General features: G+C 34.6%; 19 protein-coding genes, 1 non-coding gene and 9 pseudogenes across 29 annotated transcripts; 7 read left to right on the forward strand and 22 right to left on the reverse strand.

Annotated features, from left to right (window-relative positions):
• Nucleotides 1–9,353: 9,353 nt before the first annotated feature.
• On the reverse strand, nt 9,354–11,097 carry LOC120192564 (trimethyltridecatetraene synthase-like). Its single transcript, XM_039195320.1, has 2 exons — nt 10,165–11,097; nt 9,354–10,079 (listed from the first exon to the last, which is right to left on the reverse strand). The coding sequence occupies exons 1-2, from the start codon at nt 11,077–11,079 to the stop codon at nt 9,450–9,452; spliced, it is 1,545 nt and encodes a 514-aa protein (XP_039051251.1). The 5' UTR covers nt 11,080–11,097; the 3' UTR covers nt 9,354–9,449.
• Nucleotides 11,098–42,410: 31,313 nt separating this feature from the next.
• LOC120192577 lies at nt 42,411–47,091 on the reverse strand (annotated as a pseudogene).
• A 4,227-nt stretch (nt 47,092–51,318) lies between these two features.
• LOC120192578 lies at nt 51,319–57,943 on the reverse strand (annotated as a pseudogene).
• Nucleotides 57,944–86,179: 28,236 nt separating this feature from the next.
• Nucleotides 86,180–87,047, reverse strand: LOC120192508 (dimethylnonatriene synthase-like). The gene is made up of 2 exons (XM_039195281.1): nt 86,862–87,047; nt 86,180–86,779 (listed from the first exon to the last, which is right to left on the reverse strand). Exons 1-2 carry the CDS (start codon nt 87,045–87,047, stop codon nt 86,180–86,182), a joined length of 786 nt encoding a protein of 261 aa, XP_039051212.1.
• A 2,181-nt stretch (nt 87,048–89,228) lies between these two features.
• On the reverse strand, nt 89,229–90,921 carry LOC120192576 (annotated as a pseudogene).
• Nucleotides 90,922–96,053: 5,132 nt separating this feature from the next.
• LOC120192510 (guanine nucleotide-binding protein subunit gamma 3-like) lies at nt 96,054–98,489 on the reverse strand. The gene is made up of 7 exons (XM_039195283.1): nt 98,034–98,489; nt 97,392–97,574; nt 96,772–96,824; nt 96,611–96,655; nt 96,479–96,550; nt 96,207–96,274; nt 96,054–96,175 (listed from the first exon to the last, which is right to left on the reverse strand). The coding sequence occupies exons 2-7, from the start codon at nt 97,536–97,538 to the stop codon at nt 96,054–96,056; spliced, it is 507 nt and encodes a 168-aa protein (XP_039051214.1). The 5' UTR covers nt 97,539–97,574; nt 98,034–98,489.
• A 2,393-nt stretch (nt 98,490–100,882) lies between these two features.
• Nucleotides 100,883–102,070, forward strand: LOC120192468 (protein LURP-one-related 6-like). Its single transcript, XM_039195243.1, has 3 exons — nt 100,883–101,208; nt 101,462–101,701; nt 101,778–102,070. Exons 1-3 carry the CDS (start codon nt 100,975–100,977, stop codon nt 101,919–101,921), a joined length of 618 nt encoding a protein of 205 aa, XP_039051174.1. The 5' UTR covers nt 100,883–100,974; the 3' UTR covers nt 101,922–102,070.
• A 305-nt stretch (nt 102,071–102,375) lies between these two features.
• LOC120192469 (copper transporter 5-like) lies at nt 102,376–103,156 on the reverse strand. The gene is made up of 2 exons (XM_039195244.1): nt 102,528–103,156; nt 102,376–102,482 (listed from the first exon to the last, which is right to left on the reverse strand). Exon 1 carries the CDS (start codon nt 102,954–102,956, stop codon nt 102,531–102,533), a length of 426 nt encoding a protein of 141 aa, XP_039051175.1. The 5' UTR covers nt 102,957–103,156; the 3' UTR covers nt 102,376–102,482; nt 102,528–102,530.
• A 3,183-nt stretch (nt 103,157–106,339) lies between these two features.
• Nucleotides 106,340–107,057, reverse strand: LOC120192429. 2 transcript variants are annotated; one of them, XM_039195216.1, is made up of 2 exons: nt 106,645–107,057; nt 106,340–106,610 (listed from the first exon to the last, which is right to left on the reverse strand). In XM_039195216.1, the coding sequence occupies exons 1-2, from the start codon at nt 106,988–106,990 to the stop codon at nt 106,465–106,467; spliced, it is 492 nt and encodes a 163-aa protein (XP_039051147.1). In that variant the 5' UTR covers nt 106,991–107,057; the 3' UTR covers nt 106,340–106,464. The 2 variants fall into 2 exon arrangements, with proteins under 2 accessions (XP_039051147.1, XP_039051148.1); XM_039195217.1 differs by having other exon boundaries at nt 106,518–107,057.
• A 2,259-nt stretch (nt 107,058–109,316) lies between these two features.
• LOC120192470 lies at nt 109,317–112,718 on the reverse strand (annotated as a pseudogene).
• A 1,012-nt stretch (nt 112,719–113,730) lies between these two features.
• Nucleotides 113,731–117,400, forward strand: LOC120192395 (annotated as a pseudogene).
• A 4,032-nt stretch (nt 117,401–121,432) lies between these two features.
• LOC120192511 (protein DEEPER ROOTING 1-like) lies at nt 121,433–122,911 on the forward strand. The gene is made up of 5 exons (XM_039195284.1): nt 121,433–121,486; nt 121,940–122,006; nt 122,099–122,556; nt 122,651–122,792; nt 122,892–122,911. Exons 1-5 carry the CDS (start codon nt 121,433–121,435, stop codon nt 122,909–122,911), a joined length of 741 nt encoding a protein of 246 aa, XP_039051215.1.
• Nucleotides 122,912–124,751: 1,840 nt separating this feature from the next.
• LOC120192397 lies at nt 124,752–125,502 on the reverse strand. 2 transcript variants are annotated; one of them, XM_039195184.1, is made up of 3 exons: nt 125,364–125,502; nt 125,136–125,257; nt 124,752–125,067 (listed from the first exon to the last, which is right to left on the reverse strand). In XM_039195184.1, the coding sequence occupies exons 1-3, from the start codon at nt 125,467–125,469 to the stop codon at nt 125,038–125,040; spliced, it is 258 nt and encodes an 85-aa protein (XP_039051115.1). In that variant the 5' UTR covers nt 125,470–125,502; the 3' UTR covers nt 124,752–125,037. The 2 variants fall into 2 exon arrangements, with proteins under 2 accessions (XP_039051115.1, XP_039051114.1); XM_039195183.1 differs by having other exon boundaries at nt 124,752–125,257.
• Nucleotides 125,503–126,652: 1,150 nt separating this feature from the next.
• Nucleotides 126,653–129,141, forward strand: LOC120192396 (annotated as a pseudogene).
• A 7,277-nt stretch (nt 129,142–136,418) lies between these two features.
• LOC120192418 (ethylene-responsive transcription factor ERF017-like) lies at nt 136,419–162,811 on the reverse strand. Its single transcript, XM_039195209.1, has 2 exons — nt 162,101–162,811; nt 136,419–136,433 (listed from the first exon to the last, which is right to left on the reverse strand). The coding sequence occupies exon 1, from the start codon at nt 162,788–162,790 to the stop codon at nt 162,194–162,196; it is 597 nt and encodes a 198-aa protein (XP_039051140.1). The 5' UTR covers nt 162,791–162,811; the 3' UTR covers nt 136,419–136,433; nt 162,101–162,193.
• Nucleotides 151,637–152,923, forward strand: LOC120192416 (protein TIFY 10A-like). The gene is made up of 3 exons (XM_039195202.1): nt 151,637–151,859; nt 152,026–152,484; nt 152,572–152,923. Exons 1-3 carry the CDS (start codon nt 151,736–151,738, stop codon nt 152,733–152,735), a joined length of 747 nt encoding a protein of 248 aa, XP_039051133.1. The 5' UTR covers nt 151,637–151,735; the 3' UTR covers nt 152,736–152,923.
• Nucleotides 155,358–156,491, reverse strand: LOC120192417 (FCS-Like Zinc finger 13-like). Of its 6 annotated transcripts, XM_039195208.1 has the most exons (4): nt 156,158–156,487; nt 156,093–156,127; nt 155,828–156,062; nt 155,358–155,718 (listed from the first exon to the last, which is right to left on the reverse strand). In XM_039195208.1, exons 1-4 carry the CDS (start codon nt 156,352–156,354, stop codon nt 155,559–155,561), a joined length of 627 nt encoding a protein of 208 aa, XP_039051139.1. In that variant the 5' UTR covers nt 156,355–156,487; the 3' UTR covers nt 155,358–155,558. The 6 variants fall into 6 exon arrangements, with proteins under 6 accessions (XP_039051139.1, XP_039051138.1, XP_039051137.1 ...); XM_039195207.1 differs by having other exon boundaries at nt 155,828–156,127; nt 156,158–156,491; XM_039195206.1 differs by having other exon boundaries at nt 156,093–156,489.
• Nucleotides 158,343–160,548, reverse strand: LOC120192512 (20 kDa chaperonin, chloroplastic-like). The gene is made up of 6 exons (XM_039195285.1): nt 160,453–160,548; nt 159,725–159,886; nt 159,262–159,441; nt 159,014–159,169; nt 158,691–158,768; nt 158,343–158,597 (listed from the first exon to the last, which is right to left on the reverse strand). The coding sequence occupies exons 1-6, from the start codon at nt 160,546–160,548 to the stop codon at nt 158,424–158,426; spliced, it is 846 nt and encodes a 281-aa protein (XP_039051216.1). The 3' UTR covers nt 158,343–158,423.
• A 7,088-nt stretch (nt 162,812–169,899) lies between the features above and the next one.
• Nucleotides 169,900–176,378, reverse strand: LOC120192415 (auxin response factor 7-like). Of its 2 annotated transcripts, XM_039195199.1 has the most exons (13): nt 175,963–176,378; nt 175,233–175,342; nt 175,038–175,133; nt 174,594–174,650; nt 174,313–174,468; nt 174,122–174,206; nt 173,687–173,777; nt 173,392–173,556; nt 173,090–173,285; nt 172,703–172,841; nt 170,789–172,605; nt 170,431–170,621; nt 169,900–170,354 (listed from the first exon to the last, which is right to left on the reverse strand). In XM_039195199.1, exons 1-13 carry the CDS (start codon nt 176,003–176,005, stop codon nt 170,231–170,233), a joined length of 3,270 nt encoding a protein of 1,089 aa, XP_039051130.1. In that variant the 5' UTR covers nt 176,006–176,378; the 3' UTR covers nt 169,900–170,230. The 2 variants fall into 2 exon arrangements, with proteins under 2 accessions (XP_039051130.1, XP_039051131.1); XM_039195200.1 differs by lacking the exons at nt 175,038–175,133; nt 175,233–175,342; nt 175,963–176,378 and adding an exon at nt 174,836–175,026.
• Nucleotides 176,379–184,360: 7,982 nt separating this feature from the next.
• On the reverse strand, nt 184,361–184,867 carry LOC120192513. Its single transcript, XM_039195286.1, has one exon. It carries the CDS (start codon nt 184,865–184,867, stop codon nt 184,361–184,363), a length of 507 nt encoding a protein of 168 aa, XP_039051217.1.
• A 10,150-nt stretch (nt 184,868–195,017) lies between these two features.
• On the reverse strand, nt 195,018–199,316 carry LOC120192552 (3-oxoacyl-[acyl-carrier-protein] synthase II, chloroplastic-like). Of its 2 annotated transcripts, none has more exons than XR_005522783.1 (14): nt 198,854–199,316; nt 198,241–198,446; nt 197,958–198,161; nt 197,491–197,601; nt 197,306–197,401; nt 197,169–197,214; nt 196,996–197,075; nt 196,639–196,707; nt 196,421–196,505; nt 196,119–196,273; nt 195,945–196,025; nt 195,663–195,722; nt 195,378–195,547; nt 195,018–195,261 (listed from the first exon to the last, which is right to left on the reverse strand). XR_005522783.1 is itself a non-coding variant. In XM_039195309.1 (14 exons), the coding sequence occupies exons 1-13, from the start codon at nt 199,269–199,271 to the stop codon at nt 195,431–195,433; spliced, it is 1,728 nt and encodes a 575-aa protein (XP_039051240.1). In that variant the 5' UTR covers nt 199,272–199,316; the 3' UTR covers nt 195,207–195,267; nt 195,383–195,430. The 2 variants fall into 2 exon arrangements, 1 of the variants encoding a protein (XP_039051240.1); XM_039195309.1 differs by having other exon boundaries at nt 195,207–195,267; nt 195,383–195,547.
• A 6,247-nt stretch (nt 199,317–205,563) lies between these two features.
• On the reverse strand, nt 205,564–208,991 carry LOC120192553 (2Fe-2S ferredoxin-like). Its single transcript, XM_039195311.1, has 8 exons — nt 208,796–208,991; nt 208,455–208,535; nt 208,208–208,278; nt 207,115–207,230; nt 206,339–206,445; nt 206,140–206,189; nt 205,952–206,034; nt 205,564–205,859 (listed from the first exon to the last, which is right to left on the reverse strand). Exons 2-8 carry the CDS (start codon nt 208,510–208,512, stop codon nt 205,745–205,747), a joined length of 600 nt encoding a protein of 199 aa, XP_039051242.1. The 5' UTR covers nt 208,513–208,535; nt 208,796–208,991; the 3' UTR covers nt 205,564–205,744.
• Nucleotides 208,992–209,054: 63 nt separating this feature from the next.
• On the reverse strand, nt 209,055–209,127 carry TRNAA-UGC. Its single transcript has one exon. It is a non-coding gene; the product is annotated as a tRNA-Ala (tRNA).
• Nucleotides 209,128–212,826: 3,699 nt separating this feature from the next.
• LOC120192514 lies at nt 212,827–213,647 on the forward strand. The gene is made up of 2 exons (XM_039195287.1): nt 212,827–212,894; nt 213,056–213,647. Exons 1-2 carry the CDS (start codon nt 212,860–212,862, stop codon nt 213,645–213,647), a joined length of 627 nt encoding a protein of 208 aa, XP_039051218.1. The 5' UTR covers nt 212,827–212,859.
• Nucleotides 213,648–215,941: 2,294 nt separating this feature from the next.
• On the forward strand, nt 215,942–219,263 carry LOC120192515 (annotated as a pseudogene).
• Nucleotides 219,264–219,512: 249 nt separating this feature from the next.
• On the reverse strand, nt 219,513–220,928 carry LOC120192516 (putative pectinesterase 63). Its single transcript, XM_039195288.1, has 4 exons — nt 220,341–220,928; nt 220,046–220,252; nt 219,740–219,981; nt 219,513–219,672 (listed from the first exon to the last, which is right to left on the reverse strand). Exons 1-4 carry the CDS (start codon nt 220,926–220,928, stop codon nt 219,513–219,515), a joined length of 1,197 nt encoding a protein of 398 aa, XP_039051219.1.
• A 5,339-nt stretch (nt 220,929–226,267) lies between these two features.
• LOC120192409 (auxin-responsive protein SAUR76-like) lies at nt 226,268–226,886 on the reverse strand. The gene has a single exon (XM_039195194.1). It carries the CDS (start codon nt 226,836–226,838, stop codon nt 226,467–226,469), a length of 372 nt encoding a protein of 123 aa, XP_039051125.1. The 5' UTR covers nt 226,839–226,886; the 3' UTR covers nt 226,268–226,466.
• A 9,568-nt stretch (nt 226,887–236,454) lies between these two features.
• LOC120192427 lies at nt 236,455–240,334 on the reverse strand (annotated as a pseudogene).
• A 19,700-nt stretch (nt 240,335–260,034) lies between these two features.
• On the reverse strand, nt 260,035–284,689 carry LOC120192562 (annotated as a pseudogene).
• Nucleotides 284,690–288,358: the final 3,669 nt, after the last annotated feature.

The following is a 288,358-nucleotide window of genomic DNA, read 5'->3' on the forward strand; positions in this document are numbered from 1 at the left end:
AGAGAACTCAACCTGGTCCCTGATTTGGTCATCCCACATGAATTTAAGGTGCCTAATTTTGAGAAATATGATGACACCAATTGTCTCCTAGTTCATATGAAAATATTTTGTAAAAAGATAGAAGGCTATTTAAATGATGATAATCTGTTGATTCATTACTTCCATGATAGTCTTACTGGGCCAGATGTAGTATGGTACAATCGGTTGAACGAAGAGCAGATCAAGACGTTTGTCAATCTAGCTGATTCCTTTATAGGGCATTATCGATATGTTAAAGGCTTATCCCCAAAACGACAAGTTATTCAGAGAATAAGGATGAAAGCTACTGAAAGCTTTAAGGAATATGTCCTGAGATGGAGAGGGTGGCAACACAAGTTCAGCCTCCCATCTTAAAGAAAAGATATCATACATGTTTCATAATTCTTTTCCAACTCTTTTTTCTAGTTAATGCTAGCAAACTCAACCAAGGCATTCGAGGATATTATGACATATTAAAAATGTAATCAACAAAGGAGACTTGAAAGTCACTTCCAAAAGCCCAACTGATCAAAAAGCAAAAGCTGACGGGGTGAATGAATGTCATGTCCAGAGCCCTCATAACCACAAAAAAAGAAACAACTATTCGTTCGAACCGACCAAAAAAAGTATCACGATAAATAAGTACTTTGAAGGTGTTCTAAACTTCTATCTCAGATCTATACCCCAATTCGATTAAAGGTTAATACCTCACACTGAGGCCAACGAAAATGCCACCAACCCCTACTGCTTACAACTATGATCAAGATAGTGCTTGTGATTTCTACTTGGGGGTATCTGGGCATTCTACGGGGAATTGTAGGCTGTTGTTAAAGGAGATAGAAATGCTTGTAGAAAATGGAACGCTAACACAATAATTGGTAGAGCAGTGGATGACGAACTCTAGTGGGGCATCAAAGCATGATATGTAGCATCCGATCGAGTCAAGTGCCACAAGATTAGATGAATAATATGGGGCATCCTAATTATGAAAAGATCATTTTATCCATCATAAAGCTTCATTTCACTTGCATTGTCTTGTTTGAGTTTGTTTTTGTTCTTTCTTTCTTTATTTACCTAAATATCTTGTAAAACAATTTGGTGATGGAACTTATGCTACTTTTTAGGGTTATAAGCAATGAAATAAGTTTTAATCTTGAAGTTCTTTGAGTATCACATGAATTAAAGATTATTTTGATTTTTCAAGAATTATAAATCTTTGACAAGTGGCGAAATTAGACCTTTCATACTATGTCCTAAGCCAAAAGCTTAATTACTCGATTCTTTACCATAAATAATTATGATCACTACCAAAACCAAATTTTAACACTACATCTATCTGAGTCACCAAAGTCATACCTTTATCTCTTTTGAGGTAATATAGTCACATGATTATCTTCTCAGATACAAAACCCTTATTTTTTATGCCAATAAAACATAAAGGCCTTAAGTGCAAGACTTTTATTTGTCCGTAAGTCTTCCTGTAAGAAGATATGAGATGGGACATCATAGATAAACTTTTTAAAGATATGCTCAAATAATTGAAGCATACCATGCTCGAAGCAAGAAGAAGAATAAATAAATGGAATGATTTAAATAATTCTATCATGCATTAATTACATTATTTTCATGTAAATAAAAGTTAATCTTGAATATTCATCCCCCTGGGATACCTCTTTTTGCAAGGACTTCTGGGAATGAAATGATTAACGGCTCTCTTTCAATATCCATTCACAAAAAGATAAAAAGATATATCCCTTATTGTCCCCATTTGAGCCTGAGTTATTTTTTTTATTCAACCCTAACCAATGATCACCCCCACACTGGGGGCAAAGGTGAAGGAAATATGCTCGCAGGAGTGAAGACCATCAATTTATATCAAATGAGAAATAAAAAAGAACCACACTACATCTATCTAAGTCACCAAAGTCATACCTTTACCAATCTTTGAGGTAATATAGTCACATCATTATCTTCTCAGATACAAAACCCTTATTTTTTATGCCAATAAAACATGAAGGCCTTAAGTGCAAAACTTTTATTTGTCCGTAAGTCTTCCTGTAAGAAGATATGAGATGGGACATCATAGATAAACTTTTTAAAGATAAGCTCAAATAATTGAAGCATACCATGCTAGAAGCAAGAAGAAGAAAAATAAATAAAATGATTTAAATAATTCTATCATGCATTAATTACATTATTTTCATGTAAATAAAAGTTAATCTTGAATATTCATCCCCCTGGGATACCTCTTTTTGCAAGGACTTCTGGGAATGAAATGATTAACGACTCTATTTCAATATCCATTCACAAAAAGATAAAAAGATATATCCCTTATTGTCCCCATTTGAGCCTGAGTTATTTTTTTTGATTCAACCCTAACCAATGATCACCCCCCACACTGGGGGCAAAGGTGAAGGAAATATGCTCGCAGGAGTGAATACCAGCAATTCATATCAAATGAGAAATAAAAAGGAACCACACTATATCTATCTGAGTCACCAAAGTTATACCTTTACCTCTCTTTGAGGTAATATAGTCACATCATTATCTTCTCAGATACAAAACCCTTATTTTTTATGCCAATAAAACATGAAGGCCTTAATGCAAAACTTTTATTTGTCCGTAAGTCTTCCTGTAAGAAGATATGAGATGGGACATAATAGATAAACTTTTTAAAGATAAGCTCAAATAATTGAAGCATACCATGCTCGAAGCAAGAAGAAGAAGAAATAAATGGAATGATTTAAATAATTCTATCATGCATTAATTACATTATTTTCATGTAAATAAAAGTTAATCTTGAATATTCATCCCCCTGGGATACCTCTTTTTTCAAGGACTTATGGGAATGAAATGATTAATGACTCTCTTTCAATATCCATTCACAAAAAGATAAAAAGATATATCCCTTATTGTCCCCATTTGAGCCTGAGTTATTTTTTTTGATTCAACCCTAACCAATGATCACCCCCACACTGGGGGCAAAGGTGAAGGAAATATGCTCGCAGGAGTGAAGACCATCAATTCATATCAAATGAGAAATAAAAAGGAACCACACTACATCTATCTGAGTCACCAAAGTCATACCTTTACCTCTCTTTGAGGTAATATAGTCACATCATTATCTTCTCAGATACAAACCCTTATTTTTTATGCCAATAAAACATGAAGGCCGTAAGTGCAAAACTTTTATTTGTCCGTAAGTCTTACTGTAAGAAGATGTGAGACGGACATCATAGATAAACTTTTTAAAGATAAGCTCAAATAATTGAAGCATACCATACTCGAAGTAAGAAGAAGAAGAAATAAATGGAATGATTTAAATAATTCTATCATGCATTAATTACATTATTTTCATGTAAATAAAAGTTAATCTTGAATATTCATCCCCCTGGGATACCTATTTTTGCAAGGACTTCTAGGAATGAAATGATTAACGGCTCTCTTTCAATATACATTCACAAAAAGATAAAAAGATATATCCCTTATTGTCCCCATTTGAGCCTGAATTATTTTTTTCTGATTCAACCCTAACCAATGATCACCCCCACACTGGGGGGCAAAGGTGAAGGAAATATGCTCGCATGAGTGAATACCATCAATTCATATCAAATGAGAAATAAAAAGGAACAACAAGGTATATCAAATGCAGAGTGAAAATATCAAATCAGGTCAAGAACAACAAAAGATATCTGAATACAAGAAATAATTTGTACTCAAATAAAAGTGTAAAATTCTTCAAATAAAAAAGACAAGAAGATGTTCAAAGTAATTTAATTCTTAAACTTATCCAATAAATTCATATTCGAGAAAAAAAGAGAAAAAAAGAAGAGAAAGAGAAGAAAAAGAGAGAGAAAACAACAAAAAGAAAATAAAAAGGGAAAATAAATAGAAAAGAAAATAAAAAGAGAAAGAGAAAAAATGAAAAGAAGAAAGAAAACAAATCAAGTACTTCAAGATGGGTGACTCATTGAGCCACAAGGTTGATCAAGTACAAATGGTTCAAAGACCCAGATTCAATAAAAAGAGCGAGAAATGCCAAAGATATAGGAAAATGAAGATGAAATCTAGGGGAAAACCCAAAAATGGGCAGTCTAGAAGGATCCGGAGAAAAAAATGTAAATAAAGGGCAATTGGCAAGCAAATTCAAATCTGATAAGGCAATATTAAAGGCATCAGAATGAATTGATCTTTGGTTCGATAACCTTTACAACACTTGTTTCGGCTTATTATCATTTTCTTTCGTAACTAAGAATCGTAGCCTACATTACGTGCCTAAAAAGTCCCTTCTAATCATACACAAAGTTCTAAGTAGAAGAGATTTTCTTCATATTTCATTCCGCCTCTCAGGATTAATTTTTATTTGCAAAAGGTTTTCTAAAATCTTTAATGTATGATAGGAAAAATGATAAATGAGGGTTCAAGACGTAAAATTTTGAAAGACGACTTGAAGCCAAAAGAAGATTCGAGTTGAAAACCTGAAAGGGCAACTCGAATATTAAATTGAGCAACTACGACATAAGATGAGGTCTTACAAATCCCTTGATAAAGCACCCCACATCCCAAATATGCTCATGAGAATTTGGAACTGGTAAGTATCTCTAGAAGATGAACATAACAACCACTTCGTCAAGTCAGTGGTCACCAAAGATCTATATATGCTATAATAAAAAGGCCAACCTGAGATACCTTACTTTTCTATAAACAACTTATACCTCAAAATTTTTCATTAATATTGACATTTGTCAAAAGGGCTATAATGCTTGAAGAATCAAAAGAGTAATTGATTTGTTTGATATTTAATGAACTCTTGTTTTATAATTTGTTTCAATTGCGAGTCGTTGCATGGGGCATCAGTTTTAAAAAATTCTCCATTCAAACGTTTTCATATTTTGAAAAATTGAAAGAGGAAGAAAAACATTCTCAAACAAGAAAATCTCTCGAGAATGAAGGAGGTCATTGAAAAAGATGAGATTTGTTCTACCTTAAGTGAAGAAGTGAGAGGAAAGAATAAGAGCCAAGGGAAGAAGAATAAACATTATAGGAGAAATGAAGGCGTTCTTCATTTTCTTTCGAAGCAATGAAGTTTGAAAGATCAAGAGACTCAAGGAAAAAACTTCTCATACTTTGTTGTGACATCATTTATATCAGTAATAGATCGTAAAGCAGGCAACCAACTTAATAAGGTGTGCTTATGATTTTTGATAAATGATGCAAGATTGAGACAAATTAAGAATAAAATTTTGACACCCAGTTAGGGATGAGTCATGAAAATACCCACATTAGGGGATAACCTAAAACCTAGATCATGTTGAGATAACAAGGTTCAGACCGAAAAGACATTGAGAATAAGCCTCGCAACTTTGAGTGTCAGGGGCAAATCACAAATTTGAGAAGATCTTACCTTGTGGAACACCAGTCGAGTATCAATTAACTGTAGAGTCCTGAAAAAACAACTGTGATAGCACAATTGAGTCAAGGACATAAAGGGGGATCAAGGTCATATTTCCGACCGCAACAAGAGTTCAAGAAATGAAACACTTCTTCTGAGACTTTAATGCATATAAGAGGAAAAAAAGACGCAAAGACATAAGATGATTAGATGGCTCTTCAAAAATGCAAGCTTGAAGTTATAAGTTGCTACACTGATATCTGAGTAAACACTAGAGAAGAGCGATCAAGTGGAAGAAGACTGAGCTCTCCACTTTGTAGCCAAAGGAAAATTGAATTAACATTTATGCATTCATGATAACATCATTTGCATAGAAGAAAATGTGTTACATTGATACATTTAAGCGCATTCGCATTAAACAAACGATTTTTACAGAACTTCCAATAAAAAGAGAAGATTCATGGGTAGAACCTAAAGAACAGAGGGGCCCAATCAACAGAAGAAGCATTACTCTGAAGTGGGGCATGTTACCTGACCATTAAGTTGATTTTCGAAAAATGAGAAAGCAATCTTCAAAGCTTTTTATTTAATGTTTTCAAAAAATGAAATTTTTGAAAAGTAAGAAAGCAATTTCCAAAGTTTCTTACCTAGTTAACTATTTCCCAAATTGGTAAGTCCTTCGGGCCATCAGTAAGTTTTTCGAGCATGATTATTAAATCCTTTGGGTCACCTGTCAGCCTTTCGAGCAAGATGATAAGTCTTTTGAGCCATCTATAAGACCTTTGGGCAAGATGCTTTCATATGATGTTTGTGAAAAATGAGAAAAACAATCTTCAAAGTTTCTCATTTAATGTTTTCAGAAAATGAAATTTTTAAAAAGTAAGAAATCAATTTCCAAAGTTTCTTACCTAGTAAACAATTTCCAAAATTGGTAAGTCCTTCGGGCTAGCAGTAAGTCTTTCGAGCCATCAGTAAGTTTTTCGAGCATGATGATTAAATCCTTCAAGTTATCTTTCAGTCTTTCGAGCAAGATGATAAGTCCTCCGAACCATCTATAAAGCATTCAGACATGATTTTTCACATGATTTTAAAAAAAATGAGAAAGCGATTTTTAAAGTTTCTTACCCAATAGACTATTGCCAAATTGGTAAGTCTTTCGGGCCATCAGTAATTCTTTCTAACATGTTGATTAAAACCTTCGGGTCATCTATCAGTCTTTCGAGCAAGATGATAAGTCCTTCGGGCCATCTATAAGACCTTTGAGCCATCTATAAGACCTTTGGGCAAGATGCTTTCATATGATGTTTGTGAAAAATGAGAAAAGTAATTTTCAATGTTTCTCATTTAATGTTTTCAGAAAATGAAATATTTGAAAAGTAATAAAGCGATTTCTAAAGTTTCTTATCTTGTAAACTATTTCCAAAATCGGTAAGTCCTTCGAGCCATCAACAAGTCTTTCGAGCATGATGATTAAATCCTTCGGGTTATCTGTCAGTCTCACTTGAGTCATCATCGAGATGAAACTGGATATAAACTTGTAGTCTTTTTATCTTTGTCCTATTCTTGTTAACACAAGCACGGGCAAAGAGGGGAATTTACAAATTACCCATTATGAGTGACAGTGGTAGGATTTAAACTTAGTCTTACAAGCTCAAATTTTTGAATCTTATTAGACGATGTGCAAATATTTATGAACTTATTAGACAATGTGAAAGGATTTACGAATAATCTTTAGAATTGTTCGAAGTATAAGTAAATGTGTGTATTAATACAAAAATTTATCATTTTTCCTAATTATATTTAAATATAAAATTTGAAAGTCTCGATGAATCCAATAAGAATACTTTGTATAAGTGTTGATGATATAACTATTTTTTTTGTGCGTAAAAGTTTAGGTCAGGGATGGTTCTCCCAATCCAGGGCTAAGTATACCTAAAACCCAATTGAAATTAACATAGGAATTTACATATTGCCCATTAAGAGTGACAGTGGTAGGATTTGAACTTGGTCCTACAAGTTCAAATTCCTTAATCTCAACCATTTGTACCAACACTCTTTTGTGATGATATGACTATATGTTACATGTATATATTATGTATAATATATTTTTAAAAATATATTTTTAATAATTTATAAGTTATCATTTAATAATTTAATGTCAAATGATTAAGAGTTATCTTTGAAGAGATAATACTTTGTACTTACCCTAGATTACTTAAAAAATCTTTTAAATTTTAATAATATTTTTATTATTTTTAAATTATATAATTAAATTTTTCGTATTTATATTTAATTTATTGAATATTTTTATATTTTAAATTTTAAATTTTTGAACCTTTTTAATTAAAAAATTAAATAAGCCCATAAACTTCTAAAAAATAATTTGGCCCTCGAACAAGATAAAAAAAAATCAATTTAACCAATTTCCATATCATCAGTCATAATGGACCTCCACATCAACATCATGAACTGCCACATCAACATCGTATCGGTCCAAAACGAAAAACGTTGGTCAAAGGGTCACATTAGGCTATTGGGTATGTTTTTTAAGTTGGAGGGCCATAGTGGGGTGAAAAATGATTCAATGGCCTCTTATGCCTTTTTGTCTTTTCTTTAATAGTCTGAAGTGATTACATTATATTATATGTTCAAATTTTTTTAACCTATTAACAATACACATTCTACAAATGTAGTAGCTCGAACCCAAAACCTCTAGAGAAAATAACATTTTCCTGTACCACTAAAATTATTTGATAAGTTCTACAAAAGTTATTGTTAATAAAATACTTGAACTGCTCATAATCCGACCAAATCACCAACCCTTTGTTTTGAAGGTTATAGATTCCCCCTTCAGGTTTTTTTGGTAAAAAAAATTTAGGTTAGGGTGGCTCCCCCAGTCCAAGGTTAAGGCATATTTAATACCCAATTTAGATTTACATAGGAATTTACAGATTGCCTACCAAGAGTGACAATGGTAAGATTCAATTTGGCCTTACAAACTCAAATTCTTGAATCTCAACCACTTGTAGCAACATTCGTTGGCTTCCCTTGAGGTTTAATCATTTTAAAGAACCTGAAAAAAGTAGGAAAACAAAATAAAAAAGTAGGAAAACAAAATAAAAAATAGAGCTTAGATTCATTAATATTACATTAACAACGCGATAAATGGAGTTAAAAAGGTTTGATTAGAGAGCTGGTCCGTTTGGCTGTTTAGTCAAGCTACTAATTTTCGTTTTATCATATTCCCTTGGATCATAGATTCTAGATCCACTAGGAGCACTCTCTTTCTTTCCTCTCCCCTATAGGTAGAATTAGGATTAGATTTGAAATTTGTCAAAAGCTTCTATTAGATTTTTTATTATATTATTAAGAGAAAATAGTTAGGGAGAATAATTAGTATAATATTATTAATTAATCATTCAAATTATTTTAAAGGAAGAATAGTTAGTATAATATTTGTATGGAGTATCTACATTTAGTTTATATTAGGCTGATGATTACGTATTTTGTTGTACTAAAAATATTATAATATGTCAATAATTTTTAGAGCATATGATTAAAAGTTTTCAGTTGACATATCTATTTTTTCTTAAGTCATGTGTTTAATACTTATCACGAGCAAAATTTTTCTTCCCACTCTTTTAAGTAGGATTTATTCACAAAAGAATTATAATAAATTTCTCTCTAAGCAAGATTTCCTAGAAATAGGACCATTGTTTGATATGATTTGCATGAATAAATTCTCATGTATTTTTATTTACGTTTTAATCTTTAATTATTTATTGATTATCAATTGACTTAAGCATTGACCGGCACAACTACACCAACAGAAAGTTTTACAATTTACAGTTCACTATCAAGCACATAAGGTAAGAAGACTTCATTCTTAGTATTATTAAATGTTGCCCTCGGCAAAAATTAACAAATAATCAACAAGCTGAGATGAGTGAATTTAAGCATAGACCTAAAGAGACCCATTTTATTAGAATTAACACTGCTATTATGTAGGTAATACCAAGGAGATGGATTTATGTAGAATTCAAATTTTATAAAGATGAATCGGGAGACGAGGCTCCATGACTGCAACAAGTGGAAACTTTCTGGGTGTTGAAATTCCACTACCTTCTTCCATGCTCAAATCTTCTACTTTAGTATCGTCAGGCAATTTCCAGTTGAACGCTTGTAACAAGTTCGCTATGCTCAACTGCACCATCTTTAGTCCAAGGTTGTAGGCAGGGCACATTCTCCTCCCTGCACCAAATGGCAGCAACTCAAAGCTTCGCCCCTTCACATCAATATTCCTCCCTAAGAACCTCTCGGGCCGAAACTCCTCGGGTTGTTCCCACAGGAACGGGTCTCTCCCTATGCTCCAAGTGTTTACGAAGACTCTAGTTCCTTTGCGAATATCGTATCCGGCCACTTTGCAATCTTCCATGGCCAAATGTGGTGCTAGCAATGGAGCAATCGGGTGTTTCCTCATTGTTTCTTTCATGATTGCATCCAAGTAAGGAAGCTGTGGGATGTCTTTCTCTTCTACCCATCTCTCTCTGCCGATCACTCTGTCTAACTCTTTGGTCGCTTTTCCGATGAGTTGTGGTTGTTTGATCAGTTCTGAGATCGCCCATTCTACGGTTAATGCCGAGGTATCTGTGCCTCCGGTTATCAGGTCCTGTAATCAGACTGTTATTTCTATATATAAAAAAAATAGGCATCATTTTAGAAATAGAAAGAATGAGAAAAATATAGATTCATACGAGTATGAGTCCCCTGATATGATCATAAGTGAGCTTAACGTTAAGATCAGGATCATCAGCTAGCTGAAACAGTAAATCCACCATGTCTCGTGCCACAAAATCCTTGGATAATTCTTTCTTTTTCCGCTTATGTTCATCGAACACATGATCAAGGAATCGGTCAAGTTTTTTCTTCAAAGCCTTCATTCGCTTTATGTATCCCTGCAAGTCCAAAAAGTCTAGCCAAGGTATCCAATCCCCTATATTGACCACTCCAGCCAACAAGAAAAACTCGTCTACAAGCTCTTGGAACTCCGGCAGACTCATTACCGAATTCGATCCAAGCCGATCATCGCCGGACACACTGAAAGGCTTCTCCCCAAACCCCATCCTGCTTATGACACTCAGAGTAAGACATAAGAGGTGCTTTTTAAGCACAACTGGCTTCCCTGATAATCCATGCAAGCGGGAGACAAAAGCCCGTATTTCCTCAACTCGGATAAATAGAAAGGATTCCAGTCTTTTCGAGCTGAACAGCTCGTTCAGGAAAATTTTGCGGCTCTGCCGCCAGTGAGGTCCATTCGGAGACCACAGTATATCGCTGTAGTTATAACTAAGGTATTTGCCGGCTGCAAGCTGGGGTCTAGAAGCAAAGATTTGGTCATGGGTCTTCAAAAACTCCTTGGCCATATCAGAAGATGATGCAACCAGTACAGGGTAAGAACCAAATTTGAGGTGCATCAATGGCCCATATCGTCGGGATAGTTTGTGAAGAGATTGATGAGAGAGTGAACCGATGAGATTAAGGTTGCCGATGATAGGCCAGGGTTTGGGGCCGGGTGGGAACTTTAGTTGTTTGCACCGCCGGCCGATGAAAATTATGGAGAGGAAGGCTAGAAAAGCTATGGTTAGAGCAAGCCAAGACGGGGCCTCCATTGATGAAAGATGGTTTCAGTGCTGGGAATGGGGAGAAAATTGCTCCTCGTAGCGGTATTTATAGTGGAGTTAGTAATATAATTACAAATTAGGGTAACTTACACAATGAAGTCATCAAGCTATTATCTCTTTTCTATTTTAGTTATCAAATTTATCTTTTTGACAAAACGTCATTAACGTTATCTTCTTTCCCCATTTTGATAATTGGCTGTTAAGATTTATACTGCTTGAATATCTTGATAACTTATATGATATGGAAAAAAGAATTATATTTAAGTCTATTAATTGTAGCGTATCTATTTGATTCGAATTTAATAGGTTATAGATTCAATATGACTTTATAAGATTGAGTTTAGTGTGAAAATTATTTATCCCAAGAATAATAATATATAGTTAATATTTATATTTAGGGATAATTGATATAATATATATATATATATCAAATAGATCCCTATTTTACGTAATAAAAATGATAATTTTTTTATGTATATTTGTATTGGACCGGATGTAGATGCGATTTTTGCTGAAAAATTAAATCATTTTTAATTCGAATAGAGTTTTTCTAAACCCAAATTAAGTCAAAAATGAATTAAAAGATATTATACTTGGGTCGAATTCAGATGAACAAAAACGTTGATTCAATCGAACTCAAGATCATCCTAACAATATATTAATAAACAGGTATAATATAGAATCTTCTTATGCTTCAATAGACTCGTCAATTCATAAAAAAAAGGACCAATTTGATTAATCCACCAAATCAGAACATATTGCATTCACTACAAGCTTTTAAGCCACGTTTACCACACACAAAAATGCTTTTAGATCATTCATTATTACCAAAATAGTATAATACCAAACTTCGCCACGTGCTTTGAACTGTTCCGATGGCTGCTGCTTCGTGCAAATCGTGTATGAAGTGTTGTGATTGAAGCTGCTCTGTTCCATGTCGTGATGATTAGCTGGTTTATTAATTTTAAATATTTATTTCTATTATTTTTGTTTTTATATTAATAAATAAATAAATTCATAAATTTTTAAATAAATAAATTAAACTTTATAATAATTAGTATATTAAAAATTAAGATAAATTACATCAAGTTTCACTAAACTTTAAATTTATTATAGATTTTATTACTTTATTAAAAATTGATTTGATTGTAGTAATAAAATTTCATTTTGGCTCAATGTAAGTACAAATTATTAAATAAACATTCTTATTATTTTTATAAGTTAATGATGAAATTGATACTAAGCTTAGGCTTTAATGATATTAAATTTATTTTATCTTAAAAATTAATAGATAAAAGAATAGCAAATATAAACTAAATCAGTTAAGTATAAAATTAATATACATGGATGTGATACTGTCCAACATATCACATGATTTATGATTAGACTAGTCAACGACTAAAGATTTATATGCCGGGATTTGATTGATACCTACGCCCAACCAAAATTTAATCCAACATTAAACTTATTCTAATTCTTTTTTTTAATGATTTAGGAGGTGTTTGTTTTTAAAAAAAAATCTTCAAAGCTCTTATGTCTGCTCCGCGCAGACCACGCGCAGACATTGGGCTTCGCAGACCGTTTGTTTTTTAGAAGACAGTAGCTCTGAAAACGTCTTCGCATCCTTTCTTCGCGCAGACGTGACATTGTGTCTTCAAAACTCTTCCAACATCTTCAAAGAACATTAAAAACAAAAACCCTCGCCTAAAACAACCCCGATTACTGTTCCCCATCAACGAGTTCTCCTCCTCTGCGACCTAAAAAAACCCTCATGGTTCTCTGCGCCGCTTCTACTTTCGCCGGCCACCGACCATCACCGTCACCGGTCATCGACCTCGTTGTTCCCCACTCGATCGCTGTTCCCCCTCGCTGCAAACCTCGATCGTTGTTCCCCCTTGTTACAGAGCTTGTGTTCTTGAGTCGATCGTTCCCCCTCGTAATCGGCCATCTACCACAGGTATGGTTTGCTGTGTATGCTGATTTGTGTATGTTACTGTTTGTTTTTGCTGCTTTAAGACCCTCCTATTAACAAATAAGTGCTTCTTTGTTGTTTGTTTTTGCTGATTTATATATAAGATTCATATATATATGCTGATTTTTATATATATGTATGTATATATTGTATTTGCTGTTTGTATATGTATGTGTCTATTTGCTATTTATAAGATTCATATATATATATGCTAATTTATATATAAGATTCATATATATATGCTGATTTATATATATATATATATATATATATATATATATATATGTTTGTATATGTATGTATGTTATGTATTTGCTGTGTATGCTGATTTATGTGTGTATAGACATGGGAGAGAAGCAACAATGGTCCAATGAGCATTTAAAATGCTTATTGAAACTTGTATCGAAGAAATAAACAGTGTTGGAAGGAAATGATTGAGTTTGCATAAGGAGTCATGGATTAAATTAGGAAGAGTTCTTAAGGAAAGGTTTGGTATGGAATTGAGTAAAAAACAAATGAAAAATGCCTACGACAATCTAAAAGCAAAATACATAGGATGGGTGTATCTGAAAAACAAAACCGGCAACCTATACAACCCTCAAACAAACACTTTCACCTTAACGAACGAAGAATGGGAAGAATTTAGGAAGGTATGTTTTATATATATTTTTAAACATTTAGGTATGAAGTTCTTAAGTATTCTTATACTAGTTTTTATTACTTTGGGTTTAGGGACATCCAAAGGTTACTTTGTTGAAGACAGTCCCTTTACCTTTTCCAGAACTTTGTACACACTATTTGATGGCAATAATGCCACTGGTAATTGCAAGTGGACCTCAACCCAAACAACATCAGGGGTTGGATCATCTTTTTTTCATCGTGTTCAACCACTGTTGATTACAAACAACTCTTTTATTGACTCTGAAGATGATGATGGCACTTCCCATGAGCCTCCTTCTGAGCCAGCTCCCAATACCTCATTGATCCACCTCCTAGTGCATTAGTTGATCCACCTCCTGAGTCGTCCCCTACTTTTGAAAGGCCTAGCAAAAGGGCTAAAACCTCAAAATCCTCGAGTGATAAGACATTATCACTTTTGATGATATAGCAGTGGATATGCAAAAAGCTCTACAACATATTGTTAAAAACAAGGATGGGCCAACACAAGTGCTAAATACTATGAGAAGTTGAAGCTTTGTAACTTGGACGCAATGGATCCTCTATTCTTAGCCGCTTTTCACATTTTTGGATTGTCTATGCCTATGAGAGATGCATGGATAACGTTGACGGCTGTTCCTGAGGTATTAAAGAGGTGGATCAAGATTACTGCAAGGTAATCCTAGACAATACGTTGAAGTACTACGCATGTCTCGTGAATCATTTGTCCGACTATGCACACTTTTTAGAGTAAATTACTCGTTAAAAGATAGTAAACACGTATCGGTTGAGAAAAAATGGCTATGTTTTTTATGATGATCGGTCAGTAATCCTAGACAATGCGTTGAAGTACTACGCATGTCTCGTGAATCATTTGTCCGACTATGCACATTTTTTAGAGTAAATTACTCGTTAAAAGATAGTAAACACGTATCGGTTGAGGAAAAAATGGCTATGTTTTTTATGATGATCGGTCATAATCAACGATACGTTGTTATCAAGCGTAGATTTCAACACTCAAAGCAAACAATTCATAATATTTTATAAGTATTGGATAAAATGATGTTTTTTGCAAAAGAAATGATAGTACCAACCTCTTTTAATCTGAATCCAAACATTCCAGGACATAATAAGAGACTATGACGGGTTTTTAAAGGAGCGGTTGGTGCACTTGATGGAACTCTGATACATGCTGTTGTCCTGCTAATAAACAAGATTTATATAGAGGAAGGGGAAAAGGGATTGTTATCAAAACGTATTGGCAATTTATGACTTCAACATGATTTTTTCGTTTATTGTGGCCGGTTGGGAAGGGGTAGCACATGATGCTAGAATATTATCAGAAGCATTAGCAGATCCAGATTCACCATTCCCGTTTCCACCACTGGTACGTTTATAGTTTTTAAAATATTTTTTTATTTTAAATAATAACTAATTATTTATATATTTACAGACAAATATTATCTTTGTGATGTCGCGTATGCACACATTCGGGGATTTATGGCTCCATATCTTAATGTGAGGTATTGGCTTGGAGATTTTCGTCACAGCGTGCATTGACTAATAATTTTAATCATGTACATGCAAAGCTTCGAAACGTCATTGAGCGTGCTTTCAGTGTCTTGAAAGCATGATTCCGATATTAAAGAGGATGACACCATTTTCGTTGGTTACTCAAAGAAACATTACCATTTCATGTTTCGCAATTCATAATTTTATAAGAAAAGAGGGTTTGAGCGATGAGTTCTTTAATGAATATGATCAACCCAATGTGACGTTTCAAAATACCAATGTGCGTGTTGCTGATGATGAAGACGAGCCTGAAGGACATGGTTCTGCAGCGGATCGAGAATATATGACTCAACTACGAGATGAAATTGCTGAGCAATTAATGCAAAATATGGATTGATTTATTTAAAAAAAATTATTATTGTAGTTGTATGGATTATTTAAATTTCAGTATTGTAAAACTAAAATTATTTAAATTTCAGTATTGCAAAACTCTTTTAATTTTAAAAAATCAGTTTATTTATATTTCAGTTTATTTTAGCAGTCTGCAGACGTTAAAAAAAAACAGTTTTCTTCTTGTAGACTGCAGACTTTTGGTCAACCTCTTCTGCTGTAGATGCCTGCAGATGTGGTTCGCAAACTGAAGACCTTTTACCTCTGAAAAAACAAACAACATCTTCAAAGAGTAAAGTTAATGTTACTATATGTGGGTAACTTACATATTTCCGCACCTAACTTTTAGCGTATCTCTTGTTTGGTCACTTAACTTTCAAAATTTTGATTTTATCGTTATGTTTTTTATTTTCACTCTTTTAGGTCACTTAACAATAATGTCATTGGTGTTTATATTTTAGGTAAACTTATACAAAACATAACTTTTCTTCCAATCTTAAATTTTTAGAGTCCCTTTGATTCACCAGTTTTAGAGTATTTTCTTCTAAATTCAAATGGTACGAGGTTGTGTATGATGAGAAAAATATATATTTTAATTCTACATAGATCAAACCAAATTAATGTCAAAGTTTTATTTGAGTTTAGTTAATTTCAAAGAAACTAAATTGAGAAAAACAAGAAAGACAAAATAAAAATGTCAAAGTTTTATTTGAGTTTAGTTAATAAACGTCATTTTGGTGTTGATGTTAAACACTTAACAATCGAGTGATCAAAACAAATAAAATTCAATTGAAACTTGAATGACCACAATTGAAACATATTGAAAGTTGGGTGACTAATAGTTTACCATCATCTGCAGATCTTTGTGAAATTTCTTCTTGTTTCAATGCTCTCTTAAGAAGATCACACAAAAAGAAAAAGTTCAGCACAAAGCAGGAGAAAAAATAATACATCGCCTGAGATATTCGAACTCTCACAGGGAAAACCCATGTACCTAGCAGGCACCCTACTGAGCAGACATGTACACTTACTACTGAGGCAGCCTACTTGCTATAAATGCAGGAAACAAATACCATTCCCATTTTCGTTCATAATGAACAACTTACATGTGAAAGGGTACATCTGATGAAATTGAATTGTTTGAGTTCATTCTGTCATATACTCATTAATCATGTAAGAAATAGTTCAATTTTCTAAATTAATCTTAGGATAGTTAAATATTACTCATCGCGATTATTTTAAGTTTTGAACTTCATTCGATAATGATCAAGTTGAATTTAATTTTTTTTATCTGAACTTGAATTTTTTAAAAGCAAAAAACATTTGCATTGCTTCTCAACAATTACATGTGATTCTCTTTTGGCAAAAATTGAATGACATATTTTAGAACAATTTAGCACCGTGGGTTACAACAGGTTTTTGTACAACTGCAGCAATTGCATACCTTTGGACATTTTAGACGAGCATTTCCATCTGCAAGAACAGCAGTTTGTGCACGGAGGAAGCCCCAAACTACAGCAATGAGGTTTAGGACAAGGGCAGCACCGCCATTTTGGAGCCCGGAATCTGCACTTACACGAACCGCATCTACACGACTCTTCATCCAAAGAGCTGCAGCAGTTGCAGGACATGCAATTACATGATCTGCAGTTATCGCAAAAGTTACATAGATTACCATAGCAGCTACTGCAGCCGGAATTACAGCAACAGCAGAGGCATGGTAAGTTACAGCAGGGGAATCCACTGCAAAAGAATAAAATCCATGTCATAAGACAAGATGTGTAGAGAAGTGAAATGTTTTCGCTACAAAAAAAATTCCAATTCGCACTTGAGATGCTAGATCGATCGACGCCCCGACATTTACGTTTGCAGGAGGTAATGAATATAAACATGCAATTACATTACCATATAATAACTATAATTATATACGTGAAGGACAAGACAGTGGTACCAAAGCCATTTCCAAAAGCCACATGATTTTCGATTCTTCCTGCTCCTAGGGACAAGAAGAATAGGTAAAGCTTACATCCTCTTTCTAAACCTTAACTAATTAAAATCGACAACAGTTTTAGTACTTACGGAGGCATATAAGGATCTGAATTTGCCACCACAAAATCAGTAACCCTAAGAAGAAGGAAAAAAACAATGAGTACAAACATTATCTGCTAATACATAGAATTTATCAATAAATAAGCAAATGATCAACAAGATGGTATTCAAGGTCATTAGAGGCTGCATACTCTTTGCAGGATCTCGAAGCGGGTTGGAAACCTTCTACAGATTTTAACTCGTGTTCAAAAGTAAAATCCTACTTAGCATAAGATGAATTCGTTTGCATACGAGTTTATGTTAACTATCATGTGCAGACATTAAACATAGTGAGATTCGAATCTATTCGACAAAGTGTCGTGTAGGATGATGCATAGGGAATTCAGGGTTCTGATGTGTAGACATTAATTTTTTTCATCATAGTATTATTATTATTATTATATTATTATTAATATATATATATATATTACAAGCCCAATTTACAAATAACCCAACCCAATTACAATCGGGGCCCAAAATAAAAGTTTGAAGCCCAAACATGGAGGCCCAGATTCTATGGCCCAACAGTAACCCTAAACCCATCTAGGGTTTATATAATCACCAACAGCCGCCAACTCCTCATCACCGTTGGATCTGACTTTGATCCAACGGTCCCCAGAAGGTCCAGCTTGAAACCCTAGGGTTTTATAACCCTAGGTTATCATCTCGCGTCGTCGCCTCAGCCAGAAGCTGCTGCCACGCCTCCACTGCCAAGTGACCCAACCAGCAGCTGCCAACGCCACTGCTGGCGCTCCACCAGTACCACGCCCTCGCCAGAAGCCTCAAGAAGCTTTGCTGCCATGATAACAGCCGCACATGTCGCCTCTATGGTAAATCACCAGCATAGCTTTGGTGACTCACCGAGCCTTACACCTTTGTGACCAGTCCAATGAGAGCCTCGGTGATGGCTATAAAAGCCACCACCGAACCTGCAAACAAGAGGAGGAAAGAAAAAAGAAAAAAAAAACGGAGAGCAAAAAACCCACACCAACGATCCCAGAAAAATACAAACCGAAAGAAAAGAAGCCGGAATACTTACCAACATCGGAGGTCTTCGAAACGTCGCCGGAAACGTAGTTCCAACCGAGGTAAAAGCTACGTTTTTCTTAGATCTAGGGTGATCTAAGAGTTTTTAGACCAAAAGAAGGCCATATTTGGTACTAGGGTGGAAAAAAAAATTTTGGGGTAAATATTTAAAGTCCGGCCACCGTTGGTGGTGGCTGACGGCAGGGGCCGACGCCGGAACAAGGCGACCGGTCGATGATATTTTCCCTCCGGTGAGGGAACTGAAGAGAGAGTAGACAGAAAGTTTAAACTTCTATCTCCTAGAGAGAGAAGTGATATGTTAAAAATGAGAGATGATGGCCCTTAGGGCCTGCCGTTTGGGTTTAAATATCCTCCCCAAATGATGTCGTTTTGGGGAGGGACTATTGTGTATTTCACACATAGTAAAACCCTTGCCGCAATCCTTCAGGTTTTGTAGCATTCCATTTTAATCACTGAAATCAATTCTTGAAAGCTTTAATTCGGTCTTTTATTTTTATTTCTTTATAATTTAGTCACTACCATACTTTTATATATTTAGGATAAATACACATTTTAGTCCTTTATAATTTTAGTAAATTAATTTTAATCTCGTAGTATTATTATTGTAAAATTATGCTGTTCATTATTATATTTCATAAATTTACAAATTATATCCTTTAATTTCAATATGTTATAAATTAATCATTAAGATTAATACTTTCATTTATTGCTAGATACAAATTTTATTATTATATTTTTACTATAGTTTGAATTTTAATTGTTTAAATATATTTTATTTTTATATGTTTAATATTTTAAATTAAATTATTATTATTTGATTAATTTTATAAATTAATAATAATTGTTTATTTTTATTTATATATATATATATATATATATATTATTTTAAACATGTTTTAATATTTATTTCCCAATATTAAGAAATGGTAGTCTTAAGATAACTGGATGTCTATTTTCTGATATTTTAAATAAATATCATACTTTTATAAAATATATATATTAATCTATTTTTAATTATTTTTAAATGTTTTATTAATATTTATTTATTTTTGAATATTAAGAAAAGAGCTGTCTTAAAGCACCTAGAAGTCATTTTCTGATATTTTTAAATAAATAAATATCTTATTAATATATATAAATTAATATATTTTCTTAAAATTATAAATTTGAAATAAACAGGATTATAAATTAAATATATCTTTGAATTTTTAAATTTCTAATAATAGAGACAATTTATAATTAATAAGTACCAACTTTGGGGCGTTGTGGGGGTGCTAATCCTCCCCCAAACGTAATCGACCACGAATCCTTTTTATTATTAAAAAGAACGAATCCTTGGTTAAAAAGCAGATCAGTTTATCTTTTAACTGATGTTTTCTTAAAAACTCTTTTAAAAGATAATTTTTAGGTATTCGACCTACCTGACCTAAAAGGCCGATGGCGACTCCCAAAACATTTTAAAAACCATTTATTCACATCACTTTTCCCGCCGAGTAAAAATTTCGTGCCCGATAGAAAACCGGTTACGACAGCTTGGCGACTCCGCTGGGGACCTTGTCAAGCTTTGAAATTAATTATAAATTGTCTATATTAATTAGAAATTAAAAATTCATATATTTAATTTATAATTCTTTCTCTTCAAAATTTTTATATATACTTATTATAATATTTATATATTTATATTATTTTTCATTAATGTTTTTATTTCATTATTTATTTGTTTGTCAAAGGTTTGAACATTTCTCCTCACACACAACACGTGCATTGCATAACATAAGCTTTATAATCAAGCTTGTCCCTTTTAAGTGAGAGTGAAAGCGACGTCTTCGTGAGAATTTATTCTCCGTGTCAGACCTAGCAAGTAACTTTCGGGGTTCATATGCTCTATGTCTTCGTGAGAATTTATTCTCCGTGTCAGGCATAGATAAGTGTATCCCCTCGAATTAAACTCGATCCACTTTAGTTGTGATGGACTAGGATTGAGGGTTAGCAGCCCAAGGGGCACTAACAAAGACAATTCGGGTACCTTTACTCTTAGAACTGAAACTCTGCATATAGTAAACCTTTGAAACTCTTCCGATCTGAAGCCATGTCGAAATTTTGTCCAAAATAGGTGTACACAAAGAAGAAATGAACTCTAGCTTTTAATTAGTTCATTATTTCCTGAATAAATGCCCGTGAACTAGAAATCATGCAGTTAGGTTAATTTTTCCAAACAAAGCATGGAACTAGAAAGCATGAGGTTAGGATTTATACCTTGATAGATAGAATTTTTTTTCTCTTTCCATTAATGGTACTAACCAATTTATTTTATTGCTTCCTTGTTTTTATTTTTCATACATTTTGCTCTAAGTTGTTTATATTGATTTCTTTTGTTTGCATTGCATAATCATAGCATAACCAAAAGGTGTTAACTTGAAAGACTGTTCATCAAATTGGAAAGAAATCGTAAATGGACAAAAAGTTTTATGATCAAACAAAATATGATGCGGCCAAGGAAAGACATCCTGAGGAAACTCCGAGGATGGAAGCGAGCAATACACACAGAGTTCCTGTTATATTAATACCAAAAGTACTCCACAAAGATCTTGCCAGATTGATACCAAAAGTAGTATATGGTAAGAGTATCAGTCAGGGCATTCAGAGTAGAGGAGGTTTTTATGAAGCTCAAGCATGTTATTTGAAGGACTTGAATGACCAAAACAAGAAATTGAGCACATAAGTGGAAACCATGCATGAAGATTTCCAAAAGATCAGTCAAGCTTTTCAAAATGTTGGCATAGGAGATACCCCAGAAGAGTGGATAACAGGGGTTACCAAACTGAAAAAGAACTGCAACATATATGAAGATCTAATCCAAGAACTTCTTGGACAAAAAAGTTCTCTTACAAGGGAAAATGAGCAACTCCGAGAAGTGACACAGAAGATGAAAAACACCAGAATGTCATGGAAGAAGCTGCAGTCCAGACAAGCAATATGACCCATAAACTGATAAACCAAGCTGACTTTACAAAGAATTAAAGCATACTGATAACTCAACTTTTGAGCATGAATAGAAACTAACTTGGCTTTAGAAAAGTTAGGAGGGAAAGTTATCCCCTATATGTAAAGTTTTAGATAGGACTAAAAGTTGTCCCCTACATGTAAAAGTTTTGTTTGATGCACAGAAACTTTTGTGTTCAATGAAATCTATTCTAAGATGGTCACTCTTGAGTAACATCTTTTCATACATGCATTTGCATTTTGCATCTTTGCATTTTCATTTATACTTTTATGTTTACTTTTATAGTACACAATTTGTATTTTTATTGTTAAATTCACATATTTACATTTGCATTTTGCATTTTATACTTTTTCATTTTTAAGTTTATATTTATATTTTCATTTTTGCATTTGCATATTTGCATAATTAGATTTTATTTCAAACTATTCTATATGCATTTAATCATGACAACTGGAATAATTCGTGGAGAATTCCATGACAGAATTTTGAAATCAAAGTGGAGTTAACTTGGTCTTCCTAAAGAAGGATAATAGCCATGAATGAGATTTTAGCAAGGGTTGGTAGAATTGAGAAACTGCAAGAGCAATTTATCGAGACACAACAAAAGATGACTGATCAAGTGAAAAAATTCCAGAATGATTCAAAGAAACAACTGACCAAATTGATGGACCTGTTGAATATTGTAATCCATGGAGAGAAACCATTAGAGGATCCTGTTGTGAAAGATTTGAATGGGATTATGAATGATGTAGCTGATACAATGGAAATAAATAACCAAGACTTTGTCGGGGAATGTGGAAATTCGATAAATCTCCAAAAATCGGGTATGACCCCAGAAAATACAACAAAGATCAAGTTGAAGAGAAGCATGGAAGAAATTTATGTACCATTGAAGAAAGCTAAGCAAAGCAAACAATCACAAGATCTTCAAGAAAGCAGAATAAACAATTGTAATGTGACAGTGATGTCAGGGGAAATTCTACCCAAGTTTCCTTCAGTTTCATGCAGCAAGTTATATCTTGAGTTACTCAAAGCCCATATTATTACTCCATGTCGAGCTAAGCCTTTGTTTCTTCCATACCCGAGTTGGTATAATGAGAAACTCTCTTGTGATTATCACGCTGGAGCCCAATGACACTCCATTGAAAATTGTGGTCGCTTCAAACAATGAGTTCAAGACCTTTTGGTTCAGGGAATCATAGAAGTGGATGATCAGTCTGTTTTGGTCAAACAATCGAGAATTAAACATCAAAATGGAGTTGGTAGTATCAAAACAAGTAAAGTACATACCGCAGAAAATGAAGAAAACAAAGTACTTGAGCCAAAGATAAAACGTTCAATTCTCAATACTTCTCTGATTATAAATGATAAAAAAAATAAAAGGAGAGGTAATTCGAGAGTGGACCATATGTTTAAGAATGAATGGGAAAGATGAAACTCTAAAGAAACCTCAAATACATGTATCAGATTTTCTAAAGACCGGTGAAAAGAGTATGAATACAAAGAGTCTGGTGAATATTACTCCAATTACAGCCACAATATGTGTTCAGAATCAGGACAAGGCTATCATCCTTAGTAAAAGTTGTTCTGAATCCAAAAATGAGCTCAATTACCAGCCAGAGAAGAAAAAGATGATGATGGAGACTGCTCAGAATAAAGCAAAGAGTTATGTATCTGAAGGCTTACCCAAAGAAGTTGACACAAAAGATGATCAAGAAATGGGGGGCAAATGAGGAAAATCTTGGGCCAATTACACACCCAACATTATTGGAATGATGGGGTAGGCTAAATAAACAAGTGGAAGTTGTTATCTACCACTGTAGTACTTTTCTATTTTCAGCATCCTGTTTAAACTTGTTTTTTGTTCCTTTCTCCGCCTTTTGTGCAATAAATAAATTTGTGTTCCTTATTAAGGTTATGAGAATTGAGTCAATTTTGCAATCTTGCAGTTCTTTGAATATCAACTGGATTAAAAAGCTCTTCATGATTAGAGTTATAATCTTTAACAAAATATCAAGATTGAAAACTAGAAAAACAAGGACCCTTGACCTTACTTCAGAAGAAATACACCCAAACACTATCCTATTACGAATATGAGATAGCCTTCTCCTATTGAAAGGAATTACAAAAAGGCTTGGTATTTATATATAGGAGCGTACAACATGGGACATCGTTGGTGTATTACATTACAAAACCGATTAGAATATTTTTCTATTGACGACGTTCGATGATGAACATAATTTTTACAAATAGGTAAATCTAGTTTAAGTCAGTTGCTTGGGAATTAAACTCTAACGAAGAGATTTTCTAAATTCCACCAAAATACATAGACTATAACAGGTTATTCTTAACAAGCTTAAAAAATTGGATTTGGATACCCATGTTATATTATTATATACAATAAAGCTTGAGTTGTCCCACTAGAGCAAATGGTTAATCGCCCCGGCTTTATGGATAATATTCAGCTAATCTATTTATACTATTATATGCAATAAAACTGTCCCTCTAGAGCAATTGGTTAATCACCCCGGCTTTATGGATAAGTTTCAATTAACCTGATAAAGGTGATTATATTATTATATATAATAAAGCTGAATTCAGCTAGCCAAAATGGAAAATGTGTTAACAAATGGACTAAGGGAGTTATGAAACACCTGTTATAGTCAACTTCACACAAGCACTCAGAAATTTCATTTTTAGACTGATATTTTCGCACTACTTTGATTAGATGAGTCTAAATGAAAGATTCCAGAGAATTGAAATGGAAGAACTCTATAAGTTCTAGTAATTGGCAATCCTAGTTGCGTCATTTTATACGTATCCGGTTAAAATACCAAGTCCTCAAAGTGAGACATGTGACAAAGTTCACAAAGAGCGATAGATGAATGACATCTTAAATAGATGTAACCATAGAAAATAGGAAAGTCATCCTGAAACCAAACCAAATCTTGATACTTGTCAAAGAACTATAATTCTCAAACATTAAAGAATTGTTGATTCTTTTGATATTCTTTGAATTCATGCTTATGAGTTGATTTTATTGTGAACCTGTGATAGGCAACATTTTACAAAATTCTTCAATAAAGAAAGGAGAAAAACATTTTCAAACATGACAGTCTCAAATGAGGAAGGTCTTTGAAGCAAGTTGTTGTTTATTTTACCTCTATTGTAGAAAAAAACGAGACCAGAATGATGAAGCATCGCACTTTCTTGAAATCAAGTGGCCTGAGAAGCCAAAAAGTTTGGAGAATTAAACTTGTGACGCTCTCCTGTGACATCATTAGTAATCCATCAAGAAATATTATCACTTATCTCATGCTCAAGGCGATAAGCATCACCAGACCAAATTATTTTCCCCAGCCATCAATCCATGTCTCTAGCAGATTCTCCAATCATAGAGTCATAAGTCCCATTAAATGTATTATGGAAATGAACAAGTCACCACTTGCACTCTGGTTATACCGTGATATTGGCTCAAGTCTTGGTACATCATTGCTACTTCTTCCATGTCGATCATTTTCCTTGCAGGATTATATCCATTTTGTCATTCAGAAGATTGTTGAACTTAAATAAGACATTGGAACAGATTCTACACTTGTATGCCTTTCATATTGGGTAACATTAGTTACAGGATTCCAAAAGTAAAGATAACTGATTTTACTATCAACTAAACCTTTCCATGGTTCGAGAAGAGTGGGATATAGCAGTGAGTATCTTGAAACATCAGAAAAGACAGTCACTGTAGCAGTCATTACAAGAAAATACACCAACAAAATCTTCTAGTTCACCCCGATGATGTTTATTTCTTCCAGTAAGGTTGTTACAATGGATGCCACCGACAACCAGGTCGAATCCACCAAATCTACTCATCAATTGCTCTAACCGATCACCATTCAGTTCTTGCGCATCTGTTTTCAAAGGTATGCCAAGACAGGTAGAAGGCAACCTCTGCACCACTGATCCCAGAGAAAAGAGACAGACATTGATACCACCAGGGAGCATATCTCTATACAGATCCTCGTGTATGGTTTTTAGGGAAATCTAGAAGCATTTCCTCCTCATCAGGTTCAAGTGGATCAACTTTATTCCTTCCAACCCATACCAGATTCCATTTTCGACACTCATCAAGAACATATTTATGGACACTCGAAAGTGGCTCATCTTCATAAGCTTCAAGAGCCTTACGGATCCTTTCTATCAATCTGGCACTTCCTGCACATGTTTGTAAACAGTTCAACTTTGTTCTTGGATCCTAGGAAGGTCACCAGTTTGTTGTCAATGGAAAAGCATCATGTATGGTGCATGGAGGAAGCAGAATAAGAGGAAATTTGTTCTCAATTGGCAGATTATGAATGTAGCCCTTTTTTGTGTAGCAGTATAAAAATACTTTGAATCTACAAAGTCTGGCTCTACATCGTATAAGTACCGTGACATTTTGGTCCAAACACCAACTGGAACAAGCGGCACGTTCTCATAGTAGAAATAAGGAGGCCCAATAGCATCTTCAGGAAGTGTTCTTTGAGTTATCTAATTTGGTTCAGTAGGAACCCCAAAACCAATAATTGGATTTGAAAGATGAACTGCATAACCGTCTTCATTAATAAGCTTCTTTTCAAGCTTCCTCTGCTTCTTCATTTTCCAAAAATCATAGCCCAGGTTTTGCCTTTTCTTGTAATTGGGGTCATTACATAATGGCTTCTTATCTTCTCCCGAAAGAAGTGCATCAACAACCTTAGCCATTTGTGCATCACATATAAAATCTGTCAATTCTATAATTGATGAATCTGGACCACATCTCTCTATGGTTATTGAAGCCTCAGCCTTTGAGTACCCCATTTTCGTCAAGTATAACAGTTTATTCTCCTCATTAGAATCAGAATTCAAGATTTCCTCGGTATCAGAAGAACTATCAATATCTTTGAAATCATCCTGAAAGATCACTTCATAATCAGATGAGTAGTTATCAGAATCAACATGTTGCATGGGTGCAGATTTTTCAAAAGCCTTTACCACTGTATATGTAGTATTGCTATTGCATCAGATTACTGTTCACATAAATTGGTTTCTCTCCCACAGAAAAGTACATTCCAGAAATAACCTTCACTGAAAACATGGTTCACTATGTCAGCCTGGAATAAATTACCAAGCAATTTATACTACTTTGTCTGACTAGATCCCTCCAGATCCAAAAAAATGGGCATCTCATTCAGAAGAGGCACATATCTTAGACATTTCAGTCAGAATGATTAAGCACTTCTTAAGTGTGTGACAACATGAAAAGAATTCCTCCAGCTACTTGACAACACTGCTGTTTTGTAACACCAGAATGAGAGTATTCAATATAAACAGATTCGGGGCACGAATAAAGCCACAAATACCTACAATAGTGCATTATCAAATTTGGACCTCGTTCGGATCATGATATTCCAGTCAAACCGACATTGAGAGTGAATCAGAAGTAAAATATTGGGGCATCTTGAAAGCCCATTTCAGACAGAAATGTTTCATGTGGGGCATCCTGAGGGCCCATGTTGGTATGAACATTTGGGCATTTTTGAAGGCTCAGATCAACAAGAAGCAAATTTTGGGGCATGCTGAAAGCCCATTTCAATCAGAATCAAGAATGTTGATATATTTTGATACGTTCATATCAGCAAATACTGGGGCATGCTGAAGGCCCATATCATCATGTGTTAAATATCATTGATTGCAAATACTTCCAATGAGGCAGAAAGGTATGAAGAATGAAAATGGTGAAACAGTGACAGTCGAGCTGACTATACATAATTGTTTCATTCGTCAGGTAGTTGCATTATGGTCCTGTTGTTGAACAAATATCTACTCAGCAAGTGTGGTTTCAAATACCCAATCTTCTTAACTAAGTGTCACATGACAACGTGTTCTTTAAGCTACATCACAGTTGCATAGATAAAGATGGTCCCCAGGCAGACTATTCGATCCAGGGTCCAGTTTCTCAAGATATCGGCTTTGAATTTGGTCTTTTGTGTGTCAGTGATGATTGGAAATATTTCTTTGAGATTCCTGGTAATTAATTTCAACCATACTGTTGAGGTTATGAAGCTGTTTTTCACATTAGTTTTGTTTACTTGATTACATTGAAGAGAGAGGTTTGGCTTATGTATATTACCCTTATTCTCATTGTTACTGTGGTTATCATTGCCAGCCAGGGTGAATTAAGTTTTCATCTATTTTGGTTTTATCATGTGTTTCATCCCCAGCGGTAATAATTCCATGAACATCATTATGTATATAGTTCCTATAGTTGATGTGTTTCTACTTCCTACAACACTCGTTATGGAAGAAAATGTGACTAGTATCACACTGGTACTTACCTGAGATGATATCAAGATCAATTGGAATCTCTTATTCAATTCATCACTAGCATATTTTGTGAATTTGACCAACTTTTTGGTCATGAAACACACCAACCTCTCACTTGTATTCCCCCTGAGTTTTGTTCTCAAGAGGTCTTGTGACATCATATAAAAGCTTTGAACACTGAGCAAAGAGCTTCCTTAACCAGAAATTTATGCAGAAGCCACAGGAAGAGATGAATGCATTATCAAATGTTTTATGAACATCTGGGCAGAAACCACATGAGAGGATAAATGTGTTGTTAAATATTTTCCAAACCAGTGATTATGGTGTTGAACCAATGTTGCAACCATATGGTATTTCCATTTATGGACTCAAGATGAAGTCTTCTCCAACCCCAAGGTTAGAAGTGAGATATGATGAAGATTTCTTTCCACAGAAAGAAAGCTGGAATTTTAGCAATAAAAAACTAGTGGAGCCAATTATGGTTGAACGACAGGTTGTTGTTAAGCATCTCGATATGATATGGTCCAAGTTTCCTTATTTGAGATTTGATTAGATTTGGAGACATGAAAGGAATTAGGATAAATCCTCTTGTGATGTGTTTCAAGAGTCAAATCAGAACAGACATTGCTCTCCTAATTAATCTCTGATGAATTGGGCATATCTACATATACACTCTTCAAAGATGCTAGATTCTCTCTTCAAAGATGATAGATTCTCTTTTCGAAGATGAAAGCTTTATCGGATTTTTACACAAGTCCAAGCAAAGAAAGTTGGTTTTATCCAAGACAAAATGGGGCATCAAAGTCATAGTGCTGACTACGGCAAGAGTTCCATAAATGAAACATTTCTTCTAAGACTTTCCTGAAGCAAAGAAAACACGAGGATATAAGTTGATCAAATGGTTCTTCAGAAATACAAGCTTGATAGCATAGGTTGCTACACTGATATCCAAAGGTAACCCTGGCAATAAATGATGAAGTGAAGGAAGACCAAGGTCACCACTTTGAAGTCAAATGAAGATTGCACAAACATTCATGCATTCATAAGAACATCATTTGCATAACAGAAAATGCATTACATTGCTACATTGCTACATTTAATTGCATTCAAACATAAGGTTTTGCAGATTTTCATATGAAAAAAAAAAGATTCATGGTGAAAAATACCTTACAAGAAGAAGGTATTCAAAACCTTAAATGCAGGAATCACGCAAACATCTGAAGAATATATGGACGCAATCTACAAGAATGAACATTATCTTTATTTTGGGGAATGTTACCCAATCAACAAATTATTTCAATGAGAAAACACTTTCCAAAGTTTCTCATTTAATCTTTTCTAAAATGAAATTGTTGAAAAGTAAAAAAATGATTTCCATAGTTTTTTACTTAGTAAATTATTTCCAACATCCGTAAGCCCTACAGTGCAGGATGTTTTCAAAAAGCCTTCGGGAGCTTTTTGATGTTTTCAAAACCCTCAGGGTCATGTGTAAGAACTACAATGCATGATGTTCTCAAAAAGCCTTCGAGAGCTTTTTGATCTTAAAGCCTCAGGGTCATTTGTAAGACCTACAGTGCATGATGTTTTCAAAAAGCCTTCGGGAGCTTTTTGATCTTAAAGCCTCAGGGTCATCTGTAAGCCCTACAGTGCAAGATGATAAGACCTCAGGGCCATTCATAATACCTCTGGGCAGAATATTTTCAATATTTCCAGAAGAGTTCATAATGAGAAGAACTTGTTCAACCTTTTGCTTAAATTCATCACCCGATGGATCAGTGTTGCCAGAGAAAGTTCATAATGAGAAGAATTTATCTGAAGAGGAAGAAGAAGTTCATAATGAGAAGAGCTTGTTCAACCTTTTGCATGACTCTATCACAGAAGGAGATAGATCAATACCAACTTTTCCAGAGAAAGTTCATAATGAGAAGAACTTATCTGAAGAGGAAGAGGAAGTTCATAATAAGAAGAACTTGTTCAACCTTTTACTTGACTCCATTTCCAAAAAGAGATAGAGCATCAGAGCTATTTCCAGGTGAATTTCATAATGAGAAGAACTCATCTGAAGAGGAAGAAAAAGTTCATAATAAGAATAACTTGTTCAACCTTGCATTGATTCATCTCCTATGGAATTGAATGAAAGAAGAACCTCATTTGAGGATCAATATTTTCAGAGGAAAATCATAATGAGAAGAACTCATCTGAAGAGGAAGAAAAAGTTCATAATGAGAAGAATTTGTTCAACTTTTTGCTAGATTACATCATAGAAGAAGATAAATTGTCATCCCCAGTAAAAGAATGGAAGAGTTCATAATGAGAAGAACTAATCCAAACAAAGAAGAACTTGTTCAACATTTCCATCCTACTCAAAAGAAGCCAAATAAAAAAAATTAAAGTCTTTTTCGTCTTTTCTCTATTCTTGTTAACACAAGAATGAGCAAAGAGGGGCAGCTATAGACATTAATTTTTTTCATCATAGTATTATTATTATTATTATTATTAAAATATATATTACAAGCCCAATTTATAAATAACCCAACCCAATTACAATCGGGGCCCAAAATAAAAAATTGAAGCCCAAACATGGAGGCCTAGCTTCGATGGCCCAATATTAACCCTAAACACATCTAGGGTTTATATCATCACTAGCAGCCGCCAACTCCTCATCACTGTTGGATCTGACTTTGATCCAACGGTCCCCAGAAGGTCCAGCTTGAAACCCTAGGGTTTCATAACCCTAGGTTATCATCTCGCGCCGCCGCCTCAGCCAGAAGCTGCTGCCACGCCTTCACTGCCAAGTGACCCAACCAGCAGCTGCCAACACCACTACTGACGCTCCACCAGTACTACGCCCTCGCCAGAAGCTTTGCTGCCATGATAACAGCCGCACACGTCGCCTCTATGGTGAGTCACCAGCATAGCTTTGGTGACTCACCTAGCTTTGGTGACTCACCGAGCCTTACACCCTTGTGACCAGTCCAATGAGAGCCTCGGTGATGGTTATAAAAGCCACCACCGAACCTGCAAACAAGAGGAGAAAAGAAAAAAGAAAAAAAAATGGAGAGCAAAGAACTACACCAACGATCCCAGAAAAATACAAACCGAAAGAAAAGAAGCTGGAATACTTACCAACATCGGAGGTCTTCGAAACGTCGCCAGAAACGTAGTTCCAATCGAGGTAAAAGCTCCGGTTTTTCTTAGATCTAGGGTGATCTAAGAGTTTTTAGACCAAAAGAAGGTCATATTTGGTACTAGGGTGGAAAAAGAAAAATTTTGGGATAAATATTTAAAGTCCGGCCACCGTTAGTGGTGGCCGACGACAGGGGCCGGTGCCGGAACAAGGCGGTCGGTCGGTAATCTTTTCCCTTAGGTGAGGGAACTGAAGAGAGAGTAGTGAGAAAATTTAAACTTCTCTCTCCTAGAGAGAGAAGTGAAATGTTAAAAATGAGAGATGATGGCCCTTAGGGCCGGGCGTTTGGGTTTAAATATCCTCCCCCAAATGATATCGTTTTGGGGGAGGGACTATTGTGTAATTTCACACATAGTAAAACCCTTGCCACAATCCTTCAGGTTTTGTAGCATTCCATTTTAATCACTGAAATCAATTCATGAAAGCTTTAATTGGGTCTTTTTTTATTTCTTTATAATTTAGTCACTACCATACTTTTATAATATTTAGGATAAATACACATTTTAGTCCTTTATAATTTTAGTAAATTATATTTTAATCTCGTAGTATTATTATTGTAAAATTATGTTGTTCATTATTATATTTCATAAATTTACAAATTATATCCTTTAATTTCAATATGTTATAAATTAATCATTAAGATTAATACTTTCATTTATTGCTAGATACAAGTTTTATTATTATATTTTTACTATAGTTTGAATTTTAATTGTTTAAATATATTTTATTTTTATATGTTTAATATTTTAAATTAAATTATTATTATTTGATTAATTTTATAAATTAATAATAATTGTTTATTTTTATTAATATTATATATATATATATATATATATTATTTTAAACGTGTTTTAATATTTATTTCCCAATATTAAGAAATGGCAATCTTAAGATAACTGGATGTCTATTTTCTGATATTTTTAAATAAATATCCTACTTTTATAAAATATATATATTAATCTATTTTTAATTATTTTTTAATGTTTTTTTAATATTTATTTATTTTTGAATATTAAGAAAAGAGCTGTCTTAAAGCACCTAGAAGTCCTTTTCTGATATTTTTAAATAAATAAATATCTTATTAATATATATAAATTAATATATTTTCTTAAAATTAATAAATTTGAAATAAACATGATTATAAATTAAATATATCTTTGAATTTTTAAATTTCCAATAATAGAGACAATTTATAATTAATAAGTACCAACTTTGGGGCGTTATGGGGTGTTAATCCTTCCCCAAACGTAATCGACAACGAATCCTTTTTATTATTAAAAAGAACGAATCTTTGGTTAAAACGCAGACCAGTTTATCTTTTAACTGATGTTTTCTTAAAAACTCTTTTAAAAGATAATTTTTAGGTATTCGACCTACCTGACCCAAAAGGTCGATGGCGAGTCCCAAAACATTTTAAAAACCATTTATTCACATCACTTTTCCCGCCGAGTAAAAATTTGTGCCCGGGCGAAAACCGGTTACGACATGGTGCAACCCTCTATGTTCTATCAAAAGGAACTAACAATCTAAATTGCTAGTTTTAGCTGATTCAAAAGGTTTACACGATTCAAGATTAACATAACTTACATGAACAACAATTGGTAGAATATGGCCATCAGAGCGACCCACCGTAAAAGTCTCATAAAATTTAAAAAAAAATTAAACGTGTAAAATCATAAAACAATTTATAAACACAAAAGTAAAATTAAAAAAAAATTAGAAATAAAACAGATTCCAGACTCGGATATAAAAACAAAATACAAGTTACATGCCCCCTAATCATAAGCACCGTACTAGCAAGCAACGTCGGTGGAACTCCCAGAAGATGATGAGGAACAGAGTGAGCTTTGGAAAGCTCAGTAATATTGAACTACCAGAAGATGCTGTGGAACACGCAGATCACAGATAAGCATAATTTTCTTATTGGTTCAGACATCTACAAATTTTTATGCTGAGCGGAGATCCTATTGATATCTCAGGTAGTAACAAACCGTAAGCTTTCAGTTTAGAGGGAAATATTTCGGATGTCTGGATTTAGGAGATCATAATAGGTTGTCTAGTATGTTCCCACAAACCAGTGAAAATGTACAAATCATTTTTAAAACAGTAGCAGTTTAAAATGTATTTTTAAAACCATAGTAAAACCCTCCAATCGAACGCCACATGTAGTACCCCAGAACTGCATAACCTAAGGGAGCACCTTGGGGCATGAGAGCCTACCCAAGAAATTTCTCGGGGCCAAGGGGCCTACCTAAGAAAAATCTCGGGATCGCAAAGCCTATCCAAGGGTCACCTTAGGTCCATAAGGATTACCAGTCGGTGTTGAACCTATAAAATGAATTACCAGCAACGACTGAACCTGCCAGAGATAGGAATTACTAGTTGGTGTAGAACTTATAGAAGAATTACCAGCAACGACTGAATCTGTCAGAGTCTTCATACCAGATCTCAGAGTACCCCAAATAAAACATTTTCAGTCAGTAAACAGAGATATTAGAAATCAGAGCAGAGATCAGAACAGAAATCAGAGAAAATATCCATGTGATCAGGGAACACACTAGAGGTTCCAGATATTATTTGGAGATTCTGGATAATCTTATCGGGCAAGAAACACGGATCTTCAGTATACCGATAGAATACCGGAAATTAAAATCACTATTGGAAGAGTTCATTAGCTGGCGGGATCATCAGTTATTCATAATGTGATTTATCAAACTCATATAGTATTCAGACATTTTTCGGAGGCACTATATAATCAGAAAGGTATCAGAATCCTTTGCATATGAGTTACTTGTGTTTTCATATATGACAGAGTGATTCCATTATTCAGGAAAATCAGAAGCATTTTGGGTATTATATTCTTGGAGGATTCAAGTGATTTGAGTTGATAAGGGAGAAATGAAGATTCAGGGCACTTACGATTTGTGTCGATCTATCAGAATATCGAGTTAACTCAAGCTGAATAACTCCCAAAACTAATGCATGACGACCGATCCATTCGTTGCCCTTCCAGGGTATTCACTCTTTAATACCAACAATTCTTGTTCATTTGATCACTTTCAGAATCATAGTTGAATATCTCTTAAGGAGACGAACATATATTTCAATGGTCTTTATTTCATTTCCATGTTTCAATAATATCAGGAAATGTCGATGTACTTGTTTTGTAATTCATAACCATAGGAATTGTAACATCCCAAACATCGGGTTAGTGACTAAATTAATTAGAATTCAGTGAATAAATTAGATAAATGAAAAAGTTTAGAGACTTAATTGAAAATATTTTGTGTAGGATGAATATCAAATGAAGGAAAACTGGAAGGGCAAAAAGGTCTTTTAGTAAATAAATGAATTAAAAATTTAGCCATGGGATTTCATAACACGTGGAAAGAGAGTTTATGGGATTTCATCTCCAGAAATTTCTCTATTCTTCATCTTTCTCTCCTTTTTCTTCTTCGTGAACTGCTAAGTAAGGTAAGAACTCCTTTAGTTGAATGATTCTTGTATATTAGATATTTTTTAGATTCTGGGAAGGTTAGGAAAACTTAAGGAAGGTTTAAAATAGTTTAAAATCTAAGGGATCATAAGTTATGAAGGATTGAATGTAAAAGGTGTATAAGTAAAATTGTAAATAAGATGAAATAAATGAATTTGGAAGTTAGAATTGACTTTCATAAGTATGAATAAGAAGTATCAAGTGTTAGAACTAAGTTTGAATTATATGGAAAACTTAGTAAAATTCTTAGTTTCAAGAATTGGAATAAGATGTTGAGTTTATAAAGTGTTAGGATGATAAAAGATAGTTAAAGTGATCGTAGTTGAGTTTGGTGGTATGAAAGGAACTTTAAGGTTAGAAATTAAGTAAAGGGTGGATGATTTTTGGGTGAAAGAAGTCTGTTCTGGGTAGGTGGTATCAGTACCAGATGAGTTTGTACCGATACTACACATCTATTTTAGGTTATATTTTTGTGTAGGTATCGATACTGCATGAATAATATCGATACCATAATACCAATTTAGATATATCTTCATGGGGTATCGATACTGAAAGGGGTAGTATCGATACCATGGGTATCGATACCATTTTTGAAGTAAGGATTCCAGAAATTGAAATTGGGTATCGATACTCAGATACAATATCGATACCATTATAAGGGAAGTATCGATACTGTTACTTGGGTACCGATACTATTTCATAAGGAAACTGTGAATTATGTTCATCAAATAGCTTAAGTTATTAAGATAGAGTTATAATGTTTAGGATTCTGATGATTGTTTTGGAAATCATATTTACGTAGATACCGAGCATAAACAAGTTTCGGAACAATTGACGAGTAAGAACGATCGAGGAAAAGACAAAGAGATAAAGGTGAGTGCATATGTATAGGATGGTTATAGTATTATATTTAAATTAGACTTGTGATAAGTCTAGTTTCCCCATATTTAATACATGATTGCATTACATGATATGATATATGACATGAACTCATATGTTATGCATTATATGACATGCATGAAAAATTTACATAAGCGATGTGATAAAAGTTAAGAAGTTATATGTTTACGAGATATAAACTATGTGAATTATGAAAAACCCATGTTATTTAAATGAGAGCTATAGGTATAATTGCATTCCAAGAGTCGAGGGTCTACGTGGTCCTTCGGGACGTATATGTAATCATTTAGAACATATATATTGTCCTTTGAGACACATATTTGGTCTTAGAAATATGTATATGGTTCTTAAGGATATTTTTATGTGGTCTTTATAGACATTTTATATGGTACTTTGGTGAATTTCTACGCGGCACTTCGGTGCATTTCTACGTGGCACTTCGATGCATTTCTACGTGGCACTTCGGTGAATTTATATGAGCTGTGGTGACAACATTTGTGCACAACCTCAATGCACTCACATACCTTAAGTTCTTAGTAATGTATCATGGGCTAATGAAATTATTAATATGAATTTATAATTGTTACTTTGATAAGCTTATGTGTGGAATGCATGGTTATGTAAGTTGCATTTAATGAATATATGAATGTATTGTACTTCATTTCATTATAGTATTATTACATATTATGCCTCACTAAGTCGATGACTTGGCGTGTGAGTGTTTCACACGTAGGATCCAAGAAGTTAGACGAGCAAGGATAAGAAGCTGAGATAGCATCACTTCTGTGGATATCAGATCAGAAATAACTTAAACAATAGTTTATTTTGTTATGAAAAGTAATGTTGGCATGTAATCAAAAGTTTAAGTTGTATATGCTCTGATTATTTTTGTAAGGTTTTGTATTAAACTAATGTAAATTACGGTATTTCATAATACAAGTTTAAATTCTCTACTATTTTGTATAAGTATATTATTTTAAAAAGGTATTGTGACATCTCGGACTCGAATCCGGGTCGGATACGGGTTGGGGGTGTTATAGGGATGGTACATCATGTAAGTTTATCAGAGTTTCTAGTCTTATCCAAATCACTTACTTAATTCTCAGTTAATGACTTTACTTAGTTCATTTATTAGTCAAGTCTATCCCGGTCACTTCGGAGTTTTCCAGAGTAATTCAGATGTTTCTTAAATTTGGATACATATGGTACTTTCATTGAATTCAATTTGGTATAAGAATAAATTCATATTGGTATTCGAGGTTAATTTGTTCATTTCAGAGCTGAGGGTATTAATTATTCTAGGGTTTAGAGGTATTTTAGGTCATTTTACACTTTAGGGGTGTTTTGGTCATTTTACACTTCAGGGGTAATTCTATAATTCCAATATAGATCCATAATTTAATTCGATGATTCCAAGGTTCCAGTGAATCAAGGTGAGTTCTCAGGTCGTCTATATTATCATATTCCTTCATATTTCGTTTTACTATTTAAGGGTATTATCATAATTTTATTCAATTCCGTCAATGGCATTACTTTGAGTAAATTAGGCTTGAAAGTATTCCATTTCATTAAAGTTCGGAGTACTTTGCTCATTTGCCCACTGGAGGTTAATTTCACCACTAGGGGAAGTTTTTGTCCTTTTTCAGTACAAGAGCTTTTTCATAATTTTACCACATAGTGCTATTATTGGTAATTTCTTATCCAAATATTTCCATCATTTAATCTTTAACGAGATTAATAAGAATTTATGCGTTCTGAGATTGATTGATTTACTGATTTATTCATTTAACTGAGATTTATTTCTAATCAGTCTACCAATTTCTTTTTCAAGCCGTTAGAGTCTTATACAATGTTCCATCTTTAATCCAATTTCCGTCTGAGTCCAAAGATAGTTAACTACCCTAACGGACCAATTATTTCCATTAATGCATTAACCATTTATCAGTGAGTCCCGAAAAGCATACAAAATATAGTAAAGTATTACCTCAATTTTCGTGCCATATCGATCTACCCTTTATACTCTATTCGATCACTCTCGAATTTGAATTCAACATCCAATAATTCCTCGGATACAAAGCAACCGAATTTACGTCAGAAACTTAACTTAATTTAGAAACCATATTGAATCCAAAGATAAAACCTTGAAAAACGGTTTATCGGGTGCGAAATCAGACTCAGGACGTCGAAAAACATAAAATATGACTTTTTGAAATTTTTGACATTTCGGTTAAAGTCAACAACCATACCATTCAAAGTCAACGGTCTGACCGGTCAACTCTGGCCAAAGTCAATGGGTCGGGTCAAAGTCAACGGTTCGGTTCAAATCGAGTTGATCGGTTCGGGCAGGTCTAGATCGGCTGGATTGGTTCTAGAGACTTCCTTGGAGCGTGGACAAGCCCCATGCGCACCCGGCGGCGCGTTAGGGCGCGTGAGCCATCGAGAAGATAGTTGGTCGGCTGTCGATTTCTCCCTAGCTCAACAAACATCGATTGCAACAATCAATTTCACTTAAAAATGAAATCAACCCAACCAAATAACCGAAAATAGAATCGAACTTACCGAACGACGATCGGCGGAAGAAATAACAACCCACTAGCTGGGTTTGGATCGCACGACGACGGTGAACACAATAGTGCATGCGGTGAAGCGATATAACGCCGGTGGCGGCCGAAAACTTCGAAAATGAACAGCGGTTAGGAGTTTTTCGATGGACTTTCCCAGCGTGATTTATAGCGAACAGAGCCGAATCAGAACGGGATAGGGGTTGGGTTTTGATCATCGTTCGACGGTGAGTCTATAGGTGGCGTCAGAGCGACAAGCGGTGGCTGGACGACGACAAAATATGGTGGCAAAGGAGGATCAGTGAGGAGATGGATTTGGGGTTAATTTTGAAGGAAAATGTAACACCCCAACCCGTACCCGACTCGAATACGAGTCCGAGGTGTCACTTTGACTTTTCAAACTTTGACTCTTAAAGAAACCCGGGAATTTAAAACTTTGTTTAAAACAAAATAGGTTAATTTACATAAAAGAGACCACAAAATATAAACTCGATCAGAGTGCTCATAATTAACGACTTATTACATGCCAACACTCTATACACAACAAAATACCTACTTTGTCGATTACTTCTGATCTGATCTTCTAGTAATAATACTGTCCTTGTTACTTCTATTCTTGCTCTTCTCGTTTCTTGATACCTACGTGTAAATCACTTACACGCTAAGTCATAGACTTAGTGAGGCAATAAATAAACATGTAACAGTAGATTCATGAATATGCATTCTTACCATTTGATCATGATATTTCAATATTCATGTATATATTTCATATGAATATATAACCAAGTCATGCACACATGAAACTTGCCTTTTTGCATCACTTTCACTTTAATTTATATTTCAATTGCCCATGTATATTATTGTTGAGAACAAAGGTATGTGAGTACATTGAGGTTGTGCACTAATGCTGTCACCATAGCTCGTATAAATTCCCTCATGGGCACCGAACATTTGTTCAGTATTCATCCCGAATGACTGCTATATAAGTCCCTAGGACCACTATGTCCCGAAGGACTGGTATATATGTCCCATAGGACCACTATGTCCCGAAAGACTACAATACCCTCGACTCTTGGCATGCCAACTATACCTATAACTCTCGTATCATATACTATGGGCATTTACGATGAATATATTTCTCATCACTTGTTCTTTCTTTTCTGTCACATACCACATGTATGTGTAACCATGTATTTCATGTCATATCACATAGCTTATCTCATTTCACATTGGTCATGTCTCATAGCGTATATCACATATGCATATAATCATGTATATCATATCATATATCTTATGTTTTATGCTCTTATGTCTATGCATATCATATAACATATATAATAACCTATACCCATTTCATGTATTCATGCACATATAAGAATCAAAAATCAAATAACATTTTAGGAGTCACTTCTTACCATAGTAACTCCATCACTAGCTCATCGCAAGCCAATGTTGTTCAATAATATAAGTACAATTAAAATTGCACTCACCTTAGCCTTATTTGCTTTGATTCGATCCTAATCCTTTGATTATTCCGAAACTTGTTTAGACTCAATATCTACATAAATATAACATTTCAAAACAACTATCAGAAGCCTAAACCTTAAACTTGATGTTAACAACTTAAACCAAATTAAAGAACCAAATTCCATTTTTCATTTAGGGGGAATCGATACCCCCCAGGGGAAATCGATACCCCCTGAACATACTGGAATTTTTTGTTCAAGAGGGGGGAATCGATACCCATTCATAGGGTATCGGTTCCCTATACCCAAAAATTGTATTTAATCCCGAAAATCATCAATTCTTCATTCAATTCTTCTATTTTAAACCCCTACCATGTCATTAAACCTAACCACCATTACTTAAACCAATTTATATCCATGAAAACCATCCATAACCTCAAAATCCCATCCCTCATATGTAAATCAAGAATCATACTCAAATTTCAATATATTCTAAATACAATTCTAACACTTCATATTCCTTAATTAGCATGATGACAAGTCAAATTTAACTTCAAATTCAACTTATCAACTCTTTTCCACAACTTCATATAAAAACCCGTTTTCTTTAATTTCTTGTAACTTCTTCATCTTTTGATTAAAAGACAACTTAAGCTTTCCTTAAGCTTAGTTATCTTCTAATGATCAAAACCTAACTTTTAATTTAACAAATAACAAAAAAATCAGAAAACTCACCTCATGCTTCAAGCCTCACGTATGAAGAACAAAGAGGAGAAGATAACTCTGGAGAATTATCTCCTCTTCCACGTGTATCTCTCTAAATAGAGAGATGACAATATCTTTTAAGCTAAATTACCATACAATCTTTTTAATTCTTTCATATTCACCACTTAATCCAACTGAAATATTCCTATTTAAATCAACAAATTCTAAAACTTTACAATAAAGTCACTAACCCGTAGTTTGGGATGTTACAGAAAAACCAAACTGGTCGGGGAAGGGGTTTAATATTTTCACTTAAAAATGGGAAAATTATGGGTTTGGTCCTCGAATTCTTATACTTTCTAAAAATGACTACCAGTTTCAGAAACTTATAATTTAACCCCTAAATTGGGGTGTTACACTAACAATCTAAAATTGCTAGTTTTAGCTGATTCAAAAGGTTTACACGATTCGAGATTAACATAATATACATGAACAACAATTGGTAGATTAGGGTGCTTTCCTATGTTGGTCGTCTTCAACTAATTCAATCAGTTGTTTATAGTATCCATTATTACTACTGTCGTGCCTGATGCCGTGATCAAGAGAATTAATCAGCTTTGCTCCCGTTTTTTTTTGTAAAGGTAAGGATAAGCCAGTGAAAGGGGCTAGGGTGAGCTGGTCCACCATCTGCAACCCGAAGTCTAAGTGAGGGTTAGGCCTTAAAGATTTGAAAGTGTGGAATCATGCATGCCTTGTTGGTTTAGTTAGGAAGCTTTGTTAAAAGATGGTTCCATTTGGGTGACCTGGGTGCATGAGTATATAATTAAGCAACACTCTTTTTGGCAGATTACTTGGTCTTAGGATAGTAGTTGGACTTGGAGAAGCCTTCTCCATGTTCGTTGTAGAGGTGGAATGATCCAAGGGCTGTTAACCAGTCCATTCTCTTTTGTTCGCCTTATTTGGGAGGCGCTACGAGTTCACAGGGGCACTCTAGGCATGTCCCCAAGTTCTCGGTTTTGGCTTGGATGGCAGTGCTGGATAGGTTGCCCACGAAAGCTCGGTTAATTTCTTTTGGCTTGCCTATTAATGGGTCTTGTGTGTTTTGTCTGAGCAATCTTGAGACAAAAGACCATCTGTTTTTACTTGCAGTTTTACCAATACTGTGTGGGAGGCAATTCTGCGTCTCTGTCTTAAAGCTAGGCCTGTTCTTGGCTGGGATGATGAGGGCATGCCAGCATTTGAAGGGGCAGTTTTAGGTTGTGCTCTGCTCCGGCTGGCTTGGAATTACTACATTGCGCTTGTTTGGAAAAAGCGTAATAGGAGGCATTTTACTAGTGTGGCCTCCTCTATGGATGGTTTAGTTTTTGGATTTAGCGGGTTGAAGTGGAATCCTCGTGGTGCTAATTGCAATGTTCTCTGCATTAAATGGGGTTTAGATTGTTAGATTCTGGTTTTTGTGTTTGTTTGTATAGGTGGGCCTTTTGCTTTTGTTTGATTGTAATATTGTTCCTGGTTTGGTTCGATCACTGTAGAGCATAAGTCTCTGGCTTTTATCGGGGGGTTTAATAGTTGAGTTTTGTCTGGCTGTTTGAGTTGGTTGTACAGGCGAGTTCCTGTTTTGGTGTAAAGTTGTTTTCTTGGTTGAGTTTGGAATGAAACAAATTCACCTAAAATAATCCTCTAGAGTTATATATCATTTTAAAGATAAGAACTCTACAAACAACAGTCTCCACTGAAGATTACAATGTTACAGAAAAAACACTACAATTACAGCAGGTTTTGACCGGTGCCACAATTTTAACAAAATGTTCAACAATTTACAGTTCAGTATCAAGCATAACAGAAAAGAAGACTTCACTCTTAGTATTATTCAAATGTTACCGTTGGCAAAAATTAACAAATAATCAACAAAACTGAGATGAGTACCTAAACATTTTATAAGAATTGATGAGCAAGAAAACACATTTGATTAGAATTCTGTTATTTTGTAGGTAATACCAAGGAGATGGATTTATGTAGAATTCAAATTTTATAAAGATGAAGCGGGAGACGAGGCTCCATGACTGCAACAAGTGGAAATTTTCTGGGTGTTGTCAATCCACTAGCTTCTTCCATGCTCAAATCTTCTACTTTAGTATTGTCAGGCAATTTCCAGTTGAACGCTTGTAACAAGTTCGCTATGCTCAACTGATCCATCTTTAGTCCAAGGTTGTAGCCAGGGCACATTCTCCTCCCAGCACCAAATGGCAACAACTCAAAGCTTCTTCCCTTCACATCGATGTTCCTCCCTAAGAACCTCTCAGGCCGGAACTCCTCGGGTTGTTCCCACAGGGAGGGGTCTCTCCCTATGCTCCAGAGATTTACAAACACGCGAGTTCCTTTTTGAATATCGTATTCGGCGACTTCGCAATTTTCCATGGCCAAGTGTGGTGGTAGTAATGAAGTAACCGGATGTTTTCTCATTGTTTCTTTCATGATTGCATCCAAGTAAGGAAGATGTGGGATGTCCTTCTCTTCTACCTATCTTTCTCTGCCAATCACTCTGACTAACTCTTTGGTCGCTTTCCCAATGAGTCGCGGTTGTTTGATCAGTTCCGAGATTGCCCATTCAACAGTTACTGCTGCGGTGTCTGTGCCTCCCGCTATCAGGTCCTGTTATTAAACCGTGACTTCCATCAATTAGAAATAGGCATAATTTTAGAAATAGAAAGAATGAGCAAAATATAGATACCAGTGTGAGGCCCCGGAGATGATCATATGTGAGCTTAAAGTCAAGATCAGGATCATCAGCTAGTTGCAAAAGTAAATCCACCATGTCTTGTGGCACGAAATTCTTTGCTAATTCTTTCTTTTTCCGCTTATGTTGGTCGAACACGTGATCATGAAATCGGTCAAGTTTTTTCTTCAAAGCCTTCATTCGTTTTACGTAGCCCTGCAAGTCTAAAAAGTCTGGCCAGGGTATCCAATCCCCAATATTCAACACTCTGTTCAACAGTAACACCTCGTCTACAATCTCTTGGAACTCCGGCAGACTCATTATCGAATTCGATCCAAGCTGATCATCGCCAGACACACTGAAATGCTTCTTCCCAAACACCATCCTGCTTATAATACTGAGACTAAGACAAACGAGGTGGTTTTTAAGCACAACCGGCTTCCCTGATAATCCATGCAAGCGGGAGACAAAAGCCCGCATTTCCTCAACTCGGATGAACTGAAAGGATTCGAGCTGAATAGCTCGCTCAGGTAAATTTTGCGGCTCTGCCGCCAGTGAGGTCCATACGGAGCCCAAAGCATATCGTTGTAGTTGTAATTAACGTATTTGTCGGCTGCAATCTGGGGTCTAGAAGCAAAAATTTGGTCATGGGTCTTTAAAAACTCCTTGGCCATCTCAGAAGATGATGCAACCAGTACAGGGTAAGAACCAAATTTTAGAGAAGCAAAATATATTTTATAATTTTAGATTACATTTGATTTATTAAATAACAGTGTAATGTGAAAAATAATATGAATATATATATATATTGTATATGTTTAAAGAAAGTTGTTAAATTGAAATAATCCACACCATAATATTTATAAATATTTAAATTAAATATGAATAGAAAATTGAAAATTTGACTCATTTTTTTAAAAAAAAGTTTAAATCCTAAGATAAGATTTGACAAATTCAATTTTTTTTAACTCGAATGGATTGGATTGAATAATCACCCCTAATATGAGATAGTGATATATATTTTCATTTTTTTTAATGTTAATATCTTCTTTGATTTCTCTCATTTAAATGTCCTAAAAATATAAAAATTTTAATTTTATATTAGGTGTAATTGAATCATGTCCTTATTTTTATATATTGACGGAAAGAAATATTTACCTGTTGTGAATCAAATTTCTAATGGAGGAGACTAAGGTGACGTTTGGTTCGCTAGAATGTTTCTGAGGGAATTGAAATCTGTGAAGGAATTGGAATCTGTCAGGAATTGGAATCCAATTTCATATTCTGTTTGGTTGGCAGGAAATGGAATTGGAATACAATTCCACATTTTGTTTGGTTCGCAAACATGTCAGATGAATTTGATTTCAATAATGTAAAATGATATAATTGCCCTTCTTGTTTTTTTTGCTTTATTTTAGTTTATTTTACAACTTACATGTAGTAATATATTATAAAAAATTAAAAAATATTAAATTTTTATTTTATTGATTGATTATTCATTTAATAAATTATAAAAATCATTTTTATTCAATAAAAACATTGACTTAATTGAAAAAATTATATATAGAGGGGTATTATTATAATTATTCTTAAATATATAAGGTAAAATTATATTTTTTTCGGGTGGGGTCGGGTTTTTTTACCCTAAACCCGAACCCGACTCGAATATCACACTTAAAAAAACCCGACCAGACCCGACCTGAATATCACACTTAAAAAACCCGACCCGACCCGAACAAAATAAAGTTTCACCCAACCCGACCCGAATATATGAATTAGTAATCTGACTCGACCCGACCCAAATAATAAAAAAAAATATTTTTATTCAATAAAAACAGTGACTTAATTGAAAAAATTATATATAGAGGGGTATTATTGTAATTATTCCTAAATATATAAGGTAAAATTATATTTTTTTCGGGTCGGGTCCAGTTTTTTTCACCCTAAACCCGACCCGACTCGACCCGAATATCACACTTAAAAAAACTGATCCGACCAAAATAAAGTTTCACCCGACCCAACCTAACCCGAATATATGAATTAGAAATCCGACCTGACCCGAAATAATAAAAAAACATTTTTATTCAATATATGAATAAGTTACCAAAAGATTGATGATGGTAGTATGGTCAAATTTCAATTCCCTCTAACAAGGGAATTGAATTCCATCTATTCTTGGATGAAATTAACTTTCTTTCATTTGATGGAAAGTTGAAGCAACGAGGGATTCCAATTCCCTTGAAAATCTATAATCAAACATGAGAAATTGGTGGAATTGGATTTCAATTCCCCTAATTTCAAAATATTCATGCCTCAATTCCACCTAAAGGAATCATGATGATTGTAATCAATAATCACGTCTGGAGTAGGGTTGTAGTATAAAGTCAACATGATACACCTTATTTCAGAATTTTAAGCAAATAAGAAATGAACGAATCGAGGTGGTTAATGATAATTAAATGTGGGTTTAGACGTGGTAAGCGAAGTAAGATGAATTAACGGTATTAAATTGCGGTCGCAACGCAATTTAACAGTCGCATCGTAATGGTTTTAAGTCACCGTGATGTAATATTAACGCAACGCGATAAAATATTTTAGAAGCATAAAGTATTTTGATTTTTGAGAAAAAAATCACTCCCGCAACTGTCGCAACAAATTACGTAACATTCGCGGCATCAGTAACCGTAACCCCGACAGACGCCGCATTCGCTATTTTATACTTAAACACGAGTTTCAAACAGAAAAGCAAATAGCAGACGGACACTCAACCTCAATTGTATAATACAAATATCACGTGAATCGATGGCTGATGTCAGGCTGCATGCTCTTGAATGTTGACGAAGAACGGCTGCCTTTGATTGTTTAGGATCTAAGAATCTGCAAGTAAAATTGGCTTATAAAAAAAAGTTTAAAGGTGGTAGATGTAAGGGTGAGGGGTAAGCTTAGAAATGAATAAAAAAGAAAGAAAGAATGAATATGAAGAGATTTGGACTGTTTTGGTGATGGGTAAGCTTACAAAATGTATTTACCTGTGTGAAACCCCTGACAGTATCATAAGTGAGCTTCACGTCAGGATCAGGATCAGGATCGTCAACTAGCTGCAACAGTACATCCACCATGTATTGTGGCACAAAACCCTTTGCTAATTCCTTCCTTTTCTGCTTATGCTCATCGAACACGTAGTCGTGAAATCGGTCAAGTTTTTTCTTCAAAGCCTTCATTCACTTTACGTAGCCCTGCAAATCCAAAAAGTCTAACCAGGGTATCCAATCTCCAATTTTGAATACTCCATTCAGAAAGAAAACTCTTTTATAATCTCTTGAAGTTCTTGCACACTCACTATTGAATTCGATACAGTCTGATCATCGCCGGAAACATCAAAGTAGTTATTTCCCAACACCATCCAGCTTATGATAAGTAAGACGAGAGAGCTGCTCAACAAGCACAACCGGCTTCCCTGATAGTTCATATAAACGGGAGACAAAAGTTCACATTTCCTCAACTCGGATGTGTTCGAAGGACTCGATTCTTTCGGCACTGAACAGCTCATTCATGAAAACTCTGCGGCCCTGACGCCAGTGTGGTCCATATGGAGCAAACCCCATATCGGAGTAGTTATAATTAATGACCTTGCCAGCTGCATTTAGGGGTCTAGAAGCAAAGATTTGGTCATGGCTCTTCAAAAACTCCTTAGCCATCCCTGGAGATGATGCAATCACTACAGGGTAAGAACCAAATTTGAGGTGCATCAATGGCCCATATCGTCGGGTAGTTTGTGAAGAGATTGATGAGGGAGTGAACCGATGAGATTAAGGTTGCCAATGATAGGTCAGGGTTTAGGACCCGGTGGAAACTTTAGTTGTTTGCACCGCCGGCCAATGAAAATTCTGGAGATGAAGAGCAGAGAAGCTAGTAATGCTATGGATAGAACAAGCAACGACGGGGCCTCCATTGATTAGATATATTTTCAGTGCAGGGAACGGGGGAATAATTGCTCCTTCTCAAGGTTTAAATAGAATATGCATCGCCATAATTATGGCATAACATATTTTTTTCATATAAATTATTAAAAGGTGTTAATTGCTTAGGAAGTCTATTACCCTAATTTTAAATTGATCCATAACTTTTAAAACATTTTATATCAGTCCCCAAACTATGAACCTATTTTAAATTTGTGTATAAATTTTAAAACGTTCTATATCAATTTTTAAACTATTAGTATTATTCCATTTTGATCTTTTCATCTACAAGTTAAATAAATTAATCTATTTTTGAAGGTTTTGAAATTTTTGTCGAATATCATGAGTTCAATTCTTGATATCTTCGTAAATAAATTATTTTTTTAACAAGTAGATAAGGGATAAAAATGGAATAACACTTACAGTTTGAGGAATGGTGATAGAGCCATGATACCAATTTAAGGGGTAAAATAGGAACAAAATCAAAATAAATTAAAATTTGAAGGTTTAAGTATGTATTTAACCTTTATATATATATATATATATATATTCTAATAATAAAATGATATAGGGGGGCAGCCCCTCATACGAAGTATAGCTTCATAATTGTTGTGAATTGATATAAAATATTTTAAAGTTTAGAGATCAATTTAAAATATGAGTTATAATTTTGGAATTGGTATAAAATGTTTTAAAATTTAAAATAAAATTAAGATGTCAATCAAAGTTTGGGGATCTATTGTATAGTTATATCTATAAAAGATAACCTTAAATTACATCACTAACGTGGATGTCGAAGGGAAGATTGACATCGAAAATATTACCTGAAAGAGGCATAATGATATTATGTCACACCTACCATGATGACAGTTCCCTGTTCCACCTTTAGGGATATATCCGGTTCGATTTAATTTATTGAATGGAAGATGAATCTAATTTTTTGATGGAATGATATAAAAATTAAAAATTTTGATTCGATTAGATTTTACAATTTTTAACTATTCACCATTTTTCAAACTTAGAATAAGAAAAAAAAACAAACTTCAAGACATAAATTTAAATTCATAAAAAATAATACTAATATTTTTTTAAGTTTATCTTATAACAAAAAAAAAACTCAGTACGAACTAGAGTTTCAACTCTTACAAACTCTTTAGGGTCTCATAGAAGAGATGCTTTATTTTTATTTATTTATTATCTATTTATTTATTTATTATTGCACATAAAAGAGTGCGTCTGCTGCCTCTTCTGATAATGGAAGACGTTTCCACAAGATGGTCAAGCTCTACCAAATTTAACAGCTTAGTCTCACTTTTAATGGAACTTAATCTAACCATCAAAGGCGTTTCTACAAAATGGTCACGTTCTACCAAATTTAACAGCTTGGTCTCACTTTGAATGGAACTTAATCTGGCCTTGATTTGACGCCCCATTTTGAGACCATAAGCAACCTGGTCTGAGCTTGAAAGGAAAACACGTAATTAGCAGAGCTTTCATGAGCTTGTTCCCACTTAGCAGATCTTTCCGCAAAGCTTCGGTACGAATATCATCCAAGAAATAATTAGCATAGCAAAGTGCATCGTTAAGCTTTCCAAGACAATCTTTGACAAGATTGTTACTCACAGAAGGCTCTTATGCATCGAGAAGCAGAGGCTTGATAGCAGACACGAATGGTTTTGAGGTCATTGTCGTAACCGGTTTTCGTCCGGGCATGAATTTTTTTTATTTGGCGGAAAAAATGATGTGAATAAATGGTTTTTAAAATAATTTGGGAGTCGCCATCGGCCTTTTGGATCAGGTAGGTCGAATACCTAAAAATCATCCTTTAAAAGATTTTTTAAGAAAACATCGATTAAAAGATAAATTGATCTCCGTTTTAACCAAAAATTCGTTCTTAATAATAAAAAGGGATTCGTGGTCGGTTACGTTTAGGGAATGATTAGCACCCTTACAACGCCCAAAATTGGTACTTTTTAATTATAAATTGTCTCTATTATTAGAAATTTAAAAATTCAAAATATATTTAATTTATAATCCTATTATTTCAAAATTATAATTATGAAAAAAAAAATATTAATTTATATATTTATAAATAAAATATTTTTTATTTAGAAATATCAGAAAATGACTTCTAGTGCCTTAAGACAGCTCTATTCTTCAATATTAAAAATAATATATAATTAAAATAATTAATATATGATTTAAAAATAATATTATTTATTTAAAATATCAGAAAATGGACATCTAGTTGTTTTAAGACTGCCCTTTCTTAATATTGAAAAATAAATATATATTAAAATATGATTATTAAAAATAATTTATGAAATATAAGATTTTAACAAATAAACAAATATTATTTATTATATATTTATTATTTATAAATAATAAGATAATATAAAAAGTAATAATAATAAAATAATATTACAAATAATAATTAAAATATAGTATTAAAAAATAATCAAAAATGAAATTTGAATGATTAAATATAAAATTATAAAACTAGAGTACTAATTCGAAATATATAAAAGATGGGCATTAAAAGTGTAATTTAACCATAATTCATAATACGAGATTAAAATAATAATTAATAAACTATGAGGGACTAAATTTGATATTTACCTAAAAATATATATATATGCTGATAAGGACTAAATTAAAATAAAATAAAATTAGAAGACTAAATTAAAATAATCAAAAATTGCTTTCAGTGACTAAATTGTAAGGATTACAAACTAGGATGGCTGCGGGCAGGGTTTACCCCTGATGAAAATTACACGCACACCCTCCCCCTAAACGACGTCGTATGGCGAAGGGTATATCAATATCCAAATGGCTGGCCCGTAGGGCCAGCATCTTCATTTTCTTCTTTCCCTATGTCTCTCTAAAAACGAGAGAAGCGTTTCTCTCTCGCTTCTCTCTTCACCGAATGGATTCCGGTTTCCTGCCGACAGTCGTGTTCCAGCCGATTGCCGCCACCGGCCACCGTTCACGGTGGCCGGAAATTACAAAATCCACCCCAAATCGAAGCCCGATTTTCCCTTGTCCTAGATCCAAGCCCCGTTTTTCCTAATAACCCTCTGATAACCCTAGATCTAAAATAAACCGAGGGTTTTTTACCTTCGATTAAACGGCAGTTTGACGACGTTTGGTTTCCGACGTCGCTTGGTAAGTCTCTTCACTCTTCTCTCGGTTATTTTTCGTTGCTTTCTGTCTGTGTGTTGGTTGCCCCTCTGTTTTCGGCGCTTGTCTCAGACCGGTCCTAAGGGTGGAGTTCGGTGAGTCACCGAGCTATGTGGTGACTCACCCCATAGCCGCGACGTGTGGGGGGGCAGCTGGATCTTCTGGAGACTTCGGCGATGGTGGTGTCATGGCAGCAAGGCGTCATCGGCTGCTGGGTTGGGTCACCTGGCATTGAAGGTGTCGGTTGGCTGATAAACGGCGGCCATGTGGCCCTAGGGTTTCTGCTGGGACCATCTGAACCGTTGGATCAATGCTAGATCCAACGGTGGAGAAGCAAAGCGGCGGCAGCACTAGGATAGAAAACCCTAATTGGGTTTTAGGGTTTTTGATTTGGGCCTGGGTTCTTGTAATCGGGCCTTTAAATTGGGCTCCGGGATTAATAATTGGGCCTGTAATAATAAATAAAATTATTTATTATTTAATAATAACATATCATAATAATAATAATAATAATAATCAAATGAATCAAATGAAAAAAAACTAGTGTCTTCAGTCATCTTTGAAATTCCACCACAAGCCAAGTTGCTGCATAGAAGGGGAACTCAATTTAGTAATGATGTCCAAAGCAATTGATTCTGCCATTGCTAGGTGCTGCTGCTACAAACTGAAACTCAAGGCGAAGTGTTTGAGAGTGATTTGAAGAAGATGAAATGCTGTTGTATATACGTACATAGTATATTATAGATATATCATTGAAGTCACTGTCCCATCACCTACTGAAAGAGTGGTGTTTCTCCAGCTAGTAATTTTTACAGCAAAGTGGGCCCTTTGACCTTAGAAGACGACATAAAAGCTTTCAATGGTGCAAGCGAAGTCCATCCTTTAGGCTCCAAGATTAAAGCAAAGCAAGCCCCTTTGACCTCAAATATAAAAAAATTGAGCCTTTTTTACAGAAAAGTTCATGACCATTGGAAGAACTTTCTGTCATTTATAAAGTTCTTTTGTTTTTATATCCTACATGAATATATTATAACTTCCCATAATCAAACAGGTAATGAAAGAGGACGTAAACATTTTATTACAACACTTGATTCTACCAGTTGAAAAAATATCATGTGGAGTTCAGGTTTTATAAAGATGAAGTGGGAGACGAGGATCCACGACCGCAACAAGTGGAAACTTTCTTGATGTTGTCAATCCATAAGCTTCTTCCATGCTCAATCCTTCTGCTTCAGTATCATCAGGCAATTTCCAGTTGAAGCCATGTAACAAATTTGCTATGCTGAATTGAATCATCTTTAGTCCAAGGTTGTAGCCAGGACACATCCTCCTCCCAGCGCTAAATGGCAACAGCTCGAAATTTGTTCCCTTCACATCGATGTTCCTCCCTAAGAGCCTCTCAGGCCGGAATTCCTCGGGTTGTTCCCACAGGGATTGGTCTCTCCCTATGCTCCATGTGTTTACAAAGACTCTAGTTCCTTTGCGAATATCGTATCCGTCCACTTTGCAATCTTCCATGGCCAAGTGTGGTGCTAGCAATGGAGCAAACGGGTGTTTCCTCGTTGTTTCTTTCATGATTGCATCCAAGTAAGGAAGCTGTGGGATGTCTTTCTCTTCTACCCATCTCCCTCTTCCGATCACTCGGTCTAGCTCCTCGGTTGCCAGTATGATGAGTTGTGGTTGTTTAATGAGTTTGGAGATCGCCCATTCCACAGTGGCTCCAATTACCAAGTCCTGTTTTCGGACAGCAAAACTGTTCAGTTTCAAAGGGAAAAAATGGGAAAAATAGACTGAATGAACAAAATATATTACCACCATGAGACCCTTGACATTGTCATTAGTGAGCTTAGCATCAACATCAGGATCATCAGCTAATTGCAGCAGTATATCCACCGTGTCATGTGGCACAAAATTATCTGATAATTCCTTCTTTTTTTGCTTATGTTCGTCAAAAACATTGTCCAGAAACCGGTCGAGTTTTTCCTTCACAGCCTTCATTCGCTTTATGTAGCCCTGCAAATCCAAAAAGTCTAGCCAAGGTATCCAATCCCAATATTGACCACTCCATTCAGCAAGAAAAACTCCTTCAGCATCTCTTGGAACTCTGGCAGACTCAGTACAGAATTCGATCCAAGTCGATCATCGGCAGGCACACCGAAATACTTATTTCCCAATACCATCATGCTTATAATACTGAGAGTAACACGCAAGAGCTGCTCTATAAGCACAACAGGCTTCCCTGATGATCCATACAGGCGAGACACAAAAGCATGTATTTCCTCAACTCTGATGTACTCGAAGAACTCAAGTCTTTTCGTACTAAATACCTCGTTCTGGAAAATTTTGCGGCCACTGCGGTCCATTCGGAGCCCACAAGGTGTCGCTGTAGTTATAAGTGTTAGGAAAATAAACCGAGTATAAGTAATTTCCCTATAACCAGATTAGTGAGAATGCGAAATAAAAGCAGAAAAATAATACCCGAAAATTGATAACGGAGTTCAGCCAATTGTGCTTACGTCTCCGGGCTGCTGCAGATCTTTTACTAAGAGAGAAAATTTACAGGTGTTTACAAAACACTCACTACTCACAAGAAAGCTCTCTAGTATAGGAAGAAAGAAATGTTTTGGGATGATTTTGAAGCTAAATGGGTAAGGGTATTTATAGTAGAAACTTAGGGACTAATCTTTGAAAATACCCTAAAGTGCAATGACTAAAGTGAATTTACCCATTCCTATTTTCAACAAACATCTACCAAAATTTTACCAAACTTTGAAAAACATTTTTCAAAGAAACATTTACCAAACTTTGAAAAAACATTTTCCAAAGTTGGTTGCCAAACTTTGAAACTTTTAACAATCTCCCACTTGAAGACTGATTTTAATGTCTTCACACCTCGATCAATGCAGCAGCATGTCTGGTCTTGTTATTCTAGCATGCCAACTGAAGCTGAACACAACTTCAGTTTTTCCGTAGTCACCGTCTTTGTCAACATGTCTGCCGGATTTTGAGCTCCACTAATCTTTTCATGTTTCAAAATCCCATCTTCCAGAAGAGACTGGATAAAATGATATCTCAATTGTATGTGCTTTGTCCTGGAATGAAAAGATGGATTCTTTGCTAGATGGATAACACTTTGACTGTCGCAATACAAGATATTGTTTTCTTGTTTCTTGCCTAACTCTTCCAAGAAACTTTGGAGCCAAACCATCTCCTTGCTGGCTTCCGTAACAGCGACATATTCTGCTTCAGTTGTGGAGAGAGCAACTATCTTCTGTAGTTGAGAAACCCAACTCACTGCAGTTCCTCCTAGAGTATAGACATACCCTGTAGTGCTCCTTCTGATGTCGACATTTCCGGCTAAGTCAGCATCTACATAGCCTGTCAGTATCATATCTCCACCTTTGAAACAAAGTGCTTTGTTTGTGGTACCCCGAAGATATCTGGTCTGGTACAAACCATGGCATACATCAGACTTCCAATTGATGAGGCATACGGCACCTTCACCATGTGTGCACGTTCTTCCTCCGTCTTTGGTGATTGGTCTTTGGAGAGTCTGAAATGAACACCTAAAGGTGTACTTACTGGTTTAGCATCTTGCATGTTGAACCTGGAGAGTACTTTATTGATGTACTCAGCCTGTGATAACATCAAAGTCCCCGACTTTGTGTCTCTCTTGATCCTCATCCCAAGAATCTGCTTTGCAGCGCCCAGATCCTTCATAGCAAACTGCTTCGACAATTTTTGCTTCAAGTTTATGATCTCTTGCATGTTTGAGCCTGCAACGAGCATGTCATCAACGTACAACAATAAAATAATGAAACTATTGTCGAACCTCTTGATGTAGCAACAATGATCTGCTTGGCATCTGGTAAAACCACTGCTACTCATCTAACTTCTTGTACCACTGTCTAGGAGCTTGTTTTAAACCATACAAGCTCTTCTTCAACCTGCATACCAGGTTTTCTTGCCTGCCTCTATGAAGCCTTCTGGCTGCCTCATATAGATCTCTTCCTCCAAATCACCATGAAGGAAAGCTGTCTTTACATCTAACTGCTCAAGATGTAAATTCTCCGCAGCTACAATTTTCAACACCAGTCTGATTGTAGACAATTTTACGACTGGAGAGAAAATTTCATTGTAGTCAATACCTTCTTTTTGCTGAAAACCTTTGACTACCAATCTTGCTTTGTAGCGTTTGCTCCCATCGTGCTCTTCTTTGATTCTATAAATCCATTTGTTATTGAGCGCTTTCTTGCCTGGTGGTAATTCAGCTAATTCCCACGGCTGATTTTATATAAGCGAGTCCATCTCATCTTTCATGGAAGACTCCCACTTGAATGAATCATCCACCTGCATCGTTTCATCATAGCACTCTGGTTCACCATTGTCAGTCAGCAACAAGTAGTGCAAAGAAGGCGAATACCGTTGGGTTGGTTTAGGAATTCTGGAGGAGCGTCTCAGTTCTGGTGTGCCTAGTTCTTCCTCTTGAACTGCTTCAGGACTGATCTGAACATCATTTCCAGAAATCTCCTCGAACTCAGCAAATTCCTTTGTTTCAGCTTCAGTATTACTTGATTCTGCGGTTGACCTGTCTTTGTACATCACATTTTCAATAAAAATGACACCTCTGCTTCTGATGATCTTTCGATTTTCGTAGCCCAAAACCGGTAACCGAACTCATCACCACCGTAACCAACAAAGACGCATTTGTTGGACTTAGCATCAAGTTTACTTCTTCAGCAGAGTTTATGATTCTTAAGTGTGAAAGGTTTATTTCTTTTTTGCTCCAAGCTTCCTCTGGTATTCCGCCAACCAAAGGAACTGAGGGCCCACAATTGATCAGGTAAGCTGCAGTGTTGATAGCTTCAGCCCATAGAGATTTGGGCAATCCGGCATGTATCCTCATGCTTCTGGCACGTTCATTCAGAGTTCTGTTCATGCGCTCTGCTACGCCATTCTGCTGCGGTGTTATGGGAACTGTTGTCTCCATCTTGATCCATTGTTGCGCAGAAATCTCTGAATCTACTGTCTCTGTACTCTCCTCCATTGTCAGACCTCAACCGCTTGACTTTCACACCAGTCTCATTTTCCACCATGGCCTTCCATTTTCTGAAGGTATCAAAGACTTCTAATTTCTTCTTTAGAAAATAAACCCACACCTTCCTTGTTGAATCATCGATGAAGGTGACATAATATAGTGAGCCTGCAAGAGATGGAACTGGTGATGGTCCCCATACATCAGTATGAACCAATTCTAACCTTTCTGCCTTGGGAGTCTTGCCAATCTTTGTAAAGCTGACTTTCTTTTGTTTACCAAAGATGCAATCCTCGCATAGTCCGACATCTACATTTTTTAGATCCGGCAGCTTCCCCTTTGACAAAAGTATCTTCATCCCTTTCTCACTCATATGGCCAACCCTTTGGTGCCATAGGTTTGATTTTCCGTCAGCATCTGCTACTGCAATGATATTCTCTAAATTTGAGGTTACATAGAGAGTACCAGTCTTCTTACCACGAGCAATGACGAGTGCTCCTTTGGTAATCTTCCATTCACAGCCTGAAAAAGTTGTACTATAACCTTCTCCATCAAGCTGTCCAACAGAAATCAGATTTCTTTTGAGGCTAGGAATATGTCTCACTCCTGTCAGCTTCCAGGTGGTCTGGTTTGGCAACTTTAGTCGGATGTCTCCTTTTCCGACGATCTTCAAGGTTTCATCATCAGCAAGATGAACCTTCCCAAAATCACCACTGATATAGTTCTCCATGATTTCTTGGCATGGGGTGGAGTGGAAAGATGCCCCTGAATCCAAGATCCATGATTCAATCGGACTGTTGACGCTTAGAATCATGGCATCACCTGTCTCCTCCATCATGTTGGCAGATTCCTGTGCGCCGGTATTTTTCTTCGGTGCTCGACAATCTCTTTTGAAGTGACCCTTCTTGCCGCAATTATAACAGGTAAAATCTTAATTTCCTGTTCTTGATTTGCCCCTTCTGGATTTTGATCTGCCACAATTTGAATTTCTTTCTGAAGTTCTCCCTCTAGACTCCGTGTGCAAGGATGAGGAGGTTGATGCTTCACCCGATTCTCTTCGTCGAATTTCTTCACTCAATACCAGATCCCGAACATCGTCGAATTTTAATTTGTTGTTTCCCGACGAACTGCTGACTGCTGTAACAGTAGTATTCCAACTGTCTGGTAGAGATGATAAGAGAATTAAAGCTCGAACTTCATCATCGAACTCAATTTCCACTAAACTCAACTGGGTTGTGATTGTGTTGAGTTCATTTAGGTGTTGTGCCACCGATGCCCCTTCCGCCATCCGCAAATTGAATAATCGCCTCATCAAATGAACTTTGTTTGAGGCCAATGGCTTCTCGTACATACTGGAGAGAGCCGCCATAAGACCCGCTGTGGTCTTTTCCTTTGCTATGTTAAAAGCAACTTTACGGGATAACGTCAGTCGGATAACTCCGAGGGCTTGTCTGTCGAGAAGAGCCCAATCTTCATCCTTCATGCCCTCTGGTTGCTTTCCTGAGAGAGGTTGATATAGATTTTTCTAGTACAAAAAATCTTCAATCTGCATCTTCCAAAAGCCAAAGTCCGAACCATCGAACTTTTCAATTTTCACCTTCCCTTCGTCTGCAGCCATCGCTCCCACTCGAATCTGGCTTCGTTTGGATCGTTTTTGACAATTCTTGCGAATCACTGTGTATTAGAACACCACCGTCGATAAACTCGTATCGCCGACCGAATTTTACTATTCACGAAATTCACTATTCACGTGAATAGTAATGAATAGTAATCTCGCAGAAAATTTGACAAAATTCACAACCAAAAGCTCTGATTACCAGTTGTTTAGGAAAATAAACCGAGTACAAGTAATTTCCCTATAACCAAATTAGTGAGAATGCGAAATAAAAGCGGAAAAATAATACACGAAAATTGATAACGGAGTTCAGCCAATTGTGCTTACGTCTCCGGGCTGCTGCAGATCTTTTACTAAGAGAGAAAATTTACAGGTGTTTACAAAAACTCACTACTCACAAGAAAGCTCTCTAGTATAGGAAGAAAGAAAGTTTTGGGATGATTTTGAAGCTAAATGGGTAAGGGTATTTATAGTAGAAACTTAGGGACTAATCTTTGAAAATACCCTAAAGTGCAATGACTAAAGTGAATTTATCCATTCCTATTTTCAACAAACATCTACCAAAATTTTACCAAACTTTGAAAAACATTTTTCAAAGAAACATTTACCAAACTTTGAAAAAACATTTTTCAAAGTTGGTTGCCAAACTTTGAAACTTTTAACAATAAGTAGTGTACTTGCCGGCTGCATTTAGGGGTCTAGAAGCAAAGATTTGGTCATGATGCTTTAGAAACTCCTGAGCCATCCCTGGAGATGATGTAACAACTACAGGGTAAGAACCAAACTTGAGGTGCATTAATGGCCCATAGCATTGGGATAGTTTGTGAAGCGATTGATGCGGGAGGGAACCGATGAGATCAAGGTTGCCAATGATCGGCCACGGTTTAGGACCCGGCGGAAACTTTAGTTGTTTGCGCCTTCGGCCGATGAAAATTCCGGAGAAGAAGGCTAGAGAAACTAGGAATGCTATGGATAGAACAAGCCAAGAAGGAGGCTCCATTAATAAGAGAGTGTTTCACTGCAGGGGATGAGTTCCTCACATCTATCATAAATTTATAATATTTATCACCATAATCATGGCTTAGTTAATATTAATTATGAGCATAAACTGCACATGAAGATTATTTACTAAGGCAGCATCTAGCATAAACGTTCAATAATAAAATTTATTTTAATAGTAATAAATATTAATTAATTATTTTCTAGATAAACGCGTTAATGCGTCATTGTCGATATACATATTATTTTATTTGGTCTAATATAGACTAGACAAATACATATAATTTTGTTTACGTGCATGTTGATGTAGAGGCGCCGCTTGTTTTGGAAAGTGTAGGGTTAGAGTCTCCATAAAATTTTAATATTTTATAAGATAATATAAATATAAATAAAACGATGATTAGAGTTTAAATGTTTAATTATTAATTTAAAATTAAATTTAAAGAAGTTGGAGTTTAGTTTAGTTTGTTTTTTTAATTAATCGTGGATATCTGATTTATTGATTGACTAATCAGGATCGGGTACTGCAAAAGTAAGAGCGACTTTTCCAATCCAGTTTGCTCAATTTGCAAACGTCAGGATTTGAATCACTAATTTGTTTGAGGAATCTAATGTTTCATCCCAATAATCTCAATGGTTGTTGGTTAATTTAGTTAATTTTGAAATTAAAAGGAGTTTAAAAAGTATTTAAACCCAAAAAATGATAAGTTAAAATTTATTTTGTATAGTTTCAAAATTAAGACGACTAAAAGTAATTGTATCTAAATTTGAGGGGTAGGATCTAATTCATCTAGTTCTAAAATGGGTAAACTACACCAATAATAAAAAAAACCTATTGTTTTTTTTTCTAAATTGCTCACTGGATTATTTTTTTTATAAGAGCGTCTTTAACATTATTGTTTTCTATTTTAACCATCGATCGTTAAAAATTTAACGATATCGTTGATATAAGTTTTCTTTCCAAATTTTCACGTCATTTTCTCTCTTCTCGTCAACAATTTTGTTTTAATATTTTCTTGGGTAAATTACGCTTTTAGTATCTAAACTATCATTTTGATCTGTTTTAGTCCCTACACTTTTAATTTTTTCAAAATCATAACTAACATTTAATTTTTTTTTCATTTTTTAGTACCCTCCATTAAAAACTTAACGGCACTGCATTTTTTATGGGTAAATTATATCATTCATCATTCAACTATCTTCTCACTCCTATTTTGGTACTAAAATTTAAAAAATTTCAATTTAACTACCCAACTTTCAAATTGCTTCTATTTTAATCACTCTAATTTATTTTATTAATAATTTTTGTGACATGATATTTTTGTTATTATTTTATTAATTTATAATTAAAAGTAAAAAAATTATAAATTTGAAAGTTAGAGTGATTAAATTAGGAGTAATTTAAAATTAAGTTATAAAATTAAAAAATTTAAAGTTTAGTGACCAAAATAGGAGTGAGAAGATAGTTGAGTGATGAATGATGCAATTTACCCATAAAAAATGTCAGTGCGCCCATTAAGTTTTTAACAGCAATGTACTAAAACGAAACAAAAACTAAATGTTAGATATGATTTTAAAAAAATTAAAAGTTTAAATACTAAAATAGATCAAAACTAATAATTAGTTACTAAACACGTAATTTATCTTATTTTCTTTTAGTCAGACGATGATGGCATGTGACACTATCCAAATTTTCTTTAATTTTATTTGACCAATATTATGTTCAACGTAATTTTAAGATTATAACATGGTACAACTTAAATATAATTTTTGGTAAAAAGAAAACAAAATTTGAGCTAACGCAATGGTTAGACAATGGACAAGAAATCTAGAGCTCAGCCCTCTTATTGATCATTAAGCAACAAGAAATATTTTTGGTACGTATCAAATAAAATTATTTAAAAATAATGTAAAAAATTAAATAAAAATATTATTTTTAAAGTTACTCTTATTGTCTATGATCAAAATAGGAAAAAATTTTATTGAAAGGATTAATTCAATAACCAAAATAATAAAAGAAGTAATAGATTACTAAGTATTTATATAATTTGCCCATTTTAAAATCACGTGAATTAGATCATATCGCTATTTTATTGGAAACAATTCATTAATATTTCCCATGTGAATAAAATAAAAAGATTCCGAAACAACAATAACCAAATCAAATCCTTACAAATGTACAAATAAAAAATGGAATTTTCTCATGGGAATCTAGACTCACACGACATGTTTTGACATTCAAATGTTATTAAATCTTTGAATTATTTTTTACCTAATCTGATTCTCCAACTCAAAAAACATATATAATATAGTTCTTTGATCAACGTTTTTTGTCATTGACTATTATGGTATTGATGTGACGATCCACAGTGGCTAATAACATGACAGATGCCATGGCATATGAACTAAATTAATTTTTTGGTTTTTGTCGAGGATCAAACTGATTTTTTAAACTTCATGGGCTTATTTAATTTTTTGAAAAATAAAAAATTATTTTAAATTTTAAATATAAATATAGTCAAAAAAATTAAATATAAAAATACTAAAAATAAAAATTAAATTACTAATTAATTAATTAATTAAAAATAATATAAAAAATTAAATATATATCATAAGATATATAATGATAAAATATAAAGTATTAAAAAATATTTTTAAAAACATACATTATACATAATATATAAATCTAACATATGGTGTATCATCAACACTTACATAAAGTACTCTAATGAGATCAGTCGAGACTTACAAATTGAGTATCGAAATATAACTAGGAACCATCGTAAGTTACTAGCATCAATATACAAATATAATCATAATTCAAACAATTTTTAAATGCCACTTTATACTAGCTTATTAGACAATGTGCAAGAATTTACGAATAATCTTTAGAATTGTTCGAAGTATGAGTAAATGTGTATATTGATACAAAATTTTATTATTTTTCCTAATTATATTTAAATATAAAATTTGAAAGTCTCGACGAATCCAATAAGAATACTTTGTATAAGTGTTGATGATATGACTATTTTTTTGTACATAAAAGTTTAGGTTATGGATGGCTCCCCCAATCCAGGGCTAAGCAAACCTAAGACCCAATTGAAATTTATATAGGAATTTACAGATTGCCCATTCAAAGTGACGGTGGTAGGATTCGAAGATGGCCTTACAAGCTCAAATTGCTAAATCTCAACCACTTGTACCAACACTCATTGGTGATTATATAACTATATGTTATATGTATATTGTAACATCCCAAATCAGGGTCAGTGACTAAATTGTAAATTTTGAAAGTTTTATGTTCAATTTAGAAATGAAATTTAAAAGTCTTGGTATTTAAGTAAAGAATTTTAATATTGGATTAAATAGCAAAGATGGATGAACTAAAGGGGCAAAATGGTCTTTTCATGGGAAAGATTTTTATCTTCCTTTTTTAGTATTATAAAAGTGGGAAATATGAGAGAGTTCCAGACTTCTCTTCTTCATTCTCTTCTTTTCCACCGTAAAGCCATAAGCAAAGGTAAGTTTCTTCATTAGTTGATTATTTGTTCAACTGAAGGTTTGGTTATGATTATTGGATGATAATTAAGCTTAAGGAAAGCTTAAATCATCTTTAAAAAAAGGATGGTGGAATTAGGAGGGATTAAAGATTAAGAGTTTTTGAATGAAATTCTGGAATATAGTTCTTTACTCAAATTGGAAGATAAATTTGACTTGTCAATGGTTGAATTAAGAGAAATGAAGTGATGGAATTGAATTTAGAACAAGAAGAAAAATTAGTGTGATTCTTGAATTCTATGTAGAGAATTATATTTTGAAGTTAAAGATGTATTGAATGAGTCGTAATGAGTTTAAGCATGTATATGTAAGTTAAGAATAAGAAAGGGGATGATATATGAAGTGTTTGAGAGGAAATGAAGTATTTTTTGTGCTGAAAAATGATTTCTGGGTTAGGGGGAATCGGTACCCATTCAAAGGGGTACCGATACCCTCTCAAACGACAGAATTCCATAATGTCATGAGGGTATCGATACCCTCAGTAGGGAATCGATACCCCCCTAAAGGAAAATTATGAATATGAGTTTAATAAGTTCGTTTAAGTTGCTATATCCAATTACAAGGTGTAGGTATCTAATAATTGCCTTAAAATGTACATTTATGTAGATTCTGAGCATAAGGCAATTCTGGAACATTTGGCAAGTAAGATCGATCAGGGGAAAGATTAGAGATCGAGATTGACTAGTGAGACCAGGTGAGTGCATATTCAATAGTATATGGTGTGATGGGAATAAGACTTGCAATGAGTCTATTTCCTGAAGTGTTACATATGAATTCATGATTAAAGGCATGAGTTGAATATGAGTGTATGTATGTTTGATTATCTGAATTGATATGTTTTGTATGTGCCATGTGGTTTATGTAAAAACACAATTAAGTGTTATTAAGAGAATATAAAATAAGTTATGAAATTATAGGAATATAGAAGATAAGTCGAGAGATGTAGGGAAATAGAAATAGATGTTTATTAAGAGTCATAGGAGAACAAATATAAGTAATATGATAATGAAATATAAGACTATGTAAATACATAGTTATGAGATAAAAATATGTAATAATAGGAAAATATGATGAAAGTGAGTTTATGAGAAGTGATATGAACTAGGTAAACATGGGTAATAGTATATGCATAATGGAAACATGAGTTGGACAAGTACATAGTGGTATGATTTATTATGATAATTAGTATAATGGAGCTATATGAAAAGATTATAATGAATATATGAAATTGAATTAAGTAAAGAGATTAAATTAGTGCCTAAATAAAAATACTATTAAATGATATATGTTTAGAAATACGACATAATTTATAATCTAAGGGAATACAAAGAAATGGAGCATAAGGTAGATAATATGATATCCGTTATTATATATCTATATGATATATGTCATCAGGTAATATGAAAGGACTCTGAAAATTGATATAAGCTATGAGAAAGTGTTCTAGGTGTTTCTATGTGTTATATGAACCATATATGATCATATGTGAACAAGATATGATATGTATATTTATATGCATATCTGAGAAATGATCTAAGCTATATGATATGATATATGTGATTATGTGCAGTTTGGGATATATGTTATATGATATGGATCTATGTAACTACATGAGAAAGTATATAAGCTATGTGACATGTAAATGTGACTCATATGAAAATGTTCTATGCGTAATTGAACTATGTGTTATGTGAAATGATAAGTATAAAAAGAAAATTCCCATGTTATGTGTCTTGAGAGCTACGGGTATAGTTGCCATGCCAAGAGTCGAGGGTCTACGCGGTCCTTCGGGACATATATGTATTCTTTGGAACATGTGTGAAGTCTGGTGAGACACATACTTGATCCTTAGCATATGTATATGATTCTTAAGGAATGATATGTGGTCCTTCGGGACATATATGTATTCTTTGGAACATGTGTGAAGTGTGGTGAGACACATACTTGATCCCTAGTATATGTATATGATTCTTAAGGAATGATATGTGGTCCTTATGGACATTATTATATGGCACTACGGTGCAATTCTACGCGGCACTCCGGTGCAATTCTACGTGGCACTTCGGTGTAATTATACGAGCTGTGGTGACAGCATAGTGCACAATCTCTATAGACTCACATATCTATAGTTCTCACATGTGTACATGGTGTAACACCCCCAACCCGTATCCGACCCGGATACGAGTCCGAAGTGTCATATTGACTTTTCAAACCTTGACTCTTAAGAAAAATCCCGGGAAATTTAAAACTTTATTTAAAACAAAATATACAGACTTTATCAGAGTGCTCGTACTTAATGACTTATTACATGCCAACACTTTATACATAACCAAATACATACTTTGTCAAATATTTCTGATCTGATCTTTTGGTAAGGAAAACTGACCTGTCTTGCTCCGCATCACTCTTTACTTTTCTCGAAACCTACGTGTGAAACAATCACACGCTAAGTCGAAGACTTAGTGAGGCATAACAACTTATAATGCACTTTAAAACATATATCGATACATGCATGTTCTGTTCTATCATGTTATAGCAATTCCATGCATTTTTCCTATCGTATAAAATCATATCAGATTAATTGCAGTAAATACATACATACACATAATTCATCATTAACAGTTTATCATATAATCACATACTTTTTCAATCAAACACTATACACACACAACATCATATCATTTCTATAGCATTTATCATACCACTAACTTATATTTGTTCATATCTCTGGATTAGCCCATGTACGTATGTGAGAACTATCGATATGTGAGTCTATAGAGGTTGTGCACTAATGCTGTCACCACAGCTCGTATAATTGCACCGAAGTGTCGCGTAGAATTGCACCGTAGTGCATATAATAATGTCCATAAGGACCACATAGAATTCCTTAAGAATCATATACATATGCTAGGGATCATATGTGTCTCACCAGACTTCACACATGTTCCAAAGAATATATATATCCCGAAGGACCGCGTAGAATTGCACCGTAGTGCCATATAATGATGTCCATAAGGACCACATAGAATTCCTTAAGAATCATATACATATGCTAGGGATCATATGTGTCTCACCAGACTTCACACATGTTCCAAAGAATATATATATCCCGAAGGACCGCGTAGACCCTCGACTCTTGGCATGCCAACTATACCCCTAGCTCTCATGACACATAACATGGGCGTTATCATTTATTTCATTTCAGATATTCACATGAACTGTAATTCACTTTCACATATCACGTATCACGTAGCTTTCTTTCATTATATCACATAGTCACGTAGTTCACTTACACGTAGATCATTTCCATATAATTCACATGTCATATGTCATGTTTTCATATAATTTCTATCATTTCTCACCCAATCACCTTTATTCATGTAAACATACTTATCATATCTTGTTCACATAAGATCATATACTTCATATAATATATCGAAACACCTAGAACACTTTCACGTAGCTTATAGTCATAGGTCTTATCTCATAACATATACTTGTTTTCACATATATATTTCATATCATTCTTATACCATCACATAATTCATTTAACATACATAACATATTATGTAACATTATAATAGAAATACCTATAAGTCATATCACTTAGAGCACACATATATACTTATAGTCACATTGCTTATATCTTAATCTTATGCCTTCTCTTAGACATATATATATATATATATATATATATATATATATATATATATATTCACATGTTCAGGTATCCACCATTTCATCACATAATTATGTATTCATATAACTCATTTCATTTCATATCCATCTATATAATATATATTCTCAAGATTTATCCTAATATAAATCATATAGCACTCTTATAATTCATATTCATATTCATCTAGGGCAGACTTATAAACACATCTCACTTCTATTATTTCTTTATATATATATATATATATATATATATATATATCTAATCTGTTTACTTAATTCAATTTCATATAACTCCTATAATCTTCTCATATACTTCATAAATTTCTATCATACAACCCCTGTGTTATAGTTTTATTTAAACATATGAATCTTTCCCATCTAGCTTATCTATATGTTCATCTTATCATTTATGTTCAAATCTCCTAGTTAGTGTACTATTCTCACTTCATCCTATAGATCAATATTATCCAGCTTATTTCACTTATCATATAATAATAATTATATTTTACTATGATCACATAGTTTATATCTCATATAATTCATAACCTTTCTTATGTAATTACTTATACTTTCTCACCTAACACATAAAAGAACAGATCAATCCATATAATCAAGCATACATACATGCATATTCAATTCATGCCTTTAATCATGCATTCATGTGTAACACTTCAGGAAATAGACTTATTGTAAGTCTTATTCCCATCGCACATCATATACTATTGAATATGCACTCACCTGGGCCTCGTTGTTTGAATCAATCCTAATCCTTAGTTTGTTCCGGAACAAGCTTTCATTCTATATCTACATAATAATACATTAATACTTATCAGTATACTGATTGATATATTCGAAACTATCACTCCTTAGTCTCAAAGAAAAGCCAATTTCATCTTTTAATGAAGGTATGCATCGATGCACTACACCATGCATCGATGCATAAATCCTATTCGATGTTTGTATTTAATGGGGATGCATCGATGCACTCCTTATGCATCGATGCATAAATCCTATTCGATGTTTTCTATTTAAATTCATGCATCGATGCACTGCATGTGCATCGATGCACCTTAAACAATTTCTGGTATTTATCATCGATGTATCGGTGCACAATGAATGTGCATCGATGCACATTGCCCAGAACTGACATTTTAGCATGTAAATCATCAACTCTTCCCTTAATTCTTCTATTTTAAGCCCCTATTTTGACATTAAACTCAACTACTATAACTTGAACCAACTTATATCCATGTAAATCAACTTTAACCTCAAAATCCTATCTTCTTTATGAGATTCAAGAATCATACCAAATTTTCTATATGTTCTAAATCCAATTCTAACACTTAATACTTCTTAATTAAGCTGATGACAAGTCAAATCCAACTTTAGAACTTCAAAAACCTTTCTATAACAAAAGTTCATTTATAAACCCTTAATAGAAATTTCCTTTCTAATTCTATCTCTTTGGTGTTTTAAGCTGATATAAGCTTTCCTTAAGCTTATATAACCCTCAAAGACTCAAATCCAACTTAAAACTTTCAAGAAATCATAAGCTAAATCAAACTTACCTTTGCTCTTGGCTTCCACGTGAAGAAGAAGAAGAAAGGAGAAGAGAATTCTGGAGAATTCTCTCCCTCTCCACATGTATATAATTCCCTTTTTTTTCTTAAATGATCAAATGACCATTTTACCCTTTATTTCCTTTAATAATTATTGAATAACCTTCATCATATTTCCAAGAAGTCATTGAACTATTCAATTATCCTACTTTAGTCACCAAATTCTGAAACTTTACAATTTGGTCACTAACCCGGTAATGCGGATGTTACAAATCTCCCCTCCTTTTTAAAAAAATTCGTCCTCGAATTTTCACTGAACATATCAATAAGAACATATCTTCTAATGTTCTCATACTACCTCTTTCACTTAATCTCTCATTCCTTTATTTCTTCAGTTGCCTTTTTCCTTTATACATTCATGTACTGACACTTATCATATAAACAGTAACTAGTAACTTAATCCATTTATGGCTTCTCTCTCATTCCTTTATGCATTTTCCTTTGACTATTTCTGAAATTTCATATAAGGTCACTAATCACATAGACGGTAACATCAATTTTCTTCACTTAACATCATAAATTCATCTTTAAATACTTTATAATAACCAAATTCATTTTCCATCATCATTTAACCAAGAATACGACCTTAAATCTTCTTAAATATGATTCAACCTACACTTTAAAGAATTTTTTTTCACATCACCTTGCACACTTGTCTTATTTCTATATCAAAATTGTCATCTGTACTTCCATACTTATCGTATCTGATCTTTTAAATCAATCCTTTTCATTTCTTTATCATTTCTTATACTTGTATTTTCCTTCCTGAAGGTTCCATGTAAATACTTATCTCTATTTCTACATCATAGCTATCTGCTCATAATATACAACCATATTCAAATTCACATCCTAATCAATTAATTCCACTTTATCTTTCCTCCAATCTTATAACTCTAGCACCTTTACTCTGACAGCTAGTCAATAACATATGTTCAATCTAGGGTACAAACCCTAATCAACCAAACGCATACATCCTTTTAAATCGAAATTATCTTAAAATTCGCTTACTCAACTTATCAATTTCACCTCTATTCTCATACATCCTGAAATTTCTTTTGCTCAAACTCAACATTCTGACTTCATGTGTCTTATAATCTGATCATCGATATACACATTCTCAAACTCTTCTTATCAATCCTCAGCTTTACTTAAATATACAAATTCTTACTTCCTTTTCCTTTACTATACCACATTACTATGATCCAAATATGCAACTATATCCAGATCCATTGCAGATCTGGTTATCATATCCTGACAATATCTTATAATCTTATAATTCCAGTACATTCCCATCGCATATTCTTGTTAGCCAACGCTAACTTTTCCGTCTTAACTGCAAACCCTTATCATATAAACGCTCTGGCTTATACACAATGTTATCCCTTCATTTCGAACTCATAAGCTCTGACTTATACATCTTATATGCTTGTCACTGATGCACTTATCCTTGAGTTCTTCTATACGTACTCATCACGTCATTAGATCTTTTTAACATTCTTATGGTGACACATGTTCACCATATTCTATCTTATCCACATAATAGCAAAACTACTTTATATCGTTTTTTTTTCGATTCCAAACGATGAAAACTTTCTATCATTATTCAGATATGATTTCAGCTTTCTGAAATCAACTTTTGATCTTACTAGGCATTTCCTGAGGTGTCCGCTCTTCATCCTGCCTGGCCAGGGCAGGTGAATAGCTATCACAATCAGGAATATCACCTTCCACTTACTTCGAAATTATCACGATCAGATTTCTACTGTATTAAATTATTCTTATTCTATTAGCAAGACAACATATTCCTTACACTATCAGATCAGAATTTTTTTTTTCAATCTATGTTGGCATGTACACCTTTTATGATACTTTGGACTTCGGTTTATGCCGAGAATCGGCTAAACCATAGCTCTGATACCATTAAATGTAACACCCCCAACCCGTATCCGACCCAGATACGAGTCCAAAGTGTCACATTGACTTTTCAAACCTTGACTCTTAAGAAAAATCTCGGGAAATTTAAAACTTTATTTAAAACAAAATACAGACTTTATCAGAGTGCTCGTACTTAATGACTTATTACATGCTAACACTTTATACATAACCAAATACATACTTTGTCAAATATTTCTGATATGATCTTTTGGTAAGGAAAACTGACCTGTCTTGCTCCGCGTCACTCTTTACTCTTCTCGAAACCTACGTGTGAAACAATCACACGCTAAGTCGAAGACTTAGTGAGGCATAACAACTTATAATGCACTTTAAAACATATATCGATACATGCATGTTCTGTTCTATCATGTTATAGCAATTCCATGCATTTTTCCTATCGTATAAAATCATATCAGATTAATTGCAGTAAATACATACATACACATAATTCATCATTAACAGTTTATCATATAATCACATACTTTTTCAATCAAACACTATACACACACAACATCATATCATTTCTATAGCATTTATCATACCACTAACTTATATTTGTTCATATCTCTGGATTAGCCCATGTACGTATGTGAGAACTATCGATGTGTGAGTCTATAGAGGTTGTGCACTAATGTTGTCACCACAGCTCGTATAATTGCACCGAAGTACCGCGTAGAATTGCACCGTAGTGCCATATAATAATGTCCATAAGGACCACATAGAATTCCTTAAGAATCATATACATATGCTAGGGATCATATATGTGTCTCACCAGACTTCACACATGTTCCAAAGAATATATATATATCCCGAAGGACCGCGTAGAATTGCACCGTAGTGCCATATAATGATGTCTATAAGGACCACATAGAATTCCTTAAGAATCATATACATATGCTAGGGATCATATATGTGTCTCACCAGACTTCACACATGTTCCAAAGAATATATATATATCCCGAAGGACCGCGTAGACCCTCGACTCTTGGCATGCCAACTATACCCCTAGCTCTCATGACACATAACATGGGCGTTATCATTTATTTCATTTCAGATATTCACATAAACTTGTAATTCACTTTCACATATCACGTATCACGTAGCTTCTTTTCATATTATCACATAGTCACGTAGTTCACTTACACGTAGATCATTTCCATATAATTCACATGTCACATATGTCATGTTTTCATATAATTTCTATCATTTCTCACCCAATCACCTTTATTCATGTAAACATACTTATCATATCTTGTTCACATAAGATCATATACTTCTATAATATATCGAAACACCTAGAACACTTTCACGTAGCTTATAGTCATAGGTCTTATCTCATAACATATACTTGTTTTCACATATATTTCATATCATTTCTTATACCATCACATTATTCATTTAACATACATAACATATTATGTAACATTATAATAGAAATACCTATAAGTCATATCACTTAGAGCACACATATATACTTATAGTCACATTGCTTATATCTTAATCTTATGCCTTCTCTTAGACATATATATATATATATATATATATATATATATATATATATATATATTCACATGTTCAGGTAATCCACCATTTTCACATAATTATGTATTCATAACTCATTTCATTTCATATCCATCTATAAATATATATTCTCAAGATTTATCCTAATATAAATCATATAGCACTCTTATAATTCATATTCATATTCATCTAGGGCAGACTTATAAACACATCTCATTTCTATTATTTCTTTATATATATATATATATATAATCTAGTCTGTTTACTTAATTCAATTTCATATAACTCCTATAATCTTCTCATATAACTTCATAAATTTCTACCATACAACCCTTGTGTTATAGTTTTATTTAAACATATGAGTCTTTCCCATCTAGCTTATCTTATATGTTCATCTTATCATTTATGTTCAAATCTCCTAGTTGGTGTACTATTCTCACTTCATCCTATAGATCAATATTATCTAGCTTATTTCACTTATCATATAATAATAATTATATTTTACTATGATCACATAGTTATATCTCATATAATTCATAACCTTTCTTATGTAATTACTTATACTTTCTCACCTAACACATAAAAGAACAGATCAATCCATATAATCAAGCATACATACATGCATATTCAATTCATGCCTTTAATCATGCATTCATGTGTAACACTTCAGGAAATAGACTTATCGCAAGTCTTATTCCCATCGCACATCATATACTATTGAATATGCACTCACCTGGGCCTCGTTGTTTGAATCAATCCTAATCCTTAGTTTGTTCCGGAACAAGCTTTCATTCTATATCTACTAATAATACATTAATACTTATCAGTATACTGATTGATATATTCGAAACTATCACTCCTTAGTCTCAAAGAAAAGCCAATTTCATCTTTTAATGAAGGTATGCATCGATGCACTACACCATGCATCGATGCATAAATCCTATTCGATGTTTGTATTTAATGGGGATGCATCGATGCACTCCTTATGCATCGATGCATAAATCCTATTCGATGTTTTCTATTTAAATTCATGAAGTGCATCGATGCACCTTAAACAATTTTTGGTATTTATCATCGATGCATCGGTGCACAATGAATGTGCATCGATGCACATTGCCCAGAACTGACATTTTAGCACGTAAATCATCAACTCTTCCCTTAATTCTTCTATTTTAAGCCCTATTTTGACATTAAACTCAACTACTATAACTTGAACCAACTTATCCATGTAAATCATCTTTAACCTCAAAATCCTATCTTCTTTATGAGATTCAAGAATCATACCAAATTTTCTATATGTTCTAAATCCAATTCTAACACTTAATACTTCTTAATTAAGCTGATGACAAGTCAAATCCAACTTTAGAACTTCAAAAACCTTTATATAACAAAAGTTCATTTATAAACCCTTAATAGAAATTTCCTTTCTAATTCTATCTCTTTGGTGTTTTAAGCTGATATAAGCTTTCCTTAAGCTTATATAACCCTCAAAGACTCAAATCCAACTTAAAACTTTCAAGAAATCATAAGCTAAATCAAAATTACCTTTGCTCTTGGCTTTCACGTGAAGAAGAAGAAGAAATGAGAAGAGAATTATGGAGAATTCTCTCCCTCTCCACGTGTATATAATTCCCTTTTTTTTCTTAAATGATCAAATGACCATTTTACCCTTTATTTCCTTTAATAATTACTGAATAACCTTCATCATATTTCTAAGAAGTCATTGAACTATTCAATTATCCTACTTTAGTCATCAAATTCTGAAACTTTACAATTTGGTCACTAACCCGGTAATGCGGATGTTACACATGGGCTTTGAAAAGAGAACATAATTTGATATAATGATATGTGTATTTCTCGTGACATGGTAGAAGTGCATATATGTCATGGTGATATGAGATTCTATGTGTTTATATATTATATGATTATAGAAATTAGTAATGTATTGTGGTTTATTAAAATATATATAATATGTTTATATTCATTATATGCTCATATGACGGAATTGAAGTAATGACAAGGGAATTAGTAAGGATAAACAGGTTGGTGATATGAGAACAATGTATGTGATATATGTATATGATGTGTGATATGATGTGTGCATGATATGATATATGTGTGATAGGGGTTATGGTATCTGTTACATAATATACATGAATATATGTTGATGTATATGTAAATGAGTTGTATAATTTGATAGCATAAAACAGTCATGCATGATTAGTGGGTATGAATTCCATTAGATGTGTTTTCTTTATGCCTCACTAAGTCATCGACTTAGCGTATGAGTGTTTCACACGCAGGTTACAGAAAATGAATATGGAAGCTGTGAGGAGCAATACAGGTCAGCATCTCCCTTACAAGATTTCAGATCAGAAAATATATGAGTTAAATGATTTTTGTTATTTTGAATATAGTTGGCATGTACTAATTGATTGAGTTAAATATGCTCTGATCGATTTTGGTTATTGTGGTCAAATTATGTAACTAAACTGCTTTTACTCTAAGGAAAGTTTTAAATTTTCTTTGAATTTTGTCAAGAGTCAAAGTTTGAAAAGTCAATGTGACACCTCGGACTCGTATCCGGGTCGGGTACGGGTTGGGGGTGTTACATATATATTATGTATAATATATTTTTTTAATTTTTTTTAATAATTTATAAGTTATCATTTAATAATTTAATGTCAAATGATTGAGAGTTATCTTTGAACATATAGTATCTTGTACTTACCCTAAATTACTTGAAAAATATTTTAATTTTTAATAATATTTTTAGTATTTTTAAATTATATATTTACTTTTTAGTAATTATTTTTTTAGAATTTATATTTAATTTATTTTATATTTTTATATTTTAAATTTTAAATTTTTGAACATTTTTAATTAAAAAATTAAATAAGTCACTAAACTTTAAAAAAATCAATTTGGCCCTCAAATAAGATCAAAAAAATCAACTTAACACATCTGTCATGTCATCAGTCACAATGGACTACCACATTAATATTGTGAACTACCACATCAACATCGTATTGGTCAAAACATTGACCTATTGGGTATGTTTTTTGAGTTGGAGGGCCATATTGGGTAAAAATAATTCAAGGGCCTCTGATGCATTTTTGCCTTTTCTTTAATAGTCTGGAGTGATTATATTATAGTGTATGTTTAGAATTTTTTAACTTATTAACAATACACATTTTGCAAATGAAGCAGTTCGAATCCAAAACTTCTAGAGAAAATAACATTTTCATGTACCATTGAAATTGTTTGATAGGTTATACAAAAGTTATTGTTAATACAATACTTTAGCTGCTCATAATCCGACCAAATCACCAACCCTTTGTTTTAGAGGTTATAGATTCTCCCTTGAGGTTTTTTGGTATAAAAAATTTTGGGTTAAGGGTGAATCCCCCAATTCAAGGAATTTACAGATTGTTCACTAAGAGTGACGGTGGTAAGATTCAAACTTGTCTTACAAACTCAAATTCTTAAATATCAACCACTTGTACCAACACTCGTTGTTTTCCTTGAGGTTTAATCATTTTAATGAACCTGAAAAAAAATTAGGAAAACAAAATAAAAGAGAGAGCTTAGATTTATTAATATTGCATTAACAACTCGATAAATGGAGTTAAAAAGGTTTGATTAGAGAGCATGTACGTTTGGATGGTTGGTAAAGCTACTAATTTTTGTTTTATCATATTCCGTTGGATTATATATTCTAGATCCACTAGGAGCATTCTTTTTCCTTCTTCTCTATAGGTAGAATTAGGATTAGATTTGAAATTTGTCAAAAATAAATGTTCTATTAGTTTTTATTATATTATTAAGAGAAAATAGTTAGACAGAATAATTAGTATAATATTATTAATTAATCATTCAGATTATTTTAAAGGAAGAATAGTTAGTATAATATTTGTATGGAGTATCTACATTTAGTTTATATTAGGTTGATGATTACGTATTTTGTTGTACTAAAAATATTATAATATGTTAATAATTTTTAGAGCATGCGATTAAAAGTTTTCAGTTGACATATCTATTTTTTCTCAAGTCGTGGGTTTAATATTTATTGGGAGAAAAATTTTCCTTTCCACTCTTTTAAGTAGGATTTATTCACAAAAGAATTATAATAAATTTCTCTCTAAGCAAGATTTCCTAGAAATGGGATCTTTGTTTGATATGATTTGCATGAATAAATTCTCTTGTAGTTTTATTTACGTTGTAATCTTTAATTATTTATTTACATTTTAATCTTTAATTATTTATTTACATTTTAATCTTTAATTATTTATTTACATTTTAATCTTTAATTATTTATTGATTATCAATTGACTTGAGCATTGACCAACGCAACTACACTAACAGAAAGTTTAATAATTTACAGTTCACTATCAAGCACATAAGGTGAGAAGACTTCATTCTTAGCATTATTCAGAGTTGCCCTCAGCAAAAGTTAACAAATAATCAACAAGCTGAGATGAGTGAATTTAAGCATAGAACTAAAGAGGCACATTTTATTAGAATTAACACTTCTATTATGTAGGTAATACCTGTTAAAAGTTAGTTTCAAAGTTTGGCAACCAACTTTGAAAAATGTTTTTCAAAGTTTGGTAAATGTTTCTTTGAAAAATGTTTTTCAAAATTTGGTAAAGTTTGGTAGATGTTTGTTGAAAATAGGAATGGGTAAATTCACTTTAGTCATTGCACTTTAGGGTATTTTCAAAGATTAGTCCCTAAGTTTCAACTATAAATACCCTAGCTCATTCACTTCAAAATCATCCCAAAAATCATTTTCTTTCTCCCAATACTAGAGAGTTTTCTTGTGAGTAGTGAGTGTTTTGTAAACACCTGTAAATTTTCTCTCTTAGTAAAAGATCTGCAGCAGTCCGGAGACGTACGCAAATTGGCTTAATTCCGTTTTCAATTTCGGGTATTATTTTTCTGCTTTTATTTCGCATTCTCACTAATCTGGTTATAGGGAAATTACTCGTACTCTGTTTAATTCCCAACAACTGGTAATCAGAGCTTTTTGTGGTGAATTTTGTCAATTTTTGCGAGGTTACTAATCATTACTATTCACGTGAATAGTAAATTTCGTGAATAGTAAAAATTTTGTCGGCGATACGAGTTTGTCGACAGAGGTGTTATAATACATGGTGGTTCGCACAAATTGTCAGAAACGATCCGAAGAAGCCAGATTCAAGTGAGAGCGATGGCTGCAGAAGAAGGAAGGTGGAAATTGAAAAGTTCGATGGTGCGGACTTTGGCTTTTGGAAGATGCAGATTGAAGATTTTATGTACCAGAAAAACCTATATCAACCTCTCTCAGGAAAATAACCAGAGGGCATGAAGAATGAAGATCGGGCTCTTCTCGACAGACAAGCCCTCGGAGTTATCCGACTGACGTTGTCCCGGAATGTTGCTTTCAACATAGCAAAGGAAAAGAACACGGCAGGTCTTATGGTGGCTCTCTCTAGTATGTATGAGAAGCCATCGGCCTCAAACAAAGTTCATTTGATGAGGCGATTATTCAATTTACGGATGGCGGAAGGGGCATCAGTGGCTCAACACCTAAATGAACTCAACACAATCACAACGCAGTTGAGTTCAGTGGAAATTGAATTCGATGATGAAGTTCGAGCCTTAATTCTCTTATCATCTCTACCAGACATTTGAAATGCTACTATTACAACAGTCAGCAGCTCGTCGGGAAATAGTAAATTAAAATTCGATGATGTTCTGGATCTGGTATTGAGTGAAGAAATTCGACGGAGAGAATCGGGTGAAGCATCAAGCTCCTCAGCCTTGCACACGGAGTCTAGAGGGAGAACTTCATAAAGGAATTCAAATCGTGGCAGATCGAAATTCAGAAGGGGAAAATCAAGAACAGGAAATAAAGATTTTACTGTTATAATTATGGAAAGAATGGTCACTTCAAAAGAGATTGCCGAGCACTAAAGAAAAATATCGGCGCACAGGAATCTACCAACATGACAGAGAAGACAGGTGATGTCATGATTCTAAGCGTCAACAATCTGATTGAATCATGGATCTTGGATTCAGGGGCATCTTTCCACTTCACCCCATGCCAAGAAATCATGGAGAACTATGTCAGTGGTGATTTTGGGAAGGTCCATCTAGCTGATGATGAAACCTTGAAGATCGTCGGAAGAGGAGACATCCGACTAAAGCTGCCAAACCAGACCACCTGGACGCTGAAGGGAGTGAGACATATTCCTGACCTTAAAAGAAATTTGATTTCTGTAGGACAGCTTGATGGAGAAGGATATAGCACAACCTTTTCAGGCTGTGAATGGAAGATTACCAAAGGAGCACTCGTTATTTCTCGTGGTAAGAAGACTGATACTCTTTATGTAACATCAAATTTAGAGAATATCATTACTGCAGCAGATGTTGATGGAAAATCAAACCTATGACACCAAAGGCTTGGTTATATGAGCGAGAAAGGGATGAATACACTTTTGTCAAAAGGGAAGCTGTCGGATCTAAAGAATGTAGATGTTGGACTATGCGAGGATTGCATCTTTGGCAAACAAAAGAAAGTCAGTTTTGTAAAGATTGGCAAGACACCCAAGGCAAAAAAGTGAGAGTTGGTTCATACTGATGTATGGGGACCATCTCCAGTTCCATCTATTACAGGCTCATTATATTATGTCGCCTTCATCGATGATTCAACAAGGAAGATGTGAGTTTATTTTCTGAAGAAGAAATCAGAAGTCTTTGATACCTTCAGAAAATGGAAAGCCATGGTGGAAAATGAGACTGGTTTGAAAGTTAAGCGGTTGAGGTCTGACAATGGAGGAGAGTACAGAAATAGAAGATTCAAAGATTTCTGCGCAAACAATGGGATAAGATGGAGACAACAGTTCCCATGACACTGCAACAGAATGACGTAGCAGAGCGCATGAATAGAATCTGAATGAACGTGCCAGAAGTATGAGGATACATGCCGGCTTGCCCAAAATGCTATGGGCTGAAGCTATTAACACTGCAGCTTACCTGATAAACCGTGGACCCTCAGTTCCTTTGGAGGCAGAATACCAGAGTGCTATGATGAAGCAATGCAAGTGGAGGATTCAGTCAAGTGGGAGTCTTCCATGAAAGATGAAATGGACTCACTTATGTCAAATCAGACGTGGGAATTAGCTGAATTACCACCAGGCAAGAAAGCACTCCATAACAAGTGGATTTACAGGATAAAGAAGAGCACGATGGGAGCAAACGCTACAAAGCAAGATTGGTTGTCAAAGGTCTTCAGCAAAATAAAGGTATTGACTACAATGAAATTTTCTCTCCAGTCGTAAAACTGTCTACAATCAGACTGGTGTTGAAAATTGTAGTTGCAGAGAATTTACATCTTGAGCAGTTAGATATGAAGACAGCTTTCCTTCATGGTGATTTGGAGGAAGAAATCTAAATGAGGTAGCCAGAAGGCTTCATAGAGGCAGGCAAAAAAAATTTGGTATGCAGGTTGAAGAAGAGCTTGTATGGTTTAAAACAAGCTCCTAGACAATAGTACAAGAAGTTCGATAGCTTCATGGGTAGCAGTGGTTTTACCAGATACCAAGCAGATCATTGTTGCTACATCAAGAGGTTCGACAATAGCTTCATTATTTTATTGTTATACGTTGATGACATGCTCGTTGTAGGCTCAAACATGCAAGATATTATACACTTGAAGTAAAATTGTCGAATCAGATTGCTATGAAGGATCTGGGCGCTGCAAAGCAGATTCTTGGGATGAGGATTAAGAGAGACACAAAGTCGGGGACTTTGATGTTATCACAGGCTGAGTACATCAACAAAGTACTCTCCAGGTTCAACATGCAAGATGCTAAACCAGTAAGTACACCTTTAGGTGTTCATTTTAGACTCTCCAAAGAACAGTCACCAAAGACGGAGGAAGAACATGCACACATGGTGAAGATGACGTATGCCTCAGCAATTGGAAGTTTAATGTATGTCCATGGTTTGTACCAGACCAGATATTGCTCAAGCAGTGGGAGCTGTTAGCATGTACATGAATAATCCGGGCAAGGTACACTGGGAAGCAGTCAAATGGATCCTCAGATATCTACGGGTTACTACAAACAAAACACTTTGTTTCAAAGATGGAGATACGAAACTGACAGGCTATGTAGATGCTGACTTAGCCAGAAATATTGACATCAGAATGAGCACTACAGGGTATGTCTATAGTCTAGGAGGAACTGCAGTGAGTTGGGTTTCTCAACTACAGAAGATAGTTGCTCTCTCCACAACTGAAGCAGAATATGTCGTTGTTACAGAAGCCAGCAAGGAGATGGTTTGGCTCCAAAGTTTCTTGGAAGAGTTAGGCAAGAAACAAGAAAACAATTGTCGCAACCGTCTTTCGGTTGTGCCCCGGAATTGGGCTTCGAAGTGAAAAATGGATTGGGAGTCGCCACCGATCATTTACTTTACGAAAAGTGGGTTGATCGGATACCTTATTTCTTACCTGATTTGCATCTTACCAGTGATATGTCGGATCCGGGAGTCGGTTACGGTCAAGGAAGATTAGCACCCTTGAACCGCCCTTTCGGTACTATGTAATTTCCAGTTGTCTTTAATTAAGAAAGTTGAAAGTTTAAATTGAAAGGTAAAATAACGATCCAAAACTTACATTTGATTGATTGAAAATGTACCTTAAGAAAGTAAAAAAGTCATGTTAGATAAAATGGTAGAATTAATTAATTAAATTAAAATGTAAAGAAAACAAATTAAGTAAAATGATAAAATGAAGAAAGCAAAGATAAAATAGTAAGTAAAAAACAAATAATAAAATATATATAAAAAAGAAAATGAAAAAAGAAAATAAATAAAACAAATAAACAAAATAATAATAACAAAGTACGAATAATATATATATATAAATATAACATATACATATAATGGTAAAAAAAACCAAATAAAGATAATTACAATATATATATATATAGTAACAATACTAATAATGATAATAAGTAGTTAAAAAGACAATCACACCGAAAATGGAAGAAAAGAAAGTAAGGTTTGGTGAAGTATAATTGACAGGAAGAAAAAATGATGAGGGGTGAGGACAAAGTATGTAGATATAATTAACTTGTGTAGAATATATATATATATATATATATATATATATATAGTAAAATGTATATATAACAACAATAATATCAATAAAAAAGAAAATAAATATAATATAATGATAATAAAAAATATAGAAAATTAATAGAAAATATATGTATAATTTATAAAATATAACACTTAAATAAAAAAACTAAATTTTTATTAATAATAGTATAAAAACTAAAATATTTAAAAAGAACATACGCATATATATATATATATATAACAAAATAAATAATATAAAAATACAAGTAATAATACAAGAATAATAAAAAGAAAGAGAAAGTAAAAAATATAATAATAATAAAATATAAAAAATATACATATATAATATAAATAAGTAGAATAAAAGGAAATATAATAGTAAAAATAATAATAAATATAATAGTAATAATAAAAATGCAAAGAAAATAAATATATATATGGGTAATAACGTATATAAATAGAGAAAAATTTAAAAAGTGATAAATTAAAAATAAAATTAGAAAGTATGTATATATATATAAAAAAACTAATTAAGGGATTAAAATGAAAGGAATGTAAATTAAGTGGGTAAATGTCAAAGAACATCGAAGATTAAAACCGGCAAAAAAAATAAAAAAGTTTTCATTTTTTGATAGATTTTCGTACTCTCATTCCAAAAATATAATTTGTTTTTGCGAAATAGCCTCTAGGGAGCGTAGATCTGAAATCAAAGTTTCGAAAAAACTCCCTCTGGGTCATCGGCTAAAACATTTGTCTTTGGGGTTCTCCAAAGAATACACGATTGACAACGCATGCAAGTGAAGAGTAAAGAGAAACAAACGAATGATAAAAAAAGCTTTCACTTTATTACTTTGAATCGTTTACAATAGCTTTGCCTTTGTATTTTCCGTGTTTTCCTCTATATTTTGTCTGTAAATCGTGTGTTACAATAGTGAGTTACAATGGCTATTTATATGCTTGTGGATCCTATCTTTAGGAGTTTAAATCATAGTAGAACTCTATCCTATTTTTAGGAGTTTGAATCCTAGCAAAATTATATCCTATTTTTAGGAGTTTGAATCCTAGTAGGACGAAAATGTGTGTTGACAGCTGCCCCTCTTTGCCCATAGTCGTGTAACGGGGATAGAGCAAAGATTAAAAGACGCACTTTTCGTTCGGTGGAGTTGAAAATTGACTCTGATGTTTCAATAACTCCCTGTCGAATTGAGTTACGGATGACTCTCCGTCGTGAAGCCGAGTTCATCTTGAAATGATATGAAATTGAAGCCGTAGTTCGGAATTTTAATCAGCACGTGGCTTCTCGTTGCCCTTTGGTCTTCTTATCGGTTTAAAGACCTTGGATTGGAATCGAACTGAGAAATCTTCATTGACAGATAGCTTTTGCTTGAAAATGGTTGCTTGTCACTAAAGCACGGTTAACCCATGTCCTCTTCTTGACTTGAAAACCTCGACTGCAACTGGAAAGTAGTGCGATTGATGTGTCATCGAGCTGAATGGAATCGAACTTGACAATTTTGATGGCAGATAACCCTTCTAGCCTTGAGTTATGTTGTAAATGATGTGCCTTGGAGCTGAGTGTAGTCGAACTCGAAGGTCTTTGTTGATAGATACTCCTTCTTGAGTTGGATATCCTTCGTCGTGAAGTTGAAATCCAATCTAAAGATGGATGATGCTTGTGTGCACGATTCCCTTCGTCGTGAAGTTGAAACCGCGGGTAGCCCCTTCGTCGTGAAGTTGAGCCTGAAATTGGATATATTTGTCGTGAAGTTGAAATCCAAGTAAGTAGCATTGTTCCGAGTCCAATATCCTCCGTCGTGAAGTTGAAATTGGCTCTGGAAACGGGAAATTATTTGTTGACAACCAGCCGTCCCTTCGTTGTGAAGTTAAACTTGTGTTGTCTCGAGTCCAATCCTTCACTGTGAAGTTGAAATTGACTCTGAATGAAATTTTGTTGAGAATCAGCCGCCCCTTCGTCGTGAAGTTGAGCTTGTGTTGTCTTGAGTCTAAGATCCTTCGCTGAGAAGTTGAAATTGGCTCTGAAATTGGGAAGTTGTTTATTGACAACCAGTGGTCCCTTCGTCGTGAAGTTGAACTTGTGTTGTCTTGAGTCCAATATCCTACGTTGTGAAGTTGAAATTGGCTCTGAAAATGGGAAATTGTTTATTGACAACCAGCGGTCCCTTCGTCGTGAAGTTGAACTTGCGTTGTCTGGAGTCCAATATCCTTCGTTATGAAGTTGAAATTGGCTCTAAAATTGAGAAGTTGTTTGTTGACAACCAGCGGTCCCTTCGTCGTGAAGTTGAACTTGCGTTGTCTGGAGTCCAATATCCTTCGTTGTGAAGTTAAAATTGGCTCTGAAATTGAGAAGTTGTTTGTTGACAACCAGCAGTCCCTTCGTCGTGAAGTTGAACTTGCGTTGTCTGGAGTCCAATATCCTTCGCTATGAAGTTGAAATTGGCTCTGAAATTGGGAAGTTATTTATTGACAACCAGCGGTCCCTTCGTCGTGAAGTTGAACTTGCGTTGTCTTGAGTCCAATATCCTACGCTGTGAAGTTGAAATTGGCTCTGAAATTGGGAAATTGTTTATTGACAACCAGCGGTCCCTTCGTTGTGAAGTTGAACTTGCGTTGTCTGGAGTCCAATATCCTTCGTTGTAAAGTTGAAATTGGCTCTGAAATTGAGAAGTTGTTTGTTGACAACCAGTGGTCCCTTCGTCGTGAAGTTGAACTTACGTTGTCTGGAGTCCAATATCCTTCACTGTGAAGTTGAAATTGGCTCTGAAATTGGGAAGTTGTTTATTGACAACCAGCGGTCCCTTCGTCGTGAAGTTGAACTTGCGTTGTCTTGAGTCCAATATCCTTCGCTGTGAAGTTGAATTTGGCTCTGAAATCGGGAAATTGTTTATTGACAACCACGGTCCCTTTGTCGTAAAGTTGAACTTGCGTTGTCTAGAGTCCAATATCCTTCGTTGTGAAGTTGAAATTGGCTCTGAAATTGAGAAGTCGTTTGTTGACAACCAGCTCCCTTCGTTGTGAAGTTGAACTTGCGTTGTCTGGAGTTCAATATCCTTCGCTGTGAAGTTGAAACTGGCTCTGAAATTGAGAAATTATTTATTGACAACCAGCGGTCCCTTCGTCGTGAAGTTGAACTTGCGTTGTCTGGAGTCCAATATCCTTCGTTGTGAAGTTGAAATTGGCTCTGAAATTGAGAAGTTGTTTGTTGACAACCAGTGGTCCCTTCATTGTGAAGTTGAACTTGTGTTGTCTTTTGTGGCACGATATCCTCCGTCGTGGATTTGAAATCGTGGATGTTTGGCTTCGAGCTAGATATCCTTCGTTGTGAAGTTGAAATCTACTCTCGAGCAAATTGTGAGTTCGAGAGAAACTTTCAATCTGTCGAGTTGGTCGAAGTGTAGCTTCTTGCTGCTGAGTTAAGCAACCAACATGAATCTTTAAAGGTGCTTTTGAATCGAGTATCCTTCGTCCTGAAGTCGAAACTTGACTCTAAAAGCTGCAAAAAATTATGTATGTGGAAAATGATAAATATGATGCTCTAAAATGTATGCATAAGATGAATTTAACATGAATTGGTTATATTTTATCTCCTGAAAAAGGTCTGATAATTTGCATTAGGATGTTGAATCCAAAAATGCCTCAATATTTGATGTTGAATCTTCAAAGATGCCCCAAATGTTCCTCATTTCTTGCTTCAGTATTGATTCTGAGCATGAGTTTTGTGTCTAAAAGTCACATGTCATTTACCAAGATCCACTCTAGAGAGACTGTCTTGTTTGAAAAAATGTTTTTCTTTCTCTTTTATTTTCAAAGTTATGAAAATATCAATTAAAAGAGTTTTGAAAAATGTTTGATCCAAAGTTTTGAAAATATTGTCACTTTCACGGTTTTACAATTGAGACGAATCATAAACTAGAGTTCATCGGATATCAAAGAATTAATTATATTGTTAATCCTTCAATGAATTATAGCTATTTGACAAGTGCCAAGATCAAAGCTATTTTTGGGAAGTGGTTAAGTAAGGAAATGATAAAAAAAATCTCAGGTTATTATGTTTGGTCAAAGGTTTGGCATTTGATGCTCAAAAGTTTGGCATTTGATGCTCATAGGTTTGGCATTTGATGCTCAACGGTTTGATGGGGTAGCTTGCATGCTCCTCTACTGGAAGTGTTCTCTGACTCCCAACCTTCGTGGTCACACTCAGGTTGTGTGATGTCGTATCAAGGAATTTGTGTGATCGCCTCAGTTGCACAATTTTTATATTCGAGCTGCCTTTTTAGGTTTTCAACTCGAACCCTCCTTTGGTTTCAAGATGTTATTCAGGATTTACTTCTTGAACCCCCCTTTGTTATTTTTCTCTACCATGCATTAATTACATTATTTTTTGCAAACAAATATTAATCCTGATGGGCGGGATGAAATCTGAATATAATCTCTTATGTTTAGAAATCCATGTATGATTAGAAGGGACTTTTAAGGCACGTAATGTAGGTCAGGGTTCATGGTTATGAAAGAAAATGATAAATAGGCCCAAACAAGTGTTTTAGGGTGTTGAACCAAGGATCAATTCATTCTGATGCCTTCAATAAGTCCTGCTCAAAATGTCTCTCTCTTGATGCTCTATGATCTTCGAGTGAAGTGATTCAGTGATTTGGGAATGATTGTGCTTGATTAATCTCATAGTTTAAAGCTTGATGTGCCATTTTTTAGGGAATCTTTGCATGTGTTTTTTGTCCCTTTTTCTTTTTGATTTTTGTTCTTGTTTCCCTTTTTTCTTTGTTTTTTTGCTTTGTTGCTTTTTTCTTTTTTGTTCTTGATTGGATCTTCGCACTTGCCATTTGGTCCACCTTTTGGTATCTCATCTGAATCAATGTCTTCGCTCATGTGAGCATATTTCTTCCACCTTGCCCCCTAGTGTGGAGGGTGATCCTTGGTTAGGGTTGAATCAGAAGAAAAATACTACAGGCTCAAAAGGGGACACAATAAAAAAAGAAAATAAATATAATATAATGATAATAAAAAATATAGAAAAATATATGTATAATATTATAAAATATAACACTTAAAATAAAAAAAACTAAATATTTATTAATAATAGGTATAAAAACTAAAATATTTAAAAAGAACATACGCATATATATATATATAACAAAATAAATAATATAAAAATAATACAAGTAATAATACAAGAATAATAAAAAGAAAGAGAAAGTAAAAAAATATAATAATAATAAAATATAAAAAATATACATATATAATATAAATAAGTAGAATAAAAGGAAAATATAATAGTAAAAATAATAATAAATATAATAGTAATAATAAAAATGCAAAGAAAATAAATATATATATATATATATGGGTAATAACGTATATAAATAGAGAAAAATTTAAAAAGTGATAAATTAAAAATAAAATTAGCAAGTATGTATATATATAAAAAAAACTAATTAAGGGATTAAAATGAAAGGAATGTAAATTAAGTGGGTAAATGTCAAAGAACATCGAAGATTAAAACCGGCAAAAAAAATAAAAAAAGTTTTCATTTTTTGATAGATTTTCGTACTCTAGTTCCAAAAATGTAATTTGTTTTTGCGAAATAGCCTCTAGGGAGCGTAGATCTGAAATCAAAGTTTCGAAAAAACTCCTTCTGAGTCATCGGCTAAAACATTTGTCTTTGGGGTTCTCCAAAGAATACATGATTAACAACGCATGCAAGTGAAGAGTAAAGAGAAACAAACGAATGATAAAAAAAGCTTTCACCTTTATTACTTCGAATCGTTTACAATAGCTTTGCCTTTGTATTTTCCGTGTTTTCCTCTGTATTTTATCTGTAAATCGTGTGTTACAATAGTGAGTTACAATGGCTATTATAGTGCTTGTGGATCCTATCTTTAGGAGTTTAAATCATAGTAGAACTCTATCATATTTTTAGGAGTTTGAATCCTAGCAAAATTCTATCTATTTTTAGGAGTTTGAATCCTAGTAGGACGAAAAGGTGTGTTGACAATAATGTTTTGTATTGCGACAGTCAAAGTGTTATCCATCTAGCAAAGAATCCGTCTTTTCATTCCAAGACGAAGCACATACAATTAAGATATCATTTTATCCAACCTCTTCTGGAAGATGGGATTTTGAAACTTGAAAAGATTAGTGGAACTCAAAATCCGGCAGACATGTTGACAAAGACGGTGACTACGGACAAACTGAAGTTGTGTTCAGCTTCAGTTGGCATGCTAGAATAACAAGACCAGAAATACTGCTGCATTGATTGAGGTGTGAAGACAGATTAAAATCAGCCTTCAAGTGGGAGATTGTTAAAAGTTAGTTTCAAAGTTTGGCAACCAACTTTGAAAAATGTTTTTCAAAGTTTGGTAAATATTTCTTTGAAAAATGTTTTTCAAAGTTTGGTAAAGTTTGGTAGATGTTTGTTGAAAATAGGAATGGGTAAATTCACTTTAGTCATTGCACTTTAGGGTATTTTCAAAGATTAATCCTAAGTTTCAACTATAAATACCCTAGCTCATTCACTTCAAAATCATCCCAAAAATCATTTTCTTTCTCTCAATACTAGAGAGTTTTCTTGTGAGTAGTGAGTGTTTTGTAAACACCTGTAAATTTTCTCTCTTAGTAAAAGATTTACAGCAGTCCGGAGATGTAAGCAAATTGGCTGAACTCCGTTATCAATTTCGGGTATTATTTTTTCGTTTTTATTTCGCATTCTCACTAATCTATTTATAAGGAAATTAATCGTACTCTGTTTAATTCCCAACAATACCAAGGAGATTGATATATGTAGAATTCAAATTTTATAAAGATGAAGCAGGAGACGAGGCTCTATGACTGCAACAAGTGGAAACTTTCTGGGTGTTGAAATTCCACTACCTTCTTCCATGCTCAAATCTTCTACTTTAGTATCGTCAGGCAATTTCCAGTTGAACGCTTGTAACAAGTTCGCTATGCTCAACTGAACCATCTTTAGTCCAAGGATGTAACCAAGGCACATTCTCCTCCCTGCACCAAATGGCAGCAACTCAAAGCTTCGCCCCTTCACATCAATCTCCTCGGGTTGTTCCCACAGGAACGGGTCTCTCCCTATGCTCCAAGTGTTTACGAAGACTCTAGTTCCTTTGCGAATATCGTGTCCTGCCACTTTGCAATCTTCCATGGCCAAATGTGGTGCTAGCAATGGAGCAATCGGGTGTTTCCTCATTGTTTCTTTCATGATTTCATCCAAGTAAGGAAGCTGTGGGATGTCTTTCTCTTCTACCCATCTCTCTCTGCCGGTCACTCTGTCTAACTCTTCAGTAGCTTTTCCGATGAGTTGTGGTTGTTTGATCAGTTCTGAGATCGCCCATTCTACGGTTAATGCCGAGGTATTTGTGCCTCCGGTTATCAGGTCCTGTAATCAGACCGTTATTTCTATAAAAAAAAATAGGCATCATTTTAGGAATAGAAAGAATGAGAAAAATATAGATTCATACGAGTATGAGTCCCCTGATATGATCATAAGTGAGCTTAACGTTAAGATCAGGATCATCAACTAGCTGCAACAGTAAATCCACCATGTCTCGTGCCACAAAATCCTTGGATAATTCTTTCTTTTTCCGCTTATGTTCATCGAACACATGATCAAAGAATCGGTCAAGTTTTTTCATCAAAGCCTTCATCGCTTTATGTAGCCCTGCAAGTCCAAAAAGTCTAGCCAAGGTATCCAATTCCCTATATTGACCGCTCCAGCCAACAAGAAAAACTCGTCTTACATCCTCTTTCTTAACCTTAACTAATTACGATATCGACGACAGTTTTAGTACTTATGGAGGCATATAAGGATCCGAATTTGCCATCACAAAATCAGTAACCCTAAGAAGAAGGAAAGAAACAATGAATATAAACATTATCTGCTAATACATAGAATTTATCAATAAATAAGCAAATGATCAACAAGATGGTATTCAAGGTCATTAGAGACTGCATACTCTTTGCAGGATCTTGAAGCGGGTTGGAAACCTTCTACAGATTTTAACTACTACTGTTCAAAAGTGAAATCCTAATTAGCATAAGATGAATTCGTTTGCGTACGAGTTGATGTTAACTATCATGTGCAGAGTGCTGACATTAAACAACACCGAGATTCGAATCTATTAGACAAAGTGTCGTATATGCTGATGCATACAGATCCAACAAAAGATCAGGGAATTCAGGGTTCTGGTGAAACCCTGTATGTTCTATCAGAAGGAAATAACAATAAAATTGCTAGTTTTAGCTGATTCAAAAGGTTTACACGATTCGAGATTAACATAACATACATGAACAACAATTGGTAGATTAGGGTGCTTTCCTATGCTGGTCGTCTTCAACTAATTCAATCAGTTGTTTATAGTATCCAGAATTACTGGAGTAACCAACTGTTGTTGCCTGATGCGGTGATCAAGAGAATTAATCAGCTTTGCTCCCGTTTTGTTTTTTGTAAAGGTGAGGATAAGCCAGTGAAAGGGCTAGGGACAGCTGGTCCACCATCTGCAACCCGAAGTCTAAGTGAGGGTTCGGCCTTAAAGGTTTGAAAGTGTGGAATCATGCATGCCTTGTTGGTTTAGTTATGAAGCTTTTGTTGAAAGATGGTTCCATTTGGGTGACCTGGGTGCATGAGTATATAATTAAGCAACACTCTTTTTGGCAGATTACTTGCTCTTAGGATAGTAGTTGGATTTGGAGAAGCCTTCTCCATGTTCGTTGTAGAGGTGGAATGATCCAAGGGCTGTTGACTAGTCCCTTCTCTTTTGTTCGCCTTATTTGGGAGGCGCTGCGAGTTCACAGGGGTAAAGTGTTGTGGGATAGGCTTGTTTGGCACTCTGGGCATGTCCCCAAGTTATCGGTTTTGGCTTGAATGGCAGTGCTAGATAGGCTGCCCACGAAAGCTCGGTTAATTTCTTTTGGCTTGCCTATTAATGGGTCTTGTGTGTTTTGTCTGAGCAATCTTGAGAAAAAGACCATCTGTTTTTACTTGCAGTTTTACCAAGACTGTGTGGGAGGCAGTTCTGCGTCTGTGTCTTAAAGCTAGGCCCGTTCTTAGCTGGGATGATGAGTTGCGTTGGGCATGCCGGCATTTGAAGGGGCAGTCTTTGGGTTGTGCTCTGCTCCGGCTGGCTTGGAATTACTACATTGCGCTTGTTTGAAAAGAGTGTAATAGGAGGCATTTACTCGTGTGGCCTCCTCTGTGGATGGTTTAGTTTTTGGATTTCGCGGGTTGAAGTGGAACCCTCGTGGTGCTAATTGCAATGTTCTCTGCATTGAATGGGGTTTAGATTGTTTGTTTCTGGTTTTTGTGTTTGGTTGTATAGTGGGACTTTTGCTTTTGTTTGATTGTAAGATTGTTCCTGGTTTGGTTCGATCACTGTAGAGCATAAGTCTCTGGCTTTAATCGGGGGTTTTAGTAGCTGAGTTTTGTCTGGCTGTTTGAGTTTGGTTGTACAGGCGGGTTCCTGTTTTGGTGTAAAGTTGTTTTCTTGGTTGAGTTTGGAATGAAACAAATTCACCTAAAATAATCCTCTGGAGTTGTATATCATTCTAAAGATAAGCACTCTGCAAACAACAGTCTCCACTGAAGATTACAATGTTACAGAAAAAACACTACAATTACAGCAGGTTTTGACGGTACAACAACGCTAACAAAATGTTTAACAATTTACAGTTCATTATCAAGCACACCAGATAAGAAAACTTCAGTCTTAGTATTATTCAAGTGTTACCTTAAGCAAAAAGTAACAAATAATCAACAAAACTGAGTAACTAAACATTTTTAAGAATTGATGAGAAAGAAAACACATTTTATTAGAATTAACACACTATTTTGTAGGCAATACCAGGGAGATGGATTTATGTAGAATTCAATTTTTATAAAGATGAAGCGGGAGACGAGGCTCCATGACTGCAACAAGTGGAAATTTTCTGGGCGTTGTCAATCCACTAGATTCTTCCATGCTCAAATCTTCTACTTTAGTATTGTCAGGCAATTTCCAGTTGAACGCTTGTAACAAGTTCGCTATGCTCAACTGAACCATCTTTAGTCCAAGGTTGTAGGCAGGGCACATTCTCCTCCCAGCACCAAATGGCAACAACTCAAAGCTTCTTCCCTTCACATCAATGTCCCTCCCTAAGAACCTCTCGGGCCGGAACTCCTCGGGTTGTTCCCACAGGGAGGGGTCTCTCCCTATGCTCCAAGTGTTTACGTAGACTCTAGTTCCTTTGCGAATATCGTATCCGGCCACTTTGCAATCTTCCATGGCCAAATGTGGTACTAGCAATGGAGCAATCGGGTGTTTCCTCATTGTTTCTTTCATGATTGCATCCAAGTAAGGAAGCTGTGGGATGTCTTTCTCATCTACCCATCTCTCTCTGCCGATCACTCTGTCTAACTCTTGGTCGCTTTTCCGATGAGTTGTGGTTGTTTGATCAGTTCTGAGATCGCCCATTCTACGGTTAATGCCGAGGTATTTGTGCCTCCGGTTATCAGGTCCTGTTATTAAACCGTGACTTCCATCAATTAGAAATAGGCATAATTTTAGAAATAGAAAGAATGAGCAAAATATAGATACCAGTGTGAGGCCCCGGAGATGATCATATGTGAGCTTAACGTCAAGATCAGGATCATCAGCTAGTTGCAAAAGTAAATCCACCATGTCTTGTGGCACGAAATTCTTTGCTAATTCTTTCTTTTTCCGCTTATGTTGGTCGAACACATGATCATGAAATCGGTCAAGTTTTTTCTTCAAAGCCTTCATTCGCTTTATGTACCCTTTAAGTCCAAAAAGTCTGGCCAGGGTATCCAATCCCCAATATTCAACACTCCGTTCAACAGTAACACCTCGTCTACATTCTCTTGAACTCCGGCAGACTCATTATCGAATTCGATCCAAGCTGATCATCGCCGGACACACTGAAATGCTTCTTCCCAAACACCATCCTGCTTATAGTACTGAGAGTAAGACAAACGAGGTGGTTTTTAAGCACAACCGGCTTCCCTGATAATCCATGCAAGCGGGAGACAAAAGCCCGCATTTCCTCAACTCGGATGGACTGAAAGGATTCGAGTCTTTTCGAGCTGAATAGCTCGCTCAGGTAAATTTTGCGGCTCTGCCGCCAGTGAGGTCCATACGGAGCCCAAAGCATATCGCTGTAGTTGTAATTAACGTATTTGCCGACTGCAAGCTGGGGTCTAGAAGCAAAGATTTGGTCATGGGTCTTTAAAAACTCCTTGGCCATCTCAGAAGATGACGCAACCAGTACAGGGTAAGAACCAAATTTGAGTTGCACCAATGGCCCATATCGTCGGGATAGTTTATGAAGAGATTGATGAGGGAGTGAACCGATGAGATTAAGGTTGCCGATGATAGGCCAGGGTTTAGGGCCCGGTGGAAACTTTAGTTGTTTACACCGCTGGCCGATGAAAATTATGGAGGAAGGCTAGAGAAGCTAGCAATGCTATGGATAGAAGAAGCCAAGACAAAGCCTCCATTGATGAAAGATGGTTTGAGTGCTGGGAATGGGGAAACAATTGCTCCTCGCAGCGGTATTTATAATGGAGCTACTCTTACAATTACAAATTAGGGTAAATACCTCACTAATCATCAACATATTGTTTCTTTTCTATTTTCATCACCAAACTATTTTCTTTTACAAATGTTTTGCTATCATTACTTTCCTTTCTTATTTTAATCATTAACCATTAAAATTTATGCTACTCGAACACTTTAACAACTTATATTATATGAAAGAAATTAACTATATTTAAAATAATCGATTCATATAATTATTAATCTTATTTGAAAAAAATTAGCACTTATATCTTAAATAAATCTTATAAATTTAATCTTAAGGTGATTTAATTTCAATATTAATTTGATTAGAAACACAATAATTATATATTTTGATTAAGTGGTTAAACATTTGATCTTTTCGTAAGAATTTTTGGTTCAATCCATCCCAATTATATTTTAACATAATTTTAAAGTAATAACATAGTATAACTTAAATATATATGTTCTCTGGCAGTGAAACTCTGGTATTCAATTTTGAACCTTAATGGGATGAAGACCACTTACTTATCATAGGAAGAAATGTTTTCAAAGGCAAGTTCAACATGGAAAGGGAGGTCTCTACTTACTACCATTTTGAAAATTTCTTGGGCTGCTTTTATTTATTCTCTGTGGCAAGAAAGAAATCAGAGAATATTCCAAGGACGGCGTAGAACGATCGATTGCTTGCTCAAAGATGTTAAAGACGTTGTTGGAATCCGTCTTAGGGGAACTAATATCAATGGACTAGATGGTACTAACTTAATACTTTGTAATGTTTGGGATATAGTCTAACCAATCATTTTGTAGGTTGTTTTCCTGATTCTTTCGTTTTAGATTAGTGGATTGATTGTAACTAAACCTTGATTTGGGTAATAAAATCAGAATTATCAACAACAAAAAAACTTAAATACATATTTTGATAAAACAAAATTAGTTATTAAGCGTTGGATCTCTATGTAAAAGGTCAAATCCCTTCCCTATACAGACAATTATATATATAAGTGTATAGGTGCACTATATTGCATATATCAATTTTTTTAGTTTAATTAATAGTAAAATAGATCATGTTGTAAAATTTTGAATCTAAATAAATAAATTTTAAATTATTATTTTTAATATTTATATTAAATCATATATACGTGTTGTTTTCTTTTATTTTTCATGTTCATTGTGTTAGAAAAATCAAACCACAAACAAATATCCTCAACTAGGGACTGGTAGCATGGATGGAGCGTCTACACGTGGAGCTATTTTTGCTGGGGAAAACACTGATTAAATGCCGCTCCTGTTCTTTTCTCCTCACACTCATAAATATATCCTCAACTACGGAAAGGACTGTGCATGAGTGGTGCAGAGAAGTCGGCAGTACTAGTCTACCCCATGCATAATAAAAACAAGAAACGTTTTGCATGCTAAATATGTTGTTAAGTAGGGATGTGTAGAAAATTCTGATTCAAGTGATTTTTTTAATATCTGGTCTATTTTTTAGTTTTTAGATAATTTGAATTACATATACGAGAGAAAATGGATAATCAAATAAAATACGGATTGATTTGATTCTAATTTAGAATTATTTTAAAATAAGATAAAATTTAGGCCTTTAGAGTTTAGACACCCTATAACCCAATAAGTGAGTAGTCCATTAATCCACTAAGCCTCTAGCTTAATAATAATTAAGAGGTTTAATTGTTCATTGTGTGGAAATAATTAAATATATTTATATATAATATAATATAAGTATATAATATGTTTTATAGAATCACAAAATATAAAATTTAAATATGATTTTTTTTTGTTCAATTAATTTTTATATTCAAACCTGAATATCTAAGAAGATAGGATATTTGATTTTTTTTCCAATTGCATACTTATCGCAATTTTAGTAATCTAAAATTTTAAATTAAATAATATATGATATCCAAAAATATACAATCCTACTATTAAGATGTTGGCATTGAATTTATCTAGTCGGTGCTGCATCAAGATTGAAGCTGTTCTATTACATGTCTTGATGATCAGTTGATTTACTAACTTTAAATATTTTTATTATTTTTTAATTATAAATAATTTATGGTTAAGAATTTGTAAGAGAGAAAAATATTAAAGAGAAAACAACATAGATTAAGATATACGTAAAGATAAGATTTACTGTAGTTCAGTCTTTTATATCTCAAGGGATGAGAAAAATAATAACTCAATATAAACGTAGAGATCATGAAGGATACAAATACATGATATCACATGTATCATAAAATCATGTATCTATATCAAATACGAAATATCCCAAATCACAATTTTAATATCCCTACAAAACTCATCTCTACAACATAAACCTCAACAATTGCAGCAATTATAGAATGGTTGCATCTCTTCAAAATAATTATCTCTTATAATTTTAAAGGATAAGACTTACACTCTATTTCTAGAGTCAAAAATTTGGTCATCAAGAATTCTTATTCCATAAAAATTATTAACTAAATAAATTTAATCACCAAGTAATCATCAACCAATAAAACTACAAGAAAATTCAACTTAATTATCAATTATAAATTTGGGTCAAAATATAGCATATCTTCCCCTTGATCTTCAAAAATTGGTCTTCAAATCTTGTACAACTTTAATCTTTATGTAAGCCACTATTCATTAAAGTATAACCATCAAAATTTCAAGAACTTCAATTCTTACATAATATCTGTTGAAGTACTGTTTGATCGATTGAGAATTAAATCACTGTAATTGTAAACTCATTGTAGCAAAAAATTTCTTGCATTTCTCCAAAATAGTTAATCAAATAGGGAACAAATTTCTATGAAATTTCATTACTTAAACCATGACTCTAATATCATTTGTTAGGAATTTGTAAACAAAATAATAACCAAAGCAAAATCAACGTAAAATAAGAAATGTGCAACAAATGAAATTTAATGTGATTCATCACTGTCTACCTCCATAGATGAGAAGAATAATAACTCGTTGTAAATGTAGAGATCATGAATGATACAAATACATATTATCACATGTATCACAAAATATATCTATACCAAAATTTAGAGTAACTCAAATCACTATTCCAATATCACTAAAAAACCATCTCTACAACATAAACTTAAAAATTACAGAGATCACAAAAGGATTACATATGTTCAAAGTAATTTTCTCTCATAATTTTAGATTGTAAGACTTACACTCTATTCCATAATAAGACATGCGCAAGAGACAAGATTTAATATGATTCATTTATGTCTATCTCCACGAATGAGAATAATAATTCACTATAAACGTAGATATCATAAAATATAATATTTATGTCAAAATCCGAAGTATCCAAAATCACTATTCTAATATCTTTACAAAACTCATCTCTACAACATAATTCTTAAAAATTACAAAGATCACAAAAGACATCTCACCAAATAATTCTCTTATAATTCTAAAAGATAAAATTTACACTCTATTTATAAAGTAAGATATTTAGTCACCAAAAATCATTATTTTATAAAAAAAAAAATTAAATAAAAATTAATCATCAAATAATATTCAACCAGTAGAATTATAACAAAACAAAAGCCAATTTAATTAACGACTGAAGCTTTCGTATGCCTGAAATTGATTGATGCCTACGCCCAACCAAAATTTGATCCAACATTAACCTATGCTAATATATATTTTTATATTTTAAAAGATTAACGTTAAAGTATGTATTCTATATGGGTAAAGTACATATTTATTCACCTAACTTTTAGCGTGTCTCTGATTTAATAACCTAACTTTTATAATTTTAATTTTATCATTAAAATTTTAAATTTCACTCTTTTAGATCACTTGACCATTAAGTCTTTAATGTTGTTTAATTTTTGGGGTAAAATTTTACAACACTCCCAAAAATTTTCTCAAGGTTCCAAATTTTTGGAGTCCATTTGATTCACCCACATCAGAGTATTTTCTTCCATATTCAAATGATATGAGATTGAGAAAGATGAGAAAAATAATATATCTTGAGTATAAATTGACCAAGCAATAAATATTATAGAAGAAGAAGAATGTTTTAGAACTAGTTAAGTCACAAATGATGAATGACGATATCAAACGATGGTGGAAAAGAATCAGACATGTGGAAGAAGAAGACTAACAATTTAGTTAAATTTCAGAAGCATAAAGACCCAAAACACGTTGTTTTAGTGTTGGCGTTGATCACTTAATAATCGAGTCATCAAAACAAGCAAAATTCAAAAGGTTTTAACGATAAATTTAAAACTTTGAAAGTTGAGTGACCGAAAGAAAAACACATTGAAAGGTTGATGAGTGAACATGTAGTCTACCCACTTTTCCTACCGCATTGTACTAATGTCTATGCTGTTTTGCTTTACAAGATCTTTGCGAAATTTCTTCTCGTTTCAATGCTCTCTCTTATGAAGGTCAACCCAAAAAGAAAAAGTTCAGCACAAAGCAGGAGAAAAAAAAATAATTCGCGTCGCCTGAGAGAGTCAAAATCTCACAGGAAACCCCATGTATTTAGCAGGCACACGCCTTAACCACTCGGCCAAAGCGACGTCACGTACTAGTTGCCGTTTTTATGACATTATATGATGTTTTGTTTAAAATGATGACATACTTCAGCAGATAATTACACCTACTTAGGCAGCCTACTTGCTGTAAATGTAAGAGACAAATAACACTCCCATTTTCGTTCATGATTTGGGTATAATGATCAACTTACATGTGAAAGTGTATTTCTGATGAAATGGAATTGTTTGAGTTCATTCAATCGTGCTCATTTATCATGTAAGAAGTTGTTCGAGTGATTTCAAGTTTTGAACTTCATTCGATAATGATCGAGTTGAATTTAAATTCTTTTACCCGAACTTGATTTTTTAAAGAGCAAAAACATTTGCATTGATTTTTTAAGGAGCAAAAATTGAATGGCATATTTTAGAACAATTTAGCACCATGGGTTACAACAGGTTTTCGTACAACTGCAGCAATTGCATACCTTTGGACACTTGAGACGAGAGCATTTCCATCTGCAAGAACAGCAGTTTGTGCACGGAGGATGCCCCAAACTACAGCAATGAGGTTTAGGACAAGAGAAGCACCGCCATTTTAGAGCTCGGCAGCAGCTTGAACACGAATTGCAATCACATGCGCTACACTTAAACGAACAGCATCTACTCGACTCTTCATCCAAAGAGCTGCAGCAGTTGCAGGACTTGCAGTTACATGATCTGCAGTTACCACATAAGTTACATAGATTACCATCACAGCGACTGAAGCCGGAATTACAGCAACAGCAGAGGCACTGCAAGTTACAGCAGGGCAATCCACTGCAAAAGAATAAACTCCATGTCATAAGACAGGATGTGCAGAGAAGTAAAATGTTTTCGATACAAAAAGAATCCAGTTCGCACTTAGAGATGCTAGATCGACATCCCGGCATTCAAGTTTGCAGGAGCTAATGCATATAAACATGAAATTACATTACTATATAATAACTATAATTATATACATGAAGGACAAGAAATTGGTACCAAAGCCATCTCCGAAAGCCACATGATTTTCGATTCTTCCTGTTAGTAGAGACAAAAAAATAAAAGGTAAGGCTTACATCCTCTTTCTAAACCTTACTAATTACGAAATCGACTGACAGTTTTAGTACTTACGGAGGTATATAAGGATCCGAATTTTCCATCACAAAATCAGTAACCCTAAGAAGAAGAAAAGAAACAATGAATATAAACATTATCTGCTAATATATAGAATTTATCAATAAATAAGCAAATGATCAACAAGATGGAATTCAAGGTCATTAGAGACTGCATACTCTTTGCAGGATCTCGAAGCTGGTTGGAAACCTTCAACAGATTTTAACTCCTCCTGTTCAAAAGTGAAATCCTAATTAGCATAAGATGAATTCGTTTGCATACGAGTTGATGTTAACTATCACGTGCAGACATTAAACATACCGAGATTCGAATCTATTCGATAAAGTGGCATATAAGCTGATTCATACAAGATCCAACAAAAGATTAGGGAATTCAGGGTTCTGGTGCAACTCAATATGCTTCTATCAAAAGGAACTAACAATCTAAAATTGCTAGTTTTAGCTAATTCTAAAGGTTTACATGATTCGGGGATTAACATAACATACATGAACAACAACTGGTAGATTAGGGCGTTTGATGAATCAAACAAATCCAGTTTTCAACCAGGGAAATTAATTAATGCTAATAATTTGATGTTTATATCAATAACTGATAATCCTTAGAGTTGTGTATCATTCTAAAGATAAACATTCTGCAAACAACAGTCTCCACTATAAGCTACAATGTTACAGGAAAAAAAACACTACAACTACACCAGGTTTTGTTCTTTTTCATGTCCTGATTAAGTAATTTTAAGCATAATAACAAACAAAATCAGTATCCAAAATCAAAAACACACCTCAAGAAAACTAATCTCTCTCTCAAGCATCTGAACTTTAGCCTTTTCCCTTCGTTTCCCATACAAATCCGGATACTTTGGAGGTGATTTCGGACATGGTGGATGCAGAGGCTGAACAAACGAACCACCGCCTGTCTTTGCAGCCATTAATTTCCCGGTGCAACCTAGATTCTCCGGTCACAACTGGAGAACAAAAAATAGAGTCGGCTTTGCTTATTTTTTCACTATCAACCCCTCACTCCCTAATAAGCAATGTAGACAAGAAGCTGCAACTAATGTTATGTGTGAAAGCTAATACAAAAAAGAGAAGAAAAAAAAGGGTTTTTTGGGCGGGTTTTGACAGTGGCAAGGGCAGTAATTAACGTTTCTGACAAGGATAGTTACGACCCAGAACTAAAAAGGCCAAGCAAAAGCTGTACAAAAATGTAAATGAGGGTTATAGTGGTGGTGACTTGTGAGGGTGGAGATGGTGAAGGGATGCTTTTAAGTTTTAAAACCCCAAAACAAAGTTATTTAAAGTTGCAGAAGAATACATTAAATGGTGATATGAAAGACAGACAAAGGAAGATAAACATAATGAGGGTAAAAAGGGAGTCATCATTGTTAGATGAGAAGAACAAAGCTCTGAGCTTTCATCAAGACATACCTTTGTGCATGGAAATGAACTACAATAATAGTAATAATAATAATGGTAAAGACGGCAGTGAAAAAAGCCTGCAACTCTTTGTACGAACCCATTTCTTTATAAAAGCTAAAGCTTCAGTCTTCCATTCTCAGAGGGATTTGGGTGGTGAAAAATTTCAGTTATTTTTAAAACAAAAACAGCTTTACCATTAACTTATGCTAGTATATATATAAAATAAGAGTTTGAATACTTAAAAACAATATTGCAGCTGCTGTAAATTTGTATTATTTGGTCTGATCAGTCCTCAAGTGGGTGGTGGATTTGCAGAAATGCAGAAGGCAGAGAAGCGGAAAGCACGATGTTGTACCCTCAGATTGCACGTGACATCTGCGTAGGAGTTAGAAAGGAGTTGAAAATTAGTTCTCTTTCTTTTTTTAATATAAAAAACTGTCCTTTTGGGGTTATTGCACTGTTCAACGACGAATCGGCCCTTACTTTGGAAAAGAAATTTTGATTAGAATAATAATAATAATATATCCTTAATTTAATTTAGGTAAAGGTTGTGACTTTAAATATAATCGAATTTATGTTAATATCAAACATTAAGTTTCAGAAGAGAAATTAAAACCATTTTTATTTTTTATTTTTGATGAAATTGCTTTTAGAAAAGATGTTGATGTTCCGGATAATTAGAATTAAACGATAAAAAAATATATAAGATTATGAGTTGGATTGAATTTTTGATCCACTTGAATCTAATTTAAGTGTTACATCTATTCGTTTGATTGGATTGGAATTTAGAAAAAATTTACGTGATCTATAATTTGATCCGATCATATGACATAATCAAGTACGTATTGGACATAATTATGATGTGTCAAGTTGTCGGTGCATGTTAGAAATTGACTCTTAGCTTAATTAACATGAGCTTAAGTAGGATGGTGAATGTTCAAAGGCTAAAGTGGTCAAAATTATATATTTACTCTTTATAAGTTTTTTAAAGGAGATTTGCATGGTTTTATTTACTCTATAAAATTTAATTTTTTTTATTTTTAAATTTTAATCTTATCTTAAATGTTATATATTAATTTTATTAATTTAGACTACTATTGGTTTATATATTATATATAAATGGTAATTTTAGTTTTTATTATTTAATTTAATTCTTTTTAATCTTTGTAATTTAATTATATTGTTTATGTATCAACTGAATTATGAATATTTTTTAAATTCGAAAATTTCATAGAATAAAATTAATTATATTTGAGTATAACAACTAAATCTACAACTCATACATAATATCAGAAACATAATCATCATCATAAAATTTTAGTGGAGGAAAATATGTACAATAATAAAATGAAGTTCATAGTCAAATTATAAAATAATTAACTTCAAATTTAAAAATGAGGGTGTTATAGTCTAATTTATTTGATTTAAAAACTGATAGAAATTTAGGAAATATTCAAAACGAAAAAAAAATAACAGATCATTACTTAATCCGTCCAGTTTCAAAACTAATAAAAAATTTAAAAGACAAATTGGCTAAAAAAACTTGGAGAGACAATATTTTAATTTCTCTAGTTTTAAAATTAAAAGGACATAATAAGTAAATAATGACAGATTTAAAAATATTTTCAAGAGTATATATATATATATTAATAAAAATATTTTCAAGACTGATAGCATTTGGACAAGCCCAAGCATTGGGCCAGGTTCTTGTTTGGGGTATTACCCATAGGATGCTCAACCGATCATATTCATTGTTTTGGTCCATTTTCAGAGCAAAACGCCGTGGGCTCGAGAGGTCTAGCATTGGACCATTCAAAATAGCATGTTTAGGCGATTGTTAAGCGGGTTCAGTCGTCAGCTATTGATGTCCATTGCCAAGTACATGGGATGAGGCATCCTTTACAAATCTAATTATACATTGGAAGAACAGATGAGACGAGGTTATTGCCGTGAGCCAAACTTTATTCTAAATCAACTTCAAGAAGGCACCTTTGGTTAGTTGAGGACGATAATGGTCCATCAAGTCTTTTGCTCATCAATCATGGAAGACTTGTTAGTAGATTTTACTACTCCCAGATTCCCTTCTTTTCCGGCCAACCACCTGCCGAATTTTGTCAAAAGTTTCTGAAACCCTTTTTGAAAACCCAAACTACATGCAAAACGATTCCTTCACGTAGAAGAAAGAAGGTCAAATTTTATAAAAAAGATCCTTGAATTGTGTGTTTTTGGTGAATTTAATGCCACTAATATTATAATATTCCTCCGACTCCGTGGCAAACTCCGGGGTGTGTCTCCCTGGAATGCTGAAATTGATCCAAGTCGCTCTAAAGTTATACAGGTTATCTTTGGATAAAATACACCTCAACTCACTCAGTTATGTGTTTGGTATTAAACGAGTCACTTTTTTTGTAAAAAATTATAATTCAGTCACTTAATTAAAATATTGTAATAAACAAGTCGTCGGTCATTAGAATTGAAACATGCATCTAATGTGACCTGATATAATAACATGATTAGAAAAAATAAGACACGACCAATCTTAAATAATCAAATTACAGAAAAGGGTCTAAATTAGCCGAAAAATGCATAATACAAGGACCTTCTTAGAATTTGACCAAAGAAGAATAAAATGTAACAGGTGTGTTCCACGCTTTCAGATCATTGGCTGAGGGTTATAGAGTGGCGCATACGTTGCCATCCTCATCTTCTACAAGCAAACTATTCAATCCACAACACTTGCCGATACGTAGTTTACATATTCTACGTATGGCAATAGTCAAACAACTTTGCCTAATCTTTCAACATAGAAGCAAAATAATTTCAAACCCTTTATTCTTCTTCTAATTACTCGCAACATTATATCTATAAGTATAGGTTGTCTCAGACTTGACAAACATCAACTTAGAACTTTAGAACACTTCTTTGAGAGAGAGAAAGATACCATCCATGGGGACAAAAGCCAATACAATGCCGGTTATCAGCAAGCTGTACTGTTCTTCTTCTCAGGTGATATTCATGGTTCGTAGGAGGCCACATGTGGTGAACGGAGGCGGTTTCGTGGTGACGAATTGTATCCAGCTGGTAGTTTTCCAGGTCGACGGTTGTGGTGTTCTCGGTACCAAAGGGGAGCTCGTTTTAAGAGACGCAAACGGCGATGCTTTGCTTCTCATACGTCGAAAGGTAACGTATCTGGTTTTTTCTAGTGTATGCATGCATATGAATCAATCAATTTCAATGAAGAAGCTTGAACTTCCAGGCTTATTTTGCAGGAACATGTTAGATGGGAAGATAAAAAAGAATGTGATAACATGGAATTTTGAAATGATCATCATGAGGATAATTGTTTCTTAAATTAGTCTCCAGTAGAGATGGCAATTTGTTCAAGTAACTTTGTATAATGGTCAAATTTGAGTTGTTGATTCTTATATTTCAGGGAGGGTTGGTTGAGGCACTGAGCATACATAAAAGATGGAAAGGTTACACATCCGACTACAAAGGATCAAAGAAGTTGGTTTTTACCCTAAAGGAGCCTCGTTCATGTCTAGTAAAGAACAATGCCATAAGAATCTCCACTGAACCAAAAAGCAGCAAGAACTGGGACTATGAGATCAATGGTTATTTCCCCGAAAGAGATTGCAGCATCGTTGATTCCGTCGGCAACATTGTCGCTCAGGTAGTTCATATATGTCGATGTTATGACATTGTATCGAGTATCGAGTGTTCTAAGTTATAATTCGTGTGAATGACAGGTCGGAATCAAGAAGGAAGTAGAGGAGTTGATGGCAAGTAAAGATCTTTATCATGTAGTGGTGAAACCCGGAGCCGATCAAGCTTTTGTTTTCGGAGTCATTGCTGTTCTTGATTACATTCATGGTGAATCTACCAGGTGCTGATCAAGGAATTTCTATGGAGCTAAAGAAGAGAACTCTCTAAATATCTATGGATAAGCTTGTTTAATACAGGGAATGCTTTATTTTGTTTGTTTTGTTGGATTTGTATCACAAAATTTGGAATCAAGTGAGCTGCAAATTCCATTCTTGCTTATTTATTTGAGGACAGAACAGAGCATCAACCTTTCTGTTTCTGCAAATTCAATTCTGCTTTTGAAATCAACAGATAAAGAAGACATCTTTAATGGAAAAAATTCACAAATTTAAAGCTAAATATTCTGGGGAAAAGGAACAATTTTTTAGAACATGAAACAGTAGTTTATGATATTCTACCGGCTAGCAATTATGGAAGATGAAGGCACATGTTTTCTTTGATTCGTTCCTTGAATTAAACGCAACTTAACTTTATCTATTGAAATAAGAAAAAACTCAATAAAATTATGAAGAAATAATCAAATTGGGAAAATTCAAAATAAGGATATTTGATTGTTAAAGGCGAAGATAATTGCTACATAATTCAAGAACTAATCAAGTATTCGTCATTCTGGTACAGTATATAAATTGAAGACGAATACCGTTGCTTGAATTGTTGTGTGGGGAATATAAACGGCGTCAAGAACAAGCGCAGACGTTCTCCACCACCACTTTCTCGTCATCGGCGGACCTGAAAAGCAAGTACCCAACAGCCAGACCCAAAACGATAGCTAAGAAAACACCTCCGTTGAACGACATGATGGCCAGCATAAGAAGGTACCCAATAGCCGAGTTGATTCCGAAGAGCAAGGCCGTAGCGAATTTAGCGGAATTGCGGTAATTAGGGAGGAGAGGAACAGCGGATCCGCCGCCGTAGGTAGGCGGAGATGGGTTGGAGGAAGCAAGGGATCTGAAGCGGAGGCGTCGATCTTCCATGTACTGGTAGAAGGAAGCGAAGATGAAACAAGCGAGTAAGGTTAGGAGGTAACTCAGCCATGAATCGGTCTTCCAGGAATCGATGAGCAGAGTGACGTGTTTGCCCCAGTATAAGGTCATGTGCATCATCTTGTTCGAATTTTGTCGATTGAATGAAACCTCAAAACACAGACAAAAACGGAAGATGAAAGGAAGGGGGAGAGTAAAGCGGTGATTGTCGGGTTAAGACAGGAATTTTTCAACCCATCCACAACTCAATATCCGAACCAATCCAGTACCTTTTGGACTCTTCACTTACGATTATGCCCTTCATATGATGCGCGTATCGTTGTGGAAGGTGAAGCCTGGATATGGAATAAATGTTGAAAACAATGGGAGAATAAAGGGTTTTCTCCGGATAATGCGTAATATATCCCTAAACTATGATTCTTATCTTAAATTGATTTTTAAATTTTAAACATTTCATATGAATCGCAAAATTATAACCATCCTAAATTGATTCCTAAACTTTAAAATATTCTATATCAACATTCAAACTATCAGTTTTTTATTCTATTTTTATCTTTTCGTTAACGTTTAACTCTATTAGTTAAGCACGAACCAAGCGATCTCAATGTTAAGAGATTGTTGTTATCCAGTGAGGTTTTGAGTTTAAGCATGTTATCTACATAGGTGTATGAACATTCATTTTTTCAAATAGATACTACCATGTATCAACCCACCAAACTAATAAAAAATTCCATTAATTAAAAATATTATTTTTTTAAAGATTGCGAATTAAACTTGTGGTATTCTAAAAACTTCTCATGGGCTTCAAAAGTATATTAATTTTATTTTAAAAATTATAAGTTCATTTCTCAAGACCTTCATATACTAGTATAATTAAGGACATATTAGCAAAAGGATTAAAATAGAATCATACTAATAGTTTGAGGATTGATATAGAATATTTTAAGGTTTAGAAATCAATTTAGAATAGTTTATAATTTAGGGAACTCATGTACAATTAACTCTTTTTCTAAGAAAATTAGTGTGAGGCTTTGGGCTCAATAACCGCAAGTAGCTAGGTTTAAGCTGATCACCAAACCCAAGTACCCAACTCTGGGTCTTCCATCAATTTTAAGAACATTGGGGCTGTTTAGCGACGGGGGAGTGGATCAATAATTGTTTGGTCTGTTGCTGCTCATTCGGCTATGAAATCTTTGGTGGTGACAGTGATTTTGCCATTAGTCCAACTTGAGCAGATATTCCATGCATGTTCATCTCCATTGCTTTCAAAGAACCCTACGCCTGAAATGCAACTACAACCTAGGGAAAAATGTATGAAGATAAGGTTTATCAAAGCTCTACTCCCTACAATAATTTTCTTTCTTTTCATATTGGTTAGGTGAAACCACTACAGAAAAAGTGCAACAGACGAATCCATCATTGACCCATAAATCCATGGAACATCAGAAAAAGGAACACCAACTCAAACAAAAAGCTGACTAGCAGAACCAGGAGCAGTGACCTGGCTTTAAGGCAACGATTTATTCCAAGTTCGTGTTACGATTTATACTAAATTCGTTGCGATAGTCGAAGTTCGCGTTGCGATTTATTTCAAATTCGTTGCGATAGTCCAAAAGCGCAACGACGATATTACATTTGTTTCTTAAGAATTTTCTCTAAAAAGATAGTATTCGCGCGGACGTGTTGAAGACACGTATTACCACGAGCACGACCCGAGACGAGACGAGACGAGACGACCACGAGACGAGACGGACAGCGGCGGCGGCGGCGCAAAAGTCTCCCTTGTTCTCTATCACTCAACAAGGAAGTGGGAAAGCCAAGCCTTAAATATCATTCCCAATAGTATTTCCAATACTATGTGAGATTGAGCATTACCAACACTTGTTACCAATACTACGTGAGATTGAGCCTTAAATAATGATATTATTTTTGAATGTTTTACTTAAAATTACAATAATCGCGATTGATTGTAGATTGACATTTAATTATGACATATTTAATCGTATAATACTAATGCAATTGGTTGCTGATTCAGTTGTTTTAAGGTGGATGATTGTTAATTATTTCCTGAATAATCACATTGTATTGGAAACAAGTGTTGGTAATGCTCAATCCTACATATATTTGAAACACTATTGGGAATGGTATTTAAGGCTTGGCTTTCCCACTTCCTTGTTTAGTGATAGAGAACAAGGGGATTCTCGCGCGCCGCCGCCGCTGCCATCTCGTCTCGTCTTGGGTCGTGGTCGTGGTAATACGTGTCTTCGACACGTCCGCGCGAATACTATCTTTTTAGAGAAAATTCTTAAGAAACAAATGCAATACCACCAGTCGTTGCGATTTTTGACTATCACAATGCGAACTTGGACTATCGCAATGCGAATATGTAAATCGCAATGCGATAGTCGAAATTTGCATTGCGATAGTCCAAGTTCGCATTGCGATACTATCGTATTGCGATTTAATTCGCATTGCGATAATCGAAGTTCGCATTGCGATAGTCCAAGTTCGCATTGCGATAGTCGACTATCGTATTGCGATTTACATATTCGCATTGCGATAATCGAAGTTCGCATTGCGATAGTCCAAGTTCGCATTGCGATTTACATATTCGCATTGCGATTTACATATTCGCATTGCGATAGTCCAAGTTCGCATTGCGATAGTCGACTATCGCATTGCGATTTACATATTCGCATTGCGATAGTCCAAGTTCGCATTGCAATAGTCCAAGTTCGCATTGCGATAGTCGATTATCGCATTGCGATTTACATATTCGTATTGCGATAGTCCAAGTTCGCATTGCGATAGTCGAAGTTTACGTTGCGAATCTGGAAACTGATTTGCGATACCAGAGATCACGTTGTGAATTATCGATCGCATTGCGATTTAGTTGGTCATTTTAACAAATCAAAAAAAATTGATTAAAATCGTATATTATAAGACATTTTTTATCACTAAAATTATTTTTTCTTTTAAAAAATGTCGGAACTTTTTTATGCTTTCTTTTGTGTTGGGAATGTTCAGGTTGTTGACAAAGCAGAAAAAAAACCAATATATTTTTATTGCAACATCTTGCTAATTGAGACTGCAGCAACAGTGGCAGCTGGCTAATCTTGGTTTGTTCCAAGTGGAATAGTCATCATGATCTGCCCCACTTTTTAAAAATATTTTTTTGTTAGATTTTGGATGCTGCAGACATTCTCAACGACCAGATTTGTGCTAGGAAATTGAACATGATTAGTCTAAGCTAGATTCATCTATTTTCTCTTTGTTTCTTGGGAATTTTCGACGCACTTCCATTTTCTGTCTTCATCTTCTTATTTTCTGTTTACATTGTTAATGCCATAAGTTTCCATATCCTCTCTCCTTAATATGCAAAATTAAGACCAACCAGACCAAGTTTCACCATTTTTATCAGCTTCGGACACGGCAAGTTATTTGGAACATTATAATGAATGCCTCCTGGATTATGCTCAACAATAATGCACAAAAAGATTAAAAAAGAAGAAGAAAAAGAAGATACCTGAATAATCCAACTCCTAGAGACTTTGAAAGCCGAAGCTTTTCATCATACATATATATACCGGAAGGTTCATGAAATTCAGATGCCAAACTTCAGATAAATTTATTTATAGAACAATCTGATATTGAAACAGAATTCCTCTGTTTCCTCCTTTCTTTTCCATGTACTTACCGTTAAACGTGAATAATTTAAGCCAAAAAGAGCTGAGAAACAACTCTCAGACCGAAGAAGAGATGGAGTCTTGAAATCCCGGCAAGACGCTACCGGAATCCGACCTGAGAGGTCTGGGTGAATCCAGGCTTCGACGAAGAATCCTTCCAATGGCAGAAATGGGGTGCACTGTTTCGTCTAAAGGACTCGACGCCCTGAACTCATTGCAGAACCTGATGTGGCGGTCCAGTGCTTCCTCCGTGGAGATAATCGTGTCCGATCTCCGAGCCTCGTCCTTGACGGCCTCGATGCAGAGTCCGCAAATCCAACGGCCCTGGTATCGTTCACGGACACGAAGGATATAAGAAAAGGTGCATTCCTCTGTGAATCCGCAGGATTCGCATTTAACGCAGTGGATTTCAATGGGAGCAGTCGCTTTGCTTTGTGGGTTTTTAGTATCGAAGCTTGAAATCGCCATTACAGGGAACAAACATTGAATATTCCTTCTTTTGCTCTGTTTCTTCTCTCTCTCTGTGAAATGTTTTCTGATCAACTTTATATTGTGGAGGGTGATGAACCGGTAAAGTGAAAAAGAGATTTATGTCACGTGGGTCTATTGTTCACATTATCTAATAATCATATTAAATTGTAAGGTAGAGTAAATAAATTATCCGATTATAGGATTTTTTTTAATTTCTTGATTATTAAAAGTTGTAAAATATTTTTAATTAGGGTGTTATTTTGTTGAGTTTCCAATTATTAAAAATTACTAAAAACTCACTCTACTATTTATATTTCGAATTCGTCATTTTTTTTGTAAACAAATGTCGTATAAGTAACGTTAACATGCTGACTGATATATGATAGTCATTTGAGATTATAGGATTATTTTTTAGCATATCTCAGTCAGCATGTTAATGTCTAGTTCAGATTACCATCAATCTTTTTAAATGGAAATGAAGAGTTTGTAACATATGAATAGCTGAATGATTATTTTTTTAACTTTTAATTGTTATGGGACTTAACAAAGCAACACCCTATAGTGAGGACTATTTTGTAACTTTTAATAATCGAGAATTCAACAAAATAATTCGAGGACCATTTGTGTACTTTATCCTAAATTTTAATTACATTTAAAATTAAATTAAATAATTTTAAAACATAAACAGTTTCTCTTATACCACTGTTTTCATTATCCGTAAATTTTAAATATCAAACTTTTTATTCATCTTATTTAAAAAAAAATAGGGTAACAACATTTAAATTTGTTTAAACACAAATAAACTAAAAATGTTATCTTTTAAATGAACCCAATATCTTATGTCGCAATACTTCATTTGAAATTGAAGATGAAAGAGAAAAGTATAATGTTCAAATTGTTGATAATAAAAAGCGAGGAATTTATACCGATCAAATATTAATTATTGCGAATGTTTAAATATAATATTCGTATTTTTCCATCATTAAGGGATTAGTGATAAGATTTATACACAAGTACTGTAATTAGACTCTCTTCATATTGTCTCTATGTTTTTATAAATTTTATCTTGGTACGTTTGTAGAAAGTCAATTGCAATTATTTATTTAGATGTAAGAATATAAAATAGTTGTATCGATTCTATAAGATGAAGTTTATTTACGATTATATCAACCAACAAAATTACTTTTAAGATAAAACTTTCCATGAATCAATTTTATTCAAAGTGAGTGAGAGCCGGAGATGTAGTGTGATTGAAGGTATGTGTATGGGGCTGCTAAAATTGATGGAGAGCAACCAACAAGGAGGGCGTGAGTGGAGAAAAGCAAGAATAAACTTTTGACGACGCTTCTACCGACTTCATTAATCACAACGGTTCTTATTCTTTGTCTTCTACTGCTGAGTAATTCACAATCATCAAATCTCTCTCTCAATCAAACATCCTCCCTCAACCACGCATTTCCACTTTTATGTAAACATTGTTGGGTCTTTTTCATATGATCATCTCACTGTTCCAACTCACTAGGTTTGTTTCTTCTAGCAGACGGTAACTAAACTCCACAGCTGAAGCTTGTAACTTCATTCAACGTCGGAAAACAACAATGATATCCGTGTTTAGGGCAAATGAGCCATGTTCAAAGATCGGTTCCGATGGGACTAACCAAAACTGGTAACAGGGGTGTGGAAATGGCAGCTTCCTTGTAAAAACAGCTAGTCTTTCACCACCTTCATGGCATTTAGATAGCTGCCACCGGCAAAGGGAATCTTTTTTTCTTTTCCTTCCACTTTGTTGCTTGGGACCAGATAACTACAACTCATGCCTGGTGGTTTGGTAGCATATGATTTTGAAGATAGATACGGATGTTGCTATCTATTTCTTGTTTTATTTTGCGTTTGTTTTTAAACTCTTCTTGTATCCGACACCAAGACTGAATTGCAACCTGTTTGTTGTCTTCAGGGGTGATACCAAAGACAAAAGAACCCACCCCACCACCACTAACCACCCCACTTGATCATATAATCAAAAAACGCATAATTTTATATTTAAACTTAAATTTTAAGAGAAACAAAAATATATTAATAGAAAATATAAAATAAAAACATAAATTATATGAGAATTAAGATTTTCAAGGGACGACCGCCTAACATATTATAGGACGACTTGTATTTTCATGAAATGTGAACCGGGGCCATAGGCCAGGTGAGATTCATCCAAAAGGATGGGTTACTATGATGATCCCATTAAAAGCACATGCTAATGCTAGCCATTGACAGAAGAGAAAATTGAAGCAGTAATTGACAGATATGCAACAAATTTGGACAATTATCCAGTAACATGAATTTAATTTATAGTTTCAAGCAGTAATACAAAACATAATTGTAAGCTTAACCTTCTTCCAGTCCCTCTCAAACATGATTGTCAAGTAAAGCACGTTTGTTGTTTCAAATGATAAAAGAAAGGTCTTTTCATGCTTTACTAGTCGCGCTCGCTAATAGCTGTCAAATGTTCATCAATTTCCTCTGTTGACAACACACTGAAAACTGGATTACCAGCTTTCACCACTCCCACCTGCCAAACATTAAAAGATGTTAATATCAACTATAGTTCAAATACAGGGGAAACAACAAAAACTACAGATTCAACCATTACCGGGAATATATTTATGCATTTACATTAGAGAAAAAAATCAACTAAAGTAGAGTGAGATTAGAACATAAACAGACTATCATCAAAACCAACAAAGCATATCCTGGCAGTGGGTTGTTTTCAAATCCCCATAGGCATTGTGCATCACTTTCTAGTAGGTTACATACGTGATTACATGGTAGTTAACATTCGGCTAGAAAAGTAAAATACATGTGCGTGGTGCATTCCACATGTCTGGACAACCCCCTACCGGGCAGTTTTCAAATCCACATGTACATTGTGTTTGAGTTTCTTTTAGGTCTTTTAACTACTGGCATGTCCATTTGACTAAAAATGCAAATACATGTGTGGCGCATTTCACATGTCTGGACAACCCCCTAGCAGGTTGTTTTCAAATCCACGTCGAGGTAATAAAAGATTCAACGGTAGTTAAAACCAGCTAACTTTGAACTACTGCTTACTGGTGTTTCCTTTGGCCAAAAATATGCTAATTATGCAGTTTATCTCCAGGGAACATTTATTAAACATGAGAAAAGGAGATAGTTGCAAACTTATAATGGCAAGATATTAAATACTGTAACCGCTAACAAGTAGAAGGATCAGCTGACACATTATACCTCTATCTCAGTAGCCTTGAAATCCTCTTGAAGAACAGATTGCAGAGCAGAAACAGCAGTCTGCCGAATAGTATTAATAGGAACTATTAGATAAATGTGATTATTTTAGCTAACGTTAAACATGTGTCTTTGGAGACATCCTTTACCGAACATAAAAATAAATAAAATATAAATACCTGCACTGTTTCCTCATAAGTAAAAGCAGGGTCATTCTTCATCTTCTTTTCCAAGAAATTAATTGCCTCTTGCTCTTTTGATCCAGCACTGGTTGCCTGCAGCATATCCTAAAATTAGTCAAAAATAATTTTGATTCATGTTATTGCACCAATCAGTTCAGATTGGAGAACAAAATACGGACAAAGAAAATGAAATAGTTTATATCAACTTGTGGCAGCAAACACCCATAATATGATGATGGGTAGGGATAGTCAGGTATGAGATTATTGAATAGTTCCCATTCTAAGAACTTTGTTTGGATGCACCCTTCCGAAATCTATGGTTTTATGATCTTTCATTATCATAAACATAAAGGGGGGAAAATATCAAGTACGTTACTACCTTCATAATGCAATGATAAGACAGAGAACTAATAGAGAAAAACAGCAATGAATCCTAACTATGATAATACTATATACTTCCAGAACCAGGTGTTGTGAACCAAAGTCAAGGATTCAAACTCAACGAGCAAGAAAAATTAATTTGAAAACTACCTTATGACCATAAAAATGGCCTGCTGGATCACACTTGTAGAGTTGGGGTCCCTTCTCTTCATCAATACCCAAAACCATAGCAACTTCATAGAAAATAGTAAAAAAAGCTATTACAGATAAAATTGACTCGTAAATACATTAGCATGTAGCAGCTTACATGAGTTAACAAACTGAAATATCGTAAATATATTGTGACAAATACAAATTATTAAAAACAAAATCACAGTTGTCAGATTTTGAAGAATAAATACACATACCAACTCCAAGAGGTCTCATATAAGCATGTTGAGTGTAAACCTGTGATTTATCGGCAATCCTACATCAATAGAGCATGTTATTCTAAATAAGCTGTATGATCAATGAAATGCACAACCCCAAACAACAAAGAAAAGTTAATGAATAATTCAAAATAATAGTAATATAAAATGTGGTCAATTACTGGTTTTTGAACCAAGATTATATTCATGAACCAAAAACATAGAGTACATTGCCTGCAGTCATAAGGGCATATAACTTACAACAGTTTATATCCAAATGACTGGTTCTTGATGTCACTAAATTTGTTTAAAGTTCAAACATTCTCTGGAAGAAGTGAAAACTCAACAGATACAACATCCACCAATGGGAACACAACTAAACGTCAGTAATTTCAACTTAAGAGGATATAAGAAACCATACCATTTGGACAATACATCCACAGGCATTCATATCCGTATCTGAACCGAAACTCGGCTGCTTCATTCCTTGCTTGCTGGACCAAGGTCCTTGCATCAGCTGCAGAGCAACAATGCTAATCAGAAAACAACCCTCACAAAGTATTTGGATAACAATAAAGAAAATTTAGCCTTGAGCATTAATCTAATGTAGCCAGTAAAAATAAAATCGAGTTCTATGCTAAAGATAGGTAGGCAAGCAAATTAATGATAGAAAGCTGGTCATTATGAAATGCAGAAGTTAATAACAGTTAATTTATTAAGAAAACTATTCGTTCTAATTGACATTTTCATAGCTTCCATACCTTGGATACAACTTTGGAGAAAAATTCCAACCCTAAATTAGACTGTTCTTAAGCTTAAAATTAGGTATATCAACCAAGAATCCTTATTATCCACAAAACCCTAGTTCAGTAGTCAACGTAACAAAAGTCATTTAAATTCGATCAAGCAAATATCAAATAAAAACGGCATTTCAGCAAAACTAAACCTGTCATTCCAGTAGCCAACAATCCAAGGAACTTGGTAATAGGGAAAAGATGAGTGACACTAGTCTGATCCAAAAGCTTGTCCTGCATTGCATTATTCAAAAATTAAACACCCAAATCGCCAAAAACTTTTAAATAACCCCAAAAACGAAAACCCATAAACAAATTGAAAGGGGTACGGACGGGAACTTTCTTCTGAGTAACAACACAGACTGAATCTTTTCCTCGAACACCAATCGATGTGATCCCAGCTGCTTTCACTGCCTTAAACGCATACTCTGCTCAATTCATTCCAGAATCAAAATTAGTTCAAAGCTATATATAGGAACCAATACAAAAAGAAGGCCAGTAGAGTTAATATATTCACATACCGACTTGGAAGAGACGACCTTCGGGAGAGAAGATGGTGATATGACGATCGTATCCGCCTCCACTTCCACGACTCATTTTCTCTCTTGTTTCTTTGGAATTATTTCGTTTTCCTTTTAGTTGTTTTTGGAGTTTTGGATGCGGAGATTCTTACTTATAAGAGAAAGCTTCTTCCCCAAGAACGAAATTGCAAATCGCTTTTTAAGACTCTCTCGAGTTAACTCAATGATGAAGAAAACCAAGTTATTTGTCCAAAATAGCCTTCTTTTTCCCATTTAACTTTGGTGGAAATACGTATGAGTCCTCCAAGTTTAGTTCTTTTTCAAATCAAACCTTTTTTTTTGGGCTTGCTAGGAAGGAATTTGTAAATTCATTATCAGTAGGGCGTAATTTAATGAAAAGGGAAAACACACATAATAAAAACTGTTTTCAAAGACTTGTTTTTTCTTCATTGATAAATGATTTTTATTAAATTAAGATTTTAATTTGTTTTATTATTATGTACATTCCGTCAAGTCAATGACTTTAATAATTAAAAAATATAAAAATATCAATACCCGGTGGGCAGAACTAGAATAGAATTATGTTAAGGACCGATTACTTATCTTTGAAATCAACAAAATTTTAAAAGGTAATTAAATAAAAATATAAGGTTGGGATGAAATTTATATTATTTTAATTGAGAGTTAAAGTAGTTGGTCCAAGAATGTCGACTCAACCGTCTAAATGTGCTACATCGAATTTCGTGATTACAGTAACAGCTGTTAACAATTGATGATCGTGTCATTGTTTTTAAAACTTTAGTGTTAAGAATAAAAATGTACTCATTCTTCAATAATCTTTCATGTAGTTTACCCTTTAAATATTACAACATAACGATATACGTCGGACTAAGATCCCATACAAGATTTTGTAATTAGTTGAGCATTGAATTAGTTATGAAGCATGCATCGTTGTTATTATATAAAACACGCGTCTTTTTCTCTACAAAATGAAAATAATCCCATTCGAAAAATATAAGAGCAATACGAATCAGGTGGTCACGCCGATTCCAGGAACCCGATCATCCGAGTAATCCCAGATCCCTACAAAGATGAATGTCTTCCGTTCCTTTCTGTCCACGACAATCTCCTTTCGTTTTCTCATGTGAAGAAGAAAAAGAAGGGGGGAAAAAGAGGGTCAAAGAGAGATTTTTGTTTAAACTTTACGTTAAACAATGCCGGAGGATTTTGCAAAGGCGGTGGAGGATGGGCGAAAGCTAGGGAAACGGATATACTTAGGGAAAGACAGGGCGGTAGCGCCACCGAAGCCGCTACCAGCAATGGAGAAGTCACCTCATATTTACTTGCCATCGGGGCCGATGGTGTATCCGGTCATATCCGACCCGAGGATTGTCGACAACCCGGATATCCCAAGTTACCAGCCTCACGTGCATGGGAGGCTGGATCGACCCGCATTGATTCCTCTCCAGATGAACGCCATCAATCTCGACGTTGATTGTCATGGCGATACAGATTTTGTTCAAGTTTCTGGGACGTGGAGGGTTCATTGCGTTATGGGTATCCGTTCTTGTAACTGTCCCATTGCTGTCCCAATGGGCGACCAGGTCAGTTCCCTAAACATGTATTTATTGGTGGCAAAAGAGGATGTTGTTATCCTTAAATGTCTCGAGTTCGAACACCTACGTTAGCAGAATGTGTGTGTGATGTCGATAGGCCAAGAACATTCTGAACATATGCTACCTTGTAAAAAAATGGGGAAAAAATGATTGAGCTTTAAGCTTTTTTTGGTCTTGATCTTAGCTCAAAATGATTCCTTTTCAGCTAATGGTGTTTGAAGTGCTTATTAATGGTGTCAAGCAATAATATATTACTTGGCTAACAGGGTTCAATTCTAGGTGTTTAGGTTGATCTTCCTACAAAATCATATTCCACTGAACTAGTTGGAGCAGAAGAAAGGGTATTCAGAACACTGCGAAACCAGAAGATGGAGTGTTTGTCTGTCCTCATATATTTACGATAACAATACTAAAGGTGCATCAATGTCTCAATATTATAATGTAACTCAATTTTCTGTAAGTCTATTGTTTCTAATGTATGTTTGCTTTATATTTCCAGATCGATGGGGGTACTTCTATATCAATTAAGCTTCATTGGTCTCAGAAATCGTCATATAATGATGGCCAGTTGACTCTGACTGTGCCCTTTAGTTTTCCTGAATTTGTTAATCCTGCTATAAGGAAAATTGCAAGAAAAGAAAAGATACATTTGAATGTGAACTCTGGTATTGCAACTGGAATCGTCCAGGCAACTAGTCATCCTTTTAAGGTGTATAATTGTGTTTGATTTTGTGTTTTGGGACTTGATTAATGATATCCTTTCTCCCCTTCCTTTCATTCTACTTATTGTTCAGTTCACCTCTTCAATATTTCAGGAATTAAAAAGTGAGACAGGGGAGATTGGTTTCTTATATGAAGCAAATGTTCTCACATGGTTCGAAACCGACTTGAGTTTATCATATAGTGTAAGAATTTGAATGAACTTGTTGCTATATATCTTTTGTTTAGAACTACAAAACAGTTTCATGAAACATGAATTTGCCTAAAGTCTGTTGATACTTACATCAGATACTTGTGATCTTATCTTGTTGTTTACATTTTGATAGGTTTCTTCCAGTAACATATTTGGAGGTGCCCTTTTCAGTCTCCATCGGTATATGATTCAGATCAAAGGGATATGTTCTATATGTATCTTTTCCCCGGAAGTCAGCATGGTACAAAGGTCGGTATAGCATTCGTTTCCTTCCTTGGTTTCTCGCTTGGTTCTTCTTTCTGGTATATCTATCTTTGGCCTATTCGATTTGTAGGTGTTCAGAAAGGAGGTCATATTTGTTGTTGATATAAGTGGCAGCATGCGAGGGAAGTCACTTGAGAGTTCCAAGCATGCAATAAACACAGCCCTTTCTAATCTCAGTCAAGAAGATTCATTTAACATCATACTCTTTGGTGATGAGACTTTCCTGTTTTGCACATCCATGGTGTTGGCTTCCGAGGAAGCAGTTGAAAGAGCCTCTGAAGGATAGCCAAGAACCATTGTGATGGGGCTGGTACAAATGTTTTCATACCTCTTCAAAAGGTGTCAATGCATTTCCTTTGTTTCTTGTTATTGAACCTTTTCATGTTTTCTGTATTGATTCAAGAGAATAGAAAATGCACCCTATGATCTTAAACTTATATTTGTCAGGCAGTTGATATGCTGTCAAACTCGCACGGTTCGATTCCATGTTTTTTCTTGTTACTGATGGGGCCGTTGAAGATGAGAGAAAAATTTGTGAGTGGATGATTAAGGTTGTGAAAAATGGAGGGCCGTTCTCCCCAAGGATACATACTTTTGGCATAGGTAAATAAGTCCTATATTTTCAGCTCTTAGCATGGTATTAGTTGCACCATAGCTTCTTGTTAACTTGTATGGGAACATTGCAGGAACATTCTGCAATCACTATTTCCTGCGCATGCTGTCCATGATTAGCCAGGGAGGATATCGTGCTGCTTTTGATCTAGGTTTGTATGTACAACGGTATCTAAACGTTTTCATCATATATTATTAATCTTACTGGTATTACCGTCCTCTTTTTTGTCAGATTCGATAAAGTTTCGGATGCAGAAACTATTTAGTAACGGTTTATCCACCGTCCTTGCAAACATAACCATTGATGCATTTGATGATCATGAGCAAATAGAGGTATGTATATGTCTGAGTGCCTTCATGAGTTTCATTCATATATGACATTATGTTACGTGGACTCGAATATGAGTGTCCGATACGAGTATGCATCTGACCCGGGTATATTTAATTATTTTTTACCTGCATACGTCCGTATAGGTGTACTCGTCACGTACTCCCGACCTTTCATCCGAACCCCCATTGATAATCTGCGGGAGGTACCAAGGCAGTTTCCCCGAAACTCTTAAAGCTAAAGGCGTCTTAGGAGATTCAAGCAGTTTCATTATCGATTTGAAGATAGAAAAGGCTAAGGACATACCTATTGACAAAGTAATGCGCCTACTACTCGTTGCAACTTAAATGCTTTTTCCAGTATAAGTAATGATTTGCTCTTGGAGTGAGATATGTATATTCATTTTTCTCTTACAGATTATAGCCAGGCAGCAGATCGATCTACTCACGGCGCAGGCATGGTTTTCGGAAAATAAACTCCTCGAGGAGCAGGTTGTTTCTTTATGTTCTTGACATTTTCCTCCCACAATTGGTAGGCTAAACAGCCGTTTCTGATGCTATTGGTTTGTAAATGGCAGATTCCCAGTTTGAGCATAAGAACTTGCAATATCTCTGAGTATTCATGTATGGTCTTACTCGAGAGAAGTAAAATAGACAACGACACGGATGTCGCCGGAGCTCGGAAGGTAGGTTATAGGTATTATCCACCCCATGATGGCATATGATCTTCTTCTTCTTTTCATTCTTATGAAAACAATGGGTTCTTACAGGTATCGAATAAAGGCAATGCACGCAAACTTTTGGAGTCTGCAGAACCGAAAAAGATGTTGCTTCAAATACTTACAGTTGGTTTCGGCAATCTGGTCGCAACTGTGGAAAACATACGTCCGGGATCCGAAGAAGAAAATTTACCGGAAGTGGTAGAAATGCTGAACAAGAGAACTTCAAATTGCTGTGTTCAGCTGTGTAAAAGTTGCTGTTGCGTGTGCTGCCTTGACTGTTGTCAAAGATGAATAATCAATGTGCCGTTATATTAACACAAGTACTGGGTGCTATAGCTTGCATTGGCTGCTGTCAATGTTGCGCGCTTTGCTTCCCTGAAGAAGGGTGATGAACGCATCCCCAGAGTTGGAAACATCGTTGTATATTGATGTTTACAATGTATAAAACCGTATTAACAGTATATAATATCGAAAAGTCGAAAGAAGGAATGAATGTGATATATGGATTATTACAGAAGATGGTTTCAATATCATAACTATGTCTTGGACAGTCTCTTCGATGCTTGTTCCATTTTCCTCCACCTGAGTTTCTGTTTTTTCCATACCTTCAGTGCTGATTTTGAGTGTTTCAGTGGTGACCCTTTCCTTTCTCTTCTCTGAAACCGGGAGAAAATGGCAAGCTTCCGCAGAGACGACGAATATATGAGCAACAGCTCCAATTCCCCATCACAATAAACACTTCCAACAGCAGTGCTGCTAATGCATGGAATGCCTTCTTCTTCTTTCTTCTTATTCTTCAAAACCAAGTTTATGAAATGAATAATTGAATCTGAGGAATCGCCAATATCGATGCCGATTAGAGTTTAGAGTGCGACCTACGTATCTTTCCCCCGCCATGTTGCCACGTAAAACTTTACATCCGAGGTACTCCTTTATTCTAAGACACGTACGTCGGGCCCAAATATTTCTCACTTCCAACTTCTCCAATCTTCCATTTTCTTCTTCTTTGGATATTTAATAAGTTCATTATACAAATTGATACCTAAAGTTGATAACTATTTAAAAATTAGTATTTTTTTAATCTTGAATTGATACACAAATTTGAAAAAGTTTCTCAAACTTAACCAATTCTTTACACGATAATAATCATAAGAATATATTTGAATATCTTTTTATCTCTCAAATTTACCATTTCTTTTTATAAAATCGTTTTGTCAAATCAACTCAATGTTGAGTAATTAATGCTTTACATAAAATCATGAATTAATTAATAGCTTTAAACACGAGCTGAATTGAATTGGCTGGACGGTGACGTGTGAGCTAAAGACTTATTACACAACATTTAACATGGAAAAATATAGATAGTCTTTTATAAATTCATCTAAAAATATTTTCCTTCCCAATATAGAATATATACCTTTTAAACTCTTTAAACGTTATTAATAATATGCTTTTACAAAACAAATAATGGTCGAAACTATTATTTATTAAATATAAACATTGATTAAGACACTTATTGTTATCTACTTCTCTTTAAGAAATCAAGATTAAGAGTAAATGAAAAAAAAAATCAAAATATAAAGAAATGATACATGTTCTATAAATATCATCTTAATCAATATAATTAGATAATGATTAACATTCATCTTAAGTAAAAATAGTAATATTATAATGAATAAGGACATTGTTATTATATTTATACGTACATACCTGTATTGTATATTATCCCATGCATGTTGTAATGAACGAGATCCCATCATCATTTAGCTTATTGGATCCCATGTAGATGATAAACCAATAGTTCAAATGTGTTTAATTAATTAATAATTCCTAGACCGCCCGTTATATTGACTAAACTCAAGTTTTTTTTTTTGAGAAAATAAAAAATCGAAAAAGACAACAAATTGGCTATGGAAATTGGGAAATTGGTACTTTTTCACATAAAAGCTTGATTTGAATAGAGAAGTTGTTTATATATATCTCAATTCTCAATCACATCTCCACGTGGTGCTGCTTCAATTATCAAGTTAGGAACTTCCCTTTTTTGGTTACTCTCGCCAAGCTTTTCCAAATATGGTATTATAATGGATTGTAGAATATGATATATTGATATTTGTGTTTAGGGTATATTACGATTTTCATCACTAAATTTTCTTCTCACTTCTATTTTGGTCACTAAATTTTTTTAAAAAAAAACAATTTACTTCTATTTTAGTCACTTAGGTGTTAAATTGTAAATGGAAAGTTGACATGGCAATCACGTGTGCTGATGTGATTATTTTTATTGACATGAAATCTATGTGCCATAAATTTCATTTTCCTTTTTTTAATTTTATCTTCTTCATCAAAATATGAAAGTTTTACAATTTCATCCCTGAGTCACGTGGAAGCTATAATTACCATTCTTCGGCATCTTCTTAGACTACTCAAGATATCGACTAACACACCTCAATGTTTCCTAATCAATTTAGATTTTACCTAAATCACTTTAAAACTCATAAAACTTAACTCTAAACCTAAAACTCATGAAACCTCAAACTATTATGATCTATAATATCCACCATTTGATCATCGTGTCAAGATTTATAGCTTGCTTCCCATCATTGGATTTTGGGAGTAGATACTACATCATTGAGAAATTAAAGGAAATTCAAAACTAGTGATTTTTTTTCACAAAAAATGAATAAAGTATTGGGATCATTTTATATTTTTTAAAAGAAAAATATATAATCATAACATTGTTAAGTATATAAATGCAGAGTGACCAAAATAAGAGTTAATCGAAAGTTTAATGAGTAAATTGGATTTTTTTAATTTTAATTATAAAAATAGATTGAGAAAGAAGTTGAGTGATGAAAATGATAATTTACCCTTAAATTTTATTTATACATAATGGCATTGATGTTCTTTAAACGAATTTGATACACATATTTATCATACGTGACACATTTGATTCTTATATTTGTTAAATTAATGTCAAATGTTTAAAAATATTAAATGAATTCTATGTAATAAATTCCATTTTTATGTAATATAGATAAATACAAGTACCAAATATAATATTTGATAAATATAAACATTAAATTGATTTAAAAAAACACATTGTCTTTATGAAAAAAATGACATGTAATTTTGATAGTATAAACATCATATTGGTTAAAAGAAACAAAAACACAAATATATTTAACAAAATAACAACTTTTAGTATTAAATAATATATGGATTGAGGTTACTTAAATTATAACAAGTAATTGAATAGTCAACATCGTAAATTGGGTTGAAATTTTCTTAGAGTAGATTTGTTTCTTAGCTCCATCGTAATTGAACCTTTTCAAGGGAATTCCTCGGGCTTTGTCTTCCACTGCATGATCACCAAGATTTTGGTTGGGGATTTATGAGGCATTTATGTTCTTCATCGAGGATTACTTGCTTACATGCATAGAAATTTATAAATAATTTGTATTACATTTTATAATTGATTTTGATTATGATGTACCTAAAAAAATTAACATATTATTAATAATATTATATAAATTTTGACATATTTATATATTTATGTATTTTATTTTGTTATTATTCTCTCGGTTCTTCAAAATTTTGCTATGAATAATTTAAATTAATCTATGTCGCACACCTAATTTTGATTGATGAATCTACCAATTAGAATTTTCTACATATACAAGACATCGAATTCGAAACTTGCTTAAACAATATCACAATTTTAAACTCATAATTTAATCTATCATATTTTTTATTTTAAAATTTAAATACATAAAATATTTTAGTTCATATTATAGTGTAAATTTATACAAGTCGCATATTACAGTAAAATATTTTTTAGCTTCTAAAAGGTTAAAATAAAGGGCAAAGACCAAGCCCTTTGAGACACGTGTTGGTCGGTACGGCCGAAGCTTCGGTGACGGTGGTGTAACGCTGACATCTGGCCGGCTCCGCTCACTTGCGTCGGATTGGGGTGTTTGATTCTGATAAAATGTGTTGGGCGATGTGCGTGGAGCCGCGTGACAACTACACGCGCCTGCCTCGGATGTTTTCCCAATCCTTCCCACAATTAATTCATTTTTTATAGTGCCTTAAGTCTTAAATAATTAGTTAATAAACCCTAAACACGGTTTGGCTTTAATCAGCACTAAATGAAAAACGAAAAAGAATCAAATTTGAGGAATCAATCTCAGGTTTGATTTTAGTTTTAAAAAAAACAGACGAGATGTTATATATATGTAGATTGATATTAAGTAATACAAATTAATTGTTTGGGTTGAATTGAGATATTATATATATATATATTCAATATTTCATTATATTGTACTACCGTTTTTATTGTTAGTATCTTCCTATATTATAACCACCAATAATTTTTTACGTATGATAAATATAAATGTGTATGTGTATGTCTACAGTTTTAGGGGATTTTGTGGGGGCAAATGGGATGGTTATCAAATCAGGGTGTTGTTAGCGGTGGTGGTTGGGAGATGCAAGTGAGAGACATAACCACGCCAACATGATTTTCATTGGCCGATCATCTCTTCAAATAATCTACTTAATATATGTTTTTAATGAATTTCACATATTCTTATAATTATGTTTTAATATTCAACTCAAATTAATGGTGGAAAAAGACAGCTGGAAAATGAAGGTGTGAAAGAAGTGAGAGAGAGAGCATGGAGGGGAAAAGAGGTGGCAAAGTCTCTGTTTGGCAACTTGAACCATGTCTCGACTAGGCACAGTTGCAGTATCACCAGCTTCATATATATCAAATCTCTCCCAGTACTCCACTCTCCATTGCAGATACATAACCTAAGCTAAGCTCTTCACCTGTCACACCCCATTTCCCAAATGAAGGTGATAACTAAGATCAGATTAAATAAACCACTTTAAACACTCGATTCCTTTTGGTTATCCTTATATATTTTTCTTGTTTTGGTTTGCAGATATTCAGCTGGGTTCAAAACAAGCTCACCGGCAAGAAACCCAACACCAACATCATTCCAGACAATCGTAAGTACTTCATTTTGATTCCATGTTTGATCCCCAGACATGTTTGATCTTCGTTGCTGATCATCATCATCATCATCATCATCATCTTATAGACACCACCCAACAACAGCCTTGCAAAGAAGAATTCAGCGACTGGCCTCATGGACTGCTAGCAATCGGAACATTCGGAAACAAGATCAAACAAGAACAGGAGAAACCAAATCCACAACAAGATCATGTTAATTATCTACACGGTCTTACACCAGAAGAAGTAGGGAAACTTCAAAAAGAGTTCAACTTGATATTTCAAGAACACGGCGAACCACCATCATCGGCTAATCCAGAAGCTCCTAGTGAAGGAAAGGTTTGCAGTGGATTCTCCGATGATCACCGCAGCACCAGTTTAGTTCACAGTAGAGGGAAAGATGTCAGCTTGGATAACTCCAAAGCTGCAATAGGGAAGAAATCATTTTCGTTTCTTTTAAAGAAGATATTCGTTTGTACAAGTGGATTCTCACCTCCCGGTCCCATTAGTTTAAGGGATCCAGCCATGGAGTCAAAAATGGAGAAGGTACTTAAAAACATCAGTAAACCACATTGTTATTTAAAGATAGTTAAATCTTCTGAGCTGTTTCCAGGTGTTGAAAACTTAACTTCACAAGAAGATATATCGACAAAATCATGGCACTAAATTGTCAACCCAGAAATCCTTAGAGAGAAGTGCTCATATTGCCAAGACTGCCAATTGGGATGACAAGACTGAAAAGGCAGATGATGGAAGTAAATGGGTGAAAACAGATTCTGAATGTAAGTTGATATAACTATACATATATATGCTAGGACAATTCAAATCTTAATTAGAAATTAATGAATGTTTAACTTGAATTTTTTTGTTCTTAATTGCAGATATTGTTTTGGAAATATAAGTTCCTTTCTTTGATGACGATGACAGCCATAACTTTGGAAAATACATGTTTGCACTGATCTTCTCTCAGTGTTGCTGCATTGTTTTGAATCCTCCCTTTTAATTTTATGGGTGCTGATGTTTTTGAGGATGATAATTGAGAGTTTTATAAACTAGAACTCGTTCATCATCTATTAAATTAGTCCTAATTCAAAATAATTTAAGAAAACTTCACTATGTAAAAATTATTATTAAATTAATAATATATTATTTTAAAATAAAATGCAGAGAAAATTGATAGGAATTTTGAACATTGAGGATTTATTACACTATTTTAGAATAGAACCGTATTTAACAAAATATATAAGATTTAGGGATAAAATTATTATTATATTATATCATTATTTCGATTTATCAATGATCAAACTTAAGGACGTAATATTAAAATAAAAACAAAATATAATGTTATGTATAATTTAAAAATAATTAAATGATCACAATATAAACGTAAAAATAAATGAAGCAGCAAATAAGTAATTTATCTTAAAATTTAAGGGTTAAGACGATATATAGATATTTTAAGATTATATCACCAACTTGTTAATGATTATGAAAAAAATCAATAAATAAATAAATAAAGGAATGAAATGATTTATTATGCAGAATTGTATGTATTTTTTTTTATATTCCTGGTTACTTGTGTGGCTTCTCAAAATGCTCTGTTGCAATCTGGCATTTGTTCCTAATCAAATTTGTGTTGTCGATAATTCTCTTGCACAAAGTGTCTCATTCCTTTGAATGTTTTGGTTTTACATTGCAATAGTAATTTGTCTATGCTTGAGCTCTTTAATGGTTGTAGAACATGCCTAACCAATTATTATCTATTTTATAGAGAAACTCCTTGTTCTGCTGAGAGATGGCCGAAAGCTTTTGGGATTACTGCGTTGTTTCGATCAATTAGGCAGTTTGTCACTGATCCTATTCCTTGCTAAGATGTTGTCTCCTCTCTTTGTTGCATTTCTTCTGATTATAATCTCTTATGTCCACCCATCTATGTTTACAGCCAATGCTGCTATATAAGGAGCTTGTGAGCGAGTTATTGTTGGAGATTTACTGTCAATGTTCTATGACCTACATGAATAACTTGTCTCACTATCCTTTTCCAGGCTCAGAAATTAAGCAGAATGTGAAGCAACAGATTTGAAGGGTTCCATGAGAAAAAGAATGGAGTTTCTTGATTTCGATTAATAGATGCTGTCATTTTGTTAGTGTTGCATGCCATCGCAAATATTAGTGCGACTGTAATCCGAGATTTCAACGAGGGTGGGGATAGGCTCACACTGCATCTCTATTGTTGGAGGAAGCAGAAACTTAACCATTCCGAAGCGTTTATCAGCTAAAAGATTTAGGAGAGGAAAATATTTCTCGTCTCTTAAGAGGCAACGAGGATGATTTCCGGCTACCTCCATGGCATGTGCAATAGTTATATAAGGTTCTTCAGTGAGCTGAATGGTTTCAAAAGTTGGATGTTTATACCCAATGTTTCTCTTTGCTTCCTTTCTAGGCTTTTACAGTTCATTTGATTAGAAATTGTTCCAAATTGCCATGGTTTGTTTGCTTTGTGCCGCATTTTCCGATGGCCCTTTCAATCTCAATTCGTATTGCGTTCAGTTACATTTCATGATCATTTGTAGCTTGCCTTTTTAGTTTTTGCCCCTTGATAATAGGCCATTAGTGAATTTACAGGCTCTTGGTACATGGAAAACAACATTTGCCACAAAAATAAATTACAGAACAAGCAGCAATCTACAAATCAGAAATACGAAAAGCTTGTTAGCACTAAAGATCCACAAGCCTTCAGTCAGGAAGGGTGAGAAAAGAAATGATAGGCTTGTAATAGGGAAAGCTAGCGACAAACTCGGACCGTTTTGCAAGCTCGAACTCTTGAAACTGGAAGGCAGGTGCACAGGTGCAGCCCACAAGGGAATAGTGAGCCTCAGGACCTCTTGGTTCAGCTCTGGTAACTCCCCCATCACTGGAAATGTGAAGATCCTTTGTTGGAAATGCACCAATCCAAACATATGGAGGTACAGTATATTGCACCCTCTGATTATCTACTATATCAGGTCCAAGACATGTTAGTTTTACCTACCCATCTTTCCCGTCCAGCTCTATCATCTGTATCAAACATGCTTTCATTACTCATTCAGAACAAAAAGACCAAGAAATTTCGTGTTACCGATTACCGTAAGAGGTTCTCCCAGAGAGAAATGCCAGATCTCAGCACATGGTATTCGATGAAGACAAGACACACTTCCAGATTGTAGGATGAAGTAAATACATGTGCTTACTTCACGATCAACTTTGTCTGCAGTGAAAATACTGTCATGTGTTTGATAAGAAATACAATTAACTAATATATATTAATTCAATTCAAGAAGATGAAGCATAAACCAAAAGAATTAGCTTGTTACATGGAGGAGGAAGAAGAGATTTGGAGAGGAAGATGGAGGTGTCTCTGAAAGTTTCAGGGTTTGGGACAAGATTCAACTTTGCTGCAATCTCTGATGCAGAAGCCATGTTTGCTTTTCCTTGCTCTTAGATTTATGTGGTTGATTTAAATGACAAACAAAGGACTATGTTTCGGAGTTCAGACAAACAAAAAACCTCGTCTTCCTCTTCTTGTCTGTGAAATCAACTGCTTCATGTGACTATAATGTCACTCCTGACGTTTACACGAAAAAAATAAAATTCAGTAAAATCTCATCGGCCAAGTTTACATGTACAACAAATCAAGAGTACATCATAGGTTATTTAATTATGTTTAAATTGTCATTTTGGTCACTAATTTTAAAAAATTATAAAATGATTAGTATGCAAGTCTATTTATTTAAACCCCTCATATTTTTAACAAATAGCTGAATATGAATGGATATTTTAAATCTTAAATAAATTTATTCGTAAGTTCCAATTAAGTTATAATTTATGATTTATAAGCCTGTCGTAATAAAAAAATTAAATCACAATTTATAGAAAGATTTTTTTTAAAGCGAACGTGATCAAACAGTTAGTGTCAATTATTTTAGAAATGATGTTAATATCCTTTAAAGTAATATCAATATATTAATAATATGATTAAATTAAAGAATTAAAAATCATTAAATTCTAAAAAAAAATTAAATTTATAATCTACGTATAATACAAAAATTAGTAACATAACTTAGCTTAATAAATTTAATAATTAATGTATTGATTAGATTAAAAAATTAAATTTAAAAAATATAAAATTAAAAATAATCAAATTAAATTCCGTGATTAAAATCTACCACCTACTGTTTGTTTTTTAAAATTCCCTTCATTAACTGATAGATTGCAACTCCTCATCGGATCAAAAAAAAAAAAAGATTGCAACTCCTCAACTGTTCACCTGCTGCTGCTGCTGCTGCTGCTTACTGGTCGATGATGTGACATTCCTTCTCGTTGCCGTAAAATGGAACTTCAGATTTCAATTCTTTCTTGTCGGAAATGACATTTACATTTCTTACAATTAATCATGTCTTATAATTCAAGTTAAAATCGTCGACCTGTCCAAACTAAAATCTATGTACTCTCTCAACAATCTCCATTGACTACTCCATTTCCAAACAACAAATCCAGCGGCTACTGTTCACTAACATATCACCCCAAAAAATACACCCTTTGGCCCTTCTACTTTTACAAAAAGATCTCTCCTGTGTTTCAATGTTTCAAACCCTACTGTTAAAAATCGTTTCTTCAACCAAATTTCTACAAACCCAAAATGGCGGAGGCGTTACCGGTGGGGCGGTTCCCGGCATTGTTGTCTTCACGTAAAGCTCTCTTTACTGTCCTTTGGATCTCGGCTTTCGGTTCTGTCCTTTTATGGCAACGGGATATTGTTGGACCCGGGTTCTCGATGTTTGGGAAAGCTTGGCCGGGTCGGATTATGCGCTTTCGAGTTTAACATGACTGAATTTGGTGCTGTTGGGGATGGGGTTACGGATAATACGGCGGCGTTTGAGAGGGCTATCTCGGCTATCTCGAAGCTTGGGAAGAGAGGCGGTGCAAGGCTCAATGTTCCGCCTGGGAAATGGCTCACGGCGCCGTTTAATCTCACTAGTCATATGACTTTGTTTCTAGCCGAGGATGCTGAGATTCTTGGAATCCAGGTTGGTTTCCTCAATTTCCTGCTGATTTTTCCCTCTTAAATCCACATTATTGTGTGAACTGTGATGAAGGGGGATAGTTAGTGTGAATATCATACTATGAAGTATGAACATATAATGGTGTTAGCTTAAGTGAATTCTCTTCGTTAAAGCCAGTTATTCAGTTGTTTTGTTTAAAACTTTGGAATTTTTGTTGGATTCTGTGTGGCATTGTACAGGATGAGAACCGATGGCCGTTAATGCCTCCGTTGCCGTCTTACGGATACGGAAGAGAGCATCGAGGACCTCGGTATGGAAGTTTAATCCACGGCCAAAACCTCACAGATGTCGTTATAACTGGTTAGCTTATTCACCCTGCCCCTGATAAGCTGCAATTTCGGTTTTCGATTCGTTTAGCAATACTTCTTAAGCTGATCAAACAAGTCTGCGTGTGATCTTCAGTAAATGAACTAAACATCATGTAATACATGTAATGTAGATTTGACTGGTGATTGGCTGCAAGCAACACATGTAATGTAGATTCGAGTCTGGTTTACCGTTTTCCTTTATGAATCGACACTGCGACCTTTGTTCTATATGGATCAGTCACAGCCGGCAGAGTCTGATTTTACCCTTTATCTTTACAAATCGACAGGGAATAATGGTTCCATAAATGGACAGGGTCAATCATGGTGGAAGAAGTATCGTCAGAAGCTACTCAACCACTCCAGAGGTCCTCTTGTGCAGATAATGTGGTCGAAAGAGATCGTAATCGCTAATATAACCTTAAGTGATTCTCCGTTTTGGACTCTTCATCCTTACGATTGTAAGAATGTAACCGTTAGAAATGTTACCATCTTGGCACCCGTATTTGAAGCCCCGAATACCGACGGAATCAATCCTGGTAAGTAATCCCTGACAATAGAATTTAAATACTTGTCTATGAAAGTTTCAGGTAGCCATGGTTTTAGACCCAATTCTCATGCATACAATGAATAGTTGTTTAGAAGCGTTTGTTCCACATCTAAGTTGCTTGCTGTGCAAGCTTTGTCGATAATCCGTAGAATGAATGAATTCAAAACTGGAAAAAATGGTTATTAGTTCATTCTGAATGCAACTAAATGCAAGTCTTATACGGCACAAACAGATTCGTGTGAGGATATGGTGATAGAGGATTGCTACATAACCATCGGCGACGATGCAATTGCAATAAAGTGTGGCTGGGATCAATATGGCATAACTTATGGACGACCCTCGAGAAACATTCTCATCCGAAACCTCATCGTCCGCTCTATGGTCAGGTGGCGTTTCTCGTTTTCTCTATTCGTTTGTCCTTCCATTCTGTTATACCACCAGAGTTTTTGAACGTTCAACTGTTCTTCACTGATGTACCGAGGAAATAGCTCTACATTTCGTTTATCACAAGCTTTGAATGTGCTTTTCCTACCTTTTATCAGTCCCTAGTTGTATTTGGTTAAGTGCACATTTTTACTCTTGGCTGAACATATACACAGTGCCGGCATATCGATAGGCAGCGAGATGTCTGGTGGGGTATCAAATGTCACCGTGGAGAACCTCCTTGTCTGGAGTTCCAGACGTGCTGTTCGAATCAAGACTGCTGCCGGAAGAGGTGGATATGTGAGAGATATAACATACAGGAATTTGACATTTAACGATGCTCGAGTTGGCATCGTTGTCAAGACAGACTACAACGAGCACCCTGACTTAGATTTCGACAAAAACGCTCTCCCGATACTTGAGAACTTAAGCTTCACCGGAGTACACGGTGAAGGAGTCCGTGTGCCTGTTCGTATACATGGTAGCTGGGACATCCCCGTCAGGAACGTGACGTTTAGGGATATGAACGTGGGGATTACATATAAGAAGAAGCATGTATTCCAATGTGCATTCGTTCGAGGTCGCGTGATAGGGACCATCTCCCCTGCTCCTTGTGAAAATCTTGATATATATGATGAAGACGAAAGGCTTGTAAAGTTCTCAACGGCCCAGAATGCAACAGATATAGATTACGGAGTCTGAGAAGACAGCGGATCATCGTCACCGGCAACCGTACGTTCTTCTTGGGATCGAGTTTGGAAGGCTTAAAACTGTATATCTGAAATGAGGCTTGTTGATTTCCCCTTCAAATCTGCTCTTTTTGCCTCCAATTTCTTTCTATGACATGATCACGTGATCGCCTCTTTCCCACTATGTCTCATTGGAAATCCCAAAGAACCCGACTTCTTGAATTTTATTGACATTATTCATGCACGTTGGATCTAAACAATTTGTATAGTAGATAGACATGCGTTTATAACATAATCCGCGTTAGATCTAAGCTGATATTTAATGTTATATTAAATAAATTCAAAAATTATATATATTTTTAAATAAATAATTATAATTTATGTGCTAATAATTATATTTTAAAATATAAAGCCAATAATTATAGACATAATGATAAAATGTTTGTATATAAATCTACATAATCACTTGTAAATATATCTATATTATTTAAAGGAGTCAAGGAAATCATATATATATATATATTAATTTTATATGTTTCTTGTTATTTTGTGGACAAAGTAAATAATTGGTCTCTCGAGTATAAGGTGTTGCTTTATTGAATCTATCGATTATTAAAAGTGACAAAATAATCTCCCAATTATAGGGCATTGTTTTGTTGAATCCCCTTACTATTAAAAGTTACAAAATTGCCACCTGACTATTCATATATTCCAAACTCTTCATATTACATTAAAAAAATGATGGTTTTTTGAGTTGGACGTTAACTTATTGATTGAGATATAATAAAATTTAATCCCAAAATCATTTGAATTGTATTTTGTGGGTCTTGTCTTCGTTTACATTATGTCGTCGAGTTGATGCTTGAAATATCATGATGTAGAGTCATTGCTCAAAAATAACGATGGTGCGTAAACATCATTAAAATATAATTTTATTGTATTACAATCAGTACGTTAACGTCCTGCTTTAACAATTATCGATTTTTTAACAGAAATATATGACGAGTTTGGAATATATGAATAGTCGAGTAATCATATTGTAACTTTTAATAGTCGAGAGATTCAACAAAGTAATACCCTATAGTTTAGGGACCATTTTATAACTTTAAATAGTTATGGGACTCAACAAAGCAACACCCTATAGTCGAGAGACCATTTGAGTACTTTACCCTTGTTTTATATGGTATTGTTTTAATTTTCTTATGTTAGAATTTTGTTGTATTTTAATTTATTTTATATTTTTTATCATTTATTTATAATTATTGTAATGAGATTGTATTTTTTACATAAGTATAAAATAGTTAAATAATAATGATTTAGTTTAGGAAAATTCTATAACGCTTGACTAGTATCGATGAACACCACTAACGATAAATAACATTAATTTAATTTATAAAAATTTATTCTAAAAGACTCAATGTATAATTATAAATTATTTATAAACCAAAAGGTAAATTATTTAAAATAAAATATTAATTACATTATTTTATATAATCTTTTTTGCTTAAATGTGTCATTTCCCCAAAAAGTATGTCATTTGTACCGAGTTATCCTATAAAGTATTTTTCGGATAGTTTTATTCCCTAAAGTTTAAATCGTTGCCTCGTTTGCCCCGAAACGTTAAATCCGTTAAAAATAGCAATGGTAAACTACATATTTAGTCACTTAACTATTTTCACAATTGTTTTGGTCACTCAACTTTTTTTTCTCAAAATCATCACTAAACTTAAGTTTTTGTTTTGTTTTGGTCACCTAAATCGATTCGAAATATTTTTAAAATTTGTAATAAATAATAATTCATTTATATCACATTTTTTACTTGACACACAAATAGTCGACCCCTAAATATTTAACCCCAACCAAGCTAATAATTTTTACATTATAATTTTTTATATATGAGATAAAAATTACATAATATATAAATATCATAAATTGAACAATAGGTTGAATCATACTTAACCCCCGAATATTTAAACCCAACTGATTTAATAATTTTTTTATCTTCAAATTCATTTTTAGACTTAATATTTCATTCAAAGAATTTCAAATATTAATTAAAATTTTAGATAAAGACGGTACAATCAAAATTAAATTAAAGAAATAATGTTTGTCCCATAAAAAGATGACAAGCAAGAGACGTAATGAACCCTGTTTTAATGAAGAAAAAACAATAAGATCATTTCTTCATGGCACCTATACTTTAATATTGATACATTAATTCATTAAATTATTTATCTTTATTATTTATTTATTTATTTATTATTCTTCAAAAAATTTGTTGTCGCGACCCCTTGCAGCAGTCAATATTTTTAAGTAAAACCACATACTCTTTTCAAGTTTATAATAATTATTAGGTTTACATTGTGTAAGCTTTCGTTCATGTATCTAATCATCGGAATTTGTTTATTGATCAACTAATTAAAATCAGTTATTATAAAGATTTATTATAAATGCGATATTTTCAATCTAATTTTTTTCATTCACAACAATAGAATTCTAGCCTTTTAACATTATTTAAAGTATCTAACGTCTCATCTCACTAGACCAATTAGTGTAAATGCTTAAACAAATTAAGCAATTATCCACTGAAATAAATTCAATATTTAATCTTATGATTGTTATGAAATGTTCAACATGCATTCTATTCGAACTTAATAAATAACATGAAAATTGAGTTTTATTATATATATATATATATATATTGAGAACATTAAAATTTGAATTATTAAAGACATAAATTAACTTTTTAATTTTTGTATATGATATTAAACAACTCTAATTGGAGTTCCAGTACCAGACATGTATAATATAAATTAGAGATAACACAAATTTTTTTCTTACACTTTAGTACATTTTCTCAACTTGAATTATGAAACTTTTTTGTCACAATATTCTCCAAACTTTGTAACTTTTCTTATATTTAGTTATTTTAATGATCTAAAAATTTAAGATTGTGTCATGCGACATATCATCAAAATTATAAAGGAAATCAAACTTAGAGATTATTGTAAACAAAAAATATAAGGATCAAGTTAACAAGAGTTAGTATGCTAAAAAAATAAATCAAATCGATTTACGTGATCAAAATCAAACAAAAATTTAAGTCTAGTGATGATTTTGAGAGAGAAAATAGTTGAGTGGCCAAAATAGAACCGTGAAAATAGTTAAGTGGATAAATATCTAATTTACCCTTGCTATTTTTAACGGAGTTAACGGTTTGGGGCAAACGATATAACAATTAAACTTCAAGGGTCTTGAAAAATACTTTAGGGGACAACTCGATACAAATGACATACTTTAAGGAACAATGATGCATTTAAACTAAAAAAATTATGGAAAATAATATAATTAATATTTTATCTTAAATAATTTACCTTTAGATTTTACCTAATTTATAATTATACATTTAGTCCTTTAAAATTTTAAATTTTTATAAACTAAATTAATGATTCTCACCGTTAGTGGTGTTTATCGGTACTCATCGAGCGTCTTTTAGTTTAATTATAATTAATGTTTTATGTCCCAACCATGATTAGGGATGAGTATTTTATTCAAACATAATAGATTTTAACTCGATCTAATAAGGTTAAAATTTTTAAGGGTAATAATGTTTTATGTCCCAACCATGATTAGGGATGAGTATTTTATTCAAACATAATAGATTTTAACTCGATCTAATAAGGTTAAAATTTTTAAGGGTAATATAGAGTCGAATTTGGTAGAAGTTTAAGGTGAAAATATATGATTTAATTCAATAATATAGTATAATTGATTTTTATATATTTAGGGATTATTGCTATGATATTTTTATCTTTATATTTTTTTCAATTAAATCCTGTAATAAGAATAATAATATATATACTCATGTTAGGTGCGGACAGATCAGATCAGGTGTGAGTTTTTTACCTTGAAAATTAAATTTAATTTTAGATCAAACAATTTTTTTTCTAAATTCAGATTGATCATATACGAATGAAGAAATACTATACTCAAATCAATCTCGAATGAGGCATAAACTCATTCTAACCAAATTGTGCCCATCCTTGAAATGTAATGTAAATGAGGTAGTTTGTAGTTTGAAGACATGTCATCGGATTGGTTCTATAGTCCACCGGTGGTTTGTTTTGCTAGAAGAAACATCCGACCATTGCATACATGAATATTCAATAGCAATAATGTCGTTTGTTATCGATTTTAAAATTCCATCTAACGGTCCAATAAAAAGAGTCATGAATTTAATTGGACCGCTAGACTGGGACAAACATTAAGTTTTAAGAACAATGATGGTCGTTGGTTTCCTCCTATCAGAACTAAAATCAAGTTGGGTTTATATGGATGCCGAATTTTATATTTTTTAGATAAGAACGGATTTATAAAAATGTAGAAGATTAAAAATTGATTATCAATAGAAAAAATAAAAAAAAAATATTTTGAGAGAGGTGACTATCCTGCCTGTCGCTCGATCCATCTCAAGTCCATTGTACAGCCACTGCCTTAACTATAAGCTGAGCTTGTGACCAACCCCTTCTGGCCTTCTGTGTTGTACGGGGCATTGATTTGGCAAATCCAGTTGGGGGTATTAGCGTTTAAGTAGGCGAAATATCAAAATAATTTGATTCAGGGGAAAGGTGAGGTGCATATCTATGACAAAAGATTTCACCATTCTATTTCTTACCATAGTTTGATGGCCAATGGTAATGAAACGACAAATCAACCACTAGAAAACTCACATGACACGACAGTTAAACACAAAATCACTTTAGGGATAAACTGTAGTAGTAGTAGTTATTTAACTTTTTTAATGTTTTTGCTTTAATCACGGAAATTGAGATTCTTTATTAAAATTTATTATCATTAAAAAAATCATTTTAATTATTATTTCGACAAACCATCATAACTTTCTTATTTAGTTCAGTGATTTTAAAATTTCATATATATATATTAATTCAATTGCGGTTGACATATAAATATATTACATCAATTATTGTTAATGATTGATTCAAGTAAAATATTTTTTTCTTCTAAATAATGACAATCTCAGTTAAATGACTACATAGCTATTGCATATATAGTTAATGTCGTGTAAACAAAAAACATCAATTGAAGATGTGTGGATGCATTCAAAGATTTGTTCCAAGGTGGTCCATTTCCTTGAGATTTGATGTTTATGAGAGAGGGAATATCACATGGTGTGGGGTATTTCAGATGAGAATTGAACCTACTGTTTTACATTAAAGTTTGTCAGTATGCCTCTCAATTTGACCCACCTGACATTCCCAAATCAGCCACTAAATTCAACAATCTTTACTGGGATGTACAACTTTCCTAGGTTTGAGTGCTGTGCACAATTCTAGACTTTCACAATAAAATTTTGGGTAAAGTATAATAATTGTCACTGAACTTTTATAAAACTTGCATTTATTTCCCCATCTTTTAAAACATTCAATACAATCCTCCAACATTTAGTGCGTTTGCAATATGGTCTCCGACGTAACCGGCCGTTTGACGCCGTTACACTGCCGTTAGAAGAAGATGACGTAGTAGTCCTCCAACATCTAGTCCATTTACAATATGGTCACTAAACTTTTCAGACGCTTGCATTTAGGTCTCTCAACTTTTAAAACTTACAACACGGTCCTCAATTTCATTCTAAACTCTAAATTCCAAAATAATTTAATTACATTTTAAACCTAAAATTCTAAAATACTTCAATTTAGGGTTTAGAATGTATTACTTCAATGACATTTTACACCTAAATTATATATCACATTTCATTATATTATGAGTGAATACATAATTATGTTATTATATTTTAAAAATTTGTAATCAAATTTATTATTAAGTGTATAATTCATCCCGACCTAATCTAGCACAAATATTTCTTTTATTTTTATTTAATAAAATATAGAGATAATTAAAAATAGAAAAATGACACTATAATAATTATTTATAAATACATAAAGAATAATCCAAAATTGATTGATACAAATATCCATCTTAAATCTAATTTCAATTTTATTCTATTATTTATAAAATTGAACCCAAATCAGTTTAACTTAAATTTAATTTTTAAACGAAATTAACCTTATAAAAATTAAGTTAAATAAAAAAAACTATCAAATTTAGGTCATTGAACCGTCCTTAGCATTTAGCAAGCCGATAAGGGAGAGATCGGTCACGCATTTCTCATGAGAAGGAAGGGTTGTCCCCAGGGGCGAACTATAAATTTATTAAAGAGATGTCAAAATATATTTTTATTTCTCATAAATATATTTTTTTAATTGAAGAAGGTCAGATAAAATTTATTTTATTTATTTGTTAGAAATATTTTTAATATTAATTAACATAAAAATTAATTGATATAAACCAAAACCCCTGATGATCCCTATATAATTCCACCACCGATTGTCCCTGAAACCCCAACTCAAAAAAATTCATCTAGGCACGGTGCCGTAATTTCCCGAAAATAGAAGGGTACTTCGTCAAATAACTACCAGAACCGACACGCCAATCACGTGTTTGATGCTCCTTCCTTCTATTCGTTTTACAGCACGTCAGCAGTCGAGTCACCCGTGACTCCTTTTCCTCACTATTCCTCTCTTATTTAGCACTATATTTTTATTTATTTCAATAATAATATATTTCATATAAAAAATTCAATTTGGTTTACTAAAAAATAAATAAAATTAATTTGGTGTACGATTCAGGGACCCACTTTTGTTGGAGAGAATATGATTAAAAATAAATAAAAAGAAAAGGCGGAAATTATCATTCACCGTCACGAGAAAAGTGTTATCTTCACTACCGCCTCTGATTATCTGCCACGTATAACTTTAAGAGCTGTGCGATGCACGTGCACCCGGTACCAACCTTATCTTTTCTTCTCATCTGCGTTTCTCACACGAGCTTTCTATTTCCTTTTTTTTATTAAACAAAATTTCTCCCACGAGTTTGACTCGGCCCTCTCCTCTCTCTCTCTCTCTCTCTCTTTTTAATTACAAATTTCCATTCATTATTTCCAATTTGTTTATCACACCATTCCTTTTTTTTATTTAGAGGATTAGTTACACGAAATTTTATTATTCAACTTCAGATACTTTAATTTTAATATTTTAATTTGATAATTTATATAAACACTAAATGTTTAAATTGTTTAACGATGACATAATATTTTTATAAGTTATATATTAATTTCATCATTAAATTTAATTTGGGTATAATATTATTTTAGACATCGAACTTTAGAAAAATATCAAATTTTCACTAAATTTTAAAAAGTTCAATACATTGATTTTTTTTTTGTAGTTCTCACCCGTCACTAATCGTCGTATGTATCAAAATGTTTATATTTCACTGGTCTTTTTTCTAGTAGATTGTTTTTTCATGAAATTTATTCAAAATCAACGGAAATTCAAAAAGAAGTTTGACATCTTAATACTCCGACTTCGATGATCGTATGATGAAAATAGTTTTGAAATATATTGTTCTATTCTTGAAATAATGTTTATCATCATTTAAATTTTTGAATAAACACATGAAACCCCTTAAATTTGAGAAAGCTCTCAAAACCCAAAATTAATAGGACTTTTGTTTAATTTCATTAATATTGAGTAAGTTTTGTGAAAAATTAATTTGATAAAAAAAAGAGAACGAGTGAAATATGAACTTCTAATATTAATCGTCGCGAATGATAATTGATGATTAGCAATGATTTACTATTGAGTCTATTGAAAAGATTATTTTTAAAAATATAATTAAAAAATTTAGTGATGAAAACAATATTTCTCTAAAATTTAATATTTAAAAAAGTATTATTTTGAGCATAAATAGTCACACCACGTTTTATCTATGTCATCTCATAAACATAAATTATCCAATAAATGTCTACGAAAACTAAACCACACTTTGATGCAGAACGATGTAATGTTGAAAATGATAATAAAATTCTATCATGCTACGGGAGGGGGATTAGGGAAAGGGAAGACTACCGTGGGGATTGTTGTGCAGGGGTGATATCTGGGGGGATGGAAATTTGTTTTTCATTTTTAAAATTTTGAAATATATTTATAATTTTTAATAAAATTAAAAAAAAACATATAAATGTAACACTAGTTAGATAACGATTAAATTTAATGACGATTAGAATCTAAACATCTAAAATTATAATGACCTATTTCATACGAAAAATTATTTAACATCAAAAGTAAATTTAAAATATAATTTAAACAATTAAAAATATAGTAATCCTGGGTGTGTTTGGTTGGGGGAATGTGAGATTCCCATCCCATGTGAATGGAATCCACATTCCCCCGTTTGATTGGTCGGGAATGTCATTCTCGGTAATCTTACATTACCAATAGTGGATTTTTTTGGAGTATATTACCAGAAATGTCATTACCTCCATTTCCTTAGGTATTGTTGGATTACCGACGTTTTGAACTAAAATGTCTTTAAATTTTTTTCCTTTCAAAAATATCATTATTCTGTCATTGAATAATAAAAATTCTACGAAGGTTAAATTACAAATTTATCCTTAAACTATTTTAGATTTCAAAAAAAGTCTATAATAAAAATTTTATATGAAGTTCGGGGGTTAAAATAAAATTTTACCCTTTCATTAAACCTTTTTATATTTTCAATTTTGTAAAAAAATTATAAAAATTTTATGAATTTATTTTTTTTTTAAAGAAAATATATAAATATTTTTCAACTTGTTTAAAAAAATATATAATAAGGACAATTTAGTCAAATATACATTCCAATAATCTTTTATTCCTTTAATCAAACACGGTAATCTTACATTCCTGTTAAACCAACCAAACACAAAATACAACATTCCCAGTAATCTTATTCTCTGCTAATTTTTTATTCCCGCTGATAATCTTACATTCCGTGAACCAAACGTTAAGTTAATCCAGATACGTTAAACGACAAATTTCCCAAAAATCGCCTTAACGGTTTTTATTTCCATGTAAGACACCCATACAGGTTTATTTTTCGATCTAATACCCTTTACAAAAAAATGCGATCCATGCACCGCGCCTTACACCACGTGTGAAAACAAAATTAACATCCAGTTTTTACAGGTACGATGTATAAGTCGTATCTTTCTACAAATAGCGTTAAATTGAGAAATAAATTGAGAAATAAACCTGCATGGATGTATGAAATAAAAATAAAAACCGTTAGCGTTATTTTTTTAAAAATTCGTCACGTTAAACAAGGTGTATAAGACATCAGATGTAGAACCCACTGAAAGTTGGAGAGTCTGGATTCTTACATGTCCAAAAATATTATTTGAGGAAAGAACGTGCGCTTGCCGCTGGCCTTGTTTCAGATTCAAGGAATGCCGTTATCTTAAACGCCGTTTTGGTTAGTGGTACGGAATTAATTATTTTAGGCTTAAATATACAAAAAGAGGTATTCAACATATGTCCCTTTTATTAATTTAATGCTTAACGTTTTTTTTATTTTAATTTAATATCTAACGTTTTATTCTATTATTTAAAATGGGTCACATTATTACGATCTATTAGTTTTTTCCGTTAAGTAACACATGTCACAATCTGATAATTTTAAAAATATTTATTTAAAATTAAAAAAATAAAATTATATATATAATTTTAAAAAAATATAATTTTTGAAATAATCCTGTAAACACCATTTTTTCAATATTATTTTATTATGTGTAAAAAAACAATATTAAAATGTAGTGGTTGAGGTTATTAATACCCCAACCACCCTTGTAAAATCAGGGAGCATTTCCCCGAAAATATGGAATGAAAGACAGTTTGCTTTGACTCTTTTTTCTCTCCAATATTGCTTTTCCTTTTCGTTCTTTTTTGGCTTTCTCACTTGGTTTTTGCTTCGGTTTCAGGGGTTCACAGGTAGAGGGAGTGGCCACCGTTGAGCGGTGGCCGGCGTGCGAGAGAGATCCTCTCACGGCTAGGAAACTTCGGTTGTTGGTGGCCGGCGTTGGGGGTCGGTTTTACGTCCCTCGGCGTTGTAGAGAAAGAATGGGAGAGGAGGATAACGGGAGAGGTTCTTGGCCGTTTAAGCCGTCTTTCGGGCTTCCATTGGTCGTGGTAAAGGTCGCCGTGGTTGTAGGTCGGTCATCGTCTTGGTGGCCGGCGAGTGGGGGCCGGCGTGCGGCGGCCGAAGGAAGCGTTGAAGCTTTGGAAAGCTTCTGCCTGGTTCACGTAAATGGAGGAGGAAAATATTATGTTTGTATGGAAATGGTTAAATCACGTATCAGGTCCCTATTTCTAGGGGTTTTCTATTTTGTTCATTTATTTCAGGGTCAAATCGCATTCCAGGTCCTCCCTATTTCAGCGTATCTTGCATTTTGGTCACTATCAGGGTAAAAGCATCCTTAAGCCCTCATATTTTAGCTTCTATTGCACTCTGGTAATTTATTTTGTTATTTATTTTGAATATGCATGATTTTATTAACTTTCGAATTTAGTCACTGTTTTTTATGTTTATTCATTTTAGTCACTGTTTGGATTTTGTTTTTATTATATTTGATTTGGATGTGATATTTGTAATTTATTTTTTAGTCACTTTTTTTATTTCTCATTTGCATATAATTTGTAATATTCTAATTTAGTCCCGAGTTGTGGTGTAATGTATTATACATTATATTTGGCATGTAAAATTTGTAGTATGTATTTTAAGTGATGCATATGTTTTATTTTATTATTTATAATTTAGGTGAATGTACAATTTTATTTTTAAACTCAAGTACTTTATTCTCTTTATTTACATTTGTATTGTTCATTTTAGTATTATTATTTAACCTTTATTATTTAGAACTTTAATTTTTGTAATGTTCATTTTAGTAATTATATTTTGTTTGCTTATTTAACGTAATATTTATGCTTTAAAGTATGCACTTGTTAATTTAGTTCAATTTTATTTCCATCATTGAATAGCATTTAATTTTTATCTTTACTTTAATTTTCATTTATTTGTTCCTAATTAGTATTTTTAATTTTAACTTTTGCCATGAAAATTTGTTTGTTCATAATGGATTAAGGGTAGTATTTATTTATTTTAAAATATTAAGAAGGATGATATTAAAGTAACTAGATGTCCTATTCTGATATTTTAAAATAAATAAAATCTCTATTTAGAAAAACATAAAACTTTTGAATATGCTTATTTAGTTTTATTCAATTTGGTTGAATCACATTATTTTAATATTGAGTTCTTGGGAGAAATTATTATATTCTTTTTATTTCAGTTAGAAAGAGAAATATTCGTCCTACAGTATTTTAGGATTATTTTCTCTTCAATTGGAAATATTAGAATATTTTCTATTTCTCCTTAGAATTTTTCAGTAAATAAAAATTGTATGGTTGAATCTGGAATAATAGGATCATAACTTAAACTTATATTAAAATTCTTAGATTTTCACTATTAGAGACAATTTATAATCGATGGGGTACCAATTATGGGCGTTGTGGGGGTGCTTATCCTTCCCCACACGTAATTGACCCCGAACCCTTATTATGCTTAAAAATGAATTTCTGGTTACACGTGGATCAGTGTATCTTTTAAATGACGTTTTTCTTAAAAATTCTTTTAAAAGAAATTTTTTAGGTATTCGACCTACCTAACCCAAAAGGTCGATGGCGACTCTAAAACATTTCAAAACCTTTTCAAAGAAAACCCCAAGTCGTACTAAGTTTTCCCCCGCCCGGGCGAAAAACGGTGTCGACAGCTTGGCGACTCTGCTGGGGACGTTGTGGATCAAGCCCTAAATCGATTATATATTGTCTCTATAGTTGTAAATTAAGAATTCGATTTTATTTAATTTACGATTATTTTGATTTCTTTCAATTCTTTTATTATTTTTTTTATCATTGCATATTAATATTTGTATTTGATTGATTTTCAGATGTTAAAGTCTCAGATTCGCTTTAGTTCATTTTTGGTGGTTGTTTGTCAAAGGTTTGATAATTTCTCCTCACACACGACACTTGCATTGCATAACATAAGCTCTATACCCGAGCTCTTCCTTTTAAGTGGGAGTGAAAGCGACGTCTTCGTGAGAATTTATTCTCCGTGTCAGACCTAGCAATTAGCTTTCGGGGTTCATATGTCCTATGTCTTCGTGAGAATTTATTCTCCGTGTCAGGCATAGGAAAATGTGCCCCCTCGAATTGAACTCGATCTGCTTAAGCCTATAATGGGTGATGATTGAGGGTCTGGCTCGCCCAAGGGGGCACCAACAAGGACAATTCGAGTACCTTTACTCTTAGAACTGAAACCCTGCATATAATAAACCGTAGAAACCCACCCAATACCGAAACTAAGAATACCATTGATACCCAAATTAGTGTGTACGCAAAGGAGAAATGAACTCTAACCTTTGTTTTTTATTTTTATTTATTTATTTTTATAATTGTATGTGAACTAGAAATTATGCGGTTAGGGTTTTATTTCCCCTTCTGTGTTTTATTCATTGTATTTTACGGTTTATTTACTAGTTGAATTTAATATTTTTCATATTTCACTAACATACATTTTCTCTCTTTGATTATTATTTTTACTAACATCTTTTCCTTGTATTGTTTCTTTATTTGTGCATAAACATGTTGTTAATACCCGAGCTATTTATCAAGAAGGCTTTTAAAACAACAACGTCACACGAAGGGGTAAATATTTTTATCTACTTTGACATATTGAGACGTTGTGTGTTCTTTGAAAGTTGTTCTAGGATAATTACCTTGGAATTAACACATGTTTCATATAAATCATAACATAGAGGGTATTGATTCCCGAGTTAATAGTCACAATAGAAGGTTTTCAATACGACAATGTCACTCGAAGAGGTATAATAGAAATGCAAAAATGCATCAATGGTCCAGAAGGGTGTTCCAGGAAACAACTGAAGAGGTACATCAAGCTGGAATACATGAAGCTCAAATGATACAGTAAAATAAGCTTTTCAAGGGTGCTACGATGATGTTGATACAAGTAAAAAATATGATTGAAGTCATCATGCAACAACGACAGCCAACACGAGACAGTGGATGATGTCAGTCGCATATGGTCGCTCAACAAATGCATTTCTGGAAAAGAAGTCGAAGCGTTGGAATTTTCCATCAAGCCAAGGATAAAAGAAGATTGTTTCCTTGCATTCTCGATCAAAATTGAAGAAGTCGAGCAATATGACGTGATTTGTAGTTTCCATCTGCCTCATTGTATTAAGACATTGTGTGTTCTTTGGAAGTTGTTTTATGACAATTACTTTGGGATCAATTCCTTTGTTGCATTTACATTTTGTATTTTTGCATTCCCATTTTTGTATATTTTCATTTGCATGTGCATCTTCACATATTTACATTAGCATCCATACATCGTACATTGCATGATATATATTGCATATCAACGTTCATTATCACGGATCCTGGGAGTAACTCGTTGTATCTTTTGAGGCAAATTGAAGTCACCCCTTCGTATTTAGAAAATAATTGAGAGCTAAAAGACGTGATGTTAGAGCTTTCTGAAGTTTGAGGCATATCATTGAGATCCGTGGGGCATGGAGAAGCAAGGCCCAGATTTTGTTTGACCCAAGGGTATTAACCTTTAACTCGTAATGAGACATTATGGGGCCAGTTACTAGGAAATTCTTCCACCCATCATGAAACCTTGTTGCCCTGGCCTTGTCCTGTTTGAACGTGTTTTTGTTCTTTCCTTAATATATATTTTTGATAGTTGAACTTACGTCGTTTTCTAAGGTTATGAGCAATAAATCAAGTTTTAATCTTGTAGTTCTTTGAATATTGAATGGATTAAAGGTTCTTTGATCACTTCATTAATTATATATCTTTGACAAGGGACAAGATTAGACCTTCCATACCCGATCCAAAGCCGTAAGAACCACTACTTGGTTCCTTACTCAAAATAAAAGAGACTGAAACTTGACATCACTTCCCTCTGAAGCAATAAAATCATGCCCTTATCCTCATTGAGGCCTCAAAATTTGTACTTTTATCTTCCCAGACAGAACTAACCTTTCCATAACATTACTTTTTTCAGAATCATGACTTAAAAGTCACACATTTCCCTTCCTATACACAGAACCACCATTCATTTCCCAATTTCAATAAAATCGGGAGGTATAAAGTACAAGATGTCTGCATATACGAGAACCATTTCTGCAAGAAGAAAGACAAGATGGAGTGTTGCAAATCAAGTTTTTTGAAAGAGGATTAGAATAATTGGGGCATACCAGGGGTAAATGGAAGAAGAAAAAATAAAGGGTATCATTGAAATAATTCTATCATGCATTAATTACATTTTTCATGTAAATAAAATTAATCTTGAATACTCGTCCCCCCTGGGGATACCTCGTTTACAAAGACTTCCATGTATGAGATGATGAATGGCTTTGTTTCATTTATCCTTTTATATGTATATATATACCCCTTGTTGTCCCCTTTTGAGCCTATAATATTGTTTCTTCTGATCCAACCCTAACCAAGGATCACCCTCCACACTGGGGGGTAAAGATGAAGGACATCTGCTCGCATGTGTGAAGATCATCAATCTAGATTTCGCTACAGAGGCGAGTCATAGGAAGAAATAACAAGATATTACAAGGTGGACCAAATGCGAAGCGCTCGAAGATCAAATTGACAACATAGAGAGAAAAAGAAAAGATATATAAAAAACACAAAAAAAGAAAGAAAAAATAGAAAGGAAAAAAAAGAGAAACACAGAAAAAGAAAGAAAAAAGAAAGAGAAAAAATAGAAGAAAAAGAAAAAAAAAAGATTAAAAAAAAGAAATAGACAGATCCAACACTTCAAGATGGGCGGTTCAAAGATTTAGAATCAATTCGCCAGAAGATTAGAGAACACCAAAAGAAAATAGAATAAAAGACGGATGAGCAGATTCAAATCAGGCCGAGCAATATTGAAGATGGCAGAACGAATAGATCCTTGGTTCGATAACCCTTAAACACTTGTTTGAGCCTATTTATCCTTTTCTTTCATAACCGTGAGCCTTAGCCTACGTTACGTGCCTGAAAAGTCCCTTCTAATCATACATGGATTTTTAAGTGGAGAGACTATCTTCAGATTTCATTCCGCCCCTCAGGGTTAATTTTATTTGTAAAAAAATAGTTTTCTAAAATCTTTAATGCATGATAGGAAAAAAAATAAAAGGAGGGTTCAAGACGTAAAATTTTAGATTACGTCTTGAAACCAAAGGAGAATTCGAGTTGAAAACCTAAAAAGGCGGCTCGAATATGAAGATTGTCAACTACTGCACATAAGACGATCTTATACATCTATTGATAATGCATTGCACAATCCAAAGACGCGCATGAGGGCTGAGAACCAGTGAACATTTCCATAAGAGAAGCATGACGATTGCTTCATCAGATCAATGAACACCAGAATTAAGGAAGCAAGAAGCCAACTTGAAACACATTACCTACCCAAGTCAGCCTAAGCTTTATATCAACATTAATCTTTACCCTTTTCAAATGTATATAATTTTTTAAGGATTAAAAGAAAAGTTGATTTATTTGATATTCATTGAACTATTGTTTTACAATTTGTTTTGATTGTGAGCCTGAAGAAAATGACAACATTTTTAAAATTTATTCAACAATTGTTTTTCATATTTCTAAAATAAAATAAAGGAGAAAAACATTTTCAAACATGACAATCTCAAGTGAAAAAGGTCATTGAAGCTGGTGAGTTTCATTTTGCCTCAATCAGAGAAAAGAACAAACGATGTAAGAGTAATAAAGACATTTCACATAGTTTAAGAGATCAGAAAGACTGAAGGATAGAATGTCTAATACTTCTTTGTGACATGGTCGGTAATCCATCAAGAATCGGATAATCGCCTTAGTCTAAAAGGGGCACATATCTCAGTTCATAGCAAAGATTCAAGACATTTCTGTTAGAAGAATTGACCATTTCCTAAATGTCCATATAATTGTGGCATCATCCCTCAAGTTATTCGATAACATTACTGTTTGGCGATACAAGAGCAAGACCATTCAAGATTAGGATTTTGGCACAAAAAAAAGCCACAAGTACCCACATTGGGGCATTACCAAACCAGATCTTGCTAAGATACATGATTCAAATAAAAAAATACATGGTGAATGAGCTTCGCCGTTTGGGAGTGCCAAGGGCAGAATATGAGGACAAGAAGAGCTTATCTCACTGTTTCTGATAGAACCATTGAATTAGAGCCAGAAAAAGGTATCAAGATCGTATGCCTGACTACAGGAGATCACTTCTTCTAAGACTGTAACGAAGAAACCAAAGATAGAAGACAGAATGACACGATTGCACAAGGTAGTCAAATTACTCATCAGAAGATGCAAGCTTAAGCTGATAAATTGCCATTGAGGCAAAATTCATTCAAGGTGATCAAAGTAAGGGAATACTGAGATCTCCACTTTGGAGCGAGAAGAAGAATAATTAACATTTTTGCATACAAGAAAGTCATACATTACATTTAGATTCATTTAAGTGCATTCATATATACATAAATAATTCTTACAGATTTTCCAAGAAAGAAATAAAAGAAAAGTCAGAATTCAAGCCTCAAATAGAGGGAATTACATTAATAGTGGCAGAACCTCAAGAATTGAGGAAACCAATACACAGAATAATCATCATTTTTGAAGTGGGGCATGTTACCCAGCTAATGTGTTTTTAGGAACTAAGTCTGATTTTCGGAAGTTTCTTGATTTTTCTTAAATGAACATTCAAAGAAATTAAGCCTAATTTTTAGGGGTTTCTTGATTTTTTCAAATGAATTTTCAAAGAAATTAAGCCTGGTTTTCAGGGGTTTTTTGATTTTTTTTTTTGAATTTTTGAAAGAAGCTAAGCCTACTTTTAGGGGTTTCTTGATAACTGTAAATGAATATTTTTTGAAGAAGTTAAATTTATCAAAAGAGAAAATTTTACTGGAGAAAGATGCGCCCATTCACAAGTCAAGATTCGAAAGAATACACTCAGGTGCGGTAGATAAAGAAGGCAATCAAACCAGGAAAAGAATGAAGATTGATCTAGCAATGAAGACTGCTCTCGCAACCATTTCCAACAGATCAAGAAAACCATCATTCATACATGACTAGCATCTTTGCATTATACATTCATCATTTCATACACATGATAAATTTTGATTTCCCTCTCACGAGGATTCATGTAAAGTTTATTTTGAAAAACTATTTTGTCCTTCTTAGGATTACTTTTTTTTGAGTCCTTCTTAGGACCGTTTTTCTGGGATATCACATGAGTATTTCTTAAGATTTTTCCCTAGAAGCATTTTCAATTATGTCTTTCTTCCAACTTGACTTTTCTAGGACACTTCAATGAGAATGAGCAGTTTCGTTTCTAGGATGGACCCAACAAAGACAAAAACACATCAATTTGCAACATTAAGTATTTCAAAGAGCTAACAAAGATTTCATTTCACGACTTCAGCAAAGAATCAATCCATAGTTTTCACCATTGAAAGAAATGAATCTCAGCAAAATCCGAGGACCTTTGGGTCAATACCTTCAGGTACTTCAAACACCATTATTACTGACATATGATAATCTTTTGCAGGTTTAAAACTCTTCAAAGAGAGGGAAAACCAATCAACACTTCCAATGGAGAGTTCATAATGAGAAGAACTCATCCGATGAGGGAGAAGAAGTTCATAATGAGAAGAACTTGTTCAACCTTAGCTCGATTCATCACATATGGAGTTGAATCAGCAACACCTCACTCGAGGGAACAACATTTCCAATGGAGAGTTCATAATGAGAAGAACTCATCCGATGAAGGGGAAGAAGTTCATAATGAGAAGAACTTGTTCAACCTTAACTCAATTCGTCACATATGGAGTTGAATCAGTAACACCTCACTCGAGGGATCAACATTTCCAGTGGAGAGTTCATAATGAGAAGAACTCATCCGATAGAGGGAGAAGAAGTTCATAATGAGAAGAGCTTGTTCGACTTATCACTCGATTCATGACATTTCGAATCAGTGGTGCTTCACTCGAGGGATCAACATTTTCAGTGGAGAGTTCATAATGAGAAGAACTCATCCGATAGAGGGAGAACAAGTTCATAATGAGAAGATCTTGTTCAACCTTAGCTCGATTCGTCACATATGGAGTTGAATCAGCAACACCTCACTCGAGGGATCAACCTTTCCAGTGGAGATTTCATAATGAGAATAACTCATCCGATAAGGGAAAAGAAGTTCATAATGAGAAGAACTTTAGCTTGCTTTCATCGTATAAGGAGTTGGAACAACACCGACTTTTGCTCGTCCATCACATAAGGAGTTGGATCAGCATAATCATTTAGCTAGTCCCTCACATAAGGAGATGGATCAACATTACCTTAGATCAATCATCACAGAAGGAGGGGGATCAACATTTCCAGTGGAGAGTTCATAATGAGAAGAACTCATCCGAGGAAGGAGAAGAAGTTCATAATGAGAAGAATTTGTTCAACTTTAGCTTGTTTCCATCGCATAAGGAATTGGAACATCACCGACTTTTGCTCGTCCATCACATAGGGAGTTGGATCAGCATAATCATTTCGCCAGTCCCTCACATAAGGAGTTGGATTAGCATCACCTTGGCTCAATCATCACAGAAGGAGGTGGATCAACATTTCCAGTTGAGAGTTCATAATGAGAAGAACTCATCCGGCGAGGGAGAAGAAGTTCATAATGAGAAGAACTTGTTCAACCTTGGTGATTCCATCACAGAAGAAAGTTGAGTGACATCATCAACGAAGAGTTCATAATGAGAAGAATTCGTCCGATCAGAAGAAATTGAAGTTCAAGATTTTAGTAATTTAGTATAGATAAAAAATGGTGCTTACTATCTTTGCTCTATTCCTGTTCCACAGTAATGAGCAAAGAGGGGCAGCTGTAAACACCATTTTTTCAATATTATTTTATTATGTGTAAAAAAACAATATTAAAATGTAGTGGTTGAGGTTATTAATACCCCAACCACCCTTGTAAAATCAGGGAGCATTTCCCCGAAAATATGGAATGAAAGACAGTTTGCTTTGACTCTTTTTTCTCTCCAATATTGCTTTTCCTTTTCGTTCTTTTTTGGCTTTCTCACTTGGTTTTTGCTTCGGTTTCAGGGGTTCACAGGCAGAGGGAGTGGCCACCGTTGAGCGGTGGCCGGCGTGCGAGAGAGATCCTCTCACGGCTAGGAAACTTCGGTTGTTGGTGGCCGGCGTTGGGGGTCGGTTTTACGTCCCTCGGCGTTGTAGAGAAAGAATGGGAGAGGAGGATAACGGGAGAGGTTCTTGGCCGTTTAAGCCGTCTTTCGGGCTTCCATTGGTCGTGGTAAAGGTCGCCGTGGTTGTAGGTCGGTCATCGTCTTGGTGGCCGGCGAGTGGGGGCCGGCGTGCGGCGGCCGAAGGGAAGCGTTGAAGCTTTGGAAAGCTTCTGCCTGGTTCACGTAAATGGAGGAGGAAAATATTATGTTTGTATGGAAAATGGTTAAATCACGTATCAGGTCCCCTATTTCTAGGGGTTTTCTATTTTGTTCATTTATTTCAGGGTCAAATCGCATTCCAGGTCCTCCCTATTTCAGCGTATCTTGCATTTTGGTCACTATCAGGGTAAAAGCATCCTTAAGCCCTCATATTTTAGCTTCTATTGCACTCTGGTAATTTATTTTGTTATTTATTTTGAATATGCATATTGATTTTATTAACTTTCGAATTTAGTCACTGTTTTTTATGTTTATTCATTTTAGTCACTGTTTGGATTTTGTTTTTATTATATTATGATTTGGATGTGATATTTGTAATTTATTTATTTTAGTCACTTTTTTTATTTCTCATTTGGCATATAATTTGTAATATTCTAATTTAGTCCCGAGTTGTGGTGTAATGTATTATACATTATATTTGGCATGTAAAATTTGTAGTATGTATTTTAAGTGATGCATATGTTTTATATTTTATTATTTATAATTTAGGTGAATGTACAATTTTATTTTTTAAACTCAAGTACTTTATTCTCTTTATTTACATTTGTATTGTTCATTTTAGTATTTATTATTTAACCTTTATTATTTAGAACTTTAATTTTTGTAATGTTCATTTTAGTAATTATATTTTGTTTGCTTATTTAACGTAATATTTATGCTTTAAAGTATGCACTTGTTAATTTAGTTCAATTTTATTTCCATCATTGAATAGCATTTAATTTTTATCTTTACTTTAATTTTCATTTATTTGTTCCTAATTAGTATTTTTAATTTATAACTTTTGCCATGAAAATTTGTTTGTGCATATAGATCTAGATATTTGGAATATGTATGAAAGCTTCATAAGCATAACTTAATCGATTTCATAATTGGATTAAGGGTAGTATTTATTTATTTTAAAATATTAAGAAGGGATGATATTAAAGTAACTAGATGTCCTATTCTGATATTTTAAAATAAATAAAATCTCTATTTAGAAAAACATAAAACTTTTGAATATGCTTATTTTAGTTTTATTCAATTTGGTTGAATCACATTATTTTAATATTGAGTTCTTGGGAGAAATTATTATATTCTTTTTATTTCAGTTAGAAAGAGAAATATTCGTCCTACAGTATTTTAGGATTATTTTCTCTTCAATTGGAAATATTAGAATATTTTCTATTTCTCCTTAGAATTTTTCAGTAAATAAAAATTGTATGGTTGAATCTGGAATAATAGGATCATAACTTAAACTTATATTAAAATTCTTAGATTTTCACTATTAGAGACAATTTATAATCGATGGGGTACCAATTATGGGCGTTGTGGGGGTGCTTATCCTTCCCCACACGTAATTGACCCCCGAACCCTTATTATTGCTTAAAAATGAATTTCTGGTTACACGTGGATCAGTGTATCTTTTAAAATGACGTTTTTCTTAAAAATTCTTTTAAAAGAAATTTTTTAGGTATTCGACCTACCTAACCCAAAAGGTCGATGGCGACTCTAAAACATTTCAAAACCTTTTCAAAGAAAACCCCAAGTCGTACTAAGTTTTCCCCCGCCCGGGCGAAAAACGGTGTCGACAAATCCAAAACTTTGAAAACATTAATCTCAACCCATTAACCTTTGACCCTGCCTCATTGACGTTCTTCAGATATTACCATTACTTTTCTTTTCCTTTCATTTCATTTTCCATATTTTCCTTCACTTTCCCACTACCCAAACATGGACCTTTCCCACTAATGATAATTTCCTTGTGCATGTCTTCTGACTCTTCCTTTTGCAGTGTTTCAATGACCCATTTCGTGTCCATCTCAATAATTAGATTTCTCGCCCTCATCGAATTAGCAAGGATCATTCCTTCTCTGATTCCGCAAATTTCAGCCATTTCACTTGTTGTTCTGTCGATGTTAATCACGGATTCGTGTATCCATTTTCCGTTTTCGTCCCTTATCAGCCCTCTCGTTTTACACACTCCACCGGTATTAAGAATCCAATGCCCTCTCGGCGATCTTCTCCACTTTACCCGTTTGGGTTCACTGGAAATTTTTCTATTGATGTTTTTTATTGCGTGGTTGATGTCTGTTGTGAGTTTGTTGCTAGATCGAAGGATGTTGCTACATTGAATGATTTGATTTGCATTGGAATTATTGTCTTTGAACACTGTTTCGTTTCTAGCTTTCCAGAGTCCCCATATGATTGTTGTAAACCGTGTTCCCCAATTTATCCTTGTTTTGTGGAAAGGTCCATGTTTGGGTAGTGGGAAAGTGAAGGAAAGTATGGGAAAATGAAAGGAAAAGAAAAGTAATGGTAATGTCTGAAGAAAGACAATGGGGAAGTTCCACTGAAAAAACGCATTTGAGAATCGAGGGGTTGATGGAAAAGGGAAGCAATTTTTCGGTGGGAGCGGCGGTGTACACCACCATCGATTGTAGAAGGGTGGTTCGGTGATGGGTTAAAAGTTAATGGGTTGAAATGAAGGTTTTTAAAGTTTTGGGATTATTTTAAAAATTATGTATTTTTTAATATATATTTTTTTAATTTTAAATAATTTTTTTAAAATTACCATATTGTGACACGTGTCACTTAACGGAGAAAACTAACGACCCATCATAACATTATTCATTTTGAGTAACATAATAAAACTTTAGACACCAAACTAAAATAAAAAAAATATTAAACACTAAACTGGACAAATGAACATATGTCGGACATTTTTTTTATATTTAAGCAATTATTTTATTGTTTCAAAGGTGCTTAATTAGAACACTTGTTTTACCAAAACACCCTTTGTTGTTAATTTCTATTTAATATATAATTTAAATTAATAAAAATGAATGAAGAAAGCAATACGCGTTGAAAATCCGGAAGAAAGGAAACAAATAAGATAATTGAAGGCCACCCAAAGGAGTCACGAAGCTGTATACTATAGGGCAGCCGCAAAGCTTAAACAAAGCCTCGTTTATTCCTCGTGCTTTTAACCCACCTTCTTCTACCTTTTCTTTTCAAACATCATATAAATAAAAGCTCTTGCTTTGCCAACCATCATAATTTCCCAACACATCCTTCATTTAGCTGCTAAGTAAAGTTTTAAAGAATCCAGGGTATTTCGTTTTTCAAATCATTCTCTGAAAACCCAGAGGATCAAAGATTCTGCTTTTGTTTGAAGGATGTCTTGTTCACCGGAGAAGCCAGGCTTTACGCAAACTTGTAGCCTTTTTAGTCAGTACTTGAAGGAGAAAGGTAGGTTTGGAGATCTGACTCTGGGAATGACATGCAACGTTGAAGCTAATGGTAAGTTCTCATCTTTTTTTTCCCAGATGTTTAATATTCAGATCTCAAAACAGTAAAAGAAAAAGATGTCCTTTATTCTAATTTGAACCATGTGCGTTTGTATGTATTATAAGAGATATTGACTTATTGAGTCTAATTTGAAGTGTTGTTTATGGATATGTTGCAGGGAACCCAGAGATGCTGCGTCCTTGTCCTACCATGAATTTGTTTCCAGTCAATGAGAAATCTGGTGGCGATTGTGGCCGCAACGTTACGGTGACTCGGAAATCGAGATCGATGGATTTGTTCCCTAATCAAGCTGGTTTTCCATCATCGTCGGTTCCGAAGGACGAGTGCCCGAAAAGGGTTGATTCCAATGTTACCACCAGGAACAAACCGGCTGCGGTGGAGCCTCAAGCTGCACAGATGACTATTTTCTATGCTGGACAAGTGATCGTGTTCAACGATTTCCCGGCCGATAAAGCTAAGGAAATCATGCTTTTAGCTGGCAAGGGGAACTCTCAAAGCAATAGCATGGCTAGAAGTCCACTTGAATCCGGTACCGGAGTTCCTCCTACATCTAATTTCAGCAACATCGTAACACAAGGTTGCGTACGAGCTGCTCTGCGACCAAATCCCGGCAGCGGTAAGTCTTGCAGTCATCTTTGTTCTTTCAATAGTCCGAGTAAAGTTCATATTTTGGGGTTTCGTATTGGTTTTTTGTCCATTGCAGATTTACCAATTGCGAGGAGAGCATCGCTCCACCGGTTCCTCGAGAAGAGGAAGGACAGGATCACCACAAGGGAACCATACCAGATTGGTAAGCCGGCAGCATCGCCTTCCAAGCCCGCCGACAGCAAATCATGGCTCGGTTTGGCTGCTCAATCCCCTCAGTAATTCGGATCAAATCGAGTCAATTTTTTTAGGCTTATTGTTAAGCCGGATATATATTTTTTTTATTGTTTTTGTTTTTCAGCAGGTTTTCAAGCTGTTTCATTAGCTGTTCTCTTAGATCCTAACTCTCGATCAAAATCTAATCATTAGTTTAATTGTAATTATTCTCTACTAATAAATTATTAGTTCATGAATCAAAAGTTTATGTTCTTCACTTCAATGGTTGTATGAAACTATGAACTTGATGTTGAAGTATCAAAAAAGCTGAAGAAACTGGGGATTGGCAAGAGTTGAATTTAATATCAAATCACAGTCGTATCCTGGTCTAATCATATTCTACTTTGTTATCAACAATTATGTTGCCTTATTGATTTCCCTTTGTTTTTATTGATTTGCCCTTTGATTCTTCATCATCGTGTTCATCCTTTTTCTTAAATATATGTACTCAAATTTAATATAGATATTTTGACGATATTAACCGACGAACTTCGATTATTAAATCAAAATAAAGGGTTTAAATTTTAGAAATGTGAAGAGTACAGGGATTAAAATAATAATTAGACCGATAAGCAAATAGTCATTTCATGTTCATGGATAAACTATCGAGACCTGATGCTATACAACTTCGAAGAAGATTTCACCATGTCAAATGAATGACAATGCAATACCAGTGAACTGTTGTCATTTGCAATTTTCAATATATATATATATATATATATATATATATATATATATATATATATATAGAGAGAGAGAGAGAGAGAGAGGAATGGAATTAAAGAAAGAATGCGAGGGTCGTAATGATAATTTATATTTTAAAATAATAATTAAACTCCTTATATTCGATTTTAACTCATATATTCCATTTCAACCAAGGCGTGTTCCATTAAAATAAAATCACAACAGGAGACTTTGAACACATTAGGGTTGTTTGGTTCACGGAATGTAAGATTACCAGAGAATAAGATTACTAGGAATGTTGTATTTTTTGTTTGGTTGGTTTAACATGAAGGTAAGATTACCGTGTTTGGTTAAATGAATAAAAGATTATTTAAATGTATATTTGACCAAATTATCCTTATTATATATTTATTTTTTAACAAGTTATAAAATATTTATATATTTTCTTTAAAAATTTTAAATTCATAAAATTTATATAATTTTTTTTACAAAATTGAAAATATAAAATGGTTTAATGAAAGGGCAAAATTTTATATGAAAAAATTTTATTTTAACCCCTGAACTTCATATAAAATTTTTATTATAGATTTTTTTTTTGAAATCTAAAATAGTTTAAGGAGAAATTTGTAATTTAACCTTCGTAGAATTTTTATTATTCAATGACATAATAAGAATATTTTTGAAAGAAAAAAAATTAAGGCCATTTTAGTCCAAAACGCCGGTAATCCAACAATACCTAAGGAAAGAGAGGTAATGACATTCTTGGTAATATACCCCAAAAAATCCACTATTGGTAATGTAAGATTACCGGGAATGACATTCCCGACCAACCAAACTGGGGAATGTGGATTCTATTCGGGAATCTCACATTCCTCCAACCAAACATACCCTAGTAAACAAATGGGTGATAGGCGACGCGGCGTCTACTCGTATGTAGTCCACATGCACAAGTCAAGCATAAATAAAGGCTTAATGCACAGTTTGGTTACCACTTCGTGTTCTTGAGTAGTACCGGTCCTATTGAAGGATGTAAACTTTTTAAGGTCATCGTTTGATTCAATTGTTTTACTAGTTGATTTTCAACTCTCATCAACTTGTATTGGAATTTTGGGGATCTTGGTTCTACTGGAATGGACTGATATCTGCTGTTAATGGAAGGAAACTGTATGTAACACTATGAACCCTTGTGATGTGTTATTTAGCCTCCCCCTGAACTTCATTTTCTTTTTCTGGAATAGCCATGGGTGTTTCTTTCTAAATTTTCCAGTTTACTGGTTTTGTATCCTAATAGCATGATCAATTAATGTACATGGCTAACCTTAGTAACACCGTATGGTAGACAATGAAGCAGTACAACTGTTGTTTTTCCATGCTTAGGGTTCAATGGCAACTTCTAATAAGTTTTTATAGTAGAAATATCAAATTTCCATTGCACTTCAGTATTTTGATGTCGGATGGATGGATGGATGGATAATAGGTGATTTTTCTTTTGGTGGTGATGGTTCTAATAGACAAAAAAATTGCAGGTTACATCAGTTGATCTTCACAGGCTTTTCCATGCTTTTGGAGTGGCAACCTATTTAACAAGCTCTATCCCTCTACCTCCACCAGATGAGGCACCTGTGCCTGTGTTTTCAACTGCCTATGAACAGCAGGTGGCAATGAGTCAATATGGTGGTGCTGCGACAACCCGGCAGCTTATGTACTACCGGTAAACGGTGGGATCCGCCTCCTATCTCGGCTTCACAAGGACTCGGAATTCGGAGAACTGCACCTTCATCTAGTTTGTACTAAACTCATTCCTTTGTTAACTAAATCATGTTTTTTGGTGATCATTATAATATATCACAGATGGCTTCATATTTCTTACCTTTTCTAACAGATCATAAACCTTGCCCCAGTTCACAATCATCTTCTCTTCAAAAGAAAAAAAAATGAAAAATGTAAACTACAAAAGGAAGTTCATTTCTTCATCAAATTCCATAGTTCTCAGTACAACCTATACATCACTGCTCCAATCCGACCAAAATTTCCTTTTTGTTTTAAACAAAGTTATTATTAATCCTCATAAAGTTATTGTATTTCCCTTTAGATAGATGAAAACTACACTTGCAGGAGACCAAATCATAAGCTTGGTTGGTGAGGCTAAATTGCAAGAATCCCAGTTGAGAAGAAGATCTCCCCTGAATTATAAGATGTTGATACTTTTGCAGACCTTGACACTTCTGATCTGCATCGTTCTTTCATCTCATCCATCATTATTTGCGTTGACCTACAATCTGAACTGCAAAAAGCTTTCTCTCCCCTGAAAAAAACAACGAAAATCACCATAAATTCAACAAGAAAAGACACCAGAAATGACTAAACGAAAAGCAGCAGCATAACAAAAGAGGCAAAGGGTATTTTAATTTTACCTATACATGTAAATGTCTTTGCCATGGAGCTGTTTCCTGCATAGATGACAACAACTGAGAAAATATGAAGTTGGGTAACGAAAATCTTCCACAAATCTTGCTCCATGCCCATTCTCACCACTGCTATTACATTTTCTCCTTTGTTCACCACCATCATAATACACCTTTGTAGATGACTTCCCAGATCCATGGCTAATCACATAAGTAATCTCCTCCAAATTCTCCATCTCTAAATCCTCGTATCTTCCCCTAAATCCATCACGATTCTTCCCAGAATTGACAACAATCAAATTTGAGCCACAAATGTCATGCTTAGAGGAATCAGTGGTGGACTTATCCAGTGCAGCAACGATTCCTAGTCCAACCCCACCAACATCATATCTCTTCATACCTCTTGGTGACGGAGTGTTGATATCTAATGAACCTGTGGGGCTTGTAGCAGCATCCAAAAAAAATCCGGGTTTTTTGCCTGAAACCAATAAGTCAGACAATTTTCCGATCATCAGACGTGGTCTCCTCCCGGACATAACTTAGAAACGATCAAAACCTTAGCTACGAGGTGGAGAATTGGAGAGATATTTGAAGCTGTTTCTCTCCTCCACAGAAGGTAGCCAATGTTGAAAATTGCTATAAATTTATGGAGTGGAGTGGGTGGTGGACTTAGCCCATGGTTTAGTTTCGAATTATATATTATTATTTGTGTCATTATTGCAACTTTGCTATTATCAAATTCAATTATTTAATTTGAATACTTTATATTAATGAATATTAAAAATAATTGAGTTAATTGTATCAAACATCTTTAATAATATTCTAAATTTTAAATTTAACCTTAAAATTTTAAATCTATATTAATCAAACTTTTAAATTATCGATATCATATTAATTTTTTTAATTGTCAACTCGGGTGTTATTTTTTACTTTTAAAAGTAGTATATTTAAGTTTAAATATGATGATAAATACATTTATAAATTAAATAGGTTCTAAATCAAACTCGAACTAATATCTAATGTCTAAACTAACGACTTAAAGAATGAGGCTTGAATGGTGTGATATAGATATTTACGAGAACTCAATTAAGATGCTTTTGAAATTTTAGACTAAATATAAAATTTATGATATAGTTTAGGGACAAACGATAAAATTAACCGAAGAATGATTTAATAGAAAGGTCGCTTTTGTAGTGGGACCAATCTTCATAATTGTTTTTTGTCTAATGATTGATACCTGATCTCGATGGCTATGGCCCACACCCTGCACTTACCACACTAAAGATTCTCCTGGCGCTCCACCATCACCATCTATTTTCTCATACGTGGCGCAGATCTAAGGCAAGTCTTGCCCTTGCAATTATTGCTGATAATCATAGATTTTTCCTTTTTTTCTCTTTATTTTGTATTTGAATTTTTAGGGATTAATAGCATTTAAAAGAATTTCGGAAATTTCTATAACAGATCATTTTGGTCCTTATAATATAAAAAAATTAAATTAAACTAAATTTTTTGACAGTAATTACCAAATTAAATTGGCAATTATCAACCATTTTAGATTTAAGTTTATTTTATTTTAGATTTGCTCTAAATTATTAATAATTTATTGAAAATTCAGTGTTATATTCATTAGGGACACTGAATATACAATTGTAAAAAAATATATAAATTAGTAAGATGAATTATTTACTCGAACTAGCTTAAAATAATAATTTGAAGACGATGACTTGTGTATAATTTATATCCAAATTATGAATTGAGATAATTTTTAATTCTTGGTGTAGCTATAGAAGTATTAAATTACAATAACCAAATCTGCAAGATATCTAATAATAATTTAATAATATGTTATTTAATCTGAATTTTTTTTAATTTCAATCTGGATTCCTACATACGTTACTAAATTATTTAAAATATACTTTTGTTTTTATTTGATATTCAATGTTTGAGTAACAACTGAACAAGATCCCTCGATATATAATTAAAATGTACCTGAAATTTGAATAGAGACATTTATTATTATTTATTATCTATAAATATGAATTGTCCGTCCAGCTCAATTGGTAGAGCGTAAGACTCTTAATCTTGTGGTCGTTGGATCGAGTCCCACGGTGGGCAATTCATAATTATGACTGCCGGAGGTCTTCCACAGAAGCTGCTCTCAATCTGGCATTGAGGGCCAGCTTACTACCTTACTTCCCTCTCACCCCATTACTATAGGAATAGGGTCAGCTAATTATTATATATAAATATGAAATCAAAGAATTATATTTAAAAATGTTTTTTCAATATTTGGATGAAACTATAAATTCGTTTAAAATATTGAACATGTTCAAGCTCAAATATTTAAAATCCGAATCTAACCTAACATGTTTTCTATATTTATAATATTGTACAAGATTTATACCACATAAAATTAGATCTATAAATAAACATAATATTGTAATTTAAAAAGAGACGTCATTTTATTTTTTTCAATTTTTTAGTTATTCTAAATCTGAAAATTCAAAGTGAACTCAATGCTCAAAATCCTGGTGTTTTGTAGCAACTCATCCGTAGAATCCAGTTTCAACTTAAAAACCTAAACCACAATCTTACTATACAGCTACGAGAGTACAGCCATTATTTCAGATGCTCCCAGGGCAATATAATCATTGCCGTCATTGCTCTTGAAGTCATTTCCGGCATATTTCGAATACAGGACTGTGTTTCCGGGTGTGACTGATAGTGGCTTTGCATTACCTTCCTCATCTAAAGTTCCAGGTCCGACCGCTATCACCTGTTACGTTTAATGCAGGGCATAAGGAATACGTTTTGCACAATTAGCACAAGGTGGTATGCCCTACTCCCAGAACTTATAACTGTTGCTCACCGTGCCGATGGAAGGTTTTTCCTTGGTTGCCTGTGTCAGCAACAATCCTCCAGTAGTTTTCTCCTCGGCTTCTGAAACCTGCAACAAAATCCATACACAACATTGAGTTCTGTGACATCGGTATACCACAGACAAATATACACCTCCGTTACATTTTCAGTCGATTACTTTTCAATACACTAAATTGTTAATGTTCACATATGTTAGAATCACTTGTGAATGGTGATCAAAGATGCATTGGAAATTAGTGGACCCTAACTAATAGAAACTTGACAGAACATCGTAGCAGCAACCAAGCATACAGATTTTGAAAGGAAGCAAACCTTGATGAAAACTCTTTCGTTCAAAGGCTTGAGATCTTTGATGTCATCCGTTTCAAGAATCCCAACAATGTCATCCTCCTTTAGGAGAAGATGATTTGCGCCATTGAACTCGATTTCCGTCCCAGCATACTTGGAATATATGACCTGAGCTCCAGACTAATACAACCATAGAATTGAGTAAAGGTACCATAATGGAGCAACCAATAGAAGGAAAAAACTAGAAAGCATATCGAATCCTTGAAACTCACCTGCACAGAACATTCCACTTTGGTCTTCCCAATTGTCTTCCCTTCACCAACAGCAACTACCTCACCTCCTTGAGGCTTGGATTGAGCAGTTGTCGGAAGCAAAATGCCACCCTCGGTCTTCTCCTCCGCTTCTTTGATCTTCACCAACACTCTATCACCCAAGGGCTTAATTGAAGTGTACTGCGTATAGCAATAAGATGATCTCATGTAAGCAGAGAACCAAAGTACATACAAGGAGAACAAATGATCACATTTACTACACTAATTTGTAATAGATTAATCCATTTTTGCAATTCAATTAAGCCAATAGCAACAAATACATTTCAATTGTCAAGTCTCATTCAAATATGAGAATACATAAGGCGGTACATCAACATTTGACAAATAACCCAGAAAACAATGTCAAGTTTAATAAGAAAAACAACAAAGCAATGGCAACAACAAAGTAATAAGAAGAATTTACCTTAGGAGCAACAACGGTAGCCGCTTTTACAACCAATTCTTTAAAGGACCTGTGGGTCAAAGTCCCAGGCTTTAATGTTCCAAAGGAAGCAAATTTCACACTAGAATGCCTAAGCTCTTCAAATGAAGCCCGGTTCTGACGCCAGACAAAATAACGATTATCCTGCAGGCTAGTTCCAACAGATGATTTACAAGAGAAAATTCGCCCAAAAACCAGAGGAAAAAAGTCTCTAGAGTTTAATAAAATATTATAAAATCAAAACTGTCCAAAATCAATCCACAAGCCGGACTGTTATAGCCAAAAATCTTGTTTATCGGAATTTTACCAAAAATAGCAAAATCCCGAAAATCACTCTAAATTGAAATTCAAAATAAAATAAGCAATCTGCAAAAAATCCGACCGAAATCGGATTTAAAATGACTTCCTAATTGACAATCGAAATATTACCATAAATAGTAAAAAATATCTAAATCTAGTGATTTGGAGGGGAAAACGGCAGAATTTGAGGTCGAAAAAAGGCACATGGAGCATAGCTCATGTGGACAGCGTGCGCGTCGAAAAGAGCTTTTCAGATTGGGGTCTTATGCGCGATTCTGACACCCGTATCCAAAGTTATGGCCAAAAGACTGAAACACACTTAAAACGACCCCAATGAGAAACATATCACAATCAATTCCCGCTTTTGCGCTGATCTGCCAACTCATGGTATCTCAGCGCCATCAAGGTACAATCTGACAGCTCAGCATCATTTGTCTCAGATCACTCTGTATCAGGTTCCTTGTTGATGCTGTCACTGACGATGTTGTTAGCTGAGATGTCGCCATTCCCTGTATTCAAAATTGCCCAAAAAGAAAAATCAATTCTTGGAACCCAATTTTATTATAAATAAAAACCCAGACTTTTAAAGAGGAGAGAAAAGATTATACCTTTGAAGAAGATGGTTTTGGGAAGATTATGGAAAGGGTAAGGTTTGGTAGCTTGGAACGGGAGAAGTCTAAGGTGGTGTTTGTTTTCACTGTGTAAGCTCTTCAAACCACTTATGTCTGCGTCGCGCAGACCACGCGTAGACATTAGGCTTCGCAGACTGTTTGTTTTTTAGAAGACATAAGCTCTTCAAACGTCTGCGCGAGCTCTTCTTGGTGCAGACTTGGTTTTATGTCTTCAAAGGTCTTCAAACCTCTTCAAGAACAATTATAAAATATAGTTATTTATTAAAATAATTTTAAATAATTTAATAAGGTTATTTATTTTAAAATAATTTATTTTAAAATAATTTATTATAAAATAATTTATTTTAAAATAAATTATTATAAAATATGGATTGATTTATTTTAAAATAATTTATTTTAAATAATTTATTAGTATGAATTGATTTATTTTAAAATATGGATTGATTTATTTTAAATAATTTATTAGTATGTATTAATTTATTTTAAATAATTTATTAGTATGGATTGATTTATTTTAAAATATGGATTGATTTATTATTGTAGTTGTATGGATTGATTTATTTTAAATAATTTATTAGTATGAATTGATTTATTTTAAAATATGGATTGATTTATTTTAAATAATTTATTATTGTAGTTGTATGGATTATTTAAATTTCAGTATTGTAAAACTAAAATTATTTAAATCTCAGTATTACAAAACTCTTTTAAGTTTAAAAAATCAGTTTATTTATATTTCAGTTCATTTTAGCAGTCTGCAGACGTTAAAAAACAAACAGTCTTCTTCTTGTAGACTGCAGACTTTTGGTCCACCTCTTCTGCTACAGATGCCTGCAAATGTGGTACGCAGACTGCAGACCTTTTATCTCTGCAAAAATAAACACCACCTTAAAAAGCCAGATTTTATTAGTTGATTAGAGCCTTCTAAAATATTGACGTTTTCCGGGGAAATATTGAAAAGCACGCGCCGCACTATCCGAAGTAGTTGAGTTGGACACCCACCACGCCAGTTCAACGGACTACGGAGTTACAAACACATTAGTAAGGAGCTAAACCCCCCAATATATGAATAGCTAATATCCCACGCGCTCAGTTCTTAACCTGGTTGCCTCATTTTGGCCTTGACATGCTCAGCAGTCAAGGTTGAATACGATGCTAATGCCTTGATGGGCAGCTTTTAATTATGAATGTCGTTTTCATTCATTTTACTCGCAGCACCGAGCGGCTATACTGTACATCATTATTATCGCAATTCAGAATGAAAAGTCGCTAATTTTAATATTATATCATTATATTTATATATATGCTTTTTAATATTCTATTAAATTTAGTTTATTGATACTATTATAACATTATAAAAGTATATAGGATGAGATATGCTCATTTAAAATTATAAGTGAAAGATTTGAATAATTTCATGTCTCTTAAGTATAAGCAAAAAGGCCGGGCTGTACAAAAATTGGGCCCGCCAAATATAGGGATCCAAACTGGATACTAAAACTCCCAGGTTGACCCGCTTTTAGAAATCCCAAAGAAAAGATTCTGCCACTAAAATTCCATCAAAATTTTCGTCTTCATACCCGATGTTGGGCAACGTTGATCCCAGAAAATCACTTGAGAAATCATCAAAACCAGGGAATATCAATCCATAGTCCGACCCGTAATTACCCGAACCGGTTGTCAAAAGATCCAGAAATGACCCATCCATAGGCAGCTCACTGCCCAACTGTACTGTCCCGTCGGAAACCGACGGCGATGGAGATTCCATTTGAAATCCAGAGTTTGATTCCTCCGATTGGACCCTCGGAGGCTCCAATTTCGCGAAACGGGCGGCGGCGGCTTGGATTTGGGTCCGTGTCAAAGACCTACCGCCGGCTATCTCGGGTGGGTCATCGGGGAAATTGAATTTTGCTGATCGGCCGCGTAAACAAAAAAGAGCGGCGTCGAAAGCAAGGGCTGCTTTCTCGGCTGAGTCATAAGATCCCAACCAAATTCTTTCCCTGCTGTTTGGCAGTCTGATTTCCGATACCCATTTCCCCCACTTTCGCTTGCGAACACCCTTGAACTTTGAATCTGTTCTCTCAGCTGCAGGTTTTTCACTTGTGTGTTTCACCATTGTTGATCAGAGTTCTATGAGACTAGTGTTTGAGTTTTCTTTGTTCTTTTAAAAAAATGATTATTGTAGTTGTTTTGAGACTGAGAGATTAGGTAGCTTATATATAGCATGCAGGGGAAGCTATGGTTTCTGATTCAAACTGAGCAGTCAAAGGCAGAGAGACGCGTTTGCTTTAAGTGTTTGGAAGCTGCAAAGCGTTTAACGATGTCGTCGCTACGCGGGGAGTTTGTACCAGGTGATCTTTTCATCACGTGGCACTTTTATTATACACGTGCCTAAATTCCACATCTAGAACTTTATTTACTATTTTTTAATTAATTTAATAGAGGAAGAGGATAGCGCAGAGAACAGTTTACTGACATCCCGAAAACCATATAAACATGTTTCTGCACTACTCAACACTACATGCATGCACTCTCTCCTCACTCAACCAGAAAATTAATTTTACATACTACAATTTGGATGGATTTTCTTCTTTAAACAAAAGGGAAAGGATAATTTGAAAAATATATCATTTTCGGAAAATTTTTACTTTGATCCCTTTAATAATTGCAATGTTTTAAATTAATACAATAATAAGAATGCATTTTGAGCCCTTAAATATTTTTCTCATTTAACCTCACCTTTTTTTTTTATGATTTAGCCATTAAATTTTGACATGTCCGATGATACAACAATAAATATTATATTTTGAAGTAATCATAAAAGAAATGGGTATTGTTGTCATCCAACGTACGTAAGGGAGAGCAGCGACATGGAAAGAAACGACAGGTATTAGGGTAGACAGTCGAAGCGTGGGGTCTAAAGGGTTGTCTGTTTTCATCAGATATTTTTTTGGTATATCACCGGTGATCGGTATTATTATCGATCTAACATCAGTCAGATTATATTTTTTGATCTAACACATTTAGCATGAAAGCGCGCCCCTGCACCGCGCTATATGTTGATTTGACGTCACGTGGGTATAGCGCACCCTCTGCCCCGCGATATACGATGATCTGGCGCCACGTGGGTATAACGCACCTCCTGATCCGTGCTATACCTAGATATCTGACAAGTGGGGTATAGCGCGGTGCAGAGGGCGCTTTATACCCCTAATTACTAACCCTTCACGTCCTCATCCTCCCTATAAATATTCCCATCCTCAATTACTTTTATCACACCAAATTCTCTCAAATTCTCTAAATTTCTCTCAAATACTATCTTTTTAAGGTATATTTTATAATATTTTTACTATTATGTTTTTACTTTATTTAATATTTTACTAATATAATTCTTTTGCAGATATATAATGGAAGACAATCTACTTTGCTCAGATGGAAATCATATATCTCTACACTTTGCTGATACGGTAACATTTTAACGTTTTAATTTAATTTAAATTATTAGTAATATTTAGTTGATTTATTTAATGCATGATTATTAGATTAAAAATTAAATATCTCGACATTTTGCTGATACGGTAATATTTTAACGTTTTAATTTAATTTAAATTATTAGTAATAATTAGTTGATTCATTTAATGCATGATTATTAGATTAAGAATTAATTTTTGTAATTATTTATTTTTAGGAGAAGGACCGTGTATTAGATCCTTTTATTAAGAATCTTAAGTTAATGATACCCAGCCGTGTCTTGCCGTATTTAGTAGAGGCTGGATTCGGTTACTAGGTAGATATCAGGGTCACTGTAAGATAGAGTCAGACCTGATTTTTGCCTTAGTAGAACGGTGGAGGCCGGAGACCCACACATTCCATCTTCAGTGCGGAGAGTGCACGATCACGCTTGAGGATGTTTCTATGCACCTGAGGCTTCCGGTGGATGGAGATGTGATATCGGGGATAGCTTCCGGTTCTTTGACTACTTTGTGTCAGGATAGTCTAGGACGTGTCCCGTAAAATTTTATCGGAGGTAGGATATCATTAAATTGGTTAGATGCCAATTTTCGGGAGTTGAGCGCAGACGCTTCTGAGGATGAGGTTAAGATATATGCACGGGCATGCATACTGCAGCTGATAGGAGGGTTGCTGATGCCGGATAAATCGCGCATCCTAGTTCACTGCATGTGGTTGCGACATCTTAGCGACTTTCGTCTAGTCGGATCATTCAGTTAGGGCTCGGCAGTTTTAGCTTTGCTGTACAGAGAGATGTGTGGAGCCACTGACTACAGGCGTAATGCTATTGGCGGATGTCTCCTGCTGCTGCAGTCTTGGACATGGTATCGATTGCCCTTTTTATGTCCCATTGTGAAGAACCCATTCTTATTTACACTACTTCTGAGGTAATTATAAAACTGATTTTGTATATTAATAATTTTATACAGTGTATAATAATATTTTTCCCTTGAATAGGTGGTTTACTGATAGGAAAAATCATCAGGAGCTACCTGATGATTTAGAAAAAATTAGGGTGCTAATCGATCAGAAGACTGGCACACAGGTATGAATTTTAATGTTTAAAAATCGATTTTAGATTATAGTTATATAATTAGATTATTATTTTGATAAAAATTATATATTATTTGTTTTAGTTTGAATGGGTGTCATATTCTACTGATGATGTGAGGGCGGTGATCCCACCTGAGTTGAGGGTCCATCAGATGTTTGGATGGCGATGGTCCCTCTGATCTGTTATGCGACCGTCGAGTGGCACTCCACTGATCGCGTGCTCCGGCAGTTTGGTTGTTTTAAACCAATTCCGGAAGCACCTCGCAATATGGACGAGTTGCATAACTTAGATAGATGTGGCAAGACAGATACAAATTGGCTGGTAAGGCATCATGAGTGGGTCGTGTTGTGGGAGGATCGACATCGGCGCCTTCCACGTAGAGAGCCCATTTTTACTGACTTCTTGATGTATGTTGAGGATTATTATGAGTGGTTCAACAGTAACGAGAAACCGTTTCTACTTCCCGAGGATGCACGATGGTAGACCTTTCCACGACGTCGACAGAGACGTTCACCGACACAGCACCATCGTCCCCTGACTCGTAGACGGAGAGCATGTGCTTTCGGTTCATCCTCAGCTGCACCAGCAGGACCTTCCCAGCAGCTACCGCAGCCGTATATGATATCGCAGCCATATATGATGCCGCAGCCATATATGATGCCACCATCGCCTTTCCATTACCAGATGCCGCTGCCGCCGCCTTCACCTGGTTTTATGACCCCGCCACCGCCACCGTCACAGATGACCCATCCTGGAGGCTATTATGGGTCTATGTTTACAGATTCGACTTGGGGTTCATATGCTGGATATTTGGCAGGTTCATCCTCATCACCCATGGTCGCAGCACAGACACCTCTTGTACAGTTTTCACACTCAGCGATGTCTGGATTTTCCCAGTTTTCACATGCCGATGGGATAGTCAGTCATATACCTCTAAGGTCCTTATTCTATGGAGGTGCTTCATCGTCATCAGCTCCTCATCAACCTGATGTACCTGCTCAGAACGACGACGACGATGACGACGACTATGACGAATTGACGATGATGATGACAGCGAGGAGTCAGAACCAGTGATACGAAGAAATCCTCCTCGAGATCGACAGCCACCACCATGCGGAACACATTCTCGACGCAGGCATCGATAGATTTTTTTTATTATATTTGTATTTACTTTATTTTGTTTAATTGTAATTTTTTATTATTTCTCATTTAATACTTACTTTATTTTGCTATCACATGAGAGCATGGATACTTCAGAGCTTGAAAAAACCCGCAGTCGCACGCTCTGTCCCTTAGATTTACTCTTAACGACACAACTTCAATCCCTTAAAGAGGTCGGGGCAACTCTGTGACACGAAACATTTCATGCCTTCTAGAGAAACTTGTTACAGACATTCCATTTGATGCATCAATTTTTTTTTCTGTAGATCTGCAACTAATCTAGGGTAATAGACATGACCGCCTTGCATCCAGGTTTGAGCTTGTCCCCCGAGCTTCGCAAAAAGCGCCCCCAAACGAAAATATATAGTTTTTACCAAAGCCGCTACAGGTAAGTGACATGCACCCTTTAAGGTTGAATTGATTGCCTCAGCCAAGTTGGTCGTCATGTGTCCATATCGATATCCACCATCATATGCGTTCGTCCACATTTCTTTATCGATAAGGCTGATGTAATCGTATCCTTCCTCGCCCGTAAATCTTGAAGCATTGATTCAAACGTTCGAGGAAGTAGTTCGTAACCTGATCAAAAAATATATAACTTACTAACTTGCTTTCTTTGCAAAATTAAAATGATCAAAAAATGTATAACTTACTAACTTGCTTTCACTTACCCATACTGCGATTGTATAGCTGAAATCAACACTGCAACAGCTATATGAGAGCTTGCTTTTACCATGGGCATGATGGCTTGACATATCACTTCAGAGTCCAAGTTCGGATGATCTTGGTTGACCCCTCCAGCACAACATGTGTGAGGACCGTTGTATATTGTTAGTTCCCATATGTTGTCTTTCCTCTTCATTTTCGATACGCGAACCATCCAATTGCATTCGTTTTCACGTCGGGCACAGTAGCATACATATTTTTCGGTCGTCGATCGGTTGACTCTGGACTGAACAGAATTTCAGATATTGTAATTTTTTATGGCCATCATCGCTTCTTCTTTGCTTGAAAACTCCATGCCTAAAGATAACTCACCATTATTTATTGATGAGTAATATCCATAGTCATCGAGATAAGGCATATCCGCAAATTCTGGCCCGTACATTGCACCATAATCAGCTTCATACATGTGTGCAGGAGGGTCAGTTTGTGCCACATTTCCTGGAACTTCATCATCATCGGAGTTGAATTGCGGTGATTCTGGGTGAATTAATAGTCCAGTCTCAGCACCATCCGCACCAGGCTCACGAAGCGGTTCTTCTGGTGGAGATGATGGTTCCTCCATGCTCTCCACATTTAGGTCGAAGAACCTACTACTTGCACGCCTTCCCCTTGAACTGAAAGGCATATCGACATTGAGATCGAAAAAGCTCGCAGTCGAATGCCTCCCCCTAGAGCTTGAAGCCATCGTGTCAAATGGAAACTGCACAGATGGTTACGTCGATGGCATCTCCATATGGTCAAAGAAATTTGCAGATGAATGCCTTCCCCTTGAACTGGACGCGGTGTTGCCATACGGATTGTTCGTGTACCCAACTCGGTACATATCGTAAGGAGTTGCGGATGAATGTCTCCCCATTATGGCATTAAAATCATTACACATTATTGTAGTCGGGCTGTCAATTTTATCAACTTGTTCAGCCAGCCTATAGTGTGAGCTTAAAGATTGACCCCGAACAGCACGCACTTGAACAAAATGTGCATACATCTCAATAGCGGCGTCTGAATAATTACTTTGAGCTTCAACCATCATTTGAACATCATCATTGTTCGAAAGTTCGAACGCTGTATAAGTTAATGGCAACAATGATGTTGGAAATCTGTACTGCAACGACGACATTCTTCTGTTACTTCCAACATGAATCTTCCTCGAAATCTTTGTTATTAGCTCCTCAAGAGTTATGTTTCTCTTGAATAATATTTTAACATGCTCATTTGATACGAAAACAATGCCGGTTTCATTTTCTCGAATTTCACCATCATAATAAACAATAGCTGAAAGTCGCGCCATTCTTTAAGTTTAAAAGTGCGGCAATATTATATCTGCAAAAAAAATAACTTAAACAAACCTGATTAAATAAATTATATATGAACAAAAATATAACACAATAAATTTTTTACACATCAACGTAAATAATTTAAATAATATAATTTTATATTATTACCTGCACCACAAAACTATTTCGACATATGCTCCCGCTTTTCAATTTTACAAACATAAAAATTAATTGAAAATAATTAATATAATATTTTTTTCAAATAATGATAATAAACAATAAGTATAATTAAAAAATTATAACAAAATTACCTTATAACGAAAAATCGCACGAACTTCTAAATCAAATTTGAGAAGATTACGAGAATTATTACTCGCTGACGGAATTGTTGTATTAATTTATAAGAGAGGAGAGATGCGAGGAGTTGTGAGCCGGAGGAGTGTATTTATAAGCATATAAGGCGCGGTACCTGCACCGCGCTATATGTAATTATTCAGAAAAAAGATATAGCGCGGATCAGGGACCGCGTTAAATATAATTTTGGTACGACGTATAGCGCGGCCCCTGATCCGCGCTATACCCCTACGTGGCGTATAGCGCGGATCAGGGGACGCGCTATACCCACGTGACGCCAGATCACTGTATATCGCGGGGCAGGGGGCGCACTATACCCACGTGGCGCCAAATCAACATATAGCTCGACGCAAGGGGCACGCTTTCCTGCTAAGGGTGTTAGATCGAGAAATATAATCTGACCGGTGTTAGATCGGTAATAATACCGATCACCGGTGATATACCAGGAAAATAGCCGTTTTCATAGCACCACGGGCTTATGCTATACGTCATGCATGATGATCTAACGGGAGACGACGTTCTACTTGTCATCAGTCGATCTCTTTCTCACATACCGCACCACCGTGTCAATGAACAACAAAGCAAGTCCTACAACTCCACCTCTATAGGCGTAAACGAAGTCAATACTTTCATAAAACAGATAAATAAGTTGTAAAACATATTTTAAGTAATCGTATTTATCGATAATCTTATTGAATTACGATATAATTTCATTTTTCGTATCAGACCCATCCACAATCCTAGCAAGTGGCAACCTCAAGTTTACATAACGAGGATGTTTCCTGCCTTGTAAATTTCGACTGTTTATGAATGAATTCACCGTTGACATGCAGACATTGTTTAAAATCCTCGACTTCTTGGAAAGTTGCTTGGTCAAATATATACTAATAAACACAAATGCTCCAGTTCTACACATACCATAAGTAGAAAACAAGATTAATAGGGGTCGGGATGGTATGGGTAGAATATTTTTCACTCTAAAACTCGACCTAATCCGATGTCATCCTTTGGAAAAAAAAAATTACCCAACCCAAATCCATTTTTTTAAATGACCTTATAAAATTAAGTTGAAACCCATTGGATTCAGTCAATTATTAATTATTAAATAATAATTGATATTTTTTTCTTTAAAAAAAGCATCGGTTGCAACAAAAATTCATGCAAATTGTACAAGAGATAGAAGGTGCTCTTACATCATAGCGCCATTTACAGGACATATTAATGTCAGATCAGCTCTATCAATATAATGGTTATATATAGATTATACATCAGTGGTCCTTTATGGCACCTTACCATATGTTAAAAAGTTAAAACATGATCTTCCTGCCACCTTCATGGCAGAGATTTTTAAAATTAAACACCTATGATCTGCCCACTCGGGCTGAATTGCATCTTCATTGAGTAGCCCAAGCAAAGTCCAACAGGTGAAGAAGTTATGCTATCAATTTGTTATTCTATATGAATCTTGAAACCTTTTTTATCTATTAAACGACACGGCTTGACTGGGAACTGCCACATTTCCAAGATCACCATTCAAGCTAATCTGTTGTACTTCTGCCGATGACAGTATCTTTATGCTCTGAACACAGCTTACAAATTCTCTGCAAGGAGAAATAAGGATTAATAGAAACCAAAAGTAAAGGTTAAAAAGAGTTCCGATTGGGATTATTTACTTACTCCCAAGGATCATCACCAACTAGTAATATGTCGTTTTCATGATCCACATAAACTAATTTCCAGTCAGAACTTTGTGGATCTTCCAGCTGCCCCTCGATTCCAAACACGCGAGCTAGATCGTGCCTGAGTTCATCGTATCCTTTGTAATGGGTCACATCAATTGATCTTCCAACCGAGCCACGCTTTTGCACCTTCATTATTTTGAATCAGCGCCATAGATTTAGACACGATGAAAGTTGTAGATTTAGACTACAAGACGCATAATAATACGGGAGGAGAAATTTGACAGAGGAATAGAACAAAAAGAATAAATGAGGAAACAAGCATAACCATAATCAACAGGGGCTATGCTATATACCTTTGTATATGTTCGCATGCGTTGAGTTTGGTTGGCACACAATCCGCCATTTAGAACTCCTGTGTCATTGATGGCAACATCATTAGAGCACCCGGTCTTGAAAGGTGTGTTCAGCACACCAAACGACTGAGAGCTTATTGCAGGAGTAGACAAGTCTGCATCAATATCTCTCGAGTTGCCACCATAACTAGAAAGTAGGTTTTGAAGATCCTTTTGAGAGTCATATCCCCTTGATAATAAAGTGTCAGGTGCCAATCCATCAATATTAGCTATAAAAGGAAGATTGTTCCGAGGATGTGACTGAACATCACCTTCTAGAAAGATAGGGAGGGAGAAATTATGCTGGGCAGTGCCTGCATCTAGGCAGTATGATGTTCCAGAAGAGGATGCTTCTAATTGATCTGTCACGGTACTTTTGTACTTTGACAGTTCTGATCCTCTAGAGGTGGGTAGTTCATGTTTGATTCTTATATCAGGCTTGCTCTGAAGCTCTTGAACCGGGGTACTTTCCAGCTCGACAAGTGGATCCGTCACCAACATGGATGGTACTTGCTGGTTTTTGTTTAGAAAGTTAAATTGGGAAACCTGACAATTATTTGTCGAAGGTGAGGTTGAACATGATGGTGCATCGCCATCAGTAAGACCAGAATGGGTTCTCATAGCAGTATGAGGCTTGTTATGAACTTGAGGCATTGATGTTGAGAAGCCATTGCTGCCAAGGGGTTGTGATGGGCTCTGTGACAGTGGCAATTGCTGCAATGATTGGTTTTGATGATGGGTTGACTGTTGCTGCTCCATTGGTGGCTGCAGCAGTGATACAGCTGGGGAGAGAAACCGTTGAGATGACTGCTGCTGTTGCTGTTGCTGCTGCTGCAATTTCTGTAACAGTTGTAATTGAAGCTGCTGCTCCAAGAAGCCCTGCTGAGACAATTGCGGCATCTGTGGCTGCTGCTGTGTCCTCGGGGACAAGCTTTGTTGCAACAATTGTAGTGGTGACTGCTGCAACTGTTGTTGTCTCTGAATGAGGTTAGTTTGCTGATCCATCTGTTGCTGAATCTGTGTATCTTGCGGTAATGACATCAAAGGATATGAGGTTTTAGTGGAAGAGTGGATAGTTTGGACAGACTGGCTATTACTCATCAGCAATTGTTGCTGCTGAAGCTGCGAGCAAACAGCTGGCTGATGCAAATTTTGATCTGGGATCTGGTTAGTGGAAATGATTCCATTATTTACTTGAGATGGGAGGAATGCCTGCTGTTGCAACTGCTGCGGTGGTTGCGTCTGTTGTTTTTTTTGTTGTTGCTGTAGCTCCTGCTGCTGGGGAGGTGTCTGTGATTGTGATTGTGGCAGCGGCTGTGGCTGAGTCTGAGGCTCAAGCTGCTGCTGTGGTTGTTGTGGCTGTTGTCGCTGCAATTGCTGTAGGGATTGCTGCTGCTGCTGTTGATTTAAAGGAGTCTGCAATAACTGCTGAAGTTGCTGCTGTTGGGCCCATGCCATAGTCATTTGAGGCAATGGGTTGACTTGGTTTGTATTTGCTTTGTTAAATTGCATAATTGACGCAGGTAACCCGGGAGCTTGGAAATTCAATAATTTGGCAGGATCATCGGTGCCAACGCTATTATGGAGCGGATTTGAAGAAAACATTGATGGAAAGAATCCTGATTGAGCAACTGGAAACTGATTATTCTGTTGCATGCTCATCCACTGAACTAAACTCAAACCAGGGAAGATTGAACTAGGAGCATCTTTCGTACCAAAGTCATCTCCGAGCCAGGGCATAGCTCTCCTGAAGGCTTTCTCCATATCAGACTCGTCATCTGCAAAACCTCTTAAAAGGTTAAAAACTAAGTTCTTGAATTTTTCCTATTACTTGTCAATGTTTAAAGTGAGATATGTATGGCAAATATAATTTACCTGGCGTCCCTGATTGCTTGGGAAACCGGGGCATGAAAAATGGAGGTGGACAAATGTAGAAAGGAGTTATGACGGGCTCAATGTCCCAAATTGAAACTCGGCTTGGCCGCTCACCAGCTGTAGATTCATCCCATCCAACCTGTTGAGAATAAAAAAGTAGCCCCAAAAAAATAATAATAAGTGGTATTTCCTCCCTGTGCAACAACACTTTGACTTCTATAAGCCCCAATAGGTAGCAAGTTCACATGATAAAGTGATGTATTATGAATGACACAACCATGATGTAACTTAATATCTGCATGTTAATAATGCCTAAACATCTTCTGACATAAAAATGCAAAATAAAACAGAGGCTAATATTGGCATTAAGGTTGTCAGTAAAAATACCTGAAGATTACGCCACTGTGAATTTTTCCATCTCACAGGATCCAAGTCGCTGATACCAGTAATGGTACCCATGTACTTGCGTACTCCAGACTCCTCGGTTTCAAACATCATTCTAAACCGCATGCCAAGGGAAGCTTGGGTATACATAACTTTGTTACACTTCGCTAAGGGTATCACAAACTCGGAAGGGCTTGCCCTGTCAAAATTAATAAAATCATTTCAGACCTTCAATTAATATCCTTTTTTGATGATTAGAAATATAACAATGAATCTATATACTACCAAATGCAGCATACCAATACCTTGGATTATAGAATATAGTAAACGAGCTGTTATTTGCCGCAGCATGAGCTGCAGCAGCAAGGATCCCAATATGCATGCTATCACTAGAAATTACTGATGAAGAAAGAGCTGGCTGCTGTCTATTTGCACGCCTTGTACCCAAGAGAAGTTGAGACTTCTCATCTCTACATTTAAGCAAAGAATTTCAGTTGAGATGCAAAATGAATAATCTATTGAAATTCCGTGGAATGCATACAAACATATAAAGTCTGTGCATGTGTGTGTGTTGTAGGTATGTATGTATATGAATCACACCTTATGAAAAGGACGGAATCACCAGCGAAGAGTCGTTTCGTGCTAACAAAGACACTCCAACCAGTAGTCAAAAGGTGCCTCTTTGGTTGACCTGCAAAGAAGCAATTATGCATTTAGATATGTTATTCAAATGCTTATAAACATTAAATAAGTAAACTACCTTAATATGCAGAATAAATTGCTATGAATGATTAGTATCACCCTAAAGCATTACTAATGAAGATTAAGTCAAATTTAAGTGAACTATGAAACTGTCTAATCTTTACCATCAATGTTCAAGGAAAAAAGGAAAATGGCCATTCTTAACTTGACTACTTCCCAAAAGAAAATGAATTTCTTCTACACCAAAATGTTCCAAGTAGCATGGAAGTTAATAAGAAACACTAATGACAAGAAAGTATTGATTACTTAGCAGTATCTTGAAGAGACCTATACCTCGATAAATATGTCTAAATGTCCATGTATTGTCATGTAAATCTTTAGCTACCAGCTCCTGTGCAGGAGGTTGCATCGAGAAATCCTATCAAATATCATCATTTAGATTTTAGCGAAAACAGACACAAAATGCTTCCATCAGACCTCATAAATCCTAAAATACGAATCTAAAATTGAAAGTTTGTAAGCACCAGAGGAGGGAAGATCTTCTCAGCTGCTCGGCGAGGCACAGAAAATCCACCATGAGTGCTTGTGTCACTCGCTGTAAGTGTCTTGCAAAAGAGCTCAGCAGGCTGACGGCTTTGCTTGAGGGCCATATCAGATGCCAGTAATGCTTCCTTGTCATACTATACAAGAATTATTTTAAAGATTCATCCCATATTTCACAACATGTGAAAATTGAACCCCAAAACAAAAGGAGGCAATTCTGTAATATCCATGAATTAATTCTCAAATTGAATAGCTGACCTACTTTGTTCACAGGTTGAAGAGTCATCTGGGCATACACCTCATCTGTTTCTGGATCAGCCTGATTCAAAGTTTAAATAATCGAATTAATTATCAACTTCATATATTAATCATACAACTCCCATCATTTTGATCATTACAAAGTTATCGTTATCCAATAACCGTGCAGGATCCTACACGTATTGTAATATGACTCGGCACCCAACAATAGCTTCCTAGAAGTAGCCAATACAATCACAAACTAACCAGATAGCACATGGATGCGCCAAGTACCTATGCCAAAAAATGACTTGGCAGTTAAATAGAAAGAAAGTCTAAAATATGAAAGAGATATGGTCAATCCAAAGTTGCTGATACATGCACAAAACTCATTTAGGCAAAACCCCTTTCCCTTTCAATGACCCAATTTACAAGAAACTTGGGATAACGGTGCTGCGGTTTTGCTTACATGCAATGTTACATTATGGAGCACGCAAATCAACTTGGAAGGAAGGTTAGGGTAGCTTGGTATGAAATCAGTCTGCTTTTGCATTGATGCTGCAACCTGGGAAAATATATATCATAATTAGAGAAAATTCCATTAAAGGCAAGATTCAGCGAAATAAAAAACATTCAACGGGGATGAATGAGGAAAACAGCTCACTTGCTCGCTGTGACCTTGCGGAAAGTAAAAAACCAAACTTCCAACTGGAGGCAAAGAAGCAAGTGGTCCAGCACAAGCATGCCATAATTCTGAATTGATATTCTTCCGTTCTGTTGCTTTCAAAAACCGACTAGAATTTTAATCAAACATCCCAAGAATCAAATACAACGAGAAAGTCATAAAAATTATTAAAAAGCATCCAGTTGAAGAAAAAAAAAATTCCCAATATCCAGAAACTCCCCAATTGCCTGGTATCCACAATTAAAAGTTACCATGAATATTCCTATGTAACACTTTATATTTGAACTTGACACACGCGCACATGTATGTATGTATGTATGAATGAATGTATTGGTGCATCCTTCGGTTCTTTTTCACCTTCAATTTGCAAATAACGATTGATCCTAAAACTTCCCCCATTAAAATGAGTAAAGTTGATACTCAGCACAACCTAAACTTGCTTGTTTCCATTTGTATCAAAATGAGATTTCATAGGATTTCTCAAAAAAGATATGACATTTTACATTGACAAACGTAGAACATTGAAACAAAACTAATACCAAGTAATAATTTATTAAAACCAAAAACAACTCAGAGGGAGGGATCTGCTTAACAGAGGAAGACAACCACTCAACCAGACATACAAGGAAAAGCCAAAGACCATTTTGACTAAAAAAAATGAAACTAAGTTAAAGGAAGAAAAAGTGAATGAATTAAAGAGAAATCAGACCTTCTGCAGAATTTGCCATAAATCCACTTGGCGGAACCTTCATGCTTACAGTCCAGGGTCAATTTGAAAAAGAAAAAAGAAAGAAATTTTCTCAAGGAATCCAATCACTTGTTTTGCTCCAACAAAACACATAAAAGAGATCAACTTTTTTTTCACCATATAGTCACTTCAAACTCTTTTAGCTAATGAAACCACAACGCTTCAAAAAGAAACATCCATTCTTGCAGCAGCAACCCTTTGTAGGAAAATCAGTACAGACGCGCTTAAGGAAACGCCGCAGCTTCCATTAACATTCAAATCCCAGAAGAATCAGAAACCCCAACTTAGACGGCAGACCAAAACCTTGTTATTTTCCCGAACAAAGCTTTCTCTTTGATTAGCTTCGTGAAAAGCTTTGATAGTACTTCAAACGAATAACAAATCAGATTCCACAGTTGAATCAGTTAAAAAAAACTAACTGCATGGAACACTAACGACCGGTTTCTAAAACTGCTCCTCGGCTAACTTGAAGTTCATCATTTTTGGTATTAAAAAAATACAAAGAGAAAAAAGAAAGTAACTTTATGGGATCAGGGAGAAAGGAACACGCTTGTCGACGGGAAATCAGAGAGCCGAAAGCCAGAGCAAAAGAAACAGCTTTCTTTTTTTATTTTTCCTTCAGCTTATAATTTGTGAAACATGCCGACTTATAATAGACCGTGAAGTTTGAACAATGAAGCAATCAGACCATGGTCAATTCAACGAAAGAAAAGAAAAGAAAAGTTACTTCTTTTAATTAAATTTTAATCGTTGCGCGTGGTGTAGGCTGTTAAGAGGAAGACAATTTATATTGGTAGATCATTTTCGGTTTTCACCGTTCAGGAGATGCAGGGTCGCGCGTGCAGCGTCGTGTGCGTGCGTATGGCTTTGTCTCCTTGGACTTGGAGTAAAAATATTCTATAAACTAGTATCTGGTACTTTAAATTAATATTTTTTTTAATTTAGTCCTTATATCTTTTACACTTTATTTTAAGAATTTGGGTCTTTTGTTATTGTTATAACAAAACAGATTTAGAACAATTATCAAGTTTAAATATTTATATGGATTAAAGAAATTTAAGAATTAAATTACTAAAAATAAATATTTAGGTAGTTTTTATTATACTACGATAAATATAATGTAATGGTAACTGTTTAAAGATTATCAATCATTTGACACGAAACATTCATATTCATGCATACGTGATGTTTAAACTCGAGACTTCAAAACCAATGGATAATAATAATCTCTCAACAATTGAGGTCGATTGGTTCGTACACTATATGAACTAAATATACTTTATCTATTAAATAAATTAATTATTTGATCACTTTATAGGATTAAAAATAGTTATAAAATGTTGTTAAGAATATCCTATGTAATAATAGTACTCCATCCATCCTCCTTCCCAAAACACTTTTCATTATTATTTTTAAAGTTTTCCATAGGCTTGATGCCTCTCTCTCCAGCTTACCACTGTTGTACGCCGTAGATTGGGCTGTTAGGGTCCACCATCTGAAAAAATCATTTCCATGATTTTTCCTTTTTTGGATCATAATCATCATGATCTCCTCATGACCAAAAATCACAAAATAAATATTTGGTTAATTTATTAAAATGAAGTACTATTTTTTAATTAGTTAAATAAATAATATTAAAATTATTAATTATAGAAATTACATTTATTTTTAACACATAGTACCACGTGAGATATCAATATATATGTTTTTTTTATTGGATTACACGAAAAGATGCATATCGTAGTATATATTTTTCATAAAATCATTCGAGATGAGAATAGGAATGGCAACGGGTCGGGTTTGGGGCGGGTTTTGCTCGTCCCGTCCCTGACCCGATCCCATACGGATTTTTTATCGGGGCGTCCCGTCGGGGATTTTTTTTATCCGGTCTCCGAATCCGACCTGAAATATTATACCCAAACCCGAAAATATTATATATATAATTAATATAAAATATTATATATATATATATATATATATAATCCGGGCGGGAATATCTTACCCCGAACCTGGCCCGAAAAAATACCAAAAAAAATGTTCGATACTCGACCCGACCCAACCCCAATTTAACCAAATTTCAAATTTTTCCGTCACATTCGAGTCATATTGACATCTCTATATGAGAAAAGCGTGATGGACCAAATGCATTTTCAAATTAAAAGTAAGGAATTCTAAGAAAGGCGCTTCTGCAAAACCAAAAAAAATATCACTAAATCATGTTAAGTAAATATTTTTTATTATTGAAGTTTTAAAAGCTACATACCATTATAAAATAATCATTATATGATAAAAATAGTAATATTTTTAAATAACTATTGAAAATTAAATACGTCAACTGTTTTTTAGTTAGGTATAACGATAAAATTAGTTTTTAATCAGGGCAAGTGTCTTGTTCGTTGAACATGACAGAAATAATAAATCTTTACTTAGAAGAGAGTTGCCAGTGCGACAAGTGGATTTTAAGTCCTTCATTAATTATATCAATTACGTAGCTTATTTTGACGTTAAAGTTGTAAATAAATTATAAAATTACCAATTTTACAGAGAATTTGAATAATTTAAGAGTAAGTTATAAATTTCATAATTCAACTTTATTTCCACTCTTATTTTAATCATTGAAGTTTAAATTCTTTTAATTTATTCATTAGATTTTCAATTTTTTCCAATTTTAATCACTCTAGTATTAAACTTGTTGATATGGGCTTTATTGATATGGAATTCATTTGTAATCCATGTCATTTTTTTTAATTTTATTTTCTTCCTCCAAAGATAAAAGTTCTATAGTTTCGTCTCAATGCTAATCCGGCACTGCAATTACCATTCTTCAACGTCTTCTTTGACCACTCAATATATCGACCAACTCGTCTCATTTTCTCCTACCACTATATCAGTTTAGATTTTATCTAAATCATTTTAAAACTCATAAACTCATCCTTAAATAAAAAACTCATGAAACCATAAACTATTGTGATATATAATATCCACCATTTGGTTAATATGAAATCAATATATACAACTTGCTTCCTCCTCCACTTCTCTACCATAGAGATTTGAAAGAAGATGTTTCATCATCAAAAATCAAAAGAAATTTGAAAATATCAAAAATTTCCATAAAAACGAAAAAAATTATGATAATTTCATATTATTTTAAAAAATGCTCAATCATAATATTATTAAGTATTTAACGGTGTAATAGCTAAAACAAAAAAATCCAGAGAAAGAAAAAGAAAACCATTTTTTGTTTAATTATTATTAAACTATAAAACATTGATATAATATAGTAGTAATATTTGGAGTTAAAAAAAAGGGCTAAGAAAATGATGTTTCTATGTATAACACTGGGAAGGGCCCACTAGCCGCAAAAGCAGGAGATCTTCACATGTCACAAAGTTTGCTTTATTGATTCCTCCTTCGGGCATCTATCATTATACATCAATTAAAGCTAAAACTTTTACATAGTTAATTGTTGTTTTAAGCAAAATAAGGCTAATGTAAAATTAATAGTCTACATTATACATAAAACTAATTCTACGCGTTCAAAAAAAAAATCAGTTAAAATATATGTCTAATATTTTTCTCATTATACTTTTAGGTGTTCGAAATATACAAATCATTAAAAAAAAATACTATTAGTTTACATGTGTCACACATATAAAATTTTATTAGAAAAATTGAAAATTAAAATTTATTTTTAAAAACTCAATATTTTATGAAATTATCATAAAAAATTAAAATCTCGAAAAATCTTAATTTCAATATCTTACCACCGTTGGTTGCCACCAACATCATCAATCGACCGAAAGCCCAAAAACATGTGACTGCATGAACCCCCACCGACCGAACCCTCATTCTTCATACGTGATTGCAACATAAAATTGATGATCACATCGTGAAAAAACCCTTCCAACCGATCGTAAAATCTTATATTTATACGGCTATTGGGTATTCGGCCAATCACGAAAATAAAGAGTTTTAGTTGTTGGGTGATTGTCCGAGAAAACAATGTTGGATATTCAGCCGATCGATAGTGTTGGTGATCGTCAGTTGTGCTAAAAGACTAAAATTAATGTTTTAACATATTTTGAGTTCTTTTGGTATTTTTATAATTTTCTTTTGTTTTTTAAATACATTATAATTGATTTTTTAAAATAATATTTTTTATAAACATGATACATGTCACTTAACTACTGGATTTGATGGTCGTTACAGACTTACGGTCTATACACCTAAAAGTGTAACTTTCAAAACATTAGACACTTATTTTGAGCAAAAAATTATTTAAACACCTAAAATTAACTTTGGATATAACATGGACATTTATTTTTATATTAAATCACAAAATAATAATAATAATAATAATAATAATAATAATAATAATAATAATAATAATTTATGAACATTTTGATAATATTCAAAGAAGTAATTGAAGTGCTCTTACAGTTAATCTAGACAAGTGAAGATCCTGATTTTGAGCATCCACAGTGTAGGATCCTGTCTTTTCGTATAATTTTTTAATTAAATAATTTTTATAGAAATAACAGGATTAATTAAAAACATAAAATATTCAAAATTATAATATACGCGTAAAATAAACATTTAATTAAGATTTTTTTCATAATTATTGACACAAAAATTAATCACTTAAAATTACACAATGATCATATAAGAAAAAAATTTAAAAACAAATATGAATAGATATAACCGCATTTAGGGATGGCAACTCAACCCGAATCCGACGGGTTCCGACCCGACCCGACCCGATCAGGTCGGATTTTTTTTAAAAAAATTTGGGTTCGGGTCGGGCCAGTCCGAGTTTTTTTTAAATGCACTGTTCGGGTCGGGTCGGGTCGGGTTTAGGGTAAAAAAATCCGACCCGACCCGACCCAAAAAATATATATAATTTCATCTTATATATTTAGGGATAATTACAATAATATCCCTCCATATATATTTTTTTTCAATTAAGTCACTGTTTTCATTGAATTAATTTTTTTTTATTTCGGGTCGGGTTTCTAAGTCATATATTCGGGTCGGGTCGGGTGAAAAATTAATTTTGTCGGGTCGGGTCGGGTCACGGGTGGAGAACCCTTTCTTCTCGGGTCGGGTCGGGTGGCCCAAAAACCCGACCCGACCCATTGCCATCCCTAACCGCATTTGTATACAAATCATAAATGAGAAAGAAGCTATTGAAAGAGCATCGATAAAGTGCAAATCACACTCGAGCAACATGAGAAAACAATTCACAAACATAAGTTGTGTATCAAAATTTAATTTAAGGATCCAAAACAATAAAGATCAACATGATAACAAATAAACATCATATTCTCAGTCGTTGAGATGATAAATCCAACTTCAAGAACAATGATAAACAAAATCATACCAAGGCAAAGGAATCATATTACAAAAACAGGAAAAAACGTGTCATAAAGGTACAATTATTAAAAACTAAAGAAAGTAAAAGAAAAAAAAATTTGATATAAAAAAATAAAAAAGTACTGGCGACGACGACCAAAATTAAGATTAGTATTGCCACTAGTCAACCAATAATGAAAAAAAAGAAGATAAACATCTGTTTTTTAAAAAAAAACTAAACTTTTTAAATTAAATTATAATTATAAATAAAAAATTAAAGTAAACAAAATTTATTTTTAATTATATAGGTTAGTTACATATGACATTTCTAAACTATTATTTAGATTCTAGTTTGGTTATTAAAATGAGAATCTTCCATTATTGCATCTGTAAATTTAGGTCATTAAATTTTGGTCACTATACTAGTATTTAATTTACCTTGTATGTATTATATATGAAAGAATTGATTTCCAAAAAGAATAACGATGACCCTTCTCAAAAAATTTACTATTTCCCTAATTATTAAATAGATCTTTAAATTAATAATATAAAGTTTGATATTTAAATTGTTTTAGGTATAATTATATGATTTTTGATTTATTAATCGACTAATTCGGATCAGGTATTGCAGAGGTAAAGATAATCCTTCCAATCTAATTTGTTCCATTCATAAATGCTAGGAACCTCTCACATTGCCTTAAAGGATCTAGTACCTCATCCCATTAAACCAACTAATTATTAGTAAAGTTTGATATTTATAACAGGATGTGTTATATTTTAGCTCAATCATTATTATTATTTTCATATTTTCCTATTCAAATATATCATAAAATATAACATAGTAAGGATAGATATGCTTTAGGATGGCCGAGTTTTGACTAATTCAAACTCGATTGAATATTATACCTTTTCACTTATCATTTAATCCGATTATAATTTGGGAAGATTTCGTAATACCTGAAATATTATTTATTTTATGAGATAAAAAGTTACATCCAACTAGACACAAATTATATATATATATATATATATATTACTTTTATTTAATAAAATAGAGGCATGACTAAAAAATATGTAGACAATTAAATATTATTATAGTTACCCCTAAATATATAAAAAATATTCATATTATTATTTTAGTTCGATCAAATATTATTTTACCAAAAATTCAAACATGATTGATCTTATTCTTCAAAAATTTTAATCTAAATTTAATTTTTTTTATTTTAAAATTTAACCTATAAAATTGAACTAAATTAAAACCAAAATCTGTTAAATCTAAATTTCATACTCGTCCATAATCATGACCCACTAACTTTTAGCTTGATATATATATAGTTCGTATATAAAAGAAAGCAGCTTCTTAGCTTTAAATGAAAACAGCTAAACCAAACGATATTCTCCTCAGTAAAATAAAATAAAGAAATAAAAGACTCGGGCTTATGTACCAAGTCAAGTAGAGCATCGGAATCATTCTCTTTATTTAGGGTTTTAAAATTTAAATTTTGTTTGATTTAGCTTAAAATATTAATAGCACCACCCATCGGGGAAAGAAATAAACTAAAAGGAAAAAGAAAAGTAAGATTTGTGATGAACACAAGAATGGAGCAAAAATATGATATAATTAAAATTTTAAAATTTGACACTCTTATATAATTCATCTTTCTTTGACATCGTTTACTTAGTATTACTATAACACTTATAACTCATTCATTTAGGCTTCCGAGTGAAAGGAGACGATATTTCAAGTATTTTTGGTTCATTTTTTTCATTTCCCACCAAGTAGAAAGAATTTACGGTAAAATTGATATTTCTAGATCTCTTTAGATTATACCATGATAATTACAAATAATATATAAATGTATGACTTGTAATAAGAACATGGATAGCCAAGGCAGGCAAGCAACCGCGGGGCACCAAGGAAAACACGCCCAAGCCATGTGAATTTGTTCGGCCTTTGTCGGGCCAACCACCTCCAACTCCGACCAAACTGTGGGGTTCTCTTGTGTTTCAAATTTCTCTTTCGTTTTCCCCTGTGCCAAACCAAATCAATATCCCTTTACGACTGGCTATGGATTCTCCGGTTGGCCACTGCACCTTTCTCTCCTTGTACGGAAGCCACGTACCGTTTATCTTTTATCGTCACAAAGCACAGCTATGCTGCCGTAATTGTAGTTATTATCACAGCTAGCTGTTGGCTAAGCTACAACAGTGGAATGAAACTAAATCCTGTTTCGTTTGACCTTTTATTGGGTAGAATTTAGGGTTTTAAAGTGATGACGTTGAGGGACTTATCACGATGCAACAGGTGTCTTCCATGTTAAGTGATTTATAATTGGAGAAAGCATCGATTCGGCAGATAAAAAGGAAGACAAGACATGACTAACGCCTCGGTCATGCGGGGTTTTCTTGTCAATCTTATTGCAGTTACGGATGGTGCGATGTGTGTGAATCGTGTTGCCATTTTCGGACAATAGATCGTTTTGTTTCCTATTATTAAAAAATGTAAGCCTATAGACGAATGCAAGTGGAAATAAAGTTTCAGCCATTTCCGAGTGATCACTGGATGGGAATCTTTTGATGATGGATTACAAGTTTTTCTTGTTTTGTTAATGACTATTCATAGGAGATCATTACGCATGAATGTTAGGTTTTACTAACTATGATACCATGGTTCCATGCCCATATGAGGTTAGTTTGATGACAAATAAAGCAAGAACCAAACCGAAAATGATATCATGAAAATCTGAACCATAAATCCAAATGATCTTGTTGATGGTATAATTTATGTTGTGACGATTATAGATGATTTTTTTTGGATAAATAGATTTTATTTCCCAAGTGAAAAAGAAAGAGTTTAATGTACAACAATCATCCCGATAGGGAGTAAAAACACATAATTACAGACAAAAGGATTAGTCAATACCCCAATAATTACAAAGTCTAGAATTAACATAATTCAGTCTATTAATATCATTGTCAGTAAGTTTTAGACGAACTTGCTCCTTTATAGACGTGAGGAGTTGATCTGCTGTTCTTGATCCTCTATTAAAAATTCTTCTGTTTCTTTCCTCCCAATGAAGTAAATAAATACAGTCCAGGCGATCCTCAGTATGGTGGAAAGAAGAGATTTATGTTTCCAAGCTTGAGCAGCCCATTCAATCCTTGAATCCCAAGACCTGTGAATATCTCGCATGCTAGACAGATTCATAATAGAATTCCAAAGAGAAGTAGCATAAGTACATTCAACAAACAAATGATTTCTGGATTCATTGTCCTCATTACACAATATACAAAGACTATCAGAAACAATTCCCATTCTAATAAGTCTATCTCGAGTAGGAAGACGATCTAGAATGACCATCCAAGAGATACTGCTAAGTTTAGGGGTGTGAAGAGGAAACCAAATTACTTTATGCCAGGAAACTTTGTCTCTATGAAATCTGATATCTTCCCATATTTCTTTAGTATTCGTGACACCAACAGTTAAATTAGGAAGGACTTCAGTACTCATTTTCACAAGTTTTCTGATAGTCCAACTGTAGGAAGAGTTAACGTTGATATCACTTATGTTGCTACTTTTAATAATATAGCATTGTATCCATGCGACCTATAAAGACCCCTCTCCAGCCAGAATTTTTCAAATGAGTTGAATCATACAGGCTTTATTCCAGGATTGGATGTTCTTCAACCCAAGACCTCCTTCAGCTTTGGTACAACAAAGCCTATCCCAGCTAATCCTAGCTCGTGTAGCAGTTGTATCATTTCCTTTCCAAAGGAAACGAGAGCAAAGCTGCTCAAGCCGATTGATAACTTTCTGATGGAGGATAAATTGTCTACTCCAGAAGTTAAGTATACTGTAAAGGACAGTTTTAATAAGCTTAAGATGCCCAGTAAAGCTAAGAAGTTTTACAGACCAATGATGAAGCCTTTTTTTGATATTGTCAATGAGAGGAAGACAATCTTTTTCAGTAAGTTTTCGAGTGACAAGAGGGACTCCTAGGTACCTAACGGGTAAAAAACCTTGTTTTAAGCTAGTAGCAGATTTAATGGAGTATAAAGTTCGAGCAGAAATACCAACAACATAAAACTCAGTTTTGCTAACATTGAGGTTCAGACCAGAAATAACATAGAAATGGTTAAGGACACTAGTAACACCAACAATAGATTCAAGGTTGCCTTTACAAAAGATCAAGCGGTCGTCTACAAAATATAAGTAAGTAATACCAATTTTTTTGCACTTTGGATGGTATCCAAATATGCCTCTGCCTGCAGCAAGATTGAGAATTTTTTAGAGAATGTTCATTGCAATCACAAAAAGGATAGGAGATAGAGGGTCGCCCTGGCGGATGCCTCCCTGGCCTTTGAAGTATCCAATTAGACTACCGTTAAAAGATATGGAATATATAGCTTCTTTAAAGCAAGAATCGATCCATCTAGTGAAAATGGAAGGAAGCCCTATTGCTTTAAGAATGGATGAGATAAACTCCCAATTAAGAGAATCAAAGGCTTTTTGTAAGTCATTTTTTAGAGAACATCTTGGCGAGATATTATTTCTACCATAGCCTTTTACTAATTCTTGAGCAAGAAGGGTGTTGTCTATAATTGATCTACCTCTTACAAAAGTGTTTTTATTGAGGGAAATAAGGCCAGGAAGAAGCGAAGTCAATCTTTTGACAATGATTTTTGTTATAGTTTTGTAAACAACCGAGCAACAAGAGATAGGTTTATAATCCTTAACTTTGCTAGGATTCTGGATTTTTGTAATCAAGGCAATAATGGTGGAATTAAAAGCAGGAAGGATGTTAGACTCTTTAAAGAAGTATTTGACAACATTAATAATGTCTTCCCCTACGAAAGACCATGAATGTTTGAAAAACAGAGGAGTGAAACCATTAGGGCCTGGGGCTTTGTCATTTCCTTGATTAAATAAAGCCTCTTTGATCTCTTCATTAGTAACTGTTTTAATCAGATCACTAGCAACCTCGATAGGCAAATGAAATTGAAGCAAAATTTTCAAGGTAGAAGGGTTAGAATGAGAAACTTTAGGGTATGTAGTACCAAGTTGGTGTTTGAAGAAATCAATAATTTCATTTGTCATATCATCGTAAGTCGTGAGTCTTTTCCCCTCATTATCAATAAGAATTCTTATGGTGTCTCTTTTATTTTTAGAGACAACGGCAGAATGAAAGAGTTTTATACATTTGTCACCTTCTTTGATCCATTGAACTTTAGCTTTTTGTTTAAGGAACATGTATTCAGTATCCTCTAAGTCAACCAGTTCCTTTTGAAGACCCAATTCTTTTTCTAAAGAATTATTGCCATTAAGAGTAGAGATCCGAATTTGTTCCAGTTCTCTCTTTTTAATCCGTACCCCAGCAGAGATATCACTATAGTTATCCTTGTTAAGCTTATGCAAGCAAGGCTTTAAACATTTAAGCTTGAGAAACAATTTATACATAGGGTTTCCTTGAGATGGTTGATGCCATGAATGCAGAACATGTTCAAGGAAATTTGAATGCTTGCACCAGAAATTAAAAAAATTAAAAGGCTTAGGGCTATTGATTTGAATCTCTTTGTTAATCCAAGCAAGAGCCATACAGTGATCTGATGGGCCAGGAGCAATAAATTCAACAAAAGAATTTTGAAAATAGGTAGCCCAATGGGAGTTAATCAACACTCCGTCAAGCTTCCTGGTTAGGTACGTGTCTTTTTATTTATTACTTCAGGTATAAGTATGCCCAAAGAAAAGATGATCATAAAGATAAATTTCTTGAATCAATTCTCGGAAGTATGCCATTTCAGAGGATAAATAAGGTCCAATAATTTGATAATCAGAACTTTCCTTATGTTGAATAAAGATATTAAAGTCACCTCCCAAAATCCAAGGGAGAGACCCAAACCTAGAATCAAGATGACGAATGTGTTGCCAAAGAAGTTTTCTAGAAGAACCATTGTTACTTCCGTAGATAGCAGTGATAATAAAAGGAATGTTATTGAAGAGACATTTAGCAGTAATGCTTTAATCAGTTGAGTGACAGAGGGAAAGGTCAATTCCTTTTTTCCAAAGAAACCATATTCTGCCATTAATAACATACTCATAGTTTGTAAGAATATTCCAGCTCCCTAAGATAGAATTGAAGATATTTTCAGAATTGTCAGGTTTAACACGAGTTTCTAACAGACAGAGAACATCTACTTTGAAAAGATTAGCTCTATTCATAACTTTTTTCTGTTTGTGATGATTGTTGAATCCTCTAATATTCCAAAAACAAATTAACATTGGGAAATGGAGGGTGAAGAACCCTATGAATTTCCTTATGAGTTACTTCTGACTTTTGAAATGTGTTCTTTCTTCTTTAACTTTAGCTCTTTAATTAGTTTAGCAACTCCATCAGCTGCTGGCCTTATTTTCTTTACTGGCAGCTCATTTAAAGAAGAAATTTCCTCAACTGTTGAGAGAATTTCAAATCTGTTTGTTGAGCCTCTTAAAGCAGATTTTATTTTGGTCTTTAAAGGTCTTCCTCTACCTCTTTTAGGAATTGAAGGAGTGTCATTAGGATTAAGGGTAAATCCATTAGGAAGTGTAGAATCAGCATTTTCTAACTCTTCACCGAGAGGATAGTTTTGTGACAATGAATTATTTCTCTCATTTGAAATATTAGAAGGAGGTTTAGGGGGTTCTACAGTATAAGGCTGATCCTTTTGGGAGGAAGAAGATTCTGGTTCTAAGATAGGCTCCAAATTATTAGAAGATGTCATTTCCTTTGAGGAAGAAGAGTTTTCAGTTTTTTCCAGTAGGGGAACCTTCAAGGTTTCAATATTTTCTGTTTGTTGAACAGAGTTTTCAGTGTTAGTATTCTTTACCCTCCAGATTTTGAGTTGTGGTGGAGCAGAATTTGGTTTAATAAAGCATTCTTTATCAGAATGACCAAAAGAGCTACATTTCCTGTATTTAATAGGGTACCAAGGAACATCTACGTAGATTGTTGAAGTTTGACCATTTGCAAGAAGAACTTCAACAGATTCGGGAATGTCTTCCTTAGCTTCTATTTCTATACAGACCTTAGCATATTCTAGCCTAGTTTTCAAAGCAGTAATTGAGTTCATTGTTAATGGAACTCCAAGAGCACTTGCTAAATAACTAAGGTCATCTCTTGAATAGAGCTCTAAGGGGACGTTGTATAAATGAACCCAAATAGGTAATCTGGAAAGGTCAAAGTTCAATCTCTGCAGGTTGGGTTCCCACTTACGAATAATCAGTGGTTTATTGAGTATGTGCCACAGGCCGTTCTCAAGAACCCAATCCCTAGCAACAACGGAATTGAAGGAGAAAATGTAGAGGTTATTACCTGCTATACTTACCTGCACACGAGCACCCTTCGAAGGATTATTCCAGAGCTTGTCGATTGTACGCTGAAGGGAGATAAAATTTGGAGAAGCCCCTAAGAACTGACCCACCAGAGAATTCTTCCATTCAGCAGTACCAGCTTCGAGGACCTCAAGGGGAGGTTGAACGATTAGGGATTTATCGTTCGATTTTTTGGGGGAAAAGTTGAATTCGTGACCAGCTTGGCACCCAAATAGCTTACGCCAATCCATAGCACAATGATTAAAGGAGAAAGAAATGAGAGGCTGTTGAAATCTCACTGAAATCGGACTGAATCGTCGGCGACGAGACGATAAGCTTCGGGTCGTTAGACCTTTTAATGTGCGCCCCAACGGTTAGCTATTATTATTTTTTGATTTAAACATAGAGTTACAATTGGTAGTTTGAAGAAAAATAATGTACCCGAGATGATGATCGTCTTTGACATGGAAGAAAAAGAGTACGTATAAGTCCCTTTTAGTCTATTATAAGAGTTTACATCTATATAGTAGTGATGTGTCAGACCTAGAGTTATGATTACTACACTAATAGGTTGTCTGGTCACACATATATGATTGTCATATACCGTATTTGATTCTGACAAATTACATGATGTCTGCCAGAGATCATATTAAAGGATCACAACTTCTCCAGAAATTATGTTCATAGATATTTTTGTGTCCAGAGATATTCTCATAATATTTTAAATGCGAATAAATTCATCGAATATCTTAATATTCGGAATACATATTAATTTTACAAGAGAAAATATTTCAAAAGAAAAATAATAAATATAAACATGAAATAATCTCAAAATGCAAGAAAATTGAATTATTGGGGTTAATCATAAAATTATGCATGTGTAATCTTGGCATGCACGATTGCACATGGTAAAGAAAGATGCTGATTATTATTGATCATAAAAGGACATAAAGAGAGGGAGAGGGGATTAATATAATTGAAATCAAAGGAGGAAGACAAGCAAAGGAATAATATCATTCAGGGTTGTCTTTCTTAAATGGCGTGCCTTCATAGCATGTATAAGTTAACCATGGGATTAATTAAACAATAATTAATATTCCATCCACACTAAGCAAGCTTTTGAAGGTGTTAATGTTGATCATGTATCGCATATGCCATGGAAGTGAGGAGTTATATGTATGAAGATGTTAGTACATCTAAAGACATGGACATGCATATCTCTCTTCGATGGTGGTGCCCATGGTCCCTAGACAGCTCAAATTCGGCATTTCCTATAGAAGTTTGAAATCGATAAAATAAAGGGAAGCAGTAAATATTATTGCTTTTTGGTCTCCTCTCTGTGCCACAGCCCCACAGTCCATTTCTGGGTTTTCCTCTCTATAGTCACGACGTCACACCGACAAAGAATGATAATAGAAAATAGTAGGTGCAGCTCACTTGGTTTATACGCATTGCTGGAATCTAATTGTGTACGTACGTTTGTATATACTAGTATTTATTATTGCAGATTACTGGTACTCATGCAATAGGTTTATTATTTTACTTGTCAGGCTCCAACTCTGACATCACCAGACCATTATCTATTTATCAAACTCTTACTGTTTGAATATTTTTGTCCGATTCAACTTAAATCCTTCTAGATTAAATATTTGTTGAATCCGACAAAAATATTCATACAGAACTTAAATCCAAAATATTTTTATTAATATAGAAGGATTAATATAATATTTATTTGAATTTTTTTAATTATTTAATAATAAATATTTAAATATTTTTATAAATAACATATTTAAATATGAGACTTCTGAAAATAATAAATATATCTTTAAATTCAAACTTAAATAGTTTTTAAAATCATCATAATTATCCTACTCATGACCAGGAGTAGGCGGCGACCAGCCACAGGAAGGACCTGAACTTAAAATCACCGGCCTACTTTGCTACCAATCAAATAATACGAAGAGGAGTGGAAGTGGGCCTAAAAGGATTGTGCAACCATAAACCTTTTATAGTTAATTAATAGTTTTAATTTATTGATTGAATAATTTAAGTTAAATATTATAAATAATTATTATATTTGTCTATTCAATTTTTTTATTCACAAGGATTTATAATTATAATTTTACTTAAAAGATTTAAAATCTTATTCTATCATATCAACTAGAACAAACAGATAATAAGCAATAAATAATTAGTGGAGAGGCATGGGCAAATGGGGCATGAACGATCCCTTACTGTATTATCCTCCCGGGCTTTAATCTCAACCATAAGATCAGTGCCGTGGCTGGGGCGGTGCGAACTGCGTGACGGTGCAGCCCAAAAAAGTATATTTATAGTGGCGTTTTTCAATAAACGCCACTATAGATGGATCTATTGTGACATTTTTTAAAAATAAAACGTCACTATTGTTGTAGTTTTATTGAAAAAATGCCTATGAATCTAGTGCGACGTTTGTCAAAAAACGCCACTATTATTACCCTAAAACCGAATATATCTAAAAAATAGAGGTCTATTTATAAGAATTTATATAGGGTTCCCGAAAACCTAGTCACGACCCTGCATAAGATAATATAGGTAAGAATATGTGACACGCGGAAGTATGACCCAATTTATTGAAATTTGGTCGTGTGCTAAGATAGCATATAATATATATGAAGAAAAAAAAATAGAGACTACGTTGATGATGAGCAGCCCGTACATTTGTTTTGGTTCAGGTTTTTGTGGTCGGAAAGTGATGGTTTCAAAGTAGCTGATACTGTGTCAGATGTCTATAATGAATTTTTTTTTTTATAGATGAAAGATCAAAATCTTTATTTTTACGAGAATCACACACAAATGAATAAGAGACTGTCCATAAAATAAAAGTTCAAAGATATATATTTTTTATAGTTAAGAAAATCAAACAATTTTGTATATCTTATGGTAACAACTGAATTTTGATTGACTATTGAGAAGGATTAAATTATTAAATTTTAACGTCTTTCCATACTTTTTTTATATTTCCTCTTAGCCAAAACTCTATTCCACTCGTGTGGACTTCTAACTGCCTTCTTGGCTTGTGCCCAACAAGTCACCTACATGCCATCTTTCCTTATTTTTAGTGAATTTGAACAAAAAATAATAAATCAATTATATTTTTTTTAAAATTTTAAATTTAAATATTTGATTAATATTTTTTAAATAATTCAGTTGTATATTAATCCAAGAAAAATAGCCACTGCTGTAACAACAAATTATAAAGGGATCAGTTCAAAAGGATCCCTCAACTGCCACACAAAGCAAAATTCACCCCATCTAATCTATCTATACAACAAAATTGTAATAGGATCCTAGCCACCTCCTTAATACAATTCACAATACCCTCAACTGAACGAAAATCTCCCCTAAACTGCCTATAATTATGTTCTTTCCAAAAAAAATACAAAAATCCTGCCCAAGCAAGCTTCAGAATACAAACAAGAACCTTTTAGTTTCTCCACAACCCAACACATAGCACTTCCCCAACCAAATTACCTCGACCGCAGGCAGCAAAGCTGCAGCACCCGGTTCCGAACTTCACAAGAGAAATAGCACTCCATAAAGAGGTGATCTCTGATCTCGATATGAGTTTCACACAGATTACAAATGCCATCGCCACTCCCAACCGAGCCAGCCTATCCTTTGTGGGCATCCTATCCAAGATAATCATCCAAGCAACAATCGAATCCTTAGGGATGTGAATAGGAAACCAAACAACCCGATGCCACTACACCCTAGGCTTCTTCTCCCTTATTCTATCCCAAATCCAGCTGTTATTAACCATTGCCCAATTGACACCGTTACCAAGCAGGACACTAGTTTCTGTCCTCAATTTCAGCAGTCTCCTCAGTGTCCAACTATAGTGAGACTTGCACTCCACACTCCAGAAATCCCCCCTTTTTAAGGCAAATTAATTAATTAATTAATAATAATAATAGATTATTAGTTCATTATGACTTAATTATTGAGTTAAATTCGAATCAATGTTTAGTTCAAGTCGGATTTGAATAAATTAAATTTGAGATTCTTTTGGTTTGAGTTAATTTCAGTTCGAGTTATTTTTTATTTGAGTTGCTTTTGGTTCGAGTTATTTTCGATTAGGGTTTATATCAATCCATTTAAAGTTAAGGTCAATTTTGATTCAATTTGATTTGTTCCGAATTTTGGATGAAGTTTAAATTATCATATTCGATTTTATATCGAGTCTCAAATTGAATAAATTAATTTGAATAATAATGTTGGGATCAAATTTGCTAGGTCTAGTTTTTATAGGGGTGTGAGGAGTTGAATTTGTCATCGTGGGGGCCGGATTCAACTGGATTTAGAGGAAGTTGTTTAGATAAGGATAAGGGAGATCGTGGCAGAGTTGAAGTGGGAGAGAGTTAATCCCGTGGCTGGCGACGGTGGGTGGAGGGAGCAGAGGCGGCTGGAAGGAGATGTGCTAGCCAGGGTTTTTGTTGAGGTTGGGCTGGGTCAGCCATTAGGCCTGGCATTTGGGTCAAGAGTGTTTCAGAAGATTGGAGCTTGATATTGGATCCGAACAAAATTTATCATTACACAAGTAAAACACAAAAACTAGCAGATGGGCTCATGGTTTTAGTGTAGCAGAACACGCCTATACACATACCTGGATAATGCATACGTGAAAACGAGAGTGGTACAATTTCGTAATATCGACAACTGGAAGGGTGATAGAGTATTTATTGTCAAATGGTTGAGGGTGCTTAGAATAAATATTACTTTATAATAACTTTTAGCTTAATTAAAAAAAAAGCTTCGAGGATCTCGTACAAGAAGCTGAATCCTTTTTGCATTCCGTTTGCTGCTAAAAAAAACTGGTTCGGTAATGCTTGCAATTGATTTGGTGAGCTTAATTTTAGAATTTTCAACTTGAACTTGAAACTTTTTAAACTGATGATTTCTTCAGGGATGGACGGGCCCTAACTATTCAATCTCCACTGCGTGCGCATCAAGCAAATTTTGCATATTAAATGCAGCAAACCGTATCATTGGAGGCGAAAGAAAGAAAGATTAAACATAAAGGCTGCATTGTCTAATTCTTTAGGGTTCGGCGGCCACAACTCCTCCATTTTCGCACCATACAAGTAAAATAGTTCAATCATTTCTCTACAAGCGGATGTTAGGTTTGGTGATCGTAATTTATGTTATAATCTACAAGAAGAAAGGACTGGTTTGATAGTCAATTTGTAATGAAATTTGAGATGCCTGTATTGCCAGTTACACTTGTAGCTATATGAATATGATGATTATTATTATTATCCCTAAAAAGTCAACACCACCAACCACCATTACAGTACCACAGCTTGAGCTTTTATCTTCTTCTCCTACACTTGCATGATTCATCCCCCCGGAACCTAACAACGTCGCCGGTTAACGCCGTCATATCCTGATGACGGTACCACCCATGTCCATGTTCCTCAACGTCATCACTGTCTCCCAACTCTAAATAGGTCCGACTTAAATCCGACCCTAGCATAAATAGGACCACATAACCGTTTGGAGAACCCGAAGCCCAGTGGGCAGTGACGGAAGCTACTGGTTTGGACAAGTACAATAGACTTCATGGTGAGTAATAGCCGTCCAGTGCTTTTAAGTACAATAGACTCTGAATTAGGCAACACTTGAATTGTTTACCTAAACATAATAATTATCATCCGACTCATGTCTTCACCATCATAATTATCATAGCAGCACCATACTTTAGAGTTTTAAATCTTTTATAGTTATATAAATCTCAATTATATTTTTCAAATATGAAATTCAGATTTAAAAAACATTAAAATTGTTACTATCATTTAATTCAATATGAAATAGTTGGTCCATATTTTTCGACGGGTTTTTAGACGAGAATATGAGTTACTTCGTTCATATTTTCTCCCCGTTTAAGACTTAAGAGTTTTATTCGTCGTATTAATCTATCACATGAATCTTATCAAACACAGAAACAGGACCAAAACTAGAAAAAAGAATCTTCAGTCAACCGATGAGAGAGTTAGGAGAGAGTGATGACGTTGAGGAACGGGGAAATGGGGTGGTACGGCGACATTGTTAGGTTATGGGATGAGTCATTCAAGTGTAGGAGAGGAAGATAAAAGCTCAAGCAGTGGTGCTGTAATGGTGGTTGTTGGTGGTGACATTTTAGGGATAATCAAAATAATAATGATGATGATGTAGCTACAAGTGTAACTGGCAATACAGCCAGTTCAAAATTCATTACAAATTGATTATCAAACCAGTCATTTCTTCTTGTAGATGATAACAAAAACTACGAGAACCAAAACTATATATCTACCACACCCACTGGTCCAATGGCCCATGTCAACTAAAAAACATGACTAACAGCTCCATTGTAGCTAGATATCAGGAGAAAACGAAATCTCAGAAACAATGGCGTATAGACCACGGCGAGAACGTTCTCTCCTTACAACTCCAAAGCTCCGACTATTAGGCCACCTATACTTTGTATAATAACCCTTTCAAACTGATGTTTGTCCACAGATGATATGCTTTGTTGATACTGCACCCACTGCGTTAACAAAGTTACCAACCCAAATGCGGACGGAAATTATATTTATCGGCAGGTGGTACAGATACAATATACATTTATATTCTAAACTATCCATAAAGGAGCTTACATACCTTCCGCCATATCTGAGAAAACACCTGTGGAGCAATGATTGAACTATTTTACTTGTATGGCGCGAAAATGATAGAAGAGTTGTGGCCGCCGAACCCGAAAGAATTAGACAATGCAGCCTTTATGCTCAATCTTTCTTTCTTTTGCCCCACAAGCACATTCATGTCCTGAATTAGATGTGTTGGAAATATAAGATAGTATCATCGGTTAACCGAGGGAAATATAATCGTAAAAAAAACAACAATGAAAAATGAAAAGAGAGAAGGCACAACAACAACATACCACTGCTCCATCTGGGGTTTCGAGATTGATGTTCGGATGGACCCAACCAGTCCGTATTGCCTACAATAAATAAACATTGCCATGCCAATGCTCAGGTCCCATCAAAAGGATAGAAAAAGAGATACAAAACACGGCAATTGCGACGAAAGTACTTTGCCAGAAAAAAAAAACAAGAAGCTTTTTTTAGAATAGTTCAGAAATAACAAACATTCAGCACAAATAATGCCCGTGAAGTCTGGTTTCTAAATTCAAACATAAAACCATAATCAAAGCTCTGCATACTTGTACTGCTGCAACAGCTTCCACGGCACCAGCAGCTCCCAGTAGGTGACCGATCATTGATTTTGTAGAGTTCACCCTTAACTACAAATTTTGGAGATCATATCACTAATCACAATGCAGAAATATGAAAAGCAGATCGAATGTAGTATCAGAGAATAACATGCAAAACATTACCTCGGGGTTCTTGCCAAAACAATGGAGAAGAGCCTGGTACTCTTTAATGTCTCCAGATGGTGTAGATGTAGCATGAGCATTAATGTAATTTACATCTTCTATCGGTACGCCAGACTGAGCCAATGCCTTCTCTATGCAGAGAATGGCACCAATTCCTGTTTTCCGGTTTCACAAGATGAATGTTAGTTTAATAGTTCCTATAATAGCATGTGTTGCTTCAGAAAAGGCATACTTATTTCATATAAAAATAACATTTGAGTTAAAGAAGAAAGAATTCCAGTAGTAAATACGTGGCTCATTACCATCAGGATGTGGCTCAGTCATATGATAAGCATCACAAGTGAAGCTTCCACCCAAAAATTCTGCATAGATGGTCGCACTTCGCCTCTGCAAAATCAAATTTAAACTCGATAATTTTATCTTCTAAGGAAACTAATGTGCATTCCAAGAAACTTCACCATAAACCACTAGGTACAAACCTATGGCTCAAATAAGGCTTGTAGGGTCAAAGAAAGTGTACCTTAGCATGCTCCAATTCTTCTAAAAGCAGAACCCCAGCACCCTCCCCCATGACAAATCCATCACGATTCTGTATAAAAGTTAGAACAATTACACTCGTGATGAAGACTGAGAAAATTATGTGCATTTAAACCACCTAGGATTAGAGAGTACTTGAGAAATAGTCACACTGTCAAAGTACCATGAACAGACATGAGAACAACAGAGGCAGACAAAATAACCAGGTTGCTTACTTATTGAAATGATAAAATTAATTACCATCACTCTGAGTTTTACTGCTTTTGTTCATGAACTTGATAAAAACCAAGAGCAAAAGAAAAAAGAAACTCTGGAGGCACAAGAGTAATTGAAATATTACAGCATCCCAAGGGCGTGAAGCTTTGGTTGGATCATTGTTCCTTTGAGAGAGTGCTCTGCATGCCACGAATCCTCCCAGTCCTGAATAAAAAACCATAAAATCAAGTATATCCTGCTTGTAACAACTGGAAAAATTGTAAATGATGACAAATAAAAAAAGAGAGAAAGATATACCAATCGGTATAATTGCTGCATCTGAGCCACCACAAAGCATCACATCCTGCGATTTTATTTCAAATACCTCAGAGGCTCAAACATGGGTAAAAAAAAACAAACCACGATAAATTGGATTTTATCTTTCCATAACTTACAGCTTCGCCTCTAATGATGTGGTTTGCTGCATTTAATATGCAAAAGTTGCTTGTTGCGCATGCAGTGGAGATTGAATAGTTAGGGCCCATCCATCCCTGAAGAAATCATCAGTTTAAACATAAAAGTTCGAAGTTCAAATTTCAACATCCATCTTAACATTGAAAATTCTAATTTAAAAGCTCACCAAATCCATTGCAAGCATTGCTGAACCCATATTTGTAGTAGCAAACGGTACGCAAAAAGGATTCATCTTCTTGTACGAGATCCTCAAAGCTTCAATTGCATCATTGAAAACCTTTTCATTCCAAAAACCACCTATAAGAATCAATGGACAGAAAAAAGAAAACTAATTGCAAAAACAGTTTGTTTCTTAAGGTTGTGGGCCCTTATGATTCAAGAGATTTTACGTTATTAAGGTAGGCTTTAAACACAAAGCTAGTATTACAAAATTGTACCACTCTCGTTTTAAAGTATGCCTGTATGTCAGCATGTTCTGTTATACTAAAATCATGAACCCAGCTGCTAGTGTTCGTGTCTTACTTGCATCAAGTTTAATGTTTATAAATAGAAGGGTTTATCAGCTGTTTCTTATATCCAAGCATCCATCACCTTCAAAACGAAGGCATATGTTCTATAGACTGCAAAATTTACCTTCATGCCACCCATTGCTGAGCCAATCAGAACTCCGCATTTCGCTTTATCTAACTCATCCATTACATCTTCAGTTACTCCACCGTCTTCCAAGGCTTTCTTTCCAGCAATAAGCATATAAAGCATGAATTTATCCATCCTTTTGGAAAGTTTCGGTGCAACCCAACCATCCGCTGAGACAGATTTTATCTCTCCGGCAATTCTCTGGAGAAAAAAGCGAGAGCAGTAAGAACAAGCGCTGGTGCAAACGAAAAGCAGCTTAGAGATACTGAACATGACTTACAGTTGGGAACTGTGCACAATCAAAAGTCTCAATTTCACTTATACCACTAGCACCCTCGAGCAAGTTGTTGTAGAAGACGTCGGGATCATGTCCGAGCGGAGTCACCACTCCCATCCCTGTCACAACTACTCGTCTTTTGTTCGTAGGAGATTTCTTCTTTGTTGTGATTTCTCTGCTGGGTTGCACAGCTACAGCCATGGCTTCTCCTACATTATTAAATAAATTAACCCACAGATCATATGTAATTTAACCGGTGAGTTATATGATATTATGTGCATGAAGAAGTGTATTTTCTCTATCACCACCATTTAGCAGATAATCACACAGAAACAAACAATCACATGTATACAGAAAACCTCAGAAATTTAGTGTGCTTGGACAAGTATGTTCATTTTTATATTGAAAGTGGCAGCAAACCCATGAGAGATTGTTACAAAATGCTCATCTAGATAAGATAAGACAAGACAAAAAAAAAATCAGCCTACACGCCTAGCCAGTGATAAAATAAGAATTGAAGGCAAGAGGGTAGACAGAGCAAGATCTATGATATTCTTAATTATGTGATTGTTATATAATCTACTGAAACTGAATAAAAAAATTGAACAATTTTCACCTGAAAATCTAGCTCCTCGATTGAATCTGCGTTGCTTGCGATTGTTATTGAAGGGAAGGCTTTTGGATCCAAAAAAAGGAGAAAAGCCTCCATTTTGACCAAAAAGGCTACTGTTTTTGGAGGAATAGTACTCATTGCAGGGCTCAAAAGCTAAACACGAAGTCATCAAGCCTTGAATGCCGGATCCACAAAACGACGAAATCAAACCGCCGTTTTGGTTGCTGTCTGAGACGCCGTCGCATTGAGAGAGAGGAGCTCTCCTTCTAGTACGAGCCCAACGGCCGAGTCTCTTAGAGGAAGAGGAAGAAGCTGATGAACGGAGCATTGACGACTGATACTGATCTTTTCCGCACGTAACAGACATGCAAGCGGCCACCAACCACGTGCATAGCGGACTCGCCAGTGATGAAGATGCCATCCCCAGAAAATCAACCCAAAAAACTGCAAATTCAAAGGAGCGTCGAAATTTGGGTTATTGGGTTTTTTATTTATAAAGATTGGATTTTTTATGTAAGAAAAATTAAAATCTAGCCTTCAATCAATAAAAATTCCGAAGAAAAAATGTCAGAACGCATTGGGCATTTGGAGAAAAAAAAACATAGCTTTTGTAAGTGTGGGCAACTCAGAAATGAAGGTTTTAGAGCAGGAAGACTGCTAACATTAAAAGAATTTCAAAAGAAATAAATAAAGTATATTGAGGTCATTGAACTATGATAAAATAATCTTTTTAGTCATTTTATTTTCAAAAGTTGTAAAATAATTATTAAATTTATCAAACTGTTACAAAATAATCACTATAATATTATAGTAATCATAAAGTTTGATAATTTACTGACGGAGTTAGTTCGAGTGAAAAAATTTAATATCGCTTAAGCATATCTTGAGTTTAAAATTTTGTGTATGTAAAATATTATTGTTGGGAGAATCACTCCCTAAAATCATTTGTATGACATAAGTCGGCTCGAATTAGTCTGAGCAAAGTCCTAGAGAATGGGGAGGAGAGACAACATCAAAAAAAAGTTTGATAATTTTAATAATTATTTTATAACCGCTGATAAATAAACAAAGGGTAAAATACATAAAAGTCATTGAATTATGCTTAAATCGTCATTTTAATTTATTTATTTTTAAAAATTATAGACATTAAATTTATTAAAATTACAAAATGATCGCTATAATATAATAATAATAAATTTAAACTAATTTAATGATTATTTTATAACAATTTGATCATTTTAATGACCATAGTGCGATAACTTTGATAATCATTTTATAAATAAAACTTAAATGATCAAACAAATTATTTAAACATGATTTAGAGACTTGCAGTGTACTTTACCCATAAATAATACAAACAAACAAAAAAGATTGGGAGACAGAGAGATGCTATAAGACAGATATCTATGAACAGAAATTTTTATCTTTTTATTCGTAACAAATAATAAGTAATAAATAATGCCGGTAATTTTAATATCTTAGTTGTTCATTTTTGTTTGGTATGGTTGTGGAAATGACTCTTCGGCCCATCATATTGGTCTCCTAATTTGAGGTTAAGGTCCACTTATATTTTAAAAAAAACATTAATCATTTTAAATGCCACTTTTAGTCTCTTGTTTTCATTTTTATAGTATATATATTTTTACGTGTAAATAAAAATATTTGGGTAAAAAACGTTGATCATTAAATTATATTAAAATATTTTTTTAGGATATTTAATTTTTAAAAGTTACAAAATGATATCTAAATTTATGGAATTGTTATAAAATGGTGATTACATGGTATGAAATAGTGATAATTTTTATAAGTTTAATTAACGAATAAAAAATATTAAACGAATGTTTTAATTTTATTATTTGTTTATTTTTCTAGCATATGCTGGAATAAATGTCCTATATTATTATTAGCATTTAGCAGCAAGGAATCTTCAATTTTTACATTCCACCGTTGAGCGGTAAGCTTACCTCGAAAATATCGAACACAAAAACGATAAATTTCAGTCTACTTTTGGCCATTTGTATTTATATTTTGATTATAAACCACCATAAAGTTATTTTCTTCCAGAAATTTGAACGATTATTTCTTTAATTAAGAGTGATATTTATGTATAATAAAATTTATTTTATAAATTATTGTTTTTTGAGTTAAGATGATGATTATAGACTTAAGGTTCTAATTTAATTTTTAAGTTGAGACGATGTTTAACATTATCTGTTAAATTATAAAATTTAATTCAAAATTTAAATAATTTATATATAATATGATTTTGTTAACTTATTTTTTTTAATTTATTTGTATTTTATTTATCCCTACATATATTATTATTAATTTAATTATGTTTGACAACATCAACGAGGGTTGGTATAAACTGTCGAGGTTTAAGAATTTAAGCTTATAAGATTAAGTTTAAATTCTACCACGGTCACTCTAGGAGGGCAATCTATAAATTCATACATAAGTTTTAATTGAGTCTTTCCCTATTCCTGGATTGGATGAGTCATCTATGACTTAAACTTTTTTTTAAAAAAAAATTTGTTTGGAAGCGAAGGAAAAAAATGTGAGGGATATTGTTTCGATGGCAAAGATTACTAAAGAAACTGGGCCGTGGCCAAGAAAATATTAAAGAAACTGGGCTACTTTGCTTTTAAGTGCTGATGTGCCACTCAAAAAGCCATAAATTGGTCACTGCACTGCATTTTTTCAACCTAATTCAGGAATTTTATTGAGGTTTAATTGCAGTCACATACTCAAATCATACACACATTCCAAATTAGTTTAGAATTTCAAGATGCTATAATTTAGTCCCTAAAGTAATAGTATCGAATTAATTAGGTATTGTTATCAACTTAATCATCATTCGTACGTTAAGTGTTGGGCCAAATTTGAAATATGCTGATCAAATTTTAAACTTCTGTATACTTAAAAAATAAATAGTATTTATGAATGATAAAATTCAAAATATTTAATGGATTTTGAACTAATCTTACTTTTAAGAGGTAATGGAACAATTTTAGTACTTTCTTACCCCATATATATTCAAAATTAGTATTTTATTAATTATATATTTAATATTGGAAAAGATAAAACTCTAATGGTACAATATATAATAGGGTAAAGTACATAAATAGTCTCTTGACTATAGGGCGTTACTTTGTTGAGTCCTATGAGTATTAAAAGTTATGAAATGGTCCCTTAACTATAGGGTGTTGCTATGTTGAGTCACCCAATTATTAAAAGTTATAAAATAGTCCTCTAACTACAACATGATGTTGCTTTGTTGAGTCACCCGATTATTAAAAGTTACAAAATAGTCCTCTAACTGCAACATGATGTTTTGTTGAGTCTCTCAACTATTAAAATTACAAAATGGTCACCCGACTATTTATATGTTTTTAACTCATCCTTTTTCGTTTAAAAGATTGATGATAGTCTGAGTTGAACATTAACATGATGATTAAGATATGATATTCGTTTGAGATTTTGCGATCAGATTTTATCATATCACAGTCAAAAGGTTAACGTCTAACTCAAATTGTCATAGATTTTTAACAGAGAAGGACGAGCCTGTAACATATGAATAGTCGAGTGACTATTTTATAACTTTTAATAATCAATGGACTCAACAAAGCAATACCCTATAGTCAAGGGACCATTTCATAACTTTTAATACTCAGGTGACTCAACAAAGCAACACCCTATAGTTGAAGGATCATTTGTGTACTTTATCCTATATAATAAACCATCAAATGTTTAGATAAGATTTTTGTAAATTATTCTTTTATATTTACATATCAAATGAGGCTGAGTGAAACAGAACGATCATGATTTATGAACATATCTGATATCTACGAAAGTGGCAGTGATATTAAAGTCTTAACATGCGAGGTTGAGATAAAGCATGTGAATATTGGGTTGGATTTGGTGACATCCACTCGTCTTGTTCTATTTTCATCTCTAATAGTCATTAAGAGTGAACGATAATTTTAATTTTTAACATATTATATTTAAAGTATTTAAAAGTTTATATACAAATCTTTAAAATAATTCAAATTAATATTTAATCCTAAAATTGACTGTTTGATCAATAAAACAATCTAATCAAAAGTGTAATTAGGGTGTTGGCCAGTGCCTCATTTTCCTTTCTAATTTTCTTTAACTTTTTAAAACATATAGTAAAAGAATGTTTTCTTCCCTCCCTATCTACAATTTGTTAATTTTTATCTCAGTTCCCAATTTAAAAACTTTTAGCTTCTCCTCAACTGGTAAACCAAGGATTTAATTAAAATGTTTAGACCTTTGACGACAAATTTTAAACTTGAACAATAGTTCGAGGATGTAGGGCAAAATTAATCCATGTTGTATAGGTTAACAACTAGTTGTTTTTAGCTCCTCGTACAAGAGATGTCATCGAAAAGGACGACATAAATGACTAACTATCTAACATTGGGTTCATTAAAGTTCATACCAAGGGATTCACACATTTTATTTTCAGAGTCTAATAATCTGCTTTCCACCTGACATTTCGTACCTTTCGTTGTCGGATAAATGTGTTCCTCGTAACATATAAATAATGAGTTATTTTGCTCATTTCTTATTATCTAAACAAAAACACTATTTACTCTTCTTTGAGAAAAAAAAATATATATTTCAAGAAGAGTAAAATTATCGGTTTTCAATTCAGATTTTAGGTATATAAAATAACGAAGGATCATGTTGATCTCTGAGGATAGCGCCCTCTTCGAGGATTACACTAATTTAAACGATTTTACTTATAAAATAATTTTATTTTAACTTTGTTATCTTATTTTTTTTAATAAGTGCTAACGATACATTTTTAATATTACTATTTCTTTTCAATAAAGTCCAAATCTCATTATTAAGTAAATACCATATATAAGTTTTCAGATTATATTTGTTTTGACCCGCTATATACGGTTCTATATATGTGTATTGATTTAATCTTTATTACAATGGTACAAATGCATTATGGATTTTTATTCCATATGCTAACGATAAAAAAAAATCATAATGGCGGTTGTATAAATTTTATTTATGATTTGGGTTTATAATTTTAGGGTTAAATTTAAGTTTAGAGTCATTCAGACATAACGTTCGTCATTCAAATACACATACTTGTAAAATTTATTTATTTATTAATTGAACCAAAAATGAATAGAAGTCTAGAGCAGTGGACTTCAATGCTGAAGACCCAAGCGGTCTTGGTCGAGCAGAATCTGCAGTTCAACAGGGGGCTCTTCGAGTATCATCAGTGAATTCTCATGGGTATTGGGCATCTTGGCAAATGCATCAGCATGACGGTTTCCTTCGCGAGATATCCAAATGATTTCCGTCATCCAAGCCTTGTTACGAATTCTTGCTATAGCACGAAGGTGAGTTTACAGCCGCAGTATTGTTCACCATACGAACCGCTTGTTAAGAATCTAATTGAACTCGGAGGACTTCAAATCCTTGTTGCCAAGCAAGCTGTAGACCGAAGTATATGGCCCAAAGCTCGGCTTGAAGAACGTCGAGAATACCCACAACTTTGTGGAATCCGATCATCCAAACACAATCTTTGTCACGAATAAGACCACCGATTGAACATGTGTATAGAATGATTCTCATGCATTATTTACAATTGTAACATTGCCACAAATTAAGCTCAGCAAACGTGTTGTATTTAGAGATAACAATTAGACTCGAATTCAATGTGTTTTGATCCAATCCAATAGGATTTTTTTAAAAATCAGATTTTGTAAAGGGTGAGGTTGGATCGTGTTGGGTTCGAATTTAGGGTGAAATTTTTTCAACCTGATACAAGATAAATAGTATAATTTCCTTCTATATATTCATAGGTAATATTCGTAATATCTCATATATATATATTTTTCAATTAGACCTTTATCTTATTAAATACATACATATATGTGTGTGTCGGGTGCATCAGGTTCTATATGGTTGAATGATTTTTTTTAATCTCTTTTCGAGTTAAATTGAATTGTTTGAATACCCGATTCAATCAAATTTGTTGCCATCCTAATTGTATTTTAGAGCAAACATAAGTTGTTGAGAATTGATGAACATTCAAGGCAACTACTATTGGCGATCAGAAAGGAAAAAACAAAATCACTTGGAGTATGTTTTTGCATGCCCTTTCTCATTTAATACATGGTTTTTTCCATTCATTAACGTCACTAGCAATATTGTTGGTATGGCTGAAGAAGTTGAACAAAAAGTCGAATCACTTCAATCTGCCATCGGCTCAATTGTCAACTTTCACATTAAATGTTAATTCAGATATAACATCTAATATATTTAAAACACATAAATCAAATTTTAAATAAATTTATACTTTCGGATAGACAAGACAAATCTGACCTGTTAAAAAAACGACTCCTAAATTTTAGTGAGATTATTATTTGTTGTTTTATCAAGTCACATCAAAACTATCCATTTAATAAATATAGAAGCCTTTAAATTTTTATCAATGCCAAATCACTAATGTGACTTGATTGATATGATATTGAAACTTTAGAAACTTTTGAAATTTAAAGACCATTGTAGAATCCGAGTCATATATATATATATATATATATATATATGATTCATCAGTCAGCACAATGAATTCAACCTGTCACAACTGAAATTAACTTCAGCTTCATGGTCTGCATATAAAATGCTGCACAACAGAGTGGTAGAGTAATGGGAAGTACAGAATCAACGTCACAAGGGATTATTGGGAGTTTAGTAAGTAATGATCGAAAACAAAAAAATAATCATTTGAGCATGATCCATGCTCTTAGATTCAAATACGATACTGAGAGCTACAAAAATGGAGGATTGGATCCTTTATTATGCTCATTTAAATAGAGTTAGCTGTTGTATAAATCAAGTCTAATGTGGTTTTGCAACATACCCATCAACCGCAAAGTTCCGAGTGGCAGCAGGGATTGCTAAACGAATTCCATCGAGTTCCGAACTTGCAACTATTTGACATCCCAGACGAGATCTGAAATAGTTTGAGAGCAAGGCAATCCATTTCGATTAAATTTCACACACACACACACATATCATCGAGCAGATTATAATGAAGGAGCTCACGTTTCTGTAAGCCCAAAGGCCAGGTCCAACATGTCATTCTCCTCATCAACTGGATCTTCTAATTTATTATAGTACTCCATGTCCTAGCAAAAGAGTCGATAGTTAGGAGATAATAGGTTGAAAGAATATTAAATATTAATGTAAACCGATTAACATCATGTTTGATTAATATAATGGCAATAGCATACCATCACTATGACATGACATGTTGAACAAGCAAGTGAACCCTCACATGCTCCTGAAATGGCGGTACTAACGGACATTACATATTGGCAATGAATTATAAATTAGTTGACCAAAGTACTTAACCCGTAAATGAACTACTCCAAGTCTCCAATAAAATGGAAGCTAGAAAATCATGGTTCAACAATGAATAATGATCCTTACCTTCGAGCTCTATATCGTTTTCATGAGCTGCTTCCAGCATAGATATTCCAATAGGCACTCGTATGGGGATATCTTCTCCATCCTTTGAAACAAATGTGACAGATATCCTGCCATATAAGACAATCTACCGTGAAAAAAAGAACAAAATAAAAATAATCAATTTTAGATTATTGTGTACGAAGCCATTAAGTCGAACTCAAACTCCACTTTCAAAGTCGGCGAATGTCATAAATTGCAATCTGAATCTACCACAAACTAAAAAAGTGCAAGAGCCACATCAAGCAGAGATAGACAGAAGACCAGAAAAGCACTCCAGCAAAATCCACAACCAATTAAAGGCTCCTGTATAAATAGATACAGATCCTCCTACGAATGGGTTTGTGCAGGATGCTATTCTACCCCTTAGCTGAGGCCTTAATTGAACATCAAAGTTCAAGTTTGCTTCCAAGCATGCCAAAATATGTAAAAAATGTTTCGTCTTGACAAAGAAAGTCTTTTCCTATGTAGTGCCATATTATCAGTATAGAATAACTTAAAATGTCGTTGAAGTTATATCACCATCTCTCCAAGAACTTGAAAATCGAAATTAAGTTTGTTTATTTCTTCTTTAATGTTTTTATGCATTGTATCCTAAAAAATAATCGGGGAGTTGATAATTAATATGACCTAGATAAAAAATTCACCAATCTAATAAGATTAACACTAAATGAAAGATCCATAACTTCATCCAACAGTCCTAGCCACCATGCTATTAAAATTTTATTTAAAGAGCTTACTCTTCTTTCTCTTCATCCCCTCCTGCAGAAGCACCGTCAGAAGCCGAGGTAGAAATACCATGATACTTTTGCAATACAGCACCGTGGAAGGCTCTAATTTCTGGCAGGAATTCAAGCTGACCAAAAAAATTGAAGAAACAAGAGAAGGATGATGGGAAAATTTCACTGATAATTTGCTGAACACAAAAACATATTTTTCCAGATAAATAGCTATAATTGAAATCCTTTCCTATTCAAAACTCTGAAGGGTAATATCAACAATATGGAGATATCGTATCGTTCTTCAATGTTTATACCAATACCAACCATAGATGTGCTGTACTTCAATATCTCGGAAATTATTTCCTTAAATACCCTTGCAACAAGATGTTTGTTTCCTCCATCTTATTACTATTCAGATCTCATCAAATGTTTGTTTGAGTTCAACCATATTTTCTCATGCAATTGGCACCTAATTTTAGCACTACTTTGCTATCCCTCTGACAAATCCAAAACTTGTCACCAGAACTAACATTAATGAAATAATACTATCCCCTTAGAAAACAAAATCAATGGCACACCATTTCCTTTTGGTAGATATGACAAGAGACCATTCTTCTCACATGAAAACGAGACCGCACTCAGTCATCTATGAGCTCTTCAAAAATCAGAATAATTCGATTATGCTAACAACTAATTATTTTCTAAACTTGAATGAGGGGCAAGGACTAATCGTGTCATTAGCTCATTGACTAGAGTAGTCAACACAATACATCTCCTAAAAAGTTATAAGATTATCCACTATTGGGTCACATAACTAGCTACTGATAAAGAGGCTAATCTCATTTACATTTCACGACTAAAGCTTCAACTTAATTCCCAATAAACTGCTAAATTTTCCAGTTAATTTCATTCACAGTTGCACTTCACTATTCAAGACAGGGTCAAGCATATCATAAGCGCTAAAATAACTTGGCCAATTGTTGACAACAACCAAATGTGAATGTTAACCACAAATCATTTCTTAGGTTGCATTCTTTCAACGACATGAAAGGGATAGGTAAAGCATGTCAAATCATATTTTCCCCAAATGAAATATGTAACCATCACTAACCAGAGACTGCTGGTATTGCCTGCAAGGCCCTTGTGTATAATATCTTGTTCTATACGTATGTGTACATCCACCTGTCGAAGAGAGTACAATTTCATGTCGAGTCTGTATGTTAAGGTTTCACATACACAATTATCAAAACAACTTGTCTACTTAGAAACTACAAGTCCATCATTTTTTTTTATTTCTCTAATATTAATAATGGCAATCAAGCATAACAAATGAAGCTAAATTGAAAATAAAAGCATACCTCTTGATAGCTCTCGGGCAACCCGAAATCCAACTCTACAAAGCCTAGAAATTAACATAATTTGAAGTGATAAGATAGGCCCTGTGGAAAGTATGGGAAACCAATATAGTTTTAGAGATTAAAAACTCCATTCCTTTGGCAAACGTATCAAATTCCAAAATAACTTGCTTTTCAGAGCGAATTAATTAAAAAAAAGATTTAACAGAGTGTTTAACTATTTATCTACGCAGTTGTTTAATGATAATAGAAAAATAATTAAATCCCCAAAAAGCAGAAATAACGATTAAAGTGAACCAGTGAAGAACTTTAGAAATAACGATTAAAGTATATGTATATATTACCTTTTGTAACGAGATAAAAGAGAGAAATGAAACAGCGAGCTTCGCTGGATTTTTTAAGCCGAGAAAGCCCACTAGGTTCGGCGGCAAAGAGTCACCGCCGGCGAAGGCAATTTGCTGAAGTTTGACGAACAATTTTGTTTTGAATAATATGCGCCGTCGAGAGAGACAAAGAAGAAAGAATGAGTGCTCTATACCAAACCCAATAGAAACGGCGCCGTTTGAAGGTAAACTTTTAAAGAAAAGAGGTAAAACCAATTCATGGAGATGCGGGGGATCGAACCCCGTGCCTCTCGCATGCAAAGCGAGCGCTCTACCATTTGAGCTACATCCCCTGCTGATAAAAGACTTATTATATTTGTTTATATCAATTATAATATCAGTTTTGTTTTTAACGTGTTAACTTGACTAATTAAAAAATTAATGTATTTTAAAAGATTATGAGAATTGAAGATTTGATTTTTAAAAAAAGATAATCTAATTTAAAATTTTTTTAGGATATTATAAGTTCGATTCTTATGCTCTTTAAATATATATTAATATTTTTAAATCATAAATTAATGATATAATAACAATAGTACGATAATGAGAGTTTAAAATTTTATATATAATATTTTGAAATTAATTTAAAGTTATAATTTTAAAATTAATATAAAACATTTTAAATTAATAAATTAATGTATAAAGAGGTCCTAGTTTGAGACATCATTTATTTCTTATATATATAAAACTAGAGGTGGGGCTGTTTAAAAGGGAAGAATAAAATAGATAAAAAAAAAGGAGACAAGGCTGGGCCCACAGAGAATAAGAGAAGCACGTGCACCCAAGAAGCAAAGAAACGAAAAGCGATGTTTGGTCCAATTACGGGTGACACGTCATCCAAAGTTGAGCTAATCTACCCCTTTACTTACGGTTTCTCATTCGATCTCCTCCATCACCACCACACAATTAATAACACAAAAGAATCACTATTCTTAATCTTTAAGTAGGGGTGTGAGTTTTCTTATATCGGATTAGATATATGAAAATTCAAATCATTAAAATTGTGATCCTATTAGATTCGGAAAAAAATCAGATATTTAAAATTTCAGATATTTAGATATTTGGATCCGAATATAAATTTGAGTATAACAAAAATTTAAAATTTAAGTTTAACATTTGTTGACTTTATATAATATATTATATACATATACTATATATATATTTAGCAAAAACATACTTGAACAATTCTAATATAAGATCTTAATGTGTTATTTTAAGGGCTAAAAAACAAATAAATCTAAAAAGAAAAAAAGAAAAAGAATGAATAATAGATACAAAAGATATAAAGTTATAAAAATTGATGGGCCCATTTCAATATGCAAAAGTATGGTAACAGAGTTTGATTCTTCAAAAGGCGTCTTAGATAATTCGAAATTACATTTTAATATATCCATATTCAATCTGATTATTTTTTCCAAATATTCGATTTGAATTATCTGAAAATTAAAAGTTTAATCGAACATTTAAATTTTTAGATTAAATTAATAAAATGACAGATGAATTAGTTGGATTGGATTTTTTTTACACAAAAATATATTGAAAACACATGTTATGATTCACTCAGTTTAAAAAAAATGTACAGAGAACCACATAACCTCGCATAAAAAATTAGATCCAGTCTATGGTGGGGTTCAAACCCATGTCTAAGTCATATAGAACATTTTTAAGGGCAAATGGTACTACACATCATCTCATAAATCGTATTAAATATAATATAAGTTTCTGACAGTCTCTTAAAAATCGAGAGATAAAATTTTATAAAAATACTTTTAGAAAATATAATATCAATTATTAAGATTTTTCAATCAAATATTCGATCAACACAACGTCATAAACATTTCTCAAAAAATGGAAAAATTCATCAATAATAAAAAATCAGTACAAGGTGTATTTAGATTTATTACATTTTTTTATTATATAAATAAACCGTGCTTGAATATTTAAATTTGAATTAAAAAAATACGTTATTTACATTGTATTTACTATTTAGATTCAATTGGACTTGTTCATGAGCTGTCTACTGCAGCAAGTTACCTTGTTACTTTTGGATGCAATGGAAAACTACTTAATCACCCCCCAATTTTTTTTAAAAAAGTAGACCTCTATTTAATAACTCAATTTATGATTTGATCCCTCTACTATTCTAAAATTGATAATTAATTCTTAATATTTTAACTTGATATAATTGAGTCTATTTACTTCAAATAGTATTCATTAGCTAGCTAGTCCATATAATTGGCATCGTTAACCATTTCGAATAAGACCTTGACATAGATTTTTTTCTTAAAAACACTTATTCACACGTATAAAGTACAATTATTTATGTTCTTCGTACATTTGAAATTTAACACACATGTTTTTATTTTTAGAGATTTAGTCTCTTTACTTTTCAGGTATTAAAATTAAATCCAATTGTTAACACAATTAAAATTCTTTTATTAATTTGGGTCCATTACATTTGAAATTGAGGAAAAAAAATTCAAATTGGTAGCCATGTAGCAATAAAAAAGTCTAAAATACCTGAATTTAATAGAAACATTTTTTTTTTTGAAAAATGATTTGTATTCGAAAAATGGAGAATACAAGAATAAGACGACATCGAGGGACTCGTTAAAAAACCTCCCTAAAATTAGATGGAGAAAAAAGAGTACACCAAGAGTTTTCATTGGAAGAAAACCAAAGCTGAAAAAAGCAATACCACGTATTAGACGAATCAACCACACAATAAGGAAAAACGAAATATATCTACAGCACTGCTAGCAACCAGAAACTGCAACAACGTTCCAGCACCGAATCAGCAAATGCCACCCAACAACAAAGAATGACCATTGGAAAGGCAAACATGTGGCGCACAACATCTCCAAACAACTGAGGAAGCAAGACCCTACCACCAACTAGCATATGAAACAACTTCAAACAAGAGCAGTAAAAAAAGCAAGCCTCCAGAGATATGTAACCACCCATAAAAATAGAGATTGGATATGCACAGCAACACATCCCTAGAAACCAATTACAAGAAAATGATCAACAAAAACACTGTTGCCTAAAAATCCCAACAACCATACTTGGATCCCTAATAAAATCCGCGATAAGAATGTAACACTCAGGCCATTTCCACTTGCACCAGCAACCCAACCTCCAAATCGCAGCATCAAAACAACTATCAATGCAAAAACTCCTATTGTTAAACATAACATCATTTCTATGGACCCATATAGACCACAAGAATGCAAACAAGGCCAAATTCCATATCTTTTTGGACGATTTACAGATCGGGAAATCATTCCAGTAAACAAAGAGTGAACGCACATCGCTAGGGGAAATGAAAACGAAATTCCAAAACGTACACCAACGACACCATAAGATCCAAACTGTGATGCAGTGACAAAAAGATGATTTATAGATTCTTGTTCCTTATGGCACAACACACAGAAGGAAGAGACCATGGAAGACACCCCTCTTTTCTCAAGCTCGAATAAAACTAGCAGTCTATGGAGGACTGCTCTCCAAACAAAAAACTCTACTTTTGGAGGGGCAACGTTAGCCCAAACAAGCTTCCAAACCAAGTATCTATCCTCTTCCACCGAAGAAACCTTAAGCGGGTTTGAATTATATCAAATTAAAGTATGAAGAGTTAGAAATAGAGGTTTTAAGAAGAAATTGGAATAGTTAACACCATCAATTATTTGCACTTACCAATGATGTTGTAAAAGAAGAGGGTTTGAATTATAACAAATTAAAGTATAATAGCTAAAATTCTTATTTTAGCATAGTGTAGAGACCAAAACATAATTTGACCTTTTAATAATAAAGGAGAATGACCATTATTCAGTTAATGGATTTTTAATTAAAACACGTAATGAACATCAGTTATTGATTTAATTAGATAAAATAACTTAATTGATTTAAGGGTAATTAATATCTGATGAATTGATAAATAGAGCTTTAAAATCCATTGAAATGGACACCGTACTGCATTTAGCAGAAAACTCCAACCTCCGACACAGTCGCTTTACCCAAAGCAAATGTTGCTGCCACAATCAATGAAACAGCAAAACATTTCCAAATAATTAAAACCCGGAATCAGAAGAACTACCAACTCCGATTTCACTAACAATTGTTTTGTTTTTTTTGGGTGTTTTTCTTCTTCCTCCTCGTATCATTTTCCATCTTCGGTTTCCAATTCCCGACCCAAACCTCTTCCCTGTATTGCAGAGAATATTCAACAATGGATGATCAAGGCGAGAGCAAGTCCGGGATCCGGCAATTCATCAAACTGAAAGAAATCCTTCAAAAGTGGCAACCCGTCACTTTATGTTCGATGCCGGAAACGGATACCCCGCACTCGGGTGAAAATCACGGTTTTTCCTCACCGGCGGTCAACAGAAGTCTAAAGGATATTATGCGTTATGATTCCGATGAGGATAGTAGCCACGGTCCAGAGCCACCGGCTGATGTCCCGAAGGGATATCTAGCGGTTTACGTGGGGCAGGAGCTTCGAAGGTTTATCATCCCCACAAGCTACCTTAGCCATCCCGTGTTCACGATCTTGCTGGAGAAGGCGGAGGAGGAATTCGGGTACGATCATAACGGAGGACTTACTCTCCCGTGCGAGATCGAGACCTTCAAGTATCTCCTCAAGTGCATAGAGAACCATCCTAAGGATCGCCCTGTTGACAGCTCGGTTCCGAAGCAGGCATTTACTTTGCATCGCCATTCCAATTTTCAACCACATTATTCTCCAAACTTTCAACTAATACAAAACTTTCTTTTGATTGTTGCAGCTGCAGATTCATTAGATTCGTGGGGTTGAAGCAAGTTCACCATGTAAGCATTTTACTACTCTATTACTCCTATTTGGTCATTGATAAACAATAGAGTCAGGGTCGTAGGAATTGGACGATGAATCGAGAGACATGTTGTTTCCATTCAGTGTTGGATTCCGTAGTGATGTTTTCGTGGGTTTAATTTACTAAGCACATGCTGCTACAGTGTGGATGCACGGAAAGTGAAGTGCAATGGCAGTGATTATATATAATATTGAATTGTCATGTGGGTTTGGATTGAGTTGTCCCACTTTTGCCTTGTTATTACGGTCTGGTACCATAAGCTCATATGATTGATTATTTATTTATTATTATGAATCATCCAAGATTGTTTTATTGTTTGCACTACTCTTCTCATAAATTTGCACATGATCCAAAATATTGTATTCAAATTATTTTCAATTTCTTTAGCCGGTTATTATATTTAAATTTTCTATAATTATAATCAATATTAATTATTATAGCATACGACTAAATTGATAATTAAAGTATATTCCTAACGTGAATTGTTCAATGATAATGTCATCGGTGCTTGGAATTTTCTATGGGATTTTGACATTAAGGTTAGAGACATGAACCCATGAAGATTTTTTAATAGAGATAGCTGATCGATAAAGGGGACAGGAGAATTACAAATAACATCATATTCACTCTTAAAGGCCTAAATGTAATTATATAAATAAATAATTAAAATGTTATACATTATATTATATATTTTTAATTAAGTTACAAGAGAGTAATATATGTTTTAGTATTTTCAACCATTTGACAATAAAAACTCTCAATCACTCTTGCAATCGTTAATGCTTGAACCCGTGATCTCTAAGAATAATAATGATTCTTTTAACCAAGGTAAGTTGGTTCATTTATTTTATATATATATATATATATATATATATATATATATATAAAAAAGTAATACTCAAAAAAATGAATATGAAATCTATAAAACAAGAATATTTAAAGGTAGTGAAAGGATTGTTCAAATCAAGTTGGAATTGATTATTTTGAGTTGGGCCATTTTAAATTAGATTGTATTTAGTTTAAGTTTATTTTGAGTCGTATAGAATCTAGTTTAAATTTAGTTCAACTCTATGGTAAGTTAGACTGAGTTGAGTATTGAATCAGTCGATTTTTGACTTGAACTAATATCAGATTGATCGATTTTTGGTTCAGAGTAATCTTTGAATCTTTAAGTCAATTTGAATTGAGTTGAGTATGAATTCAATTGAAATTAAAAAATAAATAATATAAAAGATGATGATTATCTGGTAGTATAATACTATTGAATCATGAATCTATTACCAAATATGGTGATTAACTATTAATATAATACAAAAGGACCATGTTGAATATTAGTATTAGTATCATACAAAAGGACAATAGAACATAAAAGCATTTTATTATTAATCATATTGTTTAAAAAATATAATAATAAAGAAAATTATTCGTTCACTTTGACTCGATTATCGAGTTAAAATCTAATCCATGATATATTCAAATTAGATTTGAGTAAATTAAATTCATATTACTTTAGATTCGAGTTGTTTTATGTTCAAGCCAAATTAGGTACATATCCATATCAATCTAACTAAGATTTAGGTTGCTTTTTAGTTTAATTTAGAACGTATTCTTCAATTTACCAGACAGTGCAAATGGATGGTTGATTGGTCGGTTCGTTATCGTGGGACCAAAAAGCGTAACCCAAATCCCTCCAAACCCAATTACAATTTTGAAGAAAAATCAAAGATATTTAGAAGTATCAATCAGAAGTTATTTACTTATTATGTTTGAAAAAAATATATTACATCATTTTATTGAATAGAAGAGACATATAATTTCATTTTTATAAATATCCAACTTAATCAATGCTAATAAATACGAATATAATAACATTTCCTTCTAAGAAATAGCGTCAAGATTTATATTCATTTCTTGGGCAAAATGTTATCACCTTCAGCTCAATAGTCACTCTCCTACATATTCAATGCAATTCATGCCTCCTTAGACCACACTTCTCCATCATTTCTCCTTCACTCTATTCTTTTTTCTTAGGTAGGTGCTTCAATCTTCAACTTCACAATATTTTTCTTTATTTTTCTGGGTTTTTTTCTAATATTAATTGCCTGCTAAAACAATTTGAATTCTTAACCCTCGTTTGACACAATTTACTGTTTGTAGTGTAGTTAGATCTAGTCTAGTAATCTCCACCAACTTTTCCAGTGCTATATAACTGCTTTGCAGTTTCTCACTTTATCCATAGCTTGGTTTTTCATACATTTCTTCTCCTTTGCCATTCCAGGATCCAAGAAGCAATGGCTTCTGTTACCATTTGTGATCGTTTGGGTGAATCTCTAGCTACTCATCCACAGCCAGCCAAATCTATCCTCTCAAGGTATAATGTATATACATATACCTATACATATATATAGCAAATAAGCCCTGCCATTATTTTTCTGGGTTTTTTTTTTGTTTGTTAATTTTGATTGCATTTGTTCATATATAATTCAGTATTGAAAGCCTCGGAAAGGGTATTCATAAGTCTCAAAAGCTTTTCTCGGTTCTCGATAAGGAGGCCGGAAATCAAGCACTGGACGGTGTAGTTGTTTATGTCCTCAGGTCCACTCAGGTGACAATGAATAACACTTTTTTTTTTTGTTTATGTTTATCTTTCTTGATGTTATTTTGATGAGAATATTGGTCTGATACATTTTTATTTTGTGTAATAGGAAGCTGTGGTATCGTCTCCATTGGTCGCTCTCGCTATTCGTTCGGCTCCTGGTGTTTGGGAGCACATTGCTGTGGAGGTCCAAAAGCTTTTTGTTGAGGAATTGCCGGTTGCTGAGTACTTGAAGTTGAAGGAGGGGATTGTTGATTGAAGGTAGGTAGTTTAGATCTTCTAGTTTTCAAGTTATATTGAGTTTATGTTGAACGATGCTCAATGATGTGATTCAGCTCCAATGGCGGTGAGTTCACGTTGGAATTGGACTTTGGTGCATTCAACAATTCTGTTCCTCGTCCATCTCTTTCAAATTCCATTGGCAATGGCATGCATGGAATTCCTCAATCGCCACCTTTCTGCTAAACTATTCGAAGACAAGGAGAACTTGAACTTATTGCTTGAATTTCTACAAATTCATTGACAGAAGGGAAAGGTAACGATTAAAGAAGTATCGATCTGTTGTTCGTTTGTCATTGTAAATTTTAATACATCAGAACTTAAGGATCATTCACTATTGTGTCATACGGTATGCTATTGAATTAAAAAATCAAAGATGTGAATTAGCTCCGATATGCATTGAGGAAGGCAGAACAGTATCTGAATACCGTACCAACTGATACCGCGTACTCAGTTTTCGAGAAAAGGTTCAAGGAGATTGGTCTGGAGAAGGGATGGGGTGATAACGCTAAGCATGTTCTTGAGATGATCCATCTACTTCTGGATCTCCTGCAAGCACCGGATCCCGTCACTCTCGAGACCTTCCTCAGAAGAATCCCATTGGTCACCAATGTTGTTATCATGACTCCTCATGGATACTTTGCTCAAGACAATGTTTTGGGATACCCTGACACTGGTGGCCAGGTTGTTTACATCTTGGATCAAGTCCGAGCCTTGGAGGAAGAGATGCTTCACCGTTTCAAGCTGCAAGGACTCAACATTACCCCACGTATCCTTATCGTGAGTATCCAAATGTTATATCGGTTTTGATTCTCCTTTTTTTATCAGGATTTGTATAGCATTATGTTTGATGCTTACTTTGCTGTTCTTATGCCAGATTACTCGTCTCCTCCCTGATGCCGTAGGAACAACTTGCGGTCAGCGTCTCGAGAAAGTGTATGGAACAGAATATTCCGATGTTCTTCGTGTACCTTTCAGAACTGAGAAGGGAATCGTACGTCAATGGATCTCGAGATTTGAAGTCTGGTCCTACCTGCAGACTTACACCGAGAATGTTGCAGCTGAGATTACCAAAGAGTTCCAGGGCAAGCCTGATCTGATTATTGGGAACTACAGTGATGGAAACATTGTTGCTTCTTTACTGGCACATAAGTTTGACGTCACACAGGTTTGTTAAAAACCAATTCATTAACTAAGTTCATTTTGATGTATTTTAATGTTTCATATACAGTTTTAAAACTTGTTATTCGATGTCGAATACAGTGCACCATTGCTCATGCTCTCGAGAAGACGAAGTACCCAGATTCGGACATCAACTGGAAGCAGCTCGAGGATAAGTATCACTTCTCTTGTCAGTTCACTGCTGACCTTATTGCAATGAACCAAACTGATTTTATCATCACCAGCACCTTCCAAGAGATTGCTGGAAGGTAATATATATATATCTTCCACTTTACTTCGGTACCTATTCAAGACGCTAACAACGTCGGCATTCAGTGAATTTCAGCAAGGACACACTCGGCCAATACGAAAGTCACATGGCGTTCACTCTTCCGGGGCTCTACCGTGTTGTCGATGGGATCGATGTGTTTGATCCCAAATTCAATATTGTCTGCCGGTGCTGATATGAACATATACTTCCCTTACACGGAAGATAAACGGAGATTGAAGAAGTTCCACCCGGATATCTAAGAGCTTCTTTACAGCCCAGTTGAGAATGCAGATCACTTGTGAGTTTTCATCCTATTTTACACCTTTTTTTTCACTAGATTATCTGCACGATGTTAACATTGTTTTAAATTGTTGTTTCGCAGATGTGTTCTAAAAGATCGCAACAAGCCGATTCTGTTTACAATGGCACGGTTGGACCGTGTAAAGAACTTAACTGGACTCGTCGAGTTTTACGCCAAGAACAGCCGGTTGAGAGAACTCGTTAACTTGGTTGTAGTAGGTGGGTATAGGAGAAAGGAATCCAAGGACATAGAAGAGAAGGCTGAAATGAAGAAGATGCACGAACTTATCGAGAAATACAAGCTGAATGAACAATTCAGATGGATATCATCCCAGATGAACGAGTGCGAAATAGGGAACTTTATCGTTACATCTGCGACACCAAGGGTGCATTCGTTCAGCCTGCAATATATGAGGCTTTCGGCTTGACAGTTGTCGAGGCAATGACCTGTGGCCTACCAACATTTGCAACATGTTATGGAGGCCCTGCTGAGATTATTGTCCACAGCAAATCAGGGTTCAACATTGATCCTTATAACGGAGATGCGGCCGCCGAGACCCTTGTTAATTTCTTCGAGAAATGCAAGGCTGATCCGTCTTATTGGGAGGAGATCTCTCAGGGAGGCTTGCAACGCATACAGGAGAAGTAAGCAATAAGCTTTTGCATCTTAAAATTTTACGTATAAAACTATCCCATCTCTCATTTGCTTTTTCCTTTTAGGTATACATGGCAGATTTACTCTGAGAAGCTATCGACTCTCACTAGAGTTTATGGCTTCTCGAAACAGGCTTCTTACCTCGAACAACGTGGCCGCAAGCGCTACATCGAAATGTTGCATCCATTGATGTATAACAAGCAGGTAAATTATTCGGATTATTCATTTTTCTCGAAATATTCATGTTCGAACATAGTTTAATTCGTTTCTTGTGTGGTGCTTTTCAGGTCAAAACTGTTCCTCTCGCTGTCGAGTAAACAAAACTGTTTCTCATAAATGTTGTTTGCGAGTTTCCTCCTTTTCCCTTGGAATGTTTTGATCTTTGGGGTTTGTCCCATTGATTGCAATAAAGAATGGTTTTATTTTTTTTAAATGTTTTCGTCTAGCTATAGTATCGAAATTTATCCTTAAATCCAAATTTCTATTATCATTCACACCATCGCAGATTCACAAAACAACATACTGACACAATGTGTATACAAAGTCCATGATTTCTTTCAAGTTCTTCACAATTTAGGAGGCGGTAGAAGCCAATTGCTTCCATTGATATACTTTAAGCTCAAAAAAGGTCTAGCTTCAACCTCGCTCAAAATTCTCGCAAATCCAACTCGACCAGTCGAACTCGCCCCCGGCCCCATGCACCTGTATTCGCCATAATACACGGTCCTGAAAAATCATTAAACCAAATTACATTTGGATACAGTACGTGAAATTAGCTCAAATATATGCATACTTGCTACGCTCAGGGTGCTTATTAGTAGACCAGCCTTCGCTGTGTACGATGTTGCCCATGTAAGTGAAAGCAAAGATAACTCTCGGTCTTTGCCTCCATGCACGACCGAGGTACGTTGTGCCGTTTCCCGAACCAGTAATGTTGCAATAAAGGAATGTAAATCCACTGTCGTCTTCAACCTTTTCTCTTGCTTGTGCTGTGATCACACCGGGGTACTTGGCAACGGAATGAATCGTGGTGTTCTGTAACAAAAAAACATAGATCAGTACATGAATTTGGTACCCTTTAGAAAATTTGGACACTTACCAGATAAAGAGATTTGCCATTTCCGAAGATGAAATCAACGGTGCCTTCAATGTAGCAGTCTTTGAAGAAATGCATGCCTCTATCGTCGCACAATGTATCTTGGAACCCTATGAACTTGCAGTTATGGAAGGCTGCTTTGTTTCCCGATATTCTCATAGCCACAGCTTGCGCCAACACTTTCCGCCCGTCCGGCATCGGAGCTGAATTCTATCAAGAGTTCACCAAGAAAACCTATGAATGATATAACGCTCTCAACTAAGGAAACCGAGTAATGAATGGAAAAAAATAACCTTACCATAAAGGCAATGTTAACGGCCACGAAGTAATCACTGTCCACCGCCACCGTCGCACTATTCAACGTACCGAACTCCGCGGCCGTACCATTAAACACTATCTTTGGCATATCAAGAGGGTCTCCAAACAAGGTCACGAAGTTCTTGGTCCTATTAATGGTGATCTTCTCAAAGTAGTAGCCTCCGCCTATCCAAATCACCACCCTTTGCATGTTCCATAACGGGATGCTATCCACGGCGGCGGTCACGTTGTCAAAGTCTCCAGTTCCGTTTTTGTTTACGATGATCAGTTTAAAACCCCTTTCCTCGGCGTTAACTAGGACGTAATCCAGAACGGTGCCGTTGAACAAGGCATCGGCAATGTTGTTGGCTTGCCTTTCTTGGAGTTCTTTCATGTTGGCAGCAATCCATGACTCGAGTGTGGGTGCAACTGGCGACGGTGAGGTGTAATTGGGGCCGAAAGTTACTCCGGGAACGAGTTCAAGAACGAGGGAAGTTGTTGAAACAGTGGTGAGGAAGAAGAGGAAGAAGAAGAAGGTGGTTTTCATTTCTTGGGACATTTCTGGATTGATTATTTCTTCATAATCCATAGATGGTTTTGGCTTTTATAGGATTGTAATGCAAAAGAAATGGTTGTAAGGTGAAATTGACTGTTTTATTTTCCAGGGTCCGGGAACTGTAACGTTTGTGGTTGAAGATAGTTGCCATGACAGGCACGGTTACTGGCCGAGTTCGGTAAATGGGGCAACTGAGCCGGCTCGGTAAAGAGCGTTGGGAAGATGGGTTTGGGCCTATGGTTTTGGTAAATCGATATCTATAGGCCATGTTTAGGTGAACGTGAGTGGTGGGCTTTCTCTATTTTGCATAGGAAACGACGGGCTTTGACCCAAAAGTTTTCACTTTAAGTATAAGTTGGACAAAGTACACTATACGCAACTAAACTATGCTCAAATCATCATTTTGACAAATGAACTTTCAAAAGTTATAAGATAATCTTTACATTAATCCAATTATTATTAAATAATTATTAAATTGATCAAAAATTTGTAATTAGTACAATGCCACATTTTTCTAATAATCATATTGAATTATAACTAAATAAAAAAAAAATTGAACTGAGTTGAATTCTCAAACAAAAATCAAACTAGCTCTTCCAATATTATTTTTTAGATTCAAAATATTTGAAAATGTAAAAAAAAATTTATCGTTTGAACCAAACTTAAAGAAGATAATTTTGAAATTAATATAATATATATATTGTTATATCTCCAGAGATGATCTCTATAAATCTTTCTATCCACTAAAGTCTCCGACTGATCTACATACTCTAAGATTTATGATAAACCCACGCGATGTGTTAGAACAAAATCTAAAATTTGACTACCAGATTTACGTAGCCTACCGACTTAAAAATAGTCATGATGAACCTACGGCTGACACATACAATAAAAGATACTATAAATACCCTATAATTAAGACCGGAAATGATGAATTATTCACAATCAAGCCTCTTTCTTCTTCCTCATTAAAATTTATTCTACACATCATTTAAAAATTACCAATAATTAATCTTTCATCCATCATAACTCTTCACTCAAGCTAAAAGAAGTGAACCATTTCTTAAATTGTATATGCCTTGTTTTTCTTTTGAGAGAGAATGAATAGAAGAACCCATAGTTTTGTTGGGTGGGAAACCGTGGGATTTAGAATTGGGAACATATCACATGTCACGTGGTTTAATTGGTTTTGAACTATTGGATTTTAGTGCCTACAACCAATACCATACTGTTAGAGGCTACAATGCAATGTTTCTTTGTCCCCAAGAGTCATTCTTGAATATTTAATACATAAGACTTTAGGAGCCAAGCATATTTATGCTATGACCCACACCCTTAAAAATGATGTACAAATTTATAGATAGAGAACCTCAGCATTAATGTATGCCTAAAATAAGGTCGGGGGATTTATCTATTTGATTTAGATAGAAAATTTTATGGTACAATCTATTTAGTGAACAATTAAATTGAAAGAAAAATGAAAATAAGTGAAGGATGTAGAACTACAATATATTTTAATTAAATGATTTAATATCAAAATAAGTGCCCAAATTATACCTTTTTTTCAAAGGGGTGCCTAAAATTTTTTGGGATCAATCTAAGTGTCTAACGTTACAAATGTTACCATTTTAAGTGCTTCGGCCGTAACAGTCATTAAAAAACTTTGTTAAGTGACATGTGTCACGTTCTAGTAATTTTAAAATTTTATCTAAAATAAAAAATTTAAAAATATAATTTCATTCAAATAAACCCTAAAAGATTCAAAAATCTTTAAAAAATTCAAAACTTTGAAAAGTTTTATTTCAATCCCTAAACCACCGCAGGCCATCGCCCTTTGCCGTCGTCAAACCTTTATCCGACGACCAATAATCCCACAAACAACCACCAAAACAAGAGCCAACAAGCGACTAATCACATGACTCCCTGAAGAAGACCAAAGCTGCAAATTGCAACCCTACACGATCCCGATAGTCAATCAACAACAAAGATGACGATGTCTGACTAGGGAGATGGCAAGGACTACGTCGAGAGTGACGGTCATGGCTGCAAGGGAGGTAAGGTTAGATATTTAAGAATTTTAGGGGTTTGAGGTTTTTTTCCGTAATTTAATTGAAATAAAAAATTGATAATATTTTAAAGCTTTTTTAAAAATAAAAATTTCAAAATTATCTGAAGGCGACACGTGTCACTTAATGAGTTTTTTAATGGTCATTACGGTCGAGGCACCTAAAGTAACGTTTGTAACATTAGGCACCTAGATTAACCCAAAAAAAGTTTGGGCATCACATTGAGAAAAATGATATAAATTGAACACTTATTTTTATATTAATCCTAATTAAATTAGAGTTCTAATATTAAAATTATATATATATATATATATATATATATATATATATATGTTTGTGATCATTTAGTTTTCGTTACCCGTAATATTTATTTATAAGTTAATGAGCCGTAGCCACACATTATCACAAGTTGTTGCATGAACATGTCAACCATGGATATGTGGAGTTCATCACTTGGGTTCTAAGCTATATCTGAGTGCATGAAGACTCATATCCGTATGTATCTGTTTCTTCACCGATTTGTCCTTTTCGGGTGCGTTTCCTAAATGCACAAACATATCTCACCTTTTATATTATATTATGGGTTTACAATGTTGATGGCATGTGCACCTCTTTTTGTCTCAATCATTCTCATACTTAAGGAACATGGGTATTTCGATCTCTTTTTAGTATTGGTTTTTAGCTTTGAGTGGCAACATGCCTGGAGCTAGGGTTGCCAATGCCCATGCCTTCTTGGCTTCAAGCCGTTGGACAAAAACTAAAACCTAACTTCTTTTCTTATAGATATGGTTCAATGAACAGATAAGAGTAAACACATGCGGTATGTGCTAATACCAGCATTAATCGGACCCAAAACCCATGTATGTGTATCAAATCCAAAATACATTCCAACTCGTGAGACAACACTTAGTCATCCACACCTTTCATGTTGTCTAATAAAACTTTTATTGTCTGCTGATTCGATATACCACGTATCTTTATCATACTAATCTAAAATTCAACAAGGTTCGATGTGTATATGTATAAACAATGTTTGGTGATGAAATCTATTGTGTAGAAGAAAGTTCACATAACCCTCTCGTCTGTTGCATGTGCGTTTATGGGGGTGGGGGCAAACCATAATATATGTCAGGTGAGAGAGCAATAATTAAGAAAAAAAATATGGACAAAAATTCCTCGTGTAACATTGGCCTATCATTACTTCATATCCCATTCCCACGACCACCTCTCACGTGGGATCATCTCCCCTTTTCTCTTTACTCAAATTATATATTTTCACCTTTTAAAAAATAAATTATATATTCTCTTTAACGTCTTAACAAGAGATGTTATAGGTTGGATCGAGTTAAATTTTTAACCGATTTAAATTCAAGTCTAGTATTATATTTCATTTGTATATCATCGGATTTAATCTAAATTTAAAGAAATTCTATTTAATCTAAATTTAAGAAAATTTCATTTAATCTAAAATTTGGCCCGACATACATATATATAATTCTTATTTTTATTAAGTAAAATATGAACCTAAGTGAATATATATATATATATAGAAATGAATATTATTGTAACTATATTTAAATATATAGTAGATAATTATATTGTTATATCGGATAAGGTCAAGAGTGTTTCACCTATACTTAAACTAGACTTGACGAGAACCTCGATTTTAAAATATTGATCTTATAAAATCAGATGAAATTAGAACCTATCATGTCACGATCTCATACCCATTTATAGGTTTAATTATTATTACTATTACAATATCTAAAAGATCATAAATTATTAAAATTGTTACGAAATTTACCATAAATTATTACACAATATTTTTTTTAGATTCAATTATTTGATTATGCTCTCTTAATTTGGAAATTGGGTAAATTAAACCACAGTCTCTAATTTATTAGGTTCAATCGTATTTTAAGTCCTTCTTAAACTACATGATTAGTTCATTACTTATCATTTTTCAATTTAAATACCTATCAATTTCAAAATTGAACAAATCTGACCCTGATAAATTGATGGTTTAAATATTAAATTCTAACTCTATTTTATTGATGTTTATATTTATCTTCTAAAATTTTAATCTGATCCTATCTCAACATATGTTAATATAAATATTTCATAAAATGTAACGAGAAGTGTATTCTAGTAATCTTAAAATGAATCAAAATCTAAAGAGATAATTGCACCATACATCTATAAATTGCGAACCTCGGTTTAAAATTTTCCCTAAATTTTTTGCCATTTTAGTTTATCCTCAAACGATAACTCTCATTCTAACATTGGTCTTCCAACTATAACCCTCATTCTAAATTAATCTTCATTTCTTAACGTTCCAATAACACTCCCTCGAAATCATTCAAAAGTTTGAGGATAAAATTAAAATATTCAAAAGTTTTTTTTTTTTTAAAGGGTACTTTGTATTAAGGAATAACACGAAAGTACACCACCCCAAGGTGCAGCCTACATCAAGAAAGGATTACAGATAAAATAACACACTTCAAACAGATCCAACACAAGTTTGGGACGATCAAAAGTTTAGTGATTGATTTAAAAAGAGAGTTATAATTTGGGGATGAAATTGAAATACTCAAAAGTTTAGGTGCAATTAATTCAAAACTAAATAAGAAAATTGTAGGTGGTAGATAAGGCTGGAAGTTACGTGCAATGAATGATCAAAGCGTGAAAACTGGAATTAACCTTGTGGAGGAGGTGGCGGCGGCGGCCATGGAAACTTGGCAAACGCGTTACAGATGGCTAAGCCTAAAATGCGTTATTTTTATTTCGAGTTTTCCACCAGCCCACGGCCAAGAAAATTGTGAGCAGGTTCCAGAAAATGCAACAAATGCTTCAAGGAAATGGCATCTCCTAACCACCCAATCTGTTCGAACACCATGCAATTTCTTAATTACATAGCTAATCAACTCTCATAATTTTCAATTCTTCTCGTCTCACAATATGGACACTATTTTCTGTTTTAGTTTTTTTCTTCATACTGGACGCACAATGAACCTTTCGAATTAGACCAACAAAATTTAAATCATAAACTATAACAATTATATTTCTTTTAATTTTCTCAAATTAAACCTACCAAGTTCAAGTCGCAAACTAAAAGATTTGACAAATAAAATGAGACACAAAACCAAACGAAAGGGATAATTATGTAATAAAACATAAGTATAGCCTCAAAAAACGCGATACATTTGTTGAATTATAGTAGCAAAAATGAAACATTAATCTCATAAAAGGAAAAAATGAAAATGAACAACAATGATACGCTGATATAATCTCTGACCAGGCTTATAGTTTAGCCGGCATGAAATCAGTTAAATCCTCACCGTCCAAATCAACCCTTCTTTTTAATCTTGATCTCTACAATCATTACTCCCTGGTTTCTTAATCTACACCGCCTAATCACATGCGTTATTATCACTACATAATGTACAGATTTGAGTACCATGAGAACGACCCACGGGACCCGTCCTTCGATCGCCAAAGTAATCTTTCAGCAAGCGTAAAATTCGACGAGCTCCGCCAGAGACTCCGACTGAGAATCACCATTTTCGAGCATCCAAAGCAAGTGATCGAACAAGACGACCTCGCACGACACGTTAATGATGGCGTCGTCGTTATCGCCTGACCATTCCGCAAGTTCGCGGAACAGAGGATTCTCGACGACGTCGGAGCTGATGAGGTACCGCTTCTTGGATTTTCCGACGTAGACTGGCTGGAGGTTGACGTCCGATGATGATGATTCGTAGACGTCGGAAGCAGCCACGACGGAGGTCGACGCCGGACGGCTTTGCTTTTGGTTGAATGAGTTTAGCTTCTTGAGAATTGACTTGAGCTTTATCAGCTTGTTGATGCCTTTTGCCATTGGGAGGTACAAGGATTTTTGTGAGCGCTATGAAGAGGGGAAGAAGGTTCGTTTATAAAGGAAGTTGGGATAGGTAAAATTGTAAAATCCTTTATAAGTGTGGTTGTACCATTAGGATAAGATGTGAATAAGAATGGCGACGGGTCTAATATATTCTTTTTGTAATGTTAAATCAAAATATGAAAATCTCTTTTAAGTTTTTTTATTGGTATGAAATATTTATAGGACCGTTGGTACGTGTTAAAAAAAATCAACTATTTAAAAATAAACGTTCAGACATTTTAACAGATATCATATTCGAACCAGAGATCTCAAAAGATAATATCTTTTTAATCACTAAAATCGTTTGATTTATGTTTTTTATAATATTAAAATGTCTTTTTGAATTTTAAAAAAATATAATTTATTTTAAAAAAATAATTAAAAATTTCCAGCATATTTTAAAATATATATGAAAATAATGTATTTTTTAAAACTAAAAAATATAAGAATATTTTATGATGAAGAATATATTTCAAAATGAAGTTGGCAACTAACTTAAATTGTCAAAGATTTTTTGTCTTATTTATCTTATTTAGATTAATTTTGATTAAGTTAATGTCATTGATAATTGATTATAAGTTCAATAAGAAAATAATTAAAATATTATTTTTGGAAAAAAAAATCACTTGCATTAATGTAAAATTAAATAATTTTAGACACTCTCATAATTTTCTCTATTATTATTTTAATAATCTAGCTGTTGAATTTTATACTCTCTTCATGTACATTAGACATGAGTAATTGAAAACATATAATTAGCTACTTTTTGTAAAAGAAATCAGATATTAAATCTATAGAAATATTGAATTGACTAAAAAATCTACAGGTATAATAACTAATAAGTATAATAATATTAATAAATTCAATAATTAAACTAAATAAAATAATGATAAAAAATCAAAATTCAACTATTTGATACAAAGACAATGAACCATTGAGAGAGTGAGGGATGCTTTCTGCTGTTGGTACATTAATCATTCCAGCTAATTAATTCAAGGATAAAATTTTAAAACTTTTATAAATGAACAAAATTATGGAGAAAACAATAAGACGCATGCATAGGATATTAATGACCTAACGTGTTGATGAGAGTTTGGTTAAATTAATGAAACATCACATTATTTAAATTTAAATTGACAACACCTGTCAGTCATGGTGGTGGATAAGCTTGTTTCTGGGTGCTTATGAAATCTGTTTGTTTCCTGGGAAACAAACAAAACTTTGTGTCATCATCTGCAGCAAGGAAAATCAACCGTATCTAACGAATTTGTTCCTAATGATATTAATAATTCATGTGCATGTGATTAAGTAGATTAATTGAGCATCACTGCAACATTATGATGATATGTAGCATGTGATTAGCATTATCGAGGTTTTTAATAATATTAATCAGCTTTAACCATTGTCTTATTATATCTGTTTTTATTTAAAACCTTTAAAACGTGGACTTCTTTGAACTTATTTTAAAGCACGTCAGTTTAATTTAGTCATTATATTATGAAATGTATCAATTTAGTCATTCTATCATAGAGGTTGATTTCAATTAATCTCTCCACTGATAAATGGATCGACTTAATCTATGTACAAATGAAATAATTTAAAAAGGATTTTTTTTCCTAGTACATGGATTGATATTTCAATTTTATAACAGGGGACTAATTTGAATCAATAACTACAATGGAGATGCTAATTTGAACTAGTCTCCAAAAGACTAAATTTATTCATTTAATAGTAAAAGCACTAAATCAATACAATCCTTATAATAGAGGGACCTGACAAGTACTTTCACAGTTTCTGAATCATCATTGCAGTTAAAGTTTTGGGTCGTTTAGTGTTCTTAACTTCGATGACAGCGGCTTCAGCCATTTTAAGGCCTAATTCAAGGACTTGCTGCCTTCAGTAATCGTGAATGGCCCATTAGCAAACACAATTGCTTCTTTTATATTAGTATTCGATTAATTAATTCAAAATAAATACTGTAAATATGTATTATATGAACAATTATTTCAACTAGATTTTGTTCCATCCACAATATTAAAATTTGAATCTCTAACTTTATTTGAAGGATTAACCTTTCATCTTGTTGGAAATTAGAGGCTTTTTTTGTACTATAATAACAACAAAGATTACAGACAAAATTCCGGCAAGCAAACCCGCCCATTGTTTGAATGCCTCCAAATCCTTTTTACTCCTCAACTGCCAGAGGAACCGATTCAGCCTGAAACAAATTACAAACACAGTAACTGTGTAGTTTTGTACTTTGCAGTTTTCACGACGGTCGAGATTCGAAACGTGCTTCCAGAAGCCTTACACCCTGTCAGTGACAATAGCTGACAACCGTAGTTTTTGATGTTAAAATAATTCTTTTTTTTCAATAAATAAATAAAAGAAATACGTAGTATAGAGAAATAAGAGTCGAATTTTCAGGGACTTAGAAAATCACAATTTAATGTTTGAATGGTTTGTAATATGAAATTAAAATGGTAAAAATAAATAAAAACAATTTAAAAGAGTATGAAGATTGTGAATAAATACGGTAAAAGTAGCCTCAAGCTTCGCTTTGATTCAATTTCCTTTAGATCATCAAATAAGATTTTCTCTTCGGAATTCACGTCGGTTACTTTGTCTACAAGGGCTATCATTGTGACTCTATCTTGTATACCGAATACCCAAGACAATATTTGATTCCGACTTCGGTAATTGATTCTAACAACATCAATTGTAGTAGATCAAATACCGTTCAAGTTCGTGGCGACCAACTCGGATTGTTGTTTCTATAACCGTCAATTTCGATCTCAATTCCCTCTTGGCGAAGCTATCTCGCCAAGTGTGTTCTCAGGAAGTCGAATTGCTTTCTATAAGCCGAATCTTCCTCCAACACGTTTAATCGCAACAACCTCTTAACCAAAGTCAATCTTTGATTTTGAAAACTGTTTTGATTTTTGAAAAATAAGCGCAGAGATTGAGAGAGATATTCCGAAGATATTAAGGGACCGTTTCAATTCTCCCGTTGGAATTGAATCATCGCGACAGCTCTCGGCTTATGAAAAGTTTAGCTAAGCATGACAAAAGTCATACTTAGCATAAAAATAAAACTTGAAGATAAAGAAAAATAAAAAGAACTTGAAAAGGAAAAAGAGAAAACTTTTATAAAAACTAGAGAGAAAAGAAAAATGTATTCCGAATGATGATTTTAGGCTTACCTCGAGTGGGTATTTATAGCCTCTCAATGACTAAAGGATAAACAAAGAAAATAATAAAATAATACAAAAGATAATAGTTTTTAAATTTAAATTCAAACTTAAACTAGTCTCCTAATGCAACTATGCTCGTCAATCTTCCAGAAGGCGTGCGGACGAGGTCTTCTAGAAACCGCCGCTGACTGGACCTTCTAGAAACTGTCACGTCAGACCGCGTCGTGCCCATGTCTCCAGCCGTGACCAAATAATAAAAAAAATGCAGAATTCACCCGTTTTGTCACAAATTCTGGAAAGCAATGACATGTACAAAAACAAGTATAACACGACCAATTTAGCAGCAATAATTCGACAAAATCGAAGAAATAACGAGCAAATATTAACGATTTTAAACACTCATCAAATTCCCCCTCACTTATCTCATGCTTGTCCTCAAGTATGATTAACCAAATCAGTCAAAAACTTCATTAACGTTCTTTCTCAAGTTTCACATTAAGAGAAGCAAGGTAGAGACCACAATAACTATTCAAGTCAAGAAATCAATCAATTGAACATCACCAGTTGGAACAAGTCAAGTGCAATTATAATATCCATTCAGTCATTAATTTCAATGCTCATAACTCAATACCTTACCGGGATTCACTCAAATTACTCAATGTGTTTGGGGGTAAAGAAACGCTCAATGACAGAATTGACACGGTATTACCATAAGCCTGCAAGTAAATCAAATCTCCACTACTAATAAGAACAAAATGCATAAATCAAAGGGTCTTTTATTGGTTGTAACGGGGCTTAGGTAAAGGTGGGGAAAAGGCTAAAAATATGGCTAAAAATTCAAGGCAATGAACTAACAAATAATAATCTCAACTCCATCAAAGCATTAAGCACAACAAGATAAAAAGACGACATATCAAACAAGAAATTTCTTGTCAAAATGCATATTTTTTTCTTTTTCACACTTTTGTTGTTTTTTTTTCATTTTTTTTTCTTTCATGTCTTTTTTTTCTCTCTTTTTCTTTCGAACAACTTTTTTTTCGAACTGTTATTTTTATCTTTCATTCAACATTTTTTTCGATGAAGAATACAACGGTAAAAGTATTCACTTGCCCTGAAAAAGATAGAAAAGATGAATAAAATAAAAAGGCTCGGATTTATGAATAAGGTGAAAAAAAAGAAACGGGAATAGACTCAAAAGTGGTTAGCTAAGGGGAAAATGCATAGGTAGACTTTTTAGTGGGGAAACGGAATGGTTAATCCTAAGGTGCCCAAATCATCTTTAAGCATCATGTTCATGTGTAATCTCGACAGTATTTAACATGCAGGTTCTAGAATACCAATGCCAAATTCGACACACTCAATCAAATAAAATGAGAGCGAAAATAATATGCTCGTAAAGGCTCAAATCTCACCAAATTGTTTCATGCATTGAGCTAATCACATTTCAACTAACAAAGTCATGGAATATCACAAAAAATACCAACTTATCACAATTCATGCTATTCGCTATCAAGAATATCCTAACATAAACAATTATGTGTTCCCAAACAATCATAGCATTCCAAAAACTTTCAACAAGACAAAAATAATCAATGAAATTTCCGACCAATTCAACCAACACATACTTGAATCGAAACATAAAGATAAGCAAAGGGAAATTCAATCCTACACTCTACTCTACTCTCTCTCACTTAAAGCGTTTTGCCTCAAAACGAAAAATTAAAGTGCAAAAGAAGGAATAAAGTACTCCCCGGATTTTGTTACCGGCCACGACCATGGTGGGAGGTGCTAGGACAGTGAAGTGTGTTGTCCGGTTTGATGTCGTGAACTTGAAACATTATCAGGTGGTGTTGTCGGTGGAAAACCAGTATCTAAATCCCCTGTAAAACCATAAACCTGATGAGTAATAATTGAATAGAAATATGATCAAAATTTACCTCCGAAGTATTTGCTAAATCGCCGAACAGGAGAGAGACGGTAAGTGTGAACGCCGAACGATGTGGTCGGAGTGTTTGGTGCTAGCTTCGGCATCATCATGTTGTTGGTTCTTCATGCGCACCATCGTGGATGGAGTGGATGAAACACGTTAGCAAGGCGTAGATGTCGTCGGTGGTGAGTAGAAGGAATGCGATGGTTTCGCGTTTTGGGAGGGGAGTGATCGAGGATGAGGGAGATGAAGAGGAGAAGGTTGGTTGAATTGGGGTTATTTTGTCACTGCTGTGCGTGGGAGGGGGTGTTTAAATTTGAGTCAAATTGGTATTTTGTTTGTGTTGAAAATTGAAAAAGTGGATGGATGAGGATAGAGATGGGATCCACGACAAAGTAAAAAGGGGAAAGAAGAGAATGTGGGCGGCAGAAAAGAAACAAAATGTGAAAAAATTATTTTTGGGTTTTGCTATCGTGCGCTAAGCCTTTCTTGGGTTTTGCTAACGTGCGCCGTTAATGAAACAATGCACACAGCTGGGCTTCTCCTCTTTTTCTACTTTGTTCGACTATTTACAGCTCAACAGACTCCAAAATTAGCATTGTTTGAATCATAATCTCGTAAATCCTCATCGTTTAAGTTTGAATAAAAATATTCGATTCTTGCAAAATAAAATTAAACATGCTTGAATGAATAAAAATAAAATGAAACAAAAAGTAAAGATAAAAATAAAAAAATATAACGGAATTGAAAACAATGGGTTGCCTTCCATGAAGCGCTTTTGTTTAACGTCGTTAGCTCGACGATCTGATTCAGACTACAGGTTCCGTGACAGACACTTCCACTTCATTCGCTTTTTCCAACTAATAAATTCCTTATGAGAAATTTGAAAATTCTCACAAAGATTTCTTTGGATATTTCCCAATTTTAAAATCTTGTCTAGAAGAATGGCTGTCAAAACATCTTTTTTACCAAAAATGATTTCTTCAAACGGCTCCTTGATGATTTCGACTTAATTTTGTGTGCCTGTAAAAAGGAAGGTAAATCTTTAGTTTTTAAAGGAGTTGAGATCAAATTTGAATCAACAACTGAAATATTTTTCAACTCCCTTATGTCGTCTTTTTTATCATCCGATTCATTGCATAAATCATCAACAAAGTTAGATTCATCATCAACAAGTTCAAAAATGCCAACAAAATTAATACTATGAACGTTATCTGGATATCTCATTGCTTTATAAACATCAAATTTTAATATCTCACCGTCAAACTCCATAGTAAGAATACCGATTCGAACATCAATTTTTGCATTTGCCGTGCTCAGAAAAGGACGACCGAGGAGGATTTCAGAACCAATGTTGCTACGATCATTTTCCATATCAATCACATAAAAATCAACAGGGAAAATTAAGTTTTCTACCTCTACTAGAATATTCTCTATGAGTCATTCAGGATAAATAATTGATTTGTCGGCTAGCTGAAGTGTAACTCTCGTCTCCTTCAAAGGCTTGGTGGAAATTAAATTATAGACGGAGAGAGGCATTACATTGATAGAGGCAACTAGATCGCACATAGCTCGCTTGATTTTAACCTCACCAATTTTACAAGGTATTAAAAACATACCTTGGTCTTTATACTTCGGTGGAAGCGGTCGTTGGAAAACTGTTGAGACGTTCACGCCTAAATCCACTTTCTCGACCCCGGTAAGCTTCCTTTTAGTCGTACAGAGATCCTTCAAAAATCGACAATACCTTAGAACTTTCTGGATAATCTCGAGGAGAGGTATGTTAACTTCCACCTTCCGAAGTACGTCTAATATTTCCTTTTCCTCATATTTTTTATCCTTTTTAACTAACCTTGATGGAAAAGGTGGTGGCACGTCGTAGGGAGATGGCTTCGGATCGTCCATTTGTTCTTCATCGTTCTCTTTCTGGGATCATGCGTCAACTGCTTCTTCTTCCCTTTGGGAGTTCAAATCTTCTTCTTCCTTCCGGGATCTTGCGCTTACTTCCTTTGGGTCTGGCTGTTCAACAATTGTACCGTTTCGGAGGGTGATGACACTAACATTCTCTATTGGATTCGGTTCAGTTTGTGATGGTAGCCTCCTTTGTGACTCTAATCTCCCCACGGTTTGAGCCAGTTGGCTCAATTGCTTGTCCATCTCTTGGAAGTGGGCTTCAGTTCGAGTCTGGAATTTCTCCTGGAATAGTGCTAACCTCTCGACAATCGATTCTAATGATGACTTCTGCGGTGGTGGAGGTCTCGCTTGATAGCCTTGATTTGGTCTTGGGTTCTGCGCATAACTGAAGTTCGGATAATCCCTCCATCCTGGGTTGTATGTATTACCATAAGGATTATAAGCTCTTTGGGGAGGTCTTGGAAAGTTTCCGACTGCGTTGACTTGAGCTGTTGCGTTGTCTTGAATCAGTGGACAACCGTCTGTTGGATGATCAGGTAATGCACATATTCCATATAATCGGTTTTGTCATGTCTTTCCTGCAACAAGAGAGTTTACGACTTCAGTTAACTTATCTATTTTATTTTCCAAGGAAGATGAACTTATCTCATGAACCCTTCGAGAAGGTTCATTATTTGCGCGGAACTGTTGGGAATTTGCAACCATCGTCGATATTAAGTCTCTTGTCTCAGTAGGAGTCATATTTACCAAGGCTCCACCACTGGCTGCATCAATCATCTTCATTTCCAGGGGAGATAATCCTTCATAAAAGTATTGAAGGAGTGTTTATTCGGTTAACCCATGTTGTGGGCAACTAGAACATAACTTCTTAAAACATTCGCAGTAGTCGTAAAGTGACTCTCCATCAAGCTGCTTGATTCCAAGTATTCTCCTTCATAGTTCACTTACTTTTGCCGCAGGGAAAAACTTGTCAAGAAAACAACGAGTCATTTGAGCCCATGTAGTTACAGAATTAGGGGGAAGATAAAATAACAACTCTTTAGCCGAATCGGCTAAGGAAAAATAAAAAGCTCTAAGTTTGATTTGGTCCTCGGTTACTCCCTATGGTGTCATGCTAGAGCAGACCATGTGAAATTCCTTGAGATGTTGGTGTGGATTCTCGTTTGGCAATCCACGAAATGTAGGGAGGAGATGAATAAGGTCGGTCTTCAACTAGTACGGAGTTTCACCTTGGGGAAAATCAATGCACATAGGTCCTTGTTCAGTGGGTGCCGCGGCTAACTCCCGAATAGTAGGTTCAGCCATCAGAATTGTATTAACGAATTCACCTGAGTTTGATTCTTCTTCTGGATTTGTTTGGTGCCTCCTTCTTTCCCAAAGTGTATGTACATGGAGTCTCATAGCTTCAGCTTCGATCTCCGGGTTGTACTTCACTAATGTGCCCGGATTAGTCCAGGTCATAAATCAAAAGTAAACAAAAAAAATTAGTAACTTTGGCGAAGTCCCTGGCAACGGCGCCAATTTGACAACTGTCGTTTTCGATGTCAAAATAATTTCTTATTCTCAATCAATAAACAAAGGAAATACGTAGTATAGAGAAATAAGGGTCGAATCCTCAGGGACTTAGAAAATCCCAATTTAATGTTTGAATGGTTCTAACCAGTCAAAAATAGTAAAAAGGGGGTTTGTAATATGATATTAAAATGGTAAAAATAAATAAAAACAATTTAAAAGAGTATGAAGATTGTGAATAAATACGGTAAAAGTAGCCTCAAGCTTCGCTTTGATTCAATTTCCATTAGATCATCGAATAAGATTTTCTCTTCGGGATTCACGTCGGTTACTTTGTCTACAAGGGTTATCCTTGTGACTCTATCTTGTATACCGAATACCCAAGGAAATCTTTGATTCCGGCTTCAGTAATTGATTCTAACATCTATTGTCGTAGATCAAATACCGTTCAAGTTCGTGGCGACCAACTCAGATTGTTGTTTTTATAACCGTCAATTCCGATCTCAATTCCCTCTTGGTGAAACTATCTCGCCAAGTGTGTTCCCAGGAAGTCGAATTGCTTTCTATAAGCCGAATCTTCCTCCCACACGTTTAATCGCAACAACCTCTTGACCAAAGTCAATCTTTGATTTTGAAAACTGTTTTGATTTTTGAAAAATAAACGCAGAGATTGAGAGAGATATTCCGAAGATATTAAGGGACCGTTTCAATTCTCTCGTTGGAATTGAATCATCGCGACAACTCTCGGCTTATGAAAAGTTTAGCTAAGCATGACAAAAGTCATACTTAGCATAAAAATAAAACTTGAAAATAAAGAAAAATAAAAATAACTTGAAAAGGAAAAAGAGAACTTTTATAAAAACTAGAGAGAAAAGAAGAATGTATTCCGAATGATGATTTTAGGCTTACCCCAAGTAGATATTTATAGTCTCTCAATGACTAAAGGATAAACAAAGAAAATAATAAAATAATACAAAAAATAATAGTTTTTAAATTTAAATTCAAACTTAAACTAATATCCTAATACAACTCTGCTCGTCAATCTTCCAGAAGACGTGCGGACGAGGTCTTCTAGAAACCGTCGCTGACTGGACCTTCTAAAAATTGTCACGTTAGACCGCGTCGTGCCTATGTCTCCAGCCGTGACCAAATAATAAAAAAAATACAAAATTCCCCCGTTTTGTCACAAATTCTGGAAAGCAAAGACCTGTACAAAAACAAGTATAACACGACCAATTCAGCAGCAATAATTCGACAAAATCGAAGAAATAACGAGCAAAGATTAACGATTTTAAACACTCATAAATAGCCTCTCCGAGTAAAATTCCATGTGTATCTGATTCCAACAATGCAAACAATTAAGCATCATTTACTACAAAATATACATTCAAGCTAGATAGAGTATTAGATTTCTCGAATTATTTTGGGTTTGTACTCGAGTTAATCAAGTTGTTGCGACCTTACTTCTCCTGGATACGAGTCAAGCCACCCTGGGAGATCTTATCCCAGTAAGAAGGGTCTTTTCTACTTTTGTCGAAGAAGTCAACAAGGATCTCAGCAGCTTGATCACCGTGATAAGGATCGATGTTGAACCCCCGATTTACTGTGGACAACGATCGCAAGTAGCAAACGTTGGCAAACCACAAGTCATTGCTTCGACAACCATTAATCCGAAGGCTTCGTACAATGCAGGTTGTACAAAGGCACCCTTTGTGTCACAAATGTACCGGTAAAGCTCACCATTTCGAACTCTGTTCATTTGGGACGAAATCCATCTGAATTGGCCATTCAATTTGTATGCTTCTATCAGCTCAAACATCTTCTTCATTTCGTCTTTCTCTTCCAAATCCTTTGATTCCTTTCTCCTATCACCACTTACGATCACTAGGTTAACTAACTCACGCAGCTTCACGTTCTTGCTGTACCAGGAGCTTTTCGATCTTGGGATGGAAATGCTTCAACCTCTTCTTCTCCTCGGTGTAAGGGTAATATATGCTCATGTCGACGCCGGATGACACAATGTTGAATTTGGGATCGAGCACATCGATACCGGTACGACACGGTATAGACCAGGAAGAGTGAAAGCAGTGTGACTCTCATATTGAACAACAGTGTCCTTACTGAAATCATAAAAATTTTATGTGTTAAAGACCTATAGAAAACATATCAAGAATAGACACACACATATACCATCCTGCAATTTCTTGGAAAGTACTAGTGATGATGAAATCTGTATGGTTCGTTGCAATAAGATCAGCTGTGAATTAGCACGAGAAATGGTATTTATCCTCAAGCTTCATCCAGTAAATATCGAAATCCGGATATTTCGTCTTCTCCAAAGCATGGGCAAAGGTACACAAAAAAAGGATGAAAAAGAATGTCACTATAATGAACTATGACCAACGAAAAACAAAGTGAACCAGTCTCTTAACAAACCTGTGTGACCCCAAACTTATGAGCCAACAATGACTGAAACGATATTGCCGTCGCTGTAGTTTCCAATGATGAGGTCAGGCTTGCCTTGCAACTCTTTCGAAATTTCATGAGCGACATCCTAGAAGCAAGAGATTTACTTGTAAGTTCAACTAACATAACGTCTAAGAAACGGGATACCATAAAATCAATGGTTCACCTCAGTGTAAGTTTCCAAGTAAGGCCAGACTTCAAATCTTGAGATCCATCTACGTACAATTCCCTTCTCCGTTCTGAAGGGTAATCGGACGATGTCGGAGTACTCTGTTCCGTATACTTTCTCAACTCGTTGACAGCAAATTGTTCCCACGGCATCAGGGATAAGTCTGGTAATCTGATCAACAACAGTCACAATCATATATTGGAAAGAAACCCAAAACAAAAATTCATAAAAGAACGAGTGATCAACAAGTCTTACAATTAGGATCCGAGGGGTAATGTTGACTCCTTGCTGCTTGATACGGAGGAGCATCTCGTTCTCCAAAGCTCGGACTTGATCCAAGATGTACACAACCTATAACAAAAGGTAGAAGGATTTATGTTTACACAAATTATGCCCATCCAAAGCTTTTTCTCTATACAGACAAGGCTTGGAAGGCTAACCTGACCACCGGTATTGGGGTACCCCAAAACGTTGTCCTGAGCAAAGTATCCGTGGGGAGTAAGGATCACAACATTGAACACCATAGGGACTCTCCCTAGGAACTTCTCAATCGTGCAAGGATTGGGTGCCTCAAGAAGATCCACAAGGAGTTGGATCATCTGAAGCACACGCTCGGCGGTGTCAACCAAATCTCTCTCCAAACCAATTTCCTGGAACTTGTGTTCGAATTCGGCATATGGTGTCTCGGCAGGCAGTGCATTGAGATACTCCTCCGCCTTTCTCAATACATATTGAAGAGAATTCAGGCTTTGAATTCTGTCATTCAGCATCATGTTCTGCAAAACTCAAACTAAAACCTTCAGGACGAAATTCTTCAAATTATGTCTGGTTTATGAAGATGTCAACTACTTTGAGTGATACTTAACGCAAACAATCAACTGATATTTGTATGTTACATACCTTGCCTTTATGGAAGTGGACTCTAAGGAATTCAAGCAAGGGATGCATACTCTCCTTGTCATGGAACAATTTAGCCGAAAGATGACGATAGAGGAACTCGACACCATTACCGATCAACTTTGAAAGAGTCGGGTGAGGGAAAGAAGCATTGAAGGGCTCAAAATCCAATTCCAAAACAAAGTTGCCATTAGCACTGCAAGCAAATCAAATGAACACTGTTGAAAAATAACCCAAATAAACAGATCAAATGAATTCAACAAAATTAAGAAGTTTTTCAAGTTAACTTCCATCAACAAGCTCTTCCTTGAAGTGAACATACTCAGCAAAGAGAGTTCTTCAACAACAAGGGCATGAACATTCACTCTAATATACTCCCAAACACCTGGCCTTGGACGAACAGCAAGTGCAACCCACGGAGGCAACACGATCGCTTCCTGTAGCATAATAATGACCAAAGTAAACACCTTTTAACCCAGAAAATTATGGGAAATGGTTTATTTTACCCGACTAGCCTTCAATATTTCAAAAAATGCACCCTCCGCGAGCTTCTTTCGATTCTCTTCAGGGATAGCTTCATACTCGAGAATGATTTGATGGTGTTAAAGAATTCCTTCTCCCTTTCCCTCAATCCTATAATAAGAACAACAAATCTAAGCATTTGCAAAGGGGAAAAAACTATGGGCAATAAGGGCCACATTCAAACGCTCACGGAGGCTGTGGGCTCGGGTGATATCAAGCTCGGCCATTTTTTTCAACTGGGAAACGGAAAAACAGAGCCAAAACAGAGTAAGTTAAGAACAGAGAAATGGATGAGTGATACCTAGTATCTAATATGATAATCTAAAAATGGAGATGGATAAACATTAAAAAGTAAAAACCCACACTTTTTCCCCCAAACCTACCACCTTAAGCCACCAACCACAAGGGAAAAAAATACTTTAATCTTGATCAAACTATGGTTACTGTTCAACTATGTTTTGCTGCAATGATTTAGTTAACAACCCATTAATTGAAACAAAAAGTGTTAATTTTTTGTTTCAATTAATCTTTAGAAAAATCACTTGAATGTGTCACTGTTTTATTTTAGAGAAATTGAAGCTGAGAAGGCCCTTAGTTCATGTAGAACACCGCTTTGTTTTTGTCTCAGAACCAGAAGGTTAGAAAATAACAGCAACTCAGCAGCATGGGAGTGAAGAGAATTTAAAGGCAGAAACTGAACAACATATCAAAATTGAAAGCTAAAACGTAAAGAAAACAAAAGAGAAACAGAGGAGCACCTAAACTGAAATAACGAAATGGAGAATGGAATGGGAGAAGCTGGAGATTTTAGACGAAATTTATAATTATAGGAGGAGAAGCTGTGTTTAATTTTCTCTCTTTTTCGGAATATACGGCCTCCTGACGCACATATATAAAGAATAATTATTATTTTCTTAAATATTTTTTTTAATGTTTTTAAAATCGGATCGGACATTGAACCGGTGAAAGTACTGATTCACTGATTCAATCGGGTTCAATCGCGGTTGAACCGAATTTTATATAAAATAATATTTTTTTAATTTTACATAATATTCAAAGTAATATTAATATATATGTAACACTTTTTTTAAGTTTACAATATTAAAAGGTATAAAAATATCACAAGTCATAACATATATAAATTAAAAACCATAAAATCAAGTGAAACAAAATGATTCAAATCAACTACAACATAATATTTTAGGTAAAACATATTAAATAATAAATATAATTATATAACTATAATAAAAAAAATAAAATTGAGACTTAAAAATCATAACAAATGATGTCATTTGGTTTAATTTTTTTTTTTAAAATAATCTCATATGACTAAGAAACATAGAAGAGCATCCCAAAAGTTTAAAGAGTAAAAATATGAGAACAAAACAATATTACACGGCTAAGAAACATAAAAGAGCGTCTCAACTTAATTCTATAAATAATAGAAGTAATTTGGCATTCAAAATCATAGAGACTTTTGGTGAGCACAGAGCGAACTATTCTTTCGCTTCAATTGAGCTCAAATTTTAGGCTTCAATCGAACTTCTAATTTTTTTTTGAGTTCGAGCCTTTTCGAGTTCAAGTTTTAATATTATATTTCGAGTTCGAGTTGAACTTGATAATTTTTAGCTCGTGAGTTTTTGAGTCGAGTTGAGCTTACTTTTAAAGTTTTCGAGTTCGAGTCGAGCTCAGCAATACTCGAATTTGACTTGGCTCGTTGAACAAACGACGTCGTTTGGTTTAATTTTTAAAAAAAGAAAAAAAAATGAACCGACGGTTTAAACCGATTTTGTCGGTTTTCAGCTGGTTCACCCTGATTTTATCGATTTTCATCCGGTTCTACTGGTTTTCAACCGGTTCATTGCTAGATCGATTTTGTGAGGTAACCGGACAGGCCACCGGTTCAAGGTTAAACCGGCCAATCTAATCCGATTTTGTTAACCATGATTTTTTTGGACATGAAAGAACAAATGAAATTATTGAGCCTTTTTATATGTTGAATTCCTATGAAATCTCGATTTTATTAAGATAAAGTCTGATTAAATTCTAACATAGATTTTTTTTCATCAAATGTAATAAAATTTAAAATCTTATTAATACGATTAAACTAATAATAATAATAATAATATTTATTGTTTGAATAGTTTGGATGATTAGAAGATAATATATGTTCATAACATTTTTAATCTATTGACAACACATACATACCATATAAACATAACTATTCTAAACTGAAATCTCTTGAAGAAATAACATTGCCTTTTATCACCGAAACTACTCGATGGGTTAATAATAATAATATTTAAAATCAGATAATTAAGAATAATATTTAAAACATATTAATTGAAATCACTCTTTAAATTCTCGAAATTATTTTCTTTAAATAACAATAACGAAAATATTTCTTAGGAGTTGGGTTGATTAAAATGGTTTTGTGTAGACTGTTTGAGATATTTAGGTAAAATATATACAAGCAAATTCAAGCTATGAAACAAGAACGATCCAACAATTCGGTTGCACGATCGACACATTTATCTAATTTTGTTTGTATTATTAGCATATAAATTCAGGGTTTCCCCTAAAACTAACATAAACCCTAAGTTATATATATATATATATTATTTAATACATTATTATAGGGAAAATAGTTTTATAAATGATCTTCAAACAATTATAAATGTTATATTTATTTATATGGCACCTGAAAATTTGAATTTCAGAATTTAGATTTAGAGTCCAATGATAGCTAAATTGACTAATAAAGTACTTAATGGGCTATGGTTGATTTTAACCTAAAATCAAAGAAGACTCACAAAGTAATTAACCTCTACAATTGGAGAAAAGTCATCTATGATGGAGAACAGCAAAATAAAATCAATAAGTGTGGGCCTTTTGGTAAAAGATGTAAAATGATGGGCTATGGTTGATTTTTTTATTGATTTAGAATGAATACAAAATAATATAATATATGTTCAAAATATTTCTTAATCTATTGATAATGCATATATACTCTGAAGATATAATTGTTCGAACTCAGGTCCTTTTGAGAGAATAACATTATCTTTTACCACTCATACCATTTAATATGTTCATGGCCTATCTTATTCTCCTTAATTAGAGGGACTGTCTTTTAAACATGTAGAGAGTACAAGAACTACGAGCAAAATTAGACCATTTCTTAAAATCGAAATATTTTTTAATCCATAATTATTTTTGTTTGTGTCTCATAATTAGGTCCAAATGACAAACTTAATATCATGACAAGTCCCTTTAACGTCCCCTTGTGATGGGACTCTTCCATTCAAATAAATAGCGTTGCTTTTTACAAATTTTGCACGTGATTCGTTATATAAGCACATTGAACGGTTGAGATGTAAACTTAAGATTAGGATTTGACGTTCATTAAATAATAAAAGAAAATCGTTCTTTTACGGATAATCAATTGATCTAATATGATGAGATATTAGATTTCTTAAGTAAATGTTAAGGATTCGAATCTTGACGTTTTCGAATGGAGTAAATTAGATTAAGAGGATCTCTCTTATCTCTTCGGTATCAATTTAAATTAATCGATCAAATGATCAAATATAAATGATTAATTAAAAAAAGAAATCGTTCTAATTGTCGGGCAAATATTTCTTTGAAGGGTAAAATATAGGATTTTTGTCATTGAATTATGTTAAAATAATTTGTTACCGTTAAAATTTTAAAAAATATAAAAGGGTAACTGAACTTCTCATATGATTATAAAATGTCCTTAAGATTTATTAAATTATCATAAAATAATCATTAAATTTATTAAATTATTATAAAATAATCATTATAAGTATAAAAAATTATCACTAATTTGGGTGATTATTGATGTATTATTTAGTTTGATTTAAAAGATAGGTAAACTACACGGGAGACCACTAAACTATAGTCAAAAATCAATTTGACCATTGAAGTTTCAATTGAATCAATCAGACCGTCCAATTATTTAAATGTTTCAATCAAACCACTGACCGTTAATTTTTAACGAAAGTGGTGACGTGGCCATTAAAACATTTTGGTATAATTCACAATTGATCCCTACAACTTATATATTATTTTAATTTGATCCTAATTTCGCCTCGTCTAATCAGAAAATGTGCTTCACACAGTGTGCTCAGATGCGGATTCAATTATCTGGCAACCCGATTACCCGAAACTGAATTTGAAAGTCAGATTAAATTTGGGAGATTTCAGAGTGTTGAGTGGCTGGAGGAATTGTTTGCATAGTTGCGATCAAAATTGCTGAGTCAGGGCCACCGAGCTGCCGAGCCTTCATGGCTGACTTTCATACGTCGACTAACAGAGCTAAGCGGATCTCCTCTCCTCAAGAACTGGTAAATAATATGCAAAAGAAAAGAGAATTTATCCTTGTTTCTTAAATGCAAGGCAAAATCAATTACTCCTCATAGCAATGAATTTCTTTTACTTTCACAGTTTAATTGATTTAAGCTGCTCCTGCTAATATCTTTGCTTAATTTTCTTCATTGATGCTTTATGATGTAAGAGAAGATTGAGAACTTTGTCAATACATATGAATTTTAGTGTTTCCTCAAAGTTCAGTAGAAATGGCAATTAATTGAGAACTTTGTTAAGTTTAAATTAGGTTAGTTTGTGTTTTTATTGGGTAAAAATTAAAATACTATTGTTCCTTTCTTGTTTTGCTGATATAGGTTGAGAAATACAAGGCTGCTTATCAAAGAGCAATACAAACACCGGAGGTGTCATAACCACCTTTTGCGGGCCGATGACAGGGTTTTGAAAAAGTTTGTAAAGAATAAGAGTCGCCGCAAATCATTTTTAAAGTGGGATTGAGTCACATAAAATCAAGTAATTTTAAATAAAATATTTTATTTTATAAAAATACTCAGTTTTGGCCTACGAAATCAGAAATTGGGTTAAGGAGTCGACTACGTACGGGAAATTATTAATACCGTACAACGCCCAAAATTGGTACCTAGTTGATTACTCATGTTTCTAAAATTGAAAATTACGAGTTTAAGATTTTATTTAATTTTTGAACCGTTATGTATGCAGATTTGAAAAAGGTATTTATGTAATTAGGAATAAATAATAATAACCCCATGCACGAGCGGAGGTTTACCATTTATTCCATTACATAAATATTGCATTAATTTTGAATCATGATGCAAGAATTTGAAAAGAATGCCGATTTATTTCATGAGATAATAATGGTCACCCATGAGCACAAGCGGAGCATACAATATTAAAACCGTAATAAATTAACATTGCCTTTATTTTATGAAAACGAATTATGTAATCAAACAACTAATTTTTTAACCTAGTTATGCTAATGAATTAATTAAGGCTTCATCTAACTAAAATGTCAAATTATGAATTTTAAAGAACCTAATAAGACTAATCCTAAAATTGAGCTCTAATATTACACCTTAAGATTTCAATATCCTCCTGGCTAAGCTACTTTAAAAAAAAGTCTAAACCTAAATTAAAACTTCATCTAAATTGAGAATAAATTATTTAATTAAAGAACCTAAATCTAAAATTGAGGGGCTCTAAGTATCGGTATCTATGTTAAGTAAATTTTAAATATTTTAATCGAACAAAAACAAAACCCCTTTAAAAATTCACTAGTTCTAAGTGATAACCGAATAAAAAAGTTTAGATCTAAACCGAATACTTAATAATAATAATAAAACCTAAAAGTATATTCTAAATCAAATGCCATAATCTAGGACTAAACTAATCAGACATGAAATCACAAAGAATAAACCAAATAGGAAGTACAGAGTTTAAGGTAACTCATAATAATTAAAAAAAGTCGATTAATATAATTCTAAGAAACTAATTACACATAGGGATTATTGTTTCTTGATATAAACAAATAGTGATTAAAAAAAATAAAACAAGGAACCATGAATCATGCACGTTAGAAGGAAATTAAGGAAGAATACAGAATCAATGAGGGAAACGGTCAAATTTAAGGAAAATAATGAAAATAAATTAACGTTAAAATTAAATAGAGTAAGAAAATAAATAAGTTAAAATAAAAAGGATAAACTACACGGGAGAGAGGAGAAGCTTTGAAACGTTGAAAGCAGTATCAAATTAAAAGAATATATAAGGTATAGGGATCAATTGTGAATTATACCAAAATATTTTAACGGTCACGTCACCACCTCCGTTAAAAATTAACTGACGATGGCTTGATTGAAACATTTAAATAGTTTGGTATAACCCCCTAGACCCGGCCTATACGTTTCGACTAAGTTTAGTGGATCACATTCATGATTCTTAAAGACATTTTCCAAAACCGTTATTCAATTAATAAAAAATCACATTATAAATGACATTTATGATATTATAACAAATTATACTATAAAACTCAATTCATAAATATAACATTAAAAAGTAATAAGTTAATTTAAAACATGTCTTAAAAATCCAAATTTCGATAAACCGAACATAAATAGCAAAAGAGTAATTATTATAAAATCCAATACTTTAAAATAAAAGACCATGTTTCGTTATTAAAGCCAACTTGCATAATAAAATCATTACAATCAGATGTACTTAAAGAGATATGTTGATCCTCCAAGTGCTCGATCAGGGGTATCTAACCAACAGTATCTGAAAGGGGAAAACATTTTCGAAAAGTGAGTTAGGCTCAGTGTGTTCCAACAGTACATTAAAATCATATTAGGTACAGTAGACGAGTATAGTTCATAAAATCATAATAAAGTTTAACTTTTGTAACTTGTAGTTTAAAACCCTTCTCCTGTACACCATCCGTAATTCCCCATAACTGCGTCCGTAGGGCTACCTCAAGCACACAGCAAAAAGGAAGCCAACCTAAGGATAAGCTTTTGGGTATATATCCTTAGGTCCGTAGGGCTTACCTTAAGCACACAGCAAAGGAGGCCAACCTAATGTAGCATCTTGGGGCTCGTGAGCCTACCCAAGAGTCCATTAAGTCCGTAAGGTTTACCAGCTTGATCAGAGCTATACCTCCGTAATTTAATCCAACCCAAAATCAGTATTTAAAAAAAATACTATTTATGCAGTAAGTATAATTTCCATAAATTAGTAATCACCGTTATCATATATCAGTGAAAACCAATAGTCATATATCAGTCATTGTCCATAAACCATCAATAAACAGTAAACCATAGCTTTCAATGTACCATATTTCAAAATAGATAAAACAATTAAATAGTACTTAGAGAACACACCTCGTTAATAGGTTCAAATAGTAGATATACTGATTGTTGGTCTCGCCACGCTCTGCTACGGTTTTCGAACCTAATTCATAATAACACTATATTACCAATGGGTAACATAATTAATTTCTGAAATCATAAAATTTACGGGTCTTATAGGTGAATACTGGCACACGTGGTTTAACTGATCTAGAGGAGCTGGGTCGAGCTGTCGAACGGTCAGGAGAGTCTCTTATACCTTCAAACATTAATAATTTATAAGTCCCAAGTCTTGCTCAATCATTCAAAGCTGAAACTCTTAATTACATAAGCATTTTTCGGGTTTGACTATTAATTTGGAGGATTTCGAGTATGAATTTGACCAAACGGATTGCGGAATCGGAATCAGGATGTCGAAAAAAATAAAGTATGACTTTTCAAAAATTCAAATTCTTGGTCAAAATCAAAGTCAAGGGGTTTGACTGATGATTCGAAGGCCTTCGGGTTCGAATTTGGCAAAACAGACTTCGGAAACGGATTCGACACATCGAAAAATGTCATAATAGGTATACTCGAACAAAATCAAAGGTCGTTTAATGGCCGGTTAAAGCTGGTCAAAGGTGCTCAATAGTCCACAGCAATTATTACGAAAATAGCACTGTTTCAAAAATATTTACGACAATATCACCTCTTTAAAAATAATTATCAAAATATCACCGTTTTAAAAATAATTACCAAAATATCACATTTTAAAAATAATTATCAAAATATCACTGTTTTAAAAATAATTACCAAAATATCACTGTTTTAAAAATAATTCCCAAAATATCACCGTTTTAAAAATAATTCCCAAAATATCACCAGGGTCTGGTCAACCTGGTTCGGATCGGTCAGTCCGGTCCAGCCGGTCAACATGCACTCCATCAGTTCGCAAGTCCCCCAAACGCAGGGGCGACGCGTGAGGGCGCGTGAGGCTTCCTCCGGTATCCAATAATTCCTGAAAAAATTTCTAAAAATTCTTTTAATCGATTTTGAGTCGCTTACCAACCTCGGTTCAAATTTTTGAACGGTGAAGAGCTCGATTTCAACTCGATCAAAACTTTAACCGCTTTACCTCCCTCATGCGCCGTCGCCTACGGAGACAAGGTGGACACTGTCGGACTCGAAACGACACAAGGGACACGATGGTGCGGGAGGTGTCGAAAACCGATCAACGATCGGAGATGAATTTAAGATTTTCTTGGCGGTGGTGCTAAAAAAAGTCGAGACTTTGACTCGAAATTCACGTCGTTTGGAAGCGTTTCACTATAATTGATTTATTGTGTTTTGTTCACGGGTCGAAGATGAACACGATGGTGGTTTCAATTTGGCGATCGGATGTCGAACAACGTCGAAATCGGGCTTGCAGGGAGGGGTGCGGGAGAGTAAAGCTTTGCAATTGTTTCTGGTATGAAACCAGAAAACACATTGCACATATTTATGTTTGAAAGCTGCCGACACTCCTTGGCTAAATCCAGGGATTGGTCCATGAATTTTTTACTTCCAAAATGGCCTAAAAAGTTTCACAAATTTTAATTTAGTCACCAAATTACACCGATTTAACCTTTTTTTCGGGTTGTTACAATTCTCCCCCTCTATAAGAAATTTCGTCCTCGAAATTTACCTTATAAGAATAGTTGAGGAAACTGAGCCTCCATTGACTCCAATGTCTCCCACGTAGCTTCAGAGGGGCCTCAGTTACACCATTGAACTTTTACCATTGGAATACGCCTATTCCGAAGAACTCTCTCATCTCTTTCTAGAATCTGAATGAGCTCCTCCTCATATGAAAAATCAGGTCTCAGCTCTACCTCTTCAACCTGAATAATGTGACCTGGATCTGGACGGTACCTCCTCAACATTGATACATGAAAGACATCATGAATACGATTGAGCTGGGAAGGCAACTCAAGCTGATATACAACATGTCCTACCCTCTTCAAGATACGAAATGCTCCAATAAATCTTGGACTCAATTTACCCTTACGCCCGAATCTCAATACTTTCTTCTAGGGTGATACTTTTAAAAAGACATGATCTCCAACTTCAAATTGAATATCTTTCATCCTTTGATCTGCATAAGACTTCTGTCTATCAAATGCCACTTTCAAACGGTCACGAATCAATCTGATTGTGTTCTCTGTCTCACGTACTAACTCAGGTCCCAACGTCTTCCTTTCACGCAACTCAGTCCAACAAATTGGGGTACAACATTTACGCCCATAGAGTGCTTCGTAGGGTGCCATACGAATGCTAGTCTGATAACTGTTATTGTAGGCAAATTCAACCAACGACAAAAAGTTTTCCCATCTACCATGAAAATCAATTACGCAACCCCGCAATATATCCTCCAGAATCTGAACCACTCTCTCATATTGATCATCAGTTTGTGGGTGAAAGGATGTACTATAATCCAATCTTGTTCCCAAAGCCGTATGTAGCGCCTTCCAAAATCTCGAAGTAAATCTCGGATCTCGATCAGAAATAATAGACAATGGAACACCATGCAATCTGACAATCTCCGAAATATACAATCTCGCCGTCTTGTACAAAGTATAATTTACCCACACAGGAATGAAGTGAGCTGACTTTGTAAGTCTGTCAACAATCACCCAAACTGAATCATTTTTCGAAGGAGTCATAGGTAAGCCAGTAACAAAATCCATAGTAATACGCTCTCATTTCCATACAGGAATCTTGATAGGCTGTAACAAACCTGAGGGATGTTGATGTTCTGCTTTAACTTGCTGACAAGTCAAACACCTAGCCACAAAATCTGAGATGCCATTCTTCATGTCGACCCAATGATACATTTCTCTCCAATTCCAGTACATCTTATCTCCACCGTGGTGCATAGCATATGGACTACTGTGAGCCTCATTAAGAATAATCTGCCTCAACTCAGCATCATCAGGTACACAATAACGACCCTTAAAGCATAAAACTTCATCCTGATCAAGAGCGTAATCTGAGCTTGTCCCCTGCTCTACTTGCTCAAAGATGGATAGAAAGGAGCTATCAAGGGGCTGCTTAACTTTATTTTCATCAACCAAAGTCTGCTTAACTTGTAATTATGCTAACAAAGTGCCATCGTCATATAAATTCATCTTGGCCATTAAAGACCTCAATTCGATACCGCCTTTCGACTCAAAGCATCCGCCACAATGTTAGCTTTACCAGGGTGATAATCAATCACACAATCATAATCCTTTAGAAGCTCTAGCCAATGCCGTTGTCTTAAATTAAGCTCCTTCTGGGTCAGAAGATACTTTAAGCTCTTATGATCAGTGAAAATGTAACACTTATCTCCATAAAGATAGTGTCTCCAAATCTTCAAGGAAAAAATCACTGCTGCTAACTCCAAATCATGAGTAGGATAATTACACTCATGCGGTCGCAGTTGACGTGACGCATAAGCCACTACCTTACCTTCCTACATTAGAACACAACCAAGTCCTGAATGTGAAGCATCACTATACACTGTAAAATCCTTCTCGGACTCTGGTTGAATCAACACGGGTGCTTGAGTCAAAACCGCCTTTAATTTCTCAAAGCTTTCCTGTTGTACCTCGCCCCAGTCAAACAACACATTCTTCCTTAACAACTTTGTCAAATGAGCAGCAATGATCGAGAAACTCTAGACAAAACGTCGATAATATCCAGCCAAGCCCAAGAAACTACGGATCTCAGAGACATTCTTGGGTCGTTTCCAATTCACAATAGCCTCGATCTTGCTTGGATCAACCTGAATACCTCGCGCAGAAATAATATGCCCCAAAAACGACACTCCTTGAAGCCAAAACTCGTACTTTCTTAGTTTGGCATATAGACGATGCTCTCTCAAAGTCCGCAGAATGATCTTCAAATGCTCGTCATGCTCCTCCTCATTACGAGAATAGATCAAAATATCATCAATAAAGACAACCATAAATTAGTCCAAATATGGCTGAAACACACGATTCATCAAATCCATGAAAGCTGCGAGAGCGTTCGTATGACCAAAAGGCATTACTAATAATTCATAATGACCATATCTAGTGCGAATACCCGTTTTTGCAACATCGGACCCCTTAACTTCAGTTGATAATACCCCGAACGAAGATTAATCTTAGAGAATACAGTAGCTCCTCGCAACTGATCAAATAAGTCATCAATCCTCTTTAATGGGTACTTATTCTTGACTGTCATCTTGTTCAACTTCCGATAGTTAATATATAGCCTTAGTGACCCATCCTTCTTTTTCACAAACAGAACTGGTGCTCCCCAGGGTGAGGTACTATGCCGAATAAATCCTCGATCGAATAATTCTTGCAATTGTACCTTCAACTCCTTAAGTTCCTTTGGAGCCATGTAACATCCGCAATACCGGGTTAGTGACCAAATTGTAAAGTTTCAGAATTTGGTGACTAAAGTAGAAGAATGAAGGAATTCAATGATTATTTGAATATATATTGAAGGTTATTTGGTAATTATTAAAGGAAATTAAGGGTATTATGGTCATTTGACCAGAAGGATTTTTATATTTTTTTAAGGTAATATAAACGTGGGATATGTGAGAACCATCCAGAGTGCTCTTCTCCTTTCTTCTTCTTCATACGTGGGAGAGCAAGACAAAGGTAAGTTTAATTTTAGTTGGTTAATTCTTGAGTTTTAAGCTTAGTTTTGATTCTTTGGGTATTAAATAAGCTTAAGGAAAGCTTATATGAGATTTAAACAATAAGATAAAGGAATTATGAAGGAATTTGCCATATGAGTTTTAAGATGAAATTTTGATATGGTATGGTTGTTGAAGTTTTATGGATGAATTTGACTTGTCATCAATCTAATTAAGAAGTATGAAGTGTTAGAATGGGAATTAGAACACATTGAAAATTTGGTATGATTTTTGAATCTTATATGGATAATAGGATTTTGATGTTTAAGATGAAATAAATGAATATAGATTGGTTTAAGTATGTGTACTAGAGTTAAAAATGAAAAGGGGATGATATATGAAGTGTTTGAGTGGAAATGAAGTAATTTTCGGGTTGAAAATATGATTTCTGGGCAAGGGGAATCGGTACCCATTCAAGGGGAACCGATACCCCTTCAAACGAACAACATTTCCAGAATGTCATGAGGGAATCGATACCCCCATAGTAGGGAACCGATTCCCCCTAAAGGAAAATGTGAATATTGGTTTAATAAGTTCATTTAAATTGCTAGTATCCAATTACAAGGTGTAGGTATCTAATGATTGCCTCAAAATGTACATGTATGTAGATTCTACGCATAAAGCAACTCCGAAACGTTTGGCAAGTAAGATCGATCAAGGAAAGATAACAGATCGATATTGACTAGTGAGGCCAGGTGAGTGCGTACTATTAGAATATACGTATTGTATATGGAAATTTGACTTGCGACAAGTCTGTTTCCAATATGTTGAATATATGATTGTATGATTATGTTTATATTACATGAATATGTTTAGTTGTATTACATGTTAGGTGGTATGAATTTATATGATATGTGTTATATGGCAATGATTTATATGATAACAAGAGAAAGGATATAAATTACATGAGTTAGATATATATATATATATATATATAGGAATTGTATAACCAACTTATGAGATTAAATGAAAAGTGAGATAAGTTAAATAACATTGATTTATAGGGCAATATAAGAATGATATATAAATGAGGAGACATTGACAGAAGTGATTATATGAATATGTAAATAAGTTATATAGAGAGGATATATGAGCGAAATGAACATATAATACATGAGTCATATGGTAAAGATTTATGAATCTATAGGAAAATGTTATGGGAACTATGTGATGATAAGTTATGAGAAAATATTTATATAGGTAACAAGCTATGTGATATACTTGGTGTATGAGAATCATACGAGAATAAGAGATGACAATGAGTTACATGCCAGATGAACACAAGAGAAGTGTTATAAGCTACGTGACAGATGATTATGAAATCATACGAAAAGTGAAATGTACATGTGAATACATGTTAGTGAAATAAGCTATGTGAACTAGTATAAATAGTATATGTGATTACATAAGTTATATGATATAAACATGTGATATAAGATATAATCTAAAGAATTATAGGATATGAGATAAGACAGACATATGTGGTTATAAGAGACATGATATGAAAAATAGGAGAAAAGGAAAATGTGATATGTGAAAGTGAACTATATATATATGAATATGAGAAATTATATAAGCCATGTGACATGATCTATATGATTACATGAATATGCAATATGTGATACATGTGATATGATATGAAGTATATGGTTACACCTACATGTGGTATGTGACAGAAGAGAAAGAACAAGTGATATGAAATGTTATAAATGATAATGCCCATGTTATGTGATATGAGAGCTAGGGGTATAGTTGGCATGCCAAGAGTCGAGGGTTTACCTATGTTCTACGGAACATATGGACAATTTTACCTATGTCTTTCGAGACATATGGACAGTATACCTATATTCTAAGGAACATATGGACAGTTTACCGAGGATCTTTATGACCTCTGGACAGTTACCGAGGATCTTTATGACCTCTGGATAGTTACCGGGGTCTGTGTGACCTCTGGATAGGTCCTTCGGGACATTTATATGAGCTGTGGTGACAGCATAGTGGTGCACAACCTCAATAGACTCACATATCTACAGTTCTCACAGGTGCACATAGGCTAATAAGAGATAACATGGAATGTAATGTATAAGATATATGTGATGTATATACTTATGGTGATATGTCATGTGTTGCTTGAATTATAATGATGTTGATAAATATAATAATATACATGGGCAATGCAATTGGAAGACAAACGAAAAGTGAAAGTAATACAAGAAGATATGTTGCGTGTGTGTATGACATGATTATATATATTGTTATCATGCAATAGATACATGCATATTGAAATGTCATGATTCAATGGTATGAATGCACGTTCATGAATTTATTGTTATATGTTTAATTATTGCCTCACTAAGTCAACGACTTAGCGTGTGATTGTTTCACACGTAGGTTTCGAGAAGAATAAAGAGTAATGCGGAGCAAGACAGGTCAGTTCTCCTTACCAAATGTCAGATCAGAAAATGTATGTACTGTTTACAGAGTGTAGTTGGCATGTAGTCTAAAGATATAAATGGTATGAACTCTGATATCTGTTGTAAACGTTTTGAAATAATTTAAATGTTATCAAAGTTTTTAAATTACCCACTATTTTATACGAATAAATGTTTGAAAAGTCAATGTGACACTTCGGACTCGTATCCGGATCGGATACGGGTTGGGGGTGTTACAAGCCATGCGATAAGGTGCCATAGAAATAGGTGAAGATCCCGGATAAGTCTCAATCTCGAACTCTACCTCTCTATCAGGAGGTAACCCAGGCAACTCCTCCGGAAAAACATCAGGAAACTCGCTAACTGTACGAATCTCCTCGTCGTGGATAATGAACCTTTAGTGTTCAAATTATAGGCAATGAAAGTCTCATATTCCTTCCTGATCATATTATCAATTCTAATAGTTGAAACAATATTGGAGAGATAGCCACGCCGTTCACCGATTAACACAACAGTCTGACCATCTGAAGTCTTCAGAGTAGCTCACTTGTATTCGCAATCCAGATTTACCTTGTGTTTATTCAACCAATTCATCCCAAGAATTAGATCGAACTCCTCTAAAGGAAGCTCCATAAGATCAGCGAGAAAAATTTCTCCCTAAACTTCCAGAGGACAACGCCGAATACTTTATTCACTAATATTGCCTGTCCTACTGGACTCGTAACCGTAACAGTATTATCAGTGTTCTCAATTGGAATTTAAAGATTTCGAGATACTGAACTCGATACATAAGAGTGGGTGGAGCCATTGTCTAGTAATGCAAAGTTTGAGATAGAATAAATAGTAAATGTACCTACAATAACCTCAGGCTCATCTCTGTTATCCCGACGTCTAGTGGCGTAAACCAAAGCTAGCTGTCTAACCTCAGAAATTATTGGCTCTATATTCTGCTGAGGACTGGCTCTACTATCTGCTCTGGATGCTGATCTGGAAGGTCTTCCCTGACTACGACCTCTGGCAGGAGTCTGAACTGATGCTTGGGAACGCGCAGGAGTCTGGTTAGTCGTCCTCTCAGATGAAACTAACGGTGGGTAATCCCTCCGGAAATAACCACTGGATCCACACTGGTAGCATGCCCCCATTTTCTTACGACACTCCCATGTTTTTCGTTTACCACAGTACTCGCACCCATGAGGGAACGACGAAGAACCACCTCGACTAATAGCTGAAGGTGAAAATGCTGCAGCCCTGAAGCGTGTATTACTCCTCTGAGGGGCTGAAGTACGAGTCCTCTTACCAAACTATGCAGATGATTCAGTAGAGCCAAAAGATTTCCTAGATCGCTCCTGATCAACACGTTCTCTACCAGAAGCTAAAGCCTCCATCTCCTCAGTATCCTAGGCTCTGCTCACCAGCACATTAAAAATCTCATCTTGGAGGGCTACAACCTACCTACGTAGCTCGTATATGAGACCGAGGGTAAATTTACGGCATCAATCTCTCTCGATAGGCACTAGACTGATTCCATACTTTAGCAATTTCAAGAACTCTATCTCATACTCTGAAACAGTCATATCACCCTGAACCGAGTCCTGAAACTGCTGTCGTCTCTGAACTAAGTAACGCTCACCCAGAAAAGGGCTCCTTAAAGAAATCCAATGTCAAATTATCGGTAGAAACACTACTGGTCACTGACTCCTACCAGGTGTGGGCATTGTCATCTAACATCGCTACTGCCCCAAATATCTCTTAGTTGGGTCCAAATCTAACTGATCCATACGTCTCTCAGTATCCTAGAGCCAATCCTCTGCTTCAGTAGGAACTCCACCAAGTTGTCCTCCAAAAGTTCTGACTCCATTGGCGACCAGAGTATGAGAAATAGGCACATCAGATCCAACACCAACAGCTCTGATTGCTCCTTGAATCAACTGTAGAAACTGTGTTGAGATAATCGATTGACGGAATCGGCCAAGAGGGGGGTGAATTGACAATAAAAATTTTGGTGGAAGCTTTTGCAGAAAATTGAAAGAAATTGCACAGCGATTTAGAGTGGTTCGACTTTCTCAACCAAAGTCTACGTCCACTACCTTAGCTATCCACACTAAGGATTTTCCACAAATTCACTAATTTGTCTTTCTTTTGAGGACAAAGAGTAACCTTACAAACCCTCAAGAATTATACCCCAAATTCTTGAGACCACTCTCTCCCAAAGAGAACAATACAAATTTGCAAACTTACAAGGAAATCATCACAAGGTAGATTGTTTGCACAATTTTAGAACAAAGAAAAGAACACTAAAAATGAATACAATTGAGCACAATAAGTGTTCTTGAAAGCAAAATGAATATTGAATGAAAAATAGGCTTGAAATGCTCAAACTTGAGGTTTGATGCTTTCTCTTTGATTCTCTCTTGATTCTAGTTGCTTGATGTTTCTTGTTATTGATTAATGGCTTCTAAGCTTGCTTAAATACACATTGAATCACTTCTGAACGTTGGGGACCATTAATGAAGATAATATAGCCGTTTTAGTGTGAAATAAATTAATAAAACAGTTTGGAGTGTGGGGGGAATCGGTACCCCTTAAGGGGAATCGCTTCCCTAAGTGTAAAATTCAAATATTTCGACTGTTGAACAGTGGGGGGAATTGGTTCCCTCCGAGCATACTGGAATTCTCAGAGCCAAACCATTCAGGGGGAATCGATACCCCCTTGGGGGTAATCGGTTCCCTCTGAGCAATCTGGAATTTTTGGCTTTAAAATGGTTCGAAATATTTTGTAAAATTATTTTGAAATTATTTTAAGTTTAAATATTAATTTTATACTTGAGTAAGGATTAAAAATGACATTTGAAAGATTTGGAGTAATATTTTGATATTCGAATAATTATATCGAATATACTTAGAAATTCTTTTTGGAAAATCTTAAAATTTATTTATCTTAATTTGTTATATCAAAATATCAAAATGTTTTCAACAAACTGTCTACCAAAATTCTCATTAAATCCAACTCTGGTAGAATCTAGCTCACTATCGGTTGCTTCCCTGATTGGTGTAGTCATGCCAATATCAGTGGTATGAGGTAATTTTTTGGGGTTGCAGGAGCAGGATTATCTGTCGGAAGTGGGGGATCTACTCGAATCTCGTCGACCGGGTCTGCAAATCTAGCCACTCGATCTCGTCCTCAGTTAGTTCGACGTCCACATCTAGCACTCATTTTGGTAGATCTCTAGTTTACTACAAAAGATAAAACTTAGGGTTATATAAGCATTTGGAGTCTCGAACACAATTAAAATCGTAAAAACTTTGAGACATGGCCTTAGTAACTTGTTTTATAAAATATTTCAAAATCGTATTTTTAATTTGGACTCATACACAGTCCGAGGTTTAGAAACCAAAAGCTCTGATACCAATTAAATGTAATCCCCTAGACCCGACCTATGTGTTTCGACTAAGTCTAGTGGATCACATTCATGATTCTTAAAGACATTTTCCAAAACCGTTATTCAATTAATGAAAAATCACATTATAAATGATATTTATGATATTTTAACAAATTATACTATAAAACTCAATTCATAAATATAACATTAAAAAGTAATAAGTTAATTTAAAAAATGTCTTAAAAATCTAAATTTCGATAAACCGAACATAAATAGAAAAAGAGTAATTATTATAAAATTCAATACTTTAAAATAAAGGACCATGTTTCGGTATTAAAGCCAACTTGCATAATAAAATCATTACAATCAGATGTACTTCAAGAGATATGTTGATCCTCCAAGTGCTCGATCAGGGGTATCTAACCAACAGTATCTGAAAGGGGAAAATATTTTCGAAAAGTGAGTTAGGCTCAGTGTGTTCCAACAGTACATTAAAATCATATTAGGTACAGTAGACGAGTATAGTTCATAAAATCATAATAAAGTTTAACTTTTGTAACTTGTAGTTTAAAACCCTTCTCCTGTACACCATCCGCAATTCCCCAGAACTGCGTCCGTAGGGCTTACCTCAAGCACACAGCAAAAAGGAAGCCAACCTAAGGATAAGCTTTTGGGCCTATATCCTTAGGTCCGTAGGGCTTACCCTAAGCATACAATAAAGGGGGCCAACCTAATGGAGCATCTTGGGGCTCGTGAGCCTACCCAAGAGTCCATTAAGTTCGTAAGGTTTACCAGCTTGATCAGAGCTATACCTCCGTAATTCAATCCAACCCAAAATCAGTATTTAAAAAAATACTATTTATGCAGTAAGCATAATTTCCATAAATTAGTAATCACCGTTATCATATATCAGTGAAAACCAATAGTCATATATCAGTCATTGTCCATAAACCATCAATAAACAGTAAACCACAGCTTTCAATGTACCATATTTCAAAACAGATAAAACAATTAAATAGTACTTAGGGAACACACCTCGATAATAGGTTCGAATAGTAGATCTACTGATTGATGGTCTCGCCACGCTTGCTACGATTTTCGAACCTAATTCATAATAACACTATATTACCAATGTGTAACATAATTAATTTCTGAAATCATAAAATTTACGGGTCTTACGGGTGAATACTGGCACACGTGGTTTAACTGATCTGGAGGAGATAGGTCAAGCTGTCGAACGGTCATGAGAGTCTCTTGTACCTTCAAACATTAATAATTTATAAGTCTCAAGTCTTACTTAATCATTCAAAGTTAAAACTCTTAATTACATAAGCATTTTTTGGGTTTGACTATCAATTTGGAGGCTTTCGAGTATGAATTTGACCAAACAGATTGCGGAATCGGAATCAAGAAGTCGAAAAACATAAAGTATGACTTTTAAAAAATTCAAATTCTTGGTCAAAATCAAAGTCAACGGGTTTGATCGATAATTTGGATGCCTTCGGGTTCGAATTTGACAAGACGGACTTCGGAAACGGATTTGGCACATCGAAAAATGTCAGAATAGGTATACTCGAACAAAATCAAAGGTCGTTTAATGGCCGATTAAAGCCGGTCAAAGTTTTGGTCAAAGGTGCTCAATAGTCCACAACAATTATTACGAAAATAGCATTGTTTTAAAAATATTTACAACAATATCACCTCTTTAAAAATAATTACCAAAATATCATCGTTTTAAAAATAATTACCAAAATATCACCATTTTAAAAATAATTACCAAAATATCACCGTTTTAAAATAATTCTCAAAATATCACCGTTTTAAAAATAATTCTCAAAATATCACTGGATCAGATCGGATCAACTCGGTTCGGACCGATCAGTCCGGTTTAGACCGGTCCAGCCGGTCAACATGCACTCCATCAGTTCCATCACCGTGAAAATGAAATTTCAAAAATAAATATTATTCTAATAATCTTTTATGTGAATTAAACATAATATTAATTAATTTTTTGCGATATATACTTCACATGGTCTTTTCTACCTTTCCCACATAATCGTAATAAATAAACCATCAATGTTCCCCAAGAAAAGGTAAAAAAAAAAAGCAGTCGAACGGTCTGAAATGTCGAATGTACTTGTCCACTATTTTAGCACAGCAAAATCATCGGTACACCCGTAAAAACTTCACCTTGCATTCAAGACTTAGTCTTAATTAACATTAAACCTAAACTTAAAGTTTGCATAATCTCATCCGCTTCCCTTGAAAAAGGAAAAGAAGAAGAAGTATAAATTGATTGATTAATTAAGGGGAATGAATTGTTTTTGTGTTTCAATCTAGACTAGTTTAATTCATGTTTTCCCTACAAGTAGCTGCAACCATTGTGCGTATTTAATAAGACCAAGCAACTGCCTAGAAGTAGATGGTTTTCCCTGCATCAAAAAGCATACCACCAAAACAATAATAACACTAAAAAGTTAATATAATATAAAGCCTTTTTATGGAAACAAACCCCAGGAGGCTGAAAAAAAGTTAAAAGCTCTAGAACTTGGCAGGTTGCCATGAAGAATCCATCAGTCCTATAAACTGAACCCCCCCCCCCCAAAAAAAAAAAAAAAACCAAATGCAACGTCGGTTTCATGTATCATCTAGTCATGGATGAACTTGAAAAGGAAATAAAGAATCAAAGACCTGAAAACTCGGAAACAGAGCTCTTTGAAAAAACAGAAGAAAAATATATATTTACAAGACCGACAGACCGAAACTGAAAAGCCCTATTTAGGAATTAAAGAGAGATGGATGATGACTCCAAAAGAATTCTGTGTGTTGACTATTTACTCTTTTCTTCTTGCAGTATTAGTTTCTGGTTTGAGGAGTTTTTTTTTTGGGGGGAGGGGATGACTGCTGTACTACTCGTACATGGGGGGATTGGATTGCGAGCAAGGTTATCTTAAATAAGAGTGCCAGTACAACTGCTTCCGCTTCTCCTTTTGACTCAACGGCTTCCATCACTATGGCAGCTTGAGTAGGTGGAGCCATCGATTTGAGGAAACTGAGCAAAACTTTAATGGGAAAGCACATGTCCATAATTTACCCACTGCACAAAACCATCGGGAAATTCCTTGGCTCCTTTCTGCTGTATTTCCTGCATAAATATATATAACTTGGTTTAGCCATTATTTCGTGCTCCGAGAAACTCACAAGCTGCAGTTTTTATAATACATTGCATAAATGGTATATAGAATAAAGAAAGCACCAACTTAGTCTCACAGAAAATTTTGTTGAGATGTATTATTATAGTTATGGCAAAAAAGAAGAATGTCTCAGCATTATGAGATGTAAAAATATTATAGTCGTATCAAGTTTATCAGAAAACCTTGATTCATATATGGTGCATTTTTATGTGACAAAATCTATATATAAAAATATAACCATAAAAGTAAATTCGAGAGCCTTCCACTGGGAATACAAGTACCAACCTTCATAATCGATCCATATTCACTGGTAGATGGGTTGTTTCTCCCAATATTCCATTGACAACGTTCTCTGATGAATGCCCTGGAGTGCTTTGAAGTAGTGATGACCTGCAGATGTTTATGACGATGTCTGAAATGTAGTTTCCACTCATATGTTATACAAAAAATTATCCAGTTGTTCTATAGTGGTTACAAGTTGAGAAATTATCCCGTTTCTCTACTAATGCAGAAACCTTGTAGAACAAGTCATGAAAGAGTTGTGCCCTTTATGTATGCATGCACCAGTGTTCGGGGACATTACACTACTATTTCAATATTCATTTTTGGCAGTGTCAAGAAACACTTACTAAGCCCTATCTTGAATGGAAACTAGGCTTTAGGGTTGGGGATCAACAGGTTCGGTTTTGAATAACTTAAATCATTTGATTTTTCAAGTTGATATCTTCTTCTTTAACCAGTGGTACAGGTAATAAGCACAAAAAACAAGCGTACAAACAGAAAATAGCATACAGCAAAAGTTTATGCCTATGTTAATCTGTACAACAAATGCCACTGTAGCCTTAAAGGTTGAGCTTTGGAGCATCCATGAAATACATAATAGGAAAATGTACCTCTCATATGGTTCATCCTCGCATGAATTTCCAGAGGATGAAAGCCAGTCTAAGTCAACGAAGTTAGAGCAATTAGCTCCATCCCCATTTCCAGAAAAGAAAATTTGACCAGTTTCAAGATAGCGATCTCTTTGCACATCTCCAAACAAATGCCTCCGAGACATAGAGGGTGTACACCTGTCCAAAGAATTTGAAGATATCTGTATCAAACAAGAAATTTGAAGGGACAACCATATATGCAACATGCTACAGATGATCCATTAATTACAGGAAAACGTGAAAACGTGCTTCCACCAGCTGATTCATGCAGCAACACTAAACTTAAAAAGTTATGAAAGCACTGATACAAAAGATTAGCTCAACAAAGCATATTGATTGAAGGTTCAACGACCAATACAAATGAAACCGTAGATCCCGTCTCATCTCCCAGTGGTTTTTGGGAAAAGAAGGTTGTAGCTATTAGAAATCGATAACATTTCAAAGTAAACGGCATTCAGCAATGGGAATAGAAAGCCCGTAACGTTGAATATGACAAATCACTTTCACAAGTTGATATCTCAGGTGATGACTCTGAAAGGCCACTACTTCCTTGTGATCGGTCAGGCAAAGATGAATTGATAAGTTTCTCCTGCTTATCTTTTGTGGCTGGCATAGATGACCCAGTTTGACGAAGAATATTTCCATCAGAAAATGATTTTTTGAAAAATGACCTGAAAATTAAGGATTAGAAAGAGAAGTGATACACAGCAATAACCAGATGACTAAATAGAAAGGTAAACCAAAACAAAGAAGAAAATGATATGCAAAAAATCTCATTTCCATACACGACCTACTTACTAAATTCATTACATTGGATCGAGCATATGTAAAACTATGAACAAGAGTCATATAGCTTATGAAGAAATATGGATGTGATGTGGGTAAGAAGAAAAACAACAGTAATAAAAAGAAATTAGGGTGAATAAACGAGTAGTAAAGAAGATGGAACTCAAGAAAAACTTCAGGTTAAGGTAAACCTCTAGTGGCTTTCCGCCACAACTCAAAGAAGCCCCCATAACCAGAATTTCCTAATTAACAAGAAAGTTGAGAATTCAAAACAAGAAATTGCAGGAAGCGTATTCCCAGATATGTGGTTCCCAAAAATAAAGAATGGTGGATATTGTAGTCACTACTTTATGGCTCAGGGATGAAGCTCAAGGCTTTACTTGGAAAACTACCTTCCATCTTCATCCACAATGGTTTCCCCGTTTCTTCCCCTATAATGTTGGTCTGAACCCAACTCCCAAAGAGCAGGTTTACCAGCCTGGGGCTGGAAATGCCCAAGGAATCAGCACAAAGAATTATTAAAAGAATTGCTAAAGATATTAACAATAAAATATTTAAGAAATGAATTGAAGATAGTTACAAGAAATGTCAAATTTACTGAACTCCAAATGAAAGATATGAGCCGTTTATTCCATTGAAGTAGGATCAGGGATGTATTAAACCCAAAAAAGGCCAACTACCCATATGCATCAAAGTTGTAGAGCAACATGCTTTAAGACCATTTGGTGTCAAAGTGAAACAGACGTCAATTTTCACCCCGGAAGTAATATACACATAATACTGAAACTTACAAATAAATTGCATCTTGTTTCTCAGCATCCATATACGCATTGCTATAGTATCGTTGAAGTGTTCTAAAGAACTCCTGTGACTGGGTCGCAGCTCTCCACTGACCCCTTCTCTCAGAGAATATCTGCATGGTATAAAAGAACAGAAAATTAACTAACCGAGACGTTTGTATTTATAAATTATAACTAAATTTTAACAGGCAGCTGAAGCATGTTACAAGAATTAATCTTAAGTAACAAATATTACCCTCTATCATTTATTTCTCATAGAACAAATATTATAATCACAAATTGGAATACCTTATTGTGAGCTGCAGAACCACCGTATTGGTGTGCGAGTGTGTCACCCATTCTCTCATAGAAACCCATTAAATTATCTGCCAATGGATCATTAAGATCTATCTTTGGGGTATCTCTAATCCCTATAGCATGAAGCTGGTGTCCTAGAGCAGCCAATCCATATGCATACTGTGCAACATTTGTGCGATCCAGACAGTCAATACAATTGGTCCTAAGCACACCTCTTTGGAATGTTGGAGGCTTGAGAGAATGATTTCCGTTAGTAACATTACTATTGAGAGAATGATTTCCGTTAGTAACATTACTATATCCAGAACAATTCCTCTCCAACTTGTAAGCATTATCAGTAACATTGTTGTGATATATCTGGGGTGACATGTCAATCTCATTGAAGTTCCTGTATCATCGTTAGAAGACAAAAATGCCATTTTCAACTTTTAGCAGATACAAAACAGAGATCTTAAATATTTATGACATGGCATCATTAAAGTCCCATCATATTACTGTAGATGCTCGATTTATCCGGGGCTAAGTCGGAGCAGACTCGAAGCAGAGTAGTTGGAGGCCCAATTCAATAACCAAGCCTAGTCCACGTGAAATCCTAAAAAACTAAAAAACGGTTATTGGGAGTTAAAAAGAAAAGTGGAGGTGAGGGTCGGTTTTTGGGGAGGCATTAACCATCAGAAATCATACGGAGAAGGGGGAATTAACTACTGGAAAAGGGAGACAGAACAGAAAAAAAAAGAAAAAGGAGAGACAACAAGGAGATTAATGAAGAACGAGAGAAAACAGAGACCATTGGAAGAGAGAAAGGGAACAAATCAAAAAATTTCTTTTGTAAAGGTCTCTCGACCACCATTTTAGAAGGAATAAAGGAAAGCATTCTTTTAATCACTCTGCCAGTAGAAGTAAATATCACTCATTCACAAAGGCAATAGCAGTTTATCGAGGTATATTTATTCTAAGTTCATTTTTTATTTACAGTGTAGTGTGTGTTCTATTTTGATATAAGCATGATAAAAGAAGAAAGTTTTGAAGTAGAAGCATAAATGAATAGTTAGTTTTATACCTTATTTTGCTTCAATTTCGTCGAGTCTTCGTTGAGAGTGGAAACTTGTAACAGGCTTCTCGGATTTTTTTTTAAAAAAGGAAAGCATTGTAATTTCTTCTCCTTCGTTTTTCAGAGAAAGCAAGACACGCAATCATTCATATTTTTAATGTCTTTTCTCCCATACGAGAATAGAGTACAAATGATAGTAAATAGATTTATCAACCATTTTTCATTGTATTTCCAGTAAGTTTCCTTCCTCATATTTGAACCAAAATAATAAGAAGAGAAGGGTCTAAATAGTTTACCTCGCAACGCATCGTTGTTTGATGTCGAATTCGTCGGCAAGATTGAGGATGCGCAGGGTCTTAGTGTCCGGGAGGTATTAAAATGGCGAGAATAAGAGAATTTAGGGTCGGTTTAAATTCGTTTCTGGATTATCCGGCAATCGAAGGTGACGATCAGAGTACTCGATTTTGGGTATCACGGCGGCGTTCATGGGTATGGAGGAAATAGGGTCGGTTTGTTTTTTTTTTACTTCTATGGTTGTCGATAGTGCCATGTAGAATAGATTTATGCTTCACCGGAGTTGAAAAGCTAGGCGGCTAGAAGCTATGGTGGTTGAGAGCGACGCCATGCATGGCCGAGAAATAGATGGGCAGTGTGAAGAAAGGGAAGAAGGAAATTAGGAGTGCGGCTAGGTATGTTCTGTTTGAAGATTAGGATAGTTTAGCAGTTTACTTAGGTTTAATTTAATAGTTTCGGGTAAATTAGAATTTAGGCCCTCACAATTTATATTCTCTTTTACAAAGTAGTCCTTTCTTGTATTAATTTTCTTGTTTCGTTTCAAATGTGCATGTACTATTTATGTTATTTTACATATTATCCTAATTTAAAATGAATAGGATGAATTGTATATAAGACCCTCTAGTTTCATGTGCCTTTTTGTTTAAGTCTCTAGTTTATTTCCCATTTTACATGTTTGATTTTACGTACATTTAAATTTAGTCCTTATTTTAACACGTATATATACACTTTTTAAATTTATAGTTTAGCATGTTATGATTTTGTTTTTATATTTAGGTCACATGTGTTCATAATATGTCAATATGCATAATTTATGATTTTTAATTAAAACATATATACATAATTTTTTGTATATCACATTGTATGCTATTTTTTAATTTTGTTTAATTAATTTTGGCATGACATACTTTTTGCATAATTCACATGATAGCCTCATTTGCATAACTTGACCTATTATATAATCGGATTAAGGGTAATACACTTTTAATTTAAAATTGTATTAAATGGGCAGTCATAACTGATTTGAGGTCCGCTTTTAATGATTTTAAAATAAAAGTGTATCCCGAAAGTGAAACCTAAAAATTGATCCATCACACTAAAATTTGGGAACGAGAGAAAAAGAAATGTTCGTTTATTTAAATATATCGAGAAAATGTTGTTATATCTTTAAGATCTTGTCTCGATATTTGTAAATAATCGAACATTCTTTTTCTTTCTAAAATGACTTGGTAATTTTAATTTAATTTGTTTAAGTGTTTTTGAATGTTTTAAATTTACATTTTTATTTTATGGGATCAAAAATCAAAATAAATTTGAATTTGTAAAGTTCATTGCAAAGACGTTAATTAATCGACTAGGTACCAATTTAGGGCGTTGTGGGGGTGATAATCCTTCCCCACACGTAACCGACTCCCGAACTCGGATTTTGGTAACGCAGACCTCAATTTGGTGTTTTAATTAAAATTACTTTTTGTTTAAAATGACAAAGCATTTTTGGGTGTCCAATCACACCCTAATCAAAGATTGGTGGCGACTCTTCGAACCATATTTGTCGATCGTAAAGGAAATTCAAATTTTTCGAAACGAGAGGTCTTTTAAATCGTATATGTTTTTAAAATGAAAAGAGACAATTAAGAATTAATGTGGTTTTCAAAATCTCACTTTTTTTCACCTTTTAGAAAAAATCGTTTCGACAGCTTGGCGACTCCGCTGGGGAATTTTTTAGAGAGTCAAGCCGATAGTCGATTAATTAATTGTCTTTGCAATTGAAAATTACAAATTCTTTTTAATTTGATTTTTGATCCCTTGCTTTGTTTTTAATAAGTTTTGTTTGTATTTTGATTTCTCTAATTTAATTTGATTGACAATTAAATAGTTGTACTGATCTGTTTGCTAATGATTTCAGAATAATTATGTGTTTTGAGAATTGATTTTGAGTGTTTTTATTGTTTGTTTTTTCGCTTTTCCTCACACACTGCACAGCTGCATTATCATAACATGAGCTAAAACCCCGCTCCGTCCTAATTAAGTAGGAGTGAGAGACTATGCCCTCGTGTGGTTTTCACCTCCGCATGGGATAGTGGATCGCTCCTGGAGCTCACGCCTTATGGTCCTCGTGATGGTAATCACCTCCGCATGGACATAAGGAGGTGTGTTCCCTCGAAATTGAACTCGATCCCCCAAAGCCTGTGATGGGCCAGGATTGAGGGTTCGGCAGCCCAATGGGGCACTGACAAGGACAATTCGAGAACCTATTACTTTAGAACTTAACCCGACATATAGTGAACGTAGAGCCCGAACTTAGGTTAAGCTAAACCCGAACCTTATGAATCCCGTGAGGAGGGTACACAAGGAAAAGTTTTTTTGAGTCATTTATTTTCTTTTTTTTCGAATAAATGCATGCGAACTAGATATCATGCGGTTAGGTTTATTTTTTGAACAAGCATGTGAATTAGATATCATGCGGTTAGGATTTATTTTTGTGAATAACAAAGCATGGGAGTAGATATCATGTTGGGTACGATCTGATAAAACATGATTGGGTAGCCAGCATGTGTGGGTAGGATTCTTGAATAAATTATTATCCCGACTTAATTGCTTTATGTTTACTAACCGATCTTTTGTTATCTTTGCCTTGTTTTTTTTTTATGTTTTGCATTGCACGATCCATTACATGGTGTTGATTTGGGGTCGATGTCCATATAGAAGGCCAGTAATATGGAACGAACGGCTCAGAAAGAGGTTGAGGATAATGCAGATGTTCTGAGGTGGTCGGAACATTCCCAATTGACCAATGGAGATAGCGTGATGCCTGGATATGTGTCAGAGTTATTTGGTTACACTCACATCAACGTACGTCAGAATGATCTGAGTGAGCTAAGAGAGATATGGGGAAGATGGGAAGCAGCCGATAAGGAGATGTTTAATCAGTTGTACGGTGACATTCCTTATCTTCTGGATGTTCCTATTGACCGAAATCTGTTTAGAGCATTGGCACAGTTCTGGAACCCGGCTTATAGTTGTTTCACATTTGGTAGGGTGGATCTAACACCAACAATAGAGGAGTATCAAGCTTTGGTCCGTTGTTCGAGGTCACAGATGGATAGAGTATATACCAAGCTGTCAGTCACTCATTCGTTTAAGAAGAAATTACTATTGATGACCGGAATGAGTGAAGATTGGGTAATCAGAAACATTAAGAGGAAGGGAGACAGTGAGTGCATATCTTGGGCTGCTTTGAAAGAAGTAATTGATCATCACCCTGATAAGAGAAAAAAGCTTGACTTGTTTGCTTTAGGGATTTATGGGCTCGTTATTTTTCCAAAGGTGCTAGGATATGTAGACGTATCAGTCGTTGACCTGTTTGAAAGATTAGACAAGCACGTGGATCCTATTCCAGCCATTTTAGCTGAGACGTTCCGGTCTTTGAGTTCTTGTAGACGCGAGGGAGAATGACGCTTTATAGGATGTGCGCCTTTGATGCTAGTGTGGATTCTGAGTCATTTCAAACATGTTGAAAGAGCACCAGGACGAGTGTTTATAGAGGGGTTTTTGCCTTTGAAAGATTTTCTTTCTAAAGAATGGCCTGGGGGCTTCACCGAAGAAAAATGGATGGTCATCTTCAAGGATATCAGAGATGGAGATATTTTGTGGCGAGCTTCATGGAATACATCTTCGGATATACTTTACCGATGTGGAGAGCGAGATTGGGTTCCTTTGCCAGGTATATGGGGTTCTGTTGGGTATGCTCCGCTACTAGTTTCCAGACAGTATGGATCGAGGCAGTTCATTCCAGCCACGTGGGACTTGGTAGGGTCGGATTTTGCATTCAAAGGAGATCAGTATAAGGGTAAAGTTAAAGGGGTTGCTGAGGCTTGGAAGCAAACTCGTCGCGTGAATTTATTCACCTATGACCTCGGGTTATCTCAAGAGTACGAGCAGTGGAGAAGCGGTCGAGTAAACGATAACATCCCGATAGTGAATCCTGAAAATATTCAGCCAGTGGAGGAACAGTTGAGAGTGGTGTCATCTCCATTAGAGTTAGCCAAGCTCGATTTCGAAGCAGAACGGAGACAATGGAGAATGACTTTACAGAAACTGGAAGATGAAGTGTATCAAAAGGGATTGGAGATCGACATTCAGAAGATTAGAGCAGATCGAATTGAAAAAGTGGAGAAACAACTTCGGCTAGACTTTGACGATCTTCGGTCAACTTATCAGCGAATGGTAAAAGCTCAGGCAGGTTCTAGCTCGAGTAAGTCTGTCGAATTGAGGCAAGAGGTGAAGAGCCTCAAAAGAGTAGCCGGAGAGAGTCAAGAAGAGCTTAAGCAAAGCAGGCACCAAGTGAAGATTTTATCGAAAGAAAAGGATTCTTTAGAGCAGCGGTTACAAAAGAGTCAAGCCCAGAATGAAAAGTTGAAGGAGGAAATTTCAAGTTTAGAGACTGTATTACGACGATACCGAAACAGGGAAGGTAGCTCAAGCAATGGGGAAGTTGAAAGTCTGAAAAAACAAGTGAGTGAGCTTGAAGCCATGGTTCGAGATTTTCAGAGGCAATCAATTGAGCTATCGATAGTTCCTTATGAGGGGGATATACAATGGCGTTTTCGATGGGTGCGAGCTCAGGCGAGAGTTAAGCAAATAGAATACCTTATTGCTTGTTACTTAGGACACGCGCGGAGAATAGCTCAATATTTGGTCATTTTATCCGAGGAAGCTGCTGATGTGACTGAAGAACTGGATCCCGAGGCTGAAGAAAACCAGAAGATCGTGGAGTTGCTAGCACATGTACAAGAAATAGGAGAGATTGTGCAGATTTATTTGTGATATGTTTCAACTTTGTAATTGAACGTCGTTCTAATGTAAAGAGTTGTTCTAAGGAGTCGTTCTAGGATCAACACCCTGCATTTTGCATATGCATTTTTAATACATTTAATTTTTTGCATCACATTTTATTCATTCATAATCATATATTTTATATTCATTAATAAATATCAGCGATAACAAAATGACTCTGTGACAGAGTAATACTGAAAAATCCCAAGCATATCTACAGAACCAGGAAGAAAGTTATGGAAGACAAACTTGCCCAAATTGAGAAGACTCAGTTAGAGTTACAAGATAATATCAAGAAAATGCAAGAAGATATGATGAATGCCCAAAAGGAGATGTTTGCTAAGTTTGCGGGTATGTTGGAAGGAAGGAAGAAATCCAGAACATGGGAAAAGCCCTATGCCAGAAGGTGTAACTGAGGACCCACTTCATCATCCAGGGTTAACCACAGAACAATCTCAGAATGTTCAAGTGGCCCCTGTTCATGTCGGGAAGGTGCACATTAATCCAGTCGGTGCTTCTATTAACGTACAACCTGGATCTAGTTCATATCAGGAAGAACATCATTATCATCAAGTTCCGGACCTTAATGAAGAAGCCAAGAAGGATCAAAACAATCTGTTGGAAGAGAAATGGAAGCAGTTAGAAAGAGAGGTCAGAGCCATGGAGGAAGATACCAGTGTCTATGGATTTGACGCAAAGGAGTTAAGTCTAGTTCCTGATCTGGTCTTGCCTCCAAAGTTTAAAGTTCCTGACTTTGAAAAGTTTGATGGTACTAGGTGTCCCTCTGCACACATCACGATGTTTTATAGGAAGATGACCAGATACATAGGGGACGATCAATTGTTGATACACTGTTTTCAGGAAAGCTTAACTGGCTCGGCAATCCGGTGGTATAACCAGCTGAGTAGAGCTAATATTAAATCGTGGAAAGACTTGGCTATAAGTCTTTTCTTGAGCAATACAAACATGTGAAAGATGTTAGGCCCAACAGGATGATGTTGCAAGGAATGGAAAAGAAGTCTAACGAGAGTTTTAGACAATATGCTCAAAGATGGAGAGATGTAGCAGTGCAAGTCCACCCGCCATTGGAAGAGAATGAAACAAATATGCTTTTTGTCAACACCTTAAAGGCTCCTTTTTTCTCGCATCTTATCGGTAATCCTTATCGAAGTTTTGCTGATGTAGTTATGGCGGGAGAAATGATTGAAATGGATGTTAAGAGTGGGAAGCTCGAGGGAGGAGAGTCTAGTAAGAGGCCACCAGTGAGGAAAAAAGAAAACGAAGTCAGTAATGTGAGGCAATACGATTCTAATAACATCACTGTTTCCCGTCCTCAGGGAGCAGGGCCATCAACACAAAATGATAATAGACAAGGGGCAAGGGACCTGAGGAGAGAGAGGCCTCAATTTGATCCAATTCTGATGACTTATAAGGAATTGTTTCAGATTTTGTATGATAGACATGTGGTTTCGCCGTATCATGTGACACCAATGCAATCTCCTTTTCCCAAATGGTATGATGCTAGTGCTCAGTGTGAGTACCATGCAGGGAACCCTGGGCATTCCATTGAGAATTGTACTGCTTTTAAGAAGGTGTCCAAGCTTTGAGAACGAGGAATATCATCAACTTTGGTGACAGTGAGCAGCCAAATATAGCTCAGAATACGTTGCCAAGCCATGCAGGGGCAGGAGTTAACGCGATTACTGAAGAGAAAGGAAAGAGAATTGTAAGGAATGTTAGTGAGGTGGTATCACCCATGAGTTGGGTGTGGTGCCAGATGGTCAAGGTAGGATTGTTGAAGCCCAGTTTGACAAGTGAACAGTTTAACAGAGGAGAGGTATGTCTGTATCATAACAGTGAAGGACACAATATTCAGCAATGTCCTGACTTCCTATCTTTGGTACAAGACATGATGGACAGTAAAGAAATTGAGTTCTTTAGAGAGATTGCTGAAGAAGAGGAAGAGGAAGTTTGCGCTTCAGAAGGATCGTCTAAAGGGGTATACAATGCCAATTGTCCTCTAATTATTACTCCCAAAAATCGAGTTGCTGAGAAGGTATCCCCAAAAGTGGTTATTACACCTCCATCTCCATTCCCATATCGGGATAATAAACAAGTGCCTTGGAGATATGATTGTCAGATGGGAGATGTAACAAAAGAGAATGAAGAAGTAGATGAGGTGGGACGCTTTACTAGAAGCGGTAGGTGTTATTCTCTTAATCCACCTAAAGAGTCTAAGAAGAAGGTTGCAGTTGATAAGGGGAAAAAGGTTGATGTGCAGATAGAAGAAGATAAGTCTGTTATCAATGAACCAGTAACCGAGAATGAAGCGGTAGAATTTTTGAAATTTCTGAAACACAGTGAGTACAGTGTTGTGGAACAGTTACACAAGTTGCCTGCCCGTATTTCTGTTTTATCATTACTTTTGAGTTCAGAGGGCCCATAGGAATGCTCTGTTAAAGGTTTTGAACCAGACTTTTGTTCCGAAAGAATTACCCATTGAAAAGTTGGATCAGTTAGTTTCCAATATACAAGCTGATAATTTTTTATCTTTTTCTGAGGATAAGATCCCTTCTGGGATGATGGGTAGTCAGAAGGCTTTGCACATTATAGTTAAATGTAAAGGGCATGTGTTGTCCCGGGTCTTGGTTGATAATGGTTCAGCTTTGAATGTGATGCCCTTAGTGACTCTAAAGAAGCTTCCATTAGATAGTACACTTATGAGAACCTGTCAAAGTGTGGTTCGAGCTTTCGATGGGACTAAAAGAGAAGTGTTGGGCAAGATTGATGTTCCTCTGAATATTGGTCCAGCAACTTATGAAGTGGAATTTCTCGTAATGGACATTATGCCTACGTACAATTGTTTGTTGGGAAGGCCTTGGATTCATCATGCCGGTGCAGTTCCGTCCACATTGCACCAGAGACTGAAATTTGTGATTGATGGAAGGTTGGTATGTATTCATGCTGAAGAGGACATTATTGCTTCTGTTTCTACTACTGCTCCGTATATTGAAGTTGATGAGAAAGCTGTCGAGTGTTCTTTCAGATCGTGGAGTTTGTCAATGCTACATTTGTGGCCGAAGGCAGGAAGATACCAAAGCCTCGATTGTCAGACTGTACCAAGATGGGGCTCAAATTGACTCTTGAAAGAGGAGCGAAAGTTGGAAAGGGGTTCGACAGTTGCAAGGACCGGTGAATCCATATGCCCTGTTACTAAAAGAGATCGATTTGGTTTGGGTATCAGCCAACTCCGAGGGATAGCTGAGGGGAATTAAGAAGGTCAGGAAATGAGAAAGGCCAGATTGGCTGGTGAAGACATTAGCTGGGAACCCATGACCTTCCCGCCGTTGAGCAGCATTTTCATATCTGGGGGACATATTTTCAAGGGAATTCAAGGAACACTGAGGTGATGGTTGAGGATGCCTTGGGAGAGTTAGGCATTAACGTTATAACTAATGATGAATTTGAGGAAATGAGAGTTATGGGCATTTATCCTGTACCGCCGGGCTTCGTGTTGAACAATTGGACCGCGGAAGAACTGCCTGTAGTTTACAAATCTTTTACAGAGTAATGCACTGGAACTTTTCCCTGTGTTCATACCATGGGGCAATAGGTGATTTTATGTAAAGGGTTAAGTTGTTTGTTTTTTCTTGCTTTCAATAAAAGCATTCTGTTAGTTCCAAATGGCAAACATTTTCCCATGCATTTCATTCATCATTCTTTGTTGTATATATGTATGTATTTATTCCTTTCTATTTATTTATATGGGAAAAGATCATCCCATATGTATATATGTAATATATCTCTCTCTTTCATTATTTTTTCAGGAGCTCAGATATCAATAATATGAATGCCAATGACTCTGACCCGGAGATTGATTTCGAGAAGCCTATAGTCAAGGAGAAATCGAGGATTGTGATGATGAGAGGGATGTGAACTACCTTCTGAATTGCTGAAAATGGTGGAATGAAGATAAGCAGATTCTGCCTCATAAAGAGTCTACTGAGATTTTGAATTTAGGGACAGATGAGGGATAAGAGAAGTAAAGATTGGTACCACTCATCAGTTGGAGGTCGACATGATTTGATAGAATTGCTTCAAGAATACAAGGATGTGTTTGTTTGGTCATACGAAGATATGCCGGGTTTAGATACAGAATTGGTTGTTCACAAACTACCAATAAACCTGAAGTAACCGGTACAACAAAAATTGAGAAGAATGACTTGAGATGCTGCTCAAGATTAAAGAGGAAGTTGAAGAAACAATTTGATGCCGGGTTTCTTAAAGTGACCAAATATCCTGAATGGTGGCGAATATTGTCCCAGTACCGAAGAAGGATGGGAAAGTTTGAATGTGTGTTGACTACAGGGATCTCAACCGAGCTAGTCCAAAAGACACGTAGGTTTCGAGAAGAGTAAAAAGTGATGCGGAGCAAGACAGGTCAGTTACTTCTTACCGAAGATCAGATCAGAAAGATCTCTTGAATTAGATGTATTCTGTACATTGCAAATAGTTGGCATGTAATTAACATTTTTGAATTGTATATGCTCTGATCGGTTTTGGTCAAAAACATGTAAGCCCTGAAGTTCTGGAAATATTTTGAATAAGTTACATATACAAAAGTTTTAAATTACTCACTATTTATACGAAAAAAAAAAAAAAAAAAAGAAAAAAAAAAATTGTTTGAAAAGTCAATGTGACCCTTCGGACTCGTATCCGGGTCGGATACGGGTTGGGGGTGTTACATTAATGGTATCAGAGCTACGGTTTTAGGCGATTCTAGGCTAAAAATGAGTCGAAAGAGTTTTAAAAAGTGTACATGCCACTAAAGTGAAAAAATTTTCTGATCTGATAGGGTAAGGAGTGTGTTGTCTTGTTAATAGAGTTAAATTGTTATGTGATATGAGAGCTTCCAAAGTGAAGCACAGGCGATAGACCTGAAGGTAATCGCATTCACCTGCCCTGGCCAGGCATGGAGAAGAGCGAAACCTCAGGAATGCCTGTATAAGATTAGAGAATGATTCATGAGTTGAATGATATTCTGATGTTTTTAAATGGTATACTTTGTTAACTCATAGAATGAATGTATCGAAAGTTAAAAGAGTTAGGAGCACCCGATCTCAAGGGTAATTTGAGGAAGGCTCTGTTGTTACAGACCTTTGTATATGATATGAAGATATGCTAGAAGATGTTCATTTCTCCATAGTGGGAAAAGTTGTGTTGCGCTTTAGTATGGTCTACCCGAAGGCTTAGGCAATATATGTTGTATCATATTACTTGGCTTATATCCAAGCTTGATCCCTTGAAATATCTAATGGGTGTGCCTGCATTATCTGGAAGATTAGCTCGTTGGCAGATCTTATTGTCCGAATTTGACATCCAGTATGTAAACCAGACGGCAATTAAAGGAAGTGCTATAGCGGAATTCATTGCAAGCAGGGCTTCGGAAGAATATGAGTCGTTGAGCTTTGATTTCCCAGATGAAGATTTAATGGCTATTTCGGTAGAAGAAGCAGTTGCATCCACTAGCAAATATTGGAAGTTGAACTTCGATGGTGCTTCAAATGCCTTGGGACATGGAATCGGGCGATTTTGGTATCACCAGAAGGAGAGCATTATCCTTTTACCAGTCGGCTTAATTTGTACAAACAATATGGCCAGTATGAAGCTTGTGTTTGGGTCTTAGAGCTGCTGTTGATCGCAAAATAAAAATGCTCAAAGTGTATGGTGATGCAGCTTGGTAATTTACCAACTCAGAGGAGAATGGGAGACAAAGATCCAAGCTTGTAGAATACCGTAAGTGGTTATGGAACTTGTTGAAGAATTGATGAAGTAACTTTCAATTACCTCCCCAGAGAAGAGAATCAAATGGCAGATGCCTTAGCCACATTGGCAACAGCGTTTAAGATGAGCGAGCATTCAAATACGATGCCCATTGAAATGAAGGCTTATGAGTATCCAGCCCATTGTTTTAATATCGAAGAGGAAGAAGATAGAAACCCTTGGTATTATGATATCTTGCAATATATAAGGTATCAGAGTTATCCAGAACAGGCCACTGAAAATGATAGAGAACCATTAGAAGAATGACATCAGGATTGTGCTTGATGGTGAGACTCTATACAAGAAAAGTCTGGATCAGGTCTTGTTAAGATGTGTGGACGCGAAAGAAGCCAAATGATTCTTGAAGAAGTGCATGAGGGAATATGTGGTACCCATGCTAATGAGCATGCTATGGCTAGGCAGATTATGAGATTTGGGTATTATTGGTCAACTATGGAAACAGACTGTAGCAATTATGCCCGAAAATGTCACAAATATCAGATTTATGGAGATAGGATACATACTCCTCCTCATCCGTTGCACGTAATGACAGCGCCGTGGCCATTCTCATGTGGGGCATGGATGTTATTGGACAAATTTCGCCCAAAGCTTCAAATGGTCATCGTTTCATTCTGGTGGCCATAGATTACTCACCAAGTGGGTAGAAGCGGATTCTTATGCAAATACCAGTCTACAATATGAAAATTCTTAAAGAAGGAGATCATTTGTAGATATGGTTTACCAGAGAGGATTATCTCCGATAATGATTTGAATTTAAATAATAAGATGATGGACTCGGTCTGTAAACAGTTCAAAATAAGCATCATAATTCCACCACTTATCGCCCAAAGATGAATGGGGTAGTAGAGGCGGCCAATAAGAACATCAAAAGGCTCATAGAGAAAATGACTGAGACATATAAGGACTTGCATGAGAAGTTTCCCTTTGCTCTATTTGCTTATCGAACTTCAGTACGTACTTCAACTGGAGCAACTCCGTTTTCTCTGGTATATGGGATGGAGGTTGTCTTACCTATTGAGGTGGAAATTCCCTCACTTCGGATTTTGTCAGAAGTGAAGCTCGATGAGGCAGAATGGGTCCAAGCTAGGTATGACAGTTGGATTTGATTGAAGAAAGAGATTGAAAGCTATTTGTCATGGTCAGATATACCAAAAAGTATGATACGAGCACATGGTAAGAAAGTTCGCCTTCGAGAATTCCATGAGGAGATTTGGTGCTTAAAAGGATTTGCCTATTCAGAAGGATTTCAGAGGAAAATGGATGCCCAATTGGGAATGACCTTATGTTGTCAAGAAGGCCTTTTCTGGGGGAGCTCTAGTCCTAACTGAAATGGACGGATCAGAATTACCATATCCAGTGAATTTCGACGTTGTTAAGAGATATTTTGCTTGAAGAAGAAATAAAAGAGAAAAAAATGAGAAAAAAGAAAAATGATGGAAAAAACGAAAAGAAAAAAAGAAGAAAAATGGAAAAGGAAGAAAATGAAAAATGAAAAAAGAGAAAATGAAAAAAAGAGAAATAAAAGGAGGGTTCAAGATGAAAACCCGAAAAGGGCGTCTTGGAACCAAAGGAGGTCTCAAGTTGAAAACCCGCAAAGGGCGACTTGAGTTGAATTTGAAATTCAGAATTCGTGTATGGTGGAAGGTTCTGAATTAATTTTGGAAGTGGAAAGAGCTCCTGATATGGATAGTAACAATGACAGTTGGTGATCAGGGACGAGACTAAAGATTATGAGTCTCGATTGAAATAACCAAGAGAAATTGAATGCACATGAGATTCAATACTGGTTTAGGGCATCTAATGATAGAGATTTGGGAGTTTAGAAGTAGCTTCATACTCTTAAGCATCATAATTTTGAAGATCTTTTTGACAGAAGCTACACTCGAGATATTCTAACGGCGTGCCAGTTCAAAAGCATTTGCATTATTGATATTTGAAGACGCATACTCTTTTGTTCTTTTACTGTTTCCAGTTAAAAGTTTGCCATTTAGTTGCCTAAAATTCTCTGTATTTATATAAATAAAGAGATGTCTTTTCTTGATAATTTCCCTTTTGCAAACATCTTATTTTGAAAAGTTAAAACATATAGTTTAACTTGAAGTACATGAGATCATTTTGTATTATTGTGCAAAAGGTTTTAGAAAATGCAGGTATCTGAAGCTGATTATGGTTTTAACATGTAAGCTTGTGTGGTTACGGGAAAATGAAATCTTGAAATTCATAAGAAAATCTCAGCCATGAGAAGAAGACCTAAAGAGATTGTCATTAATTAAGAAGTTGATTATGGGTACTGGTGGGTTTTCAGGAAAGAAAGAAGCCAAGGCCCTATTAAGCTGAGAAATATGGAATTGAGATTGTTAGCCGGGGTGAACTGGTCAAACGTTCTGTGCCCAAGATGAAGCCGAGTTCCATCAAGATTAAAAGGAGATAGAGTTCCTTCGAAGAAGAAAATGCATCAAATTGCATATTTGCATACATTTTAGGCATGAATAGGATCATGGCATTCATAATTGCATGATGACTTAAATATTTATAGGTTTCACAGGGATAGTTGAAGATTGAGGATATTAAAGCATCGAGATGAACATAACTGGTTTTGAGATTTTGAAAAGAATGATGTTTATACAAAAACTGAGCGCCAAAGCAGATTCACGTATCCAATGGTTTCCAGACAAGTTTTCGCGATGGAGATGGATTTTCAGAAATTTTATCAAATTCTAAATTTTTGAGTATAATATTTTCAAACATACATTAATGATTGGTAATGTTTGATTTTCAGGTTGGATCTTTGAAACAAATCAATCTTAAGCCTTCACGGAAGAGTAGTGAAGCAAATCATCTATAAGCCTTCACGGAAGAATAGTGAAGCAAACCCGTTTTATGAAGATTGTTCGAGTTCTATACTCTCTGAAGGAATAGAGAGCGGACTCGTTTTATGAAGATTGTTCGAGTTCTATACTCTCTGTAGGAATAGAGAGCGGACCTGTTTTATGAAGATTGTTCGAGTTCTATACTCTCTGAAGGAATAGAGAGCGGACCCGTTTTATGAAGATTGTTCGAGTTCTATACTCTCTGAAGGAATAGAGAGCGGACCCATTTTATGAAGATTGTTCGAGTTCTATACTCTCTGAAGGAATAGAGAGCGGACCCGTTTTATGAAGATTGTTTGAGTTCTATACTCTCTGAAGGAATAGAGAGCGGACATGTTTTTTGAAGATTGTTTGAGTCCTATACTCTCTGAAGGAATAGGGAGCGGACACCTTTATTGAAGATCGAGTCTTATACTCCCTGAACGAATAGGGAGCAGACACGTTTGTTGAAGATCGAGTCTTATACTCCCTGAACGAATAGGGAGCAGACACGTTTGTTGAAGATTATTCGAGTCTTATACTCCCTAAACGAATAGGGAGCAGACATGTTTGTTGAAGATTGTTTGAGTCTTATACTCCCTGAATGAATAGGGAGCAGACACGTTTGCCAATGATTGTTCGAGTCTTATACTCCTTGAAAGAAAAGGGAGCAGACCCGTTATTTGAAGATTTTTCAAGTATCACTTCTCTTGAAGTAACAGTGGAATGGTTTAATCTTTTGAAGTTCTCATGACCGGACAAACTCGATCATCTTTTGATCTTTGCTCTATTCTCGTTACACGATAATGAGCAAAGAGGGGCAGCTGTAGATGCTCGATTTATCCGGGGCTAAGTCGGAGCAGACCCGAAGCAGAGTAGTTGGAGGCCCAATTCAATGACCAAGCCTAGTCCACGTGAAATCCTAAAAAACTAAAAAACGGTTATTGGGAGTTAAAAAGAAAAGTGGAGGTGAGGGTCGGTTTTTGGGGAGGCATTAACCATTAGAAATCATACGGAGAAGGGGGAATTAACTACTGGAAAAGGGAGACAGAACAGAAAAAGAAAGAAAAAGGAGAGACAACAAGGAGATTAATGAAGAACGAGAGAAACAGAGACCATTGGAAGAGAGAAAGGGAACAAATCAAAAATTTCTTTTGTAAAGGTCTCTCGACCACCATTTTAGAAGGAATAAAGGAAAGCATTCTTTTATTCACTCTTCCAGTAGAAGTAAATATCACTCATTCACAAAGGCAATAGCAGTTTATCGAGGTATATTTATTCTAAGTTCATTTTTTATTTACAGTGTAGTGTGTTCTATTTTGATATAAGCATGATAAAAGAAGAAAGTTTTGAAGTAGAAGCATAAATGAATAGTTAGTTTTATACCTTATTTTGCTTCAATTTCGTCGAGTCTTCGTTGAGAGTGGAAACTTGTAACAGGCTTCTCGGATTTTTTTTAAAAAAAGGAAAGCATTGTAATTTCTTCTCCTTTGTTTTTCAGAGAAAGCAAGACACGTAATCATTCCTATTTTTAATGTCTTTTCTCCCATACGAGAATAGAGTACAAAGGATAGTAAATAGATTTATCAACCATTTTTCTTTGTATTTCCAGTAAGTTTCCTTCCTCATATTTGAACCAAAATAATAAGAAGAGAATGGTCTGAATAGTTTACCTCGCAACGTATCGTTGTTTGATGTCGAATTCGTCGGCAAGATTGAGGATGCGCAGGGTCTTAGTGTCCGGGAGGTATTAAAATGGCGAGAATAAGAGAATTTAGGGTCGGTTTAAATTCGTTTCTGGATTATCCGGCAATCGAAGGTGACGATCAGAGTACTCGATTTTGGGTATCACGGCGGCGTTCATGGGTATGGAGGAAATAAGGTCGATTTTTTTTTTTTACTTCTATGGTTGTCGATAGTGCCATGTAGAATAGATTTATGCTTCACCGGAGTTGAAAAGCTAGACGGCTAGAAGCTATGGTGGTTGAGAGCGACGCCATGCATGGCCGAGAAAGAGATGGGTAGTGTGAAGAAAGGGAAGAAGGAAATTAGGAGTGCGGCTAGGTATGTTCTGTTTGAAGATTAGGATAGTTTAGCAGTTTACTTAGGTTTAATATTAATAGTTTTGGGTAAATTAGAATTTAGGCCCTCACAATTTATATTCTCTTTTACAAAGTAGTCATTTCTTGTATTAATTTTCTTGTTTCGTTTCAAATGTGCATGTACTATTTATGTTATTTTACATATTATCCTAATTTAAAATGAATAGGATGAATTGTATATAAGACCCTCTAGTTTCATGTGCCTTTTTGTTTAAGTCTCTAGTTTATTTCCCATTTTACATGTTTAATTTTACGTACATTTAAATTTAGTCCTTATTTTAACACGTATACATACACTTTTTAAATTTATAGTTTAGCATGTTATGATTTTGTTTTTATATTTAGGTCACATGTGTTCATAATATGTCAATATGCATAATTTATGATTTTTAATTAAAACATATATACATAATTTTTTGTATATCACATTGTATGCTATTTTTTAATTTTGTTTAATTAATTTTGGCATGACATACTTTTTTGCATAATTCACATGATAGCCTCATTTGCATAACTTGACCTATTACATAATCGGATTAAGGGTAATACACTTTTAATTTAAAATTGTATTAAATGGGCAGTCATAACTGATTTGAGGTCTGCTTTTAATGATTTTAAAATAAAAGTGTATCCCGAAAGTGAAACCTAAAATTGATCCATCACACTAAAATTTGGGAACGAGAGAAAAAGAAATGTTCGTTTATTTAAATATATCGAGAAAAGGTTGTTATATCTTTAAGATCTGGTCTCGATATTTGTAAATAATCGAACATTCTTTATTTTTCTAAAATGACTTGGTAATTTTAATTTAATTTGTTTAAGTGTTTTTGAATGTTTTAAATTTACATTTTTATTTTATGGGATCAAAAATCAAAATAAATTCGAATTTGTAAAGTTCATTGCAAAGACGTTAATTAATCGACTAGGTACCAATTTAGGGCGTTGTGGGGGTGCTAATCTTTCCCCACACGTAACCGACTCCCAAACTCGGATTTTGATAACGCATACCTCAATTTGTTGTTTTAATTAAAATTACTTTTTATTTAAAATGACAAAGCATTTTTGGGTGTCCAATCACACCCTAATCAAAGATTGGTGACGACTCTTCGAACCGTATTTTAAATCGCATATGTTTTTAAAATGAAAAGAGACAATTAAGAATTAATGTGGTTTTCAAAATCTCACTTTTTTTCACCTTTTAGAAAAAATCGTTTCGACAATTACATTAATAGATAGATAGATAGATAGATAGATATCCATAATTTATAAAGCCAAGTGTCAACCTAATGCAAAAGTCTAACGTGTTTCAAATTCAAAATGCCTACTGATGAGTGAGATTGCTTTGGGTATCTAGACAACATTCAATACTATGGCTTGTAAAAATGTCATATTTACAAAGTTTTCATATACAAAACTGAAAGTTACTAAATGTGAAAAACGTACTCAAAGGAAGACCAAGCCATGCACTCCTCAGGTCTCAAGGTTGAAGTCACCCGACAATAAAAGAAACCTGTTAGAATTAATGCATACGCAGCCACTTTGCCCAAAAGTAGCAAAACATTTGTTGCTTTGCTGGAAGAGAAAAAATGGAAGTTTTTAACTGCTAGTGAGGAATCAAACTACAAAAATAAAAATGAATCAACACCAAAGAGCAAAGAGGAATAAATAGATGGGTAAAGAAGGGATAACGCGCATTAGTTTGGGGACAAAATAACAAGCTTATGGTATACCACCGAGAATGTTTGTGTAGATCACCAGTGAAGGAACCTCAATCGATTCTCTTCTGACAAATCTTTATTTATAACGTCGATTGCATTTGCAAACTCTTGACGAAGAATGGACTCTCGAGGCTTCTTCTCTTGTGTCTGCTCATCACACAAAAGCAATAAGATACAGAAACTTATCATTAAATCAGTTAAATCGAAGAGTTGTGTCAAAGTATTGTGCTACCCCGCCCCCCTCTTTTGTACCAATTTTTAGATTTTCTACGCACGCATTATCTTTAAGAAATATATCAGTTTATGAAATGATAAACGAAAATAGAAGGATCAGGATAATAAAGACATACAGACGAAGAAACCTTAATGCGATACAGGGTGATACAATGAAAATTACCTTAATCAGATTCAAAATAATTATAGGGTTGCCATATCTTTTGACAAGATTTTCAAAATGAAGTCTGGTTGCTTCATAATTCTTGTCCTCCTTTGACACTGTAAAAAGAAAAAAATGGTTAGTTTTTCTTTTTCAAAGCAAACGAAAGATGCCTGCAGCAGCACCTGAAGTACTCCAAGCAATTACAAGCACATACATATGATATCTGGTTTAAGGTTCAAATGCGAGGTTTCTTGTGACCAAAACAGTGGAATTGAGCCGCGGTTCTGGACAATAGAAGTTATTTCTGCAGGAAGCCCATCAGGGACATCCTCAAATACAATCTGCTCTGTCTCAACGTCATTAGCTACTCTGCCTTTTTCATTTACCCCTCGTTTTAAATACCTACGTACAAAAATCATGTGCAAGTGAAGACGAGAAGTTTCAATCCATAACTTTCCAGAACCATATCACAGAAAATAACCAAGTAGGATTTCATCTCACATAGCCCTAGTGCTCTACAAAAATGAAACTGGCGTTTTTCTCTTTAATGTGGGAGAACTTTCTTACCTGGTACCGGCATAGTGGCGGGATCGCCTAGCAATGAGCGTAAGTTTGAAATCCCTTCCAGCTATAGAAAGCGTGTCCTACATTCATACAGACCAATGTCAAACTATAAAGCCAACCATCCACCTTATAAGCACAACAGAAACTAAATAAAATATTAGCTAACAATAACTTCAAATGAGCACCATCCTTAACCTGCTTAAAGAAGCCATGCACCAATGCAACTGTCCATAAAGTATTCTGGAGGTGATTGCGGATCCCTCGAGTTAGGAACTCATTCCACACAAATATGGTCTCATAAAGAACCTGACCTGGTTCATTATTACACATGTTCTTTTGAAGACTACGCATAACATGGTATGAGTAGCTGAAGAAGTCCTTTGTCAGATCAACCGTGCACAGGAGCTTCTTGTATCTAAATAAAAAAGTAAAACAACTAATGTCAAATTAAAAACTAAATGCATAATGCGTAGCAGAAGTCACTTAATTTAAAAATAAAAAACAAAGGGACAAAATAGAACGCCAATAATTTTCTACAATCACAGTGCAGAACAGAACAGAAAATCTTTCTGCATAACATTCAGGACTTATTAGAAATGGACCAAATATATTAGCATACATAAAGAAGAAGACCTATTCTCATCCTTAGAGTCAGCAACGTTCGAGTTAACAGTTGAATTTGGAACAGGAATCATCGCACTCTTTGAAACCGCATATACATTATGACCGCGAATTGAGCCAATCTGCCTTCTTCGCGTAATAATAAGCATATAGTAAGGCCCCAAAAATTGAATGAACCCTAAAACATGGAACGGTTTAGGTATTAGATTACCATTTGAATAACATTAATAGTCCCCTAAAGTCATAACGAAATTCCAACATCCATACCAACAATGCCATAACAAATTGTAACGAATTTCAATCCACCGGTAGAAATATTTCCTTCATGTATTCGTCTCAACAACTCGGAGCATTCACTCTCTGAATACGTGGTAGAATCTTCGCAAATGTTCAGCTCAGAAGGATCAAGCCGGTCTATCTTTAACACTCTCCAATACGTTCTACTCTTGTCCCTTCCAATCATATAAAAGTTCTGCACACAAACACCAAAACGAAATTAGTTAAACAAAATTCTTCTTCCACCTAATTTAATAGTTCAAAATCAAAACAATCCATTCAAGTAAAATTACATCCGAACTAAACTGTTAACAACGTAAATTAATGAGATCGAAGCAAACAAAGAAACAATAATACAGAATAACATAAAATAGAAATGAAAGAAAAACTACCGATCGAGTTTCGTAGAGTCTGAATTTCTGCATACACGTAGACGGTTGAGATTGGGAGGAGCTCCCATTATTGTTAATATTATCGCAATCGCAAGTTTTTGCAGCGGATGATTCCATGTAAGCGTCTTTATTTTCTCCGTTTTCAGTTAATAGATTCAGATCTGCCTGCCCCGAGCCCCAGGCTCAGGGAATTTATCAAACCAGCATGCACCAACGACAGAACTTTTCTTACTTTTATTTTCCGTTGAGAAAAAAATCCATACCTTAATCCAGAATTAACTTATTCTTGCCAAACCAAAGCCGCTCCTCCTTTGCAAACAATAGAGTTTGGCTGCTTCAAATACAGCATTTCCTTGCAATCGGAACAAAAAAAAAAAAGAAAATACCGACGAGACACGGAACTCAGAGAAGCTGGCTATGGATGTTTGACCTTTTCTTTATCCCTAACTTCGATTGTCTTCCCTTTCAGTTCACAGCCAAGCAAACACAAATGCCAAACGCCGAATTACTTCGACAGAATTTGTGATATTCTCCAATCACGACCGAAATTGACGAAATTACAGGGACCGAAATAAAATTAAACAATATTATATTTATTTTTACATAAAAAAATTCTTGCGTTTTTTATTTTGGCAGCGGAGCTATAAATATAAGAGAAAATCGCCTCAGTGACCAAAAAAAAGTTATAATATACGATTTTAACCAACTTTTTTTGGATTTGCCAAAATGACCAACAAAATCGCAACGCGAAATAAAAATCGCAACGCGATCCCCAGAATCGCAAATCAGTTTCCAAAATCGCAACGCGATTCTTGAAAATCGCAATGCGATAGTCAAATTCGCATTGCGATTTTCCAAAATCGCAACACGAATATGAAAATCGCAACGCGAACACATAAATCGCAATGCGTATCCGTAAATCGCAACGTGTATCCGTAAATCGCAACGCGTATGGGTAAATCGCAATGCGTATCCGTATATCGCAACGCGTATCGGTAAATCGCAACGATAATACATAAAATCGCAACGCGTATCCGTAAATCGCAACGCGATATTTAAAGCGCCATTATAATCGCTACGCGTATTTTATTTTCAAATTACAAAAACGAATATTAAGACAAAATCCCGTAATCGCAACTCATAACCTAAAACCTAAAATCACAACTCAGTCCCATCTCCATCTCTCACTCTCTACGGCGAAGAAATCCGTCCCCATCTCCGAAGATTTCCGTCCCCATCTCCGGCGAAATCCCTCACAACCATTCACGGTCAGAAATCCCTCACAATATTCAGAAATGGAAAATCAACCTCCGAGGGTTAGTTTTTTTTAATTATTTTTATTTTGAAATGTTTGCATTATTGTAGGTTTTTCATATTGAAACTGATGATAAGTTTACTGGTCATCTCAATAATAGATTAACAATTTCACTTAGATTTCATTTCGCGTTACGATTCTCTCGTTGCGATTTTCATTTCGCGTTGCTATTCTCTCGTTGCGATTTTCAAGTTAGTATTTGTCTTTGTCTTTGTTCTGTCTTTTGGTTGAAGTAATGCAATCCATTCAAGTTTCAATTTGCAGAAGAGTCGCAACGAGATAAATGAAAATCGCAACGAGAGAATGACTGTCGCAACGCGAAATGACAATCGCAACGAGAGAATCGCAACGCGAAATGAAAATCGCAACGAGAGAATCGCAACGCGAAACCAAAATCGCATTGCGATTTTTATTTCGCGTTGCGATTCTCTCGTTGCGATTTTCATTTCGCGTTGCGATTCTCTCGTTGCGATTGTCATTTCGCATTGCGACAGTCATTCTCTCGTTGCGATTTTCATTTCAACCAAAAGACAAAACAGTGTTGCAAATTTAGTTTCAAGAATAAACTACTACTTTTTATGTTTATTGTTTTTGGTATATCTTCACAGTGTAGTTTTGGTATATCTAACTTGGTATGTTTATTGTTTTTGTAGAAATTTTTTTCGGCTCAATTGACCTTGAGAAATAAAGTCAGCCTGGCCACTACAATTGCTTCGAAGCTTTCACCTGCTCAAAGACAATTGTTTGAGGAAACCTGCTTCGGGCCATGGCTGAGAGTACAGCATCCGGGTGGAGATGCTAATTTGACCCATTTGTGGCTTCAGACCATGACATCAAATCTACCCGACAGTATACAACGTGGTGAGGAAGAGATATGGTTTCATTTTCCACCAGCGTATACTTGCTTTGGGCGGAAGGAGTTCTGCTTAATCACTGGTCTACGATTCAGACACGATGATGTAGGCCGGTACACTCGTCATATCGCCCGCCCATCATGGTTATCCCGGGTTTTTCCGGATGAGTCAATGGAGAAGCCGAACCTACATGTCGACGACCTGAAGAAATTGTTTAATAAGAAAGCTGGTTTCACTCGGATGGATGACGTCGATGTTGTCCGAGTATGCCTTCTACTACTTGTGTATGCCGGCTTTTTAGGCAGAGAGGCCAGACAACCTATTCATCGGGAGCTAATAATATTGGTAGAGGACCTGAATGCATGGAATCTGTTTTCGTGGGGTTCGTATATATGGAAAGCTACCTGGACTAAGTTGTCGTCTGCCTTTGATGACCGCAAAAGTTTGCGGGGCGATGGGTCCAAATACACTTTGTCAGGCTTTGTTTGGGCCTTTAAGGTAAGAATTTCTATATAATGTTTCTAAAATTATAATTAATTATTTAACAATTACTAATTTTGTTATTATATTGTTTGTAGATTTGGATATTCGAGGCTTTCCCCAGCATGCGTACATATGCAATAAAAACGTCAAATGATATTCCCAGGGCTATTTCCTGGAAGAGGAAAACTCTGTTGGATTGGGAAGACTTAATACCATATGCGACAATAAATAATGTAAGTTAACACAAATACTTTCATATAATATATAAACTAGTTATTAATAGTAGACGTTTAACTTTGTTTGAGTTTTTATATTTTAGGAGGCCAACATTCCATTACAAAGACTGACACCCACGGAGGAAGAGCTTGCCACTGATTGGTGGCAAGCTAGTCAGAGTTTTTTTGATGGCACGGATGATGAGCAGCATCCACTTCCTCCAATTCGAGAGCCATCACCTCACCTAGAGCCATCACCCGATAGACCCGACTATACACCTCTAGAACGAGAGCCATCACCTATCCCGTCACATCATCAAGCCTCTTCTCCACCATCACCTCATGATAGGCGACCGGCAAAGATGCCACGACTCCTATCTCCCTGTTCTCCACCTCCACCTCAACGGATGAGTCAAGGGAGTTACGTGATGAGGTCAATGCCTTGCGTGAGGAGATCGGTACTCTACGCGATAACGATGGTGCATGACGTGTGGAGGTGTCAACTTTACGTGGTGAGGTTGCCGCTCTACGTGAGATGATAGTATCGTTGCAGAATGAGGTTCATACTCTACGCAACGAGGTAAATTTAAGATTTTCCATATTTAACTTAATGATAAATTTACTCGTAATTTCACTTAGATTAGCCATTTCACTTAGATTGCTTAGTAAATTTATTCGGTTGCTGCCAATTCTGCTAAACTGTGTATTCTTTAACACTGTGAAATAGTATTTGTCTTTGTTTTGTCTTTTGGTTGAAAGTAAATTTGTTCGGTTGCTGCCAATTCTGCTAAACTGTGTATTCTTTAACACTGTGAAATAGTATTTGTCTTTGTTTTGTCTTTTGGTTGAAAGTAAATTTGTTCGGTTGCTGCCAATTCTGCTAAACTGTGTATTCTTTAACACTGTGAAATAGTATTTGTCTTTGTTTTGTCTTTTGGTTGAAAGTAAATTTGTTCGGTTGCTGCCAATTCTGCTAAACTGTGTATTCTTTAACACTGTGAAATAGTATTTGTCTTTGTTTTGTCTTTTGGTTGAAAGTAAATTTGTTCGGTTGCTGCCAATTCTGCTAAACTTTGTATTCTTTAACACTGTGAAATAGTATTTGTCTTTGTTTTGTCTTTTGGTTGAAGTAATGCAATCCATTCAAGTTTCAATTTGCAGAAGAAGAAATAGTTTACTTTCGCAACACGAAACTTAAAATCGCAACGCGAAATGAAAATCGCAACGACAGAATCGCAATGCGAAATGAAAATAGCAACGAAAGAATCGCAACGCGAAACCAAAATCGCATTGCGATTTTCATTTCGCGTTGCGATTCTTTCGTTGCGATTTTCATTTCGCATTGCGATTCTGTCGTTGCGA

Source organism: Hibiscus syriacus, unplaced genomic scaffold (assembly GCF_006381635.1).
Source record: "Hibiscus syriacus cultivar Baekdansim isolate YM2019G1 unplaced genomic scaffold, ASM638163v2 tig00116975_pilon, whole genome shotgun sequence".
In the NCBI taxonomy this organism is placed as follows: Eukaryota; Viridiplantae; Streptophyta; class Magnoliopsida; order Malvales; family Malvaceae; genus Hibiscus; species Hibiscus syriacus.

Coding starts and splice junctions, on each gene's coding strand:
- LOC120192564 (XM_039195320.1), bottom strand. CDS start 11,079: ATGGAGGCCCCGTCTTGGCTTGCTCTAACCATAGCTTTTCTAGCCTTC. Junction 10,080..10,164: donor ATATCAGGGGACTCATACTC/GTATGAATCTAT, acceptor GTCTGATTACAG/GACCTGATAACCGGAGGCAC.
- LOC120192508 (XM_039195281.1), bottom strand. CDS start 87,047: ATGAAGGCTTTGATGAAAAAACTTGACCGATTCTTTGATCATGTGTTC. Junction 86,780..86,861: donor ATATCAGGGGACTCATACTC/GTATGAATCTAT, acceptor GTCTGATTACAG/GACCTGATAACCGGAGGCAC.
- LOC120192510 (XM_039195283.1), bottom strand. CDS start 97,538: ATGGCTGCAAAGACAGGCGGTGGTTCGTTTGTTCAGCCTCTGCATCCA. Junction 96,656..96,771: donor GCTTCGAGATCCTGCAAAGA/GTATGCAGTCTC, acceptor TCTTCTTCTTAG/GGTTACTGATTTTGTGATGG. Junction 96,551..96,610: donor TCGGATCCTTATATACCTCC/GTAAGTACTAAA, acceptor AGAGGATGTAAG/CCTTACCTTTTATTTTTTTG.
- LOC120192468 (XM_039195243.1), top strand. CDS start 100,975: ATGGGGACAAAAGCCAATACAATGCCGGTTATCAGCAAGCTGTACTGT. Junction 101,209..101,461: donor TGCTTCTCATACGTCGAAAG/GTAACGTATCTG, acceptor CTTATATTTCAG/GGAGGGTTGGTTGAGGCACT. Junction 101,702..101,777: donor TCGGCAACATTGTCGCTCAG/GTAGTTCATATA, acceptor TGTGAATGACAG/GTCGGAATCAAGAAGGAAGT.
- LOC120192469 (XM_039195244.1), bottom strand. CDS start 102,956: ATGATGCACATGACCTTATACTGGGGCAAACACGTCACTCTGCTCATC.
- LOC120192429 (XM_039195216.1), bottom strand. CDS start 106,990: ATGGCGATTTCAAGCTTCGATACTAAAAACCCACAAAGCAAAGCGACT. Junction 106,611..106,644: donor AAGCCTGGATTCACCCAGAC/CTCTCAGGTCGG, acceptor CGTCTTGCCGGG/ATTTCAAGACTCCATCTCTT.
- LOC120192511 (XM_039195284.1), top strand. CDS start 121,433: ATGGGATGGTTATCAAATCAGGGTGTTGTTAGCGGTGGTGGTTGGGAG. Junction 122,007..122,098: donor CAACATCATTCCAGACAATC/GTAAGTACTTCA, acceptor ATCATCTTATAG/ACACCACCCAACAACAGCCT. Junction 122,793..122,891: donor GGTGAAAACAGATTCTGAAT/GTAAGTTGATAT, acceptor TCTTAATTGCAG/ATATTGTTTTGGAAATATAA.
- LOC120192397 (XM_039195183.1), bottom strand. CDS start 125,469: ATGGCTTCTGCATCAGAGATTGCAGCAAAGTTGAATCTTGTCCCAAAC. Junction 125,258..125,363: donor ATCTCTTCTTCCTCCTCCAT/GTAACAAGCTAA, acceptor TTTTCACTGCAG/ACAAAGTTGATCGTGAAGTA.
- LOC120192416 (XM_039195202.1), top strand. CDS start 151,736: ATGTCTTGTTCACCGGAGAAGCCAGGCTTTACGCAAACTTGTAGCCTT. Junction 151,860..152,025: donor ATGCAACGTTGAAGCTAATG/GTAAGTTCTCAT, acceptor GATATGTTGCAG/GGAACCCAGAGATGCTGCGT. Junction 152,485..152,571: donor GCGACCAAATCCCGGCAGCG/GTAAGTCTTGCA, acceptor TGTCCATTGCAG/ATTTACCAATTGCGAGGAGA.
- LOC120192417 (XM_039195204.1), bottom strand. CDS start 156,354: ATGTCCGGGAGGAGACCACGTCTGATGATCGGAAAATTGTCTGACTTA. Junction 155,719..155,827: donor AAAGACATTTACATGTATAG/GTAAAATTAAAA, acceptor TGTTTTTTTCAG/GGGAGAGAAAGCTTTTTGCA.
- LOC120192512 (XM_039195285.1), bottom strand. CDS start 160,548: ATGGCGACATCTCAGCTAACAACATCGTCAGTGACAGCATCAACAAGG. Junction 159,442..159,724: donor CTACCGTTGTTGCTCCTAAG/GTAAATTCTTCT, acceptor TGCTATACGCAG/TACACTTCAATTAAGCCCTT. Junction 158,598..158,690: donor AAAAACCTTCCATCGGCACG/GTGAGCAACAGT, acceptor TAAACGTAACAG/GTGATAGCGGTCGGACCTGG.
- LOC120192418 (XM_039195209.1), bottom strand. CDS start 162,790: ATGGTGAAACACACAAGTGAAAAACCTGCAGCTGAGAGAACAGATTCA.
- LOC120192415 (XM_039195199.1), bottom strand. CDS start 176,005: ATGAAGGTTCCGCCAAGTGGATTTATGGCAAATTCTGCAGAAG. Junction 174,651..175,037: donor TCCATAATGTAACATTGCAT/GTAAGCAAAACC, acceptor ACTTTGAATCAG/GCTGATCCAGAAACAGATGA. Junction 170,622..170,788: donor GCATGCGAACATATACAAAG/GTATATAGCATA, acceptor AAAATAATGAAG/GTGCAAAAGCGTGGCTCGGT.
- LOC120192513 (XM_039195286.1), bottom strand. CDS start 184,867: ATGAGTACTGAAGTCCTTCCTAATTTAACTGTTGGTGTCACGAATACT.
- LOC120192552 (XM_039195309.1), bottom strand. CDS start 199,271: ATGGCATCTTCATCACTGGCGAGTCCGCTATGCACGTGGTTGGTGGCC. Junction 197,402..197,490: donor CAATGCTTGCAATGGATTTG/GTGAGCTTTTAA, acceptor TGATTTCTTCAG/GGATGGATGGGCCCTAACTA. Junction 196,026..196,118: donor GTTTTGGCAAGAACCCCGAG/GTAATGTTTTGC, acceptor CAAAATTTGTAG/TTAAGGGTGAACTCTACAAA.
- LOC120192553 (XM_039195311.1), bottom strand. CDS start 208,512: ATGTTAATTTCTAGGCTTTGTAGAGTTGGATTTCGGGTTGCCCGAGAG. Junction 206,446..207,114: donor GGGGATGAAGAGAAAGAAGA/GTAAGCTCTTTA, acceptor CTTATATGGCAG/GATATCTGTCACATTTGTTT. Junction 206,035..206,139: donor CATGTCATGTCATAGTGATG/GTATGCTATTGC, acceptor CTCTTTTGCTAG/GACATGGAGTACTATAATAA.
- LOC120192514 (XM_039195287.1), top strand. CDS start 212,860: ATGTTGCTGCCACAATCAATGAAACAGCAAAACAT. Junction 212,895..213,055: donor TCAATGAAACAGCAAAACAT/TTCCAAATAATT, acceptor TTGCAGAGAATA/TTCAACAATGGATGATCAAG.
- LOC120192516 (XM_039195288.1), bottom strand. CDS start 220,928: ATGGATTATGAAGAAATAATCAATCCAGAAATGTCCCAAGAAATGAAA. Junction 220,253..220,340: donor CCGTTAACATTGCCTTTATG/GTAAGGTTATTT, acceptor AACTCTTGATAG/AATTCAGCTCCGATGCCGGA. Junction 219,673..219,739: donor AAGCACCCTGAGCGTAGCAA/GTATGCATATAT, acceptor ATGATTTTTCAG/GACCGTGTATTATGGCGAAT.
- LOC120192409 (XM_039195194.1), bottom strand. CDS start 226,838: ATGGCAAAAGGCATCAACAAGCTGATAAAGCTCAAGTCAATTCTCAAG.